The sequence below is a fragment of the Leptosomus discolor genome, chromosome Z (assembly GCF_034619465.1).
Source record: "Leptosomus discolor isolate bLepDis1 chromosome Z, bLepDis1.hap2, whole genome shotgun sequence".
Lineage (NCBI taxonomy): Eukaryota > Metazoa > Chordata > Aves > Leptosomiformes > Leptosomidae > Leptosomus > Leptosomus discolor.
This window is the reverse complement of record NC_141419.1, coordinates 58,004,908-58,251,834: the sequence shown is the minus strand read 5'-3', so window position 1 is coordinate 58,251,834 and position 246,927 is coordinate 58,004,908. Positions and strand designations below refer to the sequence as shown.

The 246,927-nt window shown below is 39.9% G+C and overlaps 4 protein-coding genes across 4 annotated transcripts; all 4 read right to left on the bottom strand.

Moving 5' to 3' along the window:
• Positions 1–21,021: 21,021 nt before the first annotated feature.
• ZDHHC21 (zDHHC palmitoyltransferase 21) lies at positions 21,022–59,713 on the bottom strand. Its single transcript, XM_086479697.1, has 10 exons — positions 59,690–59,713; positions 56,316–56,412; positions 52,543–52,628; positions 52,426–52,455; positions 51,533–51,631; positions 48,710–48,821; positions 47,043–47,181; positions 36,824–36,940; positions 22,545–22,588; positions 21,022–22,006 (listed from the first exon to the last, which is right to left on the bottom strand). The coding sequence occupies exons 3-10, from the start codon at positions 52,577–52,579 to the stop codon at positions 21,874–21,876; spliced, it is 711 nt and encodes a 236-aa protein (XP_086335823.1). The 5' UTR covers positions 52,580–52,628; positions 56,316–56,412; positions 59,690–59,713; the 3' UTR covers positions 21,022–21,873.
• Positions 59,714–67,809: 8,096 nt separating this feature from the next.
• CER1 (cerberus 1, DAN family BMP antagonist) lies at positions 67,810–70,019 on the bottom strand. Its single transcript, XM_009960926.1, has 2 exons — positions 69,492–70,019; positions 67,810–68,103 (listed from the first exon to the last, which is right to left on the bottom strand). Exons 1-2 carry the CDS (start codon positions 70,017–70,019, stop codon positions 67,810–67,812), a joined length of 822 nt encoding a protein of 273 aa, XP_009959228.1.
• Positions 70,020–79,298: 9,279 nt separating this feature from the next.
• FREM1 (FRAS1 related extracellular matrix 1) lies at positions 79,299–141,605 on the bottom strand. Its single transcript, XM_009960927.2, has 36 exons — positions 141,286–141,605; positions 135,367–135,461; positions 134,485–134,786; positions 133,785–133,981; positions 132,809–133,132; positions 129,630–129,738; positions 128,423–128,554; positions 125,372–125,716; positions 124,551–124,693; positions 123,768–123,964; positions 122,473–122,563; positions 121,282–121,449; positions 120,549–120,757; positions 119,627–119,720; positions 118,910–119,162; positions 116,823–117,020; positions 115,385–115,570; positions 114,246–114,442; positions 113,202–113,430; positions 111,479–111,623; positions 108,069–108,210; positions 106,528–106,723; positions 105,524–105,788; positions 100,481–100,895; positions 98,991–99,192; positions 98,394–98,538; positions 96,080–96,209; positions 94,614–94,686; positions 91,513–91,662; positions 90,103–90,341; positions 89,347–89,394; positions 88,894–89,076; positions 88,496–88,621; positions 87,672–87,787; positions 80,871–80,956; positions 79,299–79,498 (listed from the first exon to the last, which is right to left on the bottom strand). The coding sequence occupies exons 1-36, from the start codon at positions 141,514–141,516 to the stop codon at positions 79,299–79,301; spliced, it is 6,561 nt and encodes a 2,186-aa protein (XP_009959229.1). The 5' UTR covers positions 141,517–141,605.
• Positions 141,606–207,383: 65,778 nt separating this feature from the next.
• On the bottom strand, positions 207,384–236,211 carry TTC39B (tetratricopeptide repeat domain 39B). Its single transcript, XM_086479311.1, has 17 exons — positions 236,108–236,211; positions 230,320–230,451; positions 228,276–228,352; positions 227,055–227,122; positions 225,018–225,082; positions 224,744–224,849; positions 223,278–223,343; positions 220,950–221,058; positions 220,007–220,074; positions 219,860–219,919; positions 219,399–219,560; positions 218,230–218,321; positions 217,796–217,916; positions 215,521–215,632; positions 212,127–212,244; positions 208,492–208,608; positions 207,384–207,480 (listed from the first exon to the last, which is right to left on the bottom strand). The coding sequence occupies exons 1-17, from the start codon at positions 236,200–236,202 to the stop codon at positions 207,384–207,386; spliced, it is 1,665 nt and encodes a 554-aa protein (XP_086335437.1). The 5' UTR covers positions 236,203–236,211.
• Between the last annotated feature and the right edge of the window lie 10,716 nt (positions 236,212–246,927).

Genomic DNA, 246,927 nt, shown 5'->3' with positions numbered 1-246,927 from the left:
ATTGCAATGCCTTTCAAGGTTATTCAAACTTCCATTTTAGTAGAAGGGTGGGGTTTTTTTAACTGGAATAATTAAAATTTTTCAAGTGAGATGGATTTTTGAAGTGATTTTTTCAAATTAATTTGACTGATCCCAGGTTTTTTTTGGCTAAGCATCTTTTCCCACATTTTTGAAGGAACAAAAGAAGACGTCAGAATATAAAATCTGGTAGAACAAAAAACTAGTTCTTACTTAAGTGAAATAAGATGCAAGCAAGTTCATCCATTTCTAGATATCCGTCTTCCTAACACATTAAGAAAATAATAGCCAGCCTGACTTTTCCCCAAGAGTTTGGGTTTTGTAAGGTTTGTTTTCTTCAGGCTGGCTGAGCTTTGGTCTCTACTCAATGGGACATTACTATTTCATATCCAGGAGGGAGCTAATGAAGACCACCACTCATAATGAGCTCTCAGGAATCAATTAGTTTCTTTCCCTAAGGTCCCAACACCTACTAATAGACAGGCTCAAACAAAGAACTCACAGTACACTGCTCTGGAGGATACTCAATCCTGGCAACAGAATGGCCCAAACTAGTAGTGTAGATTTCAGTCATTACAGAGAACAAGATCAATGTTCAGATTTTGGGATGATCTTAATTTTTTTTTTTTTTTTTTTAATGCATTATTACAAAAGTCCTTGATTGTCTTTGGAAGGAAAAAAACCCCAGTGATTCTGAAAATTTCCTCTTCTTATTGTAAGTCTAGAGCAGCATTTTTTTCACTAGTGGATAGAGGCAGACTAGTGTCCTGAGGCTATCCACAGTATGTAGAGATCCTTCCAGAGCTGGTAATTCCCTTCCCACTACAGTCATTAGGCCTGTGGACAGACACAGATCACAGCTCATATTTCCTAGGAAATTTTTTATTAACCCAGCCATTATTGGATCCAAAATGTTGATATTAATAGCAGACAGCTAACCACAGTTTATGTTCATGCACTGCCTCCCTAGTTCCCACATGCATGCCTGACGGGCTGAAGATGGGAGACCAGCCCCAGCTGTTTGCTCAGATGTGGGATGTTGCACTCACGCACCAAAGGCTTTCCAGAGGTGTTCAGAAAGCCCCTCCAGTCCTCCCTTGTTTCACCAGGTGCACGTGTAGCCCTGCCTCAGCCCTTCGGGGGAACCCAAAAGGATTGCTGGTCCACAGAGTCTAACAGGCCTTGGGAGACTTTCACATGCTGCCCTTCAGCCTGTACTTTTCCTCTTTGCTCTACTGTTTTCCGGTAAATATTTTCTTTTCATAGTCATTGGCACCTACAGAACTCATTCCAGAGAGGTCCTCTATGGCACCAGAATTCTTTGTTTCTATTAAGGGAGCAGTCTGTGGCTACAGAAGCCTGACAGTCCACTGCTTTTAACTGAGTTATGTCCTCTGGAAAATAAAAAATTGATGATTCCTTCATAACATGGCGAGAAGGTGGGAATAATGGAGGTGGGAATAACTTCGCTTAGCCTTTCTATTTTTTCCCATTCAACATTAGTAAAGAGACAAATAATGCTTTTTTACAAAAATTTAAAATAGTAAAGAAGGCTGACATGGAGGCTGACTGGTAGTGTCTTTCCAATATCCCTCCTTTTGCTTCCATCACAAGTGCCTGGTAGTCTTCCAGACCAAGCACAGCATTTTTTGGGACAGGCAGAAAATGGAAGGTGACCAGTGCCACTTGGGGGTGGACAAGCTGGCTTCCAAAAGGTTGGAGACTCAGTTCCCAGGCTGATGACATTCAGGAAGGAAAATAATGCTAAACTATTGTTTGCAAGTAACTTTTTGAAGTCATAAATGCTGAGTGTTGACTAGCAAAGCAAATATGGCAAAACAGTTAAGTGAAAACTACTGTTTGTAAAAGTACGCATCAGTCAAACTCAGAGGCAAATATGATGGTTTAACTTGAAAAACTGATGATATAATTTCAGTATGTCCACAGAACTGCTGCAGCTTGCGTATATGCTTGTGTGCTATGATAACTTGCAACCTGGCCATGAGAGAGGCGGTAGTGGAGACATGCTGAAAAATGGAGGGTTCAATTGTATGCTCTAAATCAGCCCCAGAAAATGCTTAATTTGGGTTATTTTCATTGGAATAATTCACACACAATAATGGACAATAATGGATAATGTACAATAAATTGAAATGCTAAAATTCCAGAATTCTGTTAAATTTATTTTAAAAAAGAGTTTATGAAATGCAGTATGTGACTTTTTTTTTATTCCTAAAAAATTTCCCCAAAGGAAAACCATTATTCAGAGATGGAGGTGGAGTTACACTTGCCATTATCAAGAAAAAAATTGTTTGATATTTAAGAATTCTGTGTCTCACACAAGTGTTCTTTATTCACTAAACGGTCTGTTTTGTGAGGAGGGTGGCCGTTAGTGTTCCATGTAGGATAATACTCCATCTCATTTGCGGATTGGATTTCATCCCTATGAGCCATGCAAGAATCACAGAAACCTGAATTGTATCCCCTGAGATTCAGTGCCAAGAAGCCCAGTAATGAATGGAAGTCATTATGCTGCTTATTCACAACCTCCTTAGAAGAAGGAATGGATTCTTTTCACCTTCTCTTTGAAGAGAGGGGCATGCTGATAGGCTTCATCAAATACACTGCACTTTTGTGACTGGATGTGGAACAAGCCCTTCTCTTATGGCTCATCTCCAGTTCAGGGCCTGCTGAAACAGCTTTATCCGCCAGGACCAAAACGCATACTCCGTGCTCACTGTGTGCTGGCATGAACAGCAGTACAATGCAGAGGGCTCTAGGGAAATCAGTGTCCTTCCCTCAGACTTCACTGCAAATCTGGACAAAAGCAAAAAAAAAAAAGAGCAAAGCCGATGGCTCCCCTTTCCTAGGGCACTGTAAGCAGTACAAGCCTGGCTGCTAAATGCACCTTTCAGCAGCAGTTCCTCGCCATTTTGCTGCACAGCTGTCCCTTTGGCACAACTGTCCCCAAAGACACTCCGAGGTGGGCAGGGGTGACAGCTCAAAGCACCTGCCTCTGGGGCAAGCGTGCCACTTGTCCTATTCAGAAACCATATATGCCACGCATATATCAGTTCTCAGTTGGCACAACTGCTGCTGTTCTCTCAACTAGCTTTATCCCATTTCTCACAATTTTTGATCAGATCTTGACTTCTCCAGCATAACTCAGGTTATTACTGGACATATTAAATGCTACAGCAAGGTCTGGATGGTTTTCCTTTATTTCATATGCCTTGGAAATCAATTCTCTTAGAAAAAAAAAAAAAAAAAAAAAAAAAAAAAGTAGGTTGAGAGATTTTCTTCTTGCTTTGACATATCCCTACTGATTTTTCCATTTTGCATTCACATACACAGCTTTAATTGTTCCTGATGTATCTTTCTATGTTTAGCATAAGCAGTGCTTTGACATGAGGGGAGGCTAGCTCCAAGACCTTCACTGCCTTTTCTTCCCTTTTAACTCAGGCCTTCCCTTTGGTTGTAACCAGTCAGAGGTGGTGGTCTTTTGCTCCCAATTTGATAGACTTACCTTGCTACTGGTTTTGCAATTCTGTGTGTGGGCGTCTGGGGCCACTATCCGTAAAGCAAGCAGGTCTGATCCCAAATCTATAGTCACCACATATGCTGAGTAGACCGCTTTTCTTCTATCAGCTTGTTAGTTGTGAGGACTACTTATTCTTGGGTAAGGAGATGTGGGAGTTAATTCAGGACTAGCAATCTTTGCTTCTTAGCTAGAGATTGTCCAGGCAACCTCTTGGGATGGCAGACCATACTTGGGATGGGAAGAACATGATGGGTAACTGGCTGAGGGACAGGGATATTCCCATGTGGCTGAACACCAGCTCCAGGCCCTAACAGCAAGTGCTTGATGCTCCCAGGGCAGAAGGACTCGGCATGGTGGGTGCCTTGGTTTGAGTGCTGGGCAGGGACTGGAGAGGGCACAGCTCGAGCAGGCAATATAGTCTCCATCAGTTTTACTTGACAAAACAAAATTCCTCAGGAAACAAAAGGCAGAGAAAGGGGAAGACAGTGTTCCAGCTGGTTTCTTCCAAGAATATTTGTATTTAGTTTCTGTTTTGCTCAAGTGACATAAAATGGGTTTGTTATTAGTTAGACATGAGGCACAGGTAATAGACTCTCCTTGGGTTTGGGGGCATCATGCAACAGCGCTGCTGAGAACAACATAGGCATATCAGTGTAGCTACTGGCTTATCTCTAAGTAAGACTTATGATTACCTTAGAATCATAGAATCATAAAACAATTTTGGTTGGACAGGCAGTAATGGTTAATGATTTCCCCATGATGAGCATTTTCATGCTCTTTCACATCCTCCTGCAGTTCACCATCCGAAAGCCTGTTTTGTTTGCAAAGAGAAAACTACAGTGGTGGGGGTTAAGCTGTATGTAGTGTTTGGCATTGTTGCATGTCTGCAATTGATCTCACCCAGTTATATTACATAAGAGAGGTGAGAAAAAGGGGAAAATAGACCAAGGCTGAAAGAAAATCTCATGCGTGAAAGATCTAGGAGCTCCATTTCCTGTTAAATCCCCTGGATTGATTGATGTTCTGGACAGCATCTTCCAGCAAAAGGGATCCTCCTTATCTTGCATTGATAGTAATGATAATACCCTCTAGACACTAGGCAAGACTTCTGACTTCACTCAGTACCGTGCTGAGCCAGGCTCAGCACCACCCTCTGATGGATGCTAACGCACTACCCGGATGAATTCCTAGCTGCAGGAAGGCAGGAAGCAGAGGAGGCTTTTAAAAAGTGTTTAGCATTATTCTCATCACTGAGTCTTTACTGCTGCAGATGGTCACAAAGGTTGTGCTAGTCAGGAACTGAGCATACGCCTTTCTCATCATAAGGACAATTCCCCTTTGTTCCTACGGGAGACCATCACTATTAGTCCCATGCAGGAGGTCTAGGAGCAATCTCTGTATGTGAATTTTGCAATGTCTTTTTGTGCCTGACTGTCTGTTCAGTTGTTAGAAGGTTTGCACCTGCCATGATCTTCTTTTCAATGGGGTGGGTGCCAACAGATTCCCTCCTGCTCAGTTCTGGTTGGTGGCTAGTAGGTTGGTACTGTCCTAACAGACACGCTGATTTTAAGCCGTTATTCCTCACGTTGGAGCCTGAGGTAAGCAAGCCAGGTGGGCAAGAGTCAATGCAGACATATCGTGCCTGGAGTGTTGGTGCAGGACTAATTGCAGGGTTATTGGACCTCAAACAAGTATCTGTCTTGTACCAAAGGGGAGGGTTGAGTGTTCCCAGCACAAACATTAGTTGGACTCAGTGATTTTCAGTATCCCTGTGACTATAGGCATGCAGTTTACTTACCCATCCCTATGTGCTGAATGTTAGTAATGCCTGGTACGATACTATTGTGATTTGATACAAGTTTTGGCCTGTTTCGTTTTTTTTTTTTTCATATTCGTGTGTTTCTGTGTCTTCCTTTTGTCCAGTTTCACCAGATAAAGGTTAGTACACTGTGGGTAGAGCATGAAGTAATCCAACAAACTGACAAGTCCTCTGCTGATACTTTTGATACCCCAAACCTGCAGGAAACAGCAAACATGGTGAATTAGAAGTTCACAGGGAGCTCAGCGACCCAGCTTTAGGAGAAGCTAGCCTCATTTCTTTCATTTCAGCATCTTTCTGTGCCCCAATGGAGCACAGAACAGCAAGCTATTACAGAGAACAGCAAGCTATGTGTAAATGGAAAGAAGTATAAAATTTAACTCGGTTTCCATTTGGAAAAATTATTATCTGTCTGAAAATGGCTCTGGGGTCTCAGCAGAGACTATGTTTTAAAGCTTGTTTCTCAAAGGCCTTCATATAATAATGTAGTTCAATTCATCTACACAACTTAGAATTCTAAGGACATACTAGACAAATGGAATGAATCATTTCAGCCACCCAGTCTGCCCCTCTGGGTGATAATAATAAAACTAAGTTATTTAGTTAATGATACAGATTCTTACCTTCAAGTGCCCATTGGCCTTTGTGAAATAACTATAAAAAATGTATGGATAGAGACAGCACATCCTGCAAAGAGCTCACTAAACTAGTAGTCCTGCAGTTGCTCTCCTCCTTACAAACTAATATTTCAATGCTTTTTTGCCACCTATTTTGTATGATAAATACAGCTCAGATCACACAGCACTGGTTTTCTACTCAACTACCACTGTAATAAAATACAGACCTTCCCATTCAAAAATTTTTAGAATTATAACTGAAAGTCCACCTAAAATACGTTTGTTAAAACCTTTACTAGACCTAGCAATGACAAGTGGACATGTGGATTAACCAAATAGCTCATCAGTATTCTCCTAGACGCGGTCATACTACCTTCCCCTCCACCCCCTTTTAAGCCACACACTAACATCGTTTTACCAGATATCTTTTACAAGAAAGCAAATTTCTCTTCCACCCACTACCATAACTTTTCTCCTAAAATTTCATGAACTGAAACAATATGCTAAAAAAAAGTTTCTTCTTTTACTCAGAATCAGCCACAGTTACTATCATGAAAATTTGCCATTGTTGACTTTCTCAGACAAAAGAGATGCAATTGTTGAGGTAATTGTTTTGACTAAATATTATTCTGTATCACCTGCCTTTCAGCCTAAGTCAAGATCTATTTGGAAGAATAGTGGTTTAGTTCAGACTTCTCCAAAACTGTTCAAGTGTTCATGTGCATCCATACATGCACACTAATTTCAGTTGTGACAGATACTTCAGATGACACTTTTTTCTAATTCTCTTTCTAAGCATTTAAAATAGGATGTCTAAAGAGTGACACATCTTACATACAAGAGTAACCTCTGGCTTTTCAAATTTCTTTGAGTTAATTTTTCAGAAAACAGAAGCTGCATTTTCATGAGAAGACTCTCTGAAATCTACAGATATCAGTTTGGCTTGGTAGTACATTCAGACAAAGAATAATTTCCCTGCTTTGAAAAAGGTACGCAGGTGAGAAATCTGAGCAATTGGACATGACTGTGGCTGAAGTTCAACAATTCCACCAATGCTGTATCTTCTTCTTTTAAGTATCTGTAGTTATGTCAGACTTGAAATGTGTAGTTTATAGAAAGTCAGCTTTCTAGGGAATTTGCAGGAAGACTTGGGAGGACTGGACTGTGTGTCCAAGCATGATGCACCCATTCATAACTCAGTAATTCCAAGGGGAAGCTCCAATGAGTTGTGCCTAACAGAACAAAAAGCATCTGAACTGACGGGTAGCAGAAAGGGTAGACTAATCTTCACATGCAGGCTTGCTAATAATAGCACTGCTTCTTGCATCTCTCATCACCACTCTGAACCAGAAGCATTTTGACATTGGAAAAAATTCAGAGTCATCTTACTCAGGAACATTAAACCAAACCAGATGTAAACCTTCAGCCCCTCATGTTTCTAAATGTCTGTCTGTATTTATTTTTACATTTGCTATGAATACATGGCTAGCCTGCACACCTTTCTGCCATGTTTTGGGAAGGATTTATCAAAACTTTTTCTATAATTATGCACTTTCTTCTTTCTTACATACTACAGGGAACAGCAGAACTACAAGAGCCAACATCACTGATAGAGAGTTTTCGGTAATATGTTTGCACCCAGTTGGAATCTATAGTCAGAATTCTTGTTTCAAGTACCAAAATCCAAATTAGATGGACAAGATACTTCACACTTTGAAATCTCACTTTGCCATTTCTTAGGGTTTAAGCAAGTAATTTCAAGCAATTCCATTATTACAACAGATTAAACATTTGCTACTTGGTTCCTGACCTGCTGTAATGGACTGTGATCCTAATCTAGCCCTTGTGTGAAGTAATGACATTCCTCCCTGTTCTGGACACCTTACCACCTTTATGGTTACTCTTCATTTTAAATATAAACTTTTCCTCATACAAATAAATTTCTTACTTGAACAGTATTATATTATCTCCCTTTACATTTGACTGATTAGAGATAAAATGATACTCCTTTCATAAATTAATGGATCATTTCAAAGGTTAGTGGATACTGATGCATTATTTTCAACAGCTTTCTTCCTTGCAAACAACTGAGTGAATATATTTTTTTTCACCAAAAATGCTAGTACTTGCAAATGAAGATGAACTTTGTGACAAAAAAAAAAAAAAAAAAAAGAAAAAAAGACTGGTTTTACCTATGAATAGTTTTTCTATATAAATAGTTTTAACATATTTCACTGTGGCCTACTGTTAACATGTCAAACCTATCCCATGGCACTAAGTATTGACTTTCACGCCCCATGCAATACTACCAGAGAGAAACTAATAAACAGACAAGGAGCATTAGTGGTAGTGAAGACTTACTGAAATAACACAAGCATGGTTGCAGTGCTATTGAGGTCTGTGGGCTCCAAAAATTTCATTTCAGAACTGCTTTGCCAACAGCAGAGCTGTGTACCTAACTTGAGAGTTAATGAAATACTGAGCGGGTAGTCACTCTGAGAGAGAAAACAGAGTGAAATGGCATCGATTGAAAAATGTGAAGTACATTGTGTTGAAAAAATTTTCAAAACTATATATTTTCTTGTAAAAAGAAGTCCAATCTGAGCTGTTATTTTCTAATGAAAAAGCCTATTTTTTATACTTTCCACCTAGAGCGAATCACCAGAAAATTAGATGTTCAATAGCATCCTGATTTCATAGAACAGTCATAAATAAGGTCCTGAAAAATTCTTTATTTAATTCGGTGTGTGCACCTCCTCATAGTCACTTACTGAGGTTCAGACATATCTTTACCCTGGAGAGCTGCAAGTAAAGCTGTGTTTACGCAGCAGATAACTCAGAGAGACAGTAAGCTGCTGAGATGTCAAATTAGTTCTAAGTTCTCATTAAAAGGGCTTATGATGCTCACATGGTCACATTCCTTCTCCTTGATCTTTTTCTGAGAAGCAATACAGGTTGTTGAATTGACCCTGTAGGACTTCTCCATCTAGGTGCTCACTAGAACATTATCAAAAATGTGTTAGGATTTCACAGTTCAGGTTTTATGTGAATCTTTCAGAAAAGCAGCTCTTTCAGAAAGGATTTTACAATCTTTTCTTTTTCAGCTCTTGCTTGTGACTATGACAAATGCTAATACCTAACCACATTTAGGTCTATTAAAAGTCTATTAAACAGGTCAACTTCTTGAATTCTCTGCTTCTCCCTCTCTAGCCTCACTGCAGAAACATTATTACATGACAAAGCCTCATCAAACATATGGGAAAATATATCTCTTTTTCTTCTTTTTTCATCATGTCATTTCATTCACTTTAAAGCTGGAAGGTCTTTATTACATAGCTACCTATTTCTCCTCCAACTGTAATGATGCCATTGCAGACCTTAAATTTCTCTCATATTTATCACAATATTGCAAACGATGCAAGTATCAAGTTTGCAGCCTTGCATGACAGAAAAAGTTATCTTCAGCACTTGTGATTTCCAGCATCATTCAAAAAAATTTCACATCTGATTTGTCGGAATATTTTGTGGAAATAATAAATGTTACAGCACCAAACGTTTTATCACCTTTAACACCGTTATCCTTAGCACAACTCTGAGGCAGAAAGCACTTGTAGGCTTACTCTGCATCAGCCATATAAGCAAAAGAAATGGAGACTGGATGCAATAAAACCCCACTATCTGGTCCCTAGAAAAGGGCGTTACAGCAGTGAATACTGGAGTTTCGACCTCCAGCGCAAACACTGGGGGAGCTGGGACTTTGTGATTGGCGGTCACAAGCACCCAAGATGTGCTGGAACTACTCAGAGCTGGCAGGAGAACAAAATACGCCAGAGAACTAACTGCTTTAACTGCAATTCTCTGCTCAAAGATATGCATAGCCACTTGCTATGGCCATAACGTAGTGATGGCTGCTGTCGTGGTTGGTGAATCCTGCCCGTGCACCCTAGCTGTGTTTAGGTTGCATCATCTGAAGGCTTCAGAGAAGGATCCACGGTCTGCTACAGCAGGGAAGCAAGCATGCAGCTCCTCAGGCAGAGGCAGCCCGGGGCAGTGCGGATGCATTACTCTGGACGTCCTAGGAGCTCTAGGAATCCAGTATGGGATTATGGCCCTGGCTGCTGTGTCACAGGATGCAGCAGTGCACACAGCAGCGCTCAAGCGAGGGATTGCAGCTTTCACTTTCAGCATTGCAGCTCCACCCAGCTCCCACTTCAGGCACCCAGGTGTCTTTGCCAAGACAATCAGAGGTCATGCAGAGAACTGAAGGCAGATCTTCTGAGTCCCAGACTTGTGGGTTAGCATCCATTAGCTATCAAAACAGATTATCTAATTTCACCTTTGTAGAACTCGAATTACTGCATTGTCTGCACTTACACCACTTGGGAAAAAAAGAGGAGCCTATCACCCAAATGGCAGCCAAGAGACTGTGGAAGCAGCGATTTTGGCCACAGCTACAGGAAAGTCCTAGTTTCATGGAATAAAAAATGGAGGTTGAGAAGCATATCCTAAACAGCAAGACCATGTTATATTTGGGGATACATTATCACGTAGGCTTGAAAGAGTCGTTATTCCTCAGCAGCACCTGTCCAGTTCATTGTGTGTTCAGCTCCGTGTGACTGAAATACAGCTTTTTGGCTTACTGCATACAGAGCCTATTGCCGCATGTATCTGATCTTAAACTAATCCTTCAGCAAAGGGAATGTTTTTGGGAGAGGAAGTCTAATGAGAAAAATATTGTGAAATTAGAGGACATAGAAAGAATGTGCTGTGACTGATACGAATTCTGGCCTGTTTTTTTTTTTTTTCAAATTAGCTTAGCTGTATTTTATTCAGACTAACACATCCTCCATCCTTCCTCAAGCCTGTTTACTCAGCTGGATGTCCACAGGGTCCAATTTTCCCTGCAATTGCCCTTGCACGCTAATATAATTGCAGCTCATATGGGTAATTGGTCAGCCTACAGCAGTGTTTGCATGCGTTTGTTCATCTGCACTACCTGGCAGCCTCTTAAAATTAATTTATAGACTCAAAGCACTGCTGAATACTTTGTTTCATTCAGTTTATAAAAGGACAAAACACATCAAGAAATACTTCCAGGAGCTTTAGGCATTAAAAATACGGCAGTGTACACATTAAAATTATTTTTATGAGCAAGTGGGAATAGATCTCTGTTTCCACACATCACATAGAAGGCACAGACTTGCACAAGTCAGTCGTATCTAATTTGTAAATACTAAACTAAATAAATTTCAGAGAAGAGATCAACGAGACTTGAAATTATTATGTGGGGAAAAGAGGCCCATTGAAATTTCAGACATGAGAAACAAACTGGCAAGAACAGCTGTTTTCTGGAATACAGACAGAACACAGAATTTTACAGGTCAGTTTTACGCTGGTGTGGAAGGATCAGTATGGAAGTGATTTTTATTACTGTTATTACCAGAATCCGGTTCTTGAGTTGAAACAGAAGACGCAAGTCCTGTGCCATGAACCATCATCATGTAGTTTGTGCTCCCTTATTCATGAAGTGTCACAATTCAGCTATTTTAATTGTTTCCTTGCAGGCATAACCACTGGCTTTTTTCTTTGGCTCACTATTCTTGCAGTGGATCTGCCCAAGTGTCTAAAATCTTCCCTTTACTTCTTCTACAGCTGGGACTATGGCTCACACCATACCCAGCAGCTTCTGTTTTATCCCTCTCTCTGCTACATTTTCTGTGGACACTAATAATTCTGCACTTCTTTTTACATGCCTAAATCCAGTATCTCATTTGAGAGAGACTAAAATGTGTGAAACCTCTTTGCATCAAAGTCTGACATAAATTCACATGTACGCGAAACAGAAGAGCTGCTGATTCAGATCCATTTAACTCTCTCAAAAAGTGTTACAAGAATGATCATGAATGACCTAATACATTGTATAAAAGCATACGAACCAAAGATTAAAAACAAAAAAAACCCAACCCAAACTCTATTTTTGCAATTTGAAAAATGGCAATTTATATAACTTTTAGTTTATACCCACATCAGAGCCTCCCGCTCTGGAAGGTGTTGCAGACAACTGTGAACTCTGTCTTGGCATAAATATGCCAGAAGATGCCTGGGTCTCCTGTGCTTGTACCCCCTGATCAGGACGGTTTAGGCATTTTGTCGATTTTATCTTGCATCATGAGAGCAGAAAGCAAAAAGAAAAGGGATGGGGTGGGGCAGGAGAGTTAATGCATCAGTATAGCTGCATACACATAATTCAATTATTTAGGCAAGAAATTTAACCAATGCTGTAACTAGTGATGTTATACCAATAGATACTCCTAACAGAGCAAGTTTTCAATGCTTCTACCAACATTCAGTTGTTCTCTTTAAAAAAAACAACAAAGCTCAGATAATAAGTACCTCACTAACTGCTCACAGTTCAGTTTCCCTCAACGACCATTTGGGATTACAGCTTAATCTTGTCACAATAAAAAATATTGAGTAATGAGAGTAATTTATAAAATAATTAGGAAAATGTAAAAACAGCTTTGGAAGCATTAGCAAATTATTTTCACAACTTTCAACCAATTTAATGAAATCCAGAGGAGAAAAAGAAACCTTTTTTTTAAATTTAAAAATAAGATTTCTGAAAAATACAGTACATAAGAAATCTCAATAGGCATAAAAAAATAATCTGTAACTTAAATCAATCTGAAAAGAAAAACCAGAAATATTACATGAACAGAATAAAGAAAGGGATACAAAAGACAGTACATTGTTTCTCAGCTGGACATAATCTTGCACTTTTAGCTTTGCTTAAAAGAATGCCAGAGTAAGTTTTCCTGTTGTGATATTATTCAGCCATTCACTCCACACATTACCCATTCAGGCACAACCATTGCTAGACCTCGTCATTTCCAACGAGGTTGAAACATTACCCAGCATTGTTTGCAAACAGTCAAGATCAAACAAAGAATGAATTAGTAAAACTCAGTCACATGCCCATGTGTGAACTACAAAATTCAGAATGCTAATTTACAAAAATCAGTGTTATTTTGCTACCTGGCACTTTGATTGAAGCAGTTATAGAGACAGACAATTTCGGGAATGTGCATATAAATACTCACCTAGAAACGCAAATTACAAATTAAGTTTCATATTTTCCAACTAGAAAAGCATGTGTTCTACTGTAAATGTGAATTATTCTTACAGTTATACAGGCGATGCTCGGATGGCCCTTGTTGCAACAGCTGACTTTAATCACCCCGACATAGTTTGGCAAGACACAAGACATCATTGAGCAATTTTGGCAGAACTTAAGTCCTAGGCCTAACGCAGCTCACAGATATGAGTACTTCAGTGAAGTCTGAAATTCAAATGCTCAGCGGCTGAGAAAGCAGTACAAAAGTCTTTTGAAGAACAATGCTTTCTGAAGTATTCAGTCATACAGTATGTCATATAAGTATGGACACTCCATTTAGAAGTACTGACTCTTCCCAGAAGCAATCCCTAGCATCAACCAGACTGTTTTGAAGCCCTGATATTTTGATTAACTTAGAATTAGACTTAACTTGTTAGTGTATAAGAGAAATAATTATATTTACCTTTGCTAATGGAGAACACAACTTCCAGCATACTTTCCGCACTCTTAACTATCAAAACTACTGACCTTAAAAATCACATATATAAAAAAGTCAACATGAAAATGAGGTGCCTGACACACTGTGTAGTGGTAACAATGGTAACAATATTTTGGTATAAACAGCATACCAAACAGGAATTCGTCACATTTCAACTGTTTTAAATAACTGTAAACAGCACTGAAATAATCCTTTGTAATGCCTGTGTATTTTCAAATAAGTACATTCACTTAATCAAAGATTTTTAATAATTTGTATAGATAAGTATTTCTATCATCATATTGTACATATATCATTTCCTAATGACTGTAAAGCAAAATATTGCACAAATATCTCAACTGCCATATCAACACCATTAGTTGTTGTATCCTGAACATGATAACGTGAATGTGAATCCTGAATTATCCTGAATGGGAATGACAATGTGAATTGTCACAACATCCTACTCAGTGTTTTATTAACCCCATGTTTATAAAATAATGAATAAAAAATAAATTACCAGGAATATCTGAAGAACAGCTCAGAACATACATTTTAAAACACTTAATGTCTGTTAACAAAGACTGATTCGCAGCAGATTGGATTTATTCTTAAAATTCCAAGTATGTGAGAATTCAAGTCTCACAACCAGATCAATCTTTAAAAGCTATTTTTTGACACAAGATCCATGGATCTCTAACTGCTAAATGTAGCTGTGGCAGCACCAGGACATTGCATGTACTGGCTTAGGTCAGGAGATACTGACTTGGGCAACAACAAGGTAAAAACAACTTGAATTGTATTCAGAATAATGCTTAAGGTTACAAAAAGCTCCAGCTGTGCTTTATCACAGAGAAAAAGGCAGCACTTGTTCAAAACCCATAAACAGTTGTGACAAATTCTTTCTGCATATTTCAGTGTACAGAATCCATAACAGATTTCAAATCTCTTAAGCAATTGACTGCTTGCTCTCAACCCAAACCCAAATGGAACTAGAATTTGCATATCAAAAATTACAGTTTTGGTTTGGTTTTTTAAAATCAAACCAATACTCCATATCTCCACATCTTCCCAGGTACTATACCACAATGTCTATTCTGGCCAAGACTACAGGAACGTGACTGCAGGCAGGATTATTCCATGCTGCTGTGTTCTCAGTGAGAAGACAGGAAAAGCACCATCAAAGTTGAAAGTGAGCAGAGGAATGAACAGAACTCATTCAAGGTAGTAACTTTGCTGTGGTAGGGAATTCATGACAACAGAAGTGATTTTGTCTGGATAAATGAGACTTAAGTACAGCCAAGAAAGGTCTGATCTCTTACACAAGTCTCAATGGTAATTGCTCACAAGCAGAATTTCTTTGTAGGTCAAGGAGATGGTTCTTGAAAACATTTTCATTTGCCCTTTGTATTGACTCTTAGAATCATAGAACCATAGAATGGTTTGGGTTGGAAGGGATCTCAAAGATCATCTAGTTCCAAACCCCCTGCCATGGGCAGGGAGACGTTCCACCAGACCAGGCTGCTCAAAGCCCCATCCAGCCTGGCCTTGAACATGGCCAGGAAGGGGGCAGCCACAGCTTCTCTGGGCATCCTGTGCCAGTGCCTCACCACCCATATGGGAAAGAATTTCTTTCTGATATCTAATCTAAATCTCCCCTCTTTCACTTTGAAACCACCACTCCTTGTCCTATCACTACATGGCCTTGTAAAAAGTCCCTCCCCACCTTTCCTGTAGGCCCCCTCTAAGTACTAGAAGGCCACTATAAGGTCACCCCCAGAGCCTTCTCTGCTCCAGGCTGAACAACCCCAACTCTTTCAGCCTGTCCTCATAGGGGAGGTGCTCCAGCCATCCGATCATCTTCACAACCCTCCTCTGGACTCGCTCAAGCAGGTCCATGTGTTTCTTGTGCTGGGGGCTCCAGAGATGGACACAGTACTGCAGGTGGGGTCTCACCAGAGTGGAGTAGTGGGGCAGAATCACCTCCCTCATCCTGCTGGCCACGCTTCTCTTGATGCAGCCCAAGATGCGATTGGCTTTCTGGGCTGTGAGTGCACATTGCTGGGTCATGTCCAGCTTTTCATCCACCAGCACCCCCCAAGTCCTTCTCCCGCGGGCTGCTCTCGATCCATTCTCCGCCCAGCCTGTATCTGTGCTTGGGATTGCCCCGACCCAGGTGCAGGACCTTGCACTTGGCCTTGTTGAACTTTATGAGGTTTGCACGGGCCCACCTCTCCAGCCTGTCCAGGTCCCTCTGGACGGACTCCCTTCCCTCCAGTGTGTTGACCACACCACGCAGCTTGCTGTCATTGGCAAACTTGCAGAGGGTGCTCTTGATGCCACTGTCTGTGTTGCAAACAAAGATGTTAAACAGCACCAGTCCCAACACAGACCCTTGAGGAACACCACTTGTCACCGGTCTCCACTCAGACATGGAACCGTTGACTGTGACTCTTTGAGTGTGACTATCCTATTTTGAGTGCAATCCAGAGCTGAATGAGAAGACATTATCATCCTAATTTTATGGGAGACAGTACCCGCAGCTTCAACCTCTGAGTTGCCAACCGAAATTATTTCTAAATCTAACTCCCTTTTTTTCAAACACAAAAATTCATCATGTCATTGTCGTGGTTTAGGCCCAGCCAGCAAATAAGCACCATATTGCTGCTTGGTCATTCCTCCCCCCTAGTTGGATAGGGAAGAGAATTGGAAGAAAAAGGTAAAATCTCATGAGCTGAGATAAGGACAGCTATTAGGACAACACAAGGAGAGAAGAAATACTAATAATACTAATAAAAGACTACCTGAAGCGCATGACACACAATGCAATTGCTCACCACCGGAACCCAATGCCCAGCCCAATCCCTCCTTCCCCCTGGCCAGCTCCCCCAGTTTACGTACTGAGCACGGTGCCATACGGCATCAAATATCCCCTTGGCTAGTTCGGGTCAGCTGTCCTGGCTATGGCCCCACCCAGCTTCTTGCAAAATTAACTTTACGACAGGCGAACCCAGGATGGTCGATTAACGTCAAGAACCAACGAGTCAGCAGGAAAACTAAGTTAGCCAAACTTAAGCAAGTCATTTGCTCAAAACAAAGTGCAAAGTAAGCTTCTGGACATCTGGGACCTCTTGTTTCAAAGGTCCTTCAAGGGTTCAGACTAGTTAGCACACCACAAAAATCTAAGGGCCATCAAGGAATAATCTCAAAGGGTGATAAAATGAGCCTCTACCTCTTACCTGACCACTAACCTAATGAACCGTGAGACAGTAAGTTGAGGCCTACCAGGACTGACATAGCACACCGCGTGCCCACTATTCATTCAACCCAGTTAAGGGCTAACAGAGAGCTACAAAGCAGCTACCAGGTACGACTAACAGCAACTTACATTGCGGGCAGAAAAGAAAAATCTTTTCAGAGAGAAATGGTGTGACCGAGAAGAGGCAGCCCCTGAGAAGCGCATACATTGGGCTTGTGCTATGTATACACAAACCTGTCTAAGATTATTTTTATTGGCGCTGCTGGACAGCTACACTGCTCAGGTGGGTCACTTCATTAGGCTCAAACCTTCGTCCACAGACTTTAACATCAGACATCAGATTTTGTGTCTAAACAAAAGCTAGAAATTTCTTGAAGCACAAAAACCGGAACAGTACCTTGGTCTTCTGACAGTTAATTTTCAATCAGTCATAAGACTATGAATAAAAGTGTATTTCTTATATACAATGCTAAAAAAATCAATTTATTATGCTTGCACACATAACACAACTGTAAAGTACAGGATTGAATGAGATGTACTAGGTGGTACTAACTGAGATCCATGTTATCTTATGCAACTCTTATTCTTCAGAAGTACACTTAGTTTTTATTTTAGGAGTAGTTTAGAAGTGCTAATACAGTATTATTGATGGGCATACACGTAGAATAAGCCACATTTTTTGTCAAGACAGATCAGGATTCCACCGTGCAAAGAAAACACTTTTATGGAATACAGTGGTATGTCCAGCCAGGATATTGAGAAGAGCCAATCAATAGTACTTGTCTTTGTGTTGTGGCTGTTCCAGCAAAGCTACATTGGCTTCTCATTTGTGAGCTGCAGTGAAATTCAGTGGATGGTGAAGACAAAGGGTGGAGATAGTCAAGTTAAATAAGCGACGGCACCCTCAAACATGTGACAGAAGCACTCTGCTATAAGCGATGTACTGCTGGCAGGAAGGCCAGCCAAATACAGTAAATAATGCACTCCAAAAAAAAAAAAGTATTTTACATTAATTAACCAACTCAGATTACCAGAAAACTCATCTTATTATCGTATATTTCATCTGAATGCAAAGTTGACTTGAAAAAGATTCTTTCACTGTATTGCAGAAATCCCATCTTTGCCACCTACATTCCTCACACTGGCATACGACGGCCTGCTGTAGCACAAAACAAAGCATGAATTCATAATTTCTGAAAAAATATTTACTGAATAAAACCGGACAACTGTAAGATGAACATTGAAAGACACCATGTAACGATGGCATGTGTATTTTACCGCGTAACTCCTGCTCTTTGCAACTAACTTAGTTTGGTAAACTTCAGTAACAAATCAAAACAATTCTTTTGGCCTCATCTCCATTCTCTCTGTGCTTTTATGAGTCTTCCCTTCACTTCAGAGGAGAAAGCTGCCTAGTTCAAAATCTATCCCACCACGCAGTTCTTAGACAGTTTCTTAATCATGAATGCTCCTCAAGACTGAAAATGATCATGTATCTCAACTACTCTACCAGCTGTTCAACGGAACCTGTCTTTCAAACCCTCAGAGCAGAGGATACGTTGGTAAACATTATTTAATGAAGAACCTTTTACTTTAGACATCAAGATTTTTCAAGTGAAATCTCAAATCTGTGATGAGAAGATAACAAGGTGGCATTGTTCAGTCCTACCAGGAGCTGCCCCATGCTGTAAATAAACCAGTCAATTACAAATGTTTTCAGGTTGTTTTTCATTAGTGCTTTGACTTCTCTTTGTACCCCTCAGGAAATCAAATATTGTTAAGTTCATTGCTAATATCCACTGCGCTCAATAAAGCACATGCAGTTCTGATGTTGTATTAGGATGAAATTCATTAATACTGTCTATAACATTTTTTAACCAAATAACAACAAGGAGCACTAATTAGTCTTATGAATGTAGTTTCTACTAAAATAAAAAAAAAAAAAACAACAAAGGGAAGCTGGAGGGAAAGAAGTGAGATTCGAAGTAAAGGTTCAAAGGATTTCAAGATTTAAAGGATTCCAAATTAGATCATAAAAGTCCACCTGATCTTTCCGTGCTGGAACAACTCTGAGAATCCATTTCAGTAACATCACTCTAATAAACTAATAACATGACAGGGTCATTGGCTAAAATTTTAAAAAACACTTTGATCACCTTTACACTTTTAGAGGCTTGCCATTGAAAGAGTAAAGCTTGGTGCCTCCTAAAAATGAAGCCTGTCCAAATTCTCCCTTCTCTCCTCCACATACTCAGAAATGTGATAAAAAAGCAAAGTAGCTGCCTTAAACATGTTATATATTGATTCCTAATGTTAAGGATGGATGGGAGACAGAAAAAAATTATTTACCCAAAAAATCCAGCAACACGAAGATATTTGAGAAATTGTCAATCTGTGAAATCACCGTTTTCATTTGAGAATCGGGCAAGATTTTCATGCGCATCATTTACTTAAATGTATGCCTGGCCCTCTGGCCTCGAGGTTTGTCTTTTGGTCATTCCAGTAAGCGGCTTGGAATTTAATATTTAGCTCCTGGCCGGTTGTTCGCAAGGACAGCTGCACGGTTCAGGGGCTGTTCCGGACAGGCCCAGGGCAGCCCGGCCCAGCCCCGGGGCCTGCCGCCGTGCCTCACAGCCCTCCGCCGCCCTCCCCCTCAGCCCGTTGCCGATGCGCAGCGGGGCCGACAGAGGGCGCGTGGGGCGCCAGGCAGCCCGCGGCGACGCGCGTCCCCGCGGGGCACCTCCCACCCGCACGCGCGCCCGGGACAGCGCTATCCGGGCGGGCGCGCGTCCCTGGGGGGCAGGCGGCACTGGGCGGTGGCGGTGAGCGGGGCCGGTGGCGGCTCCCGGCCGGCCTGCCAGCAGGCTCCGCGCCGCGGGCTGGGGCTGGCGCACGGGAAGGCCGGCCGGAACGCTGACCGCGGCAAGCGGGAAGGGCAGCCGCGTGGCCACACTCCCGTGTGCGTCGGGAGTAAAACCTCGGTCCGCTGTCCTGGTCGGCTCCCGGACAGCACGGTCGGCTAACTGCGACAGCCGACTGCACAAAGGGCCTTTGAAAAACTGCTGCGTTTTGATCGTGAAACAGATTTAAACATCGGCACGTAAAACCAAACTGCTATCATTCCCCTGCGTGTTTCCCAGAGACTATAAGAGCAGAATGCCTTAAAAAAGGATACTGCCGCTACTGTATAATGTACACGCACGTTGTTCTTCATGTCAAGCACTCCTCCAGCCTTCCCATCCACCTCCCTCAAGCTCCCCTTGTTCCAATACTGCTGCCAACACAGTCTTAGAGAACGTCTAAACTCACATCTAAAAATGCCATGAAAAAAAATCGTTGAACACTAGGCTTGAAATTTAAATGAAGAAAACATTGCATCTATTTTTAAAACGAGAGGGGAAGTAAAGCTGGTTCAAACATTAGACATTTACAAAAGTTTAAAATTCACATGATTTTTAAGATGGACCTTTTGGAACTTTCAGTGAATCTAAAGCTCTGTTAACACACAGGGCCTGTGTTAAGGTTTTAATAGAACTGATCTAAAAACTCGTTATGAACACGACTCAACGACAAACCCAGCCCTTTCCAAGTGAACTGTTCACGAACGAGTTACTACTCTCTCCAAACGCAACCTGCTTCTCTTACACCTTGGCTTTGTGCCTGTCACGATCCTGTGCATGGCTGTCCTTTAGGGTGGCTCCTAGTCCTGCTAGACTGGACAAGAAACACAGCAGCATAACCAAAAACACTGAAGCTGTGAATTTCTCATGAAAACTCACAGAACTTTCGAAAATCACCTCACACTGGTATTTGTATAGACACAGAGGGCTATAATAAATTACATATTTTTTCCAGATACAGCAAAGCTGAGCCAGTACTTTGGGAACAGTTGTAATTTTACCAGATGTAATCTTAATGATGCTTTCTTTGGTTAACTCCTTCCACACTTAAAGGGCCCACAACAAGCTACCGTACGTCAACACAGTACTCTATTAAATTGGTTCATATACTTCACTATACATGTTAGCAGTAAATATCTATATTCATGTAAAAATATTTTAAAATATTTTCACATGTATTTCCAATATATACTTAGACCAGTTCCAGCTAATCACAACTAAACAAAAGTAAATATAAAATTTATAACTTTATTGACAATACACTCTTCTTTATGGTACATTAGGCTAAGTAATTAAATCTGCATTTTTAAAAACTCATCATTCCAGTATTTGTACCACACAACTTCTTTGTTGAATTATTGCAAAGAAATCCTTGGGATGCAGGAAAAACATGCTTTGTGTCTGCATATTTTACCCTGGAACATTTAATCGCTTTTGTTGACATAAAGACATGAATATTTTTCACTGAGATAGCTATGCAGAAAGGTAACTGTCAGATGTAAGATTTCCTACATAAACACATACCTTTACATGTATTTATAAAAACCTCTCTGAGAAAGGTTTAGGAAGAAGTCTGCCTCCGTTTTAAATGTTACCTTTTATAGTGCCATGCTGCACAATTACTATGGCATATCATAAATATATGGCAGTATCTGGGAATATTAAACACATGCAGCAGAAAAAAAGACATGAATATTATCTAGGCAGACCTACTGATAAAAACACTAAAAAAAAATACAAGGCAGAATAAGACACTTAGTGGGAAAGCTAAAAATCAATGTAAACTTCAGTGTTTCCTACCAAAAAAAAAAAAAAGTTTAAAAAGCCAGTATCAAACAGAGTAAGACTGCATTCCAGTCATTTGGTTTTGGTATTAACATCAAAGATGAAAGAGATCCCTTTGGAAAGGTAATGTGAAAGTAAATATGCCTAAAGTTAAACATACAACTTGTATTAATCTCCCAACAGAATCAAGGCCACTATTAAAATAAAGCCTGGGGCACATTGTGATGCCTGTGATTGGTGGGTGGATTTTAATTGTCTTGAAGACTGTCATAGTCCTATTATTGTAAAACCTGTAGTGCACTCCCAGCATGGAGAACCCATCTGTGCCCACCATCCATCTGTTTAGACGTGATTGGCAAAGTGGTAGGGAACTCGCAGTGGTTGCCGCTGCCTGAAAGGAATAAACCACAGGATCTTCCAGCGAGTGCCAAAAACTTCTGAGAAGGTCTGCTGCCATGGCTTTCGTGGCCTTGATCTACAGAAGACAGCATTATTAGTGAAAGACAGCATGCCCACAGCGCACTTCAGTCAGCTAGAACAATGCGGGTTGGCTGGGGATCCATTACTGGACTCTGATGAATTGTGTCCCAGCATCACAAATACAGCTTGCTTTCATTACGGCACGCAGCTGAAACTCAGCTTTGGAGAACAGAAACTATCTGTGTCATCAATCAACAGAAGGCAACTTTTGAAGCAGCAGAGAACCTCAGAATCAATGAAATGTATGTCAAAACACAGCAGAAAGTGTCTTTTGATCTGTACTTTTGAAAGAAAATACAGTTCTGCTGGCATTGGGTAGGGAAGGAGTGGGAATAACGTGAGGCTAGTTTGTGTACAACCAATATTAAAAGATCAGTGAGCTGCTGCTGGAGATAGCGAGTACAAGGCACAGTACCATGCAACATAATCTTAACAGAGTGCCTTAAGTTCCTTTTCTCTCTCACACAGTTAAAAAACCCCAGCCACTCCTCTAGCTTTTCAGCAAGTAAGTGTAGAAATTTTACAGCACTTACATGTCTTCGCAACAGTTTGACATTTTTTCTATACTTGTAGTGTCCTGTTGAAGAAGAGAAAACACAATGCAAAAGTATTTATTTACATTTCTAACTGTTAGAATGTCATTATGAAAGCAACTAAAAGAGCAGGGAATCAGTTCTTAGCGTACACGGCTTTGGCATTAGTCCTGTAGGTTACATATTACTTATATGCCATATTAGTTTTAAAGAGCTGTGAGATTATACGCACAAATTTACTCAGTCTCTTAAATGATTTTTACAAACATGATGTGAAACTGCACTGTGTAGTTTTACTACCACAGAATGTCAACAAAAACTTACAGCATTGTTACAGCTAAAATTAATTCAGATATTACAATTAATTCATAGGACATTTAGAAGTCATGTCTGTAAGGTACACTCTTGCCATACTTTTCACAAGAACCCACTCCAGACTTGAAGCAGTCCACTGAGGTGACCACAGGAAAATTTAGTAAAAATCACCTATTCACAGATGTAGTATTTCTAAAAGCACGAGTATTAAGAAGTTTTTGAAACAGTTATCATCAAGAGTATTATAATGCAAACAGCAGCATTATATATACCATCAGTTTCCATAGTTGCAGGTAAATACCAAATGTAAGAATTATTCTCTTAAAAAGTTACAAAAAATAATACAAAAAATAATGTGCAGAGTGAAGGCATCCCTGCAGCTAACGGTAAATTAAATTCATACTTTACTTTTCTGAACGTGATTAATTTAATGAGTAACAAAGTTTTATAATTAACAAATCAATTTAAGCTTAAATCATTAAGAACTTTTAAAACTACCAACAATAGTACTTTTTTCTCACTTTTGTACAATGCATTTATCAAAAAAGCTTGCTTTGTAAGTATCACTTCAGCAGCATTAGTGTTTTCAATGCACATTCATAGTTCATTATGTCCCAAAATCACTCATGATGTCCAAGATACAATAATTGAAATATTTCTCATGGTTCCATCTCCTTTTCATGGCAGCTTGGTATTTCCCTTTACTGTTTATTGATTTAGGCAGGCACATAATGCACCTGTCAGATTACACTAGTGTTTGAATGAAACCAAGCTAGTCTCCATTGTCCCAGCCATACAGAGACACAAGGGCTGTGGTTTAATTAGGCTGCGACTTCATTGTCATCTGGAAACACCACCTAGCAATAAAACCATACTGTGTTCCTTGATTGTTCCTGCCATCAGTGCATCCAATTCAGTGCAGGCACTGCTGTGATTCTGCCACCATCTTTCATAAACCTTTGAAGGAGAAAGGTGAAATGTGAGCAGGAAACAATGTACAGGAAGCTGCTTCCTTGCTTCACCAGACATGGGTGGCCTCAAGTCCCCTTGCCAAATTTTGTCCTTCTAAATCCACTTTCCAACTCTAACAAGTTTTGGAACAGGATCCCTTACCACATGCTACATGGCAAAAATCTTAATTCTGCCCACAACCTACCCAGCTGAATTCCAGATGCACTATGGCAAAAGAGAGAAGTCCCCTCTTCTCACGCCAGCCCACCAGGATGGACAGCTCTTCCCTGTTCGTGCAGAGAAAGCCTGCCCACAGCAGACTACATAAACCATTAGGCCCTGTTATTAGGTGGCCTTGAACGACCACTCAATAGTGAGAGAGGACCAGACTGGAGGCAGCAGGCTGTAAATACTATCTGTTGTTTCGATTGCCATAGATAAACTCCTTCTCCTCTCCACCTTATGGGCCCATCTAGCATATTCCCCCTCACCTGCCACAGATGGCAGGAAAGCGCGACAAGACACAAGCCATTCTCCTTGTTAGGGCAGGACCTGAGTGCGCAGCCAGGGGATATTCTGCTTCCTTGGGCTGGCTTTTTGCCCAACTCTTATCAGAACAAACACCAGCTTTACTCCTGAAAATCACATACAGCTTTCTGAATAAAAAGGACTAAGTAAACACAGATTTTACTTCTATGACATTTCAGTGAGGTTGTAACAGCGTTTTCATGAGATGCTATAGCTCCTTCCATAACTGCAAAAATATCTCAGCTCTAGGAATCCTCTGGTCAACTCAAAGCTGTCTATCTGATAGTACAAAATAATATTGGTATGTTTGAAAGCAATGACTGCTAATGTAGTTTTGTACAACAGTGGCATGCTAGTCCAGACTACAATTGATTTCTAGCTATCAAAGGTTTACGTTATTTCACAAAAGAAGCCTAAAAACCAGCTTTGGGTGCAGAAGTCACACAACAAAGTAATATCTTAAATACTGCCTTTTGCTATGTTTCCCTACATTGTTTATTCATTGATACATTTGTACTGCTGCCTAAAATACGGTACTTGAGATTTTTGGAGGAATTCCCAGGTTGGGAACTGGAGCTTGTATTTCTTTTTCATGGCTATCATGGCATGTTATCAGGACCTGAAAGATGCTCATCAGGGACTGCTGCCCTCAAAATTGTAACCCATTAAATTAATGCACTAAGTGAAAACATGAAAACAGCAACTACATACAAAGACTGTAAGAAAAGACTGTCAAGCTTTCACACCTTTAAAACATACTAAGGATTTTAGTTGGATAGGAAGTCAAAGGAATCGTTTCTTCCTTCCTCCCTTCCTCCCTTTCCTTCCTCCATCCCTTCCTTGCTCCCTTCTTCCTCCCTTTCTTCCTCAATTAAAATGCCAACACCTACTTTAGAATGCATTTGCTTTACAGTAAAGGAATTGGGACTGAGCAGTGAATCCTTTGCTTCTGGGATACTTTTTCAGAATTAAAAAAACTTTATAGACACATTTTAAAGCTGTGGACTAGGGCTAGAGGGAATGGGAGTAAACATCTCTCTAAAGTTCAGCTGCTTAACAAGTGTTAGTGACTGAACTTAAGAAACCAAATTCCCCTCACAGCTACACTCTCCCAACACTGCTGCCAAACAGCTGGGCTCATTTGAAATGTGCTTTCATTTGAGGGTGAACCAATTTACCTTTTCACGTGGAAGTGAAACTTCACAGCACCCCAGGAAACTCAGTAGCCCCTCTGGAGACAGGAGAAGAAGGAAAAGGAGAGGACCAATTGAGGTTTGGCCTGTTATTTAAAGGTTTCTTCTCAGAGAGATGAATTTTTCTTCTTTTGGAGACAGGAAGACCAGAATAACCACTATTCTTCAGCATTACAAGGTGTTCTGTTCATTAGCACATCTCACAAATGGCTTTCAACCAGAATATCATCTCTCTTAATTATGCATTTGATGTATACGAAGGTTTTGCTACAACATCAGTATTACAGCGTTCAGCCTAAGAGGCTTTGGCTGTCTGCATCTACTATCAGCTTGGATTACTATTAATACAAACAGAACTCTGCTAAGATATTTTTTTTTTCCAGACTTGCAGCTAATGTTGATGCTAAAATCTTTTGAGGAACTGGCACTCATCCAAAAGTTTAAAATAACTTGGTATGACAAACACGGCATACCTATTGAGTCCTAGTAATCTCAATCTCCAAAAATCCCATAACATTTACAATTGCATACAAGATGAAATTGACTAACTCACAACTGATTAATTTTACATGATGGGTCATCTGGACCCCCAGTCATCAGCCAGATTGGAAACAACTATTATTCCTGCACCTGGTTATTCAGAGACACATACCTACTGATAAAAGTACCTTAATGCAACTAAGAATAAAATCATACCTTAGTCAGAAAGGCAAAAGAAATTACAGGAGATAAACAAGAGGAAAATGGCAAAGGATTCAGATTCTGCAGAGGAGGATGAGGAATGGGTTGGTTTCTTTTTTTTGCTTTGAGGACTTCCTAGAAGTCTGTGAGAGCAGCTTGTCTACTCTAAGTGAAGTAAGCTACCGCCACAGCTAAGACTGTTATGGGAGGAATGGAGATATATGTAAAAGCACCAACTGAATTCTGCAGACCAACTTAAGGTTCATCTGCAAATGATGCACCTGCATTAGCTACCAAGAGATCTTACACATCTGTATTTCTGATTAGCATAACCAACTGCCTGAAAAAAAACAGGTTTTTAAAAAGAGCACATGCACTGTTTAACAATCTGTGCTATAGGGTGGGATTCATCATGAACTAATTTATCATGGAAGAAGCACATGGAAAGAATATTTGCCTTTTACTGATTCATGTTTTCCAAAGGAGAAGCTGTAATTTGTAACTCTCAGGACTAATTCCAAAACATGCAGCTACATCTCTCATTTGATTTTTCCTCTGTGTTTGCTTAAAGTGACATGTAATCAATACAGCTCTTTTTAATACTTGCAATAGAAGAATGTAAGCATTACACCACGCTTTCTTAATACAGTATTTTCAAATACCCAGTATATAAGAATCAACAGGAAAGTATGATAAAGCAGAAAGAGAAAAAAACACCAAAATTTGCAAGCCTTCCTGGGTTTGCAGCCATTGCTTTTAGCTCAAAGTGCAAGACAACATATCCTTTACCTGAACAATACATTTTTTCATTCCTTCTACCTAACATTCTTTCGTTGTGTGTATGTAAATGACAGGTGAGCAACTGAAGAATAGAAAATACTGAACATCTCATAGAAAGAACAGTCCATATTTCAGAAATTTTCCTTTTTGGCGTTAATTACATTTTGCGTTTACATTTGGCCACTTTTTAGCATTGTTTTCTTAATCTAGACTTCTCACATAAGTTACTATGATTAATTTTATCAATTACAATTAGGTACAGCCTGAAAATTACTAGTTCAGTTTTAACTTTAACTGCCTAAATCAGAGCATTGTGTACAAAATGAAAAATGAAGCTACAGTATGTTATATCTAGGAAATATTTCTACACTCCTCTATGCTCTGATGAATTTAGTTAAATATGTTTCCGAAGTGTTTGTCAGATACTAGAAAATGATTCAATGAAAAGGAAAACTGATATCAAATTCAGAACACATCTACAAAGAAGATGATACAACAGATCTCTTCAGTCTATTTCAAATCCATGGTGTGTAAGGTGCAGGTAGCTGCATGACAGCAAGACACATGAGAAAATATATTCTTTTTCTTGATACTTACAAATTCTTAAGACAAAAATATTAAGAAAAAATGCTTAGGAAGGCTAGCTGTTGAACTTCCTCAGACAGAAGCCATTTTAATGGTCCAATGTCTAAATTTGACAAGCAACATTTAAACAAAATGTACACAGCCCCCAGAACACTCAAACATGGTTATTATAGTTACTTATTTTCAATTGGTTAAACGTACTTCCTTTACTATTTAGAAAAATAATTGAGTTGTAAAAGGACTTCCTCCTTGAGTGATGAAGAACAGGGGATATTTCTGGCATGGTATTTTTAACCCTCTGCACAGAACAAAATCTCTTTGACTAAATTTTCTATCTTATGCTTTTTCTTAATAATATTCTAAATAATTAATTTCAATAAAAGTATTCCCACTTTACCTAAAACCAGGTAGTGATCTAAATAAACCAGATGAGATTTTTTGCCACTTTGTGTGTCTTACACTTCAATTTATTCTTACATTTTAAATAGCTCATGAAAGATGTTTTTAAACTAAAATTTTATTTTGATGGTAAATAGGTGTTTAAGACTGTTGGGATACATTCACTAAAAATGTTAAACAAATTGATAGTCTATTTGAGAAAAAGAAGGTAAAGGTACAAAGGACCACACAGTTAACAAAATCCCATTCAAAGACCAGGACATCACTAATTCCTGACAATTTAATTTATAGGACTTTATGCAGTCTTCTAATAGGAGATTTACCTATAGGTGGTTTAAAGGTAGAGACAGGAAAAGGGGAAGGGATAAGAATATCGGGGAAGATGCAGTCAACATTAACCTGAACTTACTTTCTGTTACATCTCTAATTTCAAATTACTATTTGGGTTTATAGTTTATATACCTTTTGCTGTCCCTCTACAATTACTTTATATCTTACACTTTACTATAGCCAGGTAAAAAATACGTTTGCCTCAGAATCCTAATTTCCCCTACCGATCCTAATTTCTTCTGTGCTAAACTTAATTACGAGGATTAATAGTCTCTTGATTACATTTCTGCCATGTTTGAAAAAAACCCAGGAAAAGCCCTTAGTATTTCACTAATCAAAATAGTATTTAATAGATTATCTGATTAAAGATATGATTATAAATATTTTTAATTATAAGACACTTATTTTTAAAGACAAAAAGCATTTTAGCACAACTAGATCACTTGTGCAGTCTGTATATTAAAACAGCAATGCATCAACACTATGAAATATGCAAATAATGAAAAAGCCTGTGGTTTTATTAATAGTATAACTGCAGCTACGTTTTCATTATTTTGTATTTCAATCTGTGTAACATTTTGACTGACTTACTGATTACACAAAGAATTCTAAATTTTTCACTGGCATTTTTATTGTTTGCACTTCATTTTTGCATTATACTATTAAATGAAACAATACTCCTAAAGAAAAATAACTGCTTGAAAAATATTCCTTTGGGATAAATATATCAGAAAACTAATTTGTACAATCTCCTTAAAACAGTTTTTGTCCTTTTGAGAAGAAAAGAAGCCCTGAGTAAAATGAATACTGTTCCTTACTACATGCTCACTGTAAGTAAAATAGTTAAAATATATGAATTAATAAGTTCAACACATTCATGTAGAGATGGATCTGCTTACGAGAACAAATAGCTAGTGAAATACATTTGCTATTTGAAGGTGAAAAGAAGAAACACTGCAACAATAATAAAACATAGCACTTAACAAATATCAACATTTTAAAACCCTTCTAAGGAGAAAAATTTATGTCATAGGCATCATATTGTGCACCAGACAGACTGTTGAACACCAGCTGTTAAATTATTTTCCCTTCCATCCTCCCTGAAGCAAATAAAGGGAAATTTCTCTCTACCTCATCCACACAGTACTGATGCACCAGGATATTGGCATATCACTGTACACCATTCAAACAGTTAATTAACAGGAAACCCCGGTAGCATTAATTAAATTAATAAAGTCACTGTCCACTTAGTTTATAATAATACATACACTACCTTGCACAAAGACCACATGGCATCGATTAAATTTATAAAAGCCCATCCATTACATAGTTCTGCCCCAGAGAAACAAGTTAATTACTAAATAATTCTAATGAATTTTTTTCTCTACAATAATAACACACAAAAATCACATAAAATCATATTTGATGGACTATAGTAGAAAAATGAAGAAAATGTCTTTAATCCCCTGTAAATACTTTGTTTGAACATATGGAAAAATGAAAACACGAACTGTTTAGTGTTTGAAATAAAAAACAATCAAAGGTAATCCTTTAAAATTAGGGTTCAGATTAGTCTCTGGAAAGGATGCTGTTTAACTGAAACATCTGGTAGCGTTTCGTTGAGAGACAGGCCTTTTTTAACTTTGGAAATGAGATTAGTAGATCAGTTATTTGTAAGTGTCCAAGTAATTTCTAATTATTTTATCTGGGTCACAGATAATCCGCTTTTACAGGGCTCCCACAATGACATCAGAGGATCACTGCTGAACTGATTATCCTGTTACCTTCCACCATCCATGGGAAGACGGGATTTTCCTTTTGTACAGAGGAAGAGAAAGAAGTGGCTGATTGCTTCAGACAGGTGGCAGCCGACAAAATAAAGAACAACACAGACCTTAAGAAAAAGAAAACCTCATACATGAAAAAGGTACCAGCCTCAAAAAAGGTCAGCAAACTGAATACTTCTTAGTAGTGTCTGGTGCAATTTAAAACCTCACTAGATATGAACAAATATCAAAATAATCAGACAAGCCATTGTTTAAAAAAGCATGCCATATTATTTATTACTTGTTCTACAGTAATGCCTTGTAGATCAAATATGTCAGAATCTTACTGTGTAAATAAAAATCTACTTTTTAACATCATTTAACTGTCAAAGTGATGTGAAAGACCTACGGAAGTACTTTCTTAAAGCAAAAATGGAACATGAGAGAAATGCAAATGCCAGGGCTAGTCTTGTACTAATACACACACAAGCATCCTGACAGTCCCACCTTTTTAAAAAAGCCTGAATGGCAGCTCTTTACCTCCTGCAGTCATAAATCAGGAGCAATCCGTAGTTGACAAAAGAGACTTTCTTTTTTTTTTATTCAAGGTAAATTTATGCCTTTTCCTATCAATACATGAATAAATAGGCTACTTATACATTTTTTAGGAAAACAAGTGTCTCTTACATATAAAAATATCAAATGAGAGAGGACTTCTTAAAAAACACATCAGGAAAATATGTCTTGAAAAAGCAAGCAAGTTGCCGTATATCGTTTGATTTAGCTTCCAACTAAATTTTACTATTTGATGTGAGGATAACTACAGAAAAAAAGTAATTGGAAATAAATTAAGTAACACAGATATGTCTGCCTCAAGACTTTCTTCTAGGTTAAGTGCAAAATACTCTTTTCTAGATAAACTTTGCATTTGCCACTGCAATAAAATGTCGTTAACAGTAATTGCACAAGATAGTGGATGTTTTGGTTTTATTTTGTGGGAAAATTAAAAACTTTCTGAAATGGAACTATCTCAAGCAAAATAATAATTTCTCTTTAAATAGTATTTTTATTATTTATGACAAACCACCAAATAAAAATCCACTTCTCTACCTTCATGGAGTTTGAAAGTGTCTCTACTAGAGCTATCTGGTTATCATGTAGTGGTTAAGGCAAAAGAAGAACAATTGCTTGCAGGAGTACAAGCAGCTAGAAGTAGTCTGAAGTAAGGGGTACCAATAATTTAAAAAAAAAATAACGAAAAAAATAATGTTATTCTTAGTAGGAGAACATTTAGGGGTTTTTAGGGTGTAACTGACAAAAATTTTGGTTTTGTTTTTCTTTTTTTACTTACTGTTTTATGCTAACCTTGCTTTTAGTTCTCAGGCAGTGTCCTTAAAAAACAGCATGCTGCCTGGGAATACAGGCTCATTTCCAGTTAAGGAATATAAAATTCAAATTTGCACTACAAGCTATGCACTACAAACAAAAGATGTGGAATAGAGGACTGGTAAAGTAGACACCACGCATGAAATACAAGGAGGCCTTCCCTATAAATGCACGATCATTTTGGAAATTATGTCAGACAGTGCCTTCTTCATGGCTGAAACACATTTCTTCCACCCAGTTCTCTAGAAACATGAAAATTATATGTAAGAAGACTAATTTTTATGCTGAGATTTTAAGAAGAGTATCTTCTTAGGATCCTAGAGTTCCTATATTAGGATCTTAAATGTCTCCGTATCTCAGAGACTTCTGAACTAGAGAGAACTTAAGTACTTCTATTTCGAAAGTATCCACATAAAAGTTCCCCAAGAGTTATTTTGGGTACATGCTGGAAGAAGTGCTAAAATTCAGGATGATGATGAGAGAAAAGGCAAACAGAGCTTGGGGAAAGCAACTGGAGAAGGAGGATGAAAAGAGCCATGTGCTCCTTCTGCTCGAAGTGTGTTTCACATATGCTAGTTTCTAGGGAGAAAGCACTAATCTTGTATACAGAGGCCACCTCAGCTGCTCCCCTCTTCATCGGAACAATTCATGTCAAAAGTTCCTCTAAGGACAGTTTTTGCCAACCAGCTGTTCTCCTCTCACTGTAGGAAGTCACCTCCCTTGCTCTTTGGCTTCCTGGACCTCCACATGAGATATGAATAGCCTTGTGCTAATGAGATACCCTAACAGTGGTACCACAGTAAGAGAAGTGGTAAATATGCTCAGAGAAATTACTGCATGTTAGCTAACTTGGTCTATTAATCACCTTCTCAAGCAGTACAGCCTTAAGAACATTCTCTGTGCAACAGCAAATTTGAGTACACAAGTAACAAAGTTTTCCTTTTTACCAGAGAGCACTTTTTTTTCAAGCATCCTCATATCTGTTGAGCACACATGAAACAGGGTAGCAGCAGATTACATGCATTTTTTCTTAAAGAACTTTTACATAATGCATCACTATTATAACTAACGAGAATTATCCAATAACAGGCACAGAAGTTTGGTCAACTGCCCACCACCACTGAATTTTGGAAAATGCCAGCACAAACAGCAGAATATTTCACCAGCACTTCATAATGTGCTACTTTGCTTTCCTGTTTTAGCTATTGCCTTGTTCCAGAAAAATATGCTGGAGTATATCAGATATATCCTTTCCCTTTCATGTTCACTTGGGCAACATTTTTTGATCTCTGAAAAAAATTATCAGAGAGAGAGTGGAAAATGCCGATATTTCCCCTTAAAATCCTATGAAAAACTTCTGCTCATTCTTATGGCTTGTCAAGATATCACTTAGCTCAAATCTAGTAAAGAGCAACTCTGCTTATAAAAATGCTGTATACAAAGGTCACTTAATACACATTAATTCTATACATTCAACTGTGTCTATCTTGCTGCAGTGGCAAAAGGATAAACTTCTGTAAATATGAAGAATCAGCAGGAGTGCTCTGAGCTAGGGCACATACGCTTCATAATGCATGCTGCATTCCTGCATTCCAATCATTTACACTTGAGCAGAGCCATCAGACTGGAAATCAACCATAAACAATGAAGCACAAGCCATTTCAGATCCTGGTTCCTTACTACTCATGATGTTAAAGGAGGACAAACAACTCTGCCGTTTCGGTACGCCAAGCTGTTTCTGTGAGACTGACAGTAAGCAGGGCACATTTTGTGTATGTAGAAGATACTGAAAGACTGAGAACTGGAGATTTTTTTTAATATGCATGTCCAGTATTCCTAGAAAAAAGTTAGCTTTAGCTTTACATTACTTTGATGTAACAGAAACTATCAGTTTCGTTTCTGGAAAATTATACAATGATGGTCAAGTAAATTTACCTTATGGAGAATCAGGAAGTTTTGCCACAAAAGGGTCAAAGTTTGATAAATCCTGAGTTCATTTTTCTTTCTAAAAATACTATTTTGGCAGCATTTGAAATCTAGGTAAATAATATGTTAAACCCCAACAATCCTGAACTTGCTGGACTTGTTTAGCAACAGTATGTATCAATCAAAGTTTAGATCTGCAATGGTGATGGTCTCTATTATTTAAAAATAGCTTTTATCCAGGAGCTGTGGAACTAATCTTGGCTTGATGTTAAACAGCAAACACAGGCACAGAGCATGAACTAGGAAAATGTTTACTATCAGTTTTCTTGTACAAGCACAAGTAAGAGCTGCTCTGCTTGACGTTTTTCAAAAGGCCCATGCTCTTGTACACCTCTCTTGCACACATATCTGGGCAGCTTCAGCAATCACTGAAATCAATACTCTCAAGAATAGCTATGGAGCAATTAATATAACAGGAATGCTTTAACTGTGCATATCTATGCCTTCAAGTGTTTGAGTTGCTTTTAAATTAACCTCAAGTCTGCACTATTACACTTCAATGATTGTGTTCTGCTATTAAATATATTTTGATCTGTATCTTATACTGTTAAGCTTAATTTCGCCATTAATTCATTATTTTAAATAGAGCTCATTTCAGAGACAATTTGCTTAGTATATCAGCAAGGTTAGATGCTGAACGTAACTCCAGCACAGTACAGAGTAGGAACATCGCCGTCTCTTAATGATCACAGTTCACTGCCTCTATAAGACCTGCATGTCTTGTAGAGGCAGTGAACTCAGCGCTCAGCACTGTGGTTGGGTATACCCAGTTTCTTTGTTTCCTAATTCTATGTATCATAGGTGTGTCTTTGTGGAGCCTGCAGAGAAACTACTCACTCACCTGCTGCCCTCTCCTCTGCCTTTTCCATTGGCTAGCCAAAGCTGTTAGTAAGTGCTTACGAAGGAAGCAAATCCCCACACTACAATGCTGATAATCAAAACCAGTTTGTACGAAAGATTTTCTGACACAACTTGCAGACTAAGCACAACGTCACCAAACAATTTGTCTTTGTTCATTTGAAGTCTGAGTAGTTATTCCCAAGCAAATTTCATCAAAACAACTGTATTATTTATTCTTGCCAATTCTATACTAATGAAGAAAAGAATGAAAAGGGAGATGACGGTGCTGCTGGTATGGAAATGCTTTGAGCAGGGGATGGACTAGATGACCTATGTTCTTCAATGAGTCAATGCAACAGCATGCACGTGGTGTGAATGAATTCGTTTGGAGATCCCAGTGATGAACTTCCACTTCCTCAGTAATCCCAAACCTAAAAACTTGTCCATATGAGGCAAGCATAATAGCCCCTCTACTACAGGTAGGGTGCAGTGAGAGGCCCTAATGCTGAAGATCTGTACTTTCCAGCATCTGCCTCTCATAGTCCATCCATATCCACAATTACTGTGGTGTGTTTGTTTCGCTAAGTTTGGCAAAGAGGACGAAAGGGAGTATCCACGCATACTGCAGCTCAGCAATCCTCAGAATTATGATTTAAGCACATAAAAGGAGGTTGGTCTTGAAAATGCTATTAGCCCTGTTCCAGGGAGGCGGCCAGCTCAGTAAATGCAATGGGATGTACTTCACAGTATATGACACAACTGACATAGAATAAAAGGGCTTTACAGCACTTTGTAAAAGTTTGCAGTGGTGGTAGCAGCCTGATAGCATTAAGGCTCAGAACAGTGAAAGAACATACTGGGAATTCATGCCTGCTGCAGAGGCAGCACAGCTGGTATCCTGTGTCAGAACAGAAATGTCCCAACTTTCAGGTGCATCTGACATTCAGGTTCAGTCTGAGAGTTTTTATTTCATGTATACAAATAGTATCTGAATGGATGCTGAGAGCCACTGCCAAAATTTAATCCAGCTTCTGGCAGCACACAGAACAGAATGGTAGACTTACGTTTGGTTTCTTGTTTTCTTCCATATCATTTCTGTGTTTTAGTGTAGTACTGATCACATGGCTCTTTTTTACTTCTCATACATCCATTTAACAGAGACTAAAAAGACATCCACATTTCAGCATCTGAACTCTAAGGATCCCTGAGTTTCTCTCCCACTATTGGCAGTGAGGGTGAGCACAATTCAGACGTCTGCACCTCTTCTGCTAGATACCCGGCAAGGCATAATATCAAGACTAAAAAAAACACCCCAGCTCTAGAGGATGCAGACACCAAGGTTGTGTACCAGCATTTAAACAGGGAAGTGAGGACCTGTCAGCAAGACCCTGGAACAGCAGCCAAGCACACAGTACAGGGGCACAAAGCTAAATCTGTAGATGTCGGGGTTGACAGAAAGGGCAGAAAGCAGTCTGGTAGAGCAGCTGGAGGATGGCAAAAATACACAGCACAGCTACAGTCACACAAAGAGCAGAAGGCAGTAAGTATGTAAAGGTAATACAACAGAAACAATAAGCAATACTATTTTTTTATCTAACAGAAGGAAAAACTATATAATAATTTTTGTCCTTTATTCCATACAAAGGAATTACCTAATACCGTTAAGAGGTTCTCCATTATGCACCCACAAAAGTTAATACTGTGTAAATGCTCATAATCCCAAAATGAAATCTCAGGCATATCCCAATCAGTTGCAGTCACAAAGATGCTGTCATCTTGTACGTTATTGTCTTTAAAAAAATGTCTTGCAGGCCAGACCATACACCCTTTCAGACACGTACAGATCCAACTAACATAATCTCTCTGTCCAACATTGCAGCACTTCAAACACTTCTCACTTCTATGGGTTCTCAAGACAACTTTAAAGAACTCACTGGCAGTGATTAACTTCTAATGTACAGAACAGGATGTTACAGCAACAAAAGCTTGTTTCTCGTAGACATTTATTACATTACCAAATTAATTTAACTGGAAAACTTTGCCATGCAAAGGATTTCTTTTCTGTACCTTTAAATACAGAATATGCATTTGGACTGTAAATTGTATATGATTCCATTCCATAGTTTAGTAACTGAAGAGATATGAACGTACACATATTTATTAAAATACTCAACAAAAAGTCTGTGTTCTCAGAATGTATGATGTGGGCCTCACTGTCATATAAAAGTTTAAAATATAAAACAAAAATCAAAACCAAACATGTACCTTGTACACTGAATAATTCCAGAGCAATGTATTGTTTTATTTTACTAATACAAGTCAGGAAATTGCCTTGACAGGTGAATTATTAGACATTTCTTCATTAGAATGCTTCCTAAGACTTCCTTGGAGACAAGAGTCTTGACAGAGCTCATACTAAATAGGTGCCTCATAGTGCAAGTGTTTCTCTGTTCTTCCCTTAAATGCAATCTGCTTTTTCTGCTTTTATTAATTTTTTTGAAAATAAAACTAATATATACTTCTAAAATCAGATACTTACAGTGAAAATACCCATTAGCTGAGTGTAAAAGAGTCCACTTATTCCACCTAATACTATTAGACCCATGAAGGCAGATATTCTTAGGAGAGCAAGTTCATGTCTAAACACAAAAACATCCTAGAACAAGACAGAAAGAAGAGAGACTTTAGCACTTACAAATTAATTTAAGTCTTTGAACTGAGTGGAAATACTAGATAAGAGCTGTTCCCAAAGACTTACTGGATTTTTGAGCTACATTGCAAATCATTGATACATTTAAGTGCTAAAATTATAAACCAATAATCTTTTCTTTATAAATGTACTATATGTATTACATACATGTGTAGAGTACATGTTATACATATACATATGTTATGTATACACATGTTATACAGTTGGGTTTTTTTTGACAGACTGTTAAAAAACCTCATTCAGGTATTTAAGGTCTGGGAATAGATCAAGTTCAAATCGTTTATTCCTGAATATTCCAACTCAAACAGTGCCAGATTGCTGCACACAAGCTCCAAAACATAAGAAAACCATTCTGTTAACCAGTCTGATCTTGGCTCCCAGCCACAGCAAACTTCATTCTAATATCACCCCTTTTGTAATAAAACCAGCAACATTCCTAGCTTGATTCTTGAAGATGGTACAAAATCCAAGTATCTGTATTGGATTGGTCTCACTGTAATGCTATCTATTATCTAACATATCTTCATCTTTTGAATTTTGGTCTTAAGTGGATTATTATAACTTTGGATATGGGTGCAGAACTAAGTTGCCTCAGGGTGCAGGAGAACATGAATTTACTGTATCAGCTGTTCTGGAGAGCCTGCTCTCACCCAGCAGAAAATATGAAAAGTGAGAGTTTTATGGATCTTTTTCAAAAGATAAACCACCGTATTTTTATCACAGGAAAATACTTGTACATGGCAGTTACTGTAGATGTACTGCAAGTTCACACCCCATCTTACCCTTTGATAATGAGTTAACACACCCATTCTCTTATTTATAAGTTACGGTTATGTTCTCAAGGCTGTCTTTCGAATGTACACATCTGTTTTTCCATTTAGAAAAGCCAGATCACAGCAGGAAACTATTAAAACCTTTCAAATAAACTTTAAATTACAAGCAGAACATAAAAGTGAACTGAATGAAGAAAAAAAAAAAAAACAACCCCAAAACCCCACTGCTTTTGAACTTCCCTTCTTTACATCAACCAGTAGGACTTAAGGAAGAGGAATTCTCATATTCAGGAATTCTGGGTTTTACTTAAACAGAGAATAGTTAAAGCAAATTATATTTAATAACAAAGTCTGATTTTAATTTACTTCCATGGAAGTTCAAAATGCAAACCCAGGAAAAAAGTTTCTACTGGCTACTAAAGCTGTGAAGAAAGTCAGTATTTAATGAACAAGCAGAAATCACTAGTTAATCAGCTAAACCAAAAAGCAAACCCCACCAGTCATTTTTGAACTGGTAAGCCAGCTTATTGGCCTTTCTTGCCACTGTAGAAAACATATATATATATATATATATATATATATATGTATGTTTTCTATTAATTTCCTTTTTTTAAAAAACTCTTCTTACTCAATTAACGGGTTAATTCAAAGTTAAATCAGCTCAACATAAAAGCACTCATATTAATCTTTACTCCCCTTTCCACCAGCCCACCAAGGCTTTAAACAAAAGCAAGGTGAGACACACGTACTAGCTGTAAAATACTTTCTCTTCATATCTTCATAGGTATCTTGTTTTATTATATCAAAAATGTTTTAATGTGTTCAAACTCGACACAAAACAGTGAAATGTATGAGAAGACTGCCAACAATGAAGTTACATTCTGGATTTAGCATCACACTCCCTCATTAGAAAAAAAATTTGTAGCACAGCTCTTAGCATCCCCTCAACAGTTTAATTAGAAGAGTTCCTTCTCTTGAGCATCATCTTCAGCATGAAAGAGAGACATCACTCAACACAGCAAAAAATCCTAGTGTAAAGAAGGCTGCATTTTGTGTTTGGCCCTTCTAACCCACATTAAAACTAGAGGTACAGAAAAGGAAAGGCCTCTCATACAGAAATGAAGACCAAGGAATACTACTCTGTCCGTCTTTCCTTCCTTCCTTCCAGCCTGCCTGCCTGCCTTTCTAAACAATGAAAGCTTCTACTGCAGAAGACTGGAGGTTGCTGAATTACTAGCAAGAAGAGATATCACCAATGTTTTCTCCAGCCATTACACAACCCTAGGGGAATAAAAGTCTCTGAGGCAATGATGACCTGGAAACCAATACTGGGCCCTCACGTAGCAATTTGCACAGACAGAGAACATTTTTCTACAGAAAACCAAAGTACATGCAGGAATAGGGTCTTTTGGTAATCCAACCTTAATAACAGAGCTTTCACAATTCCGCACTGAAATACAAACATGTGACTCCATGAAAACAGAAAAAGAGACCATTTAAAAAAAAACATTTAAATCACAGTAATAATAATTACATATTTAGGATGTTGCTGATTTACATAAAAGCTCAACCCATTTGTTTTTATTATTCCTTCTCAGAACTGATGAAAACATTTTTCCCAGCTAAGAAAACCAATCAAAAGTATATGTTAACCCCCAAGACCAGTCAACAATTAATCAACCCCTCTTTCAATGTAGTTTGAACAGATCCTCTTGTTCAAACATGATTTAGGACTCACCAATCTCAGTGCAGTGTGACTACTTAGACAGCCTGCCCCTGCAACCTCCAAAATCACAGTATCTGTACTAAGAGAAAGAACTACACAGACTGAGCCACAAAGCATAAGCACACATAAGCTGTCACCAAGGCATGAACACTCTCTCATGGCACAATAGGGTTTTGTCCCATAGCAGCTTTTTTTTCCACGTTGGGCCAAGCTGACATATGCGGCCTTGGCACAGATGTTAAATGCATGGTTCTAACAATGTGAGAGCTGCCCTTCAGGTAGCCCCTTTCTCCTCTCATTTTTGTCAACATCACAGCCTAACCGCTCTGTCAAAACTTCAGTTCACATGGGCTGCTCTTGTCATCTTTCTACTTAGCATTTCCTACACAGCTCACATGTGTCCTCCCCAGAGGCTGTTGCCTGTTCTGAAGGTTTTTAAGTTCCCTTTAGCCACTACTTCTACCCATCCCATCAAACAGCAAGGATCCTTGGCTACTTACAAAAATGGATAGAAATGTGTACAATACAAACATGTCACAAATTAAGAAACAAAGTGTAGGTCTATAGGATTATGCTGAGGAATGGATTAGAAACCATGGGATCTGGCATCTTCATCTTAACAGGCAATACCAAAACATTCCACAGAATGCCAGTCTCCCTGACAGATTCATATGAGACTTCCCCAACCCCATGGCAGGACACATGCCATGTCTTTATTTGTGAGCATCAGCTGTTATGGATGATCCCTCTGATGAATGCTACCACTGACTAAGAAAACAGCTATTATAGCTTTATGCTATCATACAGGAGAGAGGTGAAAAACAATGATGGGTCCAGCTCAAGATCATAATGACCACTGCATCCAAATTCAACTTTCTATTTACCCTGCTAACAACAACAAAAAAAGCATGAAAACATTTAACAGTTCCCTGCCATTTGCAGTACTGGGCTATTATTGTCAAGGGTTTATGGTATTCCTTTAAAAATAGCACACTATTCAGAGGACAGAGCTTTCAGCAGGACCAACACAGCACTATTGTATCTGTTCCAGAAGACGTAAAGTGAAAACCAACCTTCTTAAATTTTCATGTACAATGTAAGATTCATCTATCAATCTTGATTCTTTACTGAAATATGATATACGCAGAAATGAACACACTAACAAAATATATGAAGATACTTCATCTTTCTCCTGTGGTAAGGATACCTCATGTAACACAGGCTAACCTACTTGTCTATTCTCAGCTGCAAATGCTTGGGATGTCTGTCCCAGTCTGGTGGTGAAGTCAGTCTATCAACATGGCTATCATAAAAACAGTGTAGAATACAGAACAAAGCCAGGCTGTCAGATTCAAAAAAGCAAAACAAAAAATACAGACTGCAGGTTTTGCAGGAAGAAAGAGGAAGGAGAGGTATAAGGGAGAAAATCTACTCATGTTAAAAAAAAAAAAGAATATTAATTTGCAGAACACGAGCTGCATTCTAATAACCCCTTTTGTAGATATATATATTTATTATTATTAATAACAACTGATGTTTGTTGAAAGTACGTTTTGATTCAGGACTATTTCAGGCCTCCTAAATGAGTAATTTTCCAGTCTGTTTATGACTGATTTGGTTTAAAGTGAAAATGGGAATAGTACTCTGATTCCAAAAACGATTGTCCACACAGAGTTCAATCCAAAGTGACAATCCGGAAATAATTTCAGACTAGAACAGGTTTTAAGAAAAGGCCACAAAATGTTCACATAAAAATTACACTATCAATATATTAAGTTTTAACAAAATTTTATCCTCTCAGACATTCCCCTTTTCTCCACAAATTATATATCTACTTTCTAAACTTAATTTAATATTCATATGCTGTCCTTACAATATACAAGAGAAGAGCAGGGTTAGGTTGGTTTTGCAGAACACTGAGAAGAAAAATTTTGATGGATTTTCATTAAAAAAAAAAAAAAAAATCTCACATCCTGTACTTCATTTCATGACTGTAAGAGAAAAGGTTTCCTTTAGATTCTCTTTACAATATAAATGGACAGCGGATGATACATATTTCTATATTTTAATTAGTTAATACATAATATTGAAATAAATATTACTGTAAATAATCTTCTCACAAAGTTTAATGAATATTTCCCAACACCTTTTATCTGGAATTGAGAAAGCTGAGTGCCAGACACAGCAGGCTGATATTGCCACAATGCTTCCTCCACGATGTTTCCTCCCCTCTACCAACAGAGCTCAGAACACTTTAAAAATTAGTTAAGTAACAATATTTTCATAGTATCCAATGGATAACTGCATAATTGGGAACAAAATAAAACTAAACCAGAGCAAAGGGGTTTAGGTTTTTATATGTCAGTGCTTTTTGCTATGACAACCATCCTAGCAATATTTCTAGCAAACAGAATGGATCAGCAAAAATTCTTTTGCTAAAAAGATGAAAAGCCTTCTATAAATCAGGTAAAATATACTGCCAAAGCATCCATTTTTGCTTTTACTTGACCAGCTGTGTCTAGAATCTGTTCCAGCACAGCCATGTAGACAGAAACTATGTAGTCACAAGAGGACTAGTGTTTATTTTTCTCATCTCGCTATCCACAAGAGTGAGTACTTCCTAAAAGATTCAGACTTCCTGACCCTGATGTTTTTTAATGAAGATGAAAAATTAAGAAGGTTTCAGACTTAGCCTCTGAAAATCACCAAAGCTAACAAAGGAACTCATATGCTGTTTTATTCAAATTATATATTTTTCTTCTGCTAGGATCTCATAGACAATTTAATTACCATTTCCTTCATTTCTAGCAGTAATTGTACTCCTCCTGCTGGCCAAACAGATGCAATAACCACAGTCCATCTTTCTGGCAGTGTATCAATTACAAGAGCCGAGAATATTATGAAGCAATTTTCTGCTGTAACACCTAAAGCTGAAAGACTGTCTCTATTGAAATGGCTTCCTCCATTAGCTTTAAAGCTATCACCCTTACCTCGGTATACTTAATTAAACATGTTTGCATTTTTCTTACTTAACCCTTGAAAAATAAAACCAGAAGTGTTAATTCAGAAATAAATACTAACATGGAAACAGTGATCCCATCTGCATAATGCATTAATCAGTACTGTGATAAAATGATCATTTCACAATAGCATTAAAAGCAATTTTAATTCTACAGCTTCTGTGTTATGTACTATTTTATATCCAAAGAACAAAAATTAAGATAAAAGCACGCTGCCAAAAAATTCACAAGTATTTTTAATGAGCAGGAATAAGCTAATTCCAGATGGCCGTTTAGAAAAAAATTACCGAGTTTTTTGAACTGGTGCTAAACACTAGCCCCTGTCAATTGAGAAAATGTAAGCTCTTGGTTACAGCCAAAGAATTGTACTTCCATGAAAGGCAGAAGGTACTGCTGCCTCTGGAATGCTACGGTACTTCAGCTTTAATTGATACACAAAGACTAAAATGATCTTGCAGGATACTTTCCTAAAAAACCTAACTAATAGTAAGAAAATCTCACTGGTCCTGTTCATCTGATGTCAAAATCACATAATTCTGACAAATTACTCTGTGGCACAAAGTTATATGGCATCATATACTTGGCAACACTTAAAAAAAAAAAAATCAGCTTAATGGGGCTCTGATGCCATCTTCCAAGCAGAAGTACTGAGTAGACACACAAATAAATTATTCTTAACTTTCAGTACTTCAGTGTATGCCTGCAATCCTGCAGATGAAAAGCTGAGAAAGCTAAATACTAGTCAGTGTAATACTAGACTCAAAAAGGTCTGAACAGACCAGACCTACTGTGTCTACTAAATTTTTCTATACAGTGTAAACATACTTATCTCCCTGGAGCACAGAATGTTATACACTATAACACAGATCCAATTTTTCAAAAGGAAGAGTGTAATTTGAAGTGTCCATATGTGCAAATTGATAAAGCAAAAACACCCACAACTAAAACAGAACAAAGTGCTCCATTTTTTTCACCACGACTCTGTAAATTTAGGCATCCAAACACAGGAACATGATCCATTCTTCAGGCAACTACATTCAACTGGATTAAAATAATTATTGCATACGTATTCTGTCTCCTAACCTGTCCATCTTCTAAAGGGTAGATATTAAAAGTAGGCCTCTCCAAAAGACTTGAAATTAACCCAGTTAAACCATCAAGAATGAATTTTTTTATGTATTTGTTTTTTAAACTGTTATTATTAGTAACTATTTATTATTACCTCTTTAGAAGTTGTAAACTGTTTGAAGTAAACATGATTTCCCTTTTCCTCTCTTGCGCAGACCATCTCCAAGCAAATCATTTGGTTCCCTTTCATCCTGCTTCTAAAAAGCAAGGCTAACAAACAGAACTTGCATTCTTTATCTAAATGCAGTGTAAATACTTGTAAGTTAGAGCATTCAGGGGGCTCTCACAATAAAAAGCAAATATTCTACCATGGAATTACACTAATTAGAGAAGCACCGTCAAATTCAGAGAAACATTTTATCTTTGGAAAATAACACTCCTTCTAGAAGCCCTGCAATACCCAATACACTATTTGGATCAGTATCACCAAGAAGCCTTTGTGCTTGAAATCTGCAAACCCAGTGCACAGGAAGCCTTCAGAGGCCAAAAGCGTAAGATTACTCTATCCAGAAATATAGCAGGTTAACTGATTTATAAATTAAAAAGAAGTTTACAAAGCTACTGAAACTAGAAGCAAAGGCATTTACATTTAGTTACCTTTCAAGAACACTAACTTTCAAAAACCTAAAATATTATCAGTAAGAAACTTTACTTAAGACGACAGATTTCTTCACTAATACAGAAAGAATGCAATTTCAGATACCTTTTAACTTCAATGCAGCTACAACAAATCAAAATAGCTCCCTCAAATCTCACAATGCCTGTAAAACAAGGTGAGTATGAAAAGCTCATCTGCAACAAACTGGAAACAAAGTGAAAAATGTGAGTACTCCATTTTAAGTGACACATTTTGCAGGTCTGTCTCAGTTTACAAGGCAGTCTCTGTGAAAAGATTCTCCAATCAGACAGGAAATTATTCTCTTTTCCATAATTTCTAGAGTACCTTAAGCCATTTATATGATATATTCATATAGATGAAAAAAAAGAAACCAACTAAATTCCTTTAGAATAATAGTTATTTTAAGAAAGATTTGCAAAAATCCTCAACTTCAGTACATTCCATATAATAAAAAGTTGGTATCTATCAACTTGAATGTAACACTTCTATCAGTTCTAGATGATCCAAGGAGTACTCTCTTACTACATTTTTAGCTCTCCTTTGACACATCATCTTCACATATGCTTTCTTATGATGATCACATCCACTGCAGGCTGATATGGGAGCAAATTAAAAGCTTGGAAGGCTATGCCCCCTTCTTTTCCAGAAGTAGAATTGTTCAGGAAGTTTAATATTCTTATTTTATACCATTTAGGACACAAAATAATATAACAAACTTAAATTGCTCAACAAATGGAAAATGGGACTTGCCTTACCCATTGTGCGGTTGACACACTGGAGGGAAGGGAGGCCATCTAGAGGGACTTTGAAGGGCTGGAGGGGTGGGCCCAGACCAACCTCATGAAGTTCAACAAGGCCAACTGCAAGGTCCTGCACCTGGGTCAGGGCAATCCCAAGCACAGATACAGGCTGGGCCATGAGTGGATCAAGAGCAGCCCTGCGGAGTAGGACTTGGGGGTGTTGGTGGATGATAGGATTAACATGAGCCAACAGTGTGCACCTACAGCCCAGAAAGCTGACTGTATCCTGGGCAGCATCAAGAGAAGTGTGGCCAGCAGGTCAAGGGAGGTGATTCTGTCCCTCTACTTTGCTCTGGTGATACCCCACCTGGAATACTGCATCCAGCTCTGGAGCCCGCAACACGAGAAAGACATGGAGCTGTTGGAGCGAGTCCAGAGGAGGGCTACCAAGATGGTCAGAGGGTTGGAACACCTTTCCTACGAGGACAGCCTGAGAGAGTTGGGCTTGTTCAGCCTGGAAAAGAGACCTTGTAGCAGCCTTCCAGCACCTGGAGGGGGCCTACAAGAAGGCTGGGGAGGGACTTTTTACAAGGGCCTGCAGCAACAGGACAAGGGGTAATGGCTGGAAGCTGGGAGAGGGCAGGTTTAGACTAGATTCAAGGAAGAAGTTCTTCACCCTGAGGGTGGTGAGGCACTGGAACAGGTTGCCTAAGGAAGTTGTGGCTGCCCCCTCCCTGGCAGTGTTCAAGGCCAGGTTAGATGAAGCCTTGAGCAAGGTGGTCAAGTGGGAGGTGTCCCTGCCGTGGCACCGGGGTTGGAACCAGGTGATCTTTGAGGTCCCTTCCAACCCAAACCATTCTATGGTTCTACGATTCTATGATACAACCAAAGGCCAGCCTCCAGCAGCCTGGAAAGATAGGTGTGGCATCACCAGCAGAGAGTACCCTGGGGCATCACATCAACATGGAATAAAAAAAATCTGCAGCACCTCAGTACTTGGAAAAAATCTCAATGAAATTGAGCGTACATTACCAATTTCTGGGATGGTCTCATGTCTCTTCATTTAGGACATCTGGAATGTTATCTTATTTTTAATACATTTTAAACTTGTTTTCTACCTTTTTCTCTTTAGTGTGCTTGTATTTGTCATAGTCCAGCACAAATACAAAGTCCATTTCAGAGTTTGGGTAGAAGTTTTCATGTTTCTTTACGAGCAAGATCTCACAACATTTTCTTCAAAAGAAAGAGTATCAGCTTTGCTATTATAGCACTTTCAAGCATCCAGCAACTTTCAAGAAAACCTCCTGAATATTCTGAACATGGCAGGTAACACATACAAAAATGCACCAGACATAGAGACTTCACAACTTCAATGCCATAACAGAAGACATTCCATAATTTTTTTACTCTATTCCAACCCATAAGTCCATTTTCTCTGTTTGTGTGTTCAACTGCGTTTTGCTGATGACAACATGTTGAAATATGGTAACGGCATATAGTCCAAGTAAAACAAATCAAACTTAATTCTCCCTTATCCCACATGACCTTTTCAAAGCAATGCAAAATACTGTTTCAAAACCAATGTACATTTTTCTGTTTTCAGAATGATTGTATGAGGTTTTATCTCATTTTTCTGGCAATATCAGCATTTTTAAATAGGGACTTAGGATAGATATACACTCTGCATAAATTTACTTTGGAGAAAGTAAAAAGAAATGTGAATACACTTTAAGTAGTTTCCTTGCTTCTTCCTGGCATTCTCTAACCAATTCTAAAGGAAGCTAACTGGTTCTGTCCTCCTTTCCTAGATTTCTAAGAAAACTAATGCTGTGTTTTTAACACATAGAAATCATATACCCTTTCAAAATGATATTTTATTACTGCCCATAAACCAGTTTTCTCACTTGATAACATACTACCTAGATGAACTCAATTCACTGTCAACAATTCAGCCAGCAGAAACACGTAGGAACTACACACCAAAAGAAATTACATTGCAGTACTAGTTATTTATTCACGTCATAGAGAAAACAGATTCTTACCCAGTTTTCTTTTTTCAGAGGCAAAAAGTAGTAGTAATGGCAGAAATCAAGTATCAGTGTATAGAAACTAAGGATCTGAGTGTAGAAACACAGCTGCAAAAACAGCCAATGATTGTCTTCACCAACACAATTATTAATCCTGCAGAGAAACAAAGTATATATATAAAGACAGAAATATAAAGACTTTACCATTGCAGTTATGATATTGTGAATAGGAGAAGTTATGATTAGTTATGGAGCAAACATAAGAACTACTGACTACTCACTCCATTCTCAATCAAAGCGATGGTCTCCACGTGAGAGATGGCAGTTACTGTAAAGAGTGGTTTTCTTACGCTGCCACTTAAAGTGTAGGTTGCATTACTGAGATCACTACTTAGAGCAGGAGACATATAGCAAAGATACTCCTACAATTTTAAGTAATACTCAAGTAACAACACTGGTTTTTAAAAGCCTGCAAAATTTCACAGTAATATGTACTATCTTCTGATAGTTAACACATTTCACTGGTTGTGAACCACAGAGAGTCAAAAAAATGGAAATGCGAATGAATGGTTTGAAATAAATGTGATCACAGTGTACCTCAATGACAAATAAGTATGATTTAGGAAGAAGCCTAAGACACAGAAGACAGAACAGGCATCTCTGTTCAGAAACTCCTGCACACTCCAACACAAGGAGTACAGGAATCACAAGGATTCTAGAAATATTAAGTACAAGATACAAAACCTTTGAAATCTAAGTCTCGTCTGCATCATAGAAGTTACGTTGATGCAATAAATGTGGTTGGGGTGCAATTTCACGCAAGCATTGGCACAGACATCAGTACCAAGCTAGGCCATAATGACAAAAGCACTATACTGGCACTAATTTCTGAAGCAGCAATTGACAAAAAGGGGTAGTCTGAAAAAGGTCTAATCAACATAGGAAAATTCTGTCCTCTGCAGTTCATCATTGACGTCTTGCTGGAAATGATACCTCAGAACTGCTGACAGAAATGTTTAAGCTACAAGCAATAAGCTCAAACAGAGAATTTTAGGCAGATTAGTTCATTTTGACCAAAACGAGTTAGAAAACACTAAAATAAGCAATTTCACTACAAAATCGGAGTGGCTAAGACAAGCGAGGAATGGTACAAGTCAATAACATTTTCTACTCAGCACAGCCATTGGGTAAGCTAAAAACCAAAAACTGTCTGAAACCATGACCTATTTTTATTATTATAAAGAGCATCCCCTCTTATGTTGAAATCATAATCTTGTATTTCAATCCAAGAAACATAAATATTGTTTAATTTCCTACAAAAAATATTTTTTTCCAGCACCAGAAACTAAATTGCTGCAACTGAAATAAATCTGCAATGCACAAATTAATTATGTTGAGACCAGTTTTAGGAGTAAAAATTCCAATTCTTGAAACAAATATTCCAAAACTATATGGCACATAATAATTTGACAATGATAAATTCTTACTGCAACAGTTCTTACTGTCAGTTTTACCTGTAGACATCAGAAAGTCCCAAAGCTCTTCTTCCCCTGCTTTAAATGCCTAATGATTAAGCACTACTGGGAAAGAAATGTGACAAATGAGCAATAGTCGAGACCATGAACTTTGAAGTGGTTCACTAAAGCAACAGTAGATTGTTAGAACAAATGTCCTGGTCTTACCACGGACAGTGGTGATCCATCCTCCTCACACAATGTCCACAACGACTGCAATGGTGCGAACGCTTTGGTCTCATCATATTGCATTTGTTACACAACTCCCAATATTCTCGTTCTACATGAAATATAAAGACACCTTAGAGAGATTTTAAACTCATTACAGCACACTCATGATAAATCTGTATGCTAGCAATTCAAAGAGAAAAACATTCTTACTATGAAATGAGAAGGGTAAGCAGCATATAAAAAACCTTTTTCCCACATTCACTTTAATTAAACTGGAAGATAATACTGCCACTCGGTGCCAGTTTTCTTCTCCAAAATCCTCTCTCTTCCTACACATTTCTAGTGATTTCTAGTAATTATTACAGCACAAAAGCTGTCATTCAAACAAGGAATACCATAATTCAATTATTTTCTTATATGTCTACTGTGAAAAAAACATATCTGCTAGACAAAACCATTGTACGATCTCCCTGACATTCCAAAACCTCCTGAGGAAATACTACTACTCAAATTCGTCAAAGATAACTAACTAAAATGAAGTACACAATAAACACTTCACAGCAGCATCTTCCATCTCAAAGCATTTTAAGACATGCATCTTTACATATAAGGCAACCAAAGGAAAGAAGATAGGCTTGTATTTAAAAATATACACTATTTTTGGGTGCCAAATGTGAGATTCTTTAAGCTGATCTCCAGAGATACTGAGTAGCTGAAACTACCAGGAGCTACTGTTGCTCAGCTCAGGTATTGTTGATTTCACACTGCACCACCAAAATTAAAGAAAGCCTTTGAAAATGAAAATTCAAATTATATATTCAGAAAGTTCATCTTCACATGGGAAACAAATCACCACAACACTGTGATACTTCCACCCACAAAAGCATACATTTTCTGTCTTTAAAGAAAATAGGTGCATGACTGAGAATCTTAAATACTTCAACTGGTTGCTTCTGCCTAAATAGAACTTTGTGACACAGAAAATTTCATAAATCCCAGAGGAAAAAAATAAGCTTAGTTTTTACAGTAGGGCATTCTGAAATGTTATACAGTAAAGCATTGTCCCTATGTAAACAAAATAAAGTTAAATTTAGCACTTCTAAGCCACCTGCGGGCAGCTCTAATCTTGTCTTTCTTGCTGCAAAATAACATTTGGACACTGGAAGTAAAGAAGCCCAATATCTGAGATCACTAAACTAATGCCAGACAGAAACTGATTTACAATCTGTTCACATAAATCCAGTGTCACAAAGCTGTCACGCCCTAATAGGGTAGCTACCAGCAGTTCAGAAACAACCCAACCTCATTTTTTAATATAATTTATACCATGCAAAAATGTACCATCCTGTCAGAGTAGAGAATACCAGAACAGAAGTGCTACTTTAAAAAAGTACAAAACCCCTGATATAGCACACACCAGATCATAATACCAATGTCACAGTAAAAAGCCTCAGTGTTCCACCTTCAGAGGTATCTACAAAGTATCCCTGCCATATGAAATGAAGGGAGCATGAAGAAGTTGGAGAGCTATTCAAAGCGATCCCTTAGAAGAGAAAGAAACATTTGTGCACAAAGGGAAATTGTACTGGTCCTGGTATCTTGCTGGCAAATGAACATTCAGTCATAAATGTAATCATCTTTAACTGTACTGAGTGTCTTCATTCTCCAGCTCAGGTTGCAGAATCCACATTGCTCTTTCTGCAGCAAGAACTCTGACCGCAGAACCCAAATCTGAGCCACATTTCATTTTACTGGATCAAAGGCTTAGTTACCAGGAGCAGAAAGAACACCAACATGAGATTTTCTGCGATCAGTGTTTCACATCTGAACCCCAGGGAGTCACGTCCCTTCCTACGATCTGCTGCTGAGTTTGTGCACAACATAACATCAGCGCTGAGGCTAAACAGGTCATGTTTCCAAATGCATCATCCTAGATTCTCACTAACTTCAGGAGAGAGAGCAAAACGTTACTCCTGGCATCCATCACATTGCAAAACATGACAGAATATTCATCCCTCACTGTGTTTGATATATTTTCTACATTCAAAAAGTTTTTTCTCATAATGTGACAAAGCTCATGCTGTTTAATAGCCCTACTCCATTCTAAACTGCTATGTAAAAGCTCTATGCACTAGACAAGCACCTTAATAGCACCAAACAGTTCATAAAAATATTGGCTTTCTCTGTGGAGAATTATTAAGGTTTCAAACTTCCTCCAACTTCTGGAGCGTTGGATACCATACAGGAATTGTGTGATAAATTCACAAAGACAAAAGGGAATTCTCACTGTAGCAACACAATGTAACTAGCCTTACACTTGTTCGGTTGACGTTCCCTACAAACATCAGTCACTGCAAAAAAAAAGAAGTGTAAAAAAATGCACAGGTAAAATCCAGCATAAGGCTACCTTCTACCACCACTTTCAACATCTTATAATTTTACTGAGAAAAAATATGTAAAATTATGACTAACCATTTCTGAACATTTTTTATTAATTATCAAGTTAGAAGTATGTGAAACATGTTTGAAAGTCTAGAATGCAAAAAAATTCTTCCAATGGAAAAGTTTCCTAGCAAAGTGCCTATATAACTAAACTTCTGATGGTACACAAATTTTGAAAAAGAAGTTTTGAGTCCACACCAGGACAGTTATAGAAATTTACCAGCTAAAAAGTGACATACCAATTTTAAATTCATTAACAATATAGGCTTCAGCAGAGACAGATCATGGTTTCCATCAAATCTCACAAAATCAAATCCTAATTATTTTGAGGACATTAAAATAACTTGTATTCAATTACACAGAAACAACTTAATATACCTGTAATTGGTATCTTTGGGTTTTCAGGTAGCTTTCCTGGATCAGCTACTGAGGCTCTTAGTAATGAAGCTATACAAAACAATGAGCAGAAGTAATAACCTGAAAAGATAAAACAGCATTTGTTAGTCTTTTTCAGGTGTACAAAATATCTACCATACACTGCATCAAAAATATAGATGCTCCAGAACTGAGTTGGAAACTACTCAGCCTTCTCTTTCAATTCCAGATACATTTTTGGTACTACACAGTCTACAATATTAAGTAATCCTCAGACTTAAATTAAAAGGGTGAGGAAAAGGTAGCAGTGAACATTGTTTTGATAGCACCAGCAGGATGCCACTATGGCCTTACTGCTGTATTTAAGAAGTTCCTCCACTGTCTTATCAAATAAGCACCAATCATTCTACACCTCCAAGCCTCTACGTGAAAGGACATTCCCAATAGATCATCTTCACTCTAAAGCTGGTTCCAGTAAAAATTCAAGCCTTTTCCCAAGCACAACCTATTAGCATAACTCATATTAGCTGACTCGTCAAGGGATGTATGACAAAACAAACAAAACTTGGTTTGTCAACCATCAGTATTACCACCTCAAATTCTGACAAGTACTAAGTGCTGTGGGCCTGAAATTCTGTCAACAAGTTCTAGCTACAGGATCCAAAAGCCATATTAATGCTTTTCCCCAGCTTCCACACAAACAAATTTTACCACAACATCTTTGAAATGAATGAAGTGTCTCAACTTCTCAGAACACAAAAATGTAGGACGTGTGCCAGTACTCTTAGCCTTTATCCTTCACCTTATTATTTTCTGACCTTTCTCATATATGTTAACTACTGCCCAAAGATACTATTTTTACTAGTAGATAGAAGGGCTAAGTTAAAATGACTTACACAAAATTGCCACAACTGAAATATGTCCCTCTTCATAGTGAGGAAAAAGGATGACTTTTGGAATGAAGATTGTATTGTACAGCCAGACAAAGATAATCAGACCCATGCAGCACCAACCCTGAGGGTCAACCACGAAGTGAATTTGTCGTCCCATTGAACACAAACAGGTGATAATCTGTCACCACTCAGAAGAAAATATTATCCTAGAGAGATAAATAAAAAAATAAATAAGAGAGTAAATTCACTGGTATCATGCAACCTACAGGGTTCCACATACGTCCAAACAGGAAAAAAAAAACCAAAACTGTCAGCTATTGATTTAATGAATTAAATGAAAACTTACAGACATTTAACAAATGCTGTTCAAGTACCAGGAGCAGAAACATTTAATGATTTCATTAATTAGTTACATTTCACTAAAAAGTAACATTTATGATCAAGATGCAAGTAAAACACGTATCTGGGAAAACTATTAAGTAATAGGTACAGCAAACAACTGTCAGTCACCTGACAGAAGCAAAGGATACAAACATTAAAGAAAAGAAGTCTCCCATCAAAATAAAAAGATTGCAAAGCAAACAAGGAATACAGGGAATGATTTCTGTTATACAAGGATTCATCCCACCTACCTATCGTAGTCTCCCAACTATATTTCAAGATTATTTTTTTAAAGCTTGTATGCTAAAATAGTCACAAGCTTCCCTAAGAATTTGTCATTGTTCCCTGCTTGAAAAAACCTCCTTCGTGGCATTTATAGCAAACCAATAAAGGAACCACACTACCACATCTTTCATGTAGATCATTACAAAGTATCATACAATACTAAGTTTTCTCACTATTAATCACACTTAAAACATCAAGGTTTCCATTCTGATAGTTTAGTGTGCTGGGTTCTTTCTTATTTTAGACTGAAGAAACCCCACAAAGTCTTACAGAATGAACATCAAAGCTTCATAAACTGATTTTCACAAAAACACAGCACTAAGCTCTAAGCACTACTCAGCAGAACCTGCAAGGGAAGGATTACTATGGTTACTTTTTTTGTCAGGCTGTCTTCATGGAGGTTTGTGTTGCAACACACACATAAGCCCCAAGCTACTCTCCTACCCATTAGCCCCCCTGATTTCTGGGCTTCAGGGAACTTGCTCATTTCAGACAGATTTCCTTCCATTCCATTCACCTTCTACTGGTTGCATTGAAATTTCATCTTGTTTATCAGTTGGACATCTCTGTTTCCAGGGTTTTTGCTTACTTGTTTCATGCTTGTCGGTCCTCACTTGGATTCACCATTTTGCTGCTCAATAGTATCCACAAATTTCGTTAATGTCTTATTTTCTTTTTTCTAGATCTCCAATCAAAATCAGACCCAAATAAGACATCTGACATTTTTCCACACTTCTTCTATGCACTATTTATCATAATGCTTTGTTTGATGACTTCTAGTGCAACAGTATGTCCATTTAAGTGTGGCAGAATATTAAATGCTTATGTTTATGCTACAAACGCACCAAATTTGCTAACACTTGTTTTACAAACCCATGTTGCATACTGAATACAGCTGCTGTGCCCTTAAAACTGTAAATTCATGATAATCATAAAAACTATTTAGGCCTGTATTTACTGTTCTTTTTAAATTTTACATATTTTAATATGCACCATAGTCTGTTGTATACATGGTATTAATAAACTACACAAGTATGTACAGCCTCTAGAAATATAAATGATGCAGTATTATACTCCTGAATCTGCCAGTTCTTAATGTGCCTCTGCTGTAAGCTAGTTTTGGCAACCAGCAGTTTTAGAACCAAAAAACATGTTATACCCTTCTATGCATACACTGATGGAGGATCTGTCCCATCAAGCAGAGAAGCTGTGGGAGGAGATGAGCAGACTATACAACATCAGGGATGCTGAAAATGAGATGGACCGGATCCCCTCCAAGACACTGCAGCTACAGGAACTCCCACTGCACCGAGGAGACGCAGGCAGAGCTGTCAGGCTGGGCATGGAGATGCCAAATCTGGGGAGGCCTGCGAGTTTGTGAGTTTCGGCACCAGGAGGACAGTTCCTCCTTGCAGTTCTGACCTACAGAGCAGATTCTGCCCTAACAGCAGGCAAAGACAGGGAGCTCTGCCCAATGAAGCCTCCAAGCTGGCTGTGCCTGCGTCCTGTGGCAGTGCGAGCAGGGACGGGGCAAGGCACAGTGGTGGGAAACTTTCTGCTGTGGGGACAGAGACACCTCTGCCAGGCCGACCTGTCACCTGGCAATGTTCGCTGCTTGCCAGGGGCTTGGATCCTGGAAACCATGGGGAGGCTATTACTGAGGCTGGTAGTAGTTTGGTCCTCAGACTATTACCCTCAGCTGCTCTTCCATATGAGAGCCACAGATATGGCCAGGGGAGACCAGCAGCATATCAAGTATGACAACATGGCTTGGAGTATGATGGCCAGGGCCTGGGGACCAGGTGGTGCCTCCTTCATCTTGCTGGTGAAGCAGAAGGACTCGAAGAGGAGTAGACAGACTCTGCAGACAAACAAGTGGTTGTGCAGCTTGTGTCAAAAGCTAGGGCTCAGCTGTTACATCCATAGGACCTTCTCTGAGGATCGAGAACTGCTGCACAGGCGGGTCTGGACCCACCTGACACTATGTGGGGTAAAAGTATCTTTGCCAACAGGCTGGTCAGTCTGCTAAGCGAAGACTTTGACTAGGAATGATGAGACAGAGAGGTGGTAAGCTACAATCGAGTAAGGAAGTGGTGGTCAGGGTTTGCAAGCAAAGCATGCAGGATGATGTGGATCATAGAGATATTTACGATCAATGAAACAGAGGTGAAGTGGGGCCACATCAAGTGTGTGCACATACGTGACACAGAAACACCACCTGGGTGTACTGGAAAGAGGTTAGGAAAGCCAAAGTCCACCTGGAGTTGAATCTGGTGAAGGATATGAGGACATCAAAAGGGAAGTCTTAAATCTGTACAGGTACACAAGCAGCGTAAGGAAGGCTAGGGGAAACGTGGGCCTGCTGATGAATGGGGTGAGGTACTTGGTGAAAGGATACAAAAAGGTCAAAGCACCTTCTTCACCTTGCTCTTTATGGGTAAGACCTGCTTTCTGGAATCCCAGGCCCCTGTAGACCAGCGCAAGAAAGACCTACTCTGAGTGAAGGAGGATCGGAGCAAGAAACCTTTAAACAATATGGACATAACACTTCCGTGGGACCTGATGAGATGCCACCATGAGTGTTGAGAGAGCTGGCCTTGTCATTGTGAGGCCACTCTCAAGTATGTTTAAAAGTTTCAAGCTGATGGGTAAGGTTCCAGAGAACTCAAGAAAGCAAATGGCAACCTTGTTTTCAAGGGCAAGAAGGAGGATCCAGGCAACTATAGACCTGTTAACCTCATCCTGATGCCTTCCAAAGTGGAGCAAATAAGCCTGGAAACTGTTTCCAAACACATGAAGAACAAGAAGGTGACTGGGAGTAGTCAGCATGGATTTAGGAAAGGGAAATCATGCAGACTGATGGAAACCCAGAGGCCAAAAGACACTGAGGCAGCTAGAAACACTGCTGACCACAGAGGAATTCGTCTGTTCCCCATCTTACCAGAGCAACAGAGATTCCACGACTTCACAGCGCTTCCTCAGAAGGGGAAATAAGAGCTCAACAAACAAAACAGAGAGAAATAAGTACTGAAATACTTATTTCTGTGTGACCAATAAGCAGTAAGAGAGATTCTGGAGAAAACACTAAGAATGCCTATAATGAAAATACATCCCAAATTTTTAGAACTCAGTGATCAACTTTTGCCTGCATGACATTATTCACTTTCATAATCAAAAAAAACAAACCAAACCAAACCAAAAACACACACACACACCCAAAACCATACCTTTGACGGCAAGTTCCACAATTAAGTTGGAACTATGCAAAAAAAGGCCCCATTCTCAAGGAAGGGAGATTTTTCATCATTGTCTTCTGCATCTTTTCTGAAAGAGACAGAAAAGAGTGTGATATTCAAACAATCATCATCACTGGTTTGCAAGGCAGCATGTAATAGACTACTTTCTGTTTTGTTCTTCATACCTCACCTCACTGAGCAGGGCTTCCTCTCAAGCTATTCACACAGATATCCAGATCCTTTGTCTCTCATGTCTGAACTGACATGCTGATTCTCACCAGCATTCGTTGAACTTCAGTTCTAGGTCATTTCACAATTTTAATATAGATTTAAAAGGATAGGGGTGTTCAGAGAAAGGTCTACATAAAACTGTACTACTGCCAGTGTACTTCAGTTACTTTAAATCGTGATACACTTGCTTCCTGCATGCCTGTTACAATGATAAACTACGTTTTTCATTATACTTTTGTCAGCAATACTGCATAAATAATGTTAACATATTGACTTCCTCCACCAAAGTGAGCTTTTTCCCCTCTCCTCCTTGGTTTATATACCATATATAAACATGTAAGGGCAGGGGGTGGCCGTGTAAAGAAAACCTAACAAAGGCACATTCTGATGATTAGGTAGAAAGTACTACATTCCAATTTAACTCACAGACAAGGTGAGTTTACAGTCTTCTCTTTTTAAACATACTTTAAAAAAACCCCTGTATTTACTCTTTCAAATACAATGTCAAAAGAAAGGAAGACTAATCTCAAATAATTCAGTTCTTTAGCATGCCTCATTTGTGATAAGAATAACTACAGTATGTAGAGGAAAAAAAGTCTATGAGCAGGTTTACAACAGAAGCATTGAAAGGAAACAATTAAGTGATTTATATCCGTATACACTCAGTATTCATACATGCAACGCCTAAAAATTTTCCAGCAAAATAATTTAGGATAAAATACACAATACTAACCTTGGAGGTTTTGTGGTTTTCTTTCCTCTTACTTTAATTTATAGCCATTTTTTTTTACATAAACATCTCAAACACAAAGCATTTGAAAGCAAACAGTACCTGCAGCTGTGAAAAGCTTCAGATTTACCAAAACATAACTGAGTCTTTCATACATGACCAAGAATTGTTCTTGCTTTTCCAAAAAATACTTTTACTATGGGATGCCTGGACAGCACTTTTTCCTAACCCTTTTGTTTCTGCCAGTTTAAATAATGGTATTATAAACTCAGTACGTGTTCACTACAGTCACCTCCAATATGAATTCTGATGTGACGTCCACTGAATAATGAGACCAACAAATGAGTCTGGCAGGCAGAAAGCCACTTCGGAGAAATGAGAAAGCTTTGCACTAATTGAAAATGTTAACATGAAATAAAGAGTGTTCTAATAGGCTCATTTGAATGCAAACTTCAAAAGAAGTATAAAATTTTGCATCAAGACTGCCCCAAAATCTACTTAGAAAATTCTGTTTCATAAATGAACCCATTGCAAGCACCACTCAATTTCTCACCCAATGTCATTGTTTCATCAATTTCTCATTCAATCTCATAAGAAGCATGACAATCAGCTCTGGGGACATCCTGCTCCTTGTGCTTTTACGGCTGTTACATAGGTACATAACCAGAAACCAAAATCCTATACATTCTACCTCACTTTAGCCCTGGACTTCTACTTCGGTAAGAAAAGTAATACTTGTGACACCTGACTTCCAGAACTTTTTTCATAAACGTTTACACAAGTCCAGAACAACATATATCAGTAATTCACAGTATTGTTCACTGTGAAACACAAGTTTAAGACCCCACATAAACTGAAGAATGCTACGTTTTAGAAAATGTACTTCTAGAGTGAGATGAACACCACTTTCCAAAAAGGCTGTATTCTAAGCAATTCAGACAGAAAAAGGAACAGAGAGTAGAAACATGAGAGAGATACTGGCTATGATATTTGTGATAGCCAAGGCAAAGCCATGACAACCAACAGCCTCTGTCAACTTGTGGATCCAGCTGTAGTTTTAGATCTATGACTTTCCTGAAATCTTAAGAATTACTGCCAAAAATTACTGATAAAAAACTAAAATTACACTTTGCCACAAAAAAGTAAACTTCAACCAAACAACTAAATTACTTTCAACTGCATTGTAAAGACGTCACTTACGCAGTGTTACCAAGTGTCATACTATAATTACCATTATGCCTTTTGCAGCTCTTCCGCTTAACAGAACACTGTATCTGAATAACCAGTTAACAAGAGCAGCAGCATATTTTTGCCATGACACCCCATGTACCTGGCATTGCACATGTTTATGCAACAGATGGTTGTTAGTAGAGATCCTGGTATTACACAGTTGCTATGTAGCTGTTGACAGGCTGGTTAAGGTAGGCAAGCCATTCCCACACAATTTTTTTATAGATAGGATCTTGCAAGACATACCTGTAAACATCTACCACATTCATGAAAGATGCCACGTCGGCTTGGACTGGGACGTGGCTTGATATTAACGTATCCACACTATACCCTCACTGATCACAAATCTATGAAAGCTATCTTCACCTACTGCTCTCCAAACAGCCACTTGCAGACAGAGAATACATGATGTTACTTAAGCACATCACTGTTTGGCTCCCTGGTGCAGAAGGAATGAAGGCCCACAATTTCCTTTTACTAACTACTGGAGCTGGAAAATGAAGGTGTGAAACTAAAAAAGGTCAGAGGGCACTCTACTTCCTTCTGCTGCGTTGCTGGAGCACGCAGCCAACAAAACTCACACGCCTCTTCCATTACCATTGAAAGCAGCAAATGCCCTCCTCATTGTTTATCAAAAAAAAGCGTCATTGTGATGCCCTGCGAAGATGACAACAGCATTCCTTTACTCCGTAGACAGGGAGATACGGAGCGTAAGGACCTCCCGCCCCCAGCGCTCTCTACAGAAAAGGCCATCCCTGCAGTTAAAGCCAAGGCAGGCAGTGAGGCACCCCAGGCGGGTTTCCCCCCGGTAAAGCTGCCGCCCAAGGCAGGCGATAAGGAGGGCCCCGGGGCACCCTGGAGAACGCCTACTCCCAGCCAGCCTTCCCAGGACCACGGGCCACCCGGCGCCCTCCGCCCGCCGCCACCGCAGGGCGCCACCGGCCGCTCCGCCGGTCCCCGTGCTGGGGAGCAGCGCTCGGGGACGCGCCCCCCGAGAGGCCCGGCCCCAGGGCGGCCCCTCACGGCAGTGGCCGAGGGGTTGCCCCGGCGAAGCGGGAGGCCCCTCACGGCCCCGACGAGGCGGGCGGCCCCTCCCGCACCCCCCCGGCTCGTCGGCGCCCCCGCGGCCCCTCCCCCCGCCGCCCCCCTCCCCAGGGCACGAGGCGGAACCAACCGTTGCGCGAGGCCAGGAGGAAAAGGGAGGGGCCGCAGTCACCGCCCCGCCCCGCCCCCCCCCCCCCCCCCCCCCCAGCAACCTCGGGCGCCACCTCGCCCTCTCGCACCGCGCGCGCGCGGCCGCCCGCCCGCCCGCCACAACGGCACCTTCCGTTTCCTGCCGCGCGTGCGCGCTGAGAGCACACGGGGGGGCGAGGCGGGGCGGGGCCTGTGAGGGGCGGAGCCAGCATGGGCCGGCATCCCCGTTGCCGTCCCATCCCGACCGTCCTCCGCCGTGAGGACCGGGCCGAGGGCTCCACCGGGCGGTCGGGCGCCGCCCGACACGGCGGAGGGCCTGTCGGCCCTGCGCGGCGGGAGTCTGTCGGGAAGCTGTTTGCCCGAGCTGCCTTTGAGCGCGCAGCAGTTTTTTCCCGGTGTCGGAGCTGGCTGGCGCAGCCCATTTCCGAGCACAAACGTTAGTCAGGATGAGACCTTCGCTCTCCTTCGTTTTTGTGGTGTCCTTTCGCAGTTACTGGCAAAACGCAAGCGCTGTGGGCAAGGCCTCTGCCTCGGTCTCCAGGCTCCTGTTAGGAGGATCTCGTTCCCTAACTATTGTACTGATGAGTCTTTGTAGTATGCAATTGTATGAACTTTCTTAATTGTATGAAATCGCATTAGCTTTCTTAGATACATATTTTACCTTGTATACTGCATAGTATGTTCATGTTCCACCTGAACACGAGGAGAAACTTTTTTCCTCTGAGGGTGGCAGAGCACTGGAACAGGCTGCCCAGGGAGGTTGTGGGGTCTCCTCTGCAGACATTCAAAACCCACCTGGATGCCTTCCTGTGTGACCTACTCTAGGTGCTCCTACTCTGGCAGGGGGTTGGGCTAGATGATCTCCAGGGGTCCCTTACAACCCCTAACATTTTGTGATTCTGTGATAATCACAAGTGGGCGTAACTGAAAGGGAGTAGCTCACTGCAAAGAGTAGAAGGATGGGCCTCACCTTGAAGATAAGGACCTTTTGTTTCTTGGAACCTTAAAGCCGTCCATGAAGAAGAAAGTATACCCCTGGACTGCCAACATAATGCCACCATCCCAGTCCCTCCAATACCTCTGTGAAACCCCCTCATTATCAGGCATCACAGACAAGTAACTGTTGCAAGACCAGCTCCAGGGACACCTAGATCAAGAAAGAAACAGATTGATGATGGCACCAGAGAATTATAGTTGTTTTTTAAAATAGTAGTATGTGTGTTAAGTAGCGAGTGGTCAAATCATGTTGTATCAACACTTGAAAGGTATAAGAACCATGTGTAAAACTGCATTCGATGTACCCTGGTTTGAATTGGGCACCCCATGCACATGAATAATAACTCCTGTAATTCTGTTCTTCGCATCCTAATCTCTCTCCTGGGTCAGCACAGGCCAGTTGCAAAATTTTCATGACACTTGGGTCCCCTGCTGTGCTGTGCCCCTTCCATGTCCATGGAAGCCAATCTTTGTTTTTAAAAGATAATTCTGACCCGCGAGGGATTAGCAGTGGCTAAAGGCCAGACAGCTTGTAACGGACAGCATTTTCAGTGTTCCCAGCTGGGAATCGTGCCTTGAGCACCCATTACTGATGCACATACATGATCTCTTGGCTACCTAAAGGTATCCCCATCTGTCTAAGTGGCATGGTTCCCACTGTAAATTGATGGGTTCTTGCCCTGCAGCATTTTTCCTACACAATGATGGATTAAATGGGTGAAGAGTAATATAGTGATCACCACCAATACAGAAAACTTCTTTATTACTGATAACATTCTTCCTAGATATGCTTATTCTGAAAAGAGAGTGCCCAAAAAGTCAGTTTAATGTTTAGGTGGATTTCAAGCTTTTGTTGAGACGTTTGGACCTTGTCCTGTTTTATTTTTCAGTGTCCACAGTCTTTTGATATACAGGGCAATAGCTAAGCTAAAGTAGCCTGACCTGAAAATACATATTCTTAGCAGGAACTGGAGGTTGTCAGGGAGGAGCGTGAAGCACGTTCCAGGTAAAACAGGAGATAGTACTTCCTCAAGAACGACCTACATATGTCCCTAGGAGCAGCTAACAGTGAAAATAATAGACATATTAATTGGACTCTTAAAAAAGGTGGGGAAAAGAATCACTGGCAAGGTTGTTGCAATAAAAAGCAGCCTGTGCCTCTATTTCATGACAAATTTCATGTACATGTTTATGCCTATGTGTAAAAGACATAATAAGCTGTGATTATTATCTTCACTGATTTGAAGAATAAATATAGACGGATTAAAAAAACAAAACAAAAAAACCCAAACAAAAAACAAACAACAACTAAAAAATAAACAAACAAGGAGTGGAAAGGAAACCAAGGACTTGGGAAATAGAATGGAAAGATAAACAAAGAGGGATAGTGTGATCGGTGAAGGTTTATTGTAGAATGTGAAATAATCAGTCAATAATGCCATCTTCTAGTCAAATACCAGGTTTCTGTGTTTCTGTAGTGGTACACTGATAATGGCCAGTCATTAACTCTGTAGACTTGTCAGACATTGTATTTTACTCTTTTCTACTCATGGATGTGCAGAGTAAACACAGGTTGTGGAACAAGGGCATAAGTCTATTCTGGCTCAAGTCATCAGCACAGTAGTTCCTATTTTGCCAGAGTATCAAATCCAAATAGATAGATAATGAGTCTTTGTGGTGAACTCCATTCTGAAGGAAAAAACATTCCTAGAGGAAATACTAACTTTGCATAATTATGGACTTTACATAAAGCCCAATATGGATGTATTACACAAAGACTATTAAAAATCTGCAAAATTAGAAAAATACGCACATTCTTCAGTACTGAATATTGCACAATAGCGTAGGATTCCTCTTGGAGTTTCTGATGTCTGTGTTGTGTTGTTGTTGCTCTTTATAAATGACTGCAGAAGCCACCAGCTGTCATCATATAAATTTTATTGGCACTCTGTAAATATTAAATCAGCATGCTAAAATCAAGCCATGTGCAGTAACAGCTGATGCTCTGTTGTGGAGAGCACATGCAAAAGAGAGAGGTATGCACTGTGACTCCGGTGATTCTTACTGCTTACAGTGGTAAGAAGTCTCTTGCTTCATGAGACTGTTTTCCAGGAGTTGTTTTGAGCCCAATTGTGCCCCTTGATCGATGTGCAGAAGGGATGCTGTCTGTGCACAGATGTCTTCTGGGTTGAGAAATCATCCTTTCCAACAGTACTCATCTTCCTGGGTTCTGCTAAATTGTGCAGTTTTTTACTGACAGTTCTGCAGCACTGTTGCTTTGCTCACTTCCTTGCAAACCTTGCTGATGTATGTAGGACACACTAGTTAACTCTAGAATGGGAGCAAAATTCTTCATGTCATCAAGATCCGTGTTGTGAAGATGGAGGTCTGTGTTAATGACATGCTGTGCTGAAACAAAACCTGTCCTGGACCAGAAGTTTTGTCAGTCACAGTGTCACATACTGAGGATGACACAGTAAATGTTGAAGTAAAGGCAAATGTGTCTCAGGCTCTATTTTTCTCTCTGACCTAATCCCCAGAAAAATCAAAGGCAAGATATGTTTTCTGATCTGTCTGCCTCAGTAGTAGGTGTGATGAAATCTACTAATGCTCCATCCCAGATAGGTTACATGGGGGCTAAGGTAGACCAGACAGTAGTCTAATTTAGGGAGCTAGTTTTTGTCCAAGGCACTTCAGTGGTGCGAGGAGCTCTGCTCAGATAATGTCCAGCTGCAGGTCTCCTAGCATTAGCTCTTCTGATGCCTCTCTCCCTCTGGGAATTGCTGTCTGAAGTCCAGGAAAGGCAACAGACAGCTTAAATGCTTCCGTACCTATTGCAGCATGAGGTGAGTTTGAGCCAGCCTCAGCAGAGGGTCAAGCTGAGATGCTGCCTTGTTCAGAAACGCAGCTTAGGTACATGCCTGCTCTGTTTGAACACCTTGACTGCAGGGTACAGCTGCCAGCAGAACATCAGACTTAATGGCTGGTGATAGCAACACCCTAAACCAGCAAAGCGGAAGTACCTCAGAAAAGGCCTTGGAGAAACATAAGGCTAACCCTGACTTTTCTTACTAGTTTTAGCTTTTGGTTCATTTTTTGTTTTTCAAGTTGGAAGTGCATTTTGCTGGTGTCATGAAGCATGAGGAACTGTAAACAGGATAATTTCGTTTTCAGTGTGAACAATTAACATTTTTATCAATATTCTCGCAGCGTGCCAACTACAGAGCCTTCTCATCCACATTCTTTCTCATCTGAGCAGAGGGACTGTGGTCATCTGCCAGGGAGAGATTTCAGGGGATCTGAAGTTGATGACTGGCTACTAGATATTCAAGGAGTTAGGTTTAGCAAAACTGCAAATGCAAAATATTTATAATTCACTATCAATGTTTCTTGTTTCCACTGGCAAGCTGCGTAATGGAGGAGGACCTGAGGTAGGCTCAACCCCACACCTCTTCACATGCACCATCCTGTACCAAGCACACACTCCCAGACTCATCCCAGACATGATGTGCTTATGCAGCTGTACAGACTGGCAGGGAGCTTTTTGCTGGGTAAGGGAATCTCATCATCTTGCTCTTGCAGCAAGGAGCTAGTACATTTAGGAGAAAATACCGCAAGAGATTTCACCACCTGTCAGTAAAACATACTAAAGCTTGTTAGCTGGCAGCCGTGAGGTTAGCGGTGAATAAATGGTGAACAAAGTACCAAGCACAGCATGAAGTACTGAGTGCAACTTCACAGACTTTTCCCTGGAATGTATGATTGTGCAGAATTTGATAAGCATTTGATGTAACTCGAGTGTTTGATGCAATTCACAGGCATTAAAGCTGGTTGCATAAAATCCTTATTTAAGAGACTAACCTGTACCAAAGATTTGTTTTGCTTAAGCAAATAGAATAAACAGCACTGCAATTATTTTCAAGGTAAAGCACATTCATTTGGAAGAGGGGCAGTAGGTCAAATAAAATGGCAAAAATGTACAACTCCACTTGGAATTGAGCTGAAATTTCAGAGAGCTCTGCAACTGTAATTCAGTCTTGCTTGGTAAGATGGGTTTGCTCACGGAGTGCTCTGAAATAGAGGAGATCACATTAACAGCACTTGCATTGTAAGCATAATTACACTAGAAAAGCTTTCATTACAGAAAGCACGCAACCTCTGAATGGACTCAGCCAAGTTAAAGTCGTGCAGGTTCACTGCTATAATGGCATTACTGAAAGCATCCATATAATGATATGGATCACACCCTTCACCTTTCTGACCCACATCATTATACCCGTAGGGGCCATCATAGTTGTGCTGAGAGAGCAAAACTCTGTTAGCCCCTAGGCACAATTTACTCCTAATACAGAATTTTTAAAGTCTGAGAAATCTGATCCAATTAACACATTCTTGATTTTGCAGAATACTGTGCTAATTACATGCATCCAGTCATTTCTGGGTTAATTAAACATTCATCTAAAAAACCTACAGCTCTAATCTAATTAGCAATTACTACAGCTGTCATTACGTCTTTTCACCTACTTTTAAGCTGTGCAAATTCACACTAAGAATCTGGTCCTGCAAACTCCTTACATGAATAGCTTTCTTTGATTGCAGTAATGCTTCAGCACTCAGAGGTAGCTAGAAAATTAGGCTGAATACTTTGCAATCCACAATATAACTTCATCATTGTGTGCAAAAGTCACAGTTTAGTAGTCACTCATGTCAAAATTACAAGACTGGAAGATTTTTCTTTTTAATTGACTTGTGATCTTACTGAGATTGTGTGTAGGCCCTACCTTCAAGTGGTTCTCTGCACCAAACATAAAATGTACTTGCATTTCAGAAAAAAAAAGAAAATGCAGACACTCTTAAATATTCACACATCTTTAAAACATCAGTGGTTAGAAGCCTCAGAAGATTTAGCTTTTTCAGATTAAAAAATAAAGTTGGGGAAAAAGAGAAAAAAGTTGGGAACTTTGATGCTTTGTGTGCTTTTCTTCCTTAGGCTTGATTAAAAATGAACACTAATAGTCACACACAATAACTTAAAAAGTTTTGGTAAGGTTCTGGGGTTTAAACCTCACAGTAACTCAGGGAGTTGTTTCTTGGCTTTTCCACTTCTATACAGCATGCTTTAACAAAGCACCAGTCATTAGGGCTGACTCTGCAATTGGACATGCCCAGCGAGGAGGAGTCTCTACTGAAAAAAGTATGAGCCATAAGGCATTACTTTATTCTCTGTAGCTATATGGTTGCTAACTGATGCTACTGCGCCTGTTAGAAAAGCGTTTCTTTCTTTGGTCATAAGCTGAGCCCCTTCATGCTCAGTGCAGCCTAGCATGTGAAGGTAAATTTCTGAATCTGGGCCTAGCTCATTGCACTAGCATCCTGAGAATATCAATCAGCATTATAAAGCTAGAATAAAAATTAAGTTAAAATAAGCATTTTCTTTATTGCATTCAATACAGGGATGATAAGACCTTGACAGCTTATTACTTGGAATGACATCATATGTCATGCCACAACATACAAACATCCATACACAGTTAGCATAAAAGGATAGAGAGAAGGCTTTGTTCAGTTTCAGTACACAATTTTTATTATCTAAAAACAGGTTTATATATAATGAAAGATAACTAAACTTCAGTTTGCTCGCTGCAAGTGACCTGCAGAACCAAACATCTGTTGCAGCAGTTCAGATCCAGTATCAGAATATCGTTCAGATAAAATTTTCAGTAAATATTAACACATGGGCCTTGCACTCCAAAGCCATGCTAGACATATTTTTTTGACAGGATGTGAAGGCACTTCTGATCACAGTGCAGTTCAAATGCAAGGAATCATTTACCCAACCCTTGAACTGACCAGCTATATCAATACTGATTTCCAATACCCCAAGAGAGAGCTGTGGATAGTTTAACAACAGGGGCCCAGGTCAGAGAGTTTGGCAACAGCAGTGGACCAGATTCCCAGAGGACTGAAGGAGCTGGGTTAGAAATAGGCTGAAGTCTAGTTGCTGGAAGCTGATCGCTGTCTGGTGTGCCAGGTCTTCAAGGCAAATCCAGGGAGAAGCAGCTGGAGAGAGCAGAGAAGCAAGCAGTTCAGCTAACAGCCACTGGTTCTGTATTGGCTAACACTAGAATCAAACCTTTCCTAGCAGAGTTTTCTCGGTTGATCTTATAAAGCTATACAGGTACTGCTGTGCTAATAAAATACTTCTGTGGATTTTCTTGTCACACATATGCCTTTTCTGATTTAGTTTAGGTGTTGAGAACATCACTTAATCTTGGAGTCACTGACAATGTTAAAATTCATCAGACTGGAAAATGTGCATAGTCTTTCCACAGTGAATTTAAACAAATATTAATAATAATAATAATAACAATCCATTCATTTGTGATGTTTTCTGTGGGAGTACACAATTTTTAATACTTTTTTCTACTTCCGCTATGTAACACTTTCAGTAAAAAAGATGTGCAGAGCAAATGCAGGCATGTAGAAAGAGAGTAAGTGGTTTCTATGGCAAAGCAGCCTTTGCAACCACTATCTAAGTGTGTAAATTGTGAGGTATATTCATCTTCACTGCGAACTGAACTCCAGCTCGAAGCAGAATGACCTTAACTAGTCACAGCTTTCTGTCATCTGCCTTATGTCCATTTATATTTTACACTCTCCAGCCACTATCTTGATGTAAAAGCAGACCTGTTTTTGTGAGGAAGGTAATAAAGCCTCATCTATGTGGCCCGTACAGCTATACTGCAGGCCCTGCAAGCAAAGGTGATGTAAAACAGCCAATACATTAGGTTTTTGCACAGATAAATCATGCTAGTTCTTCAGCTGTTGTTTGCTAGTATCCTAGAAACAGTGATAGAAAGGATGGAAAATTTTTTAAAGGTTTCCCTTGTTAAAGTAAGAACTCGACACATAAACCCGGTAATCTCATCTCTATTTCTTTAACAGCTGCAAGCAAACATTTGTTACGCTTTAGGTAAAGTTATTGTTGAAGCAGAGAAGCAGTTCAAGTAGAAAGTCTACATCTTAAATATTTTTGTGTACCAGTATGATGAAAGCTTTAGTTTTTTTTCACTGGCAAATTCTTGTGATCAAGGAGTTAAGAGGTTAATTGTGTTCATGTACATTTGCATTCAAGTCTGACAGTAGAGATCCAATGGCAGGGTCTTTAATCTTCTGAGTCTCACATTTACACTCTTCTACAATCATGACTTCTTTGACCACTGGGACAGAACTGGTGCAGTTCAGATCCAGGCGCTTCATGAAGAACTTGCTGGGCAAGCAATGTGAGCAGAAGGTATAAAGACGATCTTCTGGACCAGGAACATGAAAGGAACTGCATTTTCCAAAACACAGATTATTCTGTACCATCACCTTCTCACAGCTCTCATGAGTAACACCCTGAAACAGAAAGCAGTTTGAAGTTTCTGGTGTGTAAATAGCCCATTGACTTCGCTAGAATGCATGAAGGCAAAAAAAACCCTCCCCAGAACACTGTTCGTTGTTTTTTTTTTTCTCAGAACATTTACTTTAAACATGTTTATTTTTTATGTCAAGCAATGCTTAAAGCAGGTTTGAGGTTTTAAAAGCAAACTTTAGAGCTCCTAAGGGCAATTCTTAGATTGAACAGTAAAAGCAAAATCTGCTTCCCCCGGAGCCTTTGTGAGCTGATGGGGGAAAATCCAACAGGTGGGTTTGTCATAACTACCTTTTAGTTGCTCTTTGCATTCTGCATTTCTGACATGGTTAAGCGGTCTTACCCACTTAGCAGGACTTACCATTTTGGCCCAACATTCTTGTATATAAACCACAAGCTAGACTCAACTGTAAACTTGAATATTTTTCTCCACATGGAAGAGACATAATGTTCTGTAGCAGGTTTTTTTAATTATTAAAATCTTAAAAGTGCAATGGAAGAGGTGCAATCTCTTGGTTTGCAAGAATAAGAATAACAATTCATTGTATCAAGAGAGCCTATGTGAACTCCCAAGCTGTAAAAACCTAGACTGAAGTTAGCACTTTTATGTTGGCATAGTTGCAGCCATCTTGGAGAAAGCTTGCCATGTTACATGGCACAAAAAGTAAAACGATACAAGTTTCTAGGCCACATCTATATTTACATATGTCTGCCAGTGAAATAAATTTAGTGAGGGATGTGAAAAAACACTGAGAATAGATGTTGCCTTACAAGGAATACAGCACTTTTTTCTGTACTATTTACTTGTCTTGATGATACAATGACAGAATGGCTTCATCTGTGCGTGGGACAGTTTACCAGTTCTCCAGCATTCTTAGCACAGAATTGGATGTATGCTTGTCTTCTAATTAATACAGCAGAAAGGAATCCTTGCTTAGCTGTAAGAAGACAATCAGCTTCTCCTGTAAATACTTGCCTATGACTCTTTGTATATACACATATGTGTATATGTATGTACATTTATATATATAGGTAATTCATGTATACAAGCTGTTTAGATGTATATTCATTGAATAGATAATTACTCACCAGTGCCCTGCTTGCTTAGGCTGCTTCAGAACGTCTTTCATAAAGAGAATAAGTAACACTCTGAAAATTGAATGTGTGGCTTTCCAGTGCTGCAATTTAGCAGTTTGCCTCATCAGACTAAGGATTTTTCGGCCTTTTTCAGTGATGTTTTTCAGCCGCTTGTTGTGTGTGAGTTTTCTGAAGCAGCCCTGTGACTTAGCAAATGAAATAATGTGTCTTTAGGTGCTGATTACAAGAGGCAGGGGCAAGGACAGGTTTATTGGTCTTGGACACCTGTTCTTACCTGGGAAAAAGGCAGGGTTCTGCAGTTTTCTTGGTGCATTTCATTGGTCTTGATTGGCAGGACAACTTCTTCAGACGCTGAATTCTTCTTTAGCATGAAGTGGTCCCAAAATTTCTTGGCATCTTTTCTATAGGGAGATTCAACCTCCCTTTTGCTGGAATAGTGGGATGGAGAGAAGTTTTCCACAGGAGAGCTCTCTCTGGGTGCTTCCCATGTTCTCAGGTCTTGGTCTGCATGGCGTTCTGCATTGGGAAGGATGAATCTGGACATTTTTTTCTTCTCTTGCTTCTCACTTTCAGATGCCGTCTGTGGAATTGCTACAAAAAAGCTTGGTTCTCCCAGGGTCTCCTCAACACCTGCTGGGTTTTCACCTACCAGCTCCCGAAAACTCTGACTGTCAAGCAGATTTTTGTCCAGATAGAAAAGGTGCTGAAATGGCCTTCTGCTTTTCCTTTGTGGTGAATCTCCCTGTGGCTCTGTGGCTCCAAGACATGAGAGCACTAACAGCTGAAGGAGAAGGAGCGACATGATCATGTAAAGTGCAACCCTGCAGACGTGCTGCTATTTGCAGTGAACATAGTGTGCTAGCTTTATATGAGAGCCTGGTGTCAGCTTGTGGGTACTGTCTGTGTGCAGAGGAGGGGAAGGCTCAGAGGAGACCCTGGTGTGGCTAATTGCATTCATTTACTGTAGATTACAATTATGATAGGGAAGTTTGTGCTAATGAAACTCTGCTTTCAATCTGGATTATGTGTATTAGAAGTTCCTATCTAAAATCAAACCCAGGATGGTGTAGGGGACAGAAGGAGTCAATAGGAGGAAATGTCTGGATAAGCTGTCTAGTTTAGGCCTAGGAATTAAGGAAACATTTGAGGTTGTGTATTAGCATCTTCAGTGTGGTCTTCGTTGTTTATTTTGACTTTCCATTCCACAAAGCCAGAGACTGTCAAAACAGAGAGTGTTATTTCATGACAACAGGAAAAGGCAAGCTGATGGAAGTTTGCTAAAACATAAAGCTGGATCTGAAGACGTCAAATCAGCCCATGTTTTCAAAAGTCAGTCTTATTTTGGTCTTTCAGATTTGGGATACAACCCAAAGCCTGCAGCAGCACCACTGCAAACTGGCAGACTGGTGCTCATACACCCAGAGGGATTTGGCAGAGAGCATTAGCCCTTGCTTCACCTCCTTCACAGCAGGTTTGCAGTTGCTGGAGTGCAGACATATCACTAGGCCAGAATAAAAGGTCCCAGGGTGAAGAAACTGCACCCCACATTCTCAAAGATTACTAACACTGCTACATTCTGTTCAGACACCAGAGCCACTACAGGCATCCTATGAAGCTGGTAAACAAACTGAGGATTTAAGCAAAACATGTTAGAACTGATATATTTTATGATTCTAGACATCAGTGTCTCGACAGAAATATCTGAAGACTACTGGACCCTAAACTGGAGGTTTCTTTTGCAAAATTATGCTATGCCACATGTAAGAAAAAATAATCTGATAGAATGTCTTACAGAGGAAAGTTTTGAGAGAAGGAAAATATTTTCAGTAGACATTGCAAACGTTGATCCTAATTTGAAAATACTAACGGAAATTCTGTTTCAGATAATTTGCCACTTAGGTACTCTAAAACCTACACGCTCCTGTTTCTACCAGTTTGTAGCTAATACGTTCATTATTCTTGAAAACTTAGGTGGTCTGTACTAGATGTATGGAGTTATTTGACTTTCATTGGTGGGGACTTAGTTTATTGCCTGATAATCAAAGTAAACTAATTGGCTAGCAACATCCTTGTGAGGCACTGACTTATAACTTTAGCTCAAAGTTAGTGGAGATCTGGAGGTTTTCCATAGTGCATAATTCACTTGAGTTAAAATTTGTTCTAACTTTGAGGTCCATCAAAAATGGGGTTCACACACCAACCTTAGAGTATATTTGTGCTTTGACCTCGATGGGATGATCTCCTTGAGGGAAGCAGAGCCATCAAGCACAAGCTTTATTGCTCTGTAATTTCAGCTGAAAACATGTAATTCTGTCACTGGTTTTGTGTGTTCCTGAAGTCTCAGGTGTGTCCTGGGAGGGTGGATTCTCCCACAGTTGTCAGGAGTGAAATAATAGAAAATATTGGCATCTGCAACAACATCGGCTGTAAGGTGTGCATGCAAAAAGTCTTTGCATCATATTTACACAATTATGTGCAGCATTAGGGTGGGGCAACAATGAGCCAAGAGGATTAATTTGATGGCAGATAATTAAGTAAGGGCAATTTGACACGTCCTGTCTTTATTGGCCAACAAGTTGAACTGAAGCGATTGACCTTTGTAACTGAAATTCCTTGTATCTGGTGCATGTTGGTAGTAGTCATTCAAAATTATTCAGCAAAGAAAAGAACATTTTGAGTTTTCCTTCTTTTTTTCTTCTTTCTTTTAGTTTCTCAGAGAGTTACAAGACTGGGCCAGTACTCAAACCTATGTATTATGTTGTATTATATTAAGATAGAAGGGTCTGACACATTCTGCAATGTCTTTCAAACCCAAGATTTGACTGATGCAACATATATTTTTGCAGCTCTGCTTCAGAATTTAAAAATCTAAAGCTAACTAAAAGAATTTAAAGATTATTCCGTCTGGATTATAGCAGCACAACAGAAGTGTTCTTTCTGTTTGCTTTTATCTGTTTCAGCTATTTTTCACTTCCTTTGCCAGGAAGTGCCTTTTCTCGAAGTCTAGACTGGTGGTATACCAGCTCTTTCTGTTTAAAAGTTCCAGCTCTGGTCTTGATCCTGTAACATCTGTATTTAACTTTATCCATATAAGCAAAATTGCATTAAATTGCTCACATGTATGTTTACAGAATTGAAAACTAAGTGCCTGAAAGGCCCGATTTGCCTCCCTTCAAAGCCTGCTTAAAAATATCCCACCACCTTCAAGGTAAAAGAAGAAAAGGCTTTTAAGTCTCAGTTTAATTTTACAGCAATCTGCCCTGAAAGAAAAAACATATGTGTATGTGTGCAGGTGTATTCTGCTCTTCTGATGTGGCTAAGGCATGGTTTGGTGCCCAGATAGCATCTTAGTTTCTGCCAGAGGGTTCTCTTTGTAGCAAGAATATGAGCAAAATCATTTTATCAGTGCTGTTTACAGAGGGTTCTTTCTGCTGTTCTTCACAAAGAATAAATCAAGTTGCAAGCAGGAAATATGGTGCAAATGATTTAAGGATGGCTCTATCAATGCACAGATAAAAATTAAATAAATGGTGATACTGGAATGGTTGGGCTGCCTAGACAATTCTAGCTGAACTAAACTGGTCTGGGTTATTGGTACAGTGCAAATATTAACAAGGAATGTATAAAACCCTTAGTATTAGCATATATGTATCGATGTTAATCTGCTAATGTTACATTTGCAGTGCAATGGCACGGAAAAAAAGCTGTTCAAGATCAGGATCCATTCATGTTACATACCATTCTATCCTGCAACATATAGCAAGAAAAAAAGGCTTGCCTTAGAGGGCTTCAGGTGTAAAAGCACAAAATATTTGCAGAAGGGTGGCAAAGAAGACTGAAGCAAAGCAGTGTCAGCAAGTCACTCCACAAGCCACTCCATGACCCAGAGGCAGAAAACAGAGTTCTTTTCTCCTCTAGGTCAAGGCAGTTCTAGTTGCTGGGTTTTCTTGGATGGTTTTACCTAAGGTCTGCTGAGAGCCAAAAGCAGCATGCCAGCTCTGGTTCTGCTAGGCCAATCTAATACTGTTCCTTCATGCCTATGATAGTAAGCTGTGGCTGCTTTCCAAGAGACAAAGTTGTTAAGAAATGGGACCTGGCACATCTGGGCACAATTTGTTCTATATTCACACATTGTCTGAATATGTTTTGGAGTCAGCTACCTGCATAACTGTGCACAGGTAGGAGGTCTATCCTCAGCCTCTCAGCTCAGCCAGGAGTGTCCTGCATTACAGGAAGGCATCCAAGTGAAGACAGTGAGTTTGGAGAATCATCCTGGTGTTAAAAATAGTAAGTATTTTAAGTCTCTTTGTGGTGACTTCAACTGCATAGACTAATAATTGACAACAGAGATTGGACTGGGCACCTAATCATTATGTTCCAAATACACTAATCTCAGATTTCTACAAAAAGCAATGCTTTCTCTTTTATAAAAACTTGTTTTCCTGCCTGATTACCCTTTCATGTAAGCATAGCATATGTTTTCACTGTATTTTGGTTCTTAAATCTTGTGGCTAAATGCAGCAGTGTCTTTCAACCAGGCTTTGATTTGCTTCCATAGTAGCAATTTATTTGGGACATTCTGTTCTCACTAGAAATAGTCACCATGAATGTTTGCCCATCCTTTTAAAACTGCCAGGTCTATAGTTGACAAGTGCTATGCAAATGCAAAGTGATATTATTCACTTGTTTCAGAGCTGGAGTTTATTCAGTCATTATGGACATAAACTGAGTAATTAGTTACACTGCCAGTTGAAGCCTAAAAATAATTCTTAGGCAGTGCTTGAATTACTTGCCTTCTGTTGAGCTAAATAGTCTCATCATAGCATAATTGAGGATTAAATCATTAAAATAGATTTTATATATTACAGCCCAATTCAATATCCTATCATTTTCAAAACACATCCTATGTAGACAAACTGGTATCTAGATACGTCTTTTACAGAACCCACATGAAGGCCTCAGAACTAATGAATTGGCACTGTACAGTTTATTCTCCAATTATTGTACTTATCAAAGAAAGCCATCTGTGGTCTTTGTTTTACTGAATTTCAGGGAAACAGATCACATACAGGCCTCACAGGAAAGTTATAATTATGAAGACAAAAGGCTTTTTGCAAGGTATGATATGAAAAAACAGACAATAAATCTGTTTAGTTTTGTATCTTCAACCTTAGATACTGTACATCATGAAGTCCCCCTCCCTTCCTATTCAGTTTCAAGTCCTCTGTTGTATTGTTTCTCTCTTCACTCTTTTATACCTTACTGTTCACCTTTCTTTGTTTCTTTTCTCTGTGCTGTAGCAATAGACCTGAGAACAGTCTTAAGATATGAACTGCTGCCAAAATGTAGATGTGCACACAAAAATGTTTGCATGTCCAGCAGGGCTAGGATAAGTGTCCTTTCGTGTGTATTGGCCCATGTTCTCGTGGCTGTAGGTACATACATGTGTTGCAATGGATGGTTTTCTATCTGTTATAATTCTCAGGCAGGTAGATTTTAGATGGGTGTCCACCTCCTGAAGCATCTCCTGAATGGTACTGGAACATATGTACTGCCTAATTGAAAGTGTACCCAATTCCAAATGCAGCCTGAGGAACTGTGTTTGGTATATGCTTGATTATTTCAGATTGTTAAGCTGTGGGACAGTGAGCCAGGAGAGAATGACTCTGGGCAAAAAGACATTTCATTCTTCAGGAAGACACATCTTTCTTAGATTGCTGTGAATTGTTTGAGAGACCAGTGTTTATTCGCTGAAGAGTTTGACAACAGCAAGAAAGTGTAACATAATCCAAGGAAGAAGATGCAGATAAGTTTTCTTTTATTAAAGTAAAAATATATTTAGACTTATCTGAAAATTTCATCTGTATGAATAAAATTATATTTTTTTGCTTACTGTGCTTATATCCAGTACTTCAGATACCAGATTCCTTTTCATTAGGACTACTTCTGACTGAAAACAATACATTATCTCAACACCTCAACACTACAAAAAATAAACAAAGAAACCCTATTGTGCTCTTGTCTTCTAACCTTATACTGCTTGTGTACTGATGTAGAGGATGGTAGTTAAGCAACGGAATTAGGGTAACAGAGTTCTCCATATTACAAGTAGCATAGCTTCTTAAAGGGCGATAAGAGAGGAGAACTGGTATCTGCATCTCTTCCATGAAGATGACTGAGGTTACTGAGGGACAATGACTTGTTTTTCACATTCTCCTTTAAATCAAGAATTATATTAAAATTCAGTTTTATGGACTGACAGTCTTTCTTGAATTCATTCTTCCTCTTGTATATCCGCTTGCCAATCTGTGACTTTTCTTAAATTTACTTCTCAAAATAAACAGCGTTTTCTTTTTTAAAAATGGTTTCTCATAATACAAATATCCTTATAGTATTAATTCAGGAATAAGCTCATGCAGAAGAAGCAGCAGAATTCAGAAATTGCATAAACAGTAGATATATTGTGCTTAACTATAAGTGCATTTCTACTATGCCCAACACTATAGTTTTTGTCACTAGAAAAGAAGCCTTTGTGAGATTATGAAACTGAAGAAACACATATTCACCAAAATATGTTTCAGTTTTGTATTAACACACACTACAGAGTTAAACATAACAATATATGTAGGTTCTGAATACAAAAGTTAAAATAGCACCAGTCTTGTGATGTAGATAATGTAGAATCACAGTATTAACTGAATTATATATATAATTCTCTCAAAGCTATTTTTATAATTTTAGAATGAGTGAATAAAGACTTGAAGGCATTCAGTAAGTTTCACTGTGTACAAAAGAGATATGGAAAACTTTTCTGATTTTTTTTGGATTAAAGACTTGATCTCCATTAAATTAATAACAACACAAATGTTTTAGAATATTTTCGATTGGAAGAATGCTCCTGTGGCTAGTTGCCTATCCATTTTTTTCATAACCATTGTCTTTGAGTCAACTATGTCTCTGTAAAATTTGTTTGAAATTGATCAATAGATTTAGAAGATACTTGACAGGGAGAGAAGGTGGTTAAAAGCAACATGCACACCAAGAGCTCACCTTGCCCATCCCTTTACAGAAACCTAGGCTAACTGCTGGGTTCTTTTCACTGAGCTGTTGTGTCTTGGTTCTGTTCTATTAAAAGGTATATGGATATTTCTGGTGAAATCTGTTTAACCAGAAAGTGTGGCATCCATGGGTGGACACCAGAATTTGCATGCTCCTTGTTCTTACTTTAAACTTCTTGAAATTTGCCTGCTGATGCTGATCCTCTGAATACTCAGAGTCTAATTCAAAAGTACTGAAACTAGAAAAATTCCCAACAACTTCTCAGGATTTTAGGCCCTTGCTTTTCTAAACCTCTTTGAGACAACAGCTTCTTATAGCTTCATAAAAACTGGTTTATTTGTGCTTTCCCTGATTTGAGTATGTCATGTTCTTCCAACTCCGGTATTCTAATAAAAGCTGCAAAGAAATACTTCATTTTTAAGGACAGAAAAATTAAAATTTTTGAATAAATGTTTGAAACAGTTCTTTGTAGTGAAAAACAATTCAGCAGCCTTTCGGGGCAGAAGCATCCCTGCACTGCAATATAAGAATTTTTGCTTCATTAGTGTATTGTGTTAGACCTAATGAAACCAGTAAACGCATACAGCTTGCACAACTAACAGTCTATTGTGTACTGCAATCTTCATACTCTTTAATCCCTTTGAAGTAGTTCAAATGAAATACAGAAGAAGAAAATTCTTCCCTCTTCTCACAAAAGCAAACCTCTGAGATCACTGTTGTCTCAGACTAGGCGAGTCATTTATCAGTTACTGATCAAGTAACAAGCACCTTGGTCAAAATTCCCTCTGTGTTGATGTCATTCATTTATAGAATAACTAGGAGAGGTATTTAAATAATCTTGACAGGCTTTATCAAGATAGCACCAATAAACTCAGCAGTTTTTATAGAAAGAAGGCTCTAAAGAAATAAAATTTTATGTTTATGTCTAACAAAGCACTCTCAGTCAATTTTCCCTGGAGTTCCAGAACACAACAGCAAGACATCCCGAGAGCGCTTTTTTAGATCTTGAATTTTTTTGCAGTGAAAACTATCAGAAATAAAAACAAGTCTATATGGGTAATCAGGAGTACTTGGTTTGGGGAATTCTTGAAACAATTATGACCTATCTATGTTGTTCTAGAAAATTTCTTAAGCAAAAGTGGTAGTGTCTAGCAGAAGTGTCTACAAGCTTGGCATAAAGATTACCATTAAAAAAAAAAAAAAAGAAATCCTGGAAATAGTATTGTCTCTGTCTGTTGACAGCAACAATGATGGTGATGAGGTTCTGTTCACAGTATTTTTCCTCTAATTTTGGAATGCACTCATGCATATCTGTCCTTTCAGAAAGGTTCTCCCCTATATACAAAGGCTGTCCACCTACTCACATGCATGTTCATCTGACATGTCACAGATAAGGAGGAAGGATAAATAACCCATGCATGCCAAAGGCAAGGAGGAGGGATAAATGATCCCTGAAACAGTGTCCCCCAGGCAGAGAGGAAAGGTGATTCTGCTCCATTTGTCCCTCACAGGACTGAGAAACTGCTGTGAGGATCCCCAGAAGGACATTTTGCACCTCTGGTACAAATAGTGTACAAATGCAATGAATCCAGAGGCAGGCCGAATACACGAGATGATAGGGGACAAGGGGAGAATCAACTGCTGGCAGCAGGCAGGCAGATGGGAGGGATGAGAGTTCCCAAAGTACAGGGCAAATTCACTCAGTGCCAGACCAACTGTCACACACTCATCATGGGCAGAGGGAGGGTATGAGAGTAGCATTAATTATTTTTTTTTAGGAAGCTTATGACTTATTTCTTTTTTTAGTTTTAAGGCTGGCATTAAGAAGGTCCTAAAGCAAGATTTTTGACTGGTCAAATATAAGTTTGCTATGATGTTACAAAATGGTAACACTGCAACTCAACTGCATGTATTTAAAATAATTTAAAATTAAGTCATGGGCAGATGTTTTTTCCTATTAAATGCTGACTTTTAAGCCTTTCTCAGAACTAAATCAGGATTTTTAATTATTATTTTTAAAAACCTCAAATCCCTAATAGGGACTTAGATTAGTACTTTTCAAAAGCCATAGCTGCTTTAGTAACAAAATATGTCTAACAATTACATTGGTTTATACACACATATAAATCCTATTCATGTTCATGTATCACTGAATATCCCAAGATAATATTCTAGGATTAAGATTCAGTATTATTTTTTTTGTGTAAATCATCCTTTGATATAGTAGTAGGTTTACAGTGGTCTCCTTATTTAATTACACTAAAAATTACAGCACCGTCCTGCAACTCCTAAAAACATTGAACAATTTTGGTTAGGAATGTGAAACAATATGCAGCTCTGTGTGAGCAGATCCATAAGGATCTGAAGCTGGCCTTGGGAGGTAGAAAAAGAAATACAAGGCTTTGCTCCTGTTGGTACTCTGTCACTAAATCCTGCTGTCAGTGTTTTCCTAAGACACTGTACCAGGGCATCCACCAAAGAAGCCCCAGTCTACTGACATAATGTCCCTCCCCTCATCACCCAAGAGGACCTTTGTTTTAGCCAGCAGTCTGCCCTCATTTCTACCCCAGTCTTCCTCTGTTTTGTGACTGCAGGGTAAAACTGCAGGTTTTATTGTAAACAAATTAAAGCAACAGCCAATTCTCAACCCCTCCTTTAGTGTGAAGCAGATCAACTGATATGATACTTTCTTAAAAAAAAAAAAAAAAAAAAAAAAAAGTATTTTTACACAGAAATGTGATTAAAGCCTTCAGGCCTAGCTCTTTGGTGTAAAAATACATACAAGTGACAGGTCTGAGAGAAGGGGTTGGGGAGAGTTCAAAACTTTAACCTGGACTTAATCTTTGTGTCTGACCTCTACTCCTTGGTTAGAGTCCAATGCATCTGCACTTCTGGCAAGATATAAAATAAGACTTTCTGATAATTAGGACAGCTTTCTAACTGCACACCCTCACATGTCTGCAGATAAATAAAACTGAAACTATATGAATGTCCACATGCTTTCACAACAATCCTTCATTCTTTACAGCTTTCTTGAACATACATAGCTATTCCGTTTGACCTTCCTGCAGTCAGTTGCTTGCCATTTTCCTCGCTTCTGCACCAATACACAATTTCTTCCTCGCTTTGGAAAGTGGTAGGAGCCTCTTCTCCAGTTTATGTAGGTTACAGGTTCTCCTCCATTCCACTCCCAGTGTCCAGGATTGGCTTGGTCATTTAAGCCTGTATGAAATCGACAAGATCAAATCAGTGATGTTTATCATCTCTGGAGCCTGATGCCAACAGAAGCATGTTGTTAGGTCCCTTGGATAAAAAATGCATACAATATTGTGCTGAGAGAAAAAACCCATCTGGAAGAATACGAGTAAAATACAGTTTAATATTTCATAAGGCCATATGAAACATGGTTAGTGCCACGTGAATAAGGGAAAATACACTTTTTCGCATCACTGCCTATTTAAAGTGTTTTTTCTCTTTCCATCTGTTGCATATCTATCACCTCCCAGGTTTCTCTTTTGATACTTAAGTTGCCAAGCAGAATGATGTAGTCAAGTATGGGCAGCCTGAGATGCCTTCACATTCTTTCTGAAAATAAAACCCTGCAGGTCTTTGTAGACCTTGTTTACACTGTTGAAATTAACAGTTGCAAAATAAGGTTGTGTTAATTAACAGGAATTAAAACACATCTTTTCTCATAGCCTCTAAGTTACTAAGACCACCATGGGTGGCATATTTTCAGACATGGCCTGTCTTCTTAGCTAGAAGAGATCAACCTCAGGAAATTGACACAATGGTCTTGTAGTCTTTATTCTTATCAGAGGAGTTTATTTCTCTCAGATTAGCGCGATCATGATACCATTAAACATGATCCCAAACTAACTGTAGTTTTTAAAGTTAATTTAGTATAGCTAGTAAATCCATCCCAGAAAATTACTAGAAGCTGAAAATCGCAGTTCACAACTGGAAAAAAGGAACCTAAATTGTGGACAGTATAGCAGAAACAAGAAGGGTTAGAAGAAAGCAATAGCACTAGTCCATGAGCTAAGACAATCATTCAGAAAAAGGAATCAGGAGGTACAGAGTTCTCTCCATTTCTCATTAAATGTAAATGTGCATAATAAGAAATAGACAGCTAAATCTAAAATGATGTGTTGAAACCTTCTTTAGCTGATCATCTAGTTAATTCCCAAGATTTCTAACAGAAGATGACTGTTAAATTAGCAGTAACATAAATAATTCTTTAAAGTTTAATAAAGTAACAATCAAAAGAAAGGTGAGTTAGATAAACAAAAGAGTAAGAGCTACACTGAAACTTATTTTACCAGCTAGCACAAAATGCTAGGGAATTTTTTAAGGCGAAAAAAATTCCAGCAATAGGCAACATGGTAAACTCTTCTTTTTGGTAAAGACATATAAAATTAGACGGGTAAATTATGACTTTCAGTTTATGCCTTGCTCTGAAATAACAAAAACAGCAGAAAGTTGAGGACAATGCCATGTTTGAAACTGGGCTGGAGCTGATGCAGTAGTCTGTGCTTTCCAAGGTGCACGGGAACTGTAGTCCTCGGAGGGGACAGGCAGCTGATGTACTTGCCTATCCAAAAGGGCTTCCTGCCACTGAAGTCCCACAGCCACTGCATGTGTTGTTCATTAGCCACGCTGGCTAGACTCCCCAGGTATCTAGGCTCAAGGAGAGAGAACAGAGTAATTAGCATTCCACAGGGTGACAGACAGCTCCCCTCGACTTACTGACAAGGGATACTGATTCTAGTATAAAGCATATAAATGAGTTTCACAGGAAAACCTTACTTACTGGCATGAAATAATAATTACATGTAGATAAAGTTTCAAAATTCTGAATTACTTGGAGAGGAACCAAAATCCTGGTCTGATTTTTCTAACAGAAAAATTAAATCAGCTGGGCAACTGAAAGAAATGCATATGGGAAATGTGTACCTCATACTCACAAACTGAGTTTTAAAACATTCACACAATCATGGATTATTTTCTTTAAAATAATAATCTGCCCACACTAAAATCCGAGTCACTGAAAGATAGAGCTTCACCCATTTGGTAGTAAAGCAGACTATATTGTTTTAAAAACATGTTCTGACAAAACTAAAGTTTTGAATAACACAGTTAAAACCTTGTCCATGTTTCAAAAGAGAACTAAGTATATGTAATTTAGGGGTTTGGCTTAGAGTGGTAGTGTGGTTCTGAGAGGTCATATTGAGTTGCCTGCAATGACTATGTGTTTAGTTCAGATTGGAGAGCCACTGTGGTGTGTATTAACCAGACTACTTCAGAATGAAGCCAGTGCATAAGCTCTGCTCTGTGTTTGTATTTAAAGTATGCGAACCCCAAAGGAGGATTTGCAAACCCTAACCACTGAGCGGCCTTGCCACTGGGAGGTTTTCAAACTAATACCAAGCATGCAAACACCAGCAGGCTGCTCATAATCCATTTAGAGATCAGGCTAAATCCGGAAGCATTAAGAGACAAATGGCATCCTACACATTTGCCAGGAACTGTCAGCCATTGGTGGCTCCACTTTCTTATTTATCCATCTTTTCACCTGCCTTGATATCATGTCACCATTTTACCTGTCACCCCTGCTGTTACCTTCCCTCTGGTGCTGAGCATCTGTCATTTCTGTTATCCCATATTTCTGACTGCCACTCAGTCAGATGCCAATACCTTCAGCCTCCCAGAACATTCTGGGTGATGCTTGGCAGGACCCAAGCAACCAACATTGCTCATCAAAACATGTTTTAAGAGAGCCAAAAACTTTTCTAGCAGCAGAATAAGTCAATGGCATTATGAGGATTTTGCTAATTTTGATTGTTGCCAGATAATAAAGGCAGAAGGTCAATATTGCTCCAAAGGAGGTAAAGACTGTCTTCTTTCAGCGCTGGGACAACAACCAGACCCCGAGTGGCATGGCAGATTTAAATCCACCATGGAGCCCATGAACAGAGCTTGGGGTGCAAGCCCGCCACCAAGCCTGCTGCCTAGTTAGAGGCCCATGCCTGGAGCACCATGCCTATTTGCTGCCTTGTATATCTTCTAACGGTACTGATCCCATGGATACCATATAGCATCACACAAGATAGAGAAGCAGGCAAATTTTACATCAGGAGCAATTCAAAGTGGTAGCCCACAATATTCTGCACAGTCTGCACTGCACAAAGTCTGGACCATTCCTTAATCTGGGCACACAGGGGCATAGTATGGAACAAATTCATTGTGATGCTGATGGGATGCTCCTGCTGCAAAGGCCTCCTCCATTGTGCCTGCAGTTAACCAAAGCAGCTGAGGATTTGCCCTGTGTTCTGCTTTGCAGGGTGGGTCTGCCACGGCCTGCAGGACACCTGAGTGTTAGCCCTCACAGGCTGTGTGATCATGGCTGCACTAGACCAAGCACGACACAATAACGTAGGTCCTGTCAAGGGCCCCCTAAGTTCAAGGGCCATCAGAGAACAAAGTGTAAAGGATCTCATTGACACCTGTGTACACTTTCCTCAGGTAGAGATGTGGCAGGATGATCTCAGAAACATTGATTATGACTTTACAAATGGCAGACTGTCCCAGCACAAAGTGGTTAGCAACTGTCTGGTAGGGCCAGGATTGTACACCCGCTTATGGTGTAGGCTCCCAAAACTTCACCCAGTGAAGCACCAAGCAGAGGCTTTGACTGTGCTTCTCATCACAGTAGAGTTTTGTGCGTAGTGTAGTACCTGTGTGTCCAAAGGGCAACATGCTTCCACACTTCTGGGCCCATCTACCAGGCACCGAATCTCCAGTGAACCAGGAACAAGGCTGTTACCCTGAGAAAAGCTGTTGGAAAGTTTTGTACTCTTGTCTTCTTCCTCAGACAAAAAGTCCAGGAAGGCAGGCTTAGTTCAATCAGTGTCAGGACGATATTCCCCCTCTCAGTCACCGCCCATAAGAAGAGATTTGGGCAGCAATCTCTGTGGTATCACTACTAGCTGAGCAAGAACAAAAATAGGGCATTTTATCTGGCTTCTGCTTAAGGACAATCAAAGGCCTGGAATGAGGTTGTTTACTTTAAGTAAGCAGTAGCTTACTCCTGTTGTCTCAATTGTTTTAGAAAATGTGAAAATAAAAAGCATCAATGTGTATAAGCAACTGCTACACCGTTTATGACATACAAGGGTGGTCAGTTTCAGACTTTTACTTCAATCAAAGTACCAGGAAGAGACTTCAGCACTGTGAAAGAAAAGCATAATTATAATGTTATCTAATCTTTTCTCCATAGGAGTGCTTTCTAAATACAGACTGAGAAACACACATGACTGAAGAAAGAACTGTTCTAATTGTTACACCTAGTCAGGGGTTTTGATGTATTGTAGGGAAATGAGAACAGTCCTGAAGGAACGTACCACTTACGATAATATTAATAACTGTACCTCTAGGCAGAGCGCCAGACACAGGAAAAGACAAGATAATGTTATTTATGGAGTTATGTAAATCTAACACTTCCTAATTTAAATGACTCTACAGAAGGAAAAAAAACCCCAAACCCGCACACATCACTGATTTCAGTCTATCTGAAATTATGCCTTTGTACTTTAAATTTTTTTCTGTTGAGTCAAGAGCATCTGTCATCTTAGAGCACTTGCCTGAATTTAGGAAATATTTTGGGTAGCTGTTGACCTTGAAGTATTATATGCAAAACACTTAGCACAAAGACTTTGCTGATTTTACATTAAATTATCCAATACGTTTAAAGGAGCTTTGTACCATTCTGATAGATTTAACTTCAGCAAAATCACACTTGACAAGGAATGAATGTCTCCACAGCACAGAAGGACATTTAATTTGAACTGCGCTAGTAAATCCATGTCCTATATTGATGGTAAGGTGGGGGGAATGACTGAGAGGCTCTGTTTATCCCAGGCTTTTGTTTGATCACCTAGGGAGTAATCCTGGTGCCTTGAAATAGGTGTCTAGTGCTTACAATGCCTCATGGTATTGAAAACATTCAGATGAGGCTTGCAGACATGATGCAGAGCTTACAGGAGCCTTGCACTTCCAGAATGGCAGTTGAAAATCACACAAGGTACACTGGGCCTTTAAAATTACTCTAGGTATCTGAATCCCTGTGCTAGCAATGGTATGAGTTAAACCAGTCACTTACAGAACTAGCGCAGCATTAGGAGCGGAGGGCAGCAGGATGCATCCTGCTTTTCACTAGGCAACACTGAGCCATCATTAAGGACCTAACTTATCATTTTAGATGTGGTTCTGCTTGTGAGTCCCAAGGACTGGGCCCACATGCTGCTAATCTGTAACACCAAACAAAATAACAGCCCCGCCTTACAAAGCTGGCAGTAAAGGAACTGAAATCTGACCATATTTGAGCTTTAATTAAAATGTTCAACTTCAAGAAGATGAAGGTATAATCTGCCTAACAAAGCAAAAGACGCAACTGTGGGTTCTGTCTATGTAGTGGAGAGTCCCTTCAGTGGCAGCAGTGAAACCATCTCACATGCAAGCAAGCCCTGCTGCACTGACCGCTGGAGAGGATATGTTTCTATGGGATAAACAAGAGCTGAAACACAAATCACCAAAATTGCTGCTAAATCAGGCTGCTGTGGGATCGCTCAGCCGTAATATCCCCCAGATGCTTCTCTTCAAGTTGCCAAGGGCCTCTTCATGCATATAAAACGAAGCTAGAGAAACAAGTTCTTAAACCACCTTTCTCTCCAATGTATTGGAGGAGGGTTAGAAATGGTGCAAGATTTTCTCAGCAATTAGCTGAGATTTTTTTCCCACACACACTATCACTGCGGCATACAGCAACTTGTGTCAAGAGAAGTAAATTTTTGTGGCTACTTCTATCCCTGCACATGGAAACTGAAGAAAAGGTTGGTATGCCACCTGCAACAAATGGATACAACATGTGTCAAAGCTCATTAGAAGCCCAAATAAGTTTGCATGTACGTATAGTTATGTCCAGATAACAATTGCTTCCACAGTAAATTGATAGCATTGCTTTAATGGAATGGAATTACAGAGTCATAGAATACCAGTTGGGAGGGACCTCAAGGATTATCTGGTCCAAACTTTCTTGGCAAAATCACTAAGACAAGATGGCCCAGCACCCTGTCCAGCCAAATCTTAAAAGTGTCCAACGTTGGAGAATCCACCACTTCCCTGGGGAAATTATTCCAATGACTGAGTGTTCTCTGTGAAAAACGTTCCTTTTGTGTCCAGTCAGAATCTCCTCAGGACTAACCTGTACCCATTACCCCTCGTCTTTTCCACATGACTCCTTGTGAAAAGGGAGTCTCCATCTTTGTAGTCACCCTTTAAATACTGGAATATGGTGATAAGGTCTGCCCTAAGCCTTCTTTTCTGAAGGCTGAACAAACCCAGTTCTCTCAGCCTTTCCTTATATGTCAGGCTTCCCAGTCCTTTGATCATCTTTATGGCACTTCTCTGGACCTTCTGCAGCCTGTCCAAATCTTTTTTGCATAGCTTGATCTCAAGTCCCTTATCTCAGAATAACAGTGTTTTCTCTAAGAGGTTAGGATGCTGGTTAAGTTGGAGACTGTTACTGAAACATGAAAAATGCTTGTGCTTTTTTCCCGTTCTATATAATATAAGAAGTCTAGCAAGAAAATTTAATAGAAATTTAAAATAATGCCTTTTTTATTAATACAAATATTCTTATTTTTCAGTGAAATTGGATAATTTACTGACAGACAATACTAGTCTTTTAATTTAATGTCTAATGTTTGTTTGATCTATTAAAAAACTGAGGATTACCTCCAAGCTGGTTTTATTTGCCTGTAGAAAATATCAGCTATTTAAATGTCAACAGTAGAAGTATTCATAACAGAAATACCACAATTGGTGGCAGTGGTGATTGCCAGGGGAGAGCTGGGCAAAAGCACAAAATAAAATTTATTAAGTTATTTTCTTGTACCACTTTTAAGCGTGTGCCTGGTGCTGTACTTTTGTAAATCAGCTGCAGATGGAGGCCAGCAGTACTCCATTTACCAGGATAAAGCTTCCTTAGTCTGTGGTAGTCTGACAATTGAATCATCACTGCCCTAGGATTCATTTGCTTGTGGATTCAGTGGTATGCCTTGACATTTTGTGTAGGTGTTTATCACCATCATTAATTTACTGTTACTCAGTTTAACATCTACATTGCACACTATAGCCTTCAGCAAGAAGTTACCACCTACAAATAATATGGGTCACCAGAAACGCCCTCTTTTAGGAAATGGGGAACTCCTCCCAGCAGAGTGACACACATTCCCAAGGGATCAACGGAATGTTGAAGCCTTCAGAAAAAACATATTAGAATATTCCTAACTTGCAGCTTTGTTTGGATAAGTAATAAAATAAAAGCAGGTGATAGAAAACCATTTCAGGAGATGAAGTTTTAAGTCACCCAATCAACGATGTGAAATTTGTGGTGAGCTCACATGAGCAGGTAACATTTACATTTTAGTAAAGAATAACTTCCATCAGGTGCGAGGTATTAGAACCAAGACCTTCCTTTTGTGTGTTACCAAGACAACATAATCTGGCATAACTGAGTGGGGTGAATCAAGGTTTGTTGTGCATGCTTATGTTTCCTGCATGTCCTTCAACCACTTGTGGAATATAACCTGTTTCTTTTGTCTCCAACTCTTCCTTGTTTCAATTTTCATTTCATGGAGTAATGGAGAGATCTGTTAATGCCACTCCTGTTTTGCAGCTTGGTGTTCAACCTAGTGCTCACAATTCAACATGAGGTACAGAAGCATTTCTTCCAGTCCTAAGCTATCACTCCTAAAACCAAAATCAGAAAGCAGGCCTCCAAAGAGCAAGACTGGTGGTGTTCCTATTTGTCTCCTACTTTGAAACAACTATTATTATTATTTATTAGCTTTTATTTGTCCTTAAAAGTCAGAAATTTAGTGTTAAATTGAATGTTAAAGTTTTCAAGTAGTTAGAGAATACGAAGAGCTGCATCTTCAGAAGAGTACGGTGAGGCACACAGGAGCTGGCAACATTGTGCTGTTGCTATATAAAGTGAAGGCAGAGGCAAGGAAGTAACGGGTCAGGGAGGATGAAAGACTGAACCTTTGCTCTATTTCTCTTCTCCCACACTAACTCTCCCATTAGGAAAACATCCTCACTGCAGGTGGACAGCTTCAAGAATTCATATAGTGAATAAAGTAGCATCACCACCTGAAACATTATGAGACTAATAATATTTCTATCCTCCACTGGGTCTGAATCCCAGGGCTTGTTCTATTTTTGGGGCAGCTGTGCAGCACAACTGAAGTGGGGCTTATCTGAATAAATTCATTATTCAGCTCAGGGCAACAGCAGTGCACAGCAAACATATTTGCTTGGAAATGTCTCTTACTGTTCTCTGCAAGCCCGAGCAGCAGTGTTCCAGGTGACCTTGTGATTCGCTACGAGGAAGTAGCAGCTGCCCTCGTGATGACTCCATCCAGAGGGACATTTCTCCATGCTTACCTCCTAAAATAAAAGAGGAAAAGACAAACCAGACTCCTGCTCACAGTGATCTAGGTCTATGTGCTGCTAATAGTCAGACTGAGGGATGCAGGTGCTGCTTATGGCCTCCCTAGAATTAAGTTGAATGAGAACTTTGGTATGTATCAATAAAGTTACAGCATTGGTTAAAAGATGTAAAGAAATAAATGCCTGCCAGAGGAGTCTACAATTTATAAGGAGTAGCTTTAAAGGTGACACGAGGTTTCGGTTCCAAAAATCCTCTTAAGAGACCACATTAGTTTGGACACCTTTTTCTGTCTCTTGCAGTCTGTGTAGGGAATGCAGCACGAGAAAGTTCAGAATGACATCTTAATTGCTGGAGGAGATCTATGTTTACAGAATACGTAAGTGAGCTAATTTTAACAGCTCCCACTCATTCTCCCACTCATTCTCTCACGGACTTCGTTCACTGACTGTCTCATGCCCACATCCCCACAAGCATCAAGACATCGGTGCTCCTACGGTTTGTCCAGTAACCTGTAGGTGACAGAGAGGAAAGGCAACCCCAGCAACCAAGTCCTTATCATGTCTCTGGGATCTGGTGATAGCAAACCTGACTCTGGACAACTCTTTATTCCCTGTGCATGTCAGTAGTAGTTAAAGGAGTGAAAGTCTCACTTATCATATACTCCATGCTGTGATTTAGATGCATACTCAAGGCAACATTTTTACCTTGCTTTGGGAATTCCAGAATTTCCATATTATCCCGTCACACTGAAATAACTTTTTAGTGGTTTCTTCATAATGCAAGAGCCCCTTTAAATCTGTTGTACAGGCCTTTGGAAATGGGTAAAAATCCTGGAAAGAGAAATATCATTTGAGTATTTGAAGGAAAATAATTGCACAAAACAAACAAGCTACGTGAAACAGATTAAATAAGTCTTCCATTAAAACTTCATGCCATGAAAACTCTTCAAGGGCTGAGTTGTTGATTTATCTGTGTATTGGTTAAACTCAGGTTTGGAGTGGGAAGGGTCAGGCTGCAGATCTCAGAGGTGTTAAATCATTTTGGAAAACAACATGACTGAAAACAGATGGTGAAAATGGCTATGAAACAAAAGGTTTCATACCTGATGTCTTGAGCTTGGTTCAGATGCCAGTTCTGCCTTATCAGCTTGTGGGATTTCTGTCTTCCTAGAGGAGGCGACGTTTATCTGTGGTTGTGCTTGGTTAATTACTGACACTTGAGCATTCTTGTTTGCTTTAGGTGATGAGGTGTCATCCACTATTTTGAGTGATACCATCCCATGATACTTCGTTTTACAATATCACACACACAAGGAGAACAGGAGAGGGATAAGAGAGTGTTAACACATATAAGCAACTTTTAAACAAAAGAAAAAAAAGGAAACAAAAATAATTATAATACAAATTGTTGCAAATCAAGACAAAGTGACACCAAAGAAAAGGAAAGATACATAGAAAAATAGTCATAATGAAGTAATAAGAGTGATAAAGCCTGAAAATAATAGAACCAGAAAGAAATCTTAGAAATGGCTGAGCAATACACATAATACTCTTACTTTGAAAATCACATCAGTTCCATTTTTAAATACAGTTGAAGGATGAACCTGGAAAAGGTAAATAGCAGAATGAGACGGACGTATTCATGCCTTATAGAAAGAAAAAGACTTTATGCAAGATTTACTACAAGATCTAGGTTACAAATCATGCAGAACTTATCTTGGTTTTAGTTCTTTCTTTCAGAATGGAAACTGATCACCTCTGAAAACAGCCATTAAAAATCACATATTACAAGTATGTTTATAAACCGATTCCATTAACTTTTAAGATCACAATGGCAGAATGTTACTAAACCACCTAGCTAAACCAATAGAGCTTAAGCAGGAAAATTGATGGGCAAGCTTTAAGTAACTGTTCCCTGTTTAAGCTAACAATATTTTCAGCTTTAAAACTTCAGGACCAGATGCATAGCGTCTATACATTTGCCTGGCTCCATTGACTTCTTTCTTCTAGCTGACTCGTAATTTAGACAAGATTAGAAGCTGCATAATTGCTGAAGTTGTTTGATGCATATTTCCTCCCCCAAGTCTGTTCTTCTTCCTCTCTTGTATACATGGACCTTCAAAATTAGGATTATATTTTTTCTTTGCAGTATTTTTATATAGCTCTCAGGACTGACTCAGAGCAAACTCAGGTAGTTTGTGGGTATTGAGTAGTCAGGTAGGATCACTACAAACGTACAGCAACTATATGAAGATATCACATCTCAATAAATTCACAAATCAGTCCATCACTGCACTACAGAAGTGGCTTACTACTCTGCCATTTCCAGTCACTCTCAGCCTGGTCCTTGATCGATTCGCCAAGCTGTGTTCCTGCCGGGGGTCCCCTCCATACTCCCTCATCCCTTTGGAAGGAGGCGGTGGGATCGCTTCCAAAGGAGCATTGCCAGGCCTGGAAGGTGATGAGGAGCCTGAGGAAACTGGAAACAGCATGCCTCTCCCCCCGAAGTTGTGCTTGCTTTGGCCAGAAGAATCAGAATAGCTGCACTGACCTGAAAGCATAAAAAATGGCAGATGGTCAGTTCTAACTGCATGAGCGGAAAACCGGTCACGTTGACATGAGCCTATAAACAGCTTGTCATTAAATGTTGGATGAGTCTTTCACTTGATGTGGTTGATTTGCTGTTTGTTCAGTCATCCTCATTTGTGGGGTTTGCTATGACTGTAACTGCAACTACTACCTGTATATCCATGTATTTATATGTAAGGCATCTGCTTACCCACAGATCAGAACGTCAACCAAGCATCTGCTGAAAATACCTGTTTTCACGGGGTTTGGAGTGCTGTTTTTTTGGTCATGGATAGACAGGTATCTTTAACTAATGTTGGTGATACTTCCATCATGCCCAGACAACCTTTCAGAAATCTGTGACACTGTTGTTGCTACAGACTAGTTGTGCTGATTAAGTTCTGATTTACATTAAGAGTATTAAAAACACATCTGAAATTTTTAAAGTATATTTTGTAAAACGAAGCCTAATCCATTGGAACACAAGTATACAAAATATTGTTTCACTAAACACCAGATGAAAAAACACTCTTCAGCTTTTTGACAACTCAGCTGCTTTGCTAGTTATTTCTATTTTTCTACAGTTGCTTCTTTTTTTGTGTGATTTTAGGCACACCACATTTAATCACTGAAAAATAACAGTAATAATGCAGACATAAAAGCCTAAACTCTGTGATGATCACTGCTGTGTACTGTAATGTTGTGGACTGTGTTTGTTAAGCATTAGAAAATGTATTGCTGAAAGCGGGGTTTAGTTATCAGGTTTCTTTTTTGAGAGGAAAATAAACCTTTTTTAGAGGTGTGTGACAACTGTTAAACAATAACTGGGAAAAAAATTCTAATGGACATAAAAACATTTTTTTTCCCACTTTAATAAATGAGAATTGAACTCATGTTGTTATGAAAAGTGGTTTCTTTCCTTGAACCCTTCTCATTTTGTACTTGTTTCTTTCTCCATGCTGTGTTTCCAAAGAGGATGCATATAATTGTGTGAGAGAATAAAGGGTCTGCAGCTGTAGAGCCTGTTTTCTCTAAAAAGAAATTAAGCGTTTTGATCTGAAGGTGAGTGTTAGGAACAACTTGTGGCTGAAAATAAGTAGTTAGTCAGCCAAGATTGTCCCACCTTCTTAATGATGAAGATCAAAAGAGAATACCTCCTTTTGAGTCTAAAATTTTCACTAGAGCTTTTGTCCGGGTGCCAAGAACAGCATTCACAGGGGAGTTCAGAACTACTTCAAAGACTTCATCATCTTCCTCTAATCCGTCATAGGTAATTGCTATATTCCACATCTTGGTTGACATTCCTAACAAAAATAAACATTTTAATTACTCTTTAAGTGCTATTTCAATCAATTGGTGTGTCAAAGAAAGATATTAATTAGCATGTCTGCAGCTAGAATGGAGTAGCCGGTGTATACTATTGTGCTCCTACCAACTGACTGGACTCCTGCTGTTCTCCCAAATAACATTAAGTTCAAATTTGTTCCTGGGCAATGATGATTCAATTCAAGTACACACACTGTAACAAAAAGCTGCTGTAGATGTGCAAAACGACACTACAATGCTTGGATTTAGGACTTCCATTGCAATTTTCAAGACAAAATTGTATCATATGCCTTTTATCTTGAAAGCTTAATTTTAGAGATGAAACAGTTATTTAAAATACCTACAAATGGATCAAAGACTATGTTAGATTGAAGTACAACCTTTTAGGCATATTTTATACTTGGTTACAAAATTTTCACTTGCTTGCTTGCCTCTACTGTGTAACTTCAGGCTTGTGTTATGGGAACGAGAAAAGATCGTTCCATGATGAAGGACTATGGTGATTATTCCCCGAAAGGCTACAAAACTTGTTCAGGCAATGTCAAAGGCAGCAGGACAGAAAGGGATCTCAGCATACACATTGCTGTCAACAAAACAACTTGGGAACTGTTTCTACATCACAAAGTAGTCACTGACATCCAAAATGAATATCAAAGATACATGTGCAACGTTGTCAAAAAATATTTCTACATCCTTATGACACTGCATAACCTCTATTTCTTTGCTGCTTTGCAGTATGAATCTTCTAGCTAAGAGAAGCTGTCAGTACAAACAGACATATAAACTTGGATAGGGTTGTCTTCAGCTCCTTTCCATTACGATTTATCAATTGCTCTCTAACGCACCAATCAGTCCAGTCAATTAGCATAGTTGAGGTTTATTTTTAAAACAAACCTATCATCCTTACTTAATAATTAATAAATACTACTAAATAATAATTATCAAACATCTTGAATTCAGAGCTAAGAAACTGATGCCTTGAATGTAATAGTTTGGAGGGTCCTTCCCTAAGGTTAAGGTTAAGCCTAAGTGAAGGAGTTTCGAAAAGAGCCACCCAAAAAAAGACCATGTGAGGGAGCTCAGCTGGCTTAACTGAGAAGCTGCCCAAAAAAAGGGTAGCAGTGTGCATCTCTCTTGTCCACCTTCACAGTTAATTTTTGTGTGGCATACCACCATATTCAGAAAGACAATAAGAGTAATTCCAAACTGTCCTATGCTTGAGGAGTCTTCATGGACCAGCAGAAGAGGAAAATTCTAGTAAAGGGCCTTGCACAATCTCTAGCCCTTTCAGTTCAGAGGCTGGTGAGCTTGAGTGTATAGTAAATTAGAGGAAAGAGAGCTGGAATCCTGGATCAGCACAGTATGAAGGACTTTTCACACTGATCCCTCAGATCTTTCTTACATCTTCTAATTTAAAAAAAAAAAAAAAAAGTAGTGCTAGATAAAGGGTCTCAGAGAGTGGCTCATTGGTTTCAGAGGTTTCATGTCTGTTTCCAGAAACACTGGAAATTAGGGCAGATTTCCACCTTTCCGCTCAATTTTTTTTTACTGCTGTTTGCTGGGTGTCCTCCCTTATCCAGTTCTGAAAACTAATGAGCCATTGCTCACTTTACACCTTTGCATAAAATTTGCCCTTCTCAAGATGGGCTATAGTGGCAGATTTCCAAAATGATCAGGTTTGTGACTCTGAACTTAAAACTACAAGTTTTCCTATGGGATAACCAGGCAAAGCTGGGGTATATATGAACTCATCCGTGAGATGCAGTGCTACATAATCTCTGTAGCATGCAATGCCTTTTTTCAAAGCAAAAACCTTAAGTCCTAAAGTAAAAACCCCAGCCTTTGGCTGGAACTGACTTATTATATTCACCATATCTGTTTTTCAAATGCAGGTAAGCACTTAGACTCATTTTACCATCAAATACATGCCATTTATTTCAGCATTTAACAGATGATATATTTTGTCTCCTCTGTAGTCGCTGTGAGTTTCTGCCATTGAAATCTTGCTGCTGGCAGTCTTGGGATAACCTCTGCTGGCATTGCAGGTGACATACTGGGAAGCCTGTGCAGACCCCATTTTCTAAACTCAAATAAGTCCTGGATTATGCCAACAGGATGTGTTCCAAAAAACCTCAGACGTGTGTATGCAAAGGAAGTAATTAAGATAGCAAATGGGTTTTCATTCCCAGATTATTTATATGGGTTTATTAGGTGAAGCAGAATTTCTGAATGGTAAATTGTTAAACTATCACCTGCACTGCTTTTTCCCTAGGGAGATAACTGAAGCATAATAGTAATAATGAATTGTGCGGAACAGAGGAAGCTTTTTTCAGTGTCTTCACATTTGTATTCATTTTTACTGTTGATTCTCCCTCAGCAAAAAAAAAAAAAATCAAGCTCCTTCTGATAATACAGTTACTATCATTTCTTGCTATTTAGAGACTCAGCCAAGGTCAGACTGCTGTTATGATTACAGTGCAAGCAGAAATGAGGTCTGAAAATTTTCAGGTTCTTTTGCATGTTTCTCAGCTTGGATACCTTGCATAATTAAAGTTGTGCTGGGTTTTGTCTAAATTTGACCAGCATCCTGGGCTTTACCTATTATGCCTTAAATCTTTAAAGCATCTCACAACCCAGCTCAGGGCAAGTCCTCCCCAGCCTAGCTGTAGGGAGATGAGAAGACATCGTTTCAGCATTTTTTATGTTTTAACTGATGTAAAGGGACAATACACCATCTCACCATAAGTAACAAGGATAGTAATTCACAAAGGAAGCCCACTGCACTTCCAGAAAATGAGCCCAAGTGTCTTCAATCCTACTCAGCTCCTCTAGCTACCAATACATAATAGGTTTCATTCTCTAAAGTGAGAGTTTACACTTTCAAAATAAGTGAATTAATTTTAAAATTATTCAGTGTAGTGTTTCATACCTGGATCAAACTGAATAAGCTTAGAGGGAGTCACTGTAAAGTCCTTTCCCAGTGTAGCAGATACTTCCTTGACCTGAGAAGAAATCAAACAGTAAATGCCATGCTGTGACATATTTCACCAAAACACCGCATTCTGCCCTGTGCCCCACCATGGAGTCTCAAAAAGGCACACCAACCCATACATGTGCTTAGGCTGAAAAAAAAGATAAGGGCCTAAAGAATAAACATTGTGATGTGTAACTGTCATTCTGTCCTTGCTCATGGTTTAAAACTCATAATCAAAAACATTTGCTCATCTTAAAATTTTGCCTCATTCCCTCTTAAATTGCTGCTTGACAGCATCAGGTAACCCTGCTGTTCACCATGCCTCGAGGCCCAGCAATACCTGGCTCCTGGACAGGCACACCATGGCATTCCAGAAGAGCGGAAGCAGCCTGGCCACATTTGCCTGTTTAGCCTTTTGTAAGCTCTTGGAAGAAGCATTTGCATGCAAAGCTGTCTGGCAGCCCCAAGACTCATTAGGGTAGGCATGAATCCCCTGCATACACAAGTAGGGGGATTCCAGTGACTCTCTGAGTTTTCATAGGAGACCAACAGAAGACACTAGCTTCTACACTGCGTTCTTGATGCTGGGATCAGTTTCACTGGTCATTTTAGCTGAGTGACAAGCAGACAAGAGTCACTGGAGTCCATAAAGGACTGGGCAGCATGGCCCCCTATAAAGTCGATAGCAAAATTCCCACTGACTTCAGTGGAAAAAAAAGTCAAAACTGTGTTTCCAATTAAGGCTATAATCCTGAGAAACTGTGAGGGAAACTTTTAGTATTTTTCTAACAAGGTCAGCTGGTAAAATCCTGGAACTTATATTTTACAAGGAAGAATAAAATTTGTGAAGGCAAGTTGCACAAAGCCTGTTTTACAAAATTGTAAGTTGCAGCTTTTGGTCTAATTTTTTTGGCATGAGACAGAGACTGTTACTGAAGATAGAGAGGGTTCTTGGGCTTTTTCCTGGGCTGATGGTAATGGGGGGAGAAATGGGGGTGGCTGCTATGACTGTGGAGTTGATGCTCCCGTAGCTTCTTGGCTCCTCCAGCCTGAGCAGGGAAATGAGAAGTCCCAAGGCCCCAGGTTGCCTGGATTTTAATGTGGCAAATGCTGGAAACCCAGCTTCTGAGCACAGTGCCAGAGGAGACTGCCTGCTTTGTCACAGAAGGCCATCAAAACCGAAATACTGCTCCAAAACTTTCCAGTTATGGTTAATCAGCGTTTCTAATTAAAACTCAGAAAATTTTGTCAGAAATTTTTCAGACATCTGTACTAGCAGGGGCAATGTCCTGGTAAGCCTGGTTTGAATTGCATGGCCTCCTTGCTGATTACTGAAATACCTTTTAAGTCTGAGGAAGAAATTAACAGGCTCCACTATTTATTATTAAGTTTCCAGTGAGGAGCTTGGCTTTTAGCTTTACCTTCACAGCGATAAAGGCAGACCCTGCAGCGTGTCCTACTCTGGTGATTTTCAGAGACACCACTCCCACGCTCTCACACACTTCGTATTCAGTCTGTTGCATTTCAATCCGAGACCACTGTAACTCCAGCCTGTGGGAGAGGAGGGAAAGCTGGTGTGAAGCAAAGCCATCTCCCCTGCTGCCCCCAGCCCCTGCTGCTCCCAGGTGAGGGGCCATTCCTCTCCTGACTGCTGATTTAGCCAATACACATACTGAGTCTTTGTTTCCAAATCAACCTATTTATGTGATTTGATGGATTAGAAAGAGGGAAACTGCTCATAAAGCTTCCAGTTGAGGCCTGGTCTACTCCGAACCAATCCTGAACCTTGTTTCAGAACCAGAGGAGTTCTGCAGCAACCCTGAGAAGAGCAGAGGTCATCTGTAACACCGAATAGGCCAAGACAAGCTATCACTGTTTCTTCTGTTCCCTTTAACCCTGTAGTTTCATTTTACTCTCACTCCCCACTATTTTCTCTGCAATATCATGCTTTCTTCCCACCTGCCTTCATCTATCCCCTAACTGTCCTCATCTAGCATATAGGGCACGCCCCAAGACTTCACCACCTCTGTGCGTGTGCACTCCCTGCTCCCCTTACTTTAATACTCTGTGTAGTTCACTCTTCAGCCATAGAAGTGTCTGAGTCCAGGTGTCCCATTTGCTGAATTTTAGAATTGTTTATAGGGTATGTGACCGAACCCGGGAGGATTGCATGCTTCACAGGTGTGTGCAATAAAGATCTCTCACCTTTTTAAAAGCTGTGATAAAAATTAGTGAGAGTCAGAGAGCAATGAAAGACAGCAGAATGGAGGAAAATGATCTGTACTACTTAGAAAACAAGTTGAACATTTCTAAAACAAACTTCCAGATCTTTCAGTACTGACTAGCTCTAACACCAGTGTGGAAGTTTCCTGCTGTCCTTCTAAATATTCTGATAGTCATTTTGTTGGCAACCCATTTAGAAGCTGCTTTGCTTTATTTTTGCTAAAGAGGATGCTTGTGCCAGATGTAGTCCAGCAGCATTCAGATAAAAGCTGGGATTCAATTTTAATACTATCAACAAGCCAATCAAACTTGTATGTTGAACCAGTGACCACTGGGTGATAAATTGTTTAAAAAAAATAATCTCTCACAAGCTTTTAAATCTGATGTTAAAAATATTATCTTTTCCTTAAAAGCCAAATTCCCCTTTATTCTTAGGTACAGTGCAGCTAACAGATAAACTCTACTCCTCTGAAACTCCTATTCTCTGTACAAAAAGTGCTTTCTCTTTGCTCTCTTTGTAAAGCTATGTTATGCGTTGCTATTTATGTAGAAGAAGCCACACTTTACCACAAGAAGTGGCAGCATTTTAATGGTGTTTTTAATATCGATGCATCTGTGAGCCAGCACAGTGCAGCTGGGAAGTGCTCAGGCTGACTGCATTCAGATGTCTTTGTACGTGGGGACATCTTTTGGCACAGAACATAACTGCTGAAACGCTGTCTCTGGCTCCGCTCAGTCTCTGTCCTCTCTCTAGCGTGCAGGGAGGTGCTCTGCAGAGGAGCCTAACCCTTGGAGGTAGCTCGCCACTTGTTTTTCCTCACTATGATTGTTCAGCCCTATTTTCAGAAGTAGAGGAACGTTGCCCCTGCTGTAGAGCTACTCCCACTGTTGGCCTTCTATCATCAAAGCACAGTTCAGATGATACCCCAGACTCTAATTTTTGTACATGAGGCTTATCATATGTCACAAGGAAATTTTGATAATATGCCTAATATAAATTTTGGCAGTGAGTGACAAAGGTGCAGTGTGCCCTCCGCCTTCTTTCAGTGCTCTTCTGCGGAAGTATGGCTCTCATAGCTTCTACTGCTTGAGAGCATCCCCTCCATCATGATCTCAAGCTTGTGAAAAAAGTGTTACCGTCAGCACAGGGCAGGAGTGACCTCCAGCTGCAGGACCATGTATGTGAAGCAGCAGTCCCATCCATCAGTACCCAGTATCTCAGATCTCCGAATGCCCAACTGCCACTTAGAGTAAACTCCATTATGTTTTGCTGTGAGGCCCCAAAGGCCCTTGAGAAATGTGGCCCAGTCTAACCTGGAGCTAGCCCTTTGTATTTCACCTCCTTGAGGGGAAGAAGCATTCTCTACTCTTCAACAAAAGAAATGACGGTTTGAGTCATAGCTATATTCACATCTGCACAGCTTCAAGGCCAGCATAGGTTCATTCACCCCAGAGAGCGGTGCGCACAGTGCACCTCAGCACACACCACTGAGGGTTGAGGGTCGGAGCTACCTTTGGGGTACAGCAGCATTTCCTCTGGCATCTGTGACTTGAAACTCCAAGTTGTCTGAATTCACTTCCCGCCATGGATTGATGACATAAAGTATGATATTGTTGTTTAAATCCTTTTGGCTAAATGCTTCCTGAATAGTTCCACCTGGGAAAGAAGAGAAACATTCAGGTGAATCAAAAGCCTGCTAATAAGAAACATGTAGCTTTTCTTTTTGTTGAACGCTTAGAAATTTTGAACTTGCAGAAACCTGGTTTTGTAGCTACACAGAAATATCCCAGCTTGTTACAAGCCCCAGCCAATTTCTTCCCATGTGACATGTTTATCCAATGGCCAAGTTCAATATTCACCTTTTTTTTTCCTCAACAAACAACAAATGTTTTCTCAGTGACAGCTATTAACAATCATCTCAAACTCTTTGAGGATTTGTGATGAACACGAGACTCAGGTTCTAGTGTAAAATCTTTCTTACTACATTCAATCCTTGCCTAAAGTTTGCTAAGAAATCTTTATTTCCTCTAACAAGCAAACATTAATAGAGTAACTTTTGGAATCTGGACTGGTATGTCCCAAAATATAAACATTATAGAAGACAGCACCTGTTGTTATGTTTTCCAGGTAGCCATAACGAGGACCTCGTAAAATCTTAAAAATTATTTTGTCATCGTCTGTATTGGGGTCAGATGCCTTCAGGGACCTGGCAGTAATATAGATCCCATAATTGCCATTCTTCAGCAGTTCCACATCAGAAAAGCAATGGAGATGAATAATTTTTGGTGCCATTTTGTCCACATGATCCACCTAAATCAAAGTTAGACAAATGTATATTCACTTTATAGCATCAGGATATTCTCTGTCCTACTTTTTCTAAAAGCACAATAGTCTGCTCAGGGTGGCATTAGCCACTTTGACTTGCAGTCTGCTCCAGAAGAAGTCAGATCTCCAGTTAAGGACTGCTTCCCAAGAGAGGTTTCAGACACAGATTGCCCAGTCACTTGCTGCATGTGGCAGGATTTAGCACACACTGGGGAGGGTAACACGAATTCTGTGTACCTCTGCCCTGATGTCCCACACTCCCCATAGTTCTCCTTTTTGATGTAATTTTCTTCCTAGCAAATGAAAACTCCAGCAAAGGTTTCTCACCTCTGGTTTACAATAACAAGCATGGAACCTAAGGATTATGATAATCGCAGTCATAGACCTGGGGAATATGTCTCCTCGAATCTGTGCCACCTTTCATAACTTCTGATGAATCTTCTAGCACTCTGCAACAGTTGTTGCTGTTTCCATATCTTATCTTCTGCTGAAATGGCACTCCTCACTCAGCATGTATCTTCAAACTTTGTTGTCAGGAAAAGTTAGGAGCTCTTTGTTAATATCAGTGTTTCGAAACTTAAAGAATTTTGACATACAATGCAACCAGGCCTGCTTTGCATACTGAAACATGCCAGACAGTTACATACAAGAAGTCATAGTGAAGACATCTGAGCCTAAGACACAGTGGAAAGAACCTGAAAATGATAGAAGTGGGAAGGAAACAGAAAGATCATAGCAAAGGAAGGAAGAGTCACAGCAGGCATCTTACAAAGAGTCCCAGAAGGAAGACACACTGTCCAGTTGTGGGATCGAAGTGGCTGCAATTCAAGATTCCTGTGACATGAAGATCAACAATCATCCTAGTATTCCTTACATGCAGATCAGTGGGTCAGGTACCAAGTGGGAAGGCAGAGGAGGTTCATTCCTCCCCATAGCTGGGCCCAACTTTAGGGTTGAGATTTCTATGTAAAATACAGTAGCAAGTATAAAAGTATATACTTGCTTATATTTATATAAGCAGGATGTCTTTCTTCTCTTAAATACAGTCTTTCTCTTTGCACTCTATAAAATTCTTTGCCTGAGTAATGCATTGTGGCAAGTACTTAATTCTCCAGGTTAATTATTCATGGAATACAAAAAGCAAACATTTTAGCTGATGAGTACGTTAGTTAAATCACAGACTGCACCAACTACAAGTTTTAATCAAAATTACTACATTTTCCACCTTATCATGCAATATGTCTCATTTAAGTAGGCCTGTGGTCACACTTGCCTGAATGCTGAATGCCACTGGCTCGCTCTGCACCCTCCCATTCACGATGAAGCCTTGATTAGTCTTATCTGTTGCAACGAATGTAAATCTGTCAATCTGGGAATCCCCACCTCGGTGCTTGTATGCAACATCCCTGTTGTCCACATCTTGCTGGGTGAAATTGTACTGCAGTAGCACAGCCCCTCGATAATAGAGATTGCCATATTGGGGAAGCTGAGCCAAAAGGAAGGTAAGATTTTCTTTGGCAGTGTCTGGGTCTGAAAGCTGCAGGACATCGGGAGAAAGGAGTGCCATAGCGCCTTCCACTAATCTTAACCCTGTGTTCCTAGACAGTGTGGGCAAAGCTTGGTCGAGGGTCTCCAAGGAGATCATGAATGTCCCATGCTTAGTCCTCAGTCCATTGCTGATGATGAATCTGGCAAAGAGAGGCAAGGTAGCCTTCAGCATGTGTTCTTGATTCACCATGTACTGAAATGAAATGATAATACACACCTTTACTACAGGACTTGCCTGTTTTGATAATGCAAAAGTAGTAGAGCTGGCTTGAGCTGAAACCCAGACTCTGGGTGGGGTGGATGTACAACTTAAAAGCATGAAAGCGGATGGCCAGGTATATCGCAAGAGTTACAATGCATCTGCGGGAATCTGAATAGATGCCAGAAGAATGGCTTTGAGAATGTACCCATCAGTCTCAGCGATCATACCACTGCTGATCTAATCTTCTAGCTCAGATACAGATGGAGCACATATAAAATGGCAGACTGGCTGGGGGGCTTATTGCGCCCTCTGGCATACACACATGTTTGTACACATCCTTGAGTAAATCTTCACCTAGTTACCTGGCAGTGGCAACTGCCAGTGAAAGTGCTAGCTTTGTCTAAACTTACAGAAAGAGGTATGTAAAGGGCATGGCTTGCCTGGACAATGTTTTTGTTCTGTTCACTGTTGCAAGCCTTTGTGTCAAATAGCCCCAAAACTATCTAAAAAAGCAAACTGGAAAAAGATCTATCCTCATCTCACTTTATGGGTTCGTTTAGGCACTAACTGTATGTGTAAATTTCTGTATATTCAGAGGAACTGATTTATATTTCATTACAAAACTCAAGTACGGTTTCACTGAAATACTAAGATTCTCTGGGAGACACTGGGCAGAACTATATAAGTTGCTAGGGTAATTTTAAAAATGTAGGTGTCCCTACCATGTATTTATCAAAGTGTCAGATCTTCGAAGTTCTTATTCCATGCTGGGAATTTCCATAAATAACAGCATTGTTTCCTATAGTTCTCTCTCAAGCAGTAATATTTCTTTATGTATACTAAAGATTTGATTATGTTCTGCAGTTTCCTAAACAAGAGAAAGATAAAGGTGCCCAAGGCTGGAGAGAAAATCTGTTGGAAGCCTACCAGCTGGGTATGGGCTTTTGCTGTATAAGTGACAGCACGTCCTGCAGAAATTTAGTGTCAAGTTTGGTTGTGGATAGAAATAAAGAGAAAACCAATCTTTTACCCTTCAAAATTCATCCTAACTATCATTGTCAAGATTATTACTTAAGTATTTTTTCAGGAAGCAATTACATTGCACATTGTCATGCCTGTAACAAAAACTTTTGAGGGTGTATGAACCTAAAAATTGCTTTGAAAATGTCTCACAACCCTTCATATTCCATCACCATCTAAGAGCTGCCTTTCTTTCTACAGAATTTTCTGTGGTTATGTTGCATAGTACATGCAAAACCATCTTGGAGAGTGGTTTTCAGCCAGGTTTGTTCTGCCTGAGACAGAACAAAGTCTGCTTTGCAGAGAAACTTGCTTGTGATAGGCTATTCATTCCCTGACCTTCCTTTTTCTCCGACCCTCCAAGGCCCAGTGCTTTGAATGAATGTACCTACAGTTACACGTATGCAGTTGATCTTGTATGGGACAGTATCATGGGACGTTTGTTTCAAATGATATTGAGGGCCAGCCTGGCTGGCTGCTTTCCACGTAGCATGCTTCTACCATACATAAGTGAAATTGGGACTGGTTGACATTTATATTATCTGTCTCCTTTTGCTCTCTTGACTGCAGACCTCAAAGAAGTATTTAAATAATTACAGAGTCAGAACCTGGCCTATTGTCACATGCATTGAATGTAAGTGACCTTCAGAAGATCATCGAGTAGCTTACTGTGTCACACAGACTGTCCTCACTGCCTCTGCCAATGCTGGGTGATTAGGGTTTGATCAACTTGTAAGCTGGCAGTATGCCATGAAACAGATGGGAATGAGCATAGGCAGACCAGAGACTATATAGCAGTTAGAAATATGTTTACTGAGGATGGTATTCCCAGCTGGGAACCTAGAGACATCTGTCTGCACTGACCTGATGCTATTGTGCCAATGGTAAAAAGGTTGTGCTATTAGCAATCTAGCTGAAATCAAATACAGAACTAGAATAATGATGATGAATACTATGCTATGGATAAAAAAAGGCAACAAAACACATTCAGTGAAGACCTTAATCATCTCTCAAAAAATCTGGAAAACTGCAGCAGAAGTGAGTTTCCTCTGCTTCTTTTGATGGCTGTAAAATCACTTGGATGATGTCTCAAACAACATTTAAGTGAAAGACTTAGATAATTCAGTTCATGAAACTGAAGATTCTACAGAATGCCAGATAGGAACAAACCTCCTGATTATATACATCATTCTGAAATTTATGATGCAGCTGTTGTATGCGACTTGATTTCACAGGTGATGAAGCAGCCTGTGTCCAAGACATCCTTTTTTCTGCACTTTAGGAGATTTTGGTTGTTTATCTCCATTTTGTGGCTGCTTATCTTTTCTTAGGAATTGAGGGCAGCCAATATTCTCCTCACTGATGAAATTTAGGGGACAACTCTCAGGCACAGTTAGGAGGACATGTTGCATGGTTTGATTTCACCATTACCAATGTTTCTTGCTTTCTGCAGTTTGATGGCAACAGAGTTGGCTGTAGGACCTACCATCTGTCATGGCATTTAAAAGATAAAAACGGAATCATAAATAGTGCCAGCTCATTACAAAATCGAGCCAGCATGTCAAAATGGAGGACATTAGCATGTTCCTTTAGTATCCTGCTGCCAGCATCTGATGTCAGGTTGCTAATCACTTGAAGTCATCTGTCCAAACAAGCACAGCCAAATCTTTCTTCCAGGCCAGCAGCACCAAACAATACAGGCAAAATTACGACTGAAGGAAGTACTTCAGTGTAAAGTAAAAAATCTGAACAGTTAATCCCCCCCTCTAATTACCCATATAATTAATGTAACCATTCCTTGTTTAAATAATAATAATATTCTGCCGCAATATTTATATACATACACAAAACCAAATTCTTTTCCAGATGATAACGTCAAGGAACATCAATGATTGTGATTAAAGTAGTTGTTGAATAAATATTTATTAAAGCATTATAACCTTACTTTTACAGGGCTGATTTTCTAGATTAGTTCTTAGCCATTGGCCTAAATGGAAGATACTGGGTTTATCCACATGCACAGTTTCCCTAGAATTGTTTGGTCTGCTTTCATTAGTGTGGTATAGAAGCCATACTGATGCAAGCCACTCCTATGTTGTCCAACGGAGGGTTGGCATGATTGCAACCTTACTTGTCTAAGCCAGTTCTAGTTCTAGTCATAGTGTTTCACAATTGAGAAGCATAAAACCACAGAATATTTGTTCACTTTTTCTGTTATGACTATGACTGGATCAGACAAATCACGTAACTAGTGTTTCACCACCTTTAATTTAATGGAAGGGATAGTTTAAAATGTTTCAACTGACGAAAGTCCAAAAATCACTTTTGGCCTAACTCTAGATAATGTCATCTGAGCTGCCCTTGTGTCATAGGAAATTTTATTTCATGTCTCCGTGCCCCACTTGCTTGACTTCCCTGCAAAAAACTCTCAAACTGGATGATACAGCATGTTCTTGGATCTTTGTCATGCATCATGGAAAATGCCATTCAGATCAGAAATCTATCATTAGAGGGTGTAAAAAAGGGCCTTTTCTGAATTGCAGCTCTTAGGAGATAAATCCTTAATTTTTCTTAGTGACAAATGAAAAAACAATGAGCTTTTAATTTTGTGTGGAAAATTTGAATTTTACAGAAAGTCCATTTTCTCTTAAAAGCTATTTTCAGAGGAAATTGCCAATGCTAGAAATAAGTTAGTGTTCTTCCTTTGGAAGCTTATTTCTAAGCACTCTTTTTTCCTGAATTTGCTCTCTTGTACAAAACTTTCCCTGAGACTTTGATCAACAATACATCTACTCTGTCTTTACCTGATGATAATTCATTACATCTTTCCACTCTATAACCAAGGCAGCTTCATTTAAGAACAAAATAAGGAAATATTCACTTTAGGAGTGCACCTAGTCTAAGCTGGTCTAAGGGGAACGTTCAGAACCAGATGAAGGTAAATTTAAATATCACTAAGCAGCTGAACTGAGCCTACAGGTAACCAGGTTTACCCCAAAAATCCAATTGTCTGTGTGAATTTCTGAGCTATTGTGGTGTCAGAACAGATAAATGGACTGGTTTTCAATATGTTCAAGAACTACTCATAGTTTCAAAATACCTGGAACCAAATAATATGATAAGTTAAAATAGACAAGAAAGCAGTTTTTTAATACCTGGATGGACCAGTTTTAGCACATCCAGTTGTAGCAAGAAACTAAAGGAAAATTTCACAAAGGATGTTCTTAGCCTTTCTCCCACACTTAGATCTTAACAGCTGTGTATGTTTGGGTGCTATAATGATTTTAAAGCTAGTATCATTGAGTGAATGTGGCTCTGGCTACAGTTTCAGAAAGTTAGAAAATGCATTTATTACCAAAGCAGTCACAACTACGTGTATTATAGTAGAAATAGCTTTGCTATATAAATATTGAGAATTCCCCCAGAGCTTCTACATCTTTCTAATAATTTGATTTGGAGTTTTTTGTTTGTTTTGTGCTGTATTTTTTTTTAAATACCCAAAAAATCCAAAGAGAAAAGTCTGGGGAGTGGCATGTTATGCCTTACCTGAATATGTCTTCAGGAGCAGCTGCCTTTGTGTTGTGAACATAGCAGACTATCTGTCTTGCTACATCCATTTGACTGAAGCTCGTAATGGGGATGCCAGGGTAGCTGGCATACTCTATTTGTCCATACTGGGGTGGGGAGGTTATCACGTAGAGGAGCTCCTCTGGCTTGTCAGTACCATCCAGTGCAAGGAGGACACTGGTTGTAATGTAGCCCCGTTCCCCTTTTGGCACTCTAAGAGGTTTCATGAAAACAGCAATGTCTCCTGCAGGTAGACAAAATGACACTAAAATAGTCATATTGAATTTTAAGTTGATCTCTTATGCATAACTCAGCCAGGTGCAAGCCATCACCAGTAGAAAAGTCATAGAACTGTAGGATTATAGTGAAATTCAGGCTGAAAGAGATTTCAGAATGTCTCTAATCCAACCTTCTGCTCAAAGCAGGGTCAGACATGAGATCAGCCATAACCAGGTTGCTCAGGGCTTTATCCCGTCAGGGCTGGAAAACTGCCAGGGATGGAGACAGAACAACCTCTATGCCCCCTTGTTCCAATCTTAGCAGTGTCAGGTTAACTTGGTGTAGTTTAGGTTTCTAATAGGGATGCAATAAAGGAAGAAAGACTGTAAGACTAGAACATAAACCTGGGAGACAGAGCTGCTCTTGGACAGTGTTTTGCCTACCTTATTACATTCTTGCCATTTTTCTGTGCTTTGATTTACTCAGGCATAAAGCTAGTTTCAGAAGGATCTTTTCAACTCTATTTGAAAGGTAGCTGGCAGTCCTGGGAGGCAAGGTGCAACACATTGCCTTAGGCAGAGCCTTTTCAAATCCCAGGACAACTTCTTCACCAGCAGTGAAATTCAAGCAGACAAGCTTTCGGGATCTGCAGGGAGACTTGCCAAGGACCTATATAGTGCTCAGGGAGGGATCAGGACTTGTACTCAAACCATCCTTGTTTCAGAAACAGGCACTGTAAAACGTCAAGTCTGACAGATCTTTACCCTTTTCCATGTCTTTGATATTTATGTAGAAGTCCATAGCTGGTGATCTGTTGTACCCATCCCACAGATAAAATGTGAAGCTGTCTTGATTATTGGACCCTATAGCTCCTGTATGGACATATCTCACAAGGTTCATATCCAGTTCTTCCTGACTGCACTTCATTCCAGTTTGAAGAGTCATCCAGCCTTGGCCTACCTAGAAAGAATAAACATCCTTCATTAGCAGGTAGTCTCCCCTGCATCCTCCCCAGTTAACTGTGTTTCTTTGCAGTAATGCAGACTGTAAATGCCAGCTACCTAGCTTCTCTTCTAAACTATAGACTCTTTTCCTCGTAGCATGTTTTGAGGGCCCTAAATAGCTGGAGTTCTTCTCAAGCAGCTATAAGGCTGGAGAGGATACAGTGATCATGAATAAAATGCAGTAAATTGAGTTTAGCTTCTTTTACTCCAGGGAATAGATTTCTCACACTGCTCAATGAGACACCAACAAGATGAAAATCAAATGGTCCTGACCCAGCTTACGTTTTCTATTTCTTAATTTCACACAACTGTTCTTGGTTCTATCCGAAACCATACCTAAAGGGATATCAGAAATGAACCTGTGGGGAACTTCAGGGAAGCACAAAAATTTAAAGTCCCAGAGATCCTGTAATGGAAAAATGTGAACTGCCCAATAAAATGTCCTGCTTTTCTAAAGATAGCATAGTTCCTTATATTGGACTGATCTGTGTATTTGATGTTTAGCCTGCAGGAACACTATCACTAGCTTTGGAGCAAAGGTTATCAAGGACAGAAAGCTCAAATACATGCAGGTACCCTGTATGTTCAAGCTATTGGACTCCAGCCAGTAGCTGTCTCTTGCCCCAGTGTGTGGGACCCCTTTAATTCTTGCAGGGATCCAGCATCAAAATACTTTCCAGGCTCATAGGTCTCAGAAACTGATTTTCTTCTATTATATAGGCATGCAATTAAAAAGAGGCATTTTTTCTCTTTATTCCTGTGACTTATCCTTGACCCATAGTTAGTCATTTTTCCTTCTGTTTCTAATCTTATTTTCTGCCTTTCTTCTTGCTATATCATTTCCATCTTCTTCCTTTTTTCCCCTTCCTTCACCCCATACTTTTCTTCTACCTCATGTTTTGTTACTCATTCTTGCTGAACCCTGAAGTAACTGAAGTAAGCTTAGGCTTACTTGTCACTTTTTTTAGATCAAGGACTTCCCCACAACCCTTCCCAGCTTTGACACTTGGTTTACCCCTCCATGGGCTGATTCTCCCAGCATCTCTCTCCATTGCCACCTCAGATGATCTGCCGTGCTTTTCACTCTCCCTCTCCTCCTGTTGAGGATGTGGCTTTAGTGTCAAAGCCTCTGGGACAACATCATTGTTTTGTTCAAACACTCCTTCAACAATCAAACTGGCTACAGTCATCTACTTCAAAACATGATAGACATTTGGGAGAAAAGGAAGATGAGCTTCATTCTACCCTAAAAAGAGAGAGTTTTTTGCATGCGTGCTTTTTGTTGAAGTACAAAGACTAACCTTGAGCTGAAGCTGACCATTTTCTGGAAGTCTTTCAAATAAGTAGTAAATTCTCTCCCTAGGGGTATCTTTATCTTCCGCTGACAGAACAGCACTAGAAATTATTCGAGTTTCACCCATGTGCACCTCTATATCATGCTTCCTGCAAAAATTAAAAGTCGTGTGTTGGTGCAATAAAAGAAAAATAACCTTTCCAACAAATAATTTCTCTGCCAGGAATATGGATTACCCAAATGCTGACAGAAATGACAACTGCAGAAAGAATGGAAGGAGAGTGCCTATTTCAGTTCAAAACAGAAAAAAAAAAAAAAAAAAAAAAGCAAACAGGGTAGACCAGGTTCTCCTTACAGAGGTGAAAAACAACAAAGCAGATACCTACAACAGCCTGGGATTTACCGTGTCTGTCTTCTTCCCCTGGGCCCTATTCCACTTACCATCACACAATTTATAAGAAGAGAATAATATAAACAAATAGGCTGTATTATACACTAGTGCTACTATAGCCCATAGCAATACTGGTCTAGTGAACTGATTAGAGAGAAGACTGTCTTTCAGATGACTAGTCTGTCATTGCTTGCCTTGACCTTTAAGAGAGGCTTCTTCTCTATGCTCCCCCTTGCAGAATTTTCCTGGGTTCTTGAGTCAGAAAAGTAGATTAAGACCACCTGTTCCATGGCAGAAATGGCCATCACTAGCCACAAATAAAATTTGAGACAGCTCTGGGGAAGAAAATCCCATGTAGTTTGAAATTTATGCAGAGTCTTGCTCCATGGTCCTCAGATCATGTTTCCTCTGTTTCTGTTTTCAGCTAGTAACCATCGTCCAGTTTGCCTCTGCACACCCTGCTTTATCATTTTGCTGTTAGCTGTCTTACTTTTCCACAGTGTAGCACCCAAACAGTATTATTAGTGTATACAAAAGTTTCAAGGAGGTTGGAGGGGAATCAGCGTATTCAGTCAGATTCAGATTCAGATTCAAGGATGGGACCTGCTCAAGGTAATCTGCCCAGGGGCCACGGAGCATGTTGGAAAAGGACAGATGCCTCAGGCATTTGGGTAGCTAAGCTCTGGCTGTGCGCAACTGAGCATGTGCAAACCATGCTATTTCAAAGGCCAAATACGGATAGATATTTGCAAGAGTTGCTAAAGACACATTCTTCATACTACAGCCCTTTCCTTTGCCAAGCTGCAAGCGCATGCTCCAAAGCAGAGTGACAACTGAGATTTCCAAAGAAGAAGTTGTCGCAATTATTTAGTGATTTTGGAAAATTCTCAGAAAGAATGGAGATTTTTTTCCCTGAAGTTTCATATTCAAACTGATACGGATATGAGGCATAGGAATTTCATGTTTGGCAAAATGAGAAGCAAAGAATCTACAGTCATATGACAAAGTATATCAAGTCGTATTAATGATAGATCAAGCAACCTTAATGATTTGCTCATACCAGCAAAAAACATGCTGCAACTATGCAAACAGAAAGACCACGTGTCTGACCCAAAGACACTATGTGCCAGGAAGAGAAGATTCAACAAAAAAATAAGTGAAGATAAACAACTGTAGCTACACCCTGAGTGCTGCCTACCCCCAACTCATTTTTCTGCACAGCAGTTAGTTGGTTAAGTCCTTCTAGCACCCACATGTCTCATCTTGAGAAGAAGCTTTCAAGGGGAATGTGTGAGGCCTTACATTCCCCAAGGGCTCTCCTTGCTACAGGATGCAATCCAAGAGGTGACAGATTGAGTTTTTGGCAATCAGTGCTAAGAGCCACTGTTTGCCAGCCAAAAACATCCCATCCCAGATTCTTCAGTCAGCTAATGGACATGAGAGCTGAAACTCCCTGGGGTGGAAAAGTGCCCCCAGACCAAAAGGTGAGAAAAAGCTTATGTGTATTGTCAAATGTTAACATGTAAAACACTGCAGTGGCATAAGGGAGCTCCTACCCCACAGCAAAGACATGGTGACTGAATGTGACAGCTAAACCACTTCAATGCCCAACTGAACATGTTTACTTAAAGCACTAGTGATTAACTGCTGACAGCATACTGCATCTCCGTGAAAGAGTAACAGGCAAGAAGCAGTAACTTCTTATAATGAAATAGCTATTTTGCAAGTGGATGGCTCACTATGTGCTACTGTTCACCACAGGAATGGCAAATGGTGAGACCTAACATCGCCAGACAAGGCAGCAACCATATCTGGATCCAGCTGGACAAGGCTAAAAACACTTGACTTCTTGCATTCCATCATCTTCCTTCAGAGAGAAAGTGTGGAAAATTACACATCAGTCTTTACCATGTGAGGAACAAATAAGCAATTATCAGTACATTATATGAATACGTAGTCTATACACTTTATTGTAACAAGAAGTGGGCTTTCTCTCTTTCAACTATAAAACAATTGTTAATGCAGGAAGCTCTACATGGTAAACAAAACATTCAAAATTCTCTGCAATGGGAAATGTAGGTCTGATCTGAAGGTCAGTCAAATATCTGAAGGGATCAGAAATTCCCACTTTAGTGGCAGCCTGCTTAACAAGCTGCGAGTCATTTCTGTAATGCAAACTTTAGAGGTTCAGAGCTATACCCCCAAAAGCCTTCAGGGCCGAGCTCCCCATCTGCCTGCCTGAGGCTGGAAAGCAACCAGGAGGATAAAGCCCCTGATGTTCTGTGTCAGGTCGTCAGCTAAAACATGGGAATCCCAAGGGACGAGCTCCTTGTTAAAATGTCCAGGAGGTTTGGCTCTCTCACAGCCAGCTGCTTGTCTGCAAATAGTCTGCCAGGCAATTTCTGACCATGTCTAATTCATTTATGCCTCCTAGTTTTGAGTCGTAAGGGAAGTTAGTATGTAGCTTTTTAGAAGTTGAATTATGGATGAGCACTAGAATTTTATAATAGGAAAGAAGAGAATCATCAAGTTGAAAGGCTTTCCCCTGTGAGGCAAGGAGGCATCAACTTTGTGGATTCTCTCATGACAAAATCCAGAACTGCTTTCAAAGAGGTGTTTTAGACAGGTGGTTGCCCCAGGGAAGAGGAAAGAAAGTAACTGCAGTCAATGCCATGGTGGTCAGTGGTCAGCAGAGGTGTGCAAGGAACAGGGCTCTCTGGGAAACATCTTGAAGTTGTGAAAGACAAAATGAGCATGTTTAACACACACACACACGTTTTTTTTCTCTATTCTTTTAATTGAGCCACATTAAAGCGTGCCCTTCTTTCACTAAAAATGTTCTTGTTAAACAAGCTGGTAGAGACCCACATGGAAACATCTATATTGACATTAATCTGTGACTAGTTATGGCATCCTCTCCCCATCAGTCACTGGTTTGCTGTTTTGCTCACTTTTGAATTGTTCTGTGTGAATGATTCAAAAGTGAAAATCTTTCTCTCTGTCAGAGACAGGAACATGTGGCTTACTTGCTCAGCATGGGTTTCTCATCATTAACTGGAATGACCTTTACTGAAATGGTTCTGAGGACTTTATGTTTCCCATCTGATAGCTGGATTTTAAAGCTGTCAGTGAAGTTTTCTGAATTGTCATGCATGTACATCAGCTTCATTCCTACACAGAGGGTACAGGGAAGAAAAAGGAGAGAGAGAGAAAAAAATGGAAAAAACCAAATAAATCTGACTCCTGCAAAATGTCTCACATAATTTCACTCTGCTTCCATCACCCTTCTTCCATTTCCCCTCCCCATATTCTCTGGTCACTGCAAGCTTGTTTCAGCTGCCAGAAGATAAGCTTGGTGAGCCACTGCTATTCATTAATCTGACAACATACTATCGACTCAAAGACACCAGCCTGACCTGACTAAATGACTCCCTTCACAAAAGGGTCTCTCTCAAACTGAAAAAGGCACATTTCTTCTCTCCTAGTTCCAGTTAATTTTAACAGGGACCATAAAAAGGGTGATACTATCAGGCAACACTTTAACACTTTTCTGTGCCTTAAATAATCCTCAGGGAGCTCTAAACAAGTCTTGGCAAGGAGAGCTGGTCTTGTGGCTATGACCGTGGACAATCAGAAGATCTGGGCTGGAGGTTGCTCAGTCACCATTGTGAACAAGAAAAGAGCCAAGCGATTGGAACAGAGTCAAAAACAGCACTTGGGAAGGCTAAGGGATTTGGGGTGGAGACATGATATTTCTGAAGGTTCGTATTAGACAGACAGAGAGAAGAAAATCTTCCCTTGGGTTTTGAAGGCTGAACTGCAACCTGAATGCCAGGATTGAATTCATGTCCCTCTTTAAGTTGATAATTCCCATACTTCACTAAATTGCCACAGTCTGGAAGAATCCATTGTATTCTTGGAAGTGTTAAATATGCTTTTTCATTACATATGCAGGTTAACTGGTCATGCTAAGATACAGAGCCCCGGTTCATACCTTTATCATTAGTTATATGGAGGTATGATGAAGCTATATATTTTGGCCTTTCAATATATAAAGGGGACTTAGAAGAAAGATGGAAAGAGACTTTTTACCAATGCCTGTAGTGACAGGAAAAGGGGTAAGGGTTTTAAACTGAAAGAGGTTAAGTTTAGATTGGACATAAGGAAAAAATATTTTGCAATAAGGGTGATGAGACACAGGAACAGGTTTCCCAGAGACGTTGTTGATGTCCCAGCCCTGTTTAAGTCCAGGCTGGATGGGGCTTTGAGCAACCTGGTCTAGTGGAAGGTGTCCCTGCCCATGGCAGGGGGGTTGGAACTTGGCGATCTTTAAGGTTCCTTCCAACCCAAACCATTCTATGGTTCTGTGATCATATAGAGCAATATTTAACCCCATGATCATTTGCTGTATTTTTAAATGAGTCTGTCTGTCTCTGTTCTGGGTACTGTCAAATATTTTGAAATTTGTTTGCTGATATGTTGCACTATTCCTCTTATTCTTTCAGGGCAGGTGGCCTCCATAGTCATTTTACTACCCTTTCTGACATGTGGGCCTCTCAGGGTGATCTCATTGACAGTTCCTAAAATCAATAGACAATGCTAGCATTAATTATGTTAACTTCTATTCCTAAACATTGTCTTGAAATAACACATAGGGCAAGTGAATAAATAAGTGATGAATAAATAAATGGTACCACCTGGCCTCATTAAAGTAATCAAAGACCTATGTCAGAAGGATATTGCACCTACCGTTCTTCAGTAGCTCCATGGAAAAGTCACAAACAAGCAACCCGTGACTGTGGTGGTCGTGGTTAATTAACTGTTTATAGTGTAGAATATCATTGCCATGAACTCCATTAATAAGGAACCCATACCAGGGCCTCTGCACAACCCCAAATACCAAATGGTCTTGAGGCACATCCAGATCAACTGCGTTGATAACAGAGAGATCCAGCTCTTTCATCTCCCCCTCTTGAACCTGAACATGAAAGAAAATGTCCCATTCTTTAACATAAAAAGAAATTACAGAATTTTAGCATGGTTTCTAAGTAGGGTATTTTTCTGTGTAAGTGTATCTCTGCTTCCTCCGCCCTTTTCCCAGTGGCTTTTGAACCAGCTACTAATTTCAACCAGTTTAAGAGACATGAAGTAGTAAATAGTTACAGTGATGAAACAAAGAAGGTGAGATAAGGAGTTCCTGTCTGCCTCAGTTAATAGAAAAGCTGTTAAGTATGTAAACTTCATATTAAGTGCTAGGGAATTCACAGAGGAGAAACCCTTTAAATAAATAAATACGTATTTATGAAGATATGGATGCATATAAATTTATACATGTACATGCAATTTTTTACGGTAAGGTAAGCTTACAGTGCCCCAGCATGGTGGTCACAGAATTATTATTTATATTAAAAGCAGTCTTCAGAGAGGGGAGAGGCTATGCCAGGAACGCAAAAAAACTCTACAAAAAACTTATAAAAGCTCTTGAGAAACCAAAAGAAGCATAAAGATCCTTCAGCTTTCTAGATATCTTATTTGTTTAAAGATTTGAGCTTTGTTTTTACTTAACCACAAGTTACCAAACAGAGATGTACACTGCTCCAGTCCTACTGAAGCTCTGTCTTACTTACAGGTTTACATGGGATTTAACTGGGCTCTTAACTGAACTAGGCTGAACTACATAAACTAAGGGAAAGACACAGAGGAACAGGTGTCAGAACAATGTCCTTATTTATAGTAAAGAGTGTTTTCTGGTACAAAAGAATTCTTTGACAGGCTTTTTGATTCTTTCCTTACAGTAATATTCCTTGCTATGAATTCTGGAACTTCATCATTGGTTGGGTTGATCAGCACGAAAAATGGAGTCTCTGCTGAGCGATGCAGCCCATCAGTGACATAAAGTACAAAGTGGTCTGCTGTTGGCTCCATTCGCATGTGCCTGGCTTGTACGTAGTTTATGTTCAGGGCTTTCAGGTGCTTCAGCTGAAATGAAGCTAGAGATTTTAAAGAGATTATGAGTTACCACAATCTTTTCCTGCCTCCTGTTCCTAAATATTAAAAAAAATCTGAAACTATGTCTTTCTTCAAAGAACAAATAACTTGGATTTTATAAATTCTCAGTCTTTTTTTGGCTGAAAAAGTTAACACTGCACATGTTACTGCAGGACACGTGCCCTTCCCGTGAACTTCCCCTAAAACAAAAATGCATCCTTCTGTTTCTTGTGGGACGATGCAACTTCATACTTCTCAGTTCAATCTGCAGAACTGAGCCCAAATATAAAGACCCAAATAACAGGTAGGAAAAGATCTGAGGTCTAAGTAACTACATTGATTGTTTTATTTGACTGATGGACCAGAAGGCTCAGCTATTCTGGCTGTCCAGCTGGAGACACTGATAAAAGCCGGAAGCATTACAGAGCGTGCCACAATGTGTTCAGCTGAGGACAAAATTGCATTACAATATTTGAAGGTGGACAAGGGAAGAGACCCAAGCCAACCACCATCTCTATGACTTTCGTAACTTCACCTTGGAAACTAACATGGGACCCAGGCTTTTCAAATTCTCAGCTACAGCACTTAATTGACAGAATTATAGGTGAAATGAAGTGCGGCAGCCTTGCATGGGAGAGTGCAGGGGGAGGCAGAGAGGGCAGATTAATGTCTCATATGGCCACTTCTAACAGATTGCAGCTGGAATGCATAAAACAAGGATTGGCTTTACTTCAAGTGCCAGTTCTTCACCTTTGCAGAGCTACAGTCTCCCTTTGAACTCTACACACACAGTCCCATAGCTCTTCATTTGTCAGCACCTGCCTTCCTCAGTAAACCCATATTAATGCACACACCTGCAGCTACTTCACCAGAGCCCACCACACAGCCCTCCACAAGCCTTCTGCATTTCATTTGCTTGATTACCATACATCATTAAGACTTACCTATACTTATACCAGTGTTGCTCTTCTCAAACCCAGGAGAAGGCAGTATATTTTCAATGTAACCAAACTGGGGAGGAGAAACCAAGACAAACTCTAAGTCATCTGCAGTGGTGTCAGGATCAGTGGCAAACAAATGTTTGGTGGTAAGGGCTGCTGAGGAGCCTTCCTCCACAACAAACCTTGCACCTGCATACAAACAACATGACAAGAATTATTGCTTATTTAGCTCATTTTACTGTTGTTTTTGTTAACAAGAATGGGAATAATAACTGAGAGGGAAGAGATAACGAATACTGGATTACTGAGGGGGATTAGTTTAGGGGTTTTTTCCTCTGCTTACACCATCAACTCTACTTTTACCATCATGTAAGTAGAGAGGAAGTGGATCATGACATTATTTTACTGTTAAGTTATTAGGTATGGTTTATGTGCTGCTCAAAATCAGTTGTTACCTCTGTTTGTCAGAGCATTAATTACATGAGAGCTGTTATGAATTGTTCATAATGAACAATTTTTCATGCATCACTGCTTAATTTCCCTGCTGGGACAATGCTTCATTTCCAGAACATTACTTGGGTGAGAGCCTGCAAATTACAGAACTATTTATACATATGCTTAAATATTTTCTGAGATACATAACATATACATGATGCTTACAAACAAATGACATTGAAAAAGACAAGCATACAGAAAGCATACCTTTAATATGTACACTACAGGCCTCATCCAAAACCCAGGAAGCCAATGGAAATTTCAACAATGGGCTGTTGTTGGACTAAATGTACATTACCAACACTATTCCTGTTTTAACTGAGTATTTTTCATTCTGAAGAGTACTAGTGAAAATGTGGCTTCACATCTATTAATTTGATCCCTTACATATATAGCCTAAATTTGTCTTTATTCACTAAGAGAATTAAATATGGGTGATAAAAGTCTCTCCTTTGATATAAGGGCCAGAGTCTAAATTTCTGTTGTATACTTTACATGAAAAGGTAGATAGATATTTATGTTTATGTTTTTGCGTTGTAAAAACCTGACAATTGTCTGGACCTACGTTCAGTTCAGGGACAAGATATCAATCACTTTTACTCAGACATAGCTTACACATGCACCAATGGACATGTATAGATGGAGGGGAGCAGATCTGAGCACAGTCATCTCTAACCACACAATTTAAACATGCAGCTGAAAAGCCACAAGCAGTTACTCATACTTGCACCTGCAAGTATGATTTTGGTGGTTGCACTGTACTAGCGAAAGAAAAAAAAAATTGATGGAAATTCTGATCCAAAACTATTGTATGCTGATCTCATCTGACTCTTTCTGATGGTAAAACACTACCAAACAAAAAACCAACCAAAGAAAAAACAAGTCTGTATCTATTACAGTACTGTGTAGCCCACATTATAATGCTATAGTGAGAGGAAGTTTTCACCAGTTGCAATAGATGGGGGCTGGTTGTCCACTGGAAGTACAGTGATGTTAAGGTCATATACTGGAAAAGCATCATGAAGTGGATCTGGAGGAGGAAGAGGTCCATCATAACAGCAGTCTTTCACATCTAGGCCAGCCTCACTGTCAGAGACAATGAAGGTTAAGATCTCCGTGGAAGGAGTCAGGCCAATCTCCCCACCTGGAAAAAATGTTGCAGTTCAGAATAAATGTTTTACCAAAGCTTTATGAAGTATAATTTTGTACCCTACAAGGACAGTCTACATATTCAAAGTTAGAAGAAAACAAGCAGAATTACTAGAATTCTTAATTCTGACTGGTGGGGTAGCTGTTTGGTTAGGGATTTGGTTTGCTGTTTGTAATTAATTTTAACAAACTTACTTCTATTCTATAATAAAAGGGTGTAGTAAAGTATATAACTAAGTTAGAATTACCAATAATTATAATATTATTATTACAATGTTACAATATTAGTCCTCATGATTATGTTCTTTGTGCACTTAGGCATGTGCAAAATGTACATTTGTGGAGAAAGAGAGTATTTTCTACTTTTCTTCTTGAAGAACATATGAAAAAAATCTTTCTTTTATATATATACTCTCTTTATGACAAGTGGTAACATCCATGCTCTTCCAGAAGGAAAAATTTTTGCGTACCAAAAAATGCATGTATTCCTATATGCCTCTTATCCCTACAAAATGGACTATAACAAGGGCTGTCCTTTCTTATTATACTGTATATTACGCCTATGTGGAATCACATTCAAAATGTGGGCTGCTACAGCACAGGGCTGGGAACAGCCATCCCTTGTAAGAAGCATCTGTGACTGAGTATTCCAGTTCTCAGCACTTCTGGCAGCCTGTGTCTTGCATTGTCTGCAAGATATTACTAATAAGCTGCCTGCAAAGGAAAGGCAGTGACTCCCACCCTGTCTTGTGATATCTACTGGCAGTACATATAACGTATAGAAATTTGGGGATGAAAAACGCAAGCATTGTACCCATGAAGGTCAGCCTCTGCCCTTCATTGCCTCTGCAAAACACTTCCATTGGAATAATGTTCCTGATATCTTTAGGATAGAGCCATAGAATTGTAGAATGTATTGGGTTGGAAGGGACCTCTGAAGGTCATCTAGTCCAACCCAAAATGTTGTTATGTGTGACCATAATCAAGTACTTCTTTCTCTTCTCAAATACCAGCTGTTGATTTAAGACAGTGCCAAGCCTGAAAATATCACATATATTCTCCATGTCAGCACAAAATTACAGACTAATTAGACAGAAAACCAGAGGCTTTGGAAAAAAAAAAAAAAACAAAACCAAAACTAAAGCTGTTATCAGAGATGTAGAAAAGAGAACCCCTTTAATGCTAATGAAAGGATAAAATTAAGTAGGAAAGGGTGTTAACCAGCCCTTTGATTTCTGTGAGTAATTACAAAAAAAATTATTTTGGGATTTTAAAGATAAAACCACAAAATAACATCTTTTTAGCACTGTGGTTCTCTTGAAGAAAATCTGACCATCATTTATCTTGTGGTGCAGAAAGACTATGCACTGTCCAAAAGTGGATATCTGTCTAGATCGGAGAGGCAAGCGAGAAGTACCTTGGATTTTTAGTAGTTTTCTATTAAAACTCGACATCTTCATTTACAACGTTATATTATTTTTTTCTAAACAAGACTACAGAAAAAGGTTTAAGGTTATTTTTAATGTCATTAAACAAATAAAAAGACTATTTTGTAGCTAATTCAACAGTAATTTTGCCCAAAAAGCCCAAGGTATTTTATCAGCAACAGTGAAAGAGATCCTCCAGGATTATGATGCTTTCATGTACTTGTTCTAATATAATTTTCTGTTCAAACAGGGATTTGGAGAACACTAAAACATTTGGTAGTTGTATATCATCAGCCCTCTTTCAAAGCCAGTTTCCTTTTTTCCCTAGTCAAAGCACATGTGGTTTCTCAGCAATTCCTGCCAAGCTTCTGCAAACATTGTATGCATCCCAGCTGAGATTTTCTGCCAAAAACTCTCTGACCACCTTCCAGTCTAATTCTGTCCTTAACTCACTTACTAGTGTGCTTATATGTGACTAAACCTGAGATGACATCAGCTTGGGAAAAACGATTCACAGCAATGCCAGCTTTCCTCACTACCCCATGGTAGGGCTGGCGAGCCAGCATAAACATCAGTTTCATGTCATCACTGTCTGCATCTGTGGCATAAATGTACTCCGAGGAAAGGACCACTTCTTCACCCTCCAGGCAGTGGAGCACAGGAACAAGGCCTGTTCGCATAACAGGGGGCTCATCATTCACAGGCAACACCTAATCAGAAAAATAAATTAAGATCTTTTATTTTTCATTTTGGAAACCTGTTGTTTAACATGTTGCTTTCCAGACTAAACCAGCAGTATGGTGTCAGTGTCAGAGCACATTGAGCTCTCTTTACAAACAAAATTAAACCAGCTGAATTAGGGTCACTTTTAAAATTCAAAGACAAAAGTAAACCAAACTAGATAATTACAGCTTGAGAAAGAAAACTCACTCCCTATATTTAAGTACAGAGAGAATAATTACAGACAGAAGAACCCGAGCTAAAGCAAGCATAAATGCCTTTCAGCTAGTACAAGCCAAATTTCCTCTCACATTTGCCATGTAAACATGAAAGCAAGGGTCAAGCTCGAAGCCTAATGAGTCCGTTATCTTCCAGTTTCCAAGGCAATGGAAGAAGTCAAGCTTTGCACTCTTCTACACATGCAATTGCTCTCAGAAATATGCAACACACTGACCTTGACCTGCAGGATGAACTCTACAAAGTGGATGCCATCTGTGGCTGCAAAGCGAATGCCATCAGTGAGAGTCTCAGAGCCATCATGCCGATACCTGTGAAAAACCAAAGAGCTACACAGATTTCGTACAGACAAAGCAGCTGTGCTTTCTGGGCATGCCAGACAATGTGGATCCCTCCGATATAAAAAGCCGATCCCTGTGCATGTCTGTCCATCTAAGACTGCTAATTCGGGATCAGAGTGTCTTCAGAGGGCTTGTGGGGTCACCTACAAGAAGAAAACCCACAAGATAAACCAGACATCAGCTGGGAAAACGGTTTCGCTGAGGCTTTGTCATCTATGTTCTGGCTGCTTGTGAAGTGTCTACCAAACATGTATGTTGTCACTGCAGTAGGTGCCCTCTTTGACTAGCAGATGGGAACAGAGTCAGAAAGCTCTAATTCTGCATGCATGTAGAAAGTCAAGTCTTGTTCTTGCCACAAATATAGCAGCAAAATTTTCATCTTTAGGTTAATTAGTGTTAATACAATTTTTCCTGTGAACTAACCAAGTGTAATAAACACACAGCTGCCTTAAAGGAAAAAAGCTGGCAACCATTGCCTTCTTCACAGGAACTGCATGGCTGAATACAGAATTTGCCTCCTCATCTGCGCAGGGCAGTGCTTCGTAGAGAAACCTGTCCACATCAGACATGGTCAGTAGCTCCCACTTCCTGACCACACAATAGCTGTTTCCACAGTGACTGTTGTGGTCTCTAGGCTCAGCCAGCAACCTTGGCCTGGAGTAGCTCTTCCAGAGGTGTGCTATGGTGAGCACAGCTAGCTGCAGCCTCTGCATGTTGCATCACTTCACTATGGGGCTCTCACTCATCCAACGGAGAGAATCAACCACAGCAAGAGGAAAAGACATCCACTCCTCTAACCTGACTGCCAGGGTACGCAGGTCCCCACAGGAGAGTTTGTCACCTTCGTTCATGGGAATGCCATCCAACTCCACTGCCCCGTGCTGAGGCTGTCTCTGCAGGAGGAGGAGGAGATGCTCCTGTTTCGTGTCAACATCAGAGATGAGGATGTGTCCCTCTGTGATAGGGCTCAGGCCACCCTCTTCCACTCTCAAATGGCTTGTAAAAACCTGTGTGGAGGAGAAATGCTGAACTCTCTTTTCTACTGCGCCTCCAAACATAAACCAAATAGGGCAATTTCAATTTGCTCTGGTATGAGGATGTGTGACACCGTAAAAAACAAAATGCCAAAGGCTGTACTCTTTTCTGCTGTGTGAGGAAACCCTAAGGAATTTACTAATAGTAGGCCCTTAATACATGCAGCCCAGTCCTGATCCTGGCCTTCACAGGCAATAGGCAACACAAAGAGCAGGGGTGCAGTTTTGCTAACCAGGATGTGACACACATATTTTTGTACAGCCACTCAGACACTGAAGGCAGCCCTCTGCTTATTTAGCACAAAAAGTCACCTTGCACAGTTGCCAGACTTCACCTTCCACTTCAGTCCCAGTGCAGGCTATGTGCAAGACACTGAAACCCTGATCCCATGGAAGACTTATTTTTTATTTCAGTCAGGTAAGGCATCTCTCTGCATTTCTGTTTCTACTCAAAGACATTTCCAAGTCCTTCACTCTTGCCCTCACCACCACCCTACCTCTGGGGATTGATTGTCCACAGGAAGAATCGTAATATTGAAGCAGATCCCATCCAAAGTGCCACCATGCTGATTGCTGACAGAAAAAATAAACTGGACTTGCTGAGGTTCAGGCCCGATGTCCTGCAGTGGCGGCATGTAGGCAACTTTCATGTAGTTCACAGCATGCTGCAAAAAGAGAAGAGGAATGCATGTAAGGTAATAGGAGTAGCCATAATTCAGGACATTAGGGACCTTTCTCATCCCCTGATTAGATGTTATCCAAACTGTCAAAATTAATTCCAGAAACTTTATGTGTCCTCTTTAGCTACTGGCCATACCTTGATTCAGTGCATCTTGCACTACAAATCGGGTGAGTACAGGTGCAAGTACTCAAACCTGTAGCAAAAAATGTAGGCACAGTTTATAAGTAGTAACAGAGGCAATGGCCTTACCTTCTTGATGGAGCCCTTTAAGAATGCTGGTCCCAGGGCCTTTTCTAACTGTGACTTTAAAATAAACAGTTCATCGAGTCATAGCTTTTAATTTTACATCTCCCATAGCAGCTGAATTTGACCTCACCCCTGGGTGAGGGCAGGCTAGTGAAAGAGGTTAAAAATAACCACCAAAACCTTGCATCCAAACACATGTGTTAGGCATGTGATTAAGGATTTGTAGGCTCAAGAGTTCTCATTATGGTACTGCAATGATCACCATTATACAACCTTAACCATATAGCGCGATGTGAAACAGGGCACTTTACTAATATTCGTAAGACATATATCAAACTACAGAAGCACGAAAGCTGAACAACAAAATCCTGAGAAAGGCCTATTCCAGCCTGTGCCACATCTATTGGTGAAGACTCTGAGAAGAAGCAGGAAACTGTCAAGGCTTCATTTCCACATTTGGTGTATTTTTTCCTTCCTCTTAACATCATGCTGGAGCCAAATTCAGCCTGCCCAAAGCAACTGCAGCCCCTGCTGGTTTCAGAAGGAGAATTTTGTTCACATATTGCAGAACCGAAGCAGGAAGGAAATTTGTTTTAAAAGCTGGAATTTAATTAGCAAAGTTTTGAGCTTCTTCAGCTGAGCTTGTGATAGTACTGCTCCTCATTTTTCACCTCTTGTTTTCATGTCAAAAAGAAGCTGTACGCTTGTAACTTTTAAAAATTTTTTAGAACCAGTTGTGTTATCAGGTAACATAACAAACCTGAGTAAATGATCGCAGTGCAAGAGCAGCAGGATCCTTGACCAGCTTGGGGATGGTGTCCACAATAAACAGCTTCCCAGCATCTGAGTGGCTGTAGAAAAATATGTATGTCACATACTGGTTAGAAATACTGAAGAACAGGAAAAATAACAGTCACATAGCTCAATCTTGCATTTCAAATTAACTTCCCACTGCCAACTGCATTGAAAGGAAAAACTTCTTCCTTCTATCCTTGTTATTCGTTTAAATAATATCACAGAAAACTGACCACAAGAAATACTTTTCAGAGTGGTCATGAAAAATCATTGCACACCTTATAAGTAAGCTCTGAGTTTGCTACAAGTGTGTTTCTGCACACCCCATATACCATTTACACCACCTGCAATTCTAGTCCATCACATTCCTATTACTTACACACCTGCATTTATCTTTATGTAGAACAATAAATTATTTCTGGGTTTCATACATCTTATAAACTTCTGAAATAAGCCAGTTTCCAGCAGGCCAGCTTTCCAACAGCAGTGACCAGCAAACTGGATAGCCATGTGGCTATTTGACCGAATAGGGGAACAGCCTAAACATTCTTCTCCCACAACTGCATACTGATTCTCCACTGCTTGAAGTCAGAATTTGAAGTGTTAAACCATATAATTGAAAGCTTAAACCGTACAATGTCTGGATTTAAAACTTTTCTAATTAGCAAACCGTTGCTGATGCTGTCATTTCACCCAACGGTAAAACAGCATCAGTGACATGTAAACTGCTGCTACACCCATTCATCCCATATCCTATTGCCCCATAACCTGTTCTGCCTGCACTCTGCTCCACAGGTTCCTGGTCCAGGATCAGGAGTCCTTCCCAGTGCCATGGTAATAACACATAGTGTGGAAAAAGCTGTAGCACCTCATCTTCTCAGTCTGGGGCAGGCCCAGGTAAGCCCCACGCTACCAATTAGGAGAGGTGCTGTGACTTGTTCAAGGCTGTAGAGATTCCCACAGGCCAGTGTAAATTGCAAGTCCAACAAAAGGAAAGAAAATATTTCAGATGCTTGCTTTTCTCCTTATTTCTTGCTGAACTGTGTTGGGGTTTTTTATTACTCTGTATATTATTCTGCTGCTTTCAGCTCTAGCTCACTCTTAATCATCAACAGGAGAGCTGCACCCAGCTATTTTCACTTGCAGTTTAACAAACAGATGAAGAACCTGAGACACAAGCATGCTACTGCCACTGAGACTGCCCCTTTTACATGGGTCATTGCCCTGTCCCACCTGGAAGTTACGACAGGTCACACCTACCCATGCGTGCAAGAGAAAAATGGGGAAGTGGTTATGGTGTATGTGAGTTCCCTATCTTGCTCTTCCACATCTATGAAGTGGAGATGTTTCTTAGTTAGGCGAGCAATCTCAGTCTCTTTAACAACCAGGTGACGGGTCACTCCTGGGGCTTCTTTAGGTAGCTGATCATCCACAGGGATAATGTGCACCATCATAACCTGAAATCAGGAAGACCATAAAATCAGCAGCCATTCCTCTCAATAAAAAGTTGTCCAAGCACCTGTTTACAAATACGTGCACACAGAAGTAAGTGGATCACTGAATATGAGATATAGGATGTAGCTATTATGCCACATAATGAACACAGGAATAATGGAAATGTACAGCTGTTAAATGCAAAGCCTATGACTCTTAGCGATTTCCCTTTAAATTAAAGACAAATTTAAATGCAGTATGTTGGACCACTGGGTGAAATAATTAGTTTCTTCTCAGTTGACTTCAGGAGGGCCGTTTAGTTTTTTTGTACTGTCTCCAAATCAAATTTGTTTTCAGCATTTCAGTTTGCAGTGTAGGAAAAAGTCTTTGCAATGGACTTGTCTCTCTGTAGCCAGGCAGAGAGAATTACCCCATGGAACGCAAGAACAAGAGCTAGCCCTGAAGAACATTGTTTGTGGTGATGACCATGGTGATGGCAAATAGAAAAGATGTATACCAATTTGATTTGACGGTCTGTCAGAAGGTGTAGAATCATCAACCATCTGGAGGAAAAACGCATGACTCTGCCAAGATGCTTCAGTTTCATACCTGTGTCTCTGAGAGATTGGGAGGGTCATGACTATCACACAGCACAAACTCAAAGGTATCTTCAAATACTTCTCCTCCCAAATGATGGTAATAAATTATTCCATTAAATAGATCCCTCTGAAGAAAACTGCTGACAGAATACCCTGTTGAATTGAAGAATATCTTCTATTGAATGGTGCATGATTTTAATAATTCATAAACTTTATCCATTAGCTATGCGAGTAACTGGTGAAGCATAATGTCCTCTTTCTCACACTAACTAGAGCATGCCCTTTGAAATGTTATCTCATTGTCTTCCACGTTTCCTGAAGATCTTCAGCTTCTTTTCTGTGTCACTTAAAGATCATTCAAAAAATGAAGCAATACAGCAAATGGGCCTAAAGCCCTGTTCAGAGAACAAAAGAGAATTTGCAGGGCTAGCGACCTCTGCAGTCTAGCACTGGGATTTCTGAGCTCAGTTGAATGGAAGGAGACCTTTCTTCCTCTTTTAGCATCATTAACATCATCCAATAGCTTTGAAATTGTCGGGGATCCTTGCAGAAAAAGTAACTCCTGACTACCCCAGCTTTTCTGGAGGAGAAGAGTACAGTAGGGAAACAAACTCAGAATGGAACAATTATGGGATAAATTGTGTTCACAGAGATAGTTATCCTGGCACAGAGACCAACATTAATTAATGATGGGGATGTGCACTACAGTGAAAGAAGTCCAAATTCACCATGATTTGTCCTGAGCCAAAGTGTTGTCTAATTGTAACATCTAATGTAGGTAAAAAAGGAGGGGAGAAAGAAAAACATGCAGTTGTGGATGTGTTTCATTACCTATCAAGTTTGGTCCTGGTTTTTTCATGATTTCTCCAGCTTTTGGTGGCTTGGTAATGTTGAATAGTATGTAGTCATCACTTGAATCCATGTCAGAAGCATGAAGCATGGAGCCCTGAATCACTATTGTCTGTCCCTCATGAACTTCAATGACCATATTGCTGATAAGAAATGGAGGGCTGTCATCTTTAGGGAGGATATTGATTGGAAACTTATGACGAATGCTGTGGGGGCCATCAAAAATCCTAAATACCACAAAGTCCTTGGTAGAATCACTGTCATCATGATGGTAGTGAACAACTCCAGCCTGAATGTCAGAGACTGTGAACACGAATCCTTTCCCTCCTGTCAAAACAGTGGAAGAAAATGCATCAAAACCATACAGTTCAGTCCAGAGGAGAGCCCTTCCACCAATATGAGTGTTACTAAGGGAGAGAGAAAGAGATTGCGTTTCTAACTAGAATAAACAAATGTAACTTCACCTGCTGGGAGCAAATTGGAACAGTTAATAATAGTTAATGCAGAATTTGCAACTGTGGCAGCAGAGAAAATCCTCCAAAAGTCCATTGCACTAAAGATAGCTGGATTTTTAACTGTGACTGTTTCCACTTTAGTTTCAAGCTCTACTTTCTTATCGGAACATTTTACATGTATTTTAATCATCAAAGAGAATATGCTTTATAATTACAGCTGAGCATTGCGCTGCAAGTAAAAATAACATTTGTGGGTCTTGTTTTTCTGAATATTGAGGTTATTGTCTATAATAAGACAATTTTACACCTCTGCTTCGCTACATATGTTATGTGCACACTCAAATATTCAAGCAGGTTAAAGGTTTTGAGACCTACAAGATGGTGCTGGAAGAGATTATCTCCCCAGGGCCTCCTTTGAAAACGTTTTTTGCCCTTCGTGCTCTGTAACATCAGCAGAGACACCCACCCACTCCCTTTGCTCCTCACTTGAAGAGAATTATGGGCAACTTTAGGATGGAGAAATAAGTTCCTGGACAAAAACATGTTAAAGTTGACAGAAAGCAGACCTCTTCCTTTCTTGTACACACCTCTTTCTTTCCAGGCTTTCTTTTACCTCTAGGACTGGCACTACCAAACCCAACAAAACAGTATTTAAAATATTGGGTTGATTAACTGTTCCCTGCAGTTAATGGGCATCCCTCTACTTATTCAGTGGGCTCAGACCATTTGCCAGCAGCATGAGAGCTATGGTGCAGCTGGAGGGCTAAGCGCGAGCTTTCTTTTGAAGTTTGAACATCAGTTGGTGGGTGCTATCCAAAAAAGCAGTTGCCAAAAATTGTGATGATGGTTTCCTTTGCATGTACCTATGCAGACACATAAAAGAGAATAAGGCGCTGTCACTGGAGAAGAAATATCCACCCCCAGCTGGCACACAGGAGGCCGAAAAACCCCGAGGCGCTGCATGCAAGGATGGGACTGCCATGATAAGATGGGCCCTGGGCTCTGCATGTCCTGCAGGCACAGCTGGTCTGCTGCCCTGCAGCCTGCAGCCCCCTCCCTGGCTAGCTGGTGGAACCCTGGGGCTGACCCTATCTAACACTGCTGAGACCACAGGGTTGCTCTTTGTAGCACTTACAGGAGGATGGTCATGCAGACACTGAACTGCTTGGCAGTAGTTTCCTGGGATGAAACATACTTGTGTATAGTTTCTGTTTCCATTAAGTTCCAAATACCACGTTCCCCTTTTCTTTAAATATTTGCTTTATGTCTCTAGGCTATGCATTTTACATGAATACATTTAACTATCAAAAATCCAGCATTGATAGTGGCAGCATCTTTCCACTCGACCAACAGCAGAGTGACCTTTTTTTACCTAATCATCTTCCCAAGGAGAGCGGCACTGTGCTGACTCATGAGATTGCAAAGTGAAATTGTTAATACTGACAATGCAGAAGGATAACAAATTAGAAGTCTAATTTAATTGCCATTTTAAAAAATAAACCTTCAAGCTGCCAGTAAATAACAACTGTATCCAAATGGTGTCTGTATTTGCCAACAAATCAAAATCACTCGTCATTCTTTATCATCTTCAAGCAAAAATATAAGAAATTAAAACACAGTGACTGCATTTCGCCTAGGTCATGCCTGGTCAATGAGCGCATAGCTGATTTCTTAACATCGGCTTTGCGATGTAAACGTACAGTAAGGAAGTAAACGTTTGAATACTGAATGTTTCAATACTCCTGTTTTAATCCCAGCGCGGCTGCGGCAGGGGAAGCCGGCCAGCAGAGGGAGCAGAGCCCGCTGGCAAGCCAGCCTCCCGCGGCAGCGCCGGCACGGCCGCCCCCCGCCGGCAGCGGGGCAGCGGGACGGCCGGGGCAGAGCCGGGACAGAGCCCGGGCAGAGCCGGGACAGAGTCCGGGCAGAGGCGGACGGGCTGGCGGCTTCTGCCCCGCGATGCCCAGCCTTGCCGGCTTCCCTCCGTGCGGGTCTCATGCTCTTTGCTCTGGGGGGAAAAGCTGCAGAAGATGCATTCTCATGCCCCGGGTTTTCTTTGACTGACACAGAGCAACGTACGGCTATGCTGGCGTTTCTCTTGTTTTTTAGTGGCATGGCAGCGCTGGCTCTGAGGAGTTACCCGTCCTCCTTTCGCCTTGGCGAGGCAGGCCTGCTGCGAGGCATTACTAGCTGCATTAGCTCACTTGGGCTGAATTCACCTCCAATGAAGAAACTAAGAACCAACTTCACTTTCAAATGAAAGTGGTGTGTAAGCAAAATGCCAGATATACAAGTATCTCCCACATAAGGATGAAGACAGCATAAATACACTACTTGCAAAAGTGTCTAAGCTATGCAACTGACTCTCTTTTTGAGCCTGTGAATTTTTTAATTTCTTACTCTGCATCCAGGTACTCCCTTCTGCATCTTTGTTCACTTGTAAATCTGGCGCTTATGCTGGCAGCCCTCAGCAGGGAGTGACATACAACAGACTCTATCAACATCTTCTTGACTGTCACGTTATCACAGCCAGTGGTCACTAGAGAACATGTTTCCAGGCCCTAAAGTTGAAAAGATTTACCTCTTACTGTGAGTCGCCCATGCTGTAAGCCATCAACTGTGATCAAGCGCACATTTTGGATGTCATCATTGTCTACAATTTGGAAGTGTTGCCATGTGATCGGTCGGGATTGCCCCTCCAGGAGGTTGAGGCCTGAAAAGAGCAGAGCATTGTTTCACCAAAGCTTCTGCCACATTTAAGGCTGTCAAACCTTTCTAGAGGTTTCTGCAGCCAGGAAAAAAAGCGTGTATAACTCCATCTACATACCTACCTGTGACAGATGTTTCAAGGCCAGCTTAAAAGCTTGATATCAGCCTTTATTCTGACATACTTGCCCTAGTTAGCTGTCTTTAAGGATTTTTTTTTTTTTCAGAGAAATAACATACTCTGGTTCACAATTAGCTGATAGACTAGCTAGGCACATCTCTGGACATTTGCACAAACTGGAGTGTTGCACTTGAAATCTCACAATGTCTGAAACTGGGCACTCAGCTTCCTTAGTGAGTCTGCATTCAGTGCATCTGTATTGAACCTCACGATGGAGGAAGTATCTCTACTTTTTTACTCCAACAGTCATTTCAGGTGGTGTTTTCCTTGGAGACATGAGGCCTCTTCTTCTCAGCTCCTTCCCTTTTCTACTGTAAGGAGACTGCACTCTTTCAAGTGTTAACTTCAACACTTGTTTGATCATATACCTTTGCCTTTTGATGATTAAATATCAATGTACATTTCACTGTAGATGAGAGAGCCTGTCCCCTGTCCAGTGCAGGCATCATAAACCTGTTTGAATTAGCCTTAACCCTGTAAGGTTTCCAGGCTTCAAATGTTTGGTGAGGTATCATGCCTTCTTTTTCTAGTTGTTAATTTTTGCAGACTTCTGCTTTAAACAGTACCAACAAGCCTTGGTCTCTCCCACACACTACCTTACTACTCCTATTACATCAAATTTTTTGGTTTTACTATTTATTCTCTTTTATGTCCAGTTCATTCGTTTTCCTGTAATGCCCTTTTTTCTTTATTTTTCATCCCAGTTAAAACTTAAGATTTTTTCAAGTTCTTGTAACATGTTCTTCCCAAAATGGATAAAGGGAAAAAATAGATTTACAATCCCTCAGTTTAGTGATCCTTAAACTCCAAGTATAAATCTGAATGTTAGAGCTTTGTCAAATGTCTGTGTCGAAACATTATAGATTCTGCAGCAAAATAAACTGAGGAAAAGAGATCTCACCTGTATTCCATGAAACCCGAGGAGCATTTGTATCTGTTGTTCTGATAGAAAGATGCACAGTGATTGGTAAACTCCTTTTAAAGTAGAAATCATGAACCTCAAACTCCACCTGTTGTGAAAACAAACTATTTATTGAAAAAAAAAAAAAGCCTGAAAACCAGCTGTACCTCAAAACATGTATAGTGTGTTCTTTCCTGAGAGATCTTAAAGTATGCTGATAATATGTTAATGATTTATGATGTTAATATGACTTAGCTTCCAAAAAGAGTCTTTGAGGTTCTGCACTAAGTTATCTGCCTTTGATGTTCTTTGCAGTGAATGCCAGGAAAGTTTGTTTGCAATGTGTGGAGATTAATGGGGCAGATAAGCATTTTCACTGTTGTTTTGGGTAAAATTAACTCAGCAATTAACATAGGGGGGTTTTTTATAGTAATAATAAAAGGGGAAAGAAGCATTTCCTGCTCTTTTAATATAAGTAGGACCAAAAAAAAATTATGAAAGAAAAGATATGGACTGGCACAGAAAAAGAAATAAAACAAAATGTCAAACTCTTGAATTGTCAAATTCTTGAACCTGCAGTCAAACAATGCTGAAAGCAGAACAAAGAAGAGGCACTTAAGGAGCAAGTGGTTTGATAGGATGACTGATCCTCATACTAAGGAAAGAGAAAGAAAGGAGCTTCCTGTGACAGCCAACATTAAAAAAAGACAAACCTTGTCAGCGTCGGGTGCCAAAGTTACTGTTACTGTTCCTCTGCTTTCCAGGCCACCCTTTCCCCAGCTTACCTTACTCTGATTTTCTGTTTCTTCAGTTTCATTACTTTAGTACCAACCACTTTTTTTTTGTTCGGTTTATTGCTTAACTGTCTTATCAGTTATTTTATAAATATCACCATATTTATATACTCCTTTAACTCATTTCTTTTCCTGTTGTATCTCCTTTTTAAGACTATTGCTTATTTCTCAGAGTGCTGGCGCACTACTGAATTACACAAAATACCTAGCAGTGCTGGTTACTGTGCCTGGGAAGACCATGGAACAGATCCTCCTCGAAGCTGTGCTAAAGCACATGAAGAACAGGGAGGTGATCCAAGACAGCCAGCATGGCTTTACCAAGGGCAAGTCCTGCCTGACCAACCTAGTGGCCTTCTATGATGGAGTGACTATATCAGTGGACAAGGGAAGAGCTACAGATGCCAGCTACCTGAACTTCTGTAAGGCCTTTGACACAGTCCCCCAGAACTTTCTTCTCTCTAAACCGGAAAGATATGGATTTGATGGGTGGACTGTTCGGTGGATGAGGAATTGGTTGGATGGTCGCATCCAGAGAGTTGTGGTCAACAGCTCAATGTCCAGATGGAGAATGGTGACAAGCGGTGTTCCTCAGGGGCCCATGCTGGGACCAGTGCCATTTAATATCCTCATCAATGTCATAGACAGTGGGATCAAGTGCACCCTCTGCAAGTTTGCAGATGACACCAAGCTGAGTGGTGCAGTTTACACACCTGAGGGACAGGATGCCATCCAGAGGGACTTGGACAAGCTTGAGAAGTGGGACCATGGGAACCTCATGAGGTTCAACAAGGCCAAGTGCAAGGTTCTGCACCTGGGTTGGGGCAATCCCCGGTATCAATACAGGGTGTGGACGAAAGGATTGAGAACAGCCCTGTGGAGAGTGCCTTGGTGGTACTGGTGGACGAAAAGGTGGACATGAGCTGTCAATGTGCACTTGCAACCCAGAAGGCCAACCATATCCTGGGCTGCATCTAAAGAAATGTGTCCAGGAGGTCGAGGGAGGTGATTCTGCCCCTCTACTCTGCTCTGGTGATATCCCACCTGAAATGCTGTGTCCAGCTCTGGAGCCCGCAGTGTAAGAAAGACATGAACCTGCTCGAGCGGGTCCAGAGGAGGGCCACAGAGATGATCAGGGGGCTGGAACACTTCTCCTCAGAGGACAGGCTGAGAGATTTGGGGTTGTTAAGCCTGGAGAAAAGAAGACTCCAGGGAGACCCTATAGTGGCCTTCCAGTACTTAAAGGGGGTCTATAAGGAATATGAGGGCAATCTTTTTAGCAGATCCCATTGTGGTAGGACAAGGAGTAATGGTTTCAAACTAAAGGAGGGCAGATTTAGACTGCATATAAGGAGGCAATTTTTTTACAATGAGGGCAGTGAAACACTGGAACAGGCTGCCCAGAGCGGTGGCAGAAGCCCCATCCCTGGAAACATTCAAGGCCAGATTGGACGGGGCTTTGAGCAACCTGATCTAGCTAAAGATGTCCCTGCTCACTGCAGGAGGGTTGGACTAGATGGCCTTTAAAGGTCCCTTCCAGCCCAAACTATTCTATGAATCTATGAAAAAATAAAATAACAGTGCTGTGAAGTTAGGAAACATTCATCATTGTCACTCAGTGGCAGATATGGAGGGAGAAATATCGCTGGTGGCCAGCATGGCAAAGGCGGAAGCAGTGCTTTGTTCACTCCCATAAAACGTAAATGTATTCCTGCAGCCTTGGTCTCGTAGATCAGCACTGTTTATTTACTCACTTACTCCAGTCCCTTCAGATACCAGCCTGCTCTCATCATTTGCATCGTGTTCTCTATGTTAGTAACATATGTTTACTACTCCCAGCAGGAACTGTTGGGAGACCCTTTTTGTTATCCGTATACACCATTGCCATAGTAGGTAGGCTGTGAGGTCAAATGGCAATCCTGATACTTAGCTGGTCCATCTTTCATGGCTTTAAATATGGCACCTCTCCACAGGTCACAGGGTCCAATACTCTCACATAGGGATAAAAGCTGTGTGGAAAAGGCACAGCTGATCCTTGCAAAGGCTTTTGGATAGATCTACAAGTACTGTTGTTCCCCTATTCCCCTCATAAAAAAGAAAAAAAAAAAAAAAGGAAGAAGAACCAAAAAATCCTTTTTAGATATTCTCAGTCATAGGGGAAAAATCTTGCAGTGCAAAGAATTTCTTAAGTAGTGAGCAACAAATAATCTGATGAGTCATAGGAGAAAGTGGTGAAACTTTTTACCTCTGCTCCTGCGTTGCATAAAGTTAGAGAAACATCTTTCATTTTCTCTGAAAAATATCCATTACATGTGAATGCATTTATTTACAGCTTACTTAATCTTAAAGAGATGAAAACCAGCAAATGCTCATACATTACACTGTTACCTCATAATTCCTCCTCTCTGTGTGGCTGTTATTTGGAGGCTGATAAGCAATCATCATGTCACTGAGATCTTTCCACGTGAAGGAGCCAACAGGTTTTGTGTGGTCAGATAGATGAGTGATGAAGCCCCGTGGAGGTGGCTTGGTGATGTTGAATACAAGCAGGGACTTTGGAGTTTCACTGTCTTCAGCATCAACCGTTGTGGTTGTAATGGGGGTTAAAATAAATTGATCTACTTCCAGGATGAACTTTGCCATCGGGGCAGCTTTGGGTATTTGATTGGGAACAGCACCTTTAATCTGAACAGGGAGCCACGCATACTCAGTCTACAACAGGAAAAAACGAGAAAACTGAAGGGGCAAAGTGAAGCAAACAAAATAAATTAAATTACCATTACCTTCACACAGCTAATTGGGGTAGATGTTAAAGCAATAATTATTTTGAAAAGAAGAATTGAAACTGTTAATGAGAAAATGCCTAAAGTAAATATTTAGACCTCATGAAAATGTCTTCCAGGTTCACTAGTCTTATTCATGTCCTTAATTTTGGGCTGAAACCACTTGTTTAATTTGATGCAAGTTTAATGAATAACTTTACCTGACAGAAACATGCATGAGATTAATTATTATGAATTGAGTATGTTCACACAGCTCTTAACTTATTGATTACTATAGATGTTAAAGTCAGTGCAGATCATGCTCTATAAAAAAGGTGGAATCATGCCAGAATTAATTTTGTTCTCAGACTAAACTACTTATGCCTGCCAGTAAACAACCAGAGGTGTTTCTCTCTAGGCATAATGGTCTAAGCATAGAAGCATGGAGATAATGCATTTCATTTGCCCAGCTGGCAACATTGTAAGAACTGAACAAACTTTCAGGCTCTCTATCTCTTTTCAGATGTGAAAAAGAGCAATAGATTTAATTTTTTGAAAACCAGAAAGGCCATCAAACATTGTAAGGTTGCATAAAAGTCTACCTTGTGCAGAGTTTTGCTTCTGCTGTCTGTGAGATCCAGCCTCACAGGAATATAATCGGTCTCAGGCGAGGGGGGGTCAAGGTGCTGATATCGAATCCCCATCCTCAGAAATTCTTCGCAGCTCATTTTTGTGTTGTGAACGATTCCAAGTCCCAGCATGCAGCTTCCATTTCTGCACTGCTGGCCCAGACTGTGCTCTGTAACCCAACAGAAGCAATAGTGAAATAGTTATCGGAGCAGAAAGCGACATGGGAAGCCTGTCAGTGTAGCTAAACCAACCCTGAAAAAAAGCCAGTGTGATGAGAATTAGGACTTCTTTCCTGACTTAGCTTTCCTACAGGATTTTGTTTTCAACTGATATCTTCCAACTTCAACTTCCCTTGGTCTCTTGGGTAGGTGCTGCCTCCAACAACTGCCTGTGCTGTTTCTACTGAATCTTGGTACTCCCAAAGCCATCACATTGGTCCATATATCTAGGAGCCAAAACCAGATGCCAGTCGGGGGATTACTGACCCAGATCTGTGATCTGCGTTGTGCCCCAAACTTCATGTCCCTTTTGGTTTCCATGATAACTCAAGCTGTTCATTGACCTTCACATGACCCTCTCTTACCCAGCACATCTGAAGCAACCCACTGCTGCAGACTTAATCTGCTGGGTCTCTTTGAATCTGCTAATACAAACAACTAAAACACATCGTACTAGGGCCAGGGAAGAAGCTCTGTGGCTGATCTCCACGAAGCTGCTCTTGCTGCACTTCCCCAGTGATGAGCTGGCCATGAGCAGGCAGGTGGGTTTCCAAAGAGGCTATGGAAATTGTGCAATCCAGATTTATCTTCCTGTCATAGTCGAAAGTGAGGACGTTCTTGTCAATCACCCTGGACAAACCGTAGTACTCAGGGACCTCCAGGGCACGGGAGCGCATTTTGATGATGTTACAGTCTGGGTCAAGTAACTGCACATGGAGGGTGAATGTTTCTACAAATGTTTCAGTATCTGTAAACCTGCAAGTGATAGAAGGAAATTAATTATACTTCGTCCTATCTTCTTTTGCTCTTTGAGTTTGGCATGGGCCTCACTTTCTAAATTGAATTACTTGAACCCCTTTCTCTCATGTGCCTTCAAACCCCAGATCTCCAGAGACCATGAGGTGCCAGACACTGCTGCCCACCTCCTCATACTTGTAAAAAGGGTGTTTGTGCAAAGGAAGAGGTCACTCGCTATATGCATGCAAGGGTCTGTGTCTCTATCTGTAGGACAGCACAGAATATGCAGTGCTCTGAAAGTACTGTTGTCACCTTCAAGAATAAAAAGGAAAATCACTGGGTTTATGTAATAGACAAGCAATACATAATATTTATTAATGTTAACAAATACATTATTTGAGTGTATCTGACATACATTGTGACAAATGTTTCTGTAAACAGATAGTCACTTGTTGACTAATGGTGCTGTTACTGGATCTAAGTAGTTACGGTATGTACAGCAGAACATGCGCTTACTCTGGAAAATGGACTGCTTGCTCTCCCTGAGGGCAGCTGTTCTCCCGCTAACAACGAAGTGTGATCCCCTGCCACTGCTTACCTGTACAGCCTAAGCATGACCACGTCTTCATCTAAAATTGGACAGCCGTTGTGGGTATATTTGACTTCATTAGGAAGGAAGTGACAGTCAAAAACCTATGAAGGAGAAAGAATAGACAAGTACAACACTGTCAAGGATGTTAACTTCACATCTTCTGTTCCACTTCTTGCTGACTCTCAGGAATACATCAGATTAAGGAAATTTTTAATCTGTAGTTTATTTCTATGAGCAAGTATTAACCTGTTCTGTGGTCTCACAGTGAAAGCCAGAGCAATCACCTTAGTGTGAGGCTGCTGGCACCCTACAAGGGAACGGGCATATAAATGTGATTGTTTCAGGCTGCCAAACCCCTCCTCCAAACAGTTTGCGCACACAACAAATAGTTTGAGCACACACTTTATCACCACCACAGCCTGTGGATTTATGGGTGCAGTTGTATTCAGTGGGAGAACTGCAGTGGATCTTAAAAGAGGCAGTCCCTGTAGTATAATGTTAGTTTTATTAGCTTTTGAAGTTGCTCATGGCAAGAACTTGATTACACAGTAAATCCTGCTTTATGGCCTCTACCATTGGACTGCAAAAGTACGATCCTGTGAATCATCTCTACTGGAAACTTTGCTATCTCAGATTTGTTACATGGTTTTTGGAACACTGACTTTTACCAGTAGTCCTTTGCCAGATCAGATGTCATCTCTGTGCCATACCAACACCCAGCCCCAATGTCAGTGTAATCCCCTATCATAAAATCAAGCAGAATTTCTATATTGTGTCCACCAGCTAACTCAAAAGAGACTAATTCTGATGACACACCTGATATAGGTCAAATTCTCAAAGATGGCTGCCCACAGTTTAACCAGCTAAGACAGACACTTGTTTCAGGCTTATTGTTTTATTTAATGGTTTGTTGACTTGTGAAAGTAAGTCAACGAGGAAAAATGCCTGACCCAAATGCATAAAAGATTGCTTTGAGTGTTGTGGTACACTTATCCTTTGGAGCACAGATTTGGATTCTGGAGCACAGGATTTTCATGTCCTCACATATGCCAGTTTGCAAGTCTGGCAAATTACAATTCCTATGTAGCTATATTTCTTTATAGAGTTTAACAGCTTAAAGCTCCTAGCATTGGTAAGACCACATATGTTATCCTTGTGCTAACAAGGAGCCCTTCTCAGCCCATGTGTAGATGGCGGGTACTCACGTTTCATATCTACAGACAGGGCATATTCTTGTTAGCAAGAAGGCAAAAGCTAATCATTCAATTTCCTGAGTGTCTGACTGTGAAACTAAATGTGGTTTTGATTCGGTTTTTATGAGCAGTATTCACACATGGTTAGTTCCTCTGTGGACTAAAGTATAATCTGTTCAGCATTCACTAATAGACCTGATGAGGCCACAACTAGTAAGGATGAATATACATGTGTGTCTGACTGACAAAGCACATCTTTTTTGCAGAAAGAAGAGGTAATTTCTTAAAATACACTAAAAGAATCATGAAAATTAAATGGCTTGCCTGAATTACCTACAGCTCACAAACCGTTTTGGAGGATGGTGAAAAGGAAGGGGGATTTTAGTGACGTTCTGAAATGTTGACTGGAAGTGCAGTGCGTAGAGAAAGTCTTTGGATGCTCTGACTTTCAGTGTAAAAATAAAATACTACTTTAATTCCTAAATTAGTTGTTAATGTGTAGTATACTCAAGTGCGTCATAACCATTTCGTGGATTTACACGGAAGGATATAAGAACTAGTGACCTTTGTTTTTTTCTAGCCATTACACAGAATTAGAACTTACATCTTTCTATAATGGAAAAATAATAAGAGTTTTTCAGCTATCATTATTACTGGCAGTGTTCACTTCCACTGAAGTTATTCTGAGATGCTCAAGATACATGGTAATTGTTCTACATTTCTAGTGATTTTAAAATGTATTGCCTGCTTTTAACTTTCATCAAGAAGCACACTGTACAGTTTCTTTTTTTTTTTTTTAAGTAATGAATTAGTTGGTTATCAGATACATATACTCTTATACATGGATTTACCACTCTTCCTGTGGGCTAAAATAATCTTGGAATAATCCATAACACATGGTGTTATGGAAAGTATGACTGATCTTATTTGTTGGGACTGCTTAGAAAGAATGGACAAGAACAGTTTGTGAAAAACAAAATTGCTCTCATATAATGAAGGTTTTGACTGTGTTGTGGCTGTTCTGTTATGTATTGTTTTCAAATGTCACAGAAATAAATGTTTCATTATTTTTCAGTATTTAATGAACAACTTTTCAGTATTTAATGAACAGCAAATACCTCTTTCTTACTTAATGTCTTTCCTTTCTTAGCACAAGCTACCATAAAGGAAGGTGTTTAATTAATTTGACAGTCCTAAGTGATATCCTACCAAAAAAAAAAAAAAAAAAAAAAATTAAGGGAAGTAGTTAGGTGGTGAGTTACCGTAAAGAAAAAAAAAAAGTGCATTATATACAAAAGCCACTCATATTACAACTTCCAGTAGTTTAAAATTTTTTCTAGAGGCTTGTGATTAACAGTGTTCCCCAGGGGTCAGTACTAGGGCCTGTCCTATTCAATATATTCATCAACGATCTAGATGAAGGGATGGAGTGCACCCTCAGCAAATTTGCTGACGATGAGAAGCTGGGGGGAGTGGCAGATACAGAGAAAGGCTGTGCTGCCATTCAGCAAGATCTGGACCGGCTGGAGAGCTGGGCAGAGAGGAACCAAATAAAGTTTAACAGGGGTAAGCATAGGGTCCTGCACCTGGGGAGGAAGAACCCCACGCACCAGTATAGGTTGGGAGTTGACCTGCTTGAGAGTAGCTCTGCGGAGAGGGACCTGGGGAGTTTTAGTGAATAACGCGATGACCGTGAACCAGCCATGTGCTCTTGTGGCCAAGAAGGCCAACGGCATCCTGGGGTGCATTAGGAAGAGTGTGGCCAGCAGGTCAAGGGAGGTCATCCTCCCACCTCTACCTGGTGAGGCCACACCTGGAGTGCTGTGTCCAGTTCTGGGCCCCCCAGTTCAAAAGAGACAGGGAACTACTGGAGAGAGTCCAGGGGAGGGCTACTAAGACGATGAGGGGGCTGGAGCATCTCTCATACGAAGAAAGGCTGACAGACCTGGGGCTCTTTAGCCTGGAGAAGAGAAGACGGAGGGGACCTTATCAACACTTACAAATATCTAAAGGGTGGGTGTCAAGAGGATGGGGCCAGGCTCTTTTCAGTGGTGCCCAGAGACAGGACAAGGGGCAACGGGCACCAGCTGGAACACAGGAAGTTCTGCCTGAACATGAGGAAAAACTTCTTTACTCTGAGGGTGACAGAGCCCTGGAACAGGCTGCCCAGAGAGGTTGTGGAGTCTCCTTCTCTGGAGATATTCAAAACCCGTCTGGACAGGTTCTTGTGTGACCTGCTCTAGGCAAACCTGCTTTGGCGGGGGAGTTGGACCAGATGATCTCCAGAGGTTCCTTCCAACTCCTACCGTTCTGTGATTCTGTGATTCTGTGAAAGTTGTACACTGAAGATGAGATCTTTACTGGGGTACATCAGTGTAGGGCCTCCCAAAATCAGTAGTGTCTTTGGTGACATGTAGGTCTGGAGTGCACCTGACAATGAGATACTGCTCAGATGATACACCCCTGTTCATATCAGAGGGGACTGCCTACAGCAGAGGATGTTGTTTATCATATCAAAGAATAAATTTATTTCATTCTAAGACATCATTAGTTACATCTCTGAATCGATAACAAGGGAGGGAAAATGAAGGTCCTTTCCACAAAGGTCTGTTACCTTTGACTGATAGTCATTTTATATATGTATAAGACACAATCTGCTTTGCAAAAAGAGACATCTGTTTTATGTTTCCTAGTGTGTTTTCCTTTTAGATGAACAGGCAACTTTAGCTGTCTATGAATTCGCTGGGTAAGACAAAGGAGATCTAAGTCTCTTCCTAATTACTGTCAGGTGCTTTTTTTCCTACTTCAATTGCTTTTCAAATACAATTTGTAACTACATTGTTGTACATTCCTAGGGCATCACTCAGTTTAACAGCAGTAAAACAGATCAGACCAGAGACATTTTCTGGCCACAGAATTTCCTGGTAGAAAGAGCATGAGTGGCACTGGGAGGGCAGGACCCTGGCACTTATGTTTAGGAACAGTGAAATCTCTGGCAGCACTTTCCAGTGTCTTGCTCAAGATTTTGTCATTTAAAACAGAAGCCCTCAGCTTACAAATGTTGTCTTGTTCTTTCCCAGCAAGAAAATATGACTTGAGATAGGTAGACTGCCTGTCTCGCTGGCACTGTGCCTGGGGGACCCCACATGATGTTGTGTCTCTTGCAGAGAGGGAAAGAAGGCATCCTTCCTAAGGTGATGGCACTCAGGCCAAGAGCCGTCCAGTGTAGGTGTCCTGGGCACCGCCAGCAGCTACTGCCCCTCTCCATCCTGGTACCCCAGGGCCACCTGCCCAGCAGAGCTCACCCCTGCAGAAAAATGCGCCTGCAGCCTCCAAGAACCATGCTTGGCTTCCTGGGCTCCCATCAGGGTCATGAAAGGACAGGCAATTAACAGAAGTGCGGTTGGAAGTGGGGAAAGTCAAGGACCCTAGATATTTCAGAAAATAAGGTATGGTGAATAGACATCTCCTGGGGTCTCTGGAAAACTGCCTCTGACCCTGTGCTGGAAACATGTCGGGTTACAAGGGACGAAGTGACTTTTTCAAAATGCCTGGGTCCTATTGCACATAGAGGCTGAGACAGAAATCAAAAGCAAAGTCACTCCCTTAGCCAGCCAGCTTGCCTACAGAAGAGGTTTGCCAGAAATGAGACATGTAAGTTTTTCTTTTTCTCCTCATGGGCCTAACTAGACTGGGGAAGTGGAGAGAGCTGCTGTGCTTACAGTGAGCAAGCCCTGGGGAAGTCTCAGCAGAGACACTGTACTTCTTGGGGTCAATCTCTAGAGAAGATCACACATTGCCCTGCTCAACGCCTCCTGTTTTCCTTGGCGTGCGTCTGCTCATTCAGCTGTGGTTTGCAAAAATAATGATGATGACCAAGCCAGAAGCTTTGAAAACTCTATTGAGACTGGTGCTCCTGCATCCGCCTTCACAGAGACCACCATAAAACCTAGGAGAGTATGTTTAAAACAATATACATATACAAACATATGGAAGTGTATGCTGTGTGGTACAATAAACAAAACTTTTTGAGAATAGACCGAAACTGTTTGGTTAACATCCATTAAAAAAATCCATCTTCTATCTGTACCATTACATCTTCATGTCAATTACTTCCAATTCCTTCCTGCTGTGACTAAGGTGAGGAGATCTGTAAGGCAAATGAATAGCAGAATGGTGATATGTGAAATACATTTCATTATTCCTACAAGCTTGAAATTTTAACAGAAGAATTTTTTTTTAGTGTATTTGCCATCTGCTAGCAATTTAGTTGTTGCAGAGCTGAGCAAACAAGGGTGTATACAATGTGCTTATTGTATGTGAAGACTTTTTTCTTAATTGCTCCCTAAGTAGTGGCTGTGACTAAAATGCAAAATGCTCTAATGGCCTATGCATTACCCCAGGGGCACTGGTTACCCTCATGGTAGAAAAATAAGCAGCTGAGAGACTGGAGGATGTCTCCTAACCAAAAGTCTTGAAATACCCAATCTCTGCTTGTGAAAGGACCAAACTCACTTCTATGCACTTGAGTTACTGAGCTCAGCTTTTGCATTCAGGGATGCAGTTCTTTGTCAGCTGGCTACTTTTAGCAAAATGTTGAATCTCACAGACTGTTCAGTTTCACACCTTTTAGTCACTACCCAAAAAAAAAAAAAAAAAAAATCAATAAAGCAATTCTATTTGGTTTCTCCCACACCTGTGCGCTCAGAGCAGCACAACAGAGCCCAAATACCTGTGGAGTTAGTTTCCCAACCCTCTGTGTTATTGGCTCATTAATCACGACTTCTACTTTGCAGACATCCTTCTCTCTGGGGATGGAAAACTTGAGGTCATCTTCTGACAGGAAGACAGACTGTCCCTTCATCACTTTCACCCCAACGTTGACACTAATAAAGGAGGAGTATACAACTCTTAGTACAACAGGCAGCAGTAGAAACAACCAGCTTTTCTCAAAGGGCTTCATATTATGAGAGGATGCCAGCTCTTTTCCACCAGTGAAAATGTTCTTAATAAAAGAAGTCTTCACTTTCTCCACCAGCAGATTTTCACCATATAATGAAGGACCAAACTGTTAGCCGCAGGTAACAAGGTACCACATGTTTTCTATTAAGATGAACTTGAAATTGACTGAAATTTGGATAGGGGCCCTTCAAAATATCCTTGGTTTTTTATAAAATTCATTGGTCAAGCCTGACAAAATGATGAAAGTGTTCTCAAAGTGCTTTTAATGTTTGTTAATCCTGAAAAAAAAAAAAAAAGAAAGAAAATGATATAAGGCATTGAGCAACTATTGGGGAAAAAAAAAATAACCACACAAAAAACTTCTGCCATTTCTTGCAGTTTTTTTCAAGAAGCAGCTTAAATTCATCTTTGAATACTATTAAGTGCACACATGGTCAGAAAATTAGCTATGTGCCAATGAGAATTCTTCCTCAACAGATCAGCTCTCAATATGAACTGAGTCCAGGACCCTTTGATCCATATACACGTACAAGCACTTGCTGTGTAGCATCATTTGTTACTGGTCTCTTTTACTGCCGGACCAAGTAGATATTAATAAAAGGGTATGAGCATCCAAGTAATTTGAAAGTGCAGGAGTAGGCAAATTTAATATTAAATCATCCAAATTAAATACCTGAAAGTGGGAAAAAGGGAGAGTGGCCTTTTATTAAGCCTGTTTTTGCTTTGCTGTTGAATGTCGGGGAAAAAATTCAACCTTTAATTTGAAAACACCTTGCCACTGCCTCTCTACTCTTCCTGCTATAGCGAGCACCTATGCCAAGACATCAACATAGAAACATAGGATATGGCACGACAAAGCTGATTTTTTATTTTTTCACCAAAAAAAAAGTAATCATTCTGAGACACACTCAGTGGAAATAAGGAACAAAAGATAATATGGAAAACAAAGTTACATAAGTTCCTCATGCCTGCAGTTACAGTTAATCATCTTTCCTGTTTACAAACTTATAAGAAAAGCATAGTTCTTCTGACATTGAACAAGCACTGTTGAAAAACTTGTAAGACCCTAATTTCTACAACCCTCCAAGATAACTGAGTCTGTAGCCCAAAGAATAGGCAATGGTATCAATTTCATTAGAACTGGTAAGATCATAAGAATTTCAAGCTAGTAAAGCGTCAACGTTCCTTCTATTTCTTGTAAAATTTTAGTAACCTGACTGCTTATTTGCACAGTCTGATTTAACCACAACCCTACCACCACAGTGAGCTTTCCTAGGAGTGAATAAAAATTCAAATCCATTATCTCCTTATTTTCTTCATTACTGTTAACAGGTAAGTGTTCACTCTACTGTTTCTGGCAGGATGACCTTTTGCACAGTCTACAATTGTAATGCACATATCCACCCAGTTTTACATTTCACTGAAAAATGATAAGCAGTTAAGATTAAAATTATTCACTTCCTAAAGTAACACAAGACAGACCCACTCTTTTTCAGCTTAGATTCAAGATTGAAGACATTGCAACTAACATATGTTTAAAGATAGGTCTACGTTGACTATATAGTCTCGGCCACAAATCTTAACTCTGGTTTTCTAGCTTTTATCTGACTATATTTCCATTTTGGTCTAAAATTATGCAGCCAGATCAATCTGAACAAAATCTAAGAGAAAATGTAGAATCCTAGCCAGAGGAAAGGGAATTAAATTCGTGGTTGAAAGATTTTTAGTGTGTTCTAGAAACAAATCCAAATCTCAATTCATTTTTAAAAGGTTTACAGACAGCTTTTACTAAAATCCAAATATGTAAATGTGCCCAAAGTACTTGCTAATTTTTGCTACTTTCTAGTAGGATGGGTATGCGTAGTACTTCATTGAAACAAGCACATCTGAAACATCACTCCACTTCCTAAAATTCAGTTTCAAAACAGTCTGCAATCCTATAAGGGACAACTTGGAAAGATGGGGAGGAAAACGGATTACACTTCAGCCTCCAAGTGAGAAAGTATGGTTTGCAGCAAGTGCACCCTTTTAACCTGACTATCTGCCTGGCATTTATCACATAGTGCACAGATTGCCAGAATTTATCAAATATAATGTGTGTTCCCTTAAAATAACAGCTGCAAAGCACGAAGAGATGCTCTGAGTGAAAAACCTTCTCTGTTGCTGTGTCCTCTTCCTACTTCCTATACTGAATGAAGTGAAGATAGGGCTGAGGGAAGTGAAATAACTTCCTTGGCATATGTCTAAAGCCTAGTGTCTCCTCTGACTTAAGGCATGCTGGGATCCTTGGCCAGCAGGAAGCTCCTGGCACAGGGACTGCAATGGATTTTAGATCCTTTGACTCCAGCCCCTGATGAAGAAGCAATGCATGAGTAAGTCTCAGCTAGTTTCAGAAAAGACCCAGTATCTTAAGCTGTAGAGGGGCTCAGGTAAGAAGAAAATAATTAGGAATTTTAGACTGACTAGGACCCAGCGAATTGCCAAGAGGCGTTCAATAACTGAAGCATAAACCTGGTCATTTACAGCACATCATTTTGTGCTCTATAATACCAGGCTGGGGCATTGATTCATTCACAGGGAATGAGATACCTTATGAGAAATGATAAAACTAAAGCCTGGACAGTTTTTACTTTCTCCACTCCCACCTGCATAGCTACCACAAAGACACGTCATAATTCGGAGACAGCCTAACCACCCATTCAGAAATGGCATTGTTTGGGAAGTGTCCTCTTTACACCTTACATATGTGCCTACAAGAAGGGAAAGCCAGCTGTCTCTCTCCAACAGGAACTGTCAGAGTTGTTCGTGCAGGTACATCTGCTCCTTGACCTGACGAAGCCCAGGTAGATCTGTTTCTGTTGCTTGCCCCATAAATTCCAGCACAGGGTGCAGGTACAAACCTCAGGCACAGGCAGTGGTTTCTTTGCTGCCTTTTCTTACCATGCATCAAACACTAAGAGCAGAAAGGCTCCAAGATGAGCCGGGAGAATTTTGTCTGATTCCGTGGTGGTTGTGTGAGCCATTCTTTGCTACATGTTGTCACTATGTATTACAGTCTTGCTTTGACTGCTTTTTTGCAGGCACTGCTCATGTGTCATTACACACGTTTGCCTCATATGTCCCAGCAATTGGCCCCTACTTGTCAGCTGCAGGGCTATCTCTTTATCTGGCCAAGTGAAGATCTTGAGAAGGATAATCTCACTTTCTCAATCACTTATCCAATGACAGCAAAATGAAATGACAAGAGATCCTTTCAGCTCATAACGGCAATAAAATGAGAAGGTTTTGGAGTGAATGTCGTGAGATTAACATTCCCCTTTCTGTGTGAGGAAGGCCATTGCTTCAGCAAAGTCATATGTGTGTGCACCATGTACTTATGCTGCTCCACAGTGACACTGCATTGCACTCCAGCAGTTCTCAATCACTGGTGACGCTGCTGCCATATTTGGTGGCTGCTTAGGACTTGCTTAGAGCCTCCTTACTTCTTTGCCCTTAATACTGCAGCTTAGCCAAATTCATCCCTACTATTCCTTGGCATGTCACCTGTCACCTGTGTATCCAGAATGAACAAATGACCAAGGCACTATTTAATTCCAAATGCACCACGATATTTCAGATATACTAAGAGGCTTAATGAAGTAATGATATTCATGAACAACACATTAGGATAATCAGTATTCTTAAACTAAGCTGTTTCCTCATTGACTTTCTAAGGGTCTGTTTATATGGCAAAACACCTGAACAAGCTCCAGGTGTGCTGTGTGCCTACAAACTCACAGAAAGGTACCAGCTTCGGTCCCAGAAGTAAAATAGGCACGTCAGTTCACTGATGTATCATGTATTAGTTATTATCCCTCAGTGTGGACAGAGTACATGATTTATGAGAAGAAGCCAAAACAGCTGGGTTTGTTCAGCCTGAAGAGAGGGCTTACTGCAGTTTTTTAGACATCTAACAGAACAGTGCAGAGAACCTGGAGGTACAAAGCAAAGAGACAAGATGCAACCCACAAAATTCACAACAAGGGAAATTCACATTAGATGTTAGGGGGAAAAAAACCCCACAGTGAGCATGGTCAGTAGAATGGGTTTCGCAGAGGGGCTGTGGAGTCTCCATCCTCAGAGATTTTTAAAAAACAATTAATCAGGCCCTGGGAGCCTGATGTAACTTTGAAGCTGGACTTGCTATAAAAACGGGCTGTGCTGAGAGCAAGGGGTAGGAGCAGTTACCTGCAGAGGTTTTTTATACCCTAAATCATGTGATGACTCTAAGCTGAAATGACAGATCTGTCTGGCTCCCAGGACCCAAGTTAATGACCTGGTATATTTTTGCAAAACACTGCATTGTAGCCCACAACCTGTCCAGTAATTCCCATGAAATCCAAAATAAAACCATACTGGTATAAAAAATGTGGTGACAAAGAAAGAGCCCTCTTTTCCCATAATTAGAGATAGACTGGCCAAGGTGACCCTGATATTTGAAAGCCTAGAAAAGGAGTCCCGAAGACATGTCCAAGGCACTGTGCAAGGGACACTCAGCAAGGAGAACTCTGAGGAGCTCCGCATCTGCTGGCAGACCCCTGCCCTGCTCTGCAGATGAGCCCAGGGGAGAAGGCAAAGTGAGAAGGGGCCTCTGAAGAGGCGGTGGATGTGACGTAGAGTTAACAGAGGAACAGAGAAGACTGGGGAAAATGTAGAGAAGGGTTAATGAGAATTTCAGATGTGGTTTGTTAAAAATTTCCTCTGAATGCCAGAAGAACTAGTTTTCCCTCAGGGCTGCTGGTGCACATGTGAGAAATGATGCAATGGCTAATTACAAACATTAGTATTCTTAGCAGATACAACTGGTTTTCAAAAATTTAAAAAAAAAAAAAAGCGGGAAGAAACACTTCAAAACAGGGATTCAAAGACAGCTGAGAGTTAGCATCATCACAAAATATCTGTCAAAACTTTCCAATTTGTCAAGTGTTTATTGGCTTCATGAATGTGGAGAACTGTGTCAAGTACCTAAGAGCACCCATGATTGTTGAAAGCTAGATGTCCTTCCAAAGGCAGACTATGGAGAAAACATACATCTGTGCAGAACCCATCCAGACGTATATGTAGAAACTCTCAGTTGTGTGTCTCTTGATCCATGTCAAGTAAATTTTCTATTTTAGATAATTTTTGAAAATTTTTTTGTCATTATGACTCCTGCATGAAGGAATTTTACTTCAAAGAATGCAAATATTAATACATTGGTGGGAATGTTTGCAGCACTTCTTTATTTAGAAATTACAAAGAAAGTAATGAAATTATGCCATCCGGAGGGACCTTCACAGGCTGGAGAGGTGGGCCCATGCAAACCTCATAAAGCTCAACAAGGCCAAGTGCAAGGTCCCGCACCTGGGTCAGGGCAATCCCAAGCACAGATACAGGCTGGGCCATGAGTGAATAGAGAGTAGCCCTGGGGAGAGGGACTTGGGTGTGCTGGTTGACAAGAAGCTCAACATGACCCAGCAATGTGCGCTCGCAGCCCAGAAAGCCAATTGCATCTTGGACTGCATCAAGAGAAGTGTGCCCAGCAGGATGAGGGAGGTGATTCTGCCCCCCTCTACTCTGCTCTGGTGATACCCCACCTGCAGTGCTGCATCCAGCTCTGGGGTCCCCAGTGCAAGAAACATGTAGACCTGCTTGAGTGGATCCAGAGGAGGGTCATGAAGTTGCTCAGGGGGCTGGAGCACCTCCCCTATGAGGACAGGCTGAGAGAGCTGGGGCTGTTCAGCCTGGAGAAGAGAAGGCTCCAGGGAGACCTTATAGCAGCCTTCCAGTACTTAAAGGGGGCCTACAGGAAAGGTGAGGAGGGACTCTTGATTAGGGATTGTGGTGATAGGACAAAGAGTAATGGTTTCAAAGTGAAAGAGGGTAGATCTACATTAGATATTAGGAAGAAATTCTTTCTGGTGAGGGTGGTGAGGCACTGGAACAGGTTGCCCAGAGGAGCTGCGGCTGCCCCCTCCCTGGCAGTGTTCAAGGCCAGGTTGGATGGGGCTTTGAGCAACCTGTTCTACTGGAAGATCTCCCTGCCCAAGGCAGGGGGGTTGGAACTGGATGATCTTTAAGGCCCCTTCCAACCCAAACCATTCTGTGATTGTATGAAAGGTAGACTCCTGAATCTGATTCCAAGGACAGCTAATGTGGTGTAAAAAAACATTAATCCTGCTAATTTAGATAGCTCTCTGCCAGTGCAAAACAACTGAACATAAGATCAGAAACAGCACCAATAACTCTCAGCTGTAATACTCAAAAGCTGACTATAAAATCTGTAATCACTAGTGACTTTGAGCCAAGTCTCAATGACACCCAAAGTCTTCGATGGGATTTGGATGAGACCTTAAGAGTCTCTCTGTATGTGACAAAATCTCTTTGCCTGGGAGATTTCACTGAACAATTGGATCCAAAATTGCTCTCTTCTTTTGCAAAGCTTGAAGAGGATTATGGAGGATGATTGTTGTGGGATTGGAGTTGGACTGATTTGTTTTAATGAACATCAGAAAAAGTTTACAAGAAACAGGAAGAACATAGGTTGTTGGGGTTTTTTAGAGAATGTGATTTTAAAAAAATTAATAGCAGCCTTCCACAATTTCTAGGAAACAAGATGAATATTATTATAGCAATTAAAACTTAGCCCAGGGCAACGAAAGGATCCTGAGCTATTAAATTAGGGGGTTGTCACTTCACAATGTGCAATTAACACATGCACTCCTTGAACTGTTTGCTATTTAACGTTTTTGTTCCATGCACTACAAGCAAGGATTATAAATCACATAGAAACTAAGTATTCCACAAGGTATTTGCTGAGCTAAGGAATGGCAGATAACAGTTCCCTTCTTTTTTTACCTTTCTCAGTTTTGGTCTGCAAATGGAAGACCTCTGCACTTTCTGACAAATCCTGTGCAAAGTAAGCAAACACAGTCAATGAATAGACCTTTCTTCATCAGGGACAACAGCTGAAGGATGTGAAGCACATCAGATACATCCAGGTTATTAGCATTTCTTTTTTGGTTTGGGTCTTTTTTTGTTGTTGTATTAAAGCAGAATACTGTAAGGTAGAGAAAAACTGTTTTTCTTCAGTCTACCCTCTTTCACACTACAGATATTTCAACAGAGATTATCAGATTAAGACCTAATACAGTTTCAATTTACAGAGCTAATTTCTGACTTCAATGCTAATTCTCAGAGTAATATAGTCACTGTTGTATAGCAAGTTATGATTCACTCAAGCTTAGGATATTAGGCAGTGGAAACTGAGTGCAGAAGTATCCCCATATGCTGATGGGCCAATATAAGACTGAAAGCATATTTGTCATTACACGGAGGCAGACAAGTAGTAGAGGAGAAAAATCTGAATATACACCATAAACATTCTTGCACCGTAACGCCAAGTATTGCAGCTTAATGCAAGGCTGAAAACTGAATTATTCTTTTCCACAGGCTTCCCCTGTAGCCCTTGCTGAACCCTTCTAATTTCTATTCCTTATGAGACCCCCTTCTGTGTCAACAGAAGTTGTAAAAGGCCAGAGGTGTTTCTATCAAAGGAGCATTGCTCCTCTGCCAATTAAACAGAGCTAAGCCATAGGGGGGCAGGTGGGGGGCTCAGACAGTGATGGACAAGAAAAGAAAGGGAAAGAGAAACACTGAGAGGAAGGCTTTCAATCAATAAAGAGTGGGGATACTTAACAACCTGGCCTTCAAGCATTACAGTACACAGTTTTAAAAAGGCAGAGCAAGTCAGAGTCCCAGACTGAGGTTAACAAAAAGGAGCAATTGATTGTGGTTGCCTCTTAAAGGCCATCTTGAAGACAATGCATTGTTTCCTTTTAAGTGTTAAATAGATCTGCTTATGTTGTCAGAAGTACTTTAAATTTTCAGATAGAGATCAAGATCGCATTGTTAGCAGATGCCTAATTAGACTAAAGACAATCGCAAAAGCAAATGAAATCAAGTCTTGGCTTTTGTTTTAATAACGATAAGAGACTAACAGCTAAACTGCTTTTTCTGAACAGGTAAATATTTTGTCCTCAAAAGACCAATGAAAACGTCTTTGGCCTCTACACTTTTAAGCCCAGAAAACTGTCTCACATAACAGAAGTTGAGAAGACAAAGTGGTTTTTTTTTCTTTTAGTTGCCCTTTAAGGCTTTTTAAGATCATTACAGAAATAGGAACTGCCACCCTCTGACCACCTATTCTCCACCAGACATGAACGCTGAATTGGAACAGAGTGCAATGCAAATGACTGAATAAGAAATAATTGTATCTTTTTGACAGCTGTCTGAGGAAGTCTGTAAAACACTCCAGCTTCCACTGAGGGTCTTCCACTGATGCTATCCATAGGTTACTATCCTACACATGACCCTCATTCCTGGGTCTCAGTACTCACAATTTTTCTCCTTGCGTTTGGGAGTATAAAGCTATAGGGGCTAGCTATTTGCGGGGAAAGTCAAGCTAGCCTAGGAGAAACACAGACTGAACCAACCTCTTTGCCATTTCCAGGACAAATTAACTTTCCAGAAGGTTTGAATATTTCTGCTTGAAGTTTTCTTTCGACCATTTAAATACAGCAAAAGATTGGGGGTTTGGCTGTCAAAGGGAGTAGGATACTTCTCAGTGTAAGTGTTAACACAAACCACTGTATTTTGTTTTACTGACATTATTTTGTAGCTTAATGTCATACTGGAACTACCCTAAAAGCATAGCACAATTTTAAAGATCAGGAGAATATTTAGTCTCTCTTCTTTTCTCCTTTTCCTGTACAAGAAGTGAGAGAGGAATCCTGGAGATTCCCGGTTACTGGGGGGCGGGCAAGTCTGGGTGGGAGGTGGGATATAAACTAGGGGAAAACTAAAGTCAAAGGAGTAGATTACCCATCCTTTCTATTTCATGTATAGTAATACACACTGCAGAGAGGGACTAAGACCAGAAGAGAAGAACTGTTTATAACAACATGTGAGTAGCAGAATGGCTTCCCTTGATCCACCCAGAGAATGACTCAAAAATAAAAAACAAAACTACCTCTAATGATGGAAACTATGGATGGGTGAAGGGAGTGTAGTGGACAGCAGAAATCTCCCAAGACCATTATCTTTGAAAAGACATTCTTTTTAGCAAGTAACTAGTAACGGATAGAAAAGAAACTAGTGAAATTCAGCAAGTAGGCTAGGATTAGTCAGTAACAATCATGCTTATGCTACAAGGACAAAATTAGTAGCTTCACCTTGATCCACAATTTTCACAAGTGAAGACAGAAATGACACCATTGTATTCAGTATCTAACATGAAAACACAAGGCTCCCAGCTCTGGAGTCCCGTGCTTTTCCATGACCTTTGCAAGTCGTAGTCAGATCCCATGCATGAGGAGCTAGATGAGCTTCACTTAAGGCTAAGCAGCTCTACCAGAGACTGAACGCACCTCTTACCCACAAGTGTGAGAGTGTCAAAACCCACAGAAAAGGAGCAGGAAAAGCCTCTTGCACGAGGAACAGCAAGGTGAGGAGGCAGGGACAAGGAACCTGTGACCAGCTGTCCAACGATGACATTATTTCTTTACTCCATGAACTGCAAGGTCTGATACTTCTGCGAAACCATCTTTGGGCAGTGGTGGTGAAATGTAGTACCACTGACACATTGCACCTCTCCATGGTATTATGCATCTGCTGCGTACTAAGTTGTATGTGATAACACCCAACCCTGCTCTACATGGAAAAACAGAACAATGAAATGGCATGGGACTGCCACCTCTGGCAGACTCCCTCTTACAGGTAGAAACCTACCTGAAGTGCAGCATGTGCTTTTGGGGGTTTTAGAATAATTTCTGTATTAGCACTGCTGTTGGTTGGCTGATTAACTGACTGAGCTTTGAGCTGGTGAGCCTTGAGGGTAATGGCAAAGGTTTTGGATTTTTGAGAAGGAAGACTTCACAGACTGTTCTTCACAAAAACAAGCGCACTGGAGGGTGTGCTGCATCTCACAGTGCTAAACAAAAGAAGACTTGCAATCTGCTGCACATGCTACACAGAGAATTTTTTTGAATGCCTAAATTTTAACAGCTGGTAGATTATATGGTTTACACTTTCCCACAAACACACTGGCTTGGTTCATCTCTTTGTGCCTTAGATTTGTGAAACTTAGATGCTTGTTTGAGTTTTTTGCCAGGATTACTGCTATATTCTGGGAGCAAACAATGTGCCTCCAAAGAGCAATTCCTTCCTGTTTATATAACTATCTAAGGGAAAGAGGGTAGATTTAGCCCAGATACAAATTTAAGTTTCCAAAGGTATGTGAGGGGACTACACTGGGTGTTTGATGTTCCCTACATACACATCAAAATTAATTTGAGGTTCTTCTGTGAAATCTGTAAATTAGATGTGGTACGATTGTCTGCAAATTACATTTGATAAACACAGAGTATGCACTAGATTAAATAGCTACACATCTTATCAAAATTAATACAGATCTACTAAAAAAAGCCCAAAACTATAGTTCCTCTTTTGTTAACAATTTTCATTGATAAAGCTATATCCTTATGCATTCAGGATGCCTGCACAGTGCAGCTACAACTTGTCAGCACATGTAGTTGCATAGTGGTTTTAAACATATTTTTCAGAAAATCAAACACAATCCAACTACAGTTTATCTTCACAGCCAGCTATTAGATTTCTTTGAAATACTGTTGCAGATACTGTTCACAATGATAGCAACTAGAGACAATAATAACACAATTCATTAGGAAGTGTTTAACAACTTCCCAAATGTAGTATATACAGATCTTGTTACCTGACTGTACAAAAGGCAGTTGAATCATCCTGAGGATCTCCTGTTGCAAACTGTGGAATTATGAAGCTGTGCAGGACACCCTAGCTACAGTAACTGTAGCCCACACAGCCATTAGCATGAGGTAAATTAATCTAGGTCCACAACTGATTGCCACAGAATCTCAAAAAATCATAGAATCACAGAATCACAGAATGGTAGGTGTGAAAGGGACCTCTGGAGATCATCTAGTCCAACCTCCCTGCTAAATGAGAGAAGCAAAGTTAAAGTATTGATGGCAAGTGATCTGCTCAGTCTCCCTTTATGCTCAACAGGTACAGTCATGCAGATTGCACTTTTAACATATCATTATTTGACTAGCATGTGCTGTTTTACTACACATACTGCAGTAGTCATCTAAATCCACTATTAGATTCATGAAGACAGTCATCATTTATTTTCTTCATGAATAAAGGCATTCCTGTTGTACTGTAACTAATATTATCATAGACATGTGTTATCAAGACCACTTGTACTGTAATATTATCATAAATTAATATTATCAAGACTACTTCAAGCACTGCAGAAAATGAATGTAATGAATGAACAAGTATGAGGCATATTAATTTAAAAAAACAAGTAGTTGTCCAGGGACTTGTTTAATCATTTGTCCCTATACCTGCCTAATTCTTCTCAGAGCAGGGATCTATGCTGGAAAAAATGTTCAAAATCTAAAGGTGCCCAGATCCAAACCACCTCATTCTCTAGGTCAAAACGATCTGCCTGCAGTCATGTTGCATAAAAAATAAACCCTGGAGAAGAATCATGAAGAAAATGCTGGAAGGCCCACAGCAGTAACACCTGAGTAAGAGAAAAGAGATGGAACAACTTCTACATATGTGTGTGCTCTTTTAATGTGAAAGCAACTGGTGGTTTACAGTGCCAAGGTCTCCCACAGACACCTTGGACACATGTCAACTACAGAGGTGCATTTTGCCTAAGGTAATGTGCAGTCCTGAGTTAGCTGAGGTGATGAACTATAGCAGTCTCTGACTAGCAAAAACATAACTTGCAAAATCCCCTTTTAATAGTCATTTCAAGAAACTGGATGTAATTATCTTCAGGATTTGTTGAAGTGTCTCAGCACAACACAGACAGCAACTATCTCTAAAAGGTGGCGTTTTGGTCTGGTTCTAGATAAATGCACGAAAATCAGCAGGAAATGTAAAAACTGTGCAAGCATGTATGTGTATGTTCAGAAACACATATAAACATCTACACATACATATGACCAATGAACATCTGTCTAATTCAGATGAATGAAGTCAGCTGTCTGAATGTATATGAAAATGTGAAAACTCTCACAGATCCCTACTGCAAAATAAAAGTCTACAATTTTCAAACATGCATTTCAAAAACAAGGTCTCCCAGTTAATGAAATCAGACTTACTAATATTGAAAGTTTTCATTATGTTTTTCAGTGCTTTTAATCACATTTCTCTCAACTCTTACTAAAGAGACAGTTTTAAGAAAACAGATCTTGCTTAGTGCTTACAAGATTTTATAAAAGATAAACCGACAAAGTTTTATTAGAGCAGATAGAAGAAAGCCAGCATAGTTGAGACATCTATATCAACTAGAACATTAGGATAAATTAGATTGCTTGGAGTCCTTAACTTCCAAGTTAACTTCTACTAAACTACTGGAGAGAACTAGTGCATGTTTTCCTCCAAAGTTAGAACTGAGCTTTCATCCATTCCGAGTACAAAAACTACTGTCCGATGGCTTTGCTGCAACAATCAGCAGCAAATTGAATGTTATGAGCTGTTAAACACTATCACAACCGCAACCACAACAGCATTCAGTGTGTACAACAAACTTGAAGCAGATACTTACGGGTAGCAGTGTTTCTCCAGGAGGCTGAACATGAGATCCTACTAGAATAAAAGCAATAAGAAATGTCACTGACCCAGTAATCTCTGGTTTAAAAATCTCTAGCAGAGAAACAAATCCAATGAGTGGGCGACAGAGAGAAAGACTGGGCGGGGGGGTGGGGGGGCGGGGGGGAGCGGGGGAGTGAGGCGATGGCGGGGATAAACGAAATTCCAGTCTCTCTGGTCAGCTTGGCTGTAGTTTTCCCTGTACTAAAAATCCACAATAAACACTCTTTGCTTGCAAGACTGCTTCTGACTGCAGAGTCCCAGAGTGCAAACACTTTGGGGCTCCCTATGATAAGGGCATTCTGAGATGCCTTGGAGTGTTTACACTCAGCAATGCTTCTCTGGCAGCCAGCCCCATATCTTCCTTTCCCCTTCTGCTAGTTAAGTCTGTTGGGACTAAAAACTGAGCTCCTGTTAATAAGGTTTGCTCATTTTTTCTCCCCACTTCTGTCAGTTTATTTCCTTCAGCGCACACACTTATGTATTAAAGATTCATAGACTCAGAGATGACTTAAAATCTTTTTGAATCAATCTGTTTTCCCCCATAAGGGAAGAAGAGTCTTTACTGAAATACAGATATGATTAATTTCCTCCATAAGATAATATCAAAGCAGGTTTGATCTTATTTCAAGGTTGCTGATGACATTAAAATCAAATGAATTATCAATTTAATAGTAGTGTGTACTTATAAATGTGATACTTTTTACAAGCTGAAATGTTCAGTTGACTGCCATTCAAAATCCTTTGCATGTTAAAGTATTAAGTATTCAAATTAACATACCTTCATTTTGCTAACTGATTGCAGTTGCAACAAAGGAAAGTCCAGGAATATTCAATTATTTTTTTTTTGTCCATTCGGGACAGCAAGAAAGAGGAAGGGTATAGGCCAAATCCCACCAATTATTTAATACCTCGTAGCATTCAAGATATCTCTCCAGCCTTCTGTTACAAGATTCACATCACATTTGCAGATTTGACTGGCTGGTGGGAGTCTAAGTAAAATTTGCTACCACACAGTGGCTTGCTGGTACATCCTGAGGAGTAAATTTGACAGCCCAGAGGCTGTATTGCGAAGTCACAATATGGGGGCAGCATTACCAGGGACAGACCACCCTAAGCCTGTCCCACCACAGGGACCAAAAGCACTTTTAAGCGTAGGGGACAAACAGATTTTCAGCCCAACCGCAGGGCTTTGTTACAAGTGGAAAATGGGCAGCATGGGGAAGACCTACTGACTCTCAGGTTCCCTGTTTAGGCAGGGGCCAAATCCAGCATGGCCATAACTCTGTGGTATGTTGCCTCCCCTTGCCCCTTTTTGAACAAGCAACTTTGACCCTCATATGGAAATAAAACCATGCTATAAAAATGCAAAACTGAAGTCAATAGTATAAAAGAAAAGAACCAGCAGATGTTCCTGTGGCATGACTTAAAGGCAGATGAAGAAAACAGATGGCTGTTAAAAATTAAAATGAACTCAAAGCTATGCTGTGTAATATGATACAACCTAGGCTATATTTGCTTATGAAAAAAACCCTAGGGAAAAAAAAATTAAATTACTTCAAGTACAAGACTACTGTCAGGGTGGTATACTGTCCTGCGTTTCAGACCTGTATTAATCCTCAGATTTTATCAAGTTTCAGAAAAACTTGGAATGAGTATTTATCTCCCCTGAGTCATGTAGATGGCTGTGAGTTAAACTGTGTGTTTGTGTTTGTGCTTGCTGGGTCAGAGCTTCTAGTTCACCATGATGAATGGCCTGTTTGTATTGTACAGTGGTCTGGTTAGGATCACCAACATAACTGTACTTACCAGCTGATTTAAAAAGTGGTGGCTTATTTTAAAGTATAATGTCCGTGACCCATTAATCCATAACATAGTTGCAGAAGCTCGTTTTGAAACAGTTTGATTAGCCCAGCAAAGAACTTGGCATCCTATTTCTTATTATACTCCTTAACTACAATTAATCCTTGCAATCTATCAAGCTTACAGTATCTAAAGTATAGACTAAAATTGCCAAAGCTTTTCTTGAAAAATGCCAGAGCACTGAAGAGAAGACATGCCTTTTGTAGATACTGACTCTTTCTATTTCAACATTTGCCCACACATGAAAGAGAATAGTTCCATTCCCTGTGAATTAAAGTTAAGCATGGTATATATTAATTTTTCATTACTAGCTAAAATCGTGCAGCCCAAACTGTTGATATGAAGGTTATCAGTCAACAGTTTTCTGCAAGCTTTCTTTAAAAAAGGTGTAGTCATAATCAGTCCCTTTCTTTCCAGGCTTTTATCTGGAAAAGAAAAAAAGTGTACCTGAGTCACAAAAGAGGCAAGAAGACATACATCCCCATACCCACACATACCTTGCAAACACACACACACACTCCTCCATACACCACCCTGACACCCACCCTCCCCACCCCTAAACCTGCCATCTCTTCTCTTTCGTTTTGACTTGCATTGATAAGCAATGGCATAAGCCACACATTGTCTGTCATCTGCATGTTCAGTCAACATTTCTGTAAGGAGGATGCAGTTCTCAAACACAAGATTTGTGTTCATCCCAGATCTAAGACTGTACACAGGAAGATCTGCTGAGCTGGGGGGCTGGGGGGGGTGGGGGGAGGTGGGGATACAATTATTTCCCAGGTATTTGCTCCATGGCAGAAATTTTAATCTGTAAGCAACAGTACCTGGGTGTAGCAATTCACTCATCAGTCTCTAATGCAGACTGAGGAGAGCAGGGTGAAAATCATGTTTAAAAGGGGAGGTATTACATCTACCTTCTTCTTGCCCAGCCTGTATATAGTCTACCCATAAAAATTCACTGTCCTCATGACTACTGCAAATGTGGGAAGGCCCCTGAGTGCACTAAGTTATGTTCTTCCTAAATGTAAAAATGCAAGATCAGCAACACAAGGTCAGACAGCGAACAGGAAAACAAGGGTAGGTATTTTGACAGAGAGCTGATCCTGCAAGGGGCTGTCAATCCACTAGGCTTGCATGGAGATTTGCCTAGTGGTTGCCCCAGTCGAGTTCTTAGGAACATGATAATCAAGTTCCTCGGAACATGATAATCAAGTTCACGCCATCAGAAAAACAGCACACTTGCTATAGAAGAAACAAGGATAATCTAGGACTACTGCGTACTTGGGGCTGGAGTCACCGGCTGGGGCTTCTTTGCAGTGCTGTCCACCACCACCACAACTAGGAGGGTAATGCTGCTGCTCCAGCCTGTCATCTTCATCCACAATAACCCAGAGTTTACAAGCAAGAAGTTAACAATAAAATTCAAAACAAAACAGTCTGCTGGTTATTTACCCTCTTTAGCCGAGAGTATTTTCTGGAGTATTACCAACCAAGTACTATGCAAGATGTTCCTTCGATTTCTTTCTAGAAGACTGAGGATCTGTAGGTTATCAGGTACAGCCAAGTAAGAAAAAGGCTCGGTTTTCACAGGACAAAGCAATTAAAGTATATTACACACAGAGGAGGTGGTCCTTGCTGCAGGGAGTACATCCATTTCCCCTTCCACTTCTGAGGCACTGAAAAGCCTCATCCAAAAGCAAGACACCAGAAAAAGCTTCTCTGCTTGATTAAACCCTCACTCACCCACAGTCACTGAGTGTCAGTGATGCTTTGGAAAGCTTGCTGCAATAGCAAACTGAATAGAGAGGTGCCTACATATAGACATTACAGCCTGCCCACGTCCTATATATTCTTATAGTTTGGAAAATAGTCCTGGGTGGTTTTGGTGACTTGCATAAAGAACCTAATGGTTTTTGGCCTGGCAGTCAAGAGATCTGAATATTGATGACACCTACCCTTTTACAAGCATGGACATGCAACAAAGCAGCCCTTAAGATCTGGTAGTACACCTCCGTGAGTGAAGAGCATTGGTTTTGGCTGTGTTCCAAAAAACCATTCTTGTCCTTGGGAAAGAAGAGGACTGGAAGTAACATTTTATCAGTACTACTGAGTTCCATGTGACATAGGTTTAACTCTCCCTGTGATCAACTATAAGAATGTCAAGTGAGACTCCAAACAGCGGCAAAGATTTCAAGGCTGATGAGTCCAAAATGATAAGGCATCACACTGTTGACGTTTCTTTCCTGATAAGTAACAGAAAACGTTATTTTCAAAGGACTGTTGTCATAGAAACTTACCAGCACTTTAAAGAATCTCTCAGAGGCCTAACCTTTAGGGAGATACTTTCAGCTCCACTGACAAACAATTGACCTCTTAATTTATGAACCATGACATTGCTGTGTTGTCTGAAAAAAGAAGCTGTGACCTAAGGGGAGTTTCAATCTGTTTACATTTGCACTAAAGTTATAGAAATGCAAGCTCTTAATCTTCAGGGAATGAGGGACACTACCCAGATCCAATCCACTGACAACAGCCACTCACTGAGTACAAGGAAGCCTGTATTTACCCTACTGCAAAGCCTCAAACTAGCAGAAAAACTACTGTTATTTACTACAGATTGCATTTAGAACTTTAGTTTGGATTAAGTAGCAGGAAGAATCTCTCTGCAAGTACAGCTGCCCTTCAACTTACTTCTAACAGGTAACGAAAATGGCAGAGACATGCCAGCATGTCGAAGTGCTTGGCAGGTTGAGCACAACCTCTAAAGTTAGAAATTCTGGATATTGGTTTCAGCTCAAAAGCTTTAGTTCAGCTTCCTGGAAAGCATTTGGTGTCTCAGTTTTCCTGTCAAATGAGAATTCCTCTCAGCTCTAGTCATGTTAAATGACCTGATCCTTTGATGCCCAAGTTGTATCAAAGATATTTGAAGGCATGATTACTCTTAAGGGTTCAAAGTGTATGCTTGTGAAACACTGAGATTCCCAACTGGAGCATATTGTAAAGAATGAGAATGTTATTTATTTTGCATACCATGGAAAATGGTTTACTTATGTTTACTAAGTTTGCTCTGTAAAATAGTGTTGTCTTTTGATTAAAACAGGATAGTCTTTTGACAAAGGGCAAAGGAGAGAAAGAGAGCCAAGATGCTGGGTTTTCCTATGTTACAGCAAACAAAAAGTGGTTATTTATATTATATTATATTATATTATATTATATTATATTATATTATATTATATTACATCATATTGTATTATAATAATCATTCTTTGGGTAAAGCCATCATTTCTGCAAAATCTAACTTATACCTACAAAGCCCTCCTCTCCCAAACAGTTTATAGTTGTGTCCTTAATGTTTGAGATGATTACAGGATTATTCCTATACTAGGAAGCCTGGTACAGAACGTAACTCATTTTATAGTAAGCCCTGCGTGATCAAATGAGGACATAACACTTGCTTTTGCAGAGTTTCTTCTAAAATCATATGCCATATATTCTGGCACAACTAACATTTCTCCTCATTTGATGCAGATAGTCTTATTAGGAGCTCTTTCTGTATTTGTTTAAAATCACAACATCACAAAATGGTTTGGGTTGGAAGAAACTTTCAAAGGTCATCTAGTCCAACTCAATATTCACTGCAATAATGTAAATGCTCATCAAGAGTGTTAAGTCTCACAGGCAGTCACTGTAATACAGCCTACTACAGGCCATGTCCCTGTTTTCAAATGTTTAGCAATCCAAATTTGAAAACGTTGCTGTATGGTCCCTTTTGCTTCTCCGTAAGAAAAATGGAGGCGAGAGGGCTGGGAATTGTGATCACTCCTTAGGTTTTTAGATACAATAGGAAAGGGCATGAGGAATAAGGATCAAGTGCATGCTGAATCCATAGTCAGTGACTGACATAATTTTTTGAAATCTTATCTATTCTTAGTAGTTGTGACTCAATATATACACTAACAGTTTGTGAAAAAAAGATGTCTGATATTTCAATTAAAAGCAAACAAAGCATTGTGTCACAGGTGATAAGTAAAGGAAATAACTATCAATTGAGCCTCATGTAATGTCAAGCAATGACTCTAAAAATAATCCACTTCAGGTTTGGATAAAGCTCCAGGGAGTAAAGCCATGTATTGGAATTCAACAGGTGTTAGCATTATAGTCTTTATTAATCTCGTGCAACTTTTAAACGTATTAGCCTAATGCATTCATGTCTTACATAGGGCACAGCTGCCAGGAGGTCAAATGCATCTGGTCATTTCCAGATGCTTCATTGGAAAATACATGCAGGATATGCATAATAGCAATGCCCTTGGTCAGAAAGACAAAATAGTCACATTTTTGACTGCAGAAAAGGCACTAAACACAAAGTTAAGAATGGCATTCTCGAAAATCAAACATATAAAAAGCCTTATAACAAGGCAGCAGGAAAACAAACGCGTTGTGTCAAGTAGATCCAAAAATCAGAATATTGTCTGAAATGGAATTTTGAGACAAAGGTGAGCAGCATTTCCAGTAAAATGAGTAGCTTCATTGAAAAATCCATATTGCTGCTATTCTCTTTATTTTTAAACAATCATTTTTTTCTCAAAATTCTTTGTGTCTTAGGCTAGACCCTCAGTTGTTGCAGAGGAACAGTGAATGGACGTCTTTAAGGACTTCATCTTGGCAGTCCCTGCAGTCCTTGGCCTGAGTACACCTAGAGCACATCACCACTTCTAAGGTTTCTTCAAATTATACAGCCATAAGGATCAGCGTACATACCACAAACCGTAACAACACGTCTTCATAGCCATGGCTTTCTTTCTAGAGATGTCAGAGGGACTAGGCATAGCTGGCTGCACAGCTGCAGAGCCCTCTCTCCATGCCCTCCAGGGCAGCATCACTGCAGGGTGCATGGCCACCTGGGTTGTGGGACTATGTGACCATTAGAGGTCTCCTGTCCCTCATTAGATCATGACAGTAGGGCTGCATAACAATACAGTAGCAAGAGAAACTCCAGCTACCACTTCTCGCAGAGAATCTTCTGCAGCATTAAAAGGCATGCTTGGATGTCTGAGGTTCATCACAGAATTTCAATTCTAGAAATTGTAGTTTATGAATATTTGTACTTGTGCTTCCAGCATCTATAAAGGTATTGATTCTTCCCATTTCCCTTCCAGGCTGCTGCTGCTGTACACTGCTTCTCTAGGGTAAAAAGACAGAGGCTGGGTTTTTCGAATCTTCGGGTAGCATAGTACGAAATGGTTGGCAGCAGCTTAGATGACCATCAGCATTTCTAACTTTTGAGGGTAGAGACAGTCTGGTCTGTCACACAGGTGTCACACATGAGGCCTAGGATAAACCTTTTTCAGTCCCTTCCTGAGATAACCAGTATGCTCACAGAGGGCATAGACAGGTCTTGAGCACCATGAAAGTAATGAATTTTGCATAGTTAATGAAGTCACTGGAGGAGCAGCAGTGTCCCCATAATAGAGGAAAGAATTAGACTCCAGCTTGTGAAGAGCTGGCCTATTCTTTAATATACCTAACAAGGGATAGAAAAAACAATTTTTTCATATCAAGAAGCACAGGAGAGAAAGGGTAAAGACTACATGTTCAAAATGTAGTCAGACACCACAGGCTAAAAAACACCAAACTACATGAAGGACTGTTGCATGCTGGCAGTCTGCCCAGTCCTTATAACAATGCTCAGAACTAGGCTTCGAAATGCCCATGTTTTCCCTCCCTTTTTCTAAAGTCTGTTGGTCCTTCTCCAATTGTTCTGCCAAAACCCCCAGACTGCACAGCCCTATTAAAGCAGATGGGAAATTATTCTCATAGTTAAACTACTCTCCAATTTACTACAAAACAAAAGGCTTTTAGGAATATTGCTTTATCGCCATTAAAATAATATCAGTGCACTCAGAAAAGGTTCCTTAGTCATTTTAATTAAGATCAATCAGAGCAAACTTAATGAGGCTATGAGTATTTTCACCCAGAGTCTTTGAAAACTGAGCCTTTTGAGGGGCAGGGCCTTTAATTTGGCTTATATGGATTTAGACCACAGCTGGCACAACTGGATTTTCACCTCAGTTAATGTTTCTAAAGTTTTAAAAACTTTCATTGTTTGGCTCACTGTGCTGCTGACTGAAAGATCTGAAAAAAAAAAAAAAAACCAGTTTTCCGAATTATATAATCCATTTTATTTCATTTTCTGCAAAAAGTTGCAAGTTCTGCAAAGGCAGAATGCTTCTCGGAAGCATGATCAGGTAGGACTAACAGATAACTGATACAACTCCCAACCTCAACCAGTAGCTCCAGTAAGCCTGTACATTTTAGAATACTGAAATTATCCTGTTTATCTTTGCATGTGTTACACACAGCATTCAGACTGAAAACGAAGACTGCTAATCTTCATAAAGAATTTCCCTTTCCTCTGAAATTTACATTTTTACTTACAGCAATGCTTTAATAAGTGTGACAACATATTCTGAAACCATTGCAATCCCTAACTGTTCAGAAGGTATGCTGAAGTCTGTAAGCACAGGATGGTGCTTTAATCTGCTATAATCCTCTAAAAAGATTATTTTCTGATGAATTTTCATATCTTGGCATTCAGCCAGGGTATTATTAAGGTGAGAGTTTAATTAGAGAAAATTGAAGGAGTCTTCTGAGATACAGGAAGAAAAGAAACATCACTTGTATGCACCTGGAGACAGCTTGGGGAAATCTAGGAAGGTGTGTTATTTTAATTGTAACAGTACTAGATCTGATCCTTGCTTGCAATGAATGAAATTATCAACTGGAAGAGTGATGTTCAGAGTTCTCCAGAACATCCCCACTACACATGTGGTTATTCCTGTGATCTTTCTACTTTAACACCAAAGCCCAGCTGTGGCTGCAGCAGTATCCACTGGTGTCTGGGCAGATACAAACCTAAGGATGGGAAGTACACAGGAAGGTAGGTGAGAATGGGCAACCTGGGAGGTTTGAAAGATAAAGCCAAAAAGAAAAGAAGAGGACTGCAGAAAAGACTACATCAGAAAAGGTGAGCCTGAAAGCCAGGCACCAGGTGTGGCCTACAGCTCCATCTCATACGGCCCAAGGCACGCTTTTGGTTTGGTGTTCTTGCTGAATAACATGCTAGTGCTAAGATATGATCTGTTGAGGCCCCAGCCTGATACAGACATGCAGTCAGATAAAACCTGGAACGAATTTTATAAGAAATTATGCAATTAATGCAATTAAGTCAGGTCAGTGGAAGCAAGTAATAATTTTTCCTGCTTTTTTTTTTTTAAAATTTTTAGGGTAGCTCTTAGGATTGCAGTAGATAATACAAGGAGAAGGAGAAAGTTCTTAAGCAAGAACTTGCCAATGCCTTACAAAGGATCTTGAATAAGTGTTTTGAGTTGTGTTGACTTCATGATCTTACATCTCTAGAAAGAGAAATTGTAAAACGCACGTCACAAAACACCTGGACAAGTTACCAAGAGCAAAAATGTTTCTAAAAATACAGCATGTAGTCCCAAAAGCCTATTCTTTCTTCTCTTCCTCTTTCATTGCTTTTTTTTCAAGTCTTTGTTTTTCCAAGTCTTTAAATGACCAGATGTAGCTCCATCTCAGTTTCCCCTGGAAGTGCCTCGTTTTTATTTTCAGTGTCTGTTTCTCACTAGAGCCATTCATGGATTTTTACTTTGTAAAGTGACTAGCTAATATCTTGGTTTCCTAAACCTCTGTGCTAAAATTTGGATGCTCAGGTGCTTTCTCCTTGAATTGGATCAACATTTACTGCTAGTTCTTTTTTAACTCCTCTTTTTCAAAATTTCAACTAGACACAGAGTCAAAAGTCGTTTAGCTTCCTCCCTGCACTGGCCAGAGGACGAGACTCGTAAAAAAAATTTAATTAAAGGAAGCAGATCTACTTAGTTTAAAACCTCTTTCCAGCTGAGGTTCTTTACAGAGTTCCAGTGAATGATAGTGTGAGCTGTCTTTTCACTTGGAAGTTTGTCCAAACAGAATTTGAAATTAGTCAGACTAGGTCTGTGTAAAAAAGCACAAAGGAAGTCTCTTGAGGAGTGCAGTGTGTTGGCCAGAAATACTGGTGTTTCCAGAGAGAGCTGGGTGTTGTGGAAGAACAGAAATATGAGTGACAAAGACAAATCTCTCATTTTCTGATCTCCCCCTGCCAAATGTCAAGGCTAGATTCAAATAGCAGGAGTACTAGATCACAGAAATTGAGGCAGCTGAAAAATTTCAAGAGCACCAACAAGACTCATGGAACCAAAGAATCACAGAATGGTTTGATTTGGAAGGGACTTCTAGAGATCATCTAGCCCAACCCTCCGGCCATGGGCAGGAACATCTTCCACTAGACCTGGTTGCTCAAAGTCTCATCCAACCTCATCTTGGTATTAATTCCACAGGATGGATTGGGGCACATCTCAAGTGTTGGTGTTAGACTGAAATATCCAATTATTTTATTAATCCAGACAGACAGACAGAGAAAAGAGGAAGCATCTCCCCCAGAGTCTGAGCAGAGTGACTAGAGACCTACTCAGCCTTAACAGTAGTACAGTATGCAGGGATGCAACTATGAAAGTAAAGGATATACCCACCTAAACTTGAATTGCTTAGCTCAGTCCCTCACAGCTTTTGCAAACAGCACTTTCCAAACAGAGTTCAGAATAAAACTGGATGATCTCAAAAAAATAGCCTACTTAAAAGGTCAAGGCTGTTCGGTTATTTGGCGGCATCTCTGTCCACAAACCCAAAGGAAGCTTTACCTGCAGGGCACCACAATGCTGAGCAAACACTCCCTGGCTGGTGCTGAGAGTTCACTTGGCACCCATTGATGTGCAGCCATGTCAACGTGGAACTTTGCCCTAGAGGATATACCCCACTTTAAGCAGAAATAATGAGCGGAGGCATCACACTAACACTCATGGAGAGCTGCAGTGCCATCTGTTTGTCCTCACCTCCCAGTAGCTCGTGACCACACTTGTCCAGAGGTCACTGGCTCTGAAGCAGGGTCAGCAGAGGAGATGGCCTCAGTGCCTCCCAGCAACTTCAGCACAAGAACCGAGATAGCCACCAGGCTGTTTTCAGGACGCAGCTAAAATGGCTAAGGGCTTAGAACTGAAAACCAGCATGAATTGAGATGTTATACAAAGAAGGCAGCTACTTTAATCCATGAAAACAGGGCTTTGATCTGCATGATTAAAATCTTTACCAAAAAAAAAGTTCTATTGTGAGCATATAAAGAGTCTTCCAATGGTTGATTGTTGGCCCGTTTCCAGAAATATTTGCTCTCTAGCCACCCAGACCAAAGACAGTGCCTAGTGAGATGGAGGTTCTGCAAAACTGAACTTTTCGTAGGTTTTGAGGAGAGAGAATGCTTTCTTCTGCAGACGTTGGAACTTACAACTCTTAATTCCTGATAGTTTGTCCTGTCATCACCCATAGCAACATCACTGGTTTTTGAAGGAGACTTCAAAAACTGAAAAAGACATTTTATTAAATAGTGGTTTGGTTTTAGAAAAGAGAGTTCTAATATCACGAAGTTGTAAGCTGCCCTTGAAATTGTTTGGAAAGAGCAGAAATTTAAATGTGCATCATTGGATCACCATTATAAAGTGTACTAAACTGCCTTTCACTAATGTTCCAAGTTTGAACCAAGACAAGCCAAAAGCCTCACGAGTGGAATTTACTGAACGATTCCATCTTGCAGCCAGTAGCTTTACTAAAACAAACCAATGCAGAAAACAACAAAAACCCTATTAAGACCCTAGCCAAAAACGGTAGTTTCATCCTTTTAAATCACAGACTCACATCATGTATGTGATTACACAGAAAGGAATTGCACAGGCAGTATCAAAGGCCTCTTACCTGTGGTGACAGATATGATCTTGGCTCATGGTCTTTATAACATACTGAATTTCACTACTTTGAGGCCCTTGTATTATGCTAATTGCTCTTTCATTCTAAGAAAAGATAAAAAGAATGGTTTCTAAAAAAGTAATTGAAGTAAATGACATTGAAAGCATAATCCAAGAGAAGTTTGGCCTTGTTTTCTTTTTTTTTTTTTTTTTTAAACCCACCTCTTTTCTGTATTTCCATGCATGCAACATGCAAGATTAGAGCCTGGCTACTCTGTTGGGGAGGGGAGAGATATGTTTGTAAGTGAAGAGATTCCCCAGTTGGAGTCATTTAAATGGGAACAAAGTTTACAGGAAAAGCCATCGAAATGTTGCTCTAGCATCCTTCTAATGCTGCCTGTTTAGACCAAATGCATGCATCCATACCATACATCCCCCTAATATCAGCTTCGGAAGGAAGTAGCACTGTTGGGTGCCACTGTGGGAAAACACTTTGTGCACTGTGTATATCCTAGGAGAGGCCAGATTATGGCTGCTAGGGCAGCACTCTGCTCATGCAAACTGGCATCAGACAGACTTACTCTCCCCACTGTACTGTGTTGGCCCCAAACCATGCGGCCATACAACACCACAGTGGGAGACTGCAGACTTCAACTTGTGTGCACCAGCCTGGGTGCATAACGAGCTGACGCCCAGTGGTAAATAAGAACGCGGTGTGAGCTGGGTGGGACCTTGGGGAGCTCGAGGCTGAGGAGTAGGCTGCCAACAGGAATCCCAGCGTGAGGAGACCTGGCCCCTGTGAACATCTGCAAACAGCACTCCTTTCTCAGGCATGACCTGGGCTGGGCTGGCTTCCCTGTGTGAGAGGAAACCTGTCTCCTGTGAATTGACAAGAGAGACTCGGGGCAGGGGTGGGGGTGAGGGAACAGTTGACAGTGAGTGTGTCTTTCCTTTTACCAAGCCTGCTTCCTTCCGTCACAACCCTGACATAGCACTTTTACAAAGAGTTAAGGTGTCACCTAAACCCCGCCCTTCAAACATTTAGCTCAGGCAAGTTAACTAGAATCAAGCATATGGCCTTTTGCTTGTGGCTGAAGAAGGCAATGACTTACATATGCTGTTGGCTTGCTTGTGCACCTGGTCTGAAAAAAATAATGTAAAACCGTGACATTTAGAACAAAAAAAATATTGGAGTGAGAAGAGGGTCATTAGTAGACATGAGGGAAGCAATAAGAACCTGCTAATTACTGTGTATTAGCAAACTTTGAAGGGTTTCAGTATTTTTTCAAAAATTCATCCTTTACACCCTTGATCTCTCTCTACTGTATCTCCCCAACATAGCTGACTTCCTCTCCAAAAGGAGAGAACTGCTTAGTCAAACTTTTCTAGCCTTCAGAAGTGCAGTCAATTACATTTACACGCCTCACCTAAAGTTTAAGGGCAAGTTCTTAACGAGACCTCAGTGTTCAATGTAAACTAAGTGTTGGACTTTACTACTCAATACAAGCTAGAGTTGGCCAGAAAATCCCCCTCACTTCCCCCACCTGCCTTCCCCTTTTTTCTCCAGCACTATGCAGGATACTAACCAACAAGATACCAGACAAGAGAAACTGTCTGTCTAAGTGAAAATGCTGTATTGTTTTGTCTCTAATACTGTGCCTTTATTTCAAAGCTGACCTGGGTTACATTAAGAAGAATGTTATAAGTAGGGATGCAGGCAAGCCACAAAACCGCAGAGTTCTGGTCAGGTTTGGGGTGAAAGACCATCTGTACTAAAGTCAGTGAGAGCTGTGAACACAATATTAGTAATTTTACCCTTTAGGACCAGGCTTTACACCTTAGGATTCATAGATTTTGATTGAATACAGAGGAAGCAATCATATCAAATAAATGAAAGACCCTTTAGCTTAACTATTGGGTTTTTTTAAATATCTATGTATAAACCAACAACCTCATCGAAAACACGTTTTAGACTTCTATTTCCAGAGTTTTTATTTTGTGCAGCCCAGACAGGTTGTACCAATAACAGGAAGTTACTGTGTTTCAAGCAAAAGGAGAGGGGGAAGGTGTCACTGAAGTCATAATGAAAAAAAATTCTTAACCTGAACTGTTGTCCTGTCTCTTCTCTACTACCATGTTCAGCCCACATTTTCCCATTCCCAGGCTTCATACTAGTCATAGATGTAATCCTCTGGAGTCTCATTTCTATCACTTCTGAACCCATCTCCTGACAATTTCTAGCACCTTCTTCTCCTCAGCAGTCTCACACAGTCAATCCCCTGCAGTCTTGTCCATACCAGACAGGGCCATGAAACTTCCATACGTAAGGCACTGTCCTGTATTTGAATGTTATCATGAGATACTCTGATTTGCAGAGGTACTGAGTATCTGGCATCTCCAAACAGCTGGTGCCAGGTGTTAAGGGTTTCAACTGACAATGTCACACCAACAGAGACTTGACAATAAGATCAGAGTCAGTATTATAACAGTCTGTACATTTCAAACCATTTACTGGTAATGTGAATTAAAACTAAAATCTTTCTGTTTAGAAAACTTCAGTTACCTTCATTTTAAGCACTAGTCAAACAGCTGCCTATCCTGTGGGCCAAGTGCTCAACTTGCAGTCCTGCAATGAATTATCATTGTCTAGATGGATCTTTGCACTTGCATGGAGCCTCACTGGAATATAGTTCTGCCCATTCAGAGTTTACGAGGGGATCCAAGCCTCGTCATTTATTGACAATTCAATAAAAGTATTATTAGCAGTACCTTGTTTCGCAAGAAAAGCAGAAATCCTACCAGTGCTACACACCCTGCCAAATGGATTGTTAATTGCCTTTAAAAATTAGGTGCAACTGCACAGTACTGTCAAACAGGAATGCCTACTTTCATTTTGCACTGCGTGTTGAGGGATCCCTCCTATGCTACCTAGCATTCAGGGAGGACCCAGAAACACAATAGTGTTTTCACCGGTCTCTCATTTTACTAGGCTGAGCTCAGGCAGGAAAGAACTAGAGCCCAGAAAGGTCATCTCTTTCTGAGTCTGTTCTACGACAGATGGTTACAATCAGCATTTACCAATAAGCACAAATGAACAGTGATGTTTAAATTCTTAGCATCCTCTAGATAACATCTCATGTAAACAGAAGTAAATTGCATATAAGAAATGTCTCTAAATGTATTTAAAGGGACCTCCTCTATTTCAGCATTCCTCTCTGAAGCTGAGAGCATAACTTCTTGAATATCCACGGTCCAAGGGGCCCCAAGTTTGCATCCTGCTGGATTAACCAAACCATTTCTTGCTAAGAGCACTGCCAAATATTGGAGATGACAGGATATGGAGCACATATATCACCCTCCATAAACAAAGTAACTGCCAGAGTAACTATTCATGCTGGCTTTGCACAATACATTTTGGTTCTACAATGAGAACAATCTCTCTTCATTCCCTGTAGCAAATCTATTTACATGATTAGGAGGCCTGTGTTACCATCCATATGACTAATTAGCATGTCATTCTCAGCCTTGCTAAAACAAGATACTAGTATACTGAAAAGTGTATTTCTGAAAGATGGGGGGATGGGAGGAGCAGGACACGAAATTTTGCTGAAAAAAACAAACTGCTAATAACTGCAAGTGTCGATGGAGTGGACACCTGTTGCATCATTCACAGTTTAACAGCAAAAGACATTTATTGTTTACGAAGTTAAGCTTAGCACTACTTACTGCAAAGAAACACATTTCTTTTGCTAACGCTGCTTCATAACTCCTTGCTAGTTATGTTAATGAAGCATTTGCTTGCTTTGGAAGAAATATACCCCTTTACCTTGAGAAAAGTGTTTTCCATCATTTTTGCCATGAGCAGAGGGAGCTCAGGGGTCAGCCCAGAATATTTTTGGTAGGAATGCCAGAGTAGTACTTTGTTTGTTAGACTGTAGTCTTATTTTCCCTGCCTCTTTGTTCTTGTCCTTCCACTTCCATTTCCTTTAGGGGGACGTGAAAAAAAAAAAAAAAGAAAATTAATAGGAAGTTAATTTTTTTTTGTTTCCTTTAAAGTATTCTGCAAAGATGCCAGTGTACAAGAGAGACAGAAACTGGGGATGAAAGAGGTCTACTGCAGCAGAAACTCTTTTCCTCTTTGGTCGGAACATCAGTTCTTGGCTGCCTCAAATTGCTTTGAGGTGTATAGGGAACTGGCAAAATTATTTTCTCACTAGAGTCAAGAAACTGAAAAGGTAAAAGAGATGTTAAAAACAGATTTCTGGAAACTTTTCAGCTTTTTTTAAAATTTTTGTTAACAGCTTTTTATGCTGATTTGTAATAACGGTTTGGCTAACACTTTGAAATGTCTTCCTGTCAATCAAAGAATACATGCTGGCAACACACATGTAAGCCTTTTCTTGGGCCAGGAAATCCTTCTCCAAAGCAAGCACAGAGCAGAGCAATTACTCCTGGTGCTTCTTAGGAAAGAAAACAACCAAAGACTCTCTTCTTAAAAACAGAGAGGTGGGTTGAGAAGAGGAGGCCATCTCTTTTTAAAAGCTAGAAGAGCTGAAATACAGATTTAAAAGTGGATTTGAAAGCTCTTTTATGGGTTACGGGTTATATGATAATGATAGTATCAAAGTTTTTGTTTCCTATGCAAAGCAATTAAATCTTTACTACTCAGATTTCACTGCATAAACTCCTTTCAGTGCATGGCTGCTCATGAACACACAAAAACTCACTTGACTTTAAGTCATTTTTTTTGAAGCAAGAAGCATGTGGGCTGGTAAAGTGGCGTGATAAAGTAACCATGTATATCGTTCTTCTTTGTATTCCTGAGCAGTGGATGGATGTCTTCTCCTACAGAATAAGAAGGTCAGATCTGTTAACCCAACATAGATGCATAGTATCCTCTTGAAGAGAAAGTGCTTGTTAGTAGGATACGCAGCTTAAGCTTCATATGGACTGATCATCCCAACCATATTCTGCACTTAAAAAACATTCAACAAAGTGCCTTCATAGATTGGTCTCTTTTTTCCAAGTCAATAGTAGATATCTTTTCTAGAGTTGAAGGAGTGACCAGATTCATTATTTCTACAGTAGCCCTGGAGGTTAGAGCAAAATAAGCAGGGGGACAAATCTAAATGTAGGTAGAAAAGCACATATCTTTCACTTGCAGCAATGCTATTAATCCTTAAATTTTTCTGAATCAGTGTCTTGTGGTCTCCATGCATTGTACTGGTTGCAATATCCACCTCTTGTGAGATGTCTTCTTACAAATGAAGTCTAAACGTGTTGTGTGACTTACCTTGCCAGATCAAACTGTGAAAAGTCACAGTATTTAACCTAAGCTAATGAAACTACTCAATGATAATCACAGTCAGAGACAGCTAGATTTACACGAACTGCACTGAGAGCTCCGCTTACCACAGGCAGCTAGTAGGGTATAATTATAGTGTGTCCCAGACTGTTCTGAAATCACAGATAACCATGAAATACCAGACACGTCTCCCTTAGATCGTATCTTAATATACTTTAGTTGTTTTAGTGAACAGTAGTGGTTTTCTCAGGGTGACCGAATGTGCAGCTTCCCAAAGCATATAGCTTATGACTTCCTTCCGTCATTTTTACCACACCATTCACCATTTTCTCCAGAGGTAGATGCAAAGGCATGCATTTGGTAACAGTCACAAAGAAACAGTGTTAGGACCCGTGGTGTAACTCTTAGCATAGAGAGGCTTAGGAGAGTCAAAAAAATAAAATTCCTGTGTTTTTTCTGACATACGCTTAGGCCCCCAAGATGGCTGGGAAACATACCAAGTAAAGGCTCCATTAATCATTTCCAGTGCATGGCACTTCATTAATTAAAGTTTTGCCCTGGACAAGAGTTTAAATGCTTCAAAAAATTCCACATTCTGTAAGGCTTAACAATATTTATTCTGAGCTTTGTGCACAGAATAAAGTTAAAATAAGGCCCAACAGGTACTCAAGTAAGCCACATTCTGTGCTCTCAGCTAGACATCTAGCAGGCAGCATTACTTGTTCTTTAATCCTACGTTAATGAAACACTGAAAGAAAGGACAAGCCAACAGTGATTAAAACAGCTGCAAGCAAATATTTGGCAGACTTACAGAATACAATTAGGGAGACATGTATGTTAATATAGAACACATACCTATGTAAAGTGCTATTTATTAAAAATAAGCCACATGTTACAGAAAGACAAAGCTGCAACCTTAGAGTTGCCAGAAGCTGCTATTGAATAAGTTCTGAATGCCAATACTTTACATTCTGAATGCCAATACATGTGGTATTCAATACGTGGTGTGATCATATCGGTGCCTAGACCCTGTCAGCAAGAGAACCCATAGACTCCTTCAGCCTGTGTGGGTGATTGTGTCTCTTCTCAGACGTCTCTCGCAGTTTAAACAGGAGTCTGGTATAATAGCTAGTGGGTTTTCTACTAAATTTACTGCTGTCTCACTTCTGAAATGTTAGCATTTTTAGCACGCAGGCATAAGGATTATTTCTTTAGTTTTAGGACTTTTCTTCCATGGAAATAGCAGAGGCTCCTAGCAGTGACAGGTCCAAGTCACGGATTTTGCATCTGAGTATGATCTTGGAGAAATGCAAAGTTCGTGGGGTGGTGTCCCCAGTAGCCTCTGACCTACAGGGCACAGCTTCAGAAAGGGAACAGAACAAGGAATTGATTATCTGCTCTTCTCTCTTTAGGAGCTTCCTATCATGCCAGAGGGGCCAGCTGCTTTCCATGCCAAAGGAGAAATTCATTCATATGTAAAGATTTACTTTTTACCTCCATGCATCACATTCTTAGTCCACTAAAGGTTAAAAGTGGGAGAAAAGAAATGCAAGAGAAGCTTCTCACTTATTACTGGGAAATAACTGAAGACACTCCAAAATCTGTAAAATCAGAGAATATCAATACTAGAGATGTGTTTTTAGGTAGCTGATATGTTCCTGCCCTGAGGTGACCACCATTCAGGAGCAAGCACAAAGGCCATGTTCTGCCATCAAAAGCGGCTCAGCTACTCTGCTCATGTGGGGTCTCATTGTCTTCAGTGGGTCTCCTGTCCAAGGGTTTTATGTAGTACAATATCCAGGGGTTTTTTCAAATGGTTAGAGAAAATTTCTGCTTGTACAGAAATGCAATTTTTCTTGAAACAAGATAGTTGGGATGTTGCCAGAGAGTTTTTGTAGTCCAGTTCATTCTGACTTAGAATTACCTTCTAAAATGGACAATAACAAAAACTATCCATTTTAATGTTACAATTCATCGCCATTATAAAAATTTGACATAGGCTTCTCATTAATAAAAAAAAAAATCTTGAGGAAGCATCCTACTACATTCTGCATTTAATGATTCTGAAAGTCATTGAATAAATCCTGTGAACTGATGCATTTCATTCTTCTTTTTTCCAGGCTTAGAATAAATGAAACATTAAGAACACAGCAGAGCAAACCCAACCTAGTAGTAGTAAATTGTCTTAAAGCGTTGGCTTTTCTTCTCCGTTCAGATGAATCTGTGTACATACTCAAGAGATTTCAAACATGGGCTGTGCAAGAGCACATCAGGTTCACATCACTGCCCACAGCTTGTCTGGTGCAGTAGTAAAGCAATTTGTTCTGTGTCAGTAACAGCATTCATGGTGGAGTACTGATAAGGCGGCCTAGGATGTGATTTATTCCTAGAGCAGCTGAAGATGAAATTCCAGCTGTGTTACAGTCTCTTCATTAAACCAGCTGTAAGTTACAGCCAGATCCTTGCAAAAGCCAGCGAGATACTGCAGAGATGAAAAAAAGGAAAACATCTCCAGAGACACGGCACTTCACAGGCTCCAGGGCACTTGACAGTCATCTTGGCTTAGCTAATGGTCTTCGGTGTGACAAAGAACATATGGCTTTCACAAAAAGTTCTCAAAAAGGCGTATCAGAGAAGGGAACATTAAACCTCAGGCAGCTTCATCTGGTGAAGGGCAAGGGGACGCAAAGGCAATATCTTACCTGGCGAGAGCTAAAACAACCCCGGAAGTTCTTACTGGATCTGGAAACTGAAAATTACAGCTGACGGAAAAAAAACGTTATTATAGTGGGCCATATGCTTCCATCGACATGGAGGAATTCTTCCAGTCACACAGATGACAGCAAGAAAAAGAAAAAACCACACACACATACACACAAAATACCCTTCTGTGGGTTTCCGCACCTCCCCAACCCTGTTGAATACAGGAAAAAAAGGACTCTAGGGCACATAATGTTTGTCTGTTTGGAAGCAGTACACGGCCTTTGGGAGCTGCTAGATACAAGCTTGAATTCACAGTTGTCGATTGTCCGTCTATAGCCTGCAAACACATTCGGGTAGGAACCAATACCCCCTCCTACCTGATGTTAAAGAAAGAAGCAGCATAGGCCATAAGACAGTTTTAGTTCAAATGCAAACGTCAGCCCTAAGAAAACACACCGCTGCGATATAATTCCATAACAGTGTTTGAGCATACTGACAGTTGCCCTCTTTAGCGTTTTTTTTCTGAAAGAAACAGAACAACCAGAGCTTCTCAAAGCAAGAAGCATTACTAAAACAATGCACTTGCCCTGAGCGTATAACCAGAAATGGCTAAGACACAGTGGGTGGAGCTCACCACCCTAACAAAACTTTAGTCCAACTTAGGTAACATTTATCGAAAATTTCAAACACAGCAGTTAAAATCTGGGCAAGTTTTCAGCAAAAGAAAACAAGGTCCTCTTTTTGGCTTCCCTTTAGTAAATATTGCTAGCAGATATGTCTATCATATACACATAGCCCTTCACACAAACACAAAATTCAGTTTGACCAATAATGTTTTACACAGTGAAATAACAATTCACATCATAGCAACACAGACCCTAATAAAACCAGTTTGTTCTAGACATACCTTTGAGAAGAAAGGTCAGCTCCTACCACCTTCCGAAAGAGCCAAGGTTCAGCAAGCAAAGCTGGCAGGTGGGCAGGGGTTGTGGTGAGCCCAGGTAGTTGTGCTGTGGAGCTCCTCGCTGCAGGGCAATATGGACCATAATATTTTATATACATTGAAGGCCAGTCCATGCAGGTTGATGAAGAAGAAATCCACTGACCTACAAAGTACACAGAAACCACTTCTGGCTCAACAAGATGTGAATAGGAAAGACCAAGGGCTTGGACAGCAGAAGGGGCAGGAAGTGGAACAAAAAGGCTGAAATGTTGTGTAGTCATCTCTCTGTTTCTACCCTCTTTCATCAGCACCCACTTTTGGCACTGTGGCAGGCAGAGCCTGGGATGGAGACCCTGCACAGATCCAATGCAGGATCATTATATTTTTGCAGTATTTTGAAAAATACAGTTTTAAGATAATGAGAAGAAAAAGTAGCTCCCCATAAAGCCATTAATAAAAGGGGTTTAGTTCCTTTTTTTGTTAGTGACAGTGTTTACCCTTCTGTAGAAAAAGCAGCTTTAGCCAGTGCCTTTTCTGAATAAATCTTTTCATTTTTATGTGGACATTTTACATCTGGAGATAGTAAAAAAAGCAAAGTCACATAACCATATAATTGTCCAGTTGCAGTAAATTTCCATCACAACACTTAGGACCTTCTCCACTCTCTGAAATGAAAAGATCTTTAAAAAAAACAAACAAACAAAAAAACAAACAAACAAAAAAACCCAAACAAAAAAACCCAACTGAAATAAGTTGCAGCTGGATCACTTAAAACAGAAAATATCACTGCCCTTGGCAGTGTTCATCTGATTACCTCTATTTTCAAGTTGCTTTTAGAAAGAACAAGTTTCTCTCTCCATTTCTCATTAATCTACTTACTTTCATTCTCCAGGTCCTATTTAGTTTCAAAAGTTATCCATTAAAGCTATTCATAAGTGAAAACAAACTGATAAACAAAAATCACAGCTGAAAAATAACTACAGAAAGTTGTGCTTTTGCATTACCAATCAGAGTACCATGTCTTTTCTCTGCCCATCATGTGACCTGCCTGAGGATATGTACATCTGCCAGAGCTGTGGACATCAGACCAACGCTTCTCCAAAACATGAAGGATGCAGAAAACAACTGCAAGAAAAGATTCCTGGAATGTCAACCCCACCCCACTCTTGTTCTGTGTTTTGTGGGCAGGTTCAGACCTGGTTGTAAAAAGAGCTCAGTACTAGCTAAGGGTAGTATTTTTCCTATAATATATTCAAACAACCCCTATTTTTGTAATAAAGAGAGATGTTATTGCCTTAAATATTTCTGAACCCTTCCAGATGGGTATCATAGGCCAGGCTGTGAATAACAGGTAGTGCGGAAATACCTCCAAAAGTCCAATCTCAGGCTCGCTCAGAGACAACCAAGAAATTTCCATTGGAAATCTCATTCTCTTTTCTGAGAGAGCATTTTCTGCAAGAAAATCCCAGTTATCACATTATCTTCTTAAGTCATTAGTGCACAGTGAAAATATCTGCCATAAAAAAGGCACCCGTTTGTGACAGACTTCAAAAGTTATGTTTTACTTAGCTTAGAGATACTATGAATTTTGATAGGCCTAATAACAACTTCTGCAAAAGCATCTCTGTTGGAAGGCTAAATTGCACTGTACAGCACGGACTTCATCAGCTGAGGAACAAATCTAAACAAGATTACAGTGCAATTGCAGCACTTGCTAGAGGCATGCAATGAACAAAGCAAGAACTCCCACAGAGAGGGCAGCAATTCCCACCTAACACTGGAATTGGGAAAATGTGTGAGAGAAAAACAGCTCTAATGAAAGAACAATACCAACGAGACCTCCTCCTCCTTTCTGCAGACCAAAAGGTATTTTATTAGCTAACCAGCAAGACCTCCAGACAGTGTGAGCTGAGGGAGTGCAAGATGATGTTGCCAGTCTTCCTGGATGACTGAGCTGTGACTGCTTGATAGAAAATGTAGTTCTGACAAGAAGAAACCAAAGACTGATGGGTGAACAAGACAAACCCTGGCTAAATACAGAGCTTGTAGGCTATAAATTTTGCCTTTCATACCAGATCCTAGGAAGTATTAAGGCAACACAATGGCAGGAGGTCAGAAAAATATACAAAGTCATTATCCTGCGTTTTAGCTCTGGCAACTGGGTGCATGCTTTTTCTCTGTGGCAAATTTAGAGTAAATCATACTGGCCAAAATCAGGAAGATGAATAATAGTGAAATATTTTATGTCACCAAAGTGTGCAGGTTAAAAGCTCCAACAAAGACCTCACATACCAAGAGTTAATTTGTGAAACTGTAATTGTGAAGTTGTTTTTTGCTGTAACTTCCCAGAACTGCAAGTGAAGCAAGGACAATCCAATGAATACCATAACGTACCAACACAAGTTTTGCAATTTCTCCCAGAAAAGAATCTGTACAACTCTGTCTTTTAAACAGTTGCATTTAATATACCTCTTGTTATAAATGTAACATTGACTATGTCCCTCAGATGTTCCTGTGAATAACTGTATACATTTTGAAGAATTTCTGATTATAAAATAATTATTTCAAATGGTCTAAATAATCCTAAGAAAGGGCACAAGAACTGACAGAGAGAAGTCACACAAAGCTGAACACCAAAGAATGCAACTCAGCAGTGGAAAACTGAAGTTTTTTACAGAATGTATGTTGAACCATGCCATTCCAGAGAAATTGAAAACAGTTGTTAGAACATCTCTTCCTGACAGAGAAATTACTTGTATTCAAGGGAATATGAACCTATTTAGTGACATTCCTTCTAAATCTATATAGGTTTCTCGATTCCTTTACAAATTTTCTGCAAAGTGACCTTTTCTGGTCTTTGGGGGAGAAAATTCAACAATCAAATCTCTCAGGCAGATAAAAATGTTGTTTGCCAGCCTTCCAGCTTATAAATGTCTGGCCAGGTGCCCTGCAAATAGTTTCATTACCTCAAAGTTGCGTCTCTCTTACTAATGGATGAAGAGCAGCCAGCTGAGCCATGAATAATAGCCTGGAAGCACAAGAGAACTTGCAACCAGACTAGCAATATGCTGCTTGTAATTGTGCTTTTGTGCTTCAAATTTCAACAATGTAGCCAGATCAGATATCCAAGTGAGAGGAAATAGGACCATGAAATCCCAGGAATGCCACAGCAACGAACAGGAGGCATAATAAATTTTCACAAGGAAAATTAGCAATCGGATGATTGCTCCTCTGAATTTGCATATTGCACAGCTAGCAGACAAACTGAAGGATGAGGATTATCCATTTAAAAAAAAGCACAATAAGACAAAGAAACAAAATACATCAGAGCTTCTGAAAGACATCTAAAATAAGAATGATACTTTGACACATATTCAAACCAACAGCACAGCTGGTAAAAGCCAATCACAGGTGAAGGCTTATGAGAGTACTAACCTTGATTAATTCTCTTAGAAAGAAACACATATTGTGGAAGAGGAAACTCAAAAACCTGGGATATCACTGAGACTTATGTGAAAATACTCAGCCATTTGCATTACAGTCAACATTCAGAGAACAGGTAGGGTCACACCAGTGCATGTCATTGCAACTGACCGGTTTTCCCCCCTCTCCACCGTGATCGTGGGTTTCTAATCCTGCTGCTGCCCCAGGCCTGTCCTGGATGCTGAAACACACTTGTGCCACACTTGGGTTGCTGGCACAAAAAGACCACAGCACAACAGCAAGAGGAGCTCACCTAATTTCAAATTTTGTATCTGCAAGCAGATGGGGAATTAGGCCCGAGCTGAGGTCTCTGCCAGTTAAGAGCTATCAAGACCTTTTTCCAGACAGCTTTCATTTCTGAGGTCTTGCTGGCTTTTAGGGGGGCCCGATCACTAAGGGCTTGCCCTATAAATTGCATTGCTCAGTTCTCTGTGTGGTCTTCTGCTAGATGCTTAATTAAAAAAACATGGCCAGAATTAACTGTGAAAGAACATGCCTTTGTAAAGCAGTTTTTAGTTCATGAAAGCATGGAACTTATGGGGGAACACACAGAATAAGACTTTGCAACATTTCCTGTACAATTTAAAGTGATAAAGGCCAGATTTTAAAATATTTTTTAGTGAATTTGCAAAACTGTTAAAGTGAAGTTTTCTACTTTTCTATGAATTTTGCTTTTGCTAACATTTGAATTAGGGGTTGTGAAACTCTGAAACTTTGTGTCGTGAAACTTTGCATAGTCTGTTTGCTGATGAAAGAGGAATGTACAGAAACCCAGGAACAGCAGGAGCTCCCTCAAAGCTATACATACCAGATAGACATCAAGGAGACAAAGCTCCAGATATCAAAGAGACATTAAGGAGACAAAGCTATCTACATGTGCCAGATGCTAAAGAGATGACTAGCAAACATCTATAGGACTGATTGTTACAAGAGGTTGCATCAGAAAGGAGGCCCTGGCTTGTGGTCAGGAAGGAGGATTCAACTAGAGGACATCATGAGGTAGACTACGAACAACCACTACAGACCCTCAAAAGACCACCGACCCATTTAGTTCTGCTTAACAGAGCATGCACAAGTGGGAAGGAACCTATGTAAAAGATTTCTGGGAAATCATTAGAGTAACGCCGCCTTTTCGGGGAAAGATAGTGAATGTGTAATAGGAAAGGTCTATAAAAGCTATAACCATGCAACCAAAAGACATGCCCACCTTTGAGAAATGATTCACGTGTGCGCCCAGCACTGTAATAAAAGAATGCCTTGCTTTCTAATACGTACCAATTGGTCTCAGAGAGTTTTTGATCTGATATTTCAGTAACACATTGTGCTGAAACAAAGCAACTTGCAGGCACTGAAGAATCTTTGCTGAAGATTTTAGCTAAATATATAGGCTGGCTCTCTAGTTTACAGCAGATACTCTGTTGCCCGCAGCTGTGAGAGATTACAGCAATGGTTGAGCTCTGACTGAAGCTGGAAAGCTGTGTTGTTTCTTGGGCAGAAATCCAAAAAGCTACAGACCATGTAAATACTACATTGCATGAAGAACCCAAAAAACCAAAGGCAGCCTAGATTTGCTAAGCTGGTTACATTCAGTCTGGGCTCCTGAACCCTCTTTCTTTTCCTTGTGACTGCCCTGTACTCTGCTCTGTGGTGCAGACATGACTAGAAAGTAATCATGTCGAGCTGGCTGGTCAGTCCTAACCAGCTAACCTCATTCCTTCTTGTACCTCGGTTTCTCCCTCAGACTAGTATTTTTCACTGCAGTGCTTCACCATCTGCAGAACAAAGACCAAACCTTGCACAGGTTCTTGTAAACCTCGGTGGTTATCTTTGTCACTAGTTGTGTATTTTCATTCCAAATTAAGTTATTAAAACTGAGGACATGGGATAAAGGACACCAGATGAGTCAGCAATTCATTCTTACTTTGTAAGCGAGTACATTTGTTCACAAAGCTAAAACGTGCTTTGCCACACTTTCAGCTTACAAATGACTGGCTGGGCGCCTTGCAAATAGTTTCTGCAAGTTAGTGAAACACAGTAACTGTTAAGGAGGTCACTTTTTAGAAAATAAGACTGTAGCTCATTGCACACATCCTTTCATATGGCCCATTCCTCTCCATATTGTCTTATTTTTAGTCTAAAATTTTTATTGGGGAAATAAAACAGTAATCCTTGGATTCCGATTAGCCAAGCTTTGAACAGCCGTGTTATCACACCTCAGGACACCAAATACCAAGTTTCCAGGTTTTTGGCACTCAGGAATCGCAGCAGAATAATTCCTGTGAAAGATGTGGACAAAATACGCTTCAATACAGCAGAATTTGGGTTAATTTTTGCAGATCCATACATATTTCCTTGAAAGGCATGGGGATGAGAAAGTGCTAGAGAGATTTCCCAAATGAAAGTGAAAATGACCATACAGAAGAGAAGGCACGACAAGCATGTGAAACTGGTGGTTAAAAGCCCATGACTTGGACACATTGACTGGGGCACCAAACTGAAAGCTTCTCCATGCCCATGACTATCCCTGAAGTGAGGATAAAGTGAAATGTTTTTGAAAGGTCAAGCCCTTAAACACACTCTGGGTACATTAGAGCATTTAGTCCACACTGTTAATTCCACTGCAAGGGTTTGGTGCACACAAGTACAGAGGTCTTTTTTCTATTGCACTAACATAAAAAATTTAAGACATGTTAAAAGTCCAGAAACAAGATATTTCATATAAATTCACATATTACAAAAATGAAGGAACATAGCCTGTTTTTATTAATAAAACCCCATTAATTTCATGTACATACGGAAAGGAGAAGGATTTAAAGAGATATACAGGGACGTAACACATTAGTCATAAGAAAAAGTCATACTCAAGCACCAAGAAAATACATCTTGAAGTCAGAATAATCAGTACCTTGTGGGACTGAAGCCCAAGGAATTATACAAAGTTAAAATTACAGTGATTAACCGTAGAATACAGAAAATACTTAAAAATGTCTGGAGCTGGAGAGTGTTGTTCAGACATTCCAGACAAAACGCTCCACAAAAAGGCATCAGAGAGTTTTTTATGAGCTCTGCAGAGAGGATATTTGAGATTTTTTCTACTCCTGAGACTAGGATCCTCTTACAGAGCAGACATATCACTTTTGTTACCAGATGTTTTACAGTCTCCAAAAGCTGAAACAGAATGGTCAGGGGCCAAGGATTAAGAAGAGGCCCAGCAAGAGCTGAAAAAGCACATAACAATTCAGTAATCAAATGAGATGAAGACAACGAGGGTCCCCTTAATGTATTTTACCACATTTCAATTTGTTTATTATCTAAAGAAGGAAATGATATGTGATTGTATTAATCAATGAGTTTTGGAGAATGAAGGAATAACTAAAAATTAAAGTAGGGAGGTGGGAATAACTAAAAATTAAAGCCAGTTCTGTGCATAAGATTGGCATTATTAAGCATGCAGACACAGTTATGTGAAAACAAAGTACAAACGAGGTACTCAGGCAAGCCTGCATGCTCTATTCAGGAGCTTATGGCATTGAGAGAGGTGTTAAGAAGGCAACATTTGCAGATCCCAGCACAGCCAAAGACAAAGCTAGAGTGATCATGATGGTGAAGAAGTCATGAATGATGTTTGAGGTCCAGCCAGTATTTTGATACACTGTGCAGCAAAAATTAATGCAAAGGACAGAAGAGGATGAAGTCAGAAGCCCTCCCTAGTCTAGCAAGACAAAAGATGATGGGTGTTACATTCCAGGGAACAAACCTGATCTGATAGAACAAGTAGAGCCTACAACACAACGGCGTATTTACATTTCACTTCACTGACCAGCAAGCCACAGGCATGCTGAGGAGCATGGCGTTGGAAAGGACAGGACTGGTGGCTGCTCTTCCAGCCTTTGAGCCACCAGCTCTTTTACACAGATACCAGCTTCAGGGAGCACAAGACAGAGCTACAGTTTGTACATACTGGTTCAGTTTTAGGGTCAGAAATAGATACCAGAAGATCAAACAGGGCAGACAATGGCTGCAAGATAAGTTGTCAAAGGGAGCAATTAGATGGGAAGACTAGGCTGAAGTACAATTCAGCAGTTTAGAGAGGAGTTCTCAGCAAAGCAGAGTGAGCATGTGCTTTCCGCCTCAGCGACGCCAAAAGTCAGAAATGTGATCAGAAGGGGTAAAATACCCACTCAATGTTACCACAAGAAGAGAATATTTATGTGGAGGGAAGACTGATACAATCAAGAATAATTTCAGGAACCTGAGGAGGCATTTAAGCAGATCAAAAATCCAGCTCATTTTCTACTGATTCTCTTCTAGGGCACTGAAGAGAAAAAGAAATTATTAGAAAAAAACATTCATTCTGAAGGTACAACAGAGGAAAAGGTCATGAGTTAAAGGGTGGGAGCCTAAGTTCCTAGAAGGATCTTCGTATGGAGATCATCCTTATTACTCTATTACCACAGAGCAAATTGGAAACTGGTCCGTCCTAAGACAATTACGTCACACCATGAGGCCTTTTCTGCATCCTATATTTGGCAACATTTTTTGAATGATTTATACCATGAAAAGAAGGAGCAGGTTATGTTTCCTTGAGAGGAATCAGTGTCTTTGAATAATATAGTAGTTCATTCTGATTTTAGTGATGAGAGTTTAAGACAGAAGTAGAACTCTAGGTGTGGGTACGGTTGACTTAAACCAAGAAAATATCTCCTTAGTTCATGTAAAATATTTCAACAAGTAACACCACAGGTGGATTACATTTATTCCCATTTACAGAACACAGGAATAGAAAGGTGAGCACTGACTTGACCAAGTTCAAACATATAGAGAGGTGGAAGACTTCTCTCTCCAGTTACACCTTTTCTAACTTACAGATTCTTTTATAGATAGGGATTTTATTCCAGTCTCTGGAATCTCTGCACTTTACTGAACTCTGACCTTTGTGCCTGTAAAACAGCACAGTGGAAAAAATCAGTAGGCAAGACCTATGGATTGGATGGTCATCTAAAAATATCTGTGGACCACTTTTGATTCCTGGAAAAAAGCCTCTGCAGCTCTTGCCAGAAGCTGCCTTCCATTGTAGAAATGAGATTGTATGTTCCAGTGTCCTCAGCCTCACTTCCTGAGGACTGACATTAAACTATGCAGATTATCCAGGGAAAGAGCTACCACAGCTGCTGTTCCACTGATGCACCAGAACAAGCAGGGGAAATAATCTGAAAACAGTCATGACAGGCTGAGTCCACCCAAGGTGTAACTCCATGAGGGGGCAGAGAAGGTGCAATTATGAAACAGTCCTCATGGGAGTGCCTTGCTGATGCAATAAGCCAAACCGGGCTGTCTACCTTCTCATTTTAATCTTCTCCACATTTCACACAAATCAGCACAAAGTTCTTTTTCTGTCTTTTCACTTGTTTTCATGCAGGATTTGCTGTTCCTGTCACGCCTGCAAGTACTGACTGGTGGAACTAATGAGCTAAACATCACAAGAAGTTATCAACAGTTTGCCTTCATCTCACAGACAGGCACTCAAGAGCAGTAAAATTCCCTGCCTGACACTGGCATTTCAGAGTCTCTCAGAATAAAACTTTATGCAAGTTCTATTGCACTTTGCACAGTCGTGTGAGCGGTGCCTCCTCATGGGCACTGAAAACTCAGAATTTGTCCACAGTCTTCAAATGCATTCCTCAAATGCAGCTCCTGGAAAATACATGATTCTACACAGAAAAGCAACAAAATGCTTCCACTTCAGCTAAGTTTTAATCTCAGCTGTGGCTGTGCAGAAGAACTGCAGGGACCTGATCCACCTGGCTAGCAGGCAGGTTGCTTTTGTGAAAAGAAGCCTGAGCAAGAGTGATCCTAGCAAGCTGAGTTTTCTTCCTCACTTCTTTGTAAGACTGCAGGAGGAACTAGTGTTTTGCATTTTATTTTAATCTTTTCCATTTCATTCCCCTCATGCTGCACATCAGGAAGAAGGTGAGGGGATAGCTGGACTACTACGCTGTCTACTGCCTCCAAAACAATGTTTTTAAAAAGTCAACAATAAAGTTTTCCTGTCAGAAAACTATAAATATGAAAAGCACTCTCCTTGGCTAAGCTACCTTCATTATTTCTACTCCTAGCTTAACTCTGTTCTTACCTATTTTATCTAGTTCATTGGTGTTGTGACCCCTTAATTGCTCAAAAATTACAGTTGGTATTAGACCCTCATGTCTGGTTTTTATGTTGCCACGATTAACAATGAATAATTCCCGCTATGATGACTGCTACATTTCCTCCCACCAGCACTCAACTTCAACTCACAGGTAATGTTCCCCGCAGCAGGGCAACCACTACCTGCAGGCCATCCCAAGAAAAGGCAATAGCTTAAAGTGGAGGCTAGAGGCCAGGGAGATTTTGCATATACTATCGGAAGAGATTCTTGTCAACTTTGCTTAGCTGTTGTATCCTGCAAAGATCCCAGTCAATGGGGAATTCATATGGCCATTCCGGCAGCAAAGTAAGGTCTTGCGCCAGAAGTTGTTTTAATTCACACAGATCGCTGATGCCCAGGAGGAACTGAAAAGCCTATATGTTTTTTAACAATTTGAAGCCCAAGTGACTGGACAAGTAAATAAACTATTAGAGAAAATGACAGTAAAAGAATAGACAAAGCCTGATTTCATATTGCACTTACTTAAGGTCCTTTTTTCTTCTGCAAAGCTATACTGATAAAGCAGTGTAGCAGATGCAAGCATGAGGCCAGGTAGATAGTGAAATTAGGGAAGAAGTGTTACAAGCACTTGCCCTTTTGGAGATCCTGACCTATGAGGGCAGGGCAAATTGCTTCAATTTGTTCTGCTGACAAGCACAGGCTGGGGAGGTGAAGGAACCACGCTATTAATGTTAGCTCTAAAAGTCAACCCAAAAGTCAACTCTGTGCAACAGGGGAGGGGAGGCCCAGCTGAGTCAGCTCCTTGTGAAGTACTGGTTGTCTTGACCAGCAGAGCAGATCATGGTCTTTCTTCTTTTCCTTTTCATTGGTACTGTATATCCCCATGAAACATCCCTCAGTGAGACTTTGCACTTTCCTTAAATATTTACCAGTTAAAACGAAACAGAGGAAAAAGTAGTTGTTTTCCTCTTGAGATGTTTCTGGCATCATGTTGCCCCTTTAGGAATATTTAACAGCCCTTTTTCTGAAGAGGCACACATTAGTCTGCTGCTTCTTAAAAGCCCAGAGTCTGTGTGCTCCTGGAGGTCACAGGTGTCCGGTCTGTGTAACCAGGCAAAGACATCTGAGGTGGACTTAGACCAGCCATTTGCCTGTTTCGGGGTAGCAGTTGGAGAAAAATTTATCCACTCTGTAGCACAAGAGAGAAGAAACTACAACACTTAACAAAATAATCTTCCAAGAGTATTTTTACTTTCTCTCTTCTTTTTTAGACTTTCAAAGTTCTCTAAGTGGCTTTAATGTGAGAGGAGGCAGACCTAAACCCTTGGAGCCTCATACTTCCTTATGTCAGGGGATACGAGGCTCTAGCACAGCCTGGGTGGGCTGATGCCTCCCGCAGCTACGGTGCTACGCTGCAAGGATCTGAAGCTGCAGCCTCTGCATTGTGCACCTCCCCTCGCTCCTGCCTAGGGCCCAGCAGTAAGGACATGAGCAGCGTGGTGTAGGCATGCATGGTGATAGTGGCTGAGCTTGGGTAGCCCTCTGTGCTGCTGGTCAGCATGGTCCTTGGCTCAGCCTTCTCAGAGGGACACTGGGCCAGGCCTCCAGTTGTGCCAGCAACAAGTGGAGAGAGAACCCAAGCACTTTTTGTTGAACTTCAGTGGCCAGGTAAGTATATTTCAGCTAAACTCTCAGGAAAATATTTTAAGCTATGTTCAGTCTCTCTCCTTCCCACTGTTCCCACCATCTCCTTCCACCCTATAAATCATATTGTATTGCCCAAGACACCGCTCGGCTTCCCAAGGGACATGGTTCTTAGCATGAGCTCCACAATGGATGTGCTTCCTTACCAGCTTCTTTCTCTACACTCAGTTCAGTACGTGCAGCTCAATCTGCTTCCACTCTTCCCTGAATTTCATCCCTAACATTTCTGCCACTCTCTGGCTTTGATATCCGTTTTCCTCATGCCTTTATGTGTCTTCTTCAACTTGCCTGACAACCTGACTGTATTAGCCAGGTCAGATAGAGATGGCTCACCTTCTTCCTTCATCTTCCACAGCTGGCTGCAAGGGATCACCCTGAAAGGACATGGTCTCCCTTCTGGCTTGGTGTCCCAGATGCTTGCAGACATGACAAATCATGATATCCAGGCATCATTTTGTTCTCCACTTTTCCCCAGGTGGTGAGTTATAAAGTTCAAGCTTTTTTTTTCTTCTTATAAGGACAGTCAGAGGCAGACCTTGAGGAACACTATATCAAAACCTTTCTCCACTGCTGTGCTTTGAGCCCCTCTTAACGGATTAGGAGAGGCATATTTTCCTTCCAGTGTTACACTGGACCGGTAATTAATAACAATGTTTTTCCTTACTGAAAAGAGTCTTGGTGTCCCATTTTGGCTCCAGTGGGGCTAAGATAAAGTTGCCTATGCCTACTCAGGAAGGCTTTAAGCTCCTACTGTTTTGCTTTGCTTTGTTAGGAGCCAGCTTTCCCCCAGGAAAGATGGCTGCCACATCACAAACTGGGGGCATAGATGAAAAAATGAGGAGGTGGGTGCATGCAGAGAGCACATGGTAAAAAAAAAAAGAAGGAAGCAATAGGGCCAGAGCATGGAGATGAAATCTCGCCTTAAACCTCAGGGGATAACAAGATTAAGAGGACCACAAGGTCAGACAGGCTCAACAGGTTATATGGGGAACATGCAGAGCAAGAGTCATAGCAGAAATTAGGAAATAGGAAACAGGGTATTGTATGGTGAAAATGATCACACCAGGTGACTACATTAACAGATTTACTGAGGATGCAGGTGGGAGGATGAAGAAAGATAAGGGAGGGTGGGGATTACAAAGGAGAGTAAGTCATTGATCCAAGGATGAGGAGAACAATAAGAGAGCTCTCCCACAGAAAACCAATGTGCTTTCCTCAGTTTATGTGAACGCTGCAGGACCAGGCCTTCCAGCTCAGAAAGCAGATGTCAGATTTTAAAAAAAACTTTGTTATTGTTTCAGGACCTCATGGTTGGCAGTGCAAATAGAGACACAAAGTAATGAAATTACCTGCTCCTGGATGCACAGCTCGTCATCATAACCACTCAGAAGAGCAAATTCCAGTTCAGACCACAGTACCTTACCCATCCAACTGGTTTCAATCTTCCCCCCAAAAGCACTTCATTCTTGCTTGCAATGAGCAAGCAATCGCTGCTTCACAGACCCAGAAACATTCCCACAGAGGACTTACTTGCTGTGCAATAGAGGGGCTTTGTTCTTTGTCTAAATTCAGTATCATTAAAAGTAAGCCTAACAGCTGCAACAACAGTTTCCACTGAACTGTCCTCCGAACTACTGAAGCTCTCCAGTTCTTTTCAAATCTGATATTAAAATCTCTCTGTTGCTCCTTGTGTTTGTTTCTCCAGTTTTCATCACTCTCTCTTCATGCTGTAAGAAACACTACAGAACAAGCATCTGTACAAAATTATATTTAAATTAACTGCACAATGTCTTATACTGTAAACGTGACAACAAATACTTCTAGAGTTTCTGATAAGAGTCAGGCCAACCTGCCAGAGGCCCTTATACTTTAAACTCCTTTCTTTATGCCCTTATGTATCAGATGTCCATTTTGTTTCCTTTCAAATGCTTCCTGAGACACCAGTTTCTCTGCAAAGCACACTGATGCTTAGTAGAAATGCCACCAGTCCATGAGTGAAAAAAAAACCTGCTGGGATCTCAAGGTAGATCCTGCTCTCTGTACCACCCAGCTACTTACTCTGTATCACTAATTGAAACTAGATTATACAGTTGCTGAAACACGGGATTCCTTTTGCTTATATGCTGGAGGGACCTCTAAAGTTTCTTGAAGGTCACCCTTGTTTCTATGGTGTGAAGAATGTGAAGTTCTCTCCTCACATTTAATAATGATCCTAAATAAATGGTAGCACCAGAGGATATTTATTATACAGAAAGAAATGGCAGCTATTTTTCTTATTTTAACTAATGATTGTTCTATGGTATCAACAAACCAGGCCAGTTTTTCATGAATGGAGTTGATGTGAGGTGTTTCTTTTCTAAATAGCAAAAAAGGGGCATTTTCCCTGCTGTTTACTCAACAGTCCGAAAGCACTACACACAAAAATTAAATACACCATTGCAGCTTCTGTAGGCTTTTCACAGATCAGCCCAGAAAACAAAACGATTGAGTTAGGGGCAATAATGTTTCCTTTTTTGCAACTGAAAGAAAGCAAATATTATTTGGATGAGGTCCAAGCAAAGTTTTACCAGCACACGCTACTTTATTTGAGGTATAAAGGCCTGCAAAAGAAATTCATCCAGCTACAGCTTGCGAAGTTTGCCACCTACTGAGGAAACCACAGCACAGCAACAGCAGAAAAAAAAATTAAAAAAGGAAAAAGTAAACAAATTGTGCTGAAACTGTTACATGATATAGCTATATTCGCTCTTGGAAACTATGGCCATAAAGGCTTCTGGACATTTCTAGACAGCTGACAATGGATAGTTTAAACACCTGAAATACTTCTCCTCCTCATTCTTTATACACAAAGCCTTAGAAACAATGTTTTATCCTGAATCAGTCCTAGATTTTGTCTTACAAACCAAGAAACGACTTAAAAAAAAGACTCCCAGCTTCTGCAGGGAACATAAAATTTCATAGAGATCCAAGGTGTTGCAATGTCCTAAGTCATAAAATACTAGGTAATAAAAAGTCACACTGTAGCCATTTCTAAAATCATACTGGTAACTGTTATTAACTTCAAAGACCTGTAAGTACAGTAATAAAATCAGAGTCTGTCTTTTCAACAGGAGGCATATGAGAAATACTACCTGTTAAAGTTTAGAAATATCTGTTGCGGTTTAGAAAACTCCTCAGTATGCTTTTTATGAAACACATGGCATGTACACAATCTCAGAGCAACACGTAGAGTCCTTACACAGATCATGGAGACATCACTGATTATGAAAAGGTTTCTCTTGTTTCAAATTCATGTAGGTAAAATATGTATACAACTGAATTGTGGAGCCACAAAAAAAAAAGAAAGAAAAAATCTGAATGTAAAAGCTTCAGAAGACTTAGAGCCCAGCCTGGTGCTCCTTTGCATTTTGTCACCAGGGCATAAATAAAGACTCATCAAAATAATACTCCCCATCTGCAGAAGAGATTGCTGCCTGGCACAACAGAGAGCAACAGCTTCACAGCAGAGCTCATCTCCCTGCCTTTGGGGCAGAAATCATCAGCACTGGCTGCTCCCAGGTGGGCTCCCATTTGAATTTGGAAAGCCTAAGGACCATCAAAGCTCCCAGGGACATCTCGCATCAAATGCAAACACAAGACGTCTGTAGCAGATGAGTACCTCTGCCCAAGCATATGGTAGTGATCCTGTGGCCATCTGAGGGCTCAGTCTGGGCTGTACTCCTCTCCTGCAATAAACCTCTCTGTGTCAGTGCTTGTGCTTCAACTACAGAGCAAGCACTAATGGGGGAGAAGTGTTCTCCAAGCAGCCAAAAATTCGTAATTCTAAGGCTGACATCATTATATGAAATTATGCCTAAATAGAATAATTATTCATTTATTTTAAATAAATGTTTAAATAGGATATATACATACATATATATGTGCATATGTATTTATATGTATGTATGTTTCTCATGAATGTCTATATATACACCACAGCAACTGATACCATATAAAATACATGTTAATACAGAGTTGTACCTGAAATACACGTACAACAAAGATGGTGAACAATGACGCAAATTCTGGTAACCGGATAGTGTGATTCAAAGCCATCCACTCTGACAGAAGCAGTTCTGCAGACTATCACCCACATGAATATATGTGCAGATATATTGCATCTTACACAGACAGAAAATCTGGGTTTGACTGGCACTACCTAAAACCCAGAAATACTTCTTGGCAATAAATCATTATTATTGCAAGGCACCGAGAATGTTGTACGCTACTTGATCCGAGCTACTGCATGCCCAGTGTACTTTTAGCTCTGCACAAAGGCATAATTCACTATACACTGAACTGGTGTCCACTGCTGTGAACAGCCATGTCAGCACTTTCCGAGCCCCGCACCTGCACTCATCAAGGCTGTGTGGAGTCCATGGAGCCACCAATGCAAGGTGTCATCATCTTCAACACATGCAAGATGAGCGTGCTCCACTTCCTCAAGCAGCCATGGAAAAGGGCAATCACTGCTCTTCCAATATGTAGTTTGACAGAGTGACTGGTTGAGCGAGTGTCTTCCTTTTTCAGGAGGTAAACTGAAGTCCCTGCTGAGATGCTCCTGGTCAATCAAATTGTTATGCACCAGCAAAGCTCGTATACTCACTTTATGTTATGATCAAGAGAGCAGTGGCTTCTAGCAAACTTGTCCTGAGAAAATCTTGTAACATTGGCCCCTAATCTAATAGCAATTACTATTAACACTATCATAGTCAATGCAAGATAATGAAATAGATTTGTACACTCAATACTTCTTTGGCTTTCTTCCTGGTGGGCTAAATGAAGTTAGGGCAAAACATCCTGTTTCTTAAGTGCGTTAACAAACTTCATTTACAATTCGAAGTGATTTGTCTCAGAATGGCCCATAAAATCAGCTGCATACCCATCTGGTCCTGGTGGTTTATTATCTAATATTTCTTGCAGGTCTACTTTATTTCTTCCACATCACACACAGTTCTGTAACTTTCTTGGCTCTCATGCAAGGTAGCAAGCACAGCAAGGTGCTGGCAGTCAGGAGATGTAGTGTCTCTGGGTTCTGCTATGATGCCCTCCACGGTCACAGCATGCACAGCTATTTTCTCAGTAGCCCTTGTTTTACATTCCTTTCTCATTTAGGGCACCTACCTGGAATCCCCTGGTAGGAAAATGACAGCAAGGTTTTGCAACACTTGCTTTCTCTCCTGTGGTGCAGGACATGAATACATCAGGACCATAAGCCCAGTCCCAGCATCAGGCTCAGCATCTACATGCCCACCTCAGTTCTGCTCCTGCTCTGCTCCAAAATGGGCACAGACCCCACGTGTGAATTGCATGAGATCCAAATGACCAATGCATAAGACAGTCTGAGAAGTTTGAAAACAATCTCTGTCTGCCTCAACTACCCCTTCTGATGTAACTTGAGAGATGTCATTACCCTTGACACCATAAATGTCCAAAGAAGTTTGGCCAGCCCCATATGGCAGCTCTGTGCAGATACTATGTCTACGGGGCTACAGACCTTATGTCAAAATGTCATCTCATACGGTATTGTTCCTGTCATGTCCTTGTGTATCTGCAGCCAACATGGTAATTACCAGTTTACAGCTGTGGAATCACGAATCCATGACACCAGTTCTTAAAGATATGTTATCTTGGTGATACCAATAGGACTTTTATTATGCCTTTAATCTCCAGATCTTGCTTTCTGCTATTGAGACTGCTGTTTCCTCTTTAAACAGTGTTTCTCTATAACCTGCAGCTGACTGCATTCAGTCCTCCAACTGCTTCTGCAACGATCAGAACATTGTCCTCTACAACACTGCAAACATTTCTCAACTTCTGCTAATCTTGTTAGGGCCATAGCCATTTCTTTCACATCCTGAGAAATAAATCCCACAGCATCTTGTATTCCCCATGCCAGTTAGCCTCTGTAAAGTGCAACCCCTTTTTTCTCTGTAATTTCACAGTCCTTCTTTGTTGTTTGTGTTGATAAGGGAGCGGATAGCTCCTGGCAGTCCTCGCTTTCCCTGGGGAGAAGAGTGTTTCCCTTCCTAGAGGTGCTCATCAGGTGACTTAGGTTATTTACTTAAGATAAGTTAAGGGTAGTCCAGGCGATCAGCTTAGAAGAGAGAAAAACAAACGTGAGAGGCTGCTAATCATGTGACTGGTGGTGGTCCAGGGTCCCTGCCCAGGAGCTGCTGCCTGGCCGCTGCAGTTTGGGGCAGCACAATAAGCCTGCAGCTTCTACTGTACTCCTGTCAGTCTTGCCTCTGCCGTGGTCAGGGAGACTGGGGTGTTCTCCCTGGCATTGGTGAGAGCCCAGGCAGCACCTTCGCAGCCCTGGCATGGGAACAGCTAGTGGGTACCACCTGGCACCACCTCTGCCCCAGCATCCAGTAGCAGGAGCATCATTGGCAGCTCTTCTGTGAGGTTACTCAGATTTTGTCTGACTGGTCATAAAACTGCCCTAAAGCCCCTCTAGATCAAAATGCTTCTTTCCTTTTAGAAATATATTGTGCATGGGTTTTCTTCTCTCTGACCAATAATGATACATCACTTTTCTAAACATAAAATAAATTATTTAACTGCATTTTGAAATTGCCTTCCCATGCAAGGCCTAACCTTTGGTAAAGATGCAACCATCCACACCCCCATAGCAGGTGACAAATCAACTTCATTCACCTCTGATTTCTTTCTGGTGACTGGTTGGAAGACAGAGCACTTTCAAGAATAAGATCAAGTCTAATTACTAATAAGCCTAATTTCAACACCTGTATCTGTCACTGGAAAATTGCCACATCACCCACAAGCCCTACCAGGACTGCCCTCTCACACGTTAAAAACAGTACTTGCTGTTACTGTGCAGGTTTTTTTAAACATAAGTTTAAAGCTATAATTTTCTATATATCATCTATCCTATCCACCTGCAAAGCTTGAGGAGGAAACAGTGGGAAGGAACATTGTGTCCTTGCTAGTCCTGGACATTCTTTGGGACTGGGACAATCCTAGGCTCTGCTGCTGGGTTTCCCTGCGCTGGACACAGGGGTGGGGGACCATGACTAGGTTATTCTCACCAGTGGTGGCTTGCCCCACATTCAACAGAAAAGCTGGCTTTCTCTGCTGGCCCCCTGGCTGGTTTTGGCAATCCTTTACCTCTTGCTCTGCAGCTCAGCCAGTTCACAATGTTATTTTTGCTACTGCTGTCTCAGTTTAAACGCTCTGAGAGCAAGAGAGATGGCTAATGCAATGCCTGCTGGCAGAACACCTTGTGTCTAGCCGGGTGCCAATGCTGCAGTTCAAGCCTGGAAAGACTGCAAGCCTGCGGTGATCTGCTCAGAGGAAAGCCTTACCAGAGAAACTGCTTGGGTAGTTCTTCAACTTCTCCAGTTCCCAGTGTGAACTCTGTCCAGCAGACGTGATCGTGACTGCCCAGCTGCAAGAAGGCTTACTCCGTGCTACCTCCATGCAGCAACCTACCTGATAGACTAAGCCTGAGGTCTGGTGTGCCTGAGGGCTTCTACAAATGTGTTGCTGCCAAAAACAGGTCTGTGGTAGCAAACAGTGTTCTCAGGTCTTTTTTCTTTAATGGAGTTATCTTGCAGAGTTTGGCATCTTTGTTTTCGCACCTGCCCCTGCTCTTGCTCACAAGGCATCTTTGCCACTAACCAGGGCCACTTCAACACAGCCACCCTGGAGAGAATGTGAACCCATGCCAGGCACAGCTGAGTGCCCAGGATGTGGGCTGCTCCTCTTGCTGTACACTGTACCTCTGGTGCTCCCATCTTCAACACAGACTGCTCTTCCCCTGCGTTGTGAGTTGCTGGACTGTATGTGCACCACCTGGTCCCTCCACCTACCTAACAGAGGAGGAGAGCTGTGTCGAAGCCAGCTGATTTAGTTTTGAGTCTTCATGGAGTCAGGAGAAGAAAGAGAAGATAACTGGGTCTTGCTGAGGGTGGGCAAAGGATATAGAGGAGGGGGGCAGGAAATTATCATTGAGCAAGACCACCACCCCTCCCAGCTTCTCTCTTCCAGATATGAACCCTGGGATGGTCCAGACCCATAGAAGGCATCAGTCCAAAAAATGAGGGCGAAGTCTGCTAGTGACAAGGGGCCTCTTCTCCACCACAACAGCTGGACAAGGCGCCTACAGAGTAAGACTGAGGAAACAAATCTCCATTCTGTAACTCTTATTTTCCTGCCAGGTACTTCTTTCCACCATGCTTTCTGCCGGGATTGAATTGCATAGTGCTCAAACCCCTATCTCCAAGCCTTAAAAGGAACTATCCTAAGTGACACATGTTCAGGGTCATCTGTCACTAAGGTATCTTCTCTTTGTAAATAAATAAGCAGCAGTGAACACTCCTCCCCACTGCCAGGTGTTTTATCCTACTTTGTTTAGATCTAAGCCCTTTCCCGAGTTTATGAGAGACAATTTCACTGGTTTTGAAGGAACTGAAATGCACGTATCTGTGCATTAGAATTTGGCCCTTAAAAGGCTCAGACACAGTATCGTGATTGTTGGCAAAGAGCTGTTTTCATACGTGCTCTTAAACATCGTATGATGTAAAATAAAGAAAATACAAATATTAAAGAACAAATGAGGTGTAGGGAAAAGCAAGAAAAGTAACTCTCTGGAATCCTCAGACCCTAGCTGACAAACAGATGCCATCTTAAACAAAACAGAAACTAAACACAGGCTAATAGAGTTGGAAATCTTGGTTAAAAAACTAAAAGCCAAATCTGAGGTGATGTGAAAAGCTGCACTGTAAGGCTCATTCAGTAGAAGATTAGACCAGTGAGATCATGAACAAGAAATGCTTTTTATAGCAGTGCTAAGTATCATTCCAGGCCTAAAATCATATACAGAATATCTTACATGTTTTAAAGACAAACACCTCCCAAAGCAACTCTGTTACAGATTGAAGTTCAAGTCCATTCAAAAATGCATTTCAATAAATTTTCTTAAATCAAAAATCTTATGAATATCCACAGGAATATTAGGAAGGAAAGAAGGAGAAATGCATTAGGAAAAGGAACAGGACTTTTTTTTCCCAACGTAAAAAAAATTTCTTCATTAAAGCTGCATTTTGTGCTACTTTTCTTTTAATTTTGCAGGTTCACTGATATTCCACTCATACTCCTAGCAGTTCACCCTACTACTTTGAACTGTGTGATGGGACAAAGCTGCAAGGACCCTTGCATAAGCTAGTCGGATGTCAGCTTTTGTCATGAGAACAGGGCACAGTCTCTTCTCAGGTGTTCAGCCTCTAGGTTTTGTAATCACGTTCTCCTCATCCAACATTCCCTAATGACACTGCAATTTAATAAAATGTACCTTGTGCAAGCTACTAACAACATGAACCAAAAAGAAGTAATACAGCTTGAACTGGCTGAATTTCCAGAAGGTCAGCAACACAAAAATCTCATTCTGCAATAAAACAATCCATTTGCTTTCAAACAAAATGAGTTCAATGCCCTTCCATCTAGCTTTCTTCAAAAGCTTATCCTTTGACAAATTAGCCACTTACTGAGTTAAGAGATTGAACAGACCTTTCAAAAAGCTTAAAGTATAGACAAACTTGAGCCCAGATAATCAGTTTCTGTTTGATTCTCAGCTGGTTTTGTACCATAAAATGTTTTCCTAATTATTCTCCAACATCCAGAAACTGGTATTTCAAGGGGGCTTTGGCTTCATATTTCTTACCTAGAATTGTCCCTCAAGGCCTCCTGAACATCTGAGAAGACAGCTTCAGCCAGACTCTGTAACAGAAGTGTTCACAGACACTTCATGACTCACAAAAACATTATATGATGTGGAGACTTCGATGAGAAAATACTTAAAACCATTTGAAAATACCTCAGATCCTTGAACAAACATGAACTTTTTATGCCTTAAAAATTTCAGCCTTTTCGGAATGAAACAGCCTCTGATGTCATCGGTTGCCAGCTCACCTGGAAGCCCAGTTTCCAGAAAGATTTGAGAGATGTTGGTTTGGGGTTTGTGGGTTTTGGGGTTTTTTTTTTTTAATTATTTGGGTTTTTTTAGTTTTGTTTTCAGAAACAGTATTGTTTGAGTTAAACTGATCTAAACAAGGTTTTGCTGATGATATATTGTTTTCTAGTGCCTGAGGTATATGGCAGTAGCCCACATGAGGTCCCTCAAAAACGTCAGCACAGCGCCAGCAAGGGGAGGAAGAGACTACCCCAAGAAACCCTGCTAAATGGCATGGTGTGAAACTCCAGATGGTGCCACTGCAGCGTTGGAAACTCCTGGTTTCTTCACAAGGTGTTGCAAGACTTCTAAAGCCTCTCCAGTAACGTAAAACACTTTTTACAGTGTTAGAGTAGCAGCTGGCCATAGAAGTCACAATTAGTATGATCAGCAAGTCAGATCACACCAAGTACACTGGAATCTATAAGGATGCACAGGGTAGATAATGGTGGATTATGTGGCATTTAAAGTAGGAGTTACAATGCAAAGTCTTTCTTGCGAGGTTGAGTGGGGCTACTGCCCCAGGCTGCCACCGTGCAACTTGGGTAGCAGCTGCCAATATTTAGATGGAACAGAACAGTTTAAATGTTCCTTGAGTAGTCACCCAGAAATAGCTAAGAGACGGAGTCTCTTTTTTTTAATTATAATAATTAACAATACAATGGATTCATGTGTTACTTGACCTGTCCCTAGATAAAATACTATTTAAGTACTCCATTCATCCGAGATACCTTAACTGCATGTTTATGACAACATTAGGCCAGCATGCAAGTCATCAAATGCAGAATGTGTGTGTGCTGGGGCAACAAGATGATGGAATTGGATGTTGGAAACACGTTCCAGATGAACATACTTCACTCTTCAGGCAGTAGACCAGCTCTTCCACTCACCTCTCAGCAGTGCTTCCGGTTCAGCACAGATACAACGTGGCAGACTCTCTGGCAGAAAGGGTACTAGACTAGAAACAGAATAGTCCAGCCCTACTCGTCCTTTAAGAGTCATCAGCTCTTTCAACGGTGTCACAGCAACACATGCCAGCTAAAAATTTGTCCTCAATCTGTTATTTCAGTGTTATAACTGCATGCTTTAAATTGGTCAAAACAATGTTTTCTATTCCAAATGAATTCCAACTTCAGACTTAAGATTTTGCTTGAAAGTCCCACTGTCTCGCCCCAGAGATAATCCCTTGTTAACGTAATGTGCTTCTTCAGATCTTGCAACAAAGTTGAGAAGCCTGAGAGTTAAAAACAGTGCATGTAAACAGATAATTAATGAAAGTCTAATGGAATTAACCGTTGCTAAAAAATTTCACCTATTGGCAGAGCCACACTTCTTACGAAAATATCACAAGCTACAACTAAAACTTAGAACAGACTAAATTTACACACAACACGTTCTTCCCAAAAACCTTCAAATTCACAAAGCAGTATGTTACTGCAACACATACAGATTTCCTCTTGCCAAGATTACTAGACAATACTAGGGCTCTCTCCAGGGGTACATCTTCAGGGATATTTTTTACAAATGCATTGCATTTAAAAATACTTCTCCAGAGGGGGCAGGGATTATGCTGCAAACAAAGAACTGCCTAGAAAAACAATTTAATAAGAATATGATTTTTTGTGTTGCCTATCAAGTGGCAATTACTTCCACTAGTATTTTTTTACTCTGCTCCTTATCAGTGTTTTCTCCATGGTTTTGTTTGAAGAGATCTTGCAATATGACTTCCACATGGCCGTTGCACTACTGCATCTCATTTTTATAGGGACTATTGCTACATAAATTGATCCACTGAATTGATTCAAAAGGCGCTCTTCCTTGAGAGGTATGTACTTTACTATGCAGCTAATTATTTACTGGATTGGAAAACACATTTCAGAAGTTGAAATTCACTTAAATTATTCCATACCACGAATTGGCTAAAGATATATGAGCTTTTATTAAATTAATAGCTATGAAGAATGGAGTTTTCCATTATTTCTGAAACTGTGCAACATCCCTGCTCATTCTAGAGTCCCTGGCGCAAAGTTACCACCAGCTGTTTTGTTTGTTTTTTAATGCACACCTAAAATAGGTAACTGATGATGCCTTTCTACCCATCATAACTGCATTACCCCCTGCAAAGAACAATTACTTCATGAACAGACAGAACTGGAAAGGAAAACCCCCAAATCCCCACTCCCCCAGCACATACGTGCTGGTCAAACACTGATTTATCAGGCAAAGTAGAAAGAAAAATTTATGGTCTGCATTCCTCTCCATCTCCTTATGCCCCATGCAGAGAAACTAAGCAGGTCCCTCCTGCGGGCATACTCATCCCTGACAGTTGCCAATGTGGCATAGCAGCATAAGGTCATGCGTAGGTGCGTTAAGAACATCTGGAGCTGTCAGCAACTCATTTATACTAGGATCCTTCCTACAGTTAATGTCAGTGAAGCTGAAGCACCTTAAAAGGGGGCGGACAGGAGCCCCCCCCCCTAATTTTACACTCAAGCTAATGCAAGCAACAATTTAAGACCAACTATTTTCATAGTAGTTAACTTAATCTAATTTAGCCATTAAATCTCATCAGTATTGATCCCCACTTGAGACACCTGCCCTAAACCTTCCTCTCTGGAGGTCCTCTGAGGAAACCTACAACAGATGCCCGAAGTTCAGATGGATATATAAATCCCACTTCACATCTGTATGTAGATAACTCTCTAGTTCTAACCCAGAATGGACACAATGAATTTTTAATAAAGTCTTGCCAAGTCAGTCAACAATTCATAAAGATAAAAGCAAATTTTCTCAATTTAACTTGGAAAAAACCACCCTAAAACCATTAAATGTTGAGTATCTGCCATTACAAAACTTCCATGTTTTTCCACAACCTAGTATGTTTTTTTAGACATCTGTCAACCTAAGAAATGGCCATTAGTCATAGTTCTGCAAGGTTTTCACACAGGCACAGAATCCTGTGCAGGCTGTACTGATGACAGAGAGAAAGCCATCATTCAAGAACTCAAAACACGCCTTCTCTGCAATTGTCAACAAGGAACTACACAAAATCAGCAGCCCTCTAGGTTTCAGGAGTTGGAAGGATTTAAGGACTTCAAAATAACTACTTTGTATAAACTGTGATTTGCAGTTGTACATTGTTTCTTTGAATATAGTCTCTCTAAGAGGAGAATTCACTCTCCACAGCTCCCTGAGAAGCACAGCTCCTTCTCCCAGAGTTGTCCTGATGGGAGGTCTATCCTCATCAGCTCTTTTCTTAAGCAGGAAAAACTGTTTTGTTCTGCATTACCTCTGGATCATATTGCTGCCTTTAAGCTAGCAAGTGATTATTCCGCATTATATTTTTTCTTATTTGACACCTTTCTATCACAATCACACTTACTTTATCCTTTCACATCATTCTGTCTGTTCCCACAGTCTAATGCGACATCAACAGTTCAGCTGCCACACAAACCCCTATCCAATATATCCATACTTCTACCCCACTCTTATCCCTCACACCTACATTCCTCCTGCATTTTCTCCCTTGACCCTTTCCTAACGGCTACACTCTGTCCCACCCGAATAGGGGCAACTGCTACAGCTATCAAAGACAAGCAAGTATCTCGGTTCAGCATTATGAAGCACAGAGCACAGATGCTAATGACAGACAAAAGCTTTTTCTTTGAAGGCTCTGCTACCAATTTCAGACAGTCAGGCAGACAGGTAAGAATAGGATTCCAACCCAGCTGTCCCAGGCAAGTAACGAAAAATTTAAGGAAGAAAAATAAAAGCAAAGCAATGGCTCTGTTTTTCCTTTTTAGCTTCAGAAGTGTCCAGAAGAAAAACAGCTGCTGACTAACTTCTCGCTGTTCCAGCTGGGTTTCACACACCAGAAACACTGGGCATATTAACAGTTTCCAAAGTCCACCTGGGCAAAATTTCCAGACAACACACTGGAGGGCACTCAGACTGGCAGACCTAATCTCAGTTTCGTGCATAGGTAAGATTCCTGAAGTTAAGGAAACTTGCTTGTATCAGAAAGCAGGAGTTAACTTCACATTTTTGAGCTGCTAATGTCAGCCAGTAAAATTTAAATTCAGTTTTGCAGTGGACCCAAAACCAATTGGTATCTCTGTTGCAACATACTATTTGAGTAGCATATCAAATAGAAAACACAGCAGTTTTAATGTAAGTTAACTGAAAAAAAGACAGAAAATGGAACAGTCATAATATAAGGTCTACCAATTCACCAAGTGGCACTTCAAAGGAAAGACTTTAATTTGGTTTTAATTTAGATTGCATGACTGCAGAAATCCCAGAGATACCAACGCAGTAACTTTTCACTTGCAACAAGAATGTGAAGCTAGCTTATTTGGCTCTTCTTCTAATTTCTTTAAAGGAGGGTGACTTGTTTGATAAGTGAACAGGATGAAGTATTATAGTTGCAGATTCCACTTTTCAGGCAAGGTTTGCTTATTTTCTTCCGCTTAAACTATTAAAATCTTAGTTTGAAGAAAACCAGCCACAGCATATTCTGTAAGCTGTTTCATATACAATAGATGCTAAAACATACATATTGTCACTGTCCTCCAGAGTATACTGCATTTTTAAGTGCCATCCTGTTTGACTGTTCCATCTTTTATCAAGAACTTGAACTTCCGACAACACATTCCACTTTCTGCCCCCTTCCTTTTCTTTCAGTTCACAAGAATCTGATTTAAAGCAGCTACCACTTTGAAGACTCATTATGCAATAGATCATCGTATTATCTGTATTATTGATTGGAATAAATTAAATAATTCTGCTTCCACAGAATATGGACAATCTAGTAAAATTCATTTAAAATACAGGAGAAGCACCTTCCGTTTGGGTTGTGAAAATAAACAGATTTTGAACTTTATTTGTATTATACACAAAAAACAAGTGAAAACTTTTATTTCAATTTGTCTTCTATTCACGTGTATAAAACAATGAATAGTAGGTGAATAAACATGGAACATTTTCTCATTGTCAACAATGATAGGAAGTTTTGAATGTTCCTATGTAAAAACAAATGCAAATTGATTTGAAGCAGTTATATTAATGTGACTGTAGAGTCTGGAAAGAGATTTAAGGCAAGCATCTTATCAAAGTAAAGCTTGAGCACGCACATTCTAAACCATATAAAATTTTAAACAGCAGCTGGATTCCTTTGTCAAATATTGTTTAAGTAGGTTCATCAATGCATGCAATACAGAATCTCTCTTAAAAGAGATAAACAATCTAATCAAGGTGATGTTTCAGATGAAGTTTTATACCTGTACCTCAGCACATTTAGACATTGTGTTTTGCCTGGACATAAGCTCTATCCCCTTGAGTAAAACTGCATTAAAAGTAAATTCATACTGCCCTCTTTTCTACATCAAGTTTAATTCTGAAGATCTCCTAATGCTCTGAAACAAGTTAAGCCTAACATAAGCTATGTAAGTAGCATTAACCTAATTTTAGATATCCCTCCACCCCGATTTTAGATACTGAAGTAAGAGCAGGTCATTTAAGCATCTCAGGAAAAGTTGCCTTAATATAGTCTTATAACCATTTTATAGTGAGAAAATTAAGCTTTGAGATCCACATTTACATGCTCAAGTATATTAGGATATTAATCTCTCAAATGGTATTTCAGTGAAATCTTAACAGTTTTCCCACACAGCGGCATGTCATCAACACTGAGTATTCTTCATCCTATGGCTTCAAATGAGGTAGGTATTGAATCTGGCCCACTCAACATGGATGCTCTAACTACAGTTTTTATGGTACAAAAGCATGGCACAGACTGCAGAGGCCTCCTACTGCTAATGCATTTGAAGAAGTTATCTCTTTAAATGACTGACTAAATCTAGGAAGGCATTCCTAGCTGTGATCACCAGCTGACATGTGCTTCCCCATAGGCTGGGACTACGTGCTTACTTTTTGTAGAAAAGGAGAATATTTAATTTTGCATTCATTAAACACAGAATTTGCTATGCTAACCATAGGCTGTGGTTTTTTCCAGAGGCTACTCTTCTACAAACTACAACGTTCAGAGAGACAATGCTTAAATTTCTTTACAAAGCTGTCCTATAGGATTTATTAAAAAAAAAATAAGTAAATTACAAGACTTAGAATTTAAAAACAAAAAAAAAAGAACGTTTTCACCAACAACCAAAACCACCACAAACAACCAAACTGAGCTAAGGTCCCCAGCACCACTGATATCCTTCCCCTGGCTGGAATACAGGAAGTCCAAGTGTTGATCAGATGACTATAGCTTAAGACTCATAAATGTAACATAACTTCTCCCAAATGCTTTCATGAATGCAGATGTAGTTCCTGGTTTTGTGCTTGTATCTTTCTTCAGTGTGTCTTCTTTTTCTTCTTCTATTCAACACACTTCCTTTATTAAATGCTCTGCAAGCACTCTAGCTACAAAGGTTTTATTCTGGACTATGGTATGTCTCATAATGGAGAGTAAATTAGTGTCTTAGAGACAGCAACAAGTGTACAGGAGCATCTCCATTCTTTTGCCTTTCTGTGAGCTAAGTTACCTACTGTCTCTGTTCTACGATAACCATAATCACCATTCTCACCATTCAACCCATGGTAATTAAGTTGACCTATTCACTGGGGAGCATCAGGTAAAATTACATGCTACTATGGAATCATTTAACATTAAAAAATAACTTTGAACATTTACTTTTCTAAATGTTACTAAAATCAAGCCCTGCACACATGTAAAGATACCATCTTCTCCCTGTTTTTAATGTCAGGATTTAAAAAAAAAAACAACTTAGGAGTACATCACATCTAGTTGTCACTGAATTTATTGACATAACTGATAACAGAATGAGTTAATTATTAATCCCTCCTGTATTTTATACCATTTAAAGGTATTATCTAGTCTTAATTTCTCACCAGAGATCAAAGAGGTTTACTTTATATTTGCTCTCTACATTTCAAAAGACCCTTTATACTCTCCTAGACCTTGCTAGCTTTATATAACCTCTCAGCCTAGTCAGGTTATATAAGAGCAGCTTTATGCCTAAGATAGCATGTTTAAACTTGAGATCAGGCCTTTTTTGTTATTTTTTTTGATGAACCTCAGCTGAAGGTTCTTTATGCACAACTAGAATACAGGTGCCAAATTCAGCACTCAGTGGCACAGCATAAAGAGTGATTTATTCCTCTGAAGTGAAAGTCCATTCCAATGCATCACAATGAACATTTCTACATGCTCTTAAAACCAGAACATACTTCATCATCCCTCATGCTCCATTATTCTGACATTGTTTCTTCTCAAGTAGCAGGTATGAACATGTGCAAAACTCAATAGTTTAGAAGCAAATAAACCACACCACCAGCGCAAATATAAACATTCTTTGTTGAACTATGCAGTATAAGAAAATACAGAAGCAGAACACTAAACGTTAAGATTAGTAATAAAATAATTGCAAAGTCTAAGTTGGATTTGCTACAAGAAATTACTACTTTTATACACTGGTTGGCAGGGTGTTTCAGAAACATAACTGGATCTGATCATTGTACATTTTTCTGGCCCTAAGGTGCTAAATACACTGCTACCCATGTGTATTAGAACAGGTATAAAACAACCTTTAATCGGATTTCTTTTAACATGTATTTTCTTTCAATTTTTGTTAAAAAGTGGTGAGCTAGGACTTAAAAATCTTAATACAGTGATCTTTCACCAACAGACTAAACATTTGAATCATATGCACTGGCAAGAAGTTTTTTGTAATATTTTCTAAGTAGATAATTCTTAATCAAAGAGAAGATTTGCCTTATATCCCAGCTACTTCTATATTTCTCACCTTAAAAAAAATATACATCTATCATCACAAAGATCAGAACGGCCTTTTGTCATAACTTAACTATATGTATATGTAAGTTTAGCCTTGCTTGCTTAAACTAAGGACTTAACTTTACTCTTGTATATATTATGATTCCTACTACTATCAATAGAGGTTACAGCATCATAGGTAAATACTCAGCCTTGCGCAGTTTCAGCACATTATTCAAAACTCACATGGGACACAAGTGAGGTGAAGATTACACAGAGCAGTAAGACTAAATCAGTTGTATTTAAGGCCCAGTACAGTATACAGTGGCAAAAAAAAAAAAAAAAAAACCCAAAATGAAAAAACCACAGACTTTTCCTCTGAACTCTTAGCCACAAATCACTTAACTTAGACATAATATACTAAATAACACTGCATCAATGATGCATTGTATCAGGGAGACATGCACTTCTGCAGTGTTCGGAAAACAAAACATCTTTACAGCTCTACTGAGACCTCCCTTAAGTGAAGGGTTACAAATCACTCACACATTTATATTTTCACTGTTAATGTTGGAAAAAAAATCCAGAATAAAGCTAAGAAACACTCTGGCTTTCTAACAAATACATTTGGAACAGCAGCAGAGAAAAGGAGAAAAGCTGTGAGTAGTACTTACACCGGGGACCTCAGGGCATCAAAACACTACAGAGGTTATTGCAAATTTGCACTGATATGTCTGTTTTCTGCATGAGTGCAAAAAAGGCTGAACCCAAAAGAGAAAAGTGTAACATACACAGGGCATTAATATTGACTTTGTAAGGTTGAACTGAAGAAAACAAAGTTCTCTTTCACTCTCTCTGCAGTCAGTATCATTATCTGTGGGAAAAAAAAAAAAAAGTACACTGCCGCATGACACTTTGCACTAAACTCTCAAAAAATCAGCTTCTAATGAAGCTCATTGTTTACTTTTTGTTTCTACCCCGAATCACCCATCAAATAGTAACTGTAAGACACTCCCCACAGAAACCACAGATCAGAGTCTACTTCATGCTCCACTCTAAGAGTCTGTAGTCCCACTTCTAACTCTTCTGTAGAATGAATTACTATGTGAAACACAAGTTATGGAAGTTTTACCGGCAATTGCTTTCACCACCTTTCACAAGAAAATGAAGAGGTCCCATTTGATTGTTACAATCCAATAATCACATTAAACCAAAATAATCCTAAACTGCACATGTAAATACCCAAAGAGGTATTAGAAGTATCATCTGAAAATATAACTTGCAGAATTATATTTCTGCTGCCTACAGCTTATAATCAGATATGTATAAATGGGCAAGTAATTAAAGATGTCAGTTGGCTGCATATGCTAATCTCTGCTAAGAAAGAGACAAATATCTTTTTTACTTTAGCTAGTCAATATATTTTAAAATAAGCATGCTGCATTTTATCAGTGATTCAGTGTCTCGGGTACCTAAGCTTCAAACCTACATGTGTATAATTTTACACAATTATTTAGTTATGCATTTACAATAGGCACAAATCCAAAACAGTGAAGACAACAGACTCTGGATCATGTTTCCACTTTGTAAGACCCATTATGTTTATTTAGCTAGTATTTTTAAAGTCTTACTTCACCTGTAAGTATGCCACTGTATTACAGATTTATATGCAATTAAATAACTTGGTTATTTATAACGTCATAGAAGAAAGCTGTGCTCTCAGTCACTTGAGAAGAGCAACTAAAGCATTTACATTATATTGACTGTTTAATCAGAAACTTCCAGTTACTCGTTTACTGAAGACAAATTTTTCACCTATTCCTTTTCTTCTGTTTTTCTTGGATGGGATTAAGGGCAGAGAATCACATACAGGAGCATAGTTAATATGAATTTACTATGCAGAAGAAAATATACTGGCATTAGTAAAATATGGGAATGGGCAAGTTTTGCAATAATTAGAGAAAGAACAGTTATTTGGTGTATACTTAAATAAAAATCAAGTATGTTTTTATTTTTAAGAATAGACAGCTAGCAGAATCTGCATGTAAAATTAACCGGGAAACTCAATTTGATACTGCTGTTCACATGCTAGTAAGAAAAGAAAAAACCACACACGCTGATAAACGTATCTCAATTTCATTACATGTTTTTGGTAGAAAGTAGAAAGTTGTGGTTAGAATATGAATATTTTCTTAACTCCAAATTTAAGATTAACTTTTTGATACATGATTAATTTGCAGTAATTCCCATTGTTAGGAAAATAAATAAAATTCTGCAGATTTTGATTTTGGTTGGAATCCAAAAAACAAAGAATACCAACAAGGAGGTTAGTCTTCAAATATTAAAAGACGTGCTTCAAAAAAAAGGAAAGTAACAATCCTTTCTCCAGATCCATGACAGGGAAGATGGGAAAAAAAATCAGTTTCAGTTGTGTCAATAATTATTTGGACTAGACATCTGGAAAAATTTCCCAGTGTTCTCCCACTGGGAAAGACATCCTGCTTAAGTTACAAAATATCAATTAGTGAAAGGGTTTGTTGTGGTTTTTGGTTTTGTTTGTTTGTTTTTAAAAAAAACAGGTTAAACAAGTCTGTCAGGAACAACATAAGACTGTTGATTCTGCTTTAGAGCAAGAATATACAATACATGATCTCTCTCCCTGTCCCTGGTAGCACTGCTTTTCTATGACTGAAAAATAACCCCTGTAACCACTTATTTTGAGTGGAACAGATCTGCAAAGCCTACACCAACCTGTAGCCCTGTCTAACTTAATCTGACAGCATAAAAGTATTGCACTTCAGACAGGTTCATTTTGTTTCCAAAATGAAATTAAGTCAAAGATGATGACATTTTCCTCCTCTGGAACACAAACTTCAGAATATGGTATGCCAAATGTAGGTATGGTTATCTGCAAACACTGCACTTTTGTTCCAGAGCCAAAAAAAGTCTCAAATGCACTGCAGAAAACCGAACGTTCAAAAAAATGCAGAAGTTATCACCAATTCCACCGCATAACCAGCATCTGTTTTCATATAAAAAATAAAGAGTTTGCATTAAACTTTATTGCACCAACAACTTTGTTTAAAATATCCCCCAGTCAAGTCAAATACTAAATTATTTTTATCAAACAAAATATAAGGTCTTCTTTAAAATATCAAGTACAGTATATGCACTATAAAGAAAAAGAACAGTCTAAAGGAATGGCATATATCAAATCAGAGATGACAAAACAAGCATTAGTTTTTTTCTTTTCCATGATTAAAAAAAATTGCAAAAAGATTGTGCAGGCTATTGTATGCATTGTATGCATGAAAAGGATCCCTCTTCACTCAAGGTGTTGACGCCGGTGACACCTTCAAGCTGTCAAGCGCTGCATGAATTCTGAAGTGCAACCTGGACTCCATTGAGTATTCTTTGTAGTTGTTTCTGCAAACAATAAAGTTATTTTAAGAAATCCATTTTTCACTTGGATTGTTTCTACTTCATACCTGCACTGAAGTACCAAAGTTAACAGCCTTCATTCCTTCAACAAGAAAGAGATGGATACACAGATGAGTTATGAGACATTTAAAGCTACATCCACAAACTGAGCAGACATATACCAGTACTAACAATTAAATGGCCTAATAAACTGAATTCATGTCTTAGCATCTCTTCCACTTATTTTGATCATTTCAACAGCCCTCACAACTACTGGTTTGCTGTGAAAAGACAAGCTAGAAGACTACAGAAAAGAAAGACTATTAACTGTAAGTGTATGTTCAGATTCAAAATGCAACTCAGCCAGAGTAACGACACAGGGAAATCACATTATGTAATCCAAACAAACAAAAGTCAAAAAACTACTATGTTTCTAAAAAATTTTTAGGAGATTCTTTCTAGCTCACATTTACAACACTACTGCATAATTGGTGTACTTCTCTGGACACACAAGAGGCAAACTCTGCCCCATACTACAATCCACAGATAAAGGGAACATGCTGCTCCACAGTAAATTTAGCTCTCCTCTGCTCTTCTGTGACAGGATGTGAAAGGAAAAAGGGAGGTGGTCAGAAGTGTACTGGCTTTTAACCTATTCCCACTAACACCTTTAGTGCAGCAGAAGTAAGCCCCACAGCTGCTCTCTGGAACAGAGGTGGTACAGATCCTTTCTCCGCACTCTCCAGCTTGATCCCATGCATGCAGTGGAGCCTCAGCAACTCTAAAGCCTAAATGAAAAGGAGGTATTTTCCCTTCACACTGAGTCTTGTTTGATATTGTCTACTCCAGTGTGTCTGAAGGACAGAGTTTCTTGAAACCGTAGAATTCAACTACATTGCACAACTTTTCAGAGTTAATAACACAGATTTATAATTACTTGTATTTTGCAAAGAGGCTGGTAGGAAGAAAACACACACGCCATCTTTGTTAAAGTTACTCAAAAAAAAATCCACTTACTTTGCAGCTTCTATGTATCTTATTGCTTTTTCTCTCTCATCCTGTTGTTTGTACAGAAGACCCAACTCATACAGGGTGAATGGCACCAAATAACTATCATATTTTATTTGCTTCTCACTAGAAACCCAGAAAAACACAGCAGTGGTTAATTACAACCTTCCCTCAAGTGACCAGTTAACTTTTAAATGCAATCACTGCTTGTAAAAGGACATGGTGAGAGAAAACACTCTGGAACATTTTTTACTGGTTAACTCTGTGAACACTAATCATATCTGTAAAGAGTGGATGTAAAATACTGTAACATGACCTTCTAGGAGCAAGAATTTATTCTTTCTTACTTCCTATTTGTACTGTGGTATGTTACCCAAGCTACCATGAACACAATTCCAAGACTGGGACCCTGTTGTGTGACTTACAGTTCAAAAAAACCCCAACCATCCAAAAAGATAACTTGAGATAAAAACAATGTTCATTAGGTTAGGCAGTGTAATACTACTTTCCCACATACAGAACTGAGATTCCCCTTACCATAGCTTGCCTGAACAAATCAGCAGAGAAGTAAGAAAATTCAACTTTTCCTCAATACAAGAAATTCTCAGAATCATTGTGGCTGGAAAGCATCTCTGAAGATCATCTAGTCCAATCCCCTGATCAAAGCAAGGTCAACAACCACAACCTGTCTAGGACTGCGTCCACCTAGGATTCAAGTATCTCCAAGGATGGAAACTCCACAGTCTCTCTGGGAAACCTGTGCCAGTGTTTGACTCAATTGGTAATAAAAGAAAAAAAACTCCTTACGTTTAAACAGTATTTCCTGTTTTTCAGCTTGTGTCCACTGCCTCTTATTCTGACACTGGGCCCCATTGACTCTCTCTCTCTCCCCCCCCCCTTTTTTGTAAAAAAAACAACACACTCTCTTCAGGTAACTCCTTCAGGTCTTCTCTTCTCCAGGCTGAACACTCCCCACTCTCTCTGCTTCCTTCTTATACAACAGATGTTTCAATCCTTTGTGGCCCTTTGTTAGACTTGGTCCAGTACGTCCATGTCTCTCTTACACCAATGAGTCCAAAGACTAGACACAGTACTCCGGATGTGGCCTCACTAGTGCTGAGAGGGCAGGAAGGATTACCACGCTTGACTTGCTGATGATACTCTTCCTAACGCAACTCAGGACACTGCTGGCCACCTTTGTTGCAAAGGTGCATTGCTGGCTCATGGTCAACATGGGGTTGACTGTGATGCCTAGGATCCCCAGGGCCCTTTATGAGAAGCTGACCTTCAGCCAGTCAGCCCCCAGCCTGTGCTGATCACAGAATCACAGAATGTTAGGGGTTGGAAGGGATCTCAAAAGATCATCTAGTCCAGCCCCGCCACCAGAGCAGAACCACTTAGAGTAGGTCACACAAGAACACATCCAGGTGGGTTTTGAATGTCTCCTGAGAAGGAGACTCCACAGGGAGTTATTCCTCCCCAGATGTAGGGATTGGCACTTATCTTCATTGAACTTCACGAAATTCTGTCAGCCCATTTCTCCAGCCTGTCCAGGTTGCTCTGAATTGCAGCACACCCATCTGGCTTATCAACCACTCCTCCCACTCTGTATCATCTGCACATTTGCTAAGGTTGCATCCTATCCCATCATCCAGGTCCTTAATGAAGATGTTAAAATCTCATGGACTCAGCATCAAACTCTCCATTATTCTACTGGTGACTGGCCTCCAGCTGACTTCATGCTGCAGATCACAGCCTTCTGAACCTAGCAGTTCAGCCAGTTTTCAATCCACCTCACAAACAACTTATCTAGTTGAGACCTGATAAACACCAGTTTGTCCGTAATGATATTGTGGTAGACAGTGTCGAAAACCTTTCTAAACTCAAGAACATCCACTGCTGTCCCCTCATCTACCAAGCCAGTCATCTTATTGTAGAAGACTACAAGGATCGTTAAACACTGTTTCCTCTTCATAAATCCATGCTGACTATTCCTGATCACCTTCATGCTTTTGGAAATGGTTTTCAGAATTATTTACTCCACGTTCCCAGGGACTGGTAAGAAGCTGACTGGCCTGCAGTCTCCCAGATGCTCCTCTTGCCCTTCTTGAAGATAGGGGTGACATTTGCTTTCTCCTGGTCCTCAGGAACTTCCCCTAATTGCCATGACCTTTCAAACATAACGGAGCGCCACAATGACATAGGCCAGCTCCCTCAGCACTTGTGTTATATGCGAATGTGCTATGGACATAGGTATGTCCAATTGCCATGGACATATATATATGTCTAGTCTGTTCACACTTCTCCTAATCTGACCCTCCTCCATCAAGGGTAATTCTTGCTTCTTCCAGACTCCCCCACAGGTTTCACGAATCTGGAACTCCTGAAAGCTGATCTTGCCACTACAGAACGAGGTAAAGAAGGCACTGCATATCTTGGCCTTTCCTCTGTCTTTTTCAATCAGCTCTTTGATTCATATCTGGATAAAATAACATCAACCAATACTGCAGAAGGAAAAAGTTTGCAACAAGCACTGGAAAAGGTCTCAACATTTTGAGAGCAACACTTCTAAAGAGGCACCTCATCCACCAAGACAAGCCTTGATGCACATGAAGTGTGTCTTAAAGCAGGGAGACTGCTTGCATGATAAATAGTCTTAATGTACTGTAGCAGCCCAAGAAATGTAGAGAGTAAAGCTGACCAGAATGTAGATATTTAATTTCCAAAAAAATTCTCCTACCCATGCACAACATCTGCTTTATGAAGAAGTGTTGTCTGAAGAATTTTGAGTTGTCTCAGCTCTAAAAGCCTCCACTGTGTCAACCACTTTTGGAGCAAGATTTTCAGAAACGTCCTTCCTTTAATGTCTAACCAGTCAAAACCCACTGCCCTGCAACTTGCATCGTGCTTGACTAAAGTCACTTGGGACCTTAGAAAGACCAAGAGAAGGCAAGGTGGCAAGAAGATGATAAAACAAGCAATAGAAATATATGTAATAAATTCTCCTTAAACATTCATTTTTCTGAATTATTTATTGCAAAAATCACTTGTGTAAAAACTGCTTTTTCAGACTAATTAAGAATTCTAAAAAGTTTACAACTACAATCAGTAAATGACTCAACGTGATATAAAGAAAAGTTATTACAATAGATATGGATCTGAAACAAAGTATTTGACAAATCCATAACTCAACTCCATAATCGAGGAAACTCAAGTTTTCAACTGAAACAAGTAGCAACAACAATTCCTCATCTACATAGAGAAGCATTAGCTACTGAAGTACTAACTCCTGAAAAAAACCCCAGGAAATCCATGTGAATCATCTTTACTTATATTAATAGTTCTGCAAATACAAAAATACTAATGCCAAATGTATTCAGATAAATGCATTACTCAGTATGATTTATTTGGTCTAATACATCACATTATATAGAGCTATATAATGTTAAATTGCAATAGAAAAATACTAGCAAAGTTTTGTTGTTACCCAACTACTTTCAGAGGTATTTTAATTCCAGCTCCTTAACATGATGTCCAAGTTTAATTATTAAAAATTCTAACACGACTGCTCCTACAGGAGTACCAGAAATTTCACCCAAAGCTACAAAATATAAAAGTTAAAAGTCTGTTTATGTTATTTTTACCTTTGAACTACTTTACTGAAACACAGTTCAGCCTGCATGAGTCTTCCCAAGTGTTTCAGGCAGAGGCCCTTCAGTAACTGCAGCATGCACACATCATCCATATAGTATTCACTATGATCTAAAAGCAAAACCAGGATACATCAACCAAGTTGAAGACACCATGAAAAGGAAAATTCAATTTTTCAGTAGGGAATATGTATTTAGACTCAGGACCTTGCTTCTCAGATTTTACACCTCAAAACGTACATAACTTTCAGGTACAATTTTAAATACTGTCTGCTAAAGAACATGTGTGCATAACACCAGTATCTTTCTCTTTAAAGATAAAGGCTAAGAGAAATATGAAGAAATTGAAACATCCAGATATTCCCTCGTCTTCTGTATCTGGAAGTCAGTAGAAAGCAGGTACACACTGGCATCAGTTAAAGATTTCTGTACTTGTAACATCCAAAACAGGAAGCAAACCCCACAGCGTAGAGACTGGAAGCTCCATCGCACTACATTATCTTAATAGCTTTCCCCATTGCAGGGCACTGGCAGACCTCCAGTAGCACCAGTAACATGAAAAGCACAAGAACACACTAGGACTCTGTCCTGAAAAACTTTTCAGGAGCATTATTTGGAAGTACAAATTCAAGAAACCATGTTTATTAGTATTCCCACCATCTCTAACAACTAAGAAGCTTCACTAGTAGTGTATGACATTTAGAAAATTCAAGCAAGTTTTATGTTCAATAGGACTAAAAACATCAGGTGAAAGTGCTTTTGTGAAGGGATTCAGAAATATAAACTTAACAATTGTGGTCCTTTTTTGTTGCCTTGGTTTATAGCATTTTCTGGGTGCAAGAAAGGAAAGAAAACACATATGGATAGACAGATGGCAGCACATACATTAACAACTCAGGAAGCAAAACACTCTCCCTTCAGATCATGTTGTTTACAAGTAATTACCAGCTCTCTAAGGTCACATTACCTTTTTTCTTAATAGTCTGCCAAAAAAATCCTACGTAAACAGTTCTGAAACATGCAAGACCAAAGCATCTTCGGATTCAGCAAAGTGATTTGCCCCTACATTCAGGCTTATTTCTGTCTGCTTATTTATACCCAGAAAGTCTCGACAGATAATAATTGACAGACTGTGCTTTTAGTGACAGGTAGTGGGTGAGTTTTTTGCATTCCCCCTAGCCTGTTTTGCTAGGCCAAGTTATTGGATTCATATGACTGTCTCCTAAAGGACTCATTCACTGAAATTACTGGGGGAAAGCACCCATGTCAGTAAAATCTTGCCAGTCTTTAACAACTTCAGCTGGTATCTCCCTGGTAATTCCCACAGATAGAAGAGCTATTACACTGAAACACTGATAGTAAATGATGGTAAACGCACAGGCCAATTTAATAGACACAACCTTGCAAAAAAATGTGGGAGAATCAGCTGCCTCCAGTCCTCTATACCAGAGGAAATATCATTATCAGGATTATAAAACACACAAGAAATTAATTTTTCTCGAAGTTACAAATTATTTGTTTATATCTTGGAGATGAAACAACTGTGGAAAACTAAGATTTCCAGAAATCCTGAGAAAAAAAAAATACAATTTTTTATGTCTTTCGTCTGTTCCTTTTACCATCTCTACTTGCAGCTCTATACAACATAAAACCACTTTCAGTCCTTGACAGATTCCTTGCTGCGCCTCTTCACTTGAAGTGAAGGAAGTATCAACAGCTCTAAGAAGTCTCAATCCCTAAGTGACCTTTACGTATAATTAATACTTTTTAACAGCACCTTAGCAGTCTTTTAAAGCTCTCTCTTACTGACAGCTGTTTCTTAAAATAATATTGTATCTTTGCCACACTCTGCTAATAGCCTTAATCACTTTCTTCGGGTCTCAATTCAGCAGCAATTCTGGTAATCAGTCTTTATCTTGTCTGAGTCCCTATCTTTAAAAGCCAATTAGGCTCACAGATGTGAAAGTCCAGAACAAAACTACATTTGCCTGTAGTTGTTACTAAAAAAGGTACAGAAAGTATAAAAACCAAATATGCTTCTGGATTACATCCTATTTGTAAACCACATATTTTCATAAGAAAAACATAATGGTTTTATTTCTGTTCCTTTTATTTTGATACCTTCTGCATCTCCGCTTAGGAATTTGACAGGAAATTTACATCAGTGTCACAACTAATTAGCACTGATAGTACAAGCCTCTGCATGATACAGCATCAGATTCCCAACAGCTTCTGCCAGAACCCTCCAAGCAGAACTCATGGGAACATTGCTTTATTTGCAGATGTCTTGCATATTGTTACATTCTGGTTTTAATACAATAAAAAAAGCAAAAACATTTAGAATTTAAAAGGCACACTACAGATTCTGCAGAAATGTGAAGAATAGCATAAAAACATATTAAGGGACCCAATTCAGTTTTGCCCTTGCAATTTATTCTCATTTAGTTTATTATACCAGATTTTACCACTATGTGTTTCTTGTACGTCCTTGTAAAATTTCTGATGCATCACCTCAGTGTATATGTAAGTCATAATCAGATGTGCTTTTACATTTCATGATCAATGTTTTAATTGTGTGGCAATGTTAATGTTCGTTAAATTGTTGACAAGTGTGATTAAAATGTGGGTTCAATAGAAATTATAGAATTAAAAAAATATATTTATTCATTCTAGAAGAACTCAGAAGTCTATTGATAAGTTCACACGACAGATGACAGCACCCACCTGATAAAACCTGATAAAGCCAGGCACTTCTGCAGTAAACCTGTTGTAATAATGGAACTTCAGTTCCTTTAGGAGTAAATTATGACCTGATTCTGTAAACTTTACCCTGAACATCTATCCTTCAAATACATCAAGATCTAAAACCATAGTAAAAGTTTTTTTTGTTAAAAGTGTTTTATTTTACAACTAGCAAACGTTTTATTTTGCCTGAACGTAAAAAACCAGACTCATGCATAGTACTTCATTATTTCCTTTATATTTAACCATATTCTGCTCAGTATGTGCCCTTTGTAATACAGTTAAAGTGTGGTGTAAATTGGTTTAGAAAAAGTATTTTTCAGACATTTAAGAGAATAGCAGGTTATGCTCCAAGAATGCTCTCAGAGACTGGAATGTCTTAGTAAGAATCAGTTAAGTTATGTAACTAATAACCTCACATCCTCAAGTTTTTTCTATTCTTCTGCAGCATCAACGAAGCTGAATAAAGAACATATTGAAGAACCACTGCTAACTTTCATGTGCCTCCAAAATTTCCTTACTCAGATTTAATATCATATTGTCTGAGTTGACACTTACCTCACAGAACATTAGTAGACAGAAGCAAAGAAAAACATGAGCATTTCTTAAAACCAGTTTATTAACTCCACCTTAACAGATCACTTACTAGTTTCATTTTGCAGAGCAGTTTCTTCTTTTTCAATTGTTACCAGTAAGTTTTCAGTGAGGTCTGCTCTTTTGCCCACAATTGAAAAGCCATTCCAGACATACATCATTTCCTGACAAAAAAAAAAAAGCATGACAAACTCATGGAATTGCATAAATATTTAAGCAAAGAGTATCCCTTGGAAGGCTGTTATGGAACATTTTGACTACATAAAAATACTGCCTATAAAAACTTGGTTTAAACAAAATGAAAGGTTTCAAAGCCAAAACACTCACTGTTGAGAAGCCCATGAATAGAAGCATCTGTATGACTTCAAATAACCACCCACAGCAAGTATGGACATTGTGTCAGTTACATGCAAGTTCACAAAGACAACTGCATTTGCCTTACAATCATTTAAAATTGCATAAGAGTACCTATGCACAGGGGAGGCAAAATGACATTGAATGCGTGAGGGCAAAGCTAACCTCAGTTTCTAAGTTTTTAATGTTTTTACACCTTTTTAAGGGATTTTATTATGTATTTTCATAGATCTTTAAAACAAAACTCAACAGGTTTTATCACATGATAATTTACCATTGACCACGTAACACATCAGCAAAACTGGCTATTTTAGGCTCAACTTGTGGCCTCTGCCATATGAACTAAAGCAGCAGCTGAAAGTAGTTAATTTCTACAGGACCACAGAAAAATTTGTGCATGTATGTGTGGCTGTATGCATGTATATACAGTATACATATATACACACATACCCAAACACACATTCATATGTGTGTTTATATGTAGATGCCATAATTTATGGGCTGTTCCTTTCCATATGGAAAGCAACACTGGAAGCAGCTAAACTTTCTGGATAAAAATGTGGTTCCAGTATACACATCCAACACATGCTTGCAATATAATTCCTACAAAATCTTATTTTCTTAAAAAAATCCAGGCAAATCCTAGCACAAAACTTCCCAGATGCTTCAGTACAGGACTAAGAAATACGCTTGTTTCGATGCATTAAATAGTATCACAGTGTAACACAAAGAGAATGAGAGAATACACATACAGATGTAATGCTAACCAACAAAAAACTTCACCCAGATCTTTACTCAATTATCACAAACATAGGAGTATCATTTGTTCTATTGTATTTGTATTGCAATTACACCTCTGAAATATGAAGCCTGATGTCATTCTGCAGCTGATAACAATAAATAGTTTAAATACTTCCACTTGTTTTTGTACTCCTAACTATGTGGGTTTTCAAAGGGACAAAAAAAATGGTTCTATCACAGTCTGAAATGTTGTTATTGACACTATCAACTACACTATGTTAGATCCGTTTCAATTCTGTAGTCCTGTCTAATTTACACTTACTGCAGTAACACCATACAGTATGGTTATTTTTCCTTAACTGATGATGGAAAAATTCTTAAAAGATACTGGATTTGACAGCAATATCAAAGATATATACTCAAAACTGAACAGCACTAAGGTGTACAAGCCCAAGACAACTTTATTACTTGGGTCTTTATACATAATTGAGTATACAACAAATTTTAAACCTGACAAATTAATTTTCTTTGGACTTCTCTTTCTATATCAATAAAAGTTAACAAAAGAAATTCCTTGTCAAATTCTGGTTTTCATCTTCAGTTGTTGCTAAATTATCCATGTACAAAAATTTCAGCATACACACATGCAAAAGTATCACTGCTATGCACACATGAACAGACTGTGTACTACTAATGCCTCTGACGTTAAAAGCATGGGAAATTAGAATAGCATTAGTAAAGTATCGTTAACTTCTGCACATTTTACTTAGACTCAATATAAGAAAAAAAAAAAAACCACAACCAAACCCACAACCAAACCCCACCACTCTTCATTTTCATCAGAAGAATAGAAAGTGATGAAGTACTCCTTAACTTCCTCATGAGTCTGGAGGACAAGGACTGAAATCCTGTCAAACTAAAGAACCTAAACACATATACTAGAAACCCATGCAGGTTTCCAGCTGAAAGGTGACTTTCAGCCTCATATGGCAACAGCAATCATTCTCTGTATGTCTTAATTTTCATACGAAAAACCTGGTTCTATTTTTCGGCTGCTAGTCATTGGTAGCATGATCAAGCCACTACTACATTTCACAAAAATCCCATTACATGAATACAGTAATTCTTCAAAAAATGCAGATGCATACTACCTGATAACATTATTCTTCCCCTGTATAATGAATTATTTATTTTCCATTTGAAAAACAAAAAAAGAAAGCAAGCATAAATACCAAGGCGGGTAGTATCAGCTTCACTGGTTGAGAACTTGCATAGCGTCGAGCTTTCCTTACTGCAAACTTCTCGGTTGGGATAGATTTTCCTGCAATTCTCTGTTTTAGACCATCCACTTGTCTACAAGGAGGGAAAATGGAAAACAGAAGTTGCTTTATATAATTTTTATTTAATCTTATTTCATTTAGTAAGATTTGCTGTTCACCTCTGAAGTACAAACATCTTAAAATTGTTTCACACCACTTAGACCGCAATTGTAGGATGCATGTTTGCTGATAAAAGCAACATTTTAAGTATTCTGATGTTAACAAGAAAAACTGAAAAGTTGATGCTTGTAAGCGGGAAGTAAGTCACACAAGAAAAAAATACTTAAGCTGAAAACTTCTATGTGAGGGCAAAAGACTGCATATCTATTTGCTTTATAACTGTTTACCTGAATAAAGACACAACATCCTCACCAGTCCTTTTCAAATCATCCTCTGAAAGCATACATAGAATTGCTGCCTTCTGGAATACATATATTGCCTATTTAAAAAAAGAAATAGCAACATATTACCACATCTAATTTGCTGTCTTCAGTCAATACACTAAGGACTCAAACCTCTCAACCCACTTGCTACAGTGAACTGTTTCCAGTAATTCTCAGGCAGGTGGAACTAAACAAGTTTATCATTTCCTCTGTCACATAATTAATGCTATAATTCTACTTTCAACATATTTATTAATATTCTGAATAAGTTGGTCAGAATGCTAAAGGTGCCCCCTGCAAAGAACAGGAAAATTTATTATGCGAATCACTGAAAGGGATGAGGTTAAATGACATAACTATTCTAATGTCCATTACTGTTATTATATGATCTGTTACGTGTAGAGACATGCCTGAGTAAGGAGAAGAAAACATCTGAGTGCTGATTCAAGGAAAGTTCAATGACTGGACTTTGCAGATTAAAAATAAACATCTGTAATTCTATTTAAGACGTTTGCACTTCACTTTGAATATACTATTCTCTTCCTCTTTTGTCAAGAATTGGATGTATCCCCTTTTCCATTATGCATTATAAAACAGTGATCTAGAAAGGAACTGACAAAAATTATATATCAGAAATTATTTGCACATTGTGTCTGGTTCATTCTTTGATAAACATTTTTACAAGGAAAAGGTAGATACCCCAACTTTGTGAGATCCTGTCTCTAGCAGCTTTCTCATTTCATGTTGCAAAGCATCTGCTGAGCAGGTGTGCTCTCATCTGTTTATAACTAACTAACACACACAATTTCCTCAGCCAAGTTTTATGAGTGAGTGTTAGAACTCGACTTGAGATGCAAGTTAACAGCTTTCTTCTCCCTCTTCCTTCTCACAACTCTGGTACACACCTCTGTTTTCAGAGGGGCTGAAGCGTTGTTATGGCTCTGATGCTTCAGAATGTGAAATAAAAATTCCTCCTTAACCACGCAATTAAACCTACCATTTTGGTGCCACTGTGCCTTTGCTTATGGGTTTCAGATGAAAGCAAACATTACGCTTATTATGTGAATGGAAATGCAAATTTAGCTGTGGAAAGGCTACTGGTATATCATAACAACGTCCACCTGCCCATTTACCTTAGACCACCTGCTCTCTTTGCTGAGCAGGTCTGCATACCGATATGCTTGAAGCCAGTTCTGCTGGAAGGTGTAGCACCACATCAGTTCCCAGTAACAGAGATGATGAATCTGTTTCCACTCTTGCTGGGCTGCTATGCATTCTTGGAACCTCAACTGCGCCTACGATGTAGTTAAGTAAGAATGATGAAAATTGGCTTAATTACAGCTCCACATGAGAGCCACGGCTAATTACAGAGCAACTTCTTTCCTAGTACCCAGATGGAGAACACCTGACTAGTAAAATGAAATAAACTTTCCTTTCAGTCTCACTTACAGAGAGGGAGCTGGCATCAATATTAAGACTGAGCATGAACAGCATAATTCTCAGTCCAACTAAGTAAGTTACTGAGATGAATTGGATATTTTTCTCCAAGTTGAACACTGAACAAACAAAAATCTTACAAAAAAAAATTATTTACCTTTTCAAAATTTCCTTTCAGTATATCTATTCTGGCAGCATAAAATAGAATAATGGAACCCTTGAAAGGAGATGAGAAAAATGCTCAGTTACTATTTTAAGCTTAGGGTAGTACATTGCTATTAGAAAATTTATTGAGAATACACACATTTGGAAATTTCTGGAGGTAGGGTTCAAGGAGACTATCTGCTTCCTGAAGGTTGGCTTCCCCTGTACCTAGAAAACATAACAAATTAACCTCAATGTACTTAAAAAAAAAAGTTTCATAGATTAAGACTTTGGTTTCCAAATCATATTATGGCTTGAATAAATTAATGATTGCTTTTATGCAAAAGCAGAATTATTTCATCATATTGTATTTCCACAAAAATGAATTCTCGTCCTGAATGTACGAAGTGCTTTTAAGACAGTAAATGTCTAAGTAGAAACAGAACAGAATACATTAATATTCTGTAAACTGTTCCATTACAAATCCTAGGTATATTTTTAAATCCCTTTAATTGCTTTAGCAACTAGGAAAACATCCCTCAGCTGCCTCCTTTCCTAATTTTGAGCTCAGTAATACAAGTGATACTGAAAGAAATTAAGTTCTCCTTAACTTGCTGATGAGCCTGAGGGACAAGGACTAAAATACTTCCACAGTAAAGAATGTGAAACTATATGTCAAAGATGGATACATAATAAATCATGACTTCTAGCCCCACGGGACAAAAGCAATTACTTCTCTACATGTTCAAACTTTCAAGTTGTTTGCGAGTACAGACTTCTTTCTGGAGGTAGTTTTCACAATGTGTGATGTTAATTTAGGGATAAGGACTTGTCTGCAATGAAGTGTTCTGTGATATTTTGCTGTTGCATGTTGAGACAGCCCTGCAAATGAAGTAAGATGTTGGTATAATGGTATCTATCCTCACTGTTTCTGCAGACACAGCTTTTTCAGTCAGAGATAATTCATTTCAGATCATAATGAAGTATCTAGCAATCTCATCGTATAAAGCTAACTGGCCAGTCTCAAAATTCAGTTCAAAAAAAAAATCACAGTATCTATCATAATGTGTATCATGACTGAACAGCTACACAGTGAGTCTCACCAAGGATTAAGGAGACGTAAGTATGATAAACCAACAGGGTGAAAGTACACAGAATGGCCCTCAAACTGCTGCCAGATGCGCCTTCCCGTAGTTGACAGAGGCCCAAATCCTAAGAAACATCACAAACACATGCAGAATTAACTATCAGCATACTGAGTTACTATTACTAGTTTATGGCTCCCCCAAATCCAGCTTTCCTTTCAAAATTTCACAATTCAGCACTTTGTTATCTCAGATCCACAGTCTTCTACCAAAACAGCTTGGCCACAGCTGATAGCACTCAGCAATGGGAAGATTAAGCTAATGCTCAACAAAACTACCCAGGCATTTCAGTACTTTGGTGAAATGGGAACACTACACAGACCATGAAGACACATAGTTCTGCATCCCTTCCACCTATTTTCTGGCTATAAGCCTTTCAGAATAGTATCTTTAAACATATGTTTGGTGAGAATCTCTCTCAGCTGTTCCACTGCTACCTGTCAGCAAGAATCTTCCTACACAGAAATCCCTGGCTGTCTTGAATTCCCTTCCATCAAGTCAGTCATTATTTTAAGGTTCTGATCAAAATACTAGCTGTGCTGACAGACCAACTTCTAGATACCATGTCCAGAAGCTACAACAGAATTTGTGTGCACTAAGGAAAGCAATCCAGATTCATGGAGACTTACTCAGCTCTTAACCCATGAAACTTCTTCCTATCCTTTCCCATTACATGACAGCTTGACTGCTTGGGAGATTGCTGACATGAGCTTAGAGCTTCCCTGCTCAAGAGCAGTAGCTCTTCAGAAACATATCATACAACCACAGAATGGGTTGGGTTGGAAGGGACCTTAAACATCATCTAGTTCCAACCCCCCCTGCCATGGGCAGGGACACCTTCCACCAGACCAAGTTGCTCAAAGCCCCATCCAACCTGGCCTTGGACACTGCCAGGGAGGCAGCAGCCACAGCTTCTCTGGGAAACCTCTTCCAGTGTCTCACCACTCTTGCAGGAAAGAATTTCTTCCTAATATCTAACCTACATCTACCCTCGTTCACTTTGAAACCATTACCCTTTGTCCTATCACTACACTCCCTGATCAAGAGTCCCTCCTCACTTTCTTGTAGGCTCCCTTTAAGTACTGGAAGGCTGCTGGAAGGTCTCCCCAGAGTCTTCTCTTTTGCAGGCTGAACATGACCAACTCTCCCAGCCTGTCCTCATAGGGGAGGTGCTCCAGACCTGTGATCATCTTTGTGGCCCTCCTCTGGACCCACTTGAGCAGGTCCGTGTCTGCCTTGTGCTGGAGGCCCCAGAGCTGGATGCAGTACTGCAGGTGGGGTCTTACCAGAGCAGAGGGACAGAATCACCTCCCTCAACCTGCTAGGAGGTGGATATCGCATTTTAGAAGTTTCGCCTTGAAACAAATACTAACTTAACAGGAATTTTATTGCACAGCAACTTGTTGAGTTATAGAAGAATTCAAGCACCATACAAAAATATGTGGTGATATTTCAAAATTTTTCTTTTCTTTTCTGCTTGTATTGCCTTTTCAGTCAGGGCAAAAATGCGTACTTTGGAAGAGATTCAGCATGAACCAGGTCACTCACAGGAAGAAACAGAATGAACAGGTCTCTACTGAAGTCTAATTTTACATAAGCAGAACCATATTTGTGGACAACTAACAGCGACAAGACCATATGGTGACTCTGTCTCATTAATCTATTGAAATTAGTTTAGTTAGGTATAGTTCTGTGGGTTGCTTTGTTTGTCGTCTGTTTTGTTCGTTTTATTTCTTATGGGTGCCAAAAAGAGTTTTAAAGGGCTGCAAGATACTTACAAAACAAGGCTAGTTTTACAAATCAAGGCTATGATTGCAAATACTTTCCTCATCTATGAGAAAAAGATATCTGAGATTCCACAGTGACACGTGATATTCAGAAATTCCTTCTCCCAAAGAAACAAGTTGGGATTGTGGGTGGAAAAATGTAGAACTGTGACTCTCCTCTTAGTTACTGGTATGAGGAACATTAATTTTTGACTATATATGCTAGAAAAGAAAGCTGATATCCTGTCCTTGAGGATCAGCAAAAGGAAAGGAAATTGCAATTTGAAAACCCCCTCTGAAGCAGACTGGTCATTTCCCATGGTTGCTCAAGATCAGAATATCACCATATGTGCTTTTATGCCTGCATTAACTAGCCCACTTCTCATCTTTTTAACAACACTAAAATACTGATAAACAATATAGATCATTACACTTCTACTGAGAAACAAACACTGGATGGATTTAACATCACGAATCTGAGAAAAGACTAATTTGAAGAAACAAGTATCAGACCCAATACCCTATTGCCAGAAAATCCAATAAATTCTAAAAGTCGGAGGATCCTTCCTGGTAAAAGTGACAGCATCTGAAATACATTTAAAACAAAAGTAAGATAAATAAAAACCTTTAAAAAAAATTTGTACAAGTAAAGCCACTATAAACTTGAGCAAAACAATGCCAGCTACTATATTAAATGCCATTACACATTAATTAAAAAGTAAAACACAAAAGAACTCAAAAATAGGCGTGCATGATCAACAATATACAATCAGTCTGCAGCCTCAGAGAAACGCATGACTTTTGACAATCATCCAGCATAGAAACAGCAAGACAGAGTCCAGCTGTGCTTCTTCAGATAATGACAGATTTTTCTGTCTTCAGCTGATTAGAATTGTTTGAAAATTGTGTGCCATTTGGAACAACAGTATTAGAATCTACCGTTGTCATCTTCCTTTACTCCCAATCAAATGACACAATAGTATCAGTTCTACTTGTTCCTACTGTGGGAGCACTGAATTAGCAGACCAGTAAGCATATTTGTTTTAGAAATACTAGCCATTGTAATCACCCTTTAGCCCTCTATTTCCATGCACTTTTTTTTCCCCTTGTAAATGCATTCTCCACATCCTACACGACAGAAAACTTTAAAAGATCACAACCACCTTTTCAATGAGCATTACAAGAAGGTCTATTTGAAGGTCAGTTTTTGAAAGCTCCATTCACCCTAATACATTCTGCCCAGCAGAGACTTTTTCTGTTAAGCTTCCTACTGAAGAGACTTCATGAAGAATGGGAAAGCTCAGAGCATTTATAAACACAGACATCTACCAGTTGCTTGGGTTTTAAAGACTGACAGGTGCAGACAGACCTGAGTTCTTATGACTATACTCAGAACTGGCCAACTCCAGTCTGGAACGATACAGAAATTAACATACCAGCAGAAATCAGCTCTCATCATTGCCACGACAGATGTGAAAAGGCAAGCGTAGTAAATTGTAAAGAAAAAAGCTATTGGATGTACTTGGCTTTCTTTTGCACAGACTCAGTAAACTACCGCTCATTATTCTGAATTTGTCATTATCTATGCCAGTCTACAGTATGCCACTGAAGCAAAAGAATGATATATACATGGAGGTGTTAGAATAAAAGCAGTCACTCCAAGTATTCTGTAACCAACAGCGTAAGCACTTTATAAATTCCTACATCTACCTAGTACAGGCAGATGTAGCTGCTTTTCCTCTTAAGAAATACACACATAAATTAGGCCAAGAGAATTAAACACAATTCAGAATAAATTGTAGAAAGATCCTAGAAGGCATGCAGCAAAAAAGCCACCAGTGTTTTCATATTGCATAAAACCTTCCAAGTCTGTATCTTCATTCTACAAATGTGTAATTTTTAAAACAGGATCACAGTACTATATTTGCAAAGGAAGAATCCTACACAATTATCGCGATGGCCCTTCTGTAGTCTGAAAAGTCATACCAAGTTGAATGCTCCAATTCCAAGTTTTACTCCTCCTTCAAACTGGTAATAAGTTTCAATTTTGCTTTTGTTCCCCTGAGTCATCTGTAGCACCTGATGACACTCTCTTTTGATGCAGGAAAAAAAAAGGAGGGAAGGGGAAATATGATTTAGGAATCATACGAAGTATAATCATTATGATTGCTATAAAAATATTTCTTTTTATTTTGGAGGCATTAATGCAACTGCACCTGTTTATACCAACATTGAATCTAAGTGTTTTCTAATGGCTTACTTGTATATTTGGTAACTCGTCCTAATTTTAAGGCCACCTTTGATAAAGTTGATCATATTTTCATCCTGGAAGAAAAAAAATGTAATTGTACAAAAATGTGCTTTCAGCTATTACAGAAAACACATAAAAATCTTCCAGATATATTTAAATACTTTCATTGGAAATATTAAAAATGCTTTTCAGTTATTTGACTAGTCTCTAAGGCTGAACACTTCAAGTTGCCTGAGAAACGTTTTCTGGTGCATGTTACAAATTCTAAAATTTAAGAGGGGGTGAAAAAATAGTTACTTTAACAGAACTTACTATGCATATAAATGAAACAAGAAAGCTCTCCAGCAGATGGTGCTGTAGGAACATTTTGGAAAGTTTTGAAATACCGATTCTGACACACACAAGCCAGGCCACAACGTGGCAGAAGACAAACCAAAGAAAACCCTGAACAGATGAATTACCCTGAAGAGATGAATTTCCATCGTTGATCAACCATAACCACATGTGCTACCCAACATATGTTCTTATTAACCTCTAGAAAAATAAAAGTAAAGCCACAATGTACTAGCCATCAAAAACAAATTCCTGAAAAGCGAGATGGTTAACAGTTTAACAGGACAGAATTTTTTGCTCTTAGAATTCACACAGAATGGGAACATGTGCAGGCATTTCAGAAATGCACATTTAAGTACTCGAGAAAAGCATATATGATGTGGAAAATGAAAAAGCACCAAAAAAGCCTCAGAACTATCAACCAAAGGAAATTCTGGCTTCCATAAAAGTGTCACCATTTCAGAAGACCTCCACCATTTAGTCTGCCAGACTGAACACCCAAACACAAGTATTTCAGTACAAGCATTCTTGCTACCTCTTTCTGAATGATAACATTTTCATTAGCATCATCATCCTCATACGAATTAAGCTCAGTTAAGGACTAAAAATACGGAGCATGACAGCAATCAGCAGAGCAGGGTATTACAGTCAACAGCAATGGATCTCTGATAGGGATAGCGAGGTGCTGCTTTAGAGAAAGTACACCCCTAAGGTTTTTCTTCATTTTATACAGTCCTAAACTCACCTCCAACAACAACTCGTTAAAAATTCTCCACATGCTTAACCCCACACACCCATAAAAAAGAGGGTTGCTTTCATTTGGTTAGTAAAGAAGAAAGTCAGTTATAAGAAAGACTGGCATTCCATTAATAATATTGCCTGATACTTCTGGCCAAAGTACTGTACTAAGTGGTTTATAAAGCTTTGCCAAATTAATTTTTTTAGGTCCGTCTGATGTTAGTATCTTTGTGCCTCTCTCCTTCCTCATAATTTATATCTGAAGAGATTATCTAAAATACATTCATTAAACATTTGTAAAACAGCCACATATGTAAAAAAGGTATGACTAACATTTCTTGTTTTCAGGAGTCAAATTTCAAATTGAATTTGAAAACATTGTAGCACAAAGTCCCAGTACCACAAGCTAAACAAGAAGCTTACAAGACAGTATTAAAACACCAGATCTTCCTGTGAACTGAATTACTACCTCAGCAACGCTAAGATATGCTCATTTTACAATAATTCATTACTATGTTATTCCAGACATCATGTCCAAAGCGCATGGAGAGCGATTCTGAATTGGAGACAAGTGGGAACCAGTTGAAGTTTTGTTACTCGGGCAACTTTTTCGTGAAAAAAGAGACTTGCGCTTTCAAATGAGACATTTCCTCATACTTGAACATCTTTTTAAGCAAGTGCTGGACACTGTCAGATGTGATGAAAGTCATTTAAACATAACATCTGTATAAGACTGCAATATACTTTAGGTTTTTGGTTCCTGGGTATCAATAACATCTTTGGTTATTCATATAAACAAAGCGAGGATTTTGCTCAGCACAGCATTTACCGTATTTTTCAATCACTGCCATGAAATAACATTCATTCACTAGGAAAAAGTTTGAGTTTTAAATATCGTATCTACTGTGGGGACGATGTTTTACAACTTTCTATTAAACTGCTACACAGAGATACAAAATAATCAATTGACTTTACCTGTACAAAGGTGAGAGCTGCTTTCTGTAGTAAGCATTCAGCATAGCAGATTTCAGCATGCATCTCCTCTGTATAAGAAAGAAAAGTCATTTACTGTCAAAGTTATTTTCAAGATTCTCTTCTTGGGGTCAATGGATCAAATAAAATGCTGCCAAGAAAAGTAAAAAAAGCAAGATTCTGCTGTCACTGCTTTGCCAACTGCTGAATAACACCTTTATCACACAAATGCCAACGGAGTTCTTCTGTTTCACTTCTCCTCAGACAAAAACTTTGATCTTACCAGAGCTGACCTCAGCCTAGGGCAAAAGCTACTTGTCATTCTGGTGGATCATCTCCTATACTTCCCATTGATCGTAAGCTTAAGTATCAGCCTAGAGCAACTATGTCTTCCAACCCTCCTTCCACATCTTAGAAAAAACTTTTACAGGTGAACGGTAACACTCACTGTGGCACAGGTTTTTCCTACGTCCAGTAAGACATTATAAAGAGGTTTTCATGAAGTCATGCTCAAGAAACCAAAAGCCCCGGGCAGACTTTCTGTCCTCATGCAGCACTAAAGTACATTTGACTTAACACATGAGCGACATAAACTACTCTGCATCCACGCTGCAAGATCAGCCACATGCACAAGGCTGCTGAATGTACAGTGCACACATGGTGAGTTTGATGTGCCCAGTATTAAAGAGGATTCTTCTGTGCCAGGTTAGAAAAAAAATGCATACTTGATTCTGCCCGAATCAGAAATAGGACATCAGCATTTTCAGAGCCATGAACAACGTACTGACACCGTTTCCCATAACACCTTAAGGCAAAACAGACAAGCACAAAACTTGTTAATATATTCAGATTCCAAGGCAACTAATGATAAGGACGTATTCCACAGCATCACTGATACTTAAACTTTTGGGAGCCGTCTTATATTTAAAAAAATATTTTAAAAAAATATGGAAATTTCTCTTCAGTCCCATAATGTGTTATGAAAGGCATTCCTTTTAATTCATGCACGCTCAGAGCCAAAAAAAAAAAAATCAGTCTAAATCCCCCATTTTGAGAAACTTCGCATTCAAATTAAAAAAAAAAAACCCACCATACAGGTGGTTTGTTCGGTTTTTACTGTAAGATACTAATCAAGTTAAAGAGTTAAGCATATTTATACACATTGGTAGAGTGTTTTTGAGCTTTTTTCACTTTATTATTTTAATTGTATTATAAACCACTTACCTTCGCTCAACTGATCCACTGACTGTTTAGAAACTAGATTGGACAAGGATTCCACCACTGTGCTTCTTTTTCTGAATCTAAATCAGTTGTACATGGAAGAAAAGAAACCCACACCGCATGAGCAACATTTCCACACAAACTTGAACTTAATTATTTATAGTTCTTAACCATTTCCATCCACAGTTTATAGACATTCTTATTCTTAGCACAGTGATGATGTGCCAATAGTTCCAAGTCTTTGAGTAGTCTAGTCATGGCCATCAGTATGCATCTAGGCTCAGAAGCCTATCCAACCTTAACTGATGTTCCAAGCACGTGTTTAATTTACTTTCAGTGTACAATAGCTTCCACCCCACTTTTACCCACTGGCTGCAGAGGTCTCTCTGATTCCAGTTAAGCCAATTGAACCGGACTTAGAAGTTTTATGAATTACTCTTTTCCATTTCTTAAACTTGCATTCAGAATTAGAATGAAAAAATCAAAAGCCGCTCTGTTTTCAACATAAATACTTCAGTATTTTACAGTGTTTTATGCCAGATATGATGCCAAAGCAGCCACATATTTTACTTTCAACAGATGTCAACTGTTGATACTATAAATTGCTAGTTTATTTTACTATGGCACTCTAAAAATTAATTTGTTACTATTTACAAATCACTGAGCTTTATGAAGAAGCTAAAGAAATAATTCTACCTTCAGAAAAGGAATGTATTTTGTAACCCAGGAAAGTAATGAATTATAAATACTGAGCATGACCTTATCGGTTTTTTTTTTACACTATTCTCGCACACCGAAAAGCACAGGATCCTGACAAGATCATGACCCTACATAATGCATACAAATTTTAATACAATGCAATCAAAAATAATGGTCAACTAAGGAACATGTAGTCCTGGCAATTCTTCACCTTTGAGTGTTTGATTGCCTTTGTGTTGCATTTTTGTGACAGAACAGACCAGAGCACTTCTGCATAAAAGTTTGTATCCTGCACAGATGGAGGCCTTTATTAAAACTATGTGAAGTCCAAAGAGGCACCTAATTTTCAGACATAATAACACAGTTTAGATGAAACTGTGAATGATAGCACACCTGAAAGAGGCAGAAAGTGCTAACCCTTTACTTTCTCCAAGTAGTATCTGATCATTTTGTCCTGTTTCCTTTTCTTTGTCATTGCTGAGGAGGTGATGTTAAATGTCTAAACGAACAATATCTGGTGATAATTTCTTTGGAGACCCTTCATGATAAATTATGGTCTTATCAATGTGATGAAGAACCATTACAGTTCTTCATCATTTCTATTTGGGTTTTTTCCCCACTCATTTCTGTTTATGTCAGAGCACTTGATATGTTAACTGTTTATGTTAAGCACTTTAAGCTTTGACAACCCATTTTCTAAGTTTTTTTAATGAAAAAAATAAAGGTCACTAATAACTGCTGTTTTCTACTCTAATTCATCATTGTTCCTAGCAAGACCAGAAGCAAATGTTCAGATCATTCTTGATAGACATAACAGCCCTTTAATTTTACGGTAAGCTGAACACTTACATTTGTAACAACGACTTAAAAATTGCTTTGGTTTTAGAAGAAACCTCAGTGCAAGTTTAATCCTACTAGACTATTGTGTCCACCTTTGAAAACAGCTTTCAAAAAAAAATATATTTTCATGATGAAAGTGAAAGTTCAAAATATGGAGCTTCGAAATTGTTGATCCCCACGGAAAACAAAAAGTCATTGGTTGAAATAGCTCAGGCAGTTCAACCACATAGTGTCAGCTTACGTGCAGGTCTACACAGCCAACCAACCATTTAACTAACTTTAGAGGCTATACATTCCCAGATCCAACAAATCTGCTGTTTCTACAATACTAGGAAACATACCCTTATCAATAACAACTGGACAGTGAGATCTACTCAACACCTTTCCAAATTCAGACCACTATCACATTGACGATAGCCTGCTTTGAAAGCATATTGACAGCTGGGATAGCTTACAAATAACTCTTATTTGATTTAGTACCTCATAAACGTACACTGCTTGGGCTTACCTTTGGCAGGTTTGCAAAGCTTCTTTCATTGTAGAAATTCCCATTTGTATATCCTGCTGCTCAAAGGTCATGGCAGCTTGCATAACTAAAATAGTGCTGTATCCAAGGGCATGGTACATACTATCTTTAGACCTAGGGCAAACATAAACCTTGTGCATTTAAGCAAAACTTTAAATTACAATACAAAATTAAATGCTGAGATGCTGGCATTAATTTGTGAAAAGACAGAAGAATAATGCAGGACAGTAATGGACATGAGAACATAACCTAGGAAGTATCATCTTCCGCTGGGTGCTACCTGTCTGCTTCTACAGGTTACTGTCACAGTAAGTTCCAGAAAACATTCAACTGGGTTACACAAACATTTCCACTTAATTATATCCCATTTACAGTCTACTGATACATCTATTTAACTTAGCTAATTAAGCCTTGGCATAAATACTCATTCATCTGCTTCCACTTAACATAAGAAGCAAGGATATCCTTCTAATATTACTATTTCATCCAAGTACACAAAAATCTGCATTTGTGCCATAAAAAAGTCAGCACATACATGCTCAGTCCTGCATAAAAGGCTACATTTAACCAGCCTGGCTTTCACCACATAATTACACAATCAAAAAAAAAACAAAGTTGGAAGGTGGCTAGAGGTCATACACTCACACTTATCGGTTGCAGCAGCACTATTGCCAACGTTACACCAGGCAAACTCGGGCTTTGTCTAACCAAGTTTCAAGAGTTTCAGGAAAATGAAGACTGCATACCCCTCTGGTGGCCTCTCTGCTACCGTACTATCAATGTACTTTTTCCTAATGCCCAATTTGAACCCCTTAAGCCTCAACTTGTGGTGACTGCCTCTTGGTTTACAATCTGCCACTATGAAGAAGGATGTCTCTGTCTTTGCAATGTCGCCTCAATAGCTCGAGACCACTATTAAATTAATGCATAAGTCTCCTTTTTGCCAAACTAAACCAAATTCAGCTCTCACAATCTTAATGATCCATATATTCTAGTCTCCTAGCCATGCTGCTAGCCCTCTGTTGAATCCTCTCCAGTTTCCTCAATTTTTTTCTTCCCCCTAAATCAAGGGACCAGCGTCCAAATGTAGTTTTGAAGACAGGAAACTTTAGTGTCTGTCTTCTGTGACTGCTAAAGAAAAGTGTTTATTTCTTAAATATATCAACACATTCCATAACATTTTTACATTATTTAATGACTTAAGTTTAACTTGCATTAAAAAGCTATATGTCATTAAAACAACTGGGCTTTTATTTTTTTAAAGGTAGCTCTTTCTTTCCTTGCTAGGCTAGGTCCTTCTTTGCAGATTAGCTGAATATGCTACACAGTAAATTCAAAGTCTATTAGCTGCCAGAGACTCAAAGCATTGAAACCACGGAGTTCAGAACATTGTTCTTCTTCACAGCAAATGTCAACTAAAACAAATACTTCACTGTACATTAAAAAAACCTATTGTACGAAGCAAGGTTTTTTTGTTTTACAACACATAATACCACAGAATCATAGAATGGGTTGGGTTGGAAGGGACGTGAAACATCATCTAGTTCCAACCCCCCCTGCCATGGGCAGGGACACCTTCCACCAGACCAGGTTGTTCAAAGCCCCATCCAACCTGGCCTTGAACACTTCCAGGGAGGGGGCAGCCACAGCTTCTCTGGGAAACCTCTTCCATTGTCTCGCTACCCTCACAGGAAAGAATTTCTTCCTAATAGCTAACCTACACCTACCCTCGTTCACTTTGAAACCATTACCCTTTGTCCTATCACTACACTCCCTGATCAAGAGTCCCTCCTCACTTTCTTGTAGGCCCCCTTTAAGTACTGGAAGGCTGCTGGAAGGTCTCCCCAGAGTCTTCTCTTTTGCAGGCTGAACATGACCAACTCTCCCAGCCTGTCCTCATAGGGGAGGTGCTCCAAACCTGTGATCATCTTTGAGGCCCTCCTCTGGACTCGCTCGAGCAGATCCACATCTGTCTTGTGCTGGGGGTTCCAGAACTGGACACAGTACTGCAGGTGGGGGTCTCACCTGAGCGAAGTAGAGGGACAGAATCATCTCCCTCGACCTGCTGGCCACACTTCTCTTGATGAAGCCCAGGATACGGTTTGCTTTCTGTGCTGCAAGCGCACACTGTTGGCTCATGTTCATCCTGTCATCCACCAGCACCCCAAAGTCCTTCTCCCCAGGGCTGTGCACTCCAATCCACTCATTGCCCAGCCTGTATCTGTGCTTGGGACTGCCCTGACCCACGTGCAGGACCTTGCACTTGGCCTTGTTGAACTTCATAAGGTTTGCATGGGCCCACCTCTCCAGCCTGTCCAGGTCCCTCTGGATGGCCTCCCTTCCCTCCAGCGTGTCAACCGCACCACACAGCTTGGTGTCGTCGGCAAACCTGCTGAAAGTGCTCGCGATGCTGCTGTCCAAGTCACCGACAAAGATCTTAAACAGCACCGGTCCCAATACCAACCCTTGAGGAATGTCACGTGTCACTGGTCTCCACTTGGACATCGAGCTGTCGACCGTGACTCTTTGAGCATGACCATCCAGCCAGTTCCTCATGCACTGCGTGGTCCGTCTGTGAAATCCATGTCTCTCCAGTTTAGAGACAAGGATGGCGTGTGGGACAGTGTCAAACACCTTACACAAGTCCAGGTAGATGACATCAGTTGCTCTTCCCTTATCCACCAACACTAACTCCATCACAGATGGCCACCAAACTTGTCAGGTGCAATTTGCGCTTGGTGAAGCCATGTTGGCTGTCACCAATCACCTCCTTATTTTCCATGTGCCCCAGCATAGTTTCCAGAAGGATCTGCTCCATGATCTTGCCAGGCACAGAGGTGAGACTGACCGGCCTCTAATTCCCCAGGTCTTCCTTCTTTCCCTTTTTAAATACAGAGGTTATGTTTCCTCTCTTCCAGTCAGCGGGAACTTTGCTGGACTGCCACAGCTTCTCGAAATATGATGGATAGTGGCTCAGCAATCTCATCTGCCAGTTCCCTCAGGACCTGTGGATGTTATCCCATCTAGTCCCATGGATCTGTGCACCTTCAGGTTCCTTAGATGGTCTCAAACCTGATTCTCTCCTACAGTAGGCAGTTCTTCATTCTGCCAGCCCCTGCCTTTGCCTTCTGAGACTCGGGTATTGTGGCTGGAGCACTTGCCAGTGAAGACTGAGGCAAAAAAGTCATTGAGTACTTCAGCCTTCTCCATATCCCAGGTAGCCAGGACCCCCGTTTCCTTCCAGAGAGGGCCCACATATTCCCTAGTCTTCCCTTTGTCACTGACATACCTACAGAAGTTTTTCTTGTTGCCTTGATGTCCCTGTCCAGATTTAATTCTATCAGGACCTTGGCTTTCCTAGCTAGATCCCTGGCTGCCCAGGCCAATTCTCTGTATTCCTCCCAGGCTACCTGTCGTTGCTTCCACCCTCTTGTAGGCTTCCCTTTTTTTGTTTGAGTTTGTCCAGGAGCTGCTTGTTAATCCATGTAGGCCTCCTGGAGTTTCTGCCTGACTTCCTCTTCACTGGGATGCATTGCTCCTGTGCTTGGAGGACATGATCCTTGAATATCGACCAGCTTTCTTGGGTCCCTCTTCCCTCCAGGGCTTTATCCCATGGCACTCTAGCAAATAGTTCCTTGAACAGGACAAAGTCTGCTCTCCTGGAGTCTATGGTAGCAAGCTTGCCGTGCGCCCTCCTCGCTGCCCTAAGGATCTTGAGGACCATTTCACAGTCACTGCAGCCAGGGCTGCCCTTGAGCTTCACATTCCCCACGAGCCCCTCCTTGTTGGCGAGAACAAGGTCCAGCATAGCTCCTCTCCTCATTGCCTCCTCTATCACTTGGAGAAGGAAGTTACCATTAACGCATTCTAGGAACCTCCTGGATTGCTTGTGCCCTGCTGTGCTGTCCCTCCAACAGCTATCGGGGTGGCTGAAGTCCCCCACAAGAACCAGACCTTCTGAACTTGAGGCTGCTCCTATTTGTCTATAGAGGGCCTTCCTGGTTGGGCAGTCTGCAGCAGACCCCCACTATAATGTCTCCTGTCACTGCACTCCTCTTAATTCTCACATATAAGCCCTCAGTTGGCTCCTCATCCATCCCCAGGCAGAGCTCCATGCACTCCAGATGATCACTGACAGATGGCAACACCCCCTCCTTGTCTCCCCTGCCTGTCCCTCCTGAAAAGCCTGTATCCTTCCATTCCAACACCCCAGTCATAGGAGCTATCCCACCACATACCCACGATGCTAATAAGATCATAGCCCTGCAAGTGTCCACACGTCTTGTTTATTTCTCATGCTACATGCATTTGCACAGAGGCATTTAAGTTGGGCCCTCAATGAAGCTGATTCATTGGCTGGAATTCTTTGTGCTGCTCTTCAGGTGCTCCCCTGCTGACCCATGATCCCTCTGCAGGCTCAGGGCATGAATTGCTGTCACTGCCATCAGGCTGGTAAGAGTGGGATGGACTGACGTTTCCCTCCTGCAGCAACTTTAGTTTAAAGACCCCTTCACCAGCTTGGCAAGGCTGTGACCAAAGATGGTCTTCCCTTTCTCTGACATATGGACCCCATCAGCCCCTAGTAGAGCAGGTTTCCCAAATCAAGTCCCATGGTCCCCTGGCTGTGGCACCAGTCCCATAACCAATTGATGATATATATGAAACATACAAAAAACATTTGGGTAATATATATATGTGTGTGTGTGTATTTAGTAATACACATGTGTACAATACTTGCATGTAGAACTTAGTATTTTTCAGTACTACCCAAAAATAGTTCCAACATACACAAGTGCAGGTGGGCCTTCTCAAAACATTACTCTATTACAAATAACACTGCACAATGCCTAGAGAAGAGAGCTTGGGTGTAAGGATAGCTTATTTGAAAGGTGTTATTTTTGCCTACCTCATGTACACTCGAGCTCTCCATACCACTTGATAGCTGTGTCATCCTCCCAAGGTTTCATTTAACCATGTTCTTCCACCTGTCCATACTACTGACCTAACAACACCAACCCATGATTCTTAATCCAGTCTTATTATAACCAAACTGCAAAGCGATAACTTTAACTCACTCTACTAACACAAGCTACAGATCCATCTCACTGACACATCTCTCAACATCATAGACATCTTCAAGAGACAGACAGAAGAACAGGGAAAGGGATTCAGATCCCAGTTCTAGAGAACAGCCATCCAGATTGCCTCCCCACACAGTCACAGGTAAACTAGTTTTATCCTACAAACCCTTTGGTATTCATTAGTTGCCTACATCTGCACTGCCATGCTTTTCTTCTCAGTGGAGCAAATGCAACAGGTAAAAATGCAGAATTAGTCAGAAGATCAAAAGGCGGGCTTTAATGGTAAACACTACTATGACTCAAATTTAACATAAAAAACAACAAAAAGAATACTCTGGAGTTTTGTTCCAGCTTTGTTGTCTTGTCAAAACCAGTTCCATTGTACAAATTCTCTGATCAAAGATACCTTAGATAAGGTCTTGCTCCCCTGCTCTTCCCCTCCTCACAAGGAAAGACAGCTTGAATGACAAACTCTAACAGAATAATTCAGTGTTTCATTAACGTGTTCTGCAATAGTCTTAAGGAGAAAAAAGCACAGTGCTAAAACCCCAAGGTAGGGAGAAACGCTTTTGAACGAAAAGGAATAAATTAAAACTATTGTCTTCAGAGGCCTTAAATTAATCTACAGCTACCATAGCATACTTCACACTATCTGTTTACAGTAACTTTATCAAGTAACAGCACCTCACCATGGTCGAAGTAGTTCCAGGGCTTCAGAGAACTTATTGTTTAGAAATAAGTTCAGTGCCATTGAACATTCTTCCAGAGCACACTTGAGATCCATCTTGGATGCCCTAAAAAAAGATTCTTAGTTTAGTCAAACTGCAAATATAAACAGAAAATTAAAATATTTTTTCCCTTATATAACACAGGGGTCTCATAGCAATTATATTACTAACTTTTAAAATCCAGGTTTACAAAAACAAGTCATATGCTTAACACTTTACCCATGCTACATGGGTGTGCCCTTTTTGCTTATTTAAGTGATGTTTATGTTTTTGTCTTTTTTTTTTTTACCAGTCAATATGCAACGGAGTCATTTTTACTGCTACTTACATAACATAAACACTCAAAACTTATCACTGTGTCCAAACTCTCAATTCTCCGTATCAGTACAAACGCAGTTTCAGATTCTGTAGTCAGATCTAAATCTTGACAGATGAAAAAAAAATAATGGTATTTTCACCCCAGAAAGCAGCAAACAGACACTCACTCTGAAAACAGCTATGCCAAAAATAGTCCTGTCAGAAGCCTGCAGCTATGCCAAAAGCCTTTGTCCTTCCTCATTCACTTCAAGTAAAACCACTTGCACTTGCTTAAGATTAAGCCATCTATCAAAACCACTACCTCAGCCAGTTCTGTCTGAAAGACTCAGGAGCACTCAAAAATTGCTCCATGTGCAGGACTGGTGACAAAGTGGACATTCATGGTAGTGATGATTATCTAGAAGCTATACAGCCTGCAATGCGCACAGCTGGATCTGGAAAAGATAATCCATCTACAGCTTTAAAACAACAGGTTTGGGCTCTATAAACAGGCTTTATCCAACTAAGGTAAAGCAGTGGTAAGCAACAGATCATGTCAATCAGATGAATATTTAAGAGTTGACCAGAAGAAGAGAACCCTGAAAGGAATTTAAGAAGAGAAAAAATAGAGGAGTTAACTGCTCTAAATCTGACAGTAACCCACACACACAGAAACAAACCAAGAAGAAGGGAGACATGACAATATGACAGGACAGGTTTTTACATAGAATATTCAACTTCCCCTACCCTCCTCCTCTCTCCATCATCCAAAAGCTTTAAAAACATTAGCTCTGGTTTTTGTATCCTTTCCGGGGCAGAAAAATGGCCTAAGGCTCGATGACATCCCAGAACTGTTTCTCACTTCATTTTCTGTCCTTTTTTAGCAGCAGTACTTGAAAAATTCACCTTCCGGCAAAAAAAAAAAAAAAATCTCTCAATACTTGGCAACTACTAGATATTTATTATTGAACAAACCAAGTGGCAAATCCTGCCCTTCATAATGAAGTAGTGAATTGCCCAACAGTCAAAATCTGTCAGTTTTACAGTCAGACTGTTACCAACAATTTTAAATACAATTTAAATACCTTTATTTTCTCCCCTACTGGGATGCAACTTGATTATTATGTACACAATGTTAATTTTTATGTAATTTTATGTAGCAAAAACCTACCATTCTTAAAAGTTGAAGCACTTGCAGCTCTGCTTCAACCATTTCTGTTAGCCACTCACTAAGCATTCATGTCTTTCAGGTGCACACACACTGCAGGAAAGGTCATATTCTCAGTGCAACCTACAGCCCTGATCGCCAGCTGTCCAACAAAAGGACCATCATCACACCAGCAGAGAAGGGCCACCGTTGCAATCCAGTCAACCAGAACAAGTCTTATCAGCAAAGCAGCCGCCTCTTTTCCCATGTGCGTAGGGTTCCTGCCAGCCCATCACACCCCAGGTTTCATCCCAACATCTAATCCTAGGTCAGGGCCTGGGGAATAAGCACTGCAACACAGCCCATGTTCGCACTACCTATAGAATGTAGGTACGTGTACTGAAGTCTTTATTAGTACTAGTTACTGGAAAGCAAATCTACTAAATTTGTGCTCTCTTCATTGCTGGCCTACGTCACCAACAGCATACTGTCCCATTGCCACTATGTTCTTTCACTTAATATCCTTAAGCTACATATCTAAATTGCCTTCCAATTTTCTAAAAGCATTTCAGGGAAGTTAATGTACAGCAAGTTTACTTAGGTCTACATATAAATACACAAGCCCCAGTAACAAATAAAATTCCTTTAGATAAAACAATATCAGTATCTTTTCTCCTGCTGCAGGGAACAAACAAAAAAAAGTCAGCATTTTGTTTTTCTTTATCTACCACTCTTCATATCCTAGGCCACACCGGAAAGCATAGAATGTAAAGGTGCAATCTATAATTCAGACTACACTGGCTAATCTTACTTAAAATGTTATCTAGACATTCATTTTTTGCAAGGCAGTTCCATTAACTATAGGAACATAGTATAGTCTTTTATTTTTATTCAGAAAGCTTTACACTGTATATTTAAATACAAAACGTACTGGTTTTATTATAAACCTTAGCTTTGAGACTACTTTAACTGAAGTGTTACAGTTAAACTGCAAAAAAGTAGGGGTTTGTTTTGTTTCGGTTTTTTTTTTTTTTTTTTTCATTTTCAATGTCCTAAACCTCTTGGTATACAAACCTGTGTGATCCATCTTTGCAAGACAGTTGATAATCAAGGCTACTCAATGACACAAGAAAATCCAAGTAAATCCACAGGTTTATTTTTCAAATTTCCCCTGCGACACATACTACGTCAAAAGGTTCTGAAACACACCTCTCACTGAGAAACTCGGAGGGGAGGGGGGCGCGAAGGGGAAGAGTAGTAGCATGAACAATGTTACCATGAACAACGGTTACAAATGACACGTCATTTTCACTATGAATTCAACAGGATCATGCAGTTTTTGTTTTCCCCTTTTAATACAGTTTGCTTAGTCTCTTTGATTTTTTACTTTCTCTTCTCACTCAAACACCCCAACTACTTCTTTCAATTTGGCTCCTCCTTGATGAGGGGAAAATGAAAGCAGTATATCAAGCATATGAATTTTTATCAGAAAGCAACAAATTGCTGTAGGTCACACGTGGTTCAAGAACTTCCTTCTTCATGTTTCAGTGGACACAGCTTTCCGTCTTTATGATGCCATTACCAGGGGACTTCATATTTCTCAGATCTAACTCAAACAATCTTTGAAAAATCATAACATCAGACATGAAATTGTAAACACAAATCATCACTTCATGTTCATGTCTTGCCTGGATTTACAGGCCAAAATGCAAATTGCCTTACAATTCTAATAGAAACACCATCCACCATTCCTTCCTGAAAAATGAACCTATAGACCAAAAAAACCATGTAGGAGACACACAGAACCTTCTCTATCTCCTCACATCAAATTCACACCTTCTATATTTCAGTTTAGGAAAAAAAAAATCCCAACCTATTAAGGCCAACCGCAAACTCGTTTTGCATTTTGCACGTTTTAGCTTCTAAATCCAGAAAACCTGGCTGAGCAATCTGAATAACTGCCAAAGCCTCAGCCTGCAACATCTCTTCATACTCTCAAAGTAAAGATCTTTTCAGAGCCTGGATCAAGAGAACAACAGATTCTAGATTATGAAGCACCCCACCTATCTGGCAAAAAGAACGGATTTAGCACTTCACACTAAACCCTCTTAACTGGTTAAAGGTTTCACATTAACAACAGCCACCAGAAATCAGTATGCTTAAGATCCAACAGCAGAGTTAAAACATTTACCAAAACAAATATGAAAAAAGCAATTGTATTTTAGTGCATTCAGTCTGGCCCCATCCTCTTGACACCTGCACTTTAGATATTTATAAGCATTGATATGGTCCCCTCTCAGTCTTCTCTTCTCCAGGCTGAACAGACACAGGTGTTTCAGCCTTTCCTCATCAGAGACATGCTCCAGTCTACTAATCCTCTTCACAGTCCTCCACTGGACTCTCTCCAGTAGTTCCCTGTCTCTCTTGAACTAGGGGGCCCAGAACTGGACACAGCACTGCAGGTGTGGCCTCACTATGGCAGAGTAGAGGGGGAGGATGGCCTTCCTCGACCTGCTGGCCACACTCTTCTTAATGCACCCCAGGACACCGTTGGCCTTCTTGGCCACAAAGGCACATTGATGGCTCATGGTCAGCTTGTTGTCTACCAGAACTCCCAGGTCCTTCTCTGCAGAGCTACTCTCAAGCAGCGCAGCCTCCAACCTGTACTGGTGTATGGGGTTATTTCTCCTAGGATGCAAGACCCTACACTGGTCCTTGTTGAATCTCATTAGGTTCCTCCCCATCCAGCTCTCCAGTCTATTCAGGTCTCACTGAATGGCAGCACAGTCTTCTGCTGTATCTGCCACTCCTCCCAGTTCTGCATCATCAGCAAACTTAATAAAGGTGCACTCTGTCTCTTCATCTACGTCATTGATGAATATATTGAATAGGACAGGCCCTAGTACTGACTCCTGGGGAACACCGCTAGCTACAGGCCTCCAGCTGGATTCTGCACTGCTGATCACAACCCTCTGAGCTCTTCCATTCAGCCAGTTCTCAATCAACATCACTGTCCACTCATCTAACTCACACTTCCTAGGCTTCACTATGAGGATGTTGAGGGAGACAGTGTCAAAAGCCTTGCTGAAGTAGAGGTAAACAACATCCACTGCTCTCCCCTCATCTACCCAGCCAGTCATGCCATCACAGAAGGCTATCAGGTTGGTCAAACATGATTTCCCCTTGGTGAATCCATGCTGACTACTCCCGACAACCTTCTTCTCTTCCAAATGCTTAAACAGCCAGAATGAGCTGTTCCATTCCCTTCTAGGGACTGAGGTGAGGCTCATTGGCCTGTAGTTTCCTGGGTCCTCCTTCTTGCCCTTTCTGAAGACTGGAGCGACACTGGTTTTCCTCCAGGCTTTTTTCAGCGTTGCCCAGTGACAGGACAGGAGGCAACGGGCACAAACTGGAGCACAGGAAGTTCCACCTGAACATGAGGAAAAACTTATTTACTCTGAGGGTGGCAGAGCACTAGAACAGGCTGCCAAGGAGGTTGTGGAGTCTCCTTCCCTGGAGATATTCAAGGCCCACCTGGATGCAGTCATATGTAACCTGCTCTAGGTGAACCTGCTTTAGCAGGTGGGTAGGACTAGATGACCTCTAGAGGTCCCTTCCAACACCTACCATGCTGTGATTCTGTGATTACAGTACCTCAGCACTGCACCATTTTTCTGAAAGCAAGGATCAATACGTAAAGGCAATGTCCTATATCCACTGTTTCACTAGCCCTCATATTAGTGAAAAGAAACACATTTTCTGTATTTGTATGCTGTAAATCTGCACACTGCCTACTATGCAATCAGCTGCTGCTGGAACTTCCTTTGGAAGGAAAATCTAGCCTTTATCTTGCATAACATAGCCATGGACACTTCGCAGATTTAGACACTGTCCCACATGACATCCTGGTCTCCAAACTGGAAGGACATGGATTTGATGGATAGACCACTCAGTGGCTAAGAAATTATCTGTATGGTCACACTCACAGAGTTGTGATCAATGGCTCGATGTCTGAGTGGACACCAGTGAAAGTGGTGTTCCTCAGGGATCGGTGTTGTTTAACATCTTTGTCAGTGACGTGGACAGTGGCATCGCGAGCTCTCTCAGCAAGTTTGCCAATGATATCAAGTTGTGTGGTGAGGTCAACACGCTGGAGGGAAGGGAGGCCATCCAGAGAGACCTTGACAGGCTGGGGAGGTGGGCCTGTGCAAACCTCATGATGTTCAACAAGGCCAAGTGCAAGGTCCTGCACCTGGGTCAGGGCAATCCCAAGCACAGATACAGGCTGGGCGATGGGTGGATTGGAGTGAGCAGTCCTGAGGAGAAGGACTTTGGGGTGCTGGTGGATGACAGGATGAACATGAGCCAACAGTGTGCTCTTGCAGCACAGAAAGCCAATCACACCCCGGGCTGCATCAAAAGATGGGTGGCCAGCAGGTCAAGGGAGGTGATTCTGCCCTCATGAGAGCCCACTTGCAGTACTGCATCCAGCTCTGGAGCCCCCAACAAGACAGACACGGAGCTCTTGGAGGGAGTCCAGAGGAGGGCTACCAAGATGGTCAGAGGGTTGGAATACCTTTCCTATGCGGACAGACAGAGAGAGTTGGGCTTGTTCAGCCTGGAAAAGAGACCTTGTAGTGGCCTTCCAGCACCTGGAGGGGGCCTACAAGAAGGCTGGGGAGGGACTTTTTACAAGGGCCTGCAGCAACAGGACAAGGGGTAATGGCTGGAAGCTGGGAGAGGGCAAGTTAGACTAGATACAAAGAAGAAGTTCTTCACCCTGAGGGTGGTGAGGCACTGGAACAGGTTGCCTAAGGAAGCTGTGGCTGCCCCATCCCTGGCAGTGTGCAAGACCAGGTTGGACGTGGCTTTGAGCAACCTGGTCTAGTGGAAGGTGACGCTGCCATGGCAGGGGGGTTGGAACTAGGTGATCTTTGAGGTCCCTTCCAACCTAAACCATTCTATGATTCTACAACATGCTGGCTTTTTAGCTGTTATCAGGCAGGACTGTTAGCCATCAGGCTCCCAAACACCATCATACTACCAACTCCGGGATCACCACTGTATGTATGAGTGTATGAGTATTTGCAAAACAATTCCATGAACAAGGTTCCTTAAAACAACAGCGCCCTAGCACCCTGTCAAACTCTCTTTTCCTATTAAATGGGTAAGCAGATCTCTCCAGCACGTTGCCATACTGTTGTCTTCCTCTGTTACTGACTTGTTCCTGCGCTGCTGCCTTTATGTGTGACCAAAGCCTGAGGACAATGCAAACAGCATCCCTTATGTTATTACATTTACTGTTCGTTACATCAAGCAACCTTATGAAATTACTCTGCCACTTCAGATATAAAACTTGTGAAGCCAGTCTTTTCAGACTCTTATTTCTGATAAGTGAATCATATCCTCTGTCAAAGAGTCTGACTCCTGTTTAATTACTCTTTACATATATTTTTCTCTACTATTTTGCTACATCCTGCAGCAGAGGAAGATAACCAGAAAGAATCACTCCAACTCGGATTCATAACTTCATACCAGAACAGTCAGAAGAAAGGATCATACTGACTCAGAAGCAACTTGGCTATCTTCACTGGCAGACAAGAATATTTCTACGCAGAGGCTCAGAAAAAGCAAATTTCCTTCTCTCCTCCCACAACATCACAACCCAATTTCTACAGCAAGTTAGCAGACTGATGAACAGTTCAGTGAGCAATGCTGACTCACACTCTCTTTCTGACTCACGTTCTTCTCCTTCTGACTCAGTCTTATTTTGGCAATCTCATTTTTTCTTCCCCTACCGCCACACACAGTTTCCTAGAATTGACAGAAACTTAACACATTTTATCACCTCAGAGGAACATATGCTTCAATTTATCCTGGAGTAGACTACTTAAACACTACTTCAGTGAAATTACTATGGCTTTTACACCCAGTGAATATACTTCACTTCTAAATTAAAAAAGGAAAAGAAAAATGCACTATATTGGGTGTTACACAAAAATAACTATGTCACATTACAAGGAGAATAAAATGCCACTGTGTTACTGTCCAGGTACTTTAAGGGTACCTTTTCCCAACACACAGCATTTTTTAAAGTTACTTTCTCACTACTGTTTCAAACTTTTTATGAGAAAAAAAGAAAAAAAGAAAAAAGAGTAAATGTTTTAAATTCCAGCAACAGCTTACGTATCTTGGGCTTGGTGCTAAGCTAATCATGAAACTGTTTCAATACAGTGAGGATATACTGTCCATAATAAAATTAGCATCTTTAAGCAGGTTCTTCTACTCAATTACTTAGAGCTGTGATAGAAACAAAGAATAAGAATACTGATTTGAAAAATCTGACATGTATTGGAATATTCACCATTAGGATGGCAATCATCAGGATGTACTAAAGCAAGAGCATCAGTAATTTAAAATGTCCAAACAGTCTACAGCTTATTAAGCCACTTCCCTTTTTTTCCCCCCATACAGATTAAATAAAAAGGAAATATAACTACTAGCCTAAAACAAATGAAAAAGTCATTGCTCTACTATTTAAAAGAAAGTCAAGCATATAATGAGATAGGCAACACCACCTATTTGTCCACACTAGCGCTCAGTGTAAGTGCATTCCTGAAAGGCAGTTATATAGCTAAAGTTAAGTATTAACTTGGTACATACTGCTGCCTTTGTATCTGCAGAGAATTTAATCAGCTTTTAATACAATCACCCCTGGTGCAATGATCTACCAACTGTTCTCTTGAAAGGGGATTCAGGAGCTAGAAACAGAAGAATTGCAGAAAAGTTCACCTTTACGCTAACTATATTTTCCACACTTGAAATGATATATTTAGGACTGAGTTCCACATCATTTTATTAACATTAGCTGGAATTAAATGTGCAAGCAGTACTTTGCATTAATACAGATTGCATGATTTAGTTTTTGAACTTCTAAAACCATGTTGGCTCTTTTACAGCACAGCCAAAATAATCAGCCTCATCTGATAACATTTAATTCCCAGCAACTTGGTTTTGTATAGTCACTATTCTCACTAACAAAAGTCTCACCGGGATACAGTTACTGAAAATATCTGAAGTTATTAGTAGGAGTAAAGCAAAACTTCTTGAAGGGGAAAAAAAAAACAAAACCACAAAAATATGAAACTAGCAATAACAATTTAGTTTTAAGATAACCACATTAAGATGCACATCTGACACAAACAAAAGGAGTGAAAATAATGTTTTCTAAGAATTGAGGGTATACAAAGAGAATTCTATTTTGATGATAAGGATCAAGAAAACAAGATGCATTACATCTAAGAGAATACTTTCCCAGGAAATAAATACTTTAGCAAACGAATGACCCTTAACACTTGTGGAAGCTTCATCAGAAGAACCTTTTAGAGGCATTTGTTTGCTTAAACTCAAAACTGTGGGTGTCACCCACAGTATCAACAGGTAAGGCACAAGAAACTATCACCTGTAGCACTCTTCCTGAGTAACACGTACGCAGGCATCTGCTACAGTATTTACTGCCAAGTTAATGATGACAAAACAGCATTAAAATGTATTGCTTTCAGATGGTTCTTGTTCTCTGCAGGAAGATGATAAGTCAAACAGTCCTAATATACTGTCGAAATCTGATACTTGCTGTCGCTATTCAGAACGTTTCTATACTTTCTGAAGTAGATGCCTCCCTTTGTAGTAATGAGTAGCTTCAGTTAGAAAACTCAATATTTAGCTGTTTATGTTCTACCATGTCAAAAAGAGTTAACTACCTTGTCATGCACCTTAAAGAACCAGGACATGACTTCTTAATGGTGAATAGCAGCTGATCCTCACCAGAATCTACTCAATAGCTCCATTTTCTTGGCTAGGAGGCTCAGGGTATTTTGAATGCTGCTTTACTTCAAATGTATTGATGCTTTGTGATGTCCAAGAATAGTGGTGATTCTGATGCTTTTTAGCTGATTGGATCCCTCTTCCCGTCCCTCCCTGACTGAGGGGAGTACTGTGCAGGCACACTGTGTTTCCTCCACATACAAGGCACTGCGCTCTGTGCTGATGTGTACTGCCACACATACTTCGCATAAAATAAACTCAAGCTTTCACAGTCCTGCGGAGGCTGGAACCCACTGTCTCCCTGGAAGACTTTCTCCCAGCCAAGATCAAATGCTGTACTCAAACTACACTATCAAAGGTCACAGATTATAGCTCACAGAGATATCATTAAATCATACTTCATGTTCAAGTCTTGCATGGCTTTACATACCAAAATGTATTTGATGTCCTCTTGGCTGGTCTTACTATTTAGCAAAGATCCAAAACATTTAAAAACTGCCACCACCACATTACCAATCACTGGTTAAACTCAAATGACCCAGACACTTCATGCTACTGCAGCATGAAGACTTCCCTTCTTTTTGCTGTGTTTTTAATTTTTAACTACGCCTCAGATTAGCCATGTGTCACTAGAACAAGGATACTTCCATTCTTAATTCTGCAATATTCAAGAATCATGCTTTAAAAATGAGGAAATTGGTAATAAACAGGTTCTTAGCTCTTGATCCCTGCCAGTCATTTTTCTGTTCAAGCACAGAACGTCCTGTAGCTGTCTACTCCTCCTCCTCTCTCTTCAGTCTCAGTGAAGGGAAAACATTCTTTACTGTGAGAGATATTTTCTTTCTGCCTAGCCCTACAAATTAACAATACAAACCCCAGAATTCTTATTTTCTTCAATTATTTTATCCTTCACCAAAGTATGCCAATTCCTCTTGTGATTCTTGCCTCTGTATGCTGTCAGATTCTTCCGGTAAGCTTTAAGCAGAATAAGCAAACTAGTTTGTCTACGATAACAGTTAAGAAACACCTCTACCTTGTCTGTTTAAGGAAATAATACTAAACTATGATTCTCAATACCTATTTATTGTTCCTCCAGATAGATGGTGGTCTCCTGTCTCTGTGAAATGTTTCCAGGATTGCTTATCTCCTTATGAGCATTTTTAATGTTCATGCCCTCGAAAGAAATCTATTACAGGACTGCATTTGGCCCTCTCTTCATGTGTGCAGCTAGCAATTGCAAAGATTTGCAATTTCCAAAAAGAACTGCTTGCACACTAAAAGTAACGTACATCCATGTGTATCCATCATAAATGAGCAAGCATACAGAAAACTCAGCTATTAGTTCTCTATCTGGAAACATCTCTTCAAATAATTTTCTTCCTATTTTGAAAGCATAGTACTTATCACCATTAAGTTAGCCATTTGAGAAGAACCATTTTTTCATGTTATCGCTTTCATCCATCGCTCACATATGAGCCAATGGTAATACGCCACTCTTCCACTTAGTGATGTA

Excerpts from the sequence above, each read along its gene's own strand:
- FREM1 (XM_009960927.2), bottom strand. The coding sequence starts at position 141,516 with ATGAAGCCCTTTGAGAAAAGCTGGTTGTTTCTACTGCTGCCTGTTGTA. Across the intron at positions 129,739-132,808 it reads CAGAGAGGAGGAATTATGAG|GTGGAGTTTGAGGTTCATGA; the intron begins GTAACAGTGTAA and ends TTTTCACAACAG. Across the intron at positions 121,450-122,472 it reads CACTGCGATCATTTACTCAG|CATGCTGTGAACTACATGAA; the intron begins GTTTGTTATGTT and ends CTCTTTTTGCAG.
- TTC39B (XM_086479311.1), bottom strand. The coding sequence starts at position 236,202 with ATGGATCTCAAGTGTGCTCTGGAAGAATGTTCAATGGCACTGAACTTA. Across the intron at positions 227,123-228,275 it reads AGTGGATCAGTTGAGCGAAG|AGGAGATGCATGCTGAAATC; the intron begins GTAAGTGGTTTA and ends TTTCTTATACAG. Across the intron at positions 218,322-219,398 it reads AAGAGAGCAGGTGGTCTAAG|GCAATATATGTATTCCAGAA; the intron begins GTAAATGGGCAG and ends TTTTTTAAATAG.
- ZDHHC21 (XM_086479697.1), bottom strand. The coding sequence starts at position 52,579 with ATGGGACGACAAATTCACTTCGTGGTTGACCCTCAGG. Across the intron at positions 22,589-36,823 it reads AGCTAATGGGTATTTTCACT|GACACTACAAGTATAGAAAA; the intron begins GTAAGTATCTGA and ends CTTCTTCAACAG. Across the intron at positions 22,007-22,544 it reads TCAAACTGTTGCGAAGACAT|ATCAAGGCCACGAAAGCCAT; the intron begins GTAAGTGCTGTA and ends TGTCTTCTGTAG.
- CER1 (XM_009960926.1), bottom strand. The coding sequence starts at position 70,019 with ATGTCGCTCCTTCTCCTTCAGCTGTTAGTGCTCTCATGTCTTGGAGCC. Across the intron at positions 68,104-69,491 it reads GAACCCTGCCTTTTTCCCAG|GGTGTTACTCATGAGAGCTG; the intron begins GTAAGAACAGGT and ends TTTCTGTTTCAG.